We start from the raw sequence: 276,545 nt of genomic DNA, 5'->3' as shown, positions 1-276,545 counted from the left end.
GCTCAAAAAAGACTGGATTATAGAAGACATTAAGGATGGAATGAAGAAATTCATAGAATCCAATGAGAATGAAAACACTTCCTATCAGAACCTTTGGGACACAGCAAAAGCAGTGCTCAGAAGCCAATTTATATCAATAAATGCACATATACAAAAAGAAGAAAGGGCCAAAATCAAAGGATTATCCCTACAACTTGCACAAATAGAAAGAGAGCAACAAAAGAAACCCACAGGTACCAGAAGAAAACAAACAATAAAAATCAGGGCAAAACTAAATGAAATAGAAAGCAGAAAAACAATTGAAAGAATTAACAAGAGCAAAAGCTAGTTCTTCGAAAAAAACCAACAAAATTGATAAACCACTGACCGAACTGACAAAAGAAAAACAGGAGAGGAAGCAAATAACCCGAATAAGAAATGAGATGGGCAGTATTACAACAGACCCAACTGAAATTAAAAGAATCATATCAGATTACTGTGAAAAACTGTACTCTAACAAATCTGAAAACCTAGGAAAAATGGATGATTTCCTGAAAACACACTACCTTTGTAAACTAACACGAACAGAGGCAGAACAACTAAATAGACCCGTAATAAAAGAAGAGATTGAAAAGGTAATCAAAAAACTCCCAACAAAAAAAAAACCCTGGCTCGGATGGGTTCACTGCAGAGTTCTACCAAACTTTCAGAGAAGAGTTAACACCACTACTACTAAAGGTATTTCAGAGCAGAGAAAAGGACGGAATACTACTACCAAGCTCATTCTATGAAGCCACCATATCTCTGATAACAAAACCAGGTAAAGACACCACTAAAAAAGAAAATTACGGACCTATATCCCTCATGAACTTAGATGCAAAAATTCTCAACAAAATTCTAGCCAATAGAATTCAATGATATATAAAAAAAATAATTCACCATGACCAAGTGGGATTCATACCAGCTTTGCAGGGATGGTTCAACATTAGAAAAACAATTAATGTAATCCATCACAAAATAAAACAAAAGACAAGAATTACATGATTTTATCAATTGATGCAGAAAAGGCATTTGACAAAGTTCAACACCCATTCATGATAAAAACTCTCAGCAAAATAGGAATAGAAGGAAAATTTCTCAAAATAAAAAAGGGCATTTATACAAAGCCAACAGCCAATATCATCCTAAATGCAGAGAGCCTGAAAGCATTCCCACTGAGATCGGGAACCAGACAAGGATGCCCTTTATCACCGCTCTAATTCAACATTGTGCTGGAGGTCCTAGCCAGAGCAATTAGGCTAGACAAAGAAATAAAGGGCATCCATATTGGCAAGGAAGAAGTAAAAGTATCTCTATTTGCAGATGATATGATCTTATACACAGAAAACCCTAAAGAATCGTCAAGAAAATTACTGAAACTAATAGAAGAGTTCAGCAGAGTTTCAGGATACAAGATAAACATACAAAAATCAGTTGGATTCCTCTACACCAACAAAAAGAACATAGAAGAGGAAATCACCAAATCAATACCATTTACAGTAGCCCCCAAGAAGATAAAATACTTAGGAATAAATCTTACCAGAGATGTAAAAGACTTATACAAAGAAAACTACAATACACTTCTGCAAGAAACCGAAAGAGACTTACATAAGTGGAAAAACATAGGCTGCTCATGGATAGGAAGACTTAACATTACAAAATGTCTGTTCTACCAAAAGTGATCTATAGATTTAATGCAATTCCGATCCAAATTCCAAGGACATTCTTTAATGAAATGGAGAAAATAAATCACCAACTTCACATGGAAGGGAAAAAGGCCCTGGATAAGTAGAGCATTACTGAAAAAGACGAACAAAGTGGGAGTCCTTACTCTACCTGATTTTAGAACCTATTATACCGCCACAGTAGTCAAAACAGCCTGGGACTGGTACAACAACAGATACATAGACCAGTGGAACAGAATTGAGAATCCAGACATAAATCCATCCACATATGAGCAGATGATATTTGACAAAGGCCCCAAAACAGTTAAATGGGGAAAAGACAGTCTTTTTAACAAATGGCGCTGGCATAACTGGATATCCATCTGCAAAAAAAGGAAACAAGACCCATACCTCACTCCATGCACAAAAACTAACTCAAAGTGCATCAAAGACCTAAATATAAAATCTAAAACGATAAAGCTCATGGAAGAAAAAATAGGGACAATGTTAGGAGCCCTAATACATGGCATAAACAGTATACAAAACATTATAAAGAATGTAGAAGAAAATCTAGATAACGGGGAGCTCCTAAAAATCAAACACCTATGCTCATCCAAAGACTTCACCAAAAGAATAAAAGGACTACCTACAGACTGGGAAGAACTTGTTAGCTACGACATTTCTGATCAGCGTCTGATCTCTAAAATCTACATGATACTGCGAAAACTCAATGCAAAAAGACAAATAACCCAATTAAAAAATGGGCCAAAGATATGAAAAGACACTTCACTAAAGAAGATATTCAGGTAGCTAACAGATACATGAGGAAATGCTCAAGATCATTAGCCATTAGAGAAATGCAAATCAAAACTACAATGAGATTTCATCTCACTCCAACAAGGCTGGCATTAATCCAAAAACACAAAACAATAAATGTTGGAGAGGCTGTGGAGAGATTGGAACACTTATACACTGCTAGTGGGAATGTAAAATGGTACAACCACTTTGGAAATTGATTTGACACTCCCTTAAAAAGCTAGAAATAGAACTACCATACGATCCAGCAATCCCACTCCTTGGAATATATCCTTGAGAAATAAAAGCCTTTACACGAACAGATATATGCACACCCATGTTCATTTCAGCACTGTTTACAATAGCAAAAAGATGGAAGCAACCAAGGTGCCCATTGACGATTGAATGGATAAATAAATTATGGTATAGTCACACAATGGAATTCTACTCACCAATAAAGAACAGTGAGGAATCTGTGAAACACTTCATAACATGGAGGAATCTGGAAGGCATTATACTGAATGAAATTAGTCAGTTGCAAAAGGACAAATATTGTATAGAACAACTCTTATAAGAACTCAAGAAATAGTTTAAACAGAGAAGAAAATAGTCTTTGATGGTTACAAGGAGGGGAGGGAGGGTGAGAGGGGGTGTTCACTAATTAGACAGTAGATAAGAACTACTTTAGGTGACGGGAAAGACAACACACAATACAGGTGAGGTCAACGCAACTGGACTAAACCAAAAGCAAAGAAGTTTCCTGAATAAACTGAATGCTTCGAAGATCAGTGTAGCACAGGCAGGGGTTTGGGGACCACGGTTTCAGGGGACATCTAAGTCAACTGGCATAATAAAATCTATTAAGAAAACATTCTGCATCCCACCTTGGGGAGAGGAGTCTGGAGTCTTAAACATTAGCGAGCGGCCATCTGAGATGCATCAATTGGTCTCAACCCACCTGGATCAAAGAAAAATGAAGGACACAAGGTAATTACAAGCCCAAGAGACAGAAAGGGCCACATAAACCAGAGATTATATCAGCCTGAGACCAGAAGAATTAGATGGTGCCCGGCTACAACTGATGACTGCCCTGACAGGGAACACAACAGAGAGCCCCTGAGGGAGCAGGAGAGCAGTGGGATGCAGACCCCAAATTTTCATTAAAAAGGCCAGACTTAATGGCCTGACTGAGACTAGAAGGACCCCAGTGGTCACAGCCCCCAGGTCCTCTGTTGGCCCAGGACAGGAACCATTCCCAAAGCCAACTCTTCAGACAGGGATTGGACTGGACAATGAGTTGGAGAGGGATGCTAGTTAGGGGTGAGCTTCTTGGATCAGGTGGACACTTGAGACTATGTTAGCATCTCCTCCCTGGAGGGGAGATGAGAGGGTAGAGGGGGTTAGAAGCTGGTGAAATGGACATGAAAAGAGAGTGGAGGGAGGGAGTGGGCTGTCTCATTAGGGGGAGACCAATTCGGAGTATGTATCAAGGTGTATATAAGTTTTTGTGTAAGAGACTGACTTGATTCGTAAACTTTCACTTAAAGTACAACAAAATTTTTTTTAAAAAATCACGTAGTGCCAAGCGGGAGGAAAATGTAGAAGAAAAAATCAAATTCACAAAAAATGCCAGACTTTCTGGTCTGACAGAGACTAGAGGAACCCCTGAGACTATGACCTTAAGACACCCTTCTGACCTGGAACTGAAGCCATTCCCAGAGACCACCTTTCAGCCAAATAATAGACAGATCCATAAAATAAACAGTAAGACCCAAGAGGAACGTGATCCTTAGAACAATCAATTATACAAGATCAAAACGACAATATTTTCCCAAAAGCAAAGATAAGGAGGCAGGAAGGGGTAGAAAATCTGGACAAAAAGAAATGGGCAAGTCACGGCAGAAATGCAGAGAGTGCTGACACATTGTGGGGAATGCTACCAAAGTCATGGAACGCTTTATGTACAACGTATCGAATGGGAAACTAATTTGCTCTATAAACTTTCACCTAAATCACAACAATTTTTTTTTTTAATCCATAGATTTATTTCTGGTGTCTAGCCTGACACTTAAAGGGTTTGGAAGTCTCACTCCCATCCTTTAAAACAAATAACGAAAAAGAGAATAAACTAAAAATCAACAAATCTTCTCAGACACATTAGAAAATTGAAGCCACAAGGCAAACTGCTGCTTCAAACACTGGAGAGGCAGACAGTCAGATACAGAGAATCACACCTTACTGGGAGCAGAAGCCCAGGAGTCAGCTGATGTCAGTACCAGTAGGAACATTTTAAACTGTAATTAACAAATTGCTGGAGGTTCAGTGGAGACTAGTTTGAAGTTAAAAATTTGAGGAGAGAGATCAATTTTAGGGAAGCACACAATTTCATGAACGTTTTTCTCTAGGACCCCCACCAAGCTCTCACTGAAGATTGGAGAAAAATCTCTGCAGGAGAAGGGGAAAATTAATCATTGTGAAATACATCCAGCATGCTTGGCTCTCCTTAGCAATGTCAACCCTCAAAGGAAACTATTTTGTCTTTTTTTTTTTAACCTAACTATGAGTTAGAATTGCTTTGATAGCAGTGACTTTTTTGTTTTTAACCTAAATGACCTGGGGGAAAAGAAATACCCAACTCTGGCTCCGTCTTCCTTCTATGTGGGGGAAGAGAAATACCCAACTCCAGCCCCCATTAGACTTTTTGTCTTACCTAAAATGGAAGATAGATGGAATGAACTTATGAAGCTCACAACCAGGGACACAAGCCCATTAAAGCCTGAGACCTAATCATAGGACTATAGAATGCTTCCCCTCCCCTGATACCTTACCATCACATAAACAGGGCTTCTGTAAAATAACAGGAGACAACAGCTGAAAAAACTGCAAGTCTTAGGCCGTATTTAAGTTTCTCTAGGGAAACTCAAAGACAACAAGGGTGACAAAAATAGGGGCACCAGAAGAAATTTTAGTCTCTAATATCTCAGCTACTGCAAAAAGTAAACGTAGCCTAAAATTCCTAGCTAGATAAACATAAAACCTTACATTAATGGCCTATCTACTTCAGTTTTGTTTGCTTGATACATAATGTCTAGCTTTCAACAAAAAATTACAAGGCATGCTAAAAGGCAAAATAAAACAACAACAACAAAACACAATCTGAAGAAACAAAGCAGGCATTAGAACCAGGTATGGCAGAGGTTTGGGAATTCTCATACAGGGAATTTAAAATAACTACGAATTTTTTTTATGATTAATATGCTAAGGGCTCTAATGGGAAAAGTGGACAAGATTCAAGAACAAATGGGGAATGTAAGCAGATAGATGGAAACACAAGAAAGAATCAAAACAAATGCTAGAAATCAAAAAGCCTGTAACAAAAATGCAGAATGTCTTTGATGAGCTCATCAGTAAACTGGACATGGCTGAAGAACGAATCAGTGATCTTGAACATAAGTCAGTAGAAACTTCCCAAACTGGAAACCAAAGAGAGAGAGAGAGAGAGAAAAGGAACACAATATCTAGGAACTGTGGGACAGGTATAAAGACTTAATAGGAATACCAGAAGGAGAATAAAGAGGGATATAAACAGGAGAAATATTTGATGTAATAGTGGTTGAGAATTTTGCAAACTTAATGACAAACACCAAGCCACGGATCTAGGAAGCTCAGAGAACACCAAGTAGGATTAATAACCAAAAAGAAAAAAAGTATACCTAAATATTAGGCATACAATATTTAAGCTGCAGAAAGTCAAAAACAATGAGAAAATCTTGACTGCAGTCAAAAGAAACAGAGCACCTGAACTATAGAGGAACAAAGATAAGAATTACATCAGACTTCTCTTTAGAAAATATACAAGCAGAAAGAGAGTGGAGTGGGATATTTAAAGTATTTAAAGAAAAAAAAAAAAAAACACAACATAGAATTTTGTATCCAGAAAAATTATCGATCAAAAGTGAAGGAGAAATAAAGGCTTTCTCAGACAAAAATTGAGGGAATTTGTTGCCAGTAGACCTGCCTTGCAAGAAATGGTAAAAGAAGTTCTTCAGAGGGAGAGAAGGAAAATGATATAGGCCCAAACTTGGATCAACATAAAGAAAGGAAGAGCACTAGAGATAAAATTTTTAAATCTTTTATTTTTCATATTCTTAATTGATTTAATAGATAACAGTTTGTCTAAAATAAGAATAACAACAATGCATTGGGTGATTATAGATAAGTGAAATGAATGACCAAAAAACCCAAACCCATTGCTGTTGAGTCAATTCCAACCCTCTAGGACAGAGTAGAACTGCCCCGTAGGGTTTCCAAGGAGCACCTGGTGGATTTGAACCACCAACCCTTTGGTTAGCAGCCATAGCTCTTAACCACTATGCCACCAGGGTTTCTGGAGCTCAGAACAATGCTACTGAAAAGATTTCAGAACATAGAAAAGGAAGGGATACTTCTGAAATCATTCTATGAAGCCAGTATAACCCCGATACCAAAACCAGGCAAAGACATCACACACAAAAAAAATTACAGTCTAGTACCTCTTCTGAATATAGATGCAAAAATTCTCAACACAATTCTAGCCAACAGAATTCAGCATCATATAAAAAACAGAACAAACAAAAAAACACCACAACCAAGTGGGATTTATACCAAGTATGCAAAGATGGTTAACATTAGAAAATCAATCAGCATAATCCACCACATAAATAAAACAAAAGATGATCATCTCAATCGATGCAGAAAAGGCATTCGATAAAATCCAACCCACCCATTCCTAATAAAAACTCTCAATAAGATAGGAGTAGAAGGAAAATTCCTCAACATAATAAAGGGAATCTATACAAAACCAATAGCCAAAATTATCCTCAGTGGAGAGAGGCTGAAAAGACTCCCCTTGAGAATGGGAATATGACAAGGATGCCTTTTATCACCACTTCTATTCAACATTGTGCCTGGAAATCCTAGCTAGAGCAATAAGTCAGCAAAAAGAAATAAAGGGCATCCAAATTGATAAGGAAGAAGTAAAATTATCCCTATTCATGGATGCTATGATGCTAATCACAGAGCTGTAAAGACTCCACAAGAAAATGACTGGAACTAATAGAAAGAATCAGCAGAGTAGCAGGATAGCATACAAAAATCAGTTGGATTATATACACCAATAAAAAGAACTATGAAAAGGAACTCCGAGAAAAAATACCATTTAAAATAAGTCCTAAAAAAAAAATAAAATATTTACAAATAATCCAACCAGGGACATAAACGATCTATACAAAGAAAACTACAAAACGCTACTGCAAGAAACTGAAAGAGATTTACATAAATGGTAAAACATACCATGCTCATGGATAGGTAGACTCAACCTTATGAAAAGGTAAATCCTACCCAAAGTGATCTACAAATATACTGCACTCCCCACCCAAATACCAATAACATTCTTTAACAAAATGGAAAAACTAATCATTAACTTTATATGGAAAGGAAAGAGGTCCCAGATAAATAAACCATTATTGAAGAAGAACAAAGTAGAAGACCTCACATTACCTGACTTCATAGCCTACTATACAGCTACAGTAGTCAAAACAGCCTGGTACTGATGCAACGACAGACACATTGACCAATGGAACAGAATTGAGAATCCAGATGTAAATCCATCCACCTAGAGTCCCCTGATCTTTGACAAAGACCCAAGGTCCGTTAAATGGGGAAAAGACAGTCTTTTTAACAAATGGTGCTCACAAAACTGGAAGTCCATCTGTCAAAATTAAAGCAGGACCCATACCTCACATCATACACAAAAACTAAATCAAAAAGGATCAAGACCTACATATAAAACCAAAAACTATAAAAATCATGGATAAAAAAATAGGGTCAATGCTAGGGGTCCTAATATACAGCATTAATAGGATACAAACATAACTAACAATACATAAACACTAGAAGAAAAACTAGATAACTGGAATTGTCTAAAAAGTAAACACTTATTCTCATCAAAAGACTTTACAAAAAAAAGTAAAAAGAGAACCTACAGATTGGGAAAAAAAAATTGGCTATGACATATCTGACAAGGGTCTAATCTCTAAAATCTATAAGAAAATCCAACACCTCTACAACAAAAAGACAAATAATCCAATTAAAAAATGGGCAAGGGATAGAAACAGACACTTAACCAAAGAAGACATTCAGGCAGCTAACAGACACACTTGTCATTACGGAAATGCAAATCAAAACTACAATCAGGTACCATCTCACTCTGATATTACTGGCACTAATTTAAAAAAAAAAAAAAAACAGAAAATAAGTAATGTTGAAGAGGCTGTGGGGAGATTGGAAGTCTTATGCACAGCTGGTGGAAATGTAAAATGGTACAACCACTATGGAAAATAAAATGGCATCTCCTTAAAAAGCTAGAAATAGAAATACTATATGATCCAGCAATTCCACTCCTAGGAATATAAAAAACTGTCACACAAATAGACATATGTACTCTTATGTTCATTGCAGCATTATTCATAATAGCAAAAAGACGGAAACAACCTAAGTGCCCATCAACAGATGAATGGATAAACTATGGTACATACACACAACGGAATACTACACAATAGTAAGGAACAATGATGAACCTGGGAAACATCTCACAACATGGATGAATCCGGACAGCATTATGCTGACTGAAATAAGTCAATCACAAATGGACATATACTATATGAAACCACTATTATAAAAACTCAAGAAAAGGTTTTCACACAAACAATCTTTTATAGTTATGAGGGAGGGGAGGGGTGGGAATGGAAAAATGCTAACTAGATAGTAGATAAGTGTTAACCTGGTGAAGGGTAAGACAATACCGAATACTGGGGAAGTCAGCACAACTTGACCAATGCAAAGTCATAGAAGTTTCCTAGACACATCCAAACCCCCTGAGGGACTGAGTTACTGGGCTGAGGAATAGGGACCATGGTCTCTGGGGAAAATGACCTCAGCTGGCTTAACACAGTTTATAAAGAAATTGTTCTACATCCTACCTGGGTGAGTAGTGTCTGGGGTCTTAAAAGCCTGTGAGCGGCCATCTACTGGTCCCATCCTTGCTGGAGTAAAGGAGAATGAAGAAAACCAAAGACACAAGGGAAAGATTAGTACAAAAGACTAATGGGCCACAATTACCACAGCCTCCACCAGACTAAGCCCAGATCAATCAGATGGTCCCACCTACCACCAACAACTGCTCTGACAGGTATCATAATAGAGGGTCCAGGACAGAGGGAGAGAAAAATGTAGAAAAAAATTCAAATTCACAAAAAAAGACCAGACATACTGGTCTGACAGAGACTGGAGAAACCCCAAGAATATGGCCCCCAGACACCCTTTTATCTCAGTACTGACGTCACTCCTGAAGGTCAACCTTCAGCCAAAGATTAGACAGGTCTATAAAACAAACGACACATGTGAGGAACATGCTTCATATTTCAATCATGTGCAGGAGACTAAATGGGCACACCAGCCCAAAAACAAAGAGGAGAAGGCAGGAAGAGATAGGAAAACTGGATGAACAAAAACAAGGAATCCAAGGTGGAGAAGATGAGAGTGTTGCCACATGGTGGAGTTGGCAACCAATGTCGAAAAATAATTTGTGTATTAATTGTTTAATGAGAAACTAATTTGTTCTGTAAATTTTCACCTAAAACAAAATAAAACAAAAAATGAAGAGAAAAAAAAAAGAATAATCAGCTATTGAAAACCCTATGGAGCACAGTTCTACTCTCACACACATGGAATTGCCATGATTCAGAAACAACTTGAAGGCAACTTTTTTTTTTTTTTTTGGATTGTTGTGCAATAACAAGATGTTTTCCTTTATGTGAAAACATTGTTTTTGCTAATTTCTTGAATAATAGAACTCATTGAACAAATGAGTATAACTGAAAATACACAATGATAAATAAAAACAAGTAATTACTACGGGATCCAGGGCCAGATTAAGGCATGTGAGGGCTCTAAACACTAATAACCTGTGGTGCCTCCTCCTCTGTTTATTCACAGATTTGAACAGGATATGTGAGCTAGATATATACATGTTGTTGTTGTTAGATGCCATCGAGTTGGTTCCAACTCATAGCGACCCTATGCACAACAGAATGAAATACTGCCCAGTCCTGTGCCATTCTCACAATTGTTGCTATGCTTGAGCCCATTGTTGCAGCCACTGTGTCAATCTATTTCCTTGAGGGTCTTCCTCTTTTTCACTGACCCTCTACTTTACCAAGCATGATGCCCTTCTCCAGGGACTGATCCCTCCTGACAACATGTTCAAAGTATGTAAGACGCAGTCTCATCATCCTTGCTTCTAAGGAACATTCTGGTTGTACTACTTCCAAGACAGATTTGTTCATTCTTTTGGCAGTCTGTAGCATATTCAGTATTCCTTGCTAACACCACAATTCAAAGGCATCAATTCTTCAGTCTTCCTCATGCACCGTCCAGCTGTCACATGCATATAAGGCTATTGAAAACACCATGGCTTGGGTCAGGTGCACCTTAGTCGTCAACGTGACTAAGGTTTTTGCTTTTCAACACTTTAAAGAAGTCATTGCAGCCAATTTGCCGAATGCAATGTATCTTTTGATTTCTTGACTGTGACTTACATGGGTGCTGATTGCGGGTTCAAGTAAAATGAAATCCCTGACAATCTCAATCTTTTCTCCATTTGTCATGATGTTGGTTATTGGTCCAGTTGTGAGGATATTTGTTTTCTTTATGTTGAGGTGTAATTCATTCTGAAGGCTATGGTCTTTGATCTTCATCAGTAAGTGCTTCAAGTCCTTTTCGCTTTCAGCGAGCAAGCTTGTGTCATCTGCATAACACTGGTTGTTAATGAGTCTTCCTCCAATCCTGATGCCCCATTCTTCCTCATATAGTCCAGCTTCTGAGATTATTTGCTCAGCATACAGATTGAATAGGTATGGTGAAAGGATACAATACAACCCTGTTCGAACAACTGCCTCTTGATCCGTGTACAGATTCCTCATGAGCACAATTAAGTGTTCTGGAATTCCCATTCTCTGCAATGTTATCCATAATTTGTTATGATCCACACAGTTGAATGCCTTTGCATAGCCAATAAAACACAAGTAAACATCCTTCTGTTATTCTCTGCTTTCAGCCTGGATCCATCTGACATCAGCAATGATATCCCTGGTTCCATGTCCTCTTCTAAATCCACTTGAGTTTCTGGCAGTTCCTTCAACATACTGCTGCAGCTGCTTTTGAATGATCTTCAGCAAAATTTTGCTTGCTTGTAATATTAATGACATTGTTTGATAATTTCCCCATTCAATTGAATCAATTTTTTGCAATAGCCATAAATATGGATCCCTTTCAGTCCATTGGCCAGGTAGCTGTCTTTCAAATTTCTTGGCATAGACGAGTGAGCGCTTCCAACATTGCATCCGTTTGTTGAAACATCTCAATTGGTATTCTGTCAATTCCCGGAGCATTGTTTTCTTACCAATGCCTTCAGTGCAGCTTAAATGTCTTCCTTCAGTACCATTGGTCCCTGATTATATGTTGAATGTCGACCAATTCTTTTTGGTATAGTGACTCTGTATATTCCTTCCATCTTCCTTCGATGCTTCCTGCATCATTTAACATTTTCACCGTAGAATCCTTCCGTGTTGCAACTTGAGGCTTGAATTTTTTTCTTCAGTTCTTTCAGCTTGATAAATGCTGAGTGTGTTCTTCCCTTTTGGTTTTCTATCTCCAACTCTTTGCACATATCATCATAATACTTTACTTTGTCTTCTTGAGCCACCCTTCGAAATCTTCTGTTCAGCTCTTTTACTTCATCTTTTTTCCTTTTGCTTCAGCTACTCGATATTCAAGAACAAGTTTCAGAGTCTCTTCTGACATCTATTTAGGTCTTTTCTTTCTTTCCTGTCTTTTTAATGACCTCTTGCTTTCTTCATGTACGATGTCCTTGATGTCATTCCACAACTCAACTGGTCTTTGGTCATTAGCATTCAACATGTCAAATCTATTCTTGAGACGGTCTCTAAATTCAGGTGGGAGAGTCTCAACGTCATACTTTGGCTCACATGGACTTGTTCTAATTTTCTTCAGTTTCAACTTGAACTTGCATATAAGTAATTGATGGTCTGATATGCAGTCGACCCCTGGCCTTCTTCTGACTGATCATATTGAGCTTTTCCATTGTCTCTTTCCACGGATGTAGTTGATTTGATTCCTGTGTATTCCATCTGGCGAGGTCCATGTGTACAGTTGCTGTTTATGTTGGTGAAAAAAAGGTATTTGCAATGAAGAAGTCGTTGGCCTTGCAAAATTCAATTATGTGATCTCCGGCATCATTTCTATCACCAAGGCCATATTTCCCAACTACCAATCCTTCTTCTTTGTTTCCAACTTTCACATTTCAGTCACCAGTAATTATCAGTGCATCCTGCTTGCATGTTCGATCAATTTCAGACAGCAAAAGTTGGTAAAAATCATCTTTGGGCCTAGTGGTTGGTACATAAATTTGATTAATAGTCGTATTAATTGGTCTTCCTTGTAGGTGCATGGATATTATAATACACCTAGATATATACATGTATATGTATGTATACATGCACATACACACACAAAGTAAAGTACTATAAAGAAATGTGCAAAGACCTAGATTTAGAAAACCAAAAAGGAAGAACATGCTCAGCAGTTCTCATGCTGAAAGAATTGAAGAACAAACTCAAGCCTTGAGTTGCAGTTCTGAAGAGTTGTATGAGCAAAATATGGAATAACACAGGAAGCATCAAAAGAAGATGGACGGAATACACAGAGTCACTGTACCAAAAAAAAATTGGTTGAAATTCAACTATTTCAGGAGGTAGCATATGAACAAGAAACAATGATATTGAATGAAGAAGTCCAAGCTGCACTGAAGGCATTGGTAAAAAACAAGTCTCCAGGAATTGACAGAATACCAATTGAAATGTTTCCACAAATGGATGTAGTGCTGGAGGGGCTCACTCATCTATGCCAAGAAAATTGGAGAACAGCTACCTGGCCAACTGACTGGGAGAAATCCATACTTACACCCCTTCCAAAGAAAGGTGATCCAACCAAATGTGGATATCATCAAACAATGTCATTAATATCACACACAAGCAAAATTCTGCTGAAGATAATTCAAAAACGGTTGCAGCTGTACATTGAGAGAGAACTGCGAGAAATTCAAGCCAGATTCAGCTGAGGACGTGGAACAAGGGATATCACTGCTGATGTCAGATGGATCGTGGCTGAAAGCAGAGAATACCAGAAAGATGTTTACCTGTGTGGATCATAACAAATTATGGATAATATTGCAAAGAATGGTAATTCTAGAACACTTAATTGGGCTCACACGAAACCTTTACATCAACAAAGAGGCAGTTGTTCAAACAGAACAAGGGGATACTTTGTGTTTTAAAATCAGGAAAGGTTTCTTTCAGGGTTGTATCCTTTCATCGTACTTACTCAATATGTATGCTGAGCAAATAATCTAAGAAACTGGATTATATGTAGAACAATGTGGCATCAAGATTGGAGGAAGGTTCATTAACAACCTGCGATATGCAGATGACACAACCTTGCTTGCTGAAAGCAAAGAGTAGTTGAAGCACTACTGATGAAGATAAAAGACTACAGCCTTCAATATGGATTATACCTCAAAATAAAGAAAACAAAAATCCTCACAACTGGACTAATAAGCAACATCATGACAAACAGAGAAAAGATGGAGATCATCAAGGATTTCATTTTACTTGGACCCACAAACAACCCCCATGGAAGCAGCAGTTGAGAAATCAAATGACATATTGCATCAGGTAAATCTGCTGCAAAAAACCTCTTTAAAGTGTTGAAAAGCAAGGATATCACTCTGAGGACTCAGGTGTGCCTGACCCAAGTCATGATATTTTCAATAGTCTCATATGCATGTGAAAGCTGGGCAATGAATATGGAAGACCAAAGAAGAATAGAGACCTTTGAATCACGGTGTTGGTGAAGAATATTGAATATGCCGTGGACTGCCACAAGAGCGAACACATGGGTCTTGGAAGAAATATAGCCAGAGTTTGCTTTGGAAGCAAAGATAGCGAGACTTCATCTCACGTACTTTGGACTTGTTATCAGGAGGAGCCAGTCCCGGAGAAGGACATCATGCCTGGTAAGGTAGAGAGCCATCATAAAAGAGGAAACTTCAGGACAAGATGGATGGACACAGTGGCTGCAACAATGGGCTCAAACATAGCAAGTATCATGAGGATGGTGCAGGAGCAGACAGTGTTTTGTTCTGTTGTACACAGGGTCGATATGAGTCAGAACCAACTCGACAGCGCTAACAACAGCACCATATATTTGTGTGTGTGTCTTAGCTATCCATGATATAATCTCTTTTTAAATGTCACTGCCATACTATCCATTAGAGGCAGAAGTGGCATATATGCCATTTTAGCAGGATGAGATGAACTGGATTATAAAAATTTTAATGGATGTGGGATACTAAGATTTTTACCATACCCATAAAAAAAAGAGATTTTTACCATATATCACATTTTCTACAAGAAAAATATTCCACATATTATACAACAAAGGAAATGAGTCAGTGAACTTAGTTGTTTCAACGATCAATGTAAAATTCTGTTGATCTCCCACAACAAATAATTGACTTGTACAAATTTTGATTTAAAGGGCTCATACTTCAGTTTTGATGCTTGTTTTGTAAATAAATGCTATAATTATAAATGAACAAATGAAAAAATGTCATAAACAAAAATTCAATGATCAGAAAACAAATACTATAAAAATTATTATATTTTATTTTTAGATATATCTTTCATCTCTAACACATTATAATTAAAAACATTTCTTTTTATTCTTTGCTCTTACTAATTCTTCAATGATTTCATCACAATGAAGCTGCCAAACAATATCTGCTTTCATACATAATAAGGATAATGAATCGAGTCTTTCTTGGAAAAAAAAATGAGAAATGAACACCATTTATTCTAGAGCTTTAGCTCATCGTAGTACGAAATGGTATGTTTATCATCACTGGGTGCCACTCTAATTCTAGGAGGGAAGAATATGAGACTGTGTGTGTATGTACATTTTGGGGGTGAGGATAAGCAGGACAGAACAAAAAGCTACGAGCTCACTGCAATCTGAATTTTTTTCAAAGCAGTCTAATGTTGGTCTTATTGGCTAGCTTAGTAGACTCACAAGAGCATATTATATTCATTTTACTAAACAGAAACTGAGGACCTGAGAATTATAAGCAACAGTAAAGCTGTCTCCACACTGCAATCAGCCTTCCTGGTCTCTGTAAGTGCCCAGCCTGGCTCAGGCAGCATGTTGTTCTGGGAATAGCTCTCCTAAGTAACTCTCATTACTCTTAGTTTGACATTAACTGTAAGTGTCACTAAGCTGGAGTTTTTCCACCAGCTCTGGGGGTGCAGAAAGAAAGATAGAAACCCACCTCTTGCCTGTCCAGCATGACTCAGCCTCCCTGGAATAGGGTCATGAAGCATTTGTGAATAAGCTGCATGAGATTGGTTATTTTATGGTTCCTGGTATTGACATCTCAAAGGAAAACTTGACTGCTCTCCATAAAGTGATGGGCATCTTGCCTTTATTACTGCCAGCTTTTTAACTTAAAATTGGGGGAAATTTTGGTGAGTAAGAGCTTGTCTAAACCTGGTCTGCAACCCAAGCCTCTCTCCCCAGATGGATAGTCAGCATTCCTTGCCCCCTGTGCTAATGCAGCAATTAAAAGAAGGCCACAAATAGTTGCCATCTTGCATCTGTCTCTTTTCCTAAAGGTTTGCATCTTGGCCAGCTGCTGGTTGCTTGCTGGAAGGGTAGAGCTGCTAAGATGGCAGTATTTTTCGTCTCACTGTGCAGGAAAATGAAGAGAAGATGGGCCATGTCAGCAAATAATTATTACCTATGGGATAAGGGTGCTTACCACGTAAATGGTTTTCTATTTAACAATGTTATGAATAAAGTACTGCTTAGCAGAGCTTTAAGAACATATTTTAATGACTTGTTTAGAATCAAGGGTTGACAAATGAAATCATTTTAGTTCTGACTCCAGACTAGAGAGTAGAAAAACCAGAGCTGAGATTCTGGACGCTGACCTCTAGTCACCACTCACTGCTGGGTGACCTAGGGAAGTCTTTCCTCCTGCCATGAAAGTCTGATCCACAGAAAACACAGTCAACTGAACTGGATCCTCCCTAAGGACCCTCTGAGTCTACAAAGGAGGCTTCAGCTAGAGGAAAATTTACCATGTGAAATCTGTAAAATAGCTTGGTCCCTGTGATAGTTTAAAAATCTCCCTAAAAGAGCAGCTTGCAGTATGGGCAGAATCTTGTGTTAAAGTAGAGGGTCAGGTCATGGCTTACTGGTTTACTGAACCCTTCACACCCTAGCCCCTTGTTCTTCTCATCAACAACACGCACACACCTCACTGAACCCACACATGTGCACAGGCACACATACATATGCATATAATACACACTCATACACACCACACACAAATATACACACCATACCACACACACACACACAACATGTGTACTTGCCCTTCTCTCGCCACATACACGGCATTCTGCACCATGCCCTCAAATCTCAATGACCTTCTCTAATTCCCTACACATGCTATACCCTCTCACCTTTCAGGCCTTCACATATGCTCTCTCCTCTACGTGAGACATTTCTCTGTGGCCCTCTTCATCTGGCTAGTTCCTCCTTTGCTTCACAGCTTTTGCATTAGATGGCTTTTTCTCAAGAAAGCCTCCCTGACACCTCTACCCTTCCACCTCAACTGGTTTAGATACCATGGAACACTGGCATTGGCTTGAGAGCTGGGCCTCTCTTCTTAACTTTGTGTTCAGGGACATGTTGGTAGCTTGAAATCAGGGGACATATTTACACCATGGATATTAGCGAACACTGCAAAATCAGGGTGGCTTCTCCTCTTCTTCTTCTTTGTTTTGTTTGTGGTAGAGCAAGTTGTCAAGCTCTTATCAGAAACCCATTTAGATCCCTCCGTGGTCTTCCCATAGTATCTTGTAATTTATGTTTAGGTTTTTATCGATAAGTTGGGAGCCTTGGAGGTACAGTGGTTAAGAGCTTGGCTGTTAACCAAAAGATCAGCAATTCGAATACACCAGCAGCTCCTTGGAAACCCTATGGGGCATTCTACTCTGTCCTATAGGGTTGCTATGAGTCAGAACTGACTTGGCAGCAATGGGTTTGTTTTTTTTGTCTATAAATTATTTTTGTATATTGAGTCAAAAGCGAAACATATTTATTTTCCCTTACAGGCAATCAGATGTCCTTTCTCTGCATTGAAGATGACCTCTCTGTCTTATATCAAATATTTACATAGAGTATGTGCTCCTTTCACAATGTTTCCTCCTGAGTCTAAGTGAGGATAACTGAAGGCTTTTTCCAATCATTCATTCAGCAAGCTTATAATTGAATGTTTACAACGGGCAAATCAAACATGGCCCCGCTTATACTGAGGAAGGAATTGTGAAATAGATGGAGAATAAAGAGCCTTACTTTGAAGAGATTATCATCTACTAGGGGAAAACAAAAAACACACAGAAAATTACTTAATAGAAATTAAAAAAAAAAAAAAAACCAAGGGCAACATTATGAGATATATAAGGGCACAGAAGTGTGAACCAGGAGTGGCTTCCTGGGGGAAGTGAATCTTGACTGGGGTTTAGAATGTGGAGAAAGATAAAGAAGTATGAGCCTGTGAGATAGGTGAGGAGAAACAGAAGTAGAGTGAATTTGTACATATATCCACATAGAGGTAATAACAAATGAGAAAAGTGCCAAAAAAAATAAGATTAGTTAGGCTCAAAGACAGGCAGTGTGTGTAATAGCTAAGCATCAGGACTGTAGACACAGGTTACCTGGATTCAAATTCTGGCTTGGCCATTTACTGCCTTTGTAGCCTTGGAGAAAATTCTTGAATTACTTGTGCCTCAACTTTCTCACCTGTAAATTGTAGGTAACAATATTTTGTGAGGATTCCTGAGTCAGTGCAGGTAAAGTACTCAGCATGGTACCCAGCACATAGTAACCATGCTAAAAAAAAAAAAAAAATGCTTTTCTTTAGAATTCACTCCTATGTATAACCTGTCAAACCAGACGCAAGCAATCAGAACTGTGCTAGGAATTTGGGGGTCAGAAGCAAAGTAGAAGACACAGATCCTGTCCTCATGGGATGAGGAAAGGAAACTAACAGTTTTTGAGTGCTACCTATATGCCAAGCAATTTCACATTCACATACGCCTCATAACACTGAGAGATAACTTACTGCTACTTTCATTTTATCTAAAAGAAAACGAAATTTCAAAGACACAACCAAAATTATACAACTAATCAGTAATGGTGCCAGGATCCAAACACAGATATATTTCATACTGGAGGCCATGACTTTTGTACTTAAAGCAGTGGAGTCTACACAAAGCTCAGAGTCTAGCTTTGTAGGAAGTGGGGTGGGGAGAGGTGGTGTGGGAAGAGAGAAGGAAATACAAGTTCTAACACAAACGCAAGCAATTAGAAAGCAACAAATGGAAGGACATAACCAAGAGTCAAAAGGTGTGATATCAGCCTTAAGTCTGTAGGAGTTCAGACTGGACAAACATCCCTTAGGATTAAAATAGTTGGTAGTTTGGTGTGCCTTAGGAGCTCTGGTGGCTCAGTGGTTAAAGCAATCAGCTGCCAACCAAGAGGTCGGTGGTTCGAAATCACCAGTGGCTCTGAGGGAGAAAGATGTGGCAGTCTGCTTCCATAGAGACTTACAGCCTTGGAAACCCTATCAGGTTGCTATGAGTCAGACTAGATGGCAACGGATTTGGTTTTTTGGTTTTAGTGTTCGAAATGGACGGACCATTTATTGCTCTCTCCTGAATGACATAGAAGTATAAACACAAGAACAAATCCTTAGAAGCACTGGAAAACCAGAAACCTGTGCCATTAGCAGACCAGAATATTAAGCAATTTCTGTAGGATGAAAGCAGATCAACTTAGATGATGGCAAAACTAAGAGAGTCAGGGAATCTGCTTTCCAAGCAGTTACCTACAGCATTTGACCCAGTCTAAAGTCCTTAGAATACCTCTCCAAATAATAGAGTTTAGTTCTAGGGAATTCCAAGTATGATTCCTACAGCTGGTGAGAGTAGGATAATATCCCATGTCACCTTTGACTCACTATGAACATGGAGCCTTATGCTGAAAAGATAAGCTCTGCTGGCCTTGAGAGAAAGCCTACTCAATACACGGGCCCACCGCCATGCAGGCCCACCCACTAACTACAGAGCCTGGCCTCGAGATTTGAGAAGGGAAAAAAAAGAAGAAAACCAATAAATGGAGTATACAGAGGAACTAACCTTAAGGGAAGCAGAGTTAATGCAAGAAACTAAAATCTTTAAAAGTTAATTCCAAAAACAAACAAACACATTGCCATTGAGTTGATTCCCGCTCACAGTGACCCTATAGGAGAGTAGAACTGCCCCGTAGGGTTTCCAAGTAGTAGGTGGTAGATTTGAACTGCCAAACTTTTGGTTAGCAGCCGAGCCCTTAACCACTGCACCACCAGGGCTCCTTAAAATTAATTACAGTAATGTTTTCTGAGAATTTAAGAAAATCACATCCATTAAATGACAAGGTGCTCCTATGAAATTTAAGCATGAGAACACTAAATGCTTCTTGGAAGTTAAAAATCTGTGTCCTGACATGAAAAACTCAGTAAAAGGACTGAAGAGCAGAATGGACAAGGCCAAAGGCATACTTAGCAACCTGGAAGCTGAAGCTAAAGATTTTTCCAAGAACATAGTCCAAAAAAGAAAGAAAGTTGAGAACTATGAGAAAAAAAGTTAGTAAAAGATGAAGCTACATCCAGAAAATCTAATATTTACCTAGGAAAATAAGAAAATAAAGAGCATAGAAGGGAAAATAAAATCAAACAAATAATGGGAGAAATTTCCATGAGCTAAAGGAAAATGGGAATCCCGGGATAATACAAAATAGTTAACATGCTCAGCTGGTAACTGAAGGTTAAAGGTTTGAGTTCACCCAGAGGTGCCTCAAAAGAAATGCCTGGCAATCTACTTCCAAAAACTCAGACACTGAAAACCCTATGGAGCACAGTTCTACTCTGACATGCATGGGGTCACCAGGAATTGGAGTTGACTTGATAGCAATTGATTTTTTTAAAAAAAGGAAAACATGAGTGTTCAGCTTAAAAGGGCCCACTATCTGCTTTTCATAAACATTAAAAAAATTTTTTTGATGATATTTATGAATTCCATTAATAAAGAGAAAGTGCTACAGGTTTTTAAAACGAGAGAAAGGGTGCAGGAAAAAGGAAAGGTACAAAGAAGTTAGAACGAGTCTGGCACCGGACTCCTGATCTGTAAGAGAAACTGGAAAGCCATGAAGAAATGGCCAAAATATTCTGAAGGAAACACATTTGGAAAGTCGTCTCAGCTGAATTACCAATTAAGTATAAAGGCAAGATGAAGATAATTTCCACAGCGTGCAATTTAGAAATTTTACCACCCACATACTGTTCTGAACATATTACTCAAAATAAAAATGTAATCCAAGAAAGGGCAGCATGTGGGAGACAAGAAATAGAGAACAAGGAGTAAAGCATATCATTAAAATAAATAATTTTTACAATGCAGCTATAACATGTATCCCAAGTGTTGAGCAAAGATTCCTGAAATAGAAATCCATAATTTTAAAGCAAGAGTTTCTTTAAAAAAGAAAGAAAGAAAAAAGGAATGAAGGAAGGAAAGAAAGAAAGAAAAGCAGTAGCAGCTAGGAGGTGAAAAAAAGGAGTAGATAGGTCGGAAAGAAGAAAAACGACGCCGATGATCCTGCCTTATACAAGTAAAGACTGGAGGGAGGGTAGAATCGTGCTCAGGAACGCTCAGGTTAGTGTGAAGTGTCCCCCACCACCACCATAACTGTCACTGAGAATTCAATTAAGTTCCCAGTTTGATTAGCAGAAATCACACTTTATGGGAACTGCAGAAACCATAAAGGGCAAGAACGGATGCTGCATATCCTGGTGTGCCTTCTTCTGGCCTCTCTTCATTTACAAATAAGGTTGGTCATATAGTTTATCATCCAAACCTGGGGACATCTGAGAGTGAATGGGGCTGTTAACTGGATGGGATGCAGGGACAATAGCTGTAAACCTGGCTGTCTGGGATATACAGCCATCCTGTCTATAAAGTGGTACCTGGGTGGTGCGAACTGTTTGCACTTGACTGTTAATGTAAAGGTTGGCAGTTCGAACCCAACCAGCAGTGATGCAACAGAAGAAAGACCTGGTGATCTGCTTCTGTTAAGATTACAGCCAAGAAAACCCTAGGGAGCAGCTCTGTTCTGTAATACGTGGGGTCTTCATGAGTCAGTATCAACTAGTTGGCAATAGATTTGGGTTTTTTGGTTTGACTCTAACGTACTTGTCTACCAGTCCCACTGACCACACTGGGTGTAACCTGTCAGGTCTGAGAAAGTAGCCGAATCCTTCTCTGCACCAGTCATTATGTATTGGGCTTTCACCCCCATTCCTGAAGAATTTACATTACAATATATACACTTCCACATAATGGACAGCTTGCGAACACCAGAACTTCTTAGTTCTTAATCAAACTCAACAAAACGTCATTCTTACTGATGTGAGCCCCCCACTCTGACATCCTGTTTAGTCCTGAAGTAGTTGAATCTAACAAAAGAGGTGCCAAATTTGAGGTCCATTACAACCCTTGTGTAAAATGACTATTTCCTCACATTTAAAAGCTCAGAGGCAGAGGTTGTAAAATCCTCCTTTGAAGGGATTTAGGTAAAATTTTGATCTCAGTGCCTTAGGGCTCCACACACAGCGTCCACATGGGCTAGTCACAACTGTGGAAAATATACGAAAACAGGTGTAGAAAGTGCCATAAACAGCCTTAAACCCTCCTGTGCTTGAGGTGCAGGAAAACAAAACACCTACCAGCTGTCAGGACTGCCCACTCATAACCTGCCTCAGCATCCTGCAGGTATTAAAAGACACCTTTACAGGCAAACTTCCAGGTGTGGGGTTCCCAGGGTGCCGTTGCTGAACGCAGTTTCTGTACATCCTCTCAGACTTGAATGTATTATTCTCTTTATAAGGTGCTTCCATTCTCTTTCTGTCACCAGGGTCCCAGTAAAAAAAATGCATTTAAGTTATGATGATTTGGCCCAAATACAAGCAGGTATATGCTGAATAAGTGTGTAGTTCCCTTTCAATTATTCCCGGGTTGTTCTGGAAAACCAGTACCCAGCCCTGTTCAGCAGAAGTTCCAAATGAAAAAAAAAAACAAACCCATTCATTGCTGTGGAGTCGATTCCAACTCATAGCAACCCTATAGAACAGACTAGAACCGCACCGTAGGGTTTCCAAGGAGCACCTAGGGGATTCAAACTGACAACCTTTTGGTTAGCAGCTGTAGCTCTTAACCACTACACCACCAAGGTTTCCTAAGCAGAAGTACAGGTTAAGTGCAAAACCAGGTGTTTAAGGCATTAAAAGAAATGCAAAATTGATCCTCTAAAATAATTGGATTAGTTTTATTTATCATGTTTAGGCTTAATCACATGAAATTAGACATAATCCAACTCGAATTTATTTTCTCTGCAATAGACTAGCTACAGCATTTGCAAGGCTTAGGATCTCTGTCTTAATGACACTTAAATCGCCCTCTAACGGTTTTTTTTTTTATTTTTTTGCTCAAGAGCAAGATTTAGTATTAAATGGGTCCATCTTGGATATCATCCAAAGTGGCTTAATTCCTGAAGTTCTGAAAGATCACTATAATGCAGGACAGGCCCCAGGCTGTGCCTAAATTATGTCAGTTTTTAAAAAGTTTATAAATAAAAGTAAATATTGGCAAGTGCTTACTATGTTTGTAACTACTTTAAGTGTTTTGCAAATATTAACTCCTTACAGTGAAATCAGAAGGGCTTTATTCTAGAAAAAGGGTTGTATGACATGTTTCTAAGCATAAAAATGCTATTCTTAAGACAGGAAATGGAGAGAAAGAAGGAAAAGGAAGAAAGAGGAGGGGGAGATGAGCAAACTGACAGAGGGAACAGAAAGATGGGGAAAACAGAGTCAGAAGGAGGATTTTTTTTCAGTGGGGGAGATAATTAAGGAAGAGAGTTAATGAGAGGGTGACAGTGTAAAAAATTACTCATCAAAAACTAAACCCTTTCCAGCATTTGTATTTTGCGAAAGCCTTTTCTAAGCATGACACTGATAGCAAAAATTGAATAATGAAAAGGTGTGTTTCTGCTCTGATCTGAAGAAGCTTCAGGCTCCCACTATCCTGAAATTTATTTTTTTCCATTAGCGAGCAATACCAGGCTGGTAACAGCAACATTAATTCCAAATTAAACAGAATCACCTATTTTACTAGCATTGTGCTAAGCACATCACATACATCTTAACCCTTGTGTCAGGTTCTGCAGATAGGCTTGCTTATTTATTTCTGTTCCCTTACAGACAATGCTGATCCCGTCGGGCCACAGACATCCTCTGTGTAGTCAGGTAACAGAGGATGAACACTGAGAGACTACATTTCCCTGATTCCTTTGTAGCTCAGCTAGCCACATAGCTTAGCCCAAGAAGACATACCTACATGAAAACTGGAAGGTTCAAGGGTATCTAGTGAGGTGGACGTTGTACTCCTATTTCTGGAAAAGCAGGGCCTTGGAAGCATTTCTGTGCTGTCTGTAGCAGTGGTCCCTTAGGACCAGCCCTAGCTTTATGGGTGTTGAGAGGCAAGGACCAGAACATTCATCTTACTGGCCCACATCGTGGCAGAAGTCGGGGAGATAGGGGTTCTAGAACCAGCAGCTGTGGTGGCAGTTTCCCGTTCCCCAACTTCCTGGCTGTAGCAGAAGCATAAACACATTTGTGGCCAGTTCTGCAGTACCATTTTGGGAGTCATTCCTGGAAACTCAGCCTAGAGCCTGTTTCTTCAGCCTTTGTGAGCACATAATTTCCTGTACTAAATTTCTTTCTGCTGAAACTGACTTGAGTGGATTGTCTTATCTGCTACCGAACTCTGACCAGAGTACCTTGACTGACTCTGCAACAACCGACACTCAAGAATGAGACCAGTTATCTGACTTGGTTGGACAGGAAGGTAGTGAAGATCCATTAGCCATTAAAGAATGAGATGTTTATAGTTCATGGCGTGCAGTGGCAAAATAACTACTGAAACTGTCACGTAGAGTCATATGGAGAAAGTGCCTGTTAAAGTTACGATTTTGATGGGTTGGGGGCTACTTCCACAGCTAAAGATGGAAGACGCAGAAGTGCAAGACCTGTACTGCGGATTGGATGCTTCTCACTGCACTTCAGAGCTTAAACAGAGAACTATAGGCTCAGTGTTATAAATTTTGGATCAAGACATGGTCAGAGAACCAGGGAGTTTCTCAGACTGCCTAAAGTAATCTTTTATCTCAAGAATGATGCCGATTAAAATCAGAGGCAGGAAGTCATCAGGTGGGTTAGTGAATTCAGTCATATAATACTTCTTTTGTGAAAACAGCAATGACTGGAAAAGATGGAACCATGAGAATTAGGACGGTGACATTTGGGAGGATTACGATGATTCCGAGTTCCCCAGCATCCACTGACCATCCTTTGACTGCAGAATCAGCTTCTCATTACCTGAGATTGTTCTTTCCTCACTTGAAGACACGTTCTCCTGGTGCTCCACCTGTACCACCTCTCATTGACTTCAGCCTTTTAACTAGAGCAATATCTCAGCGTGCAAAGTCAAACCCAGGAGGAGAATGATCACATGCAAAAAATAAAATAAAATCGCAAAACTCCGCTAATTTAATCTTATCAGTTATCTGTTGTAGAAAATATCAACCCAAAATTTAGTGGCTTAAGTCAATAAAAATGTTATCTAGCTCATGAATCTGCGGTTGGCAATCTGGGCTGAGATCAGCTGAGTGGTCCCTCTGGTGTAGGCCAGGCTCAGTATCGGAGTTTAGCTGGGATGGTTGGGATGACATGGTCTCATTTTCCACCAGGCTAACTTGGATTTTTTTCACATAGTTATGGAATAGTTCCCAGTGTGAGAGCAGAAGCTGCAATACCTCTTGACACCTAGATTCAGAACATGCACACCACCACTTCCTCCATTCTATCAGTTAAAGCTAGGCAAAAGCTTTAACCACCTCGTCAAGAAGTGGGAGGAATAAAATTTATAGCAATTGAATTTAATGGTATGGGTGCACTTAACAGTGATTTGGAATTTAATATGCTAGCTAGAGCAGTTAGGAGTGATTCTTATTTTTTGCCTGTCTGGTTGTCTTAGAATCTGAATTTGTGGCTCTACTTCTACAGAGCTCCCACAAATCTTTCTCATGCACTGATTACTTTAAATACGTTAGTTTACACAATAATTAGTTCAAAACACAGATACTCTGAGTCAGTATCTGGCCTGGGTAGATACTAGCTGACTCTATCAACCAAGCCTTTGGAAATCAGAATATTCTAGAGCAAGTGTACTAGTTTTCTAGGACTCCTGTAACAAATTACCACAAACTGGCTTAAAACAATAGAATTTTAGTCTCTCACGGTTCTGGAGACTAGTAGTCCAAAACGAAGATGTTAGCAGGGTCAACTCCTTCTGGAGGCTCTTTGTTTCCTGTCTCTCTCTGAGCTTCTAGTGGTTGCCAGCAGTTCTTGGCTTTCCTTGACTTGCAGATGCATCATTCCCATCTCTGCCTCTGTCTTCACATGGCCTTTCTCTCTCAGTGTCCATGTCTCCCTTTCCTTTCTCTTATAAGGACTCCAATCATTGGATTTAGGGTTGACCCTAAATCCAGGATGATCTGATCTTGAAATTCTTAATTACATATGCAAAGACCCTATTTCCATATAAGGTGGCATTCACAGAGTTAGGATTTAAACATACCTTTTTGGCAGACACAATTCAACCCACTGCACAAAGTAAGCATCATGCCTTATGAAATATCTTCTTCTTAAGATTATTTCTGTGCCTGCTGGTGCCATGCTCTGTTCTCTCTCCTCCAGCAGCTGGGCAGTTGAACACCACTAGAGAAAATCATATTGCTCTCCCAGTCTGTGTTCTCCAGGCTCCTATTCCTAGTTACCTATTGTCACGTATTCCCGGTTACCATCATAAATCTTCATTGTACTCAAAGCCTTGACCCATTTCCATTCCTTTCATTATTATTAGCAGATGACACTGCTTCCTACTTCATCCAGAAAACTGGAGCAAGCAGCCTTAAGCTCCTATAAATTCCACACCATCTTCTCTCTCAAGCCTTCTGATGCTCCTGTATGCTATATTTCAGATGGTGACAACACAATCACCCAGTCATCCAAGTTTGCAGAAAGGGAATTATCCTTGATCCCTCTTTTTTTCCCTCATCAATCCTAATTCATTCAGTTACCAGCTATTACCAAGTACCTCCCACAGGCTTCCCAGACATGGTATTGCCTCATCATTCCTGTTACACTGACTTAGAACATCTTTATCACCTTTTTCTAAACCATTGCAATAGCCTTTTTCCTGATCTCCCTGTGTCTGTTTGTTTCCCACCCCCACCCCCCCCCTCCAAATTTATCACACAGGCAGCTTTTTGCTCTATTTCAAACCCTATTTCACATCACATCGTCTTGGCTTCCCTGTATGCATATGTACGCAATGAAATGTAAGTTAAGGTTCACCTTTCCTCCTCCCGGATTTTATTTGTGATATTATAGTCAGCTATCTTTCAGCCATTTGAAGTCACCCAGCATCTTGAAGTCTATCTTGAAAGTTTTTCACAGCCCCTGAATGGCTAGATTATGTTTAAGGCTCTCAGCCGTAGGGCTGCTTGCTGAGAATGAGAGAGGAAAAGGAAGCAGGAATTAAAGTAGAAAGATTTTTGTTTTCATCCTTTGGAACTCAAGACCCAGCTATGGTGGAATGGACATGGTACTTTGGGCTCCTTATCTAATTACATACACAACAAACACAGGCTAATTAATAGGCATATTTGAGTGAAAACATGGCATATGATAAAAGAAAGTTGCCAAACTTTTTTTTTTTTTTTACTGGAGCTGTGTAATATTCAAGTTAATTCGCTCTTGTGTTGTTTGAATACATTCTGGCACCTTGGGGTTCGGATGTCTCTTTGTTCCCAAGCTGGTTCACACACACCTGTGCAATCTCAAATTGAAGTCAACACTGCATATTTTGGGGACTTGTCATGTCTGAAAGCAGGAGCTTCCTCTTTTGGTGGATTGAGGCACGTACCTGCTTGTTTCAGTTCACTCTTTCCTTCCCAAAAGGCTTAGCAACTCAAGGAAACTGATAGCCATTATTTAAAAACTTGGAAGTAGTGTTGTAGTGGACAAGAATGAGCCTGTCTCCTCCACGAATGCGGCCTTCCGGGTCCCCAATTCAATTCCACAAATATCTATTAATTGACTTACATACAAATGACTAGGCTGGGCATCCCAGGGCAAAAGGAGCATGGCACAGTTTTTGCTATCCAAAGTCTTATTACAGGGATATTATACAAATACTTATACTGTGAGGTAAAATGTCGCCAGAGATGCACCAAGTGCTATGTGGGAGGGTCAAGGTACAGGGGCCACATCTAGTGCCCAAGGCACCTCTGTGCATATGTGCTGCAGTCAGTACAGCTGTGCCCTTTGAGAGCTGAGCAAGGAACTTACCTAAGAGCCTCCGTTTTCTTATCTGGAAAATGGGGATATCTAGCAACTATTCTGTCAAAGAGTTCTATTGAGGATCAAATAAAATACATGAACTTCCTTAGCATGGTACCCAGAAGATAGTGAGAACTTAACAAGTATTTTCATTTGACTCGATGATGTCTTTGAAGTGGGCTTCCCAAAACAGGTGGTATATATTTACAGGCAGAGATAGACATTTTAAGCAGAAAAAAGGCCATAAAAGGAAACTGAAGTGGGAAAAATGGATTTTGTTCAGAAAAGGATGAGTAATTCAGTTTTACTACAAGAAATAAAGAGGTGGGCTTGGAAGAGTAAACTGGGGTCACTCTGAAGTGGCGGTAACATGTAGAGAGGCAGCGTGGTACAGTGATGAAGCCTGGGCTTTGGAGACAGATTGTGTGGATCCAAATTCTGTCTCTGCCTTACTTATTCACTTTGTAACCCAGATCAGGGCACTCCGTGTCTCAGTTCCTTCATCTATAGAACGTGATTAATAAGAATGCCTTAACTGTATTCCTGTCCTACGAACTTAAAGGGTTAAAATTTATAAAGCAATTAGAACCGCACCTGGCACATAGTAAGTACTCAATAAACACGAACTAGGAGTCCCTGGGTGGTACAAATGGTTAATGCTCTCGGCTGCTAACCAATAGGTTGGAGGTTCAAGTCCATCCAGAGGTGCCTTGAAAGAAAGGCCTGAGGATCTACTTCTGAAAAATTAGTCACTGAAAATCCTAGAGAGCATAGTTCTACTCTGACATACATGGGGTCACCATGAGTCAGAATTTACTCCACAGCAACTGGTAATTGTGGTAGCTCTTCCTATTGCTGCTGTTGTGTGCCGTCAAGTTGATTCCGACTCATAGCGATCCTATAGGACACAGTATAATAATTGCCCTATGCTCATATTAGCAGGCGGAAATATTTGCCATGAAGTGTCATAGCCAGAAGGTATGCTACAAATGCTTACTGTTCAAAGAAAATTGGGGCCTGGCTCCTGGATTACACTCAACAGCAATCTGCTCTACCAGCCTCTATTCACGTAAATGAGTGTTTATAATCTGAGAAATGGCCCTGGCTCTTTATCTGAATGACATCATGTGGAAGTTTCTTAGCAAAAGATAAACAAAAGGTGTGGACTGTTTCCTTGGACTTGCTAGTCTTTGGATGATACTTGTAGACCCCCCCTCAACTCTCTGAGCTTCCCTACTCCCCCCAGTGAGCAGATGCCAGCATCAGATGCCACCCCAGAACTTCCTGCTGCCAGGGACCCAGCTAGCTGTAGACATCATCCCTTCTTGCTTGCTGGTGACTAAAGGAACAATCATATCATGCTGGACTGAAAAATGAATAAGTGGCCAGAGACAAGTTGAGTAACATTTCAGGTTTTCAGGAACTAAAAATCTCACTTTCACAAAGAAACTACCAGAACCCCTGAGATCAGGAAAAGAGAACAACGTAAACAAGTGCCAGCCACTGATCTCTGTTTAACTGGCTGGATGGAGAATCTACCCAAAGGATAGAAGTCCCAGCCTCCTTCCTGGAGGGGCCATATCTTCAGCTGACAGGCATACGGGTTGAGTAACATTGTGTCATTTTGGTTAAGAGCATTTATAGCCTCTTGAGTAAAAGAAGGAACCTTGGTGCTGCAGTGGTTAAAGTGCTCATCTGCTAACCGAGAGGTCTGGCAGTTTGAATCCACCAGCCTCTCTGCAGAAGAAAGATGTGACAGTCTGCTTTCGTAAAGATTTCAGCCTCGGAAACCCTATGGGGCAGTTCTACTCTTTCCCATAGGGTCGCTATGAGTAGGAATCGCTTCTCCCTAAATGTTTAGGATGATAAAGGGTCCAAAAGCCTCATCCTCTGAAAGCAGTTTAAAATATTTTAGAATGTTGAGTCTAGAGGAGATCGGGCTCAATTTTAATGTTGTGTCACTCAGAAGAAAAGGCAGACTTATTTTGTGTGCTTCCAGAGAGACACCTGATGATAAGGAGCAAATTTTACCTCAATACAAAAGCAAATGAAAACACAATTAGAGCTGTCCTGCAATGAATGGAGTGGGATCTTTCAGAAGAGTGAGTTCCCTTTCACTAGAGGTATTGAAACAGAGACTGGGGCCATCTGTCAACTATTATGTAGATGGGATTTCTGCACTGGGTGAAGGGTGAAGTAAACAGAGGAGGCTTGTCCATGACCTACATTTACCAAGGCTTTTTTCACTCTTTCAATGGCCCGAAATCTTACATTGCTTAATTTTGCTTCATAAAACCCCTGAGAGTTGAGTTTTCCTTTACTTGCAGTTTTACAAATCATTTCTTTTATATATGTATAGAGAGAGAGAGAGCATGTGTGCTTTAGATGAAGATTTACAGAGCAACTTAGTTTCTTATTAAACAACTAATACATGCATTGTTTTGTGGCATTGATTGCCAACCCCACAACATGACAACACTCTCCCCTTCTCAACTTTGGGTTCCCCATTACCAGCTTTCCTGTTTTTCCTGCCTTCCTGGGCTGGTGTGGCCCTTTGGTCTCATTTTCATAGGTCTTTTTAGTAGTATATAGAAATCCAACTGATTTTTGTATATTTATCTTATATCCTGCTACTCTGCTTAACCTTTCTATTAGTTCCAATAGTTTTCCTGTGGAGTATTTTGGGTTCTTTATTTATAGTGCCTTATCATCCACAAATACGGAGAGTTTTACTTCTTCCTTACCAGTTTGGATGTTCTTTATTTCTTTTTCTTGTCTTATTGCTCTAGCAATAAGGATGGCCAGTTAATTTGACTATTATTCAAATTTATACACCAACCACTAATGACAAAGGTTAGGAAATTGAAGAACGTTACCAGCTTCTGCAGTCTGAAATTGATCAAACATGTCAATCAAGATGCTTCGATATTTACTGGTGATTGGAACGGGAAAGTTGGAAATAAAGAAAAAGGATCAGCAGTTGAAAAATATGGCCTTGGTGATAGGAGTGATGCTGGAGATCTCATGATAGAATTTTGCAAGACCCATGACTTATTCATTGCAAATACCTTTTTTTACCAACATAAACAGTGACTATACATGTGAAACTTGCCAGATGGAATCCATAGGAATCAAATTGACTACATCTGTGGAAAGAGATGATGGAAACGCTCAATATCTTCAGTCAGAACAAGGCCAGGGGCTAACTGTGGAACAGACCATCAATTCCTCATATGTGAGTTCAAGTCGAAGCTGAAGAAAATTGGAATAAACCCACAAGAGCCAAAATACGACCTTGGGACTATCCCACCTGAATTTAGAGATCATCTCAAGAACAGATTTGACACACTGAACTCTGATGACCAAAGACCAGACGTATTGTGGAATGACATCAAGAACATTATACATGAAGGAAGCACAAGATCATTAAAAAGACAGGAAAGAAAAAAAAAAAAAGACCAAAATGAATGTCAGAAGAGACTCTGAAACTTGATCTTGAAAGTAGAGTAGCTAAAGCAAAAAGAGGAAATGATGAAATAAAAGAGCTGAACAGAAGATTTCAAAGCATAGCTCAAGAAGACAAAGTATTATAATGACATGAGCAAAGACTGTGCTCCTTGGAAACTCTATGGAGCAGTTCTACTCTGTCCTATAGGGTCGTTAGGAGTCAGAATCAACTCTATGGCAGTGGGTTTGGTTTGGGTTTGGGTGCAAAGACCTGGAGTTAGAAAACCAAAAGTGAAGAACACTCTTGGCATTTCTCAATGTGAAAGAACTAAAGAAAAAATTCAAGCCTCCTGTTGCAATTTTTGAAGGATTGTATGGGTGAAGCATTGAATGACACAGGAAGCATCAAAAGAAGGTGGAAGGAATACACAGAGTCACTGTCCCAAAAGAACTGGTCAACATTCAACTGTTTTAGGAGGTAGCATATGATCAGGAACCAGTGGTACTCAAGGAAGAAGTCAAAGCTGCACTGAAGGCATTCACAAAAAACAAGGTTCCAGGAATTGATGGAATACCAACTGAGATGTTTCAAAAAAAATGGATACAGTGCTGGAAGTGCTCACCCGTTTATACCAAGAAAATTTGGAAGACAGCTACTTGGTCAACCCACCGGAAGAGACGTATACTTATGCCTATTCCAAAGAAAGGTGATACAACAGAATGCAGAAATTATTGAACAGTATCATTAATATCACACACAAGTACAATTTTGCTGAAGATCATTCAAAAGTGGTTGCAACAGTACATCTACAGAGAAATGCCAGAAATTCAAGCCCAATTCAGAATAGGGCATGGAACAAAGGATATCATTGCTGATGTCAGATGGATATGAAATTGATCAAATATGTCAATCAGGATGCTTTGTAATTTACTGGTGATTGGAATGGGAAAGTTCGAAATAAAGAAAAAGGATCAGTAGTTTAAAGCAGAGAATACCAGAAAGATGTTTACGTGTGTTTTCTTGACTATGCTAAGGCATTCTACTGTGTGGATCATAACAAATTATAGATAATATTTCTAAGAATGGGAATTACAGAACACTTAATTCTGATCATGAGGAACCTGTACATAGACCAAGAGGCAGCTGTTTGAACAGAACAAGGAGATACTACAGCATCAGGATTGGAGGAAGACTCATTAACAACCTGTGATATGCAGATGATATAACCTTCCTTGCTGAAAGTGAAGAGGACTTGAAGCACTTACTGGTGAATATCAAAGACTACAACCTTCAGTATGGATTACACCTCAACATAAAGAAAGCAAAAATCCTCACAACTGGACCAATAAACAACATCATGATAAATGGAGAAAAGAAGTTGTCAAAGACTTCATTTACCTAGATCCACAATCAATGCCCAGGGAAGCAGCAGTCAAGAAATCAAATGACATAGTGCATTGGGCAAATCTGCTGCAAAAGATCTCTTTAAAGTGTTAAAAAAGCAAAGATGTTACTTTAAGGGTTAAGTTCGCCTGACCCAAGCCATGGTGTTTTCAATCACCTCATGTATATGGGAAAGTTGGAGAATGAATAAGAAAGACCAAAGATGAATTGATGCCTTTGAATTATGGTGTTGGCGAAGAATACTGAATATACCATGGACTGCCAGAAGAATGAGCAAATCTGTCTTGGAAGAAATACAGCCAGAATGCTCCTTAGAAGTAAGGATGGTGAGACGTCGTTTCAGGTACTTTGGACATGTTATCAGGAGGGATCAGTCCCTGGAGAAGGACATCATGCTTGGGAGAGGGTGAGCAAAAAAGAGGAAGACCCTCAACAAGATGGATTGACTTGGTGGTTGTAACAATGGGCTCGAGCATAACAATGATTATGAGAATGGCGCAGGACCAGGCAGTGTTTCATTCTGTTGTACATACAGTCACTGTGAGTAAGAAGCAACACGATGGCACCTGACAACAACAAAAAAACATGGATGGATCTTGGCTGAAAGCAGAGAATACCAGAAAGGTGTTTACCTGTGTTTTATTGACAATGCAGTGATATTCCACTGTGTGGATCATAACAGATTATGGATAACATTATGAAGTATGGGAATTTCAGAACTTGTAATTGTGCTTATGGGGAACCTGCACATAGACCGAGATTAAGAGGCAGTGGTTCAAACAGAAAAGTGGATACTGAGTGATTTAAAATCAGGAAAGATGTGGATCAGGATTGTATCCTTTCACCATACTTATTCAATCTGTATGCTGAGCAAATAATCCGAAATGCTGGACTATATGAAGAATAACATAGCATCAAGATTGGAGGAAGGCTCATTAACAACTTGCAATATGCAGATGACAGCACCTAACAACAATAGTTACCTTTGGCAGTCAGTGCTCTTTATTTCTTCATGCGGATTTGAATTGCTGTCTAGTGCACTTTTATTTCAGCCTGAAGGACTCTATTTAGCTTTTCTTGTAGGATAGGTCTGCTGGTGACAACTTCTCTCAGTTTTTATCTGATAGATGTTTTCACTGAACATAAAACTTTTGGTTGACAGTCTTTTTTCCTCAGCACTTTGAATGCATCATCCCAGTGCCTTCTCACCTCCTCTGTGATTTCTGAGGAGACATTATTGACGATACTTGTATTTTTTTTTTTTGTATGTAGTGCTGCTTTCAAGATCTATTTGTCCTTGCTTTTGACAGTTGGTTTATGATGTATCTAGGTATGAATCACTTTAATTTTATACTACTCGGAGTTTGTTAAGCTTCCTTGGTGTGTATATTAATGTTTTTCATCAAATTTGGGAAGTTTTTAGCCATTATTTCTTGAAATATTATTTCTGCTTCTTTCCCTTTCTCCTCTCCTTCTGGGACTCCCATTATGGGTATGTCGGTATTCTTAATTGTATCCAACAGGTCTTTGAGGCTCTATTCATTCTTTTTCAATATTTTTTCTTTCTATTCCTCAGACTGGAAGATCTCAATTGACCGATCTTCAAGTCCAATGCTTCTTTTTTCTGCCAGGTCAAATATTCAGTTGAGTATCTCTAGTGAATTTTTTATGTCAGTCATCGTACTTTTCAACTCTAGATTTTCAACTAGGTTCCTTTTTCAAATTTATATCTCTTTATTCATGCGATTTGATGAGACCTCATTTTCATAATTTCCTTTAATTCTTTAGGCATGGTTTCCTTTAGTTCTCTGAATGTATTTAAAATAACTGATTTAAAGTCTTTGTGTAATAAGTCCAAGATTTGGCCTCTCTCAGGAACAGTTTCTATTGATTTTTTTTTTCCTATTTTTAAGCCAAAATTTTTTGTTTTGTTGCATGCGTCATAATTTTTGTTTGAAATGTGGATATTTTAAATAATATAATGTTGCATCTCTAGGAATCAGATGCCCCTGCCTCTGGGTCTGTTGTTGTTTGTCATTGTTGCTGCTGCCGTTTGCTATTGTTGTTGCTACTGCTGCCACCAATTGTTTGTTTAATGACTTTCCTGAACTAATTCTGTAAAGTCTCTATTCTTTGTTGTGTGTGTTCACTACCGCCTCTGCTCAGCTAGCACCCAAAAAAACCAAACCCATTGCTGTCGGGTCGATTTTGACTCATAGCGACCTATAGGACAGAGTAGAACTGCCTCATAGAGTTTCCAAGGAGCACCTGGCAGATTCGAACTGCCGACCCTTTGGTTAGCAGCTGTAGCACTTAACCACTACACCACCAGGGTTTCCTCAGCTAGCATAGTGGTCAGTTAATTATTGGACAGAGATTTCCCTAAATTCCTTAAACCAGCAAACCTCATAGCTTTTGCTGAGGGATTCTGTGTGCATGTTTGGGTATAACTTCTACTATCAGGCAAGCGGTTTACCACTTTGACTTATCCTTCATCCTCTGCTTGCACAAAATCTCAAGGTCAGACATAGGTGAGAGTTTAGGGCCTTCTCAAGTCTTTCATGGATATGAACACAACACTGGGCATTGATTCCCAGGAACGTGTCAGAGCTTTTCAAAGTCGTCTATGGACATCTCATTCCCCAGGTTTTCCTTTTAAGTGTTTTGATCTGCTCTTTGTTTGCTCCAACTATTATTGCCACCTCAGCTGCTGCAATGTTAAACAAATGCCAGTGATTGTTTTCAGTGAAATCCCCCAGGGAAAAGTCTATTCTCTCTGAGTGAACACTGAGTCAGGTCAAATAAAGACAAGCCCTGTGAGTTGGGATGTCCAAGGAACTTCTACACTGGTCAAATAGTGACAATTTTCTAGCATGTGCTCTGGGGAAACCCATTCTTCCTCTTCCAGTGGCTGCTGGTTTTCACCATGGTTGAAAGGCAATAATTTTTAAGGCTATCCTAGAGCTGGGGAAAGAAGCGTAAGAATAGCACAAGATGAAACAACAAAGTGCTGTTCTTACCAAAATACAGCTATTTTTCTTGACTAAACACTCTTTGGATTGTTGCTAGCCTTTGGTTAATTCCCAGAGTTCTGAAAAATACAGATTTTGACAATTTTTGCCAGGGTTCTCACTGTTTTTATGGAGGAGCAAATTTTCAAAGGTTCTTACTCCAACATTTCTGCTGATGCCCTAGGTACATTTTTTTAAAAGAAGGAAGAAATTAGAGAAGGTTTAGAGCATGGATTGGAAGAGAAATTCTAGGTAGTGATAGAACAGCAGGAGTGTCCTGGGAGCTGGAGGGAGAGGTAAGGACTGCAAAGCAACCATCATTTCTTCAGTGGACATCTTTGCATGGAACATCATGACATCTTACTCTGCTTCTTTATTGTTCCTTTCTTTCACTTTCCTTACCCTCTCTCCTCTCTGTCACCTTCCCCCTATTACCACCCATAGTGAGCTGTTCTCTCTTCCTGGACTACATATCCTTGGTTTTATAGCTTGACTCTCTTTCTAGAAATTTCTTCACACTTTTCTATAGTAAAATTGCAGTCATTGTTCAAAACCTCACATAAATGTATCCTCTTCTGGGTAACCTTTCCCATCTTCTCTAGGTGAAGGAAGTCATTCCTTCCTTTCTTTTCCTATAGAATTTTTTTTTTTTAATTTCACTTAACTAAAATGCCCTGAAGCAGTGTTTTTCCATCTTGAGTGTACAAAAAAGTCCCCCAGGACACTTGTTAAATGTGCAGATGCCCAGGCTTCATCCCCAGAAATACTGATTCAGAGGGTGTTTTGAGGAATTCCACGACACTGTACTAAAACAAAACAAAAAGATGATTACAATGAAGGTGGTGCACGCATCACATTTTCAGAAACGGAATCTTATAGCTTGTTCTCCCTTAAACTTCTTAGCAGACTAAATATTTAATAAACATTTGTTGAATTAAATTTACAGATCACTCCTCAGATATCAGACCTAATGTCATATCTTATATATGTATGGCAGCCAAAAATTGTTTTTGAAAGACATGAAAACCTATACGGTACACCCATATTTCTGAACTGAACCAATAATCAGAATCTTCTGGGGAGTATTTTAAAACCAGAGGCTATGTTACAATTAGGATGTCCACCTCTGTACATGCCACCAACAATTCCCTCAACTGGCCTTTTTTCCAACAAGAACACTACATTCTCCTTCTCTTAAATATTGCCTTTTAAGGATCTTGAGTTATTGCTAATTTGCACCAAATAACTTCTTAAATGCAAATTAGAAATAACTTTGAAACTCTATAGAATGCAATTCAAATTTGCTATTGATACAGTTTGGAGGCACAATATTCTGGGCTAAAATATAACATAATATTTCAAGAAATATTTATGTTGTTTAAAATCTTCTTAGGATATATAAAATTGTTTCTTTACAACTGAAAAACAAACATATTTTCCATATTAAAAATGCCTTTGATATATGAGTAGAGAAATTATGATGGGAACACAGTGAATGAAATTGAATTCTGTTTGGAACATACTTATTGAATGAAGTAAAATATGGCCCATATTCTCCAGACAAGTCTTAATTTCAAACATTCTTCCAATTGTCTCTCTGAGCTTTTGAAGTGACCTGGGCTCCCAACATTTAAAAGTTCCAGCTAAATTGCTTACACTGTGTCTTAAACAATGTGTTGTCAAGTCCTATCTCCTGCTCCTTTATTTATAAAATATATTCACCACTTCATTCAGACAACCTATTTTCCACCTTGACAGAAGAAAACCTTAATTCTTTTTTAAAATATATATCACAGAAAAAACCCTTGAAAATATGTAAAGAAAATCATAACAGAACATAAAACTACTTAGAATCACTAGATACAATTTCCTTCATGCCCAGCTCTAATATGTAGAATTTATAAAAAATGATTTGAGAAAAAAACATGACTGAGAGCTTATCAATATTATAAGGAAGTCATTATCCAACCTTTCCTCATCTCAGCCCAGATTTGTATATGAGAGACTTTCATGAGCATAAAAACGGACTAAATAATCCGCCTTGGATCTGAGAATTATGCATAATTCTCCTCCATGGCTTCAGTCACAACCAATGCTGCCACAGTTATATGTCTAACAGCCGTTGGAGAATTGCTGCGAAAGGAAGGAAGGAAAGGCTATTAGAATTTACTGTAGGCCTAATAAGTGCTACTCTAATGAGATTCAAACTCCTCTAACTTACCATCACCATACAAAAGAGCAAAATAACTATCTGATGCCACATTAAGGGCCCAAAATAATGTAGCATATTTTACATTATAAGAAATAAGACAGATGAAATACAGGTTTTACTTAATAACCAAGTTTTGAATTCCATCAAGGGACTCTAACACCATCTATAAAGTCTTTGTTATTATTATTGTTATTTTTACTTTGAAATAGTTTTTATATTTACAGAAATTTTTACAGGAATAAATACAAAGAACTTCTCTAAAACTCATCACCCAGTTTTGCCATTTTGTTTAAAGTGATCATTTGTCACACTTATTTTTATCATTTTTATTCTCTTTCTCTCTCACCCTCTAAACACTTAAGGGTGCATCTCCTAGGAGCATCAGAAAATTTAACATTGGGTGATACCATTTTATAATCTTTGAAACTTTTCAATTTTTTTCCAATTGTCCCAGTTACGTCAATTATAGCAATTTTTTTTTCTGATCCAAAACTCACCCCAGAATTGTCCTTGCACTTAGTTTTCCTAATTCTTTAACCTCCTTTAATGTGAAACAAATCATTAGCCTTTCTTTACCTTTCATGACATTCACATTTTTAGTCTTTTTTTTTAAGAGACAAGAAAAATGAAAATGTGCAGTTCTACTCAATAAATTTTTAACATTGATTGATTCAACTTATTTATCAAGCGTTTTATATGCCTAAGATCTCATATCTACAGTGCAAAACAATATCAAACAAGACAAATGTTTTAAAACTGGTTACATTTATCAATTTTTTTTTTAAAGCCCAGGGATTTTAAAGAATTGAGTTTACAAAAGACTCTGCCTAAAGCTAAACTGATTGACATTTTCTTTGCTGCCTGGAGACTAAACTTATTAATCTAGTTTTCATTGTTTTGTAATTAATGCAGAAAGGAGACAAAGCTAAGCAAGTAGGCATAAAAATATTACATGAACTCAAAGTATCCAGGTTTCAAGGTCTTTTGTAACTAGATACTGATTGTAAAGAAAATTCACGGGGCTTAAAAGAACAAGGGAAAAAAAGCCATCTTGCTCTATTAAAATGGTTTTAAAAAGTCAAAAGGAAGTCAAAACATTAAGCTACCTTCTTGGTTTAATAGTAGGTGTGCCTTATAAATATTTACCAAATAAATGAAGGAATAATAAAAATGACTCAGATAGTGAGACAAGACTGAGTGCTTTGAAATAAGATAAACTGCAGCTTTGTATCTGTGGCAGGCACTGGCAGTGTCCTGCTCTGTGCCCCTGCTCCTAGAGGTCACTTGCGGCTTTGGTGGGCAATTTCTATACACACTGATGACTTCCCCTTCAAGCCCCTGGTCTTGCTGCCTGAGGGTTTTCTATGCCTGCATGCAGGGCAGGGCAGAAATGTGGGGGAGTTAACACTCCCAAGAGCAACCCTCAACCAATAAGGGATATAAGTTGGTGATTGAATACCCCAGCTCCTTCATCCTCAATGGGACAATTCTGAGGTATCTTCTAAAGAGTCTCTGAGAGTCCTCACCAGGACTGAGCCTCAGTCACCCACAACAGCCTGCTCATTAATGCACCCCAATGGCTTTCCTCCTGTCCCTGTCTCACTCCTTCATTCCTTTGTCATCCTTGTTGGGATCAACCCTCAAATAAACTACTGCAACGAAATTCCAGTCTCAGGGTCTGCTTTTGAGAGACTCGGTTAAATCAGTTGGTGCTCATATGGGTCTGAGACAGCAAGTGGTAAGATGGGATTTGGGAACTGGATCACTTCAACTACCTATCTGGCAAAGAGCACCCTATCCATATATGATGCTCATATAGTCTGTGGTACAAGATGATAACTCAGTTGCTAAAAATTTTACCGGTGGTGACTTGAGGTGAATGCCCTTGCCAGTATAATGATCCAGGCATTTGAAAAGTATGTAGAGAATAATCCGTCCGAGGACAGTGAAATTGGCTGGTTTTACTCAGATGCATTGATGCCCTAGAGAAGAATAATGAGAAACTCAGGGAAGTTAACAAACAGCTAAAATAAATATGAGAGCCATAGGGCTTCTTTGGTAGCTTACAAAGAGTCCCCTACATCCTGCAGTGGGAGAGCAAACACTGGTGAAGATTAAACTCAGAATCTGATAGTTAGGATCTTAGAGCTTCAAAGACAACTGAATGCTTAGCCTAGGCATGCTGTTATCCTAAGCTTAGACCCCTGGTTGAGAAAACTTGGAAGTCTGAAATATAGGATGGGAACATCTAGGTAGATATCCCTAAAACTTATGGCTCTGTAGAGTGCCCTTAACCATTAGAGTCTGCAGAGGTTGTCCACTCTAGCCTATTAAGAGGTAGCATTTCCCCCACGCAGAAAGATACTGCAAGAATCTCTTCCCTCTAAGCTGACAGATGGGTGGAGGGCCAGGCTATCAACTAGGATTAAATCCCAGGGTATAATGGGCTTGATAAGAGAGTGTTATGGATTGGATTGTGTCCCCCAAAAAGAAATGTGGAAGTCCTAACCCCTGTACCTGTAAATATGTCCCAGTTTGGGAATAGCAGTTTTCTTTTGTTATGTTAATGACGTCATACCAGAGTAGGGTGGATCCTAAATCTAATCACTTCTGCTTTATAAAAAGACCAGAATAGACACAGAGACCCACATGGGGAAGACAGATGCCATGTGAGGAACCATCTACAAGCAAAGGAATGCCAAGGATTGCCAGAAGACACCAGAAACTAGGACAGACCCACAGAAGGAATCCACTGTGGTCAGACCTTGGCTTGGACTTTTACCCTCCAGAACTGTGATAAAAAAGTTTCTGAATTAAGAGGACAACATGTAATAATCGTCACTTTTTTCTCATTGTAGTCTATAGTCAATGCAATTTTAATCAAAATACCAAAATTGTGAGGGGGAAGGAAAGGGAGAATGTGAAAAGCTGATTTTAAAATTTATGTGGAAATTCAAAGAGCCAAAACTGTCCATGTCAATTTTGAAGACCAAGGTGAGAGGGACTTTTCATACCAGATACCAAAACTTACATGAAGTGATAGTAATCATGAGAGCTTGATGTTGACACAAGGTACACAAACAGACCAATTGAAATGGACCTATACATAGAAGGCGGCCCTGGCACTGCATCAAAAGATGGGTCATGGACATGCCTATCTATGTCTTAAATTAAAATAAAATATTCAAAGTATGTTGTTGTTATTGGTAGCTGCCACTGAGTTGCTTCTGAATCATAGTGAATGAAACACTGCTGAGTCCTGGGCAATAATCACAATAGTTGTTATGCTTAAGCCTATTGTTATAGCCACTGCGTCAATCCATCTTGTTGAGGGTCTTCCTCTTTTCTGTTGACCCTGTACTTTACCAGGCATGATGGCCTTCTCCAGGAACTGATCCCTCCTGACAACATGTCCAAAGTACGTAAGATGCAGTCTCACCATTCTTGCTTCTAAGGAGCATTCTGGCTGTACTTCTTCCAAGACAGATTTGTTCCTTCTTTTGGCAATACATGGTGTATTCAATATTCTTTGCCAACACCACAATTCAAAGGCATCAATTCTTCTTCAGTCTTCCTTATTCATTGTCCAGCTTTCACACGCATATAAGATGGTTGAAAATACCATGGCTTGGGCTAGGCATACCTTAGTCTTGAAGGTGACATTTTTGCTTTTCAACACTTTAAAGAGGTTCTTTGCAGCAGATTTGCCCATTGAAGTATGTCTTTTCATTTCTTGACTGCTGCATCCATGGGTGTTGATTTTTGGATCAAAGTAAAATAAAATCCTTGGACAACCTCAATCTTTTGTCTGTTTATCATGATGTTGTTTATTGGCCCAGTTGTGAGGATTTTTGTTTTCTTTATGTTAAGGTGTAATCCATACCGAAGGCTGTGGTCTTCAATCTTCATCAGTAAGTGCTTCAAGGCCTCTTTACTTTCAGCAAGCAAGGCTGTGTCATCTGCATAACGCAGGCTGTTAATGAGTCTTCCTCCCATCCTGATGCCCTGTTCTTCTTCTTGTAGTCCAGCTTCTCAGATTATTTGCTCAGCATACAGATTGAATAGATACGGTGAAACGTTACAACCCCGACGCACACCTTTCCTGACTTTAAAGCACGCAATATCCCCTTGTTCTGTCAGAACAACTGCAACTTGATCTATGTAAAGGTTCCTCAGGAGCACAATTAAGTGTTCTGGAATTCCCATTCTTCACAATACTATCCATAATTTGTTATGATCCACACAGTCAAATGCCTTTGCATAGTCAATAAAACACAGGTAAACATCTTTCTGGTATTCTCTACTTTCAGCCAAGATCCATCTGACATCCCCAATGATATCCCTGGTTTCATGTCCTCTTCTAAATCCAGCTTGAATTTCTGGCCGTTCCCTGTTGATGTACTGCTGCAGACACTTTTGAATGATCTTCAGCAAAATTTTGCTTGCGTGTGATATTAATGATATCGTTCGATAATTTCCACATTCAGTTGAATCACCTTTTTTTGGGAATAGGCATAAATATGGATCTGTTCCAGTCAGTTGTCTAGGTAGCTGTCTTCCAAGTTTCTTGGCATAGATGAGTGAGCACTTCCAGTGCTGCATCCGTTTGTTGAAATACCTCAATTGATATTCCATCAATTCCTGGAGCCTTGTTTTTCGCCAATGCCTTCAGTGCACCTTGGACTTCTTCCTTCAGCACCATTGGTTACTGATCATATGCTACCTCTTGAAATGGTTGAGCATCGACTAATTGTTTTTGGTATATTGACTCTGTGTATTCATTCCATCTTCTTTCTATGCTTCCTGCGTCATTTAATATTTTCCCTATAGAATCCTGCACTATTGCAACTCGAGGCTTGAATTTTTTCTTTGGTTCTTTCTTTTTGAGAAATGCCAAACATGTTCTTCCCTTTTGCTTTTCTATCTCCAGTTCTTTGCACATATTATTATAATACTTTGTCATCTCAAGCTGCCCTTTGAAATCTTTTGTTCAGTTCTTTTACTTCATCATTTCTTCCTTTTGCTTTAGCTACTTGATGTTCAAGAGCAAGTTTCAGAGTCTGTTCTGACATCCATTTTGGTCTTTTCTTTCTTTCCTGTCTTTTCAGTGACCTCTTGTTTTCTTCATCTATGATGTCCTTGATGTCATTCCACAACTCGTTTGGTCTTTGATCACTAGTGTTCAATGTGTCAAATCTATTCTTTAGATGGTCTCTAAATTCAGGTGGGATATACTCAAGGTTGTACTTTGGCTCTCGTGGACTTGTTCCAATTTTCTTCAGTTTCAACTTGAATTTGCATATGAACAATTGGTGGTCTGTTCCACAGTTGGCCCCTGGCCTTGTTCTGACTGATGATATTGAGCTTTCCCACTGTCTCTTTCCACAGATGTAGTTGATTTGATTCCTGTGTATTAAATCTGGCAAGGTCCATGTGTATAGTTGCTGTTTATGTTGGTGGAAAAAGGTATTTGCAAAGAAGAAGTCATTGGTCTTGCAAAATTCTACCATGTGATCTCTGGCATCGTTTCTGTCACCAAGGCCATATTTTCCAACTACTGATCCTTCTTCTTTGTTTCTAACTTTCCCATTCCAATCACCAATAATTATCAATGCATCCTGATTGCATGCTTGATCAATTTCAGACTGCAGAAGTTGGTAGAAATCTTCAATTTCTTCATCTTAGTCCATAAATTTAAATAATAGTTGTATTAACTGGTCTTCCTTATAGGCATATGGATATTTTCCTATCACTCACAGTATTGTACTTCAGGATAGATCTTAAAATGTTTAAAGTACATATACATAAAATTTTATGATTTCCTGCTTTAATTAAAATTTTCAATTTACTCACCAACCCAAAAACCAAACCCACTGCTGTCGAGTCAATTCCAACTTATAGTGACTCTATAGGACAGAGTAGAACTGCCGCATAGGGTTTTCGAGGGTATAATCTTTATGGAAGCAGTCTACCATGTCTTTCTCTCACAGAGCAGCTGGCTAGTTCTAATCGCTGATCTTTTGGTTAGCAGCTGAGTACTTTAACTACTGAACCACCTGGGCTCCTTATCTTTATTTTCCTATCAAGTATTAAATCTCAAAAACACCCTTGTAAGACATTATTTTGTGTTACAAACACACTTAGAAAATTGAAGGTAACGCAACTTTCAAAGCAGTAAGTATTATAAATAGGGCAGTTTCTGATAATCTAAGGATTATCCTAGGATAAGTTTCCACCTCATTCTTAGCAATGCATATTTTTCAGGTCAAGTAATTAATTTCTGCGTGGGTACGATTTCATGATGGAGACTTGCAATGGATAAGTCACTAGCATTTATGTGGTTTTGAAATTGCTCATACTAATACAGATACTTTGTGAGTTAAACATGGTTTTTGAATTGAGTCATGTAGTGACTTAGATGAATGTAGATTCCAAGCTGAAGTAATGACAGGCTTGAGAAGAATGATCGAAGCACTGTTCACAGAGTTGTGTACATGATGCTGCATATACCATCCTCACATTTATTATTGTTTATTGTTCTGGAATGACAGCTGATCATGACATGTTTTAGTGGTTACAGTATTATAGCAAATTATATATCTACCAGCACTATTAAGTCAAAAAATTAAGCAAGAAATTATTATTATGTATAATAAATATACAAGGGAGTGCTGTTCTGAAATATTACCTAAGAGAGTACGATTTCTTTACTTTAAATTGCTTTTAAGTTGGATCTTTTAACAGACTCAAAAGCAAATGAGTTGACCCTCTACCCCCCTCTACTGGAAACTATTGGTACTCAATGGTTAAAAAAAATAATAATTTCCCTTGCTGAGGTGTTTTAAATTATTTTGAGAATTCCACTCTTGCCCTTTAGCTTCCAGCTCTAACTTACCGGTGCTTGCTATCTGATTTCATGATTTCTTCATAAACTCTGGAAAAGCACTGAAAAAAAAAGCATCTCTGACTAATCGTTTTTATTAAGTCTACATAAAAAAAAAAGTCTACATAGTGAAGAAAAATTAAGAATTTTAAACTCTGATTATATAGTTGTAGACTAATAATTCACTTTCCTTTTTTCCATTTACTGTACTTGCTCAACTAAAAACTGTTTACTGACTCATTCGTTTTGACAGGCTGCTCCTCAAACAGCTTTTTGGATGTGTGTCATTAAGCACACCATTTCCTTTCTCCCCTTCCCTCTGCCTCCCTCTTCCCCACTCCACCCTCCTTCCCCTCATTCCTCACAGAGAGGTGTTCGTACAGGTTCCCAGCTAGTGATGGCCACTGTCTTCTAAATTAAGGTGAGGGAACAATTTACACCATCTCAACTAAAGGCCTTGGAGAGTGAGTAGGACTAAAGCCTGAGTGCAAAACCATAAAGGGGTGGCTTGCATTTACAACTGTGACCTTCTTAGGGGACTGCAGTTAAGTCTATGAAAATATTATACACAAAGAGGAGATCTGGAGACCCAGGACTAAGTCCACAATTTTTATCATTTCATTTCAAACCAAACCAAAAAAAAAAAAAAAAACCCTTTGCCGTTGAGTCAATCCAACTCATGGTGACCCTACAGGGCACAGTAGAACTGCCCCCATTGGGTTTCCAAGGTTGTAAATCTTTATGAAAGCAGACTGCCACATCTTTCTCCCACGGAGCAGCTGGTGGGTTTGAACTGCCAACTTTTCAGTTAGCAGTCGAGCTCTAAACCACTGTACCACCAGGACTCCATTTCAAACAGGTCCCTTTAATAGTCCATGGTCTGTAACTGCCATAACAGACTGTGGTTAATGACTGATTCAGTTTTGCTGAATCACCAAGTCCTCTTTAGGGCACGTCTGGCATTTTCTCAACCTGGTGCTGGACACAGCCTGCCTCTTGTCTTGGCATGAGTCAGGGTACAAGCACAAGGTTACAGGACGTGTGCTTCAGAAACTTAAACACCACATTTCTCCTTAAGCCAGTATCACCTGCAGGATGTCTACTCAAAAATCTACCTCGTCTAATTTCCTCTCAAATTACTGCCAAATGTTCCAGCTTTGATTAGATGCAGTGTGTATGGTGTCTTTGTTTCCAAGGGATTTTTTTTTAAAGATTAGGTTATATGATATAGCATTAAATTAATAAGATTAAACTTCCTAGATAGCTTATTGGCATTAGCTCTATTACTTAAAGCCACTTTTTTTTTTTTTTTTAACTCGTCTCAAATTGGAGCCCTGGTAGCTCAGTGATTAAGAGCTACAGCTGCTAATTAAAAGGTTGGCTGTTTGAATTCACCAGCCACTCCTTGGAAACCCTATGAGGCAGTTCTACTCTGCCCTGTAAGGTTGCTATGAGTTGAAATAGACTCTACGGCAACCGGTTTGGTTTGGTTTTTTGCTGTGGTTTCAAATTATCTAGTTGAAACTTGTAATGCTCGCCTGTAGGCTAGCTCAAAGACTTTAAAGCATTCCCTATAAAATATAATTAGGATTCTGAAAAAGAGCTATGAATGTTACATTAGTATTTAAAATGTTACACAAAAAGGCAGTAGTTTAATGCTAAGATTGACTTTGAAGCAACTCTGAAAAGTTTTAACACTTTATAGCTATTAATTGCCTCTAGTTAGAAAGATAATAATTTCTAATAATTCCGTTAGAGGCTAGGATAAAAAATTTTTCTTAAAAACTGTTGGAGGCCTCATCTTCATTAAGGATATGTTTACTTATTCTCATACCAAACATCCAGATCTGGTATACGGTGAAGCCTTTATGTAATACAAGAGATTCCCTTCTGGGCACCGCTGCCACATCCCAGCAGCTCGTAATGAGCCATGACCACCTGAAACTCACTCATTTCTCTGAAGAACTGGTCCTAACCTCTAATCTGGTCAAATGCAGTTCATTTGTCGTTGGCAGAATTACCTCTCTAAAATGCAAATTATCCTGTCAGTCCCAGCCATATTCAATGGTTACCTCTTGTCCTTAAGAAGACCTTTTCTGCCTTGCTCACCTAAATTCTTCCAACACTTCATGTAGTATCTCACACATACTAGTGACGGACGGACGGACGGGAGGGAGGGAGGGAGGGAGGAAGGAAGGAAGGAAGGATGGATGATAGGTTAGTGCATCAGTACAGCAGACATCCAGCTTCATACATGATGGGGTTAACAGCAACTGTGGAACCGCCCCTAACTTCCCACTAAAATGGATATGAAGATAAAGAAGAAAACTCACAACATCATACACTAACATTTAAAGGCAACCTTGAAAAAAAAAAAAATCTTGAAAACATATATAAAATATACACAAGTTTTTCGCCCCGACATATGCAGACTTTATCTCATAACAAGAGTCCACCTGAGATAAACAAACACATCTTTCCCAATTGAAAATAAATGAACTAAGTATTCAACTCAAGATTTAGGAGGGGAAGTTAGTAGGAGAAATGAATAAAGATAAAAGCAGATCTTAATTAGCTTGCATAAAACCAGTAAACTAAATAAACGGCATATTAACAAATCCAAGAGTTGGCTCTCAAAAATATCAATAATATATTATACCTTTGACAACACTAATCATGAAACTGGAAACAAACCAATCATCCATCAACATTGGAATGAATAAACTGTGTTCTAATACTAGATAGTAATAAAAATGCAAAATCTATAGTTATATGCTCAAAAAGCTTGAATCTGACAAATATAATGTTAAGAAAAAGATTCCAGACAAAAGCAAATACATATGACATGTTTCCGTTTATAAAAACTTCAAAAGCAGGCGAAATAATCTATGGTGTTAGAAATGAGGATAATGGTTACCTTTGGGGAGAAGGTTTGCCTTTGGTTGGGAAGGTATTTGTGTGTTGGAGGGAGGGTTCTTGAGATGTTGATAATATATTTCTTGACCTGATTGGTCATATAGTTGTGTTCAATTTGTTGTTTTTGTTTTTTTAATGATTTATTTTATTTTTGTTGTTGTTGAGAATATACACAGTAAAACATACACCAATTCAACAATTTCTACACGTACAATTCAGTGACATTGATTACATTTTTCAAGTTGTACATTCTCACCCTTCTTTTCTGAGTTGTCCCTCCCGCCATTGACACAAAGACATTGTTTCTCCTAAGTTTCCTATCTAATCATTGGAGTTGCTGTTGTCAATTTGATCCCATACAGACAGATCTTAAAAGAGCATACTGCACAAAGAAGACATTCTTTACCAGTTAAACTAAAACTGTTTTTCTGGTTTTGAGAAGACTTCAGAGGGTATTTTTGGTTTAAGGTTTGTTCAGTTTGTTTTAACTTATCAAAAAATAAACTTAAATTTATGTACTTCTTAATATATGGATTATATTTCAATGAAATAAAAAAAACCAAACCCATTGCCATTGAGTCCATTCCAACGCACAATGACTCCATAGGACACAGTAGAACTGCCCTATGGTTTCCAAGGCTGTAAATCTTGACCGAAGCCTTGCAATATGTTTTAAAAACTGAATCAAGACTAAAACACCTTTTAAGACCCAAATTTATTAGAGAGAAAAATGTCAAAATACTAGCAACATAAATAGCTAATATTTATTGAGTTCTTGCTATGTACAAAATATTATGCTAAGCATCTTGAAATATAAAACCTCACAATAGACCTAGGAGGTACCTACTCTTTAGCCGCATTCAAGTAAGGAAAATTACTCTTGGAATGGTTAAGCAACTACCAAAGGTCACACATTTCAAAGCCCATATTTTCATTGACTATTTTTGAGAATGACTCTCAAGGCACAAATAATTTTATATTTATCACATGCCATTTAAATTGCTCTAGAAGAATGGTTTTCAAATTTTTGGATTTCACAGACCACTACCATGATGGAGAAAAAAGTTGGAGACCAATATGGGATTGCCAGCTTTTTATTTTTTATAGTAGAAGCATTATTTTCTTAATTACCATTTATCATTATAATCATTTTATGAAAGAATAGATATTCTACCATTGAAAACACAGGAAGTAAGTACTCTCAGAATTAAGAACTATCTTTTACATTAAATAAAAATTAGGTTTTAAAACTCCATTACTTTTTCCTTACTTTTCTCATTTTACCCAGGGACCCATGAGAAATTTTCTATGGATGAGCATTTGGGATACATTGTTATCTAGTGAGGCACCTTGGTGGCTCAGTGTCTAAAGCACTCAGCTGCTAACTGCAAAGTTTGTGACTTGAGCCCACCAGCTGCTCCGAGGAAGAAAGATGCGGCAGTCATCTCCCGTAAAGATTTACAGCCTTGGAAAGCCTAGTGGGCATCTCTACTCTGTCCTATAGAGTCGCTCGCTATGAATAGGAATCAACTTGATGGCAGCAGATGGTTTTGGTTGCCTAGTGGGGGTTGAAGGGAGAGGAATATCCCAATGCATCTTATGAAGATAGTGTAACCTTAATATCCTAATCTGACAAAGACAAAATAGACTAATATGACCAACGAATACAGACACAAAAGTTCTAAATGAGCAACTAAGCAGATAGAATTCATCCCTATGTTAAAATAATAATAAACAGGACCAGGTAAGGTTTATTTCAGGAATGGAAAATAGTTTAATACCAGAAAGTTTAATCAATGTAATTAACCAATAATATGTCTGTATCAGCCAACCATTGCTACAATAATACTGCATAACATATAATCACAAAATCTCAGCAGCATACAGCAATTAAGGGCTCATTAGTTCGTGTGTAGGTGGGTTGGCTGGGGATTGACTGATCAGCTGGGGAGGCTCTGCTCCACATGTCTTTCATCTTTTTTGGGCCAGTGGACTAGCTAAGGCATGTTCCTCTCACGATGATGGCAGGGTTGCCAGAAAGCAAACGGAAAAATCCAAAGCCTCTTAATGACTGGCACACTGCCATTTTTGCCCCATTCTCTTAGTCAAAGCAAGTCACAAGGGATGGAGAAATATTCTCTATACTTTTAGTGAGAGGAACTGTAAAGTCACATGAGAGGGGTGAAGAATTGGGGCCAATGATTCAAACTACCATAAGGTCAAAGGAGAAAAACAGTATGATCATCTCAATAAATACTGGAATATATTTGATTTAAAAAACCTGTCTTTCTTAGCAACCTAATTTTAGAAATATTTTTTAATCACAATAAGGGATATCTATCTTGACTGTAGTCGTATCATGCTCAATTCTAAGACACTCCAAAGCCATTGTTGTCCAGTTGATTCCAACTCATAGCGACCCTGTAGGACAGAGTAGAACTGCCCCATAGCATTTCCAAGGCTGTAATCTTTATGGAAGCAGACTGCCACATCTTTTTCCCTTGAAGCAGTTGGTGGGTTCCAACTTCTGACCCTTCAGTTAGCAGATGAACAATTTACCACTGTGCCACCAGGGCTCTTTTCTAAGACACTAGATCATTACATTTTCATTTAAGTAAAAAATAAAAATTAAAAAATACATGCCATGGCTTATTCAACACTGAAAATTCAAACTCTGAAGTTGGATAGATCTCAGAATTTAGAAGCTGTCAGATTTTAGCAAAGTTAATTCACTGTATAGTATATAGTATTAGAAACTGGTGCCACATTCTGTAATCAAGCACACTATTTCTACAGTGAAATGTACGCATATTTACACAAAATGGAAAAATAAAGACTATCAACAGCTTCGCATCTGTTCAAAACAGGGTTTGGTCAGGTTTTTGTGCCAAATTTACAAACTTTCCACTTTCCAACTGAATTGCAGATAAGAGATTGTAAATTATGCTTAAAGAGGAGACCAATTTATGATCGTCAATAGATTATCTCCCTGGAAAATCCCAGAGAATTAACTAGAAAAATATGGTAAGACTTTATAAAAGGTGATCACTTATAAAATAAATGAAGTGTTTTTGTATAGATCAACAAAAGTCAGAAAATATAATAGAAAAGATGATTTTCATATTAGAAATAAGACCTAACATACATAGCAATTAGCTTTACAGAAATATGTAGGCTTTTTTTTTTTTTTAAGTAAACGAAACTTAAAGAACATGAAATAAACTAAAAATAATTATTTAAATCCAATTTAACTTGATGGAAAGACATAATATTGTAAAGTGGTCAATCCTTCCAGATAAATTTATATATTTAATAACATTCCACTCAATTTACCAATAAGGATATTTTTAGAACTTGATTAAAACAATTACAAATTTCATCTGAAAAATAAGTGGGAAAAAATAGACTAGGTTTTAGAAAGAAAAGAATAAGGAGAAGACTGGCATCTTCAAATAACATTATTTCACTAAACTATATATTACAAAGCTATACTGATAAAAACAACGTGGTAATGGTGTAGAAATAAAGCAGTAGAAATGTACACTCCGTTGTAGTTGTAGCTCTTAACAGGGTCACTTTTGGAATGCTCACACATCCATTACAAATGTCTAGATAAACTCGAGGATAGCTTTTGGGATTTTTGCCAAGATGACTTCATTCCGTGGACTAAGTTACCAATTACAAGTTCCTTCCACTTGAGGGATTTATCTTTCTTTAGTTTGACACTCAAGTACTGTCATCATTCACCATATCTCCTTTTTTGATTCTTAATCTTGAGAAGTTTTCAGTTTTATAATACTTTCAGAAAGGATTTGAGCTGACATCTACATAACAAAATAGTAAACTTGTATAATTTTGTTGGATTTTCATTATAGATGTATGTATCTAAAATGTCACTGAGAGTAATAAAGCATACAGAAAAGATGTTTCCCTATGAAAGATTTATTCTGTGATACATTTTCTTTCAGAGTAAAAAATGCAGATGTTATGAAAGTCTATTCCAGATTCTGGAAAAATCAACTGGACACAAGATGCTTACTATTTGCCTATCTTGGGGCCTTGGCAATTGCTTCATCTGTCACTTGTTAAATAGGAAACCCTATAGGGCAGCTTTACCCTGTCACATTGGATCTCTATGAGTCAAAAATCAACTTGACAGCACCTAACAACAACAACAAATATCAGATATACGCAATGTTTGTCATCTGTTCGCAGTGTGTCTTTCAGGATTCTCTTTGTATAAAGTTGCAATTCAGCTACTAGAAGAACTTTATCGTTTTGTGTTGCAGTTCAACAAGGCCCCATTTCATTCCTGTGTCAGATAGTTGAAAAACTATAAAAGCTTACAATGGGGTGGGACACTGGCAAGGCTTTTAAGAATTTCACATCTCCTTTGGGATTCCAAGTTCTTCCACACTCAACAGTTTGCTGCAAGCCAAGATGAAAGTAATAACTGCTGCAGACTCGTTGCCAGAAAACAGAGGGTGCCCACTAGGCCCCTATCTGCAGTCTATCCACTATGAAGATGATCCAATATTCCCCACCACTTCAAAAACAACGCATACACAAATTTCCAACTGTGTTATAAAACATCATTTGCATAATGAAAATAAATGATACCATTCAAAAGATATAAAATTTGATCTGTGAAGCAAAACAGTTTTCTTATAAGTAGGGTATCTTGTTTGTTGTTTTTGCATTTCTTTTTGTTTTGGTAGTAAATGTTCTTTTTCCAAATGTTTGTGTAGAACAAAAAGGTCCTAATTTATTACTTGTTCCGTGCCAAAACAAAAAATAAATTGTGTCTAGGTACTGTGTCTTATGCAGCAAATTTGCAAATCTAACACTCTTTAAAGTGTTAAAAAAAACAAAGATGTCACTCTCAGAACTAAGGTGTGCCTGACCCAAGCCATGGTATTTTCAATCATCTTAGATGCATGGAAAAGCTGGACAATGACTAAGGAAGACCGAAGAAGAATTGATGTCTTTGTAGTGTTGGTGAATAATATGGAATATACCATGTACTGCCAGAATGAACTAATCTGTCCTGGAAGAAGTACAGCCAGAATGCTCCTTAAAAGTGAGGATGGCGATACTTCAACTCACTTGCTTTGGACATGTTGTCAGGAGGGATCAGTCCCTGGAGAAGGATATCGTGCTTGGTAAAGTGACAGCGAAAAAGAAGAAGACCCTCAACGAGATGGATTGACAAAATGGGCTCAACCATAGCAATGATTGTGAGGATGGTGCAGAACTGGGCAGTGTTTCATTCTGTTGTACATAGGGTTGCTCTGAGTCGGAACCAACTCTACAGCACCTAACAACAACAGGTACTGTGTAAATAAGTTGTCAAAAAACATACGTGGACAGAAAAATCCTTATAGTTACTTTAGCTGTCAATGTTTGAAAAAGAGTTTGTTTACTCTATCAAAGAAGATTTAAAAGTCTCTAAGTTTTAAAGACTGTGTAATTTGTTCTCGTGGAAAAAGGGGCAGGAAATCAGTGGAACACACTATGAGGCAAGGACCAAAGGTTCATGTACGCACTCAAAGAACAATAAGAGAAACCACTCCATCAGGATTCATTAGGCAGCAGCCTTTGGCTCCATTATTCAGTCTTCTATCAACTTACTGTGGACACCATAATTATGGTACTGCCCTGTTGTTGTTAGCTGCCAACAAGTGCCCTCCCGCCACCACTCCTGGCGACCGCATGCAAGGAGATGCTGCCTGGTCCTGCACCATCTCCATGATCGGCTGGTGGATCCAAATCAATTTGGATGAAGATTTATTGTGAAGCACTACATTGCTCAGTTCTTGCCTTAACCAATGTTTTTGAAAAGATATGGACGACCACAGGAATGAAAGGGAGATTACATGTGTTAGCGGACAAAATTAGAATTCAAAATGTCCTGATAATCTTGAGCAATAGAACGAATCTAAAAAGGAAACAATAAATATAAATGCTGGTAAATACGACTAAAGAAACTAGTGCAGGATGAGGAAGCTGTGTCCTATTAGCGGTGACATGGGTAAAGCAGACAGCAGGGCTTGAGTCAGTGGTAACCTCACCATGAGTCAGCAGTAACACGACCTTACTCTCAGCAGCGGACACACAGTATGACCCCACCTAGAAAACTGCCTCAGGTTCTGGGTACCCCTCTTTGAAAGGTTTATAGACAAACTCAAAAGTGTGCAGAAGAAATTAATCAGGAAGGAAACCTGACCTCAAACTATAGATATGAGAAAAAATAAAGTAAATGAGGAAACCTGGTATAGAAGTCTAAGTGGGAACATGATCACTATCTTCCAGTACTTGGTAGGCTCTTTTCTGCATAACTCCAAAGGTTGAAGGCGAGTCTGATGTTGCAAGGAAGAACTCCGTAATTTCCAAAACTGTCTCACGATGGAAATGGTTGTCTTCGGAGTTCCATATCCCTAGAGGTGCTCAACTATAACCAAAAAATTTTTAAAAAATCACTTGACAGGCTTTGCGAGAATTAATAGGAAGTATTTGGAGTATTTTTTACGGAGTATGGACCAGGCAGGGCCCTGGTGGCACAGTGGTTAAGCGTTTGGTCGCTAACCAAAGGGTCTACTCTGTAACACATGGGGTCAGCAGGGGCAGAATCAGTTTGACAGCAAAAGGTTTGGTTCTCGTCTGCAGATGTAAGGATGAGAGGCAATGCATGCAAGGGGTCCGGCCCCAGAGACATTCTCTATCCACAGCGGCTGTTATTATTACCATCAGAGAATGTCTGAAAGACAATATTCCAGGTACAGTAATAGAATGCTGATCTCAGCACCTAAATAAAAGAAACACACTTACCAACTGGAGTGAGGAGTGAACAGTTGAGAAAATAATAATCTCAACTTTAAAAAACTGCATCAAATTTCTTTCTTCACAAGTGTAGAATCCTCCTGAACTCTTGTACATTCTAAAAGCTATCAAGCACCTGATCGTTTAAACCCCATGGAGGAGAGTGCAAGCTGATAGCCCCTGGCTGGAAGCAAAGGCAACTTAATCCATGATGTGCAGAACCAAAAAGCTTGGGCTGAAAACTGACAAAATGGCCTCAAGATGCAGCTTCTTTTTCCACTTATCTCAAGCCAGGGGTACATGATTTCTCATCAGGAGCCATATTGTTTTATTTTCCCTATTTTTTTTTAATCATGAAATTCCTAACTAAGATATGTTAAAAATATATAGTCATTTCTCTTTCAGAGAGATGAGGAAAAGAAAAACAGTGAGCATAATTTTTGTTACAGTGAAACCTGTGAGAGCTGAAACTTGACAGGACTGCCTTGTTTTTCCAGATCTCGCAAATTTTCCGCCTCTGACAGGGTGCAGTCTTACCACTTTTCTATCGTTCATTTCAATGGAAAATATTTTTCTTCTCTGACAGATTTCCATCTTACACAGGTTCCAGTTTTCATGGGTTTTACTGTACTTTGTGTTTACCAAACTCTGGCTGAAAGCATCAATCTTGGTAATATTGTAAATACAGAAATTTCCTAAATTCTTTTAGGATCTGTTCTTTAGGTTCAGCCGTGTGGGACACAAGGTGTAGTGGGATAACCACAGGCTCTACCTTAAAGAGAGCTGGATTCTAGTCTCAGCTTGGCTTGTGGGTCGTCCTTTTAAAACTTGAACCAGATCATGTGTCTCCTCCACTCAGAATCCTCCATTGGCTAAAAGCCTGGCATCTTTTACATGGCTACTAGGCCCTAAGTAATCTGTCCCCTTCCCTCACTACCCTCAGACCACATCTCCTGCTACTCTTTTCTTCATTTCTACATTCCAGCCACATTGATCTACAAGCCTAAGTCCATCTCAGGGCCTTTGCACTTATTGTTCTCTCTGCCCCAATGCTCTTTCCCAGAGAGCCATACGGCTCACTTCCTCTCTTCACTCAAGACTCAGCTCAAATGTCACTTTTACTGAACATTGTATACAAAAGAGCACTCTCGTTTATCACCCTCTATCCCTTTTTAGCTTGCTTAATTATGTTTTCTTAACACCTATTAGATCAATAAGCAACATCATGATAAACAGAGAAAATATTGAAGTTATCAAGGATTTCATTTTACTTGGATCCACAAGCAATGCCCATGAAGCAGCAGTCAGGAAATCAAATGACGTATTGAATTGGGCAAGCCTGCTGCAAAAGATCTCTTTGAAGTGTTAAAAAGCAAAGATGTTACTCTGAGAACTAAGTGCACCTGACCCAAGCCATGATATTTTCAATTGCCTCATACGCATGCAAAAGCTGGACAATGAATAAGGAAGACCAAAGAACAATTGATGCATTGAATTCTGGTGTTGGCATCACTGAATATACCATGGACTACCAAAAGAATGAACAAATCTGTGTCAGAAGAGGTACAGCCAGAATGCTCCTCAGAAGCAAGGACAGTGATACTTCATCTTACTTACTTTGGACATGTTATCAGAGGGGACCAGTTCCTGGAGAAGGACATCATGCTTGGTAGAGGGTCCACAAAAAAGATCCTCAATGAGATGGATTGACACAGTGGCTGCAAAAATGGGTTCAAACATAGCAACAACTGTGAGGATGGCACAGGACCAGGCAGTGTTTCATTCTGTGGTACATAGGGTCACTTATGAGTCGGAACTGACTCAATGGCACCTAACAACAACAACACTTATTATTTCCTGAAATACTCTCTCTGTCTATATATATATATTTAATTGACTAGAACTTAAGTCCATGAAAGCAGTAACCATTGTCTCTTTTGTTTTCTGCTATAATTCCAGCATTTAGAAGAGTATCTAGCACATGATGTTGTTGTCGTTAGTTGCATCAAGTAGGTTCCGACTCATGACGACCTTACACATAACAGAACAAAATGTTGCCCAGTTCTGTGTCACTGTCATGATCACTGGTATGTTTCAATCCACTGTTGTCACATTGTGTAGTGCCTTCCAACCCTGGGGGCCCATCTTCCAGCAATATATCAGATAATATTCTGTTGTGATCTGTAAGGTTTTCACTGACTAATTTCAGAAGTAGGTTGCCATGCATTTCTCCCTAGTCTGTCTTAGTCTGGAAACTCCACTAGAATCTGTCCACCATGGGTAATCCTGCTGAAATCTGAAATACTGTTGTCATAGCTTCCAGCATCATAGCAACAGGTAAGCCACCACCGTACCACAAAGTGACAGAGGGGTGGTGGTAGCACATGATAGACACAGTGAATATTTGTTGAATTCATTAATTAAAGAATGACCTTGGGCAAAACACATAATACCACTTGTGTTCCAATCTGTAAAATGAAAAGGATGGATTTGAAAATCTTAAATGTCTCTAACATTCAGTGATACTTTAGTTTCCTAAACTAGTATTCTCAACATTATATCAGAAAAATGAAAGAAAAAAAGTTCTTTAAGGAACCATATGTTTCTAAGAGACCAAAAACTCTAATACAAGATTATCATAACTGTAATTTAAAATGCTGCTCATAAGAAAGAAATCTTTTACCATTTAGCCTTTTAAATATATTCCTCAAAAGACATCATCTCAGATATCAATATATCAGTTTTTTTCTGGGAAAGAAACAGAATTTTTCCATTGCCCTGGTGGCAACTCTTTGATATTCAATTCTACAAAACCATCGTGACCCTACAGGACAGAGTAGAACTGCTGCCATAGGGATTCCAAGCCTAAAACCTTTACAGGAGCAGACTACCACATCTTTCTCCCATGGAGCAACTGATAGGTTCAAATTGCCAATCTTCCAGTTAGCAGCCAAGTGCTTAACCACTGCATCACAAGGGCTCCTTCACCCGTTTTAGAGATGGCAAAACTGAGGATCAGCAAAAATGAGATTTGACCAAGAACACATTCATCACTATACCTAGTGTGAAGCACATGAGCGGCACTCCATAAACATTTATCGAGCGAATGGCGGATAGGTGGAGCTAGGATCAACCACAGGCTTAAAAGCCTGTTCCTATTTCACTCCACCCTGCGGCCTCCCAGCATCCACATACTCAGGAAGGTCAAAGGCAACTGAAGTTTGGCAGAACAGACCCAGTCTTGAGGCTCCTTACCTGATTCTCTGTGCCTCATGTGTATGTGGAAAATGTCTGTCTGCTTGGAATCATGAAGAGGTAGAATATAGTTTAAAAAAAAAAAATGTAGACTAGAGCTCAAATTCTAGTTTTAAATGTTCTTTCTGACTCTTACAACATATCAAGTTTTGGCAATGCCATTTAGGGTTCCTGTACCTAACAGTATTACTATCTATTAGTCTCTCACTGATAAGGACACCATGTTTGATAAAGTAGAAGGTCAGGGAAAATGAAGGAGACTCTCAATGAGATGGGTTAACACAATAGCCACAACAAGGGATTCAAATGCACCCATGATCATAACAACGTCACAGGACCAGGAAATGTTTTGTTCTGTTATACATAAGGTTGTCATGAGGCAGAGCCAACATGACGGCAACAAACAACAGTCTCTTATTCAGGGGCTTACTGAGAGGACACACTACCTGGCACTTAGTAGGTCCTCAAAATTTGCATTTATTACATAGTACTAATGAAGAAGACCATGATTTATACTGGTCTCATAATCTATTTCCTATGACCAGCTTTTTTATTAATGTGACAAGTTACCACTAGAGGACACTGAACCAGCAAGAAACTGAAAGAACAAGGCTGGGGGAGAGGAATACCTCATATTTGTGCTAGTGGATGAATTGTTGAACCGCATTTGTTATTCTCATACTCTCACTGTTCTGGGGGGAGCATTGAGCAAAGGGCCATCCTCTGAGGGTTATGGAAAGAGACCAATGCTGTAAAGGAAGAATTCTATTGCCGTGGTTGAGGTTAGGTATTTATATGTATGTCCCATCACTGTTGCAACAACCACAGAGAGATTATTCTAATGAGGGCAGGTCCTGGGCTTGATCACAATGACCAGAGATCTACCTCAGTGTTTTTATTAATATCCTGAGATAGGAGTAAAATTAGAAGTTTCAACTTCTGGCAGCCTTGCTGTGTAAGTTAAGCAGGAAATGAAAGTAAGTTGTATTTACCTTGCTCATGTAACAGATATGTATGTATGTACATATGCCATATCAAGGCTGTCCCTGTCCTCTTACTGACCTTTGTACAAAGGAAGATAAAATCTTCTAGAAATACCCAGGCAGGCATTACCAGGAAAAAAAAAGTCAGAAATGAGAACTTGAGGTCACCTCCTCCCCGACCCCATACATTTCATTAACATAAGACAGAAACATTCACAACCCCCTTCCACATTGAATACTATTTCTAGAACTTTCGGTTTTAGATTGCAAAATCTTTAACAGCAAAGATAAGATGCTATTATCTAACAATTCAATAAAGGCCCTGTTTCCAAAGGCTGATCCTGGTTAGTGTGACCATATAATGCATTATGCAAAGTGAGATACTTTTCAGAGTAAAAAAAAAAAAAAAAGGGTGTTAATAATAATTATGACAGACAATTTCATGATCACTTTGTTCTTACTGTGTTTAGAAACTATCCCATTGAGACATTCGCTATCTAATATTTTATCTGAAAGAAAAAAACTCTCCTTAGAAAATTTCTTTACAGGCAAAACTATTTGTGCTTATTCTGTACAAACAAGACTTTGTTGGTTCCCTGGGCAAGTTGCTATCTGCCTCCTTGGAGATGGGTGGAGTCTCTTTCTTTCTCTCACCTTTCTTTAAAAAGGAGTCTCTCTGGCTACATTTCTTTTAAAGATTTCCTCCCCTCACCAGTCCCAGGCAAATTCTGTACAACTTTGCCCATCTTCTCTCTAGTGCTATTTTTTTAAAAATGCTTCTATCATTGTCAATTAAAAAAATACATTTTTACTGGTAATCTACTTCGAACAACAGTTATAATGCATTTTTGTTAGAGTGAAAATGGCATATCAATTATTCAATTGTTGTTGTTAGGTGCCGTCGAGTCTGTTCTGACTCACAGCAACCCTATGTACTACAGAATGAAACACTGCCTGGTCCCACACCATCCTCACAGTCATTGCTATGTTTGAGCCCATTGTTGCAGCTACTATGTCAATCCAACTCATTGAGGGGCTTCCTCTTTTTAGCTGATCCTCTACCAAGCATGAGGTCCTTCTCCAGGCACTGGTCCCTCCTGATAACATGTCCAGAGTACTTGAAATGAAGTCTTGTCAATTAACATTCCTTTAAAAATTAAATCTTACTTTTGCTTGTTTAATATAAATGTAGAAACAAAAAGGAAAGACAGAAAGAAAGAGTGAATGAGAGAGAGCGCAATGGTCTGTTGAATAGGTAGATCCAGCTGCTGGAGGCAAGAAGCAGATGTTCCTGGTTACATATAAGTGCACACCACCAATTGGGTAATTTTCTATGTTTCATATAGTCAATATATTTACTGAGAGTCTCAGTGAAGGAAGTAAGCATTATAAGCCCACTTGAATATTACATATTAAAACTCAGGCTAAATGAGGAAGTAGAAAGGAAATAGCGGGGCAAAGAGGGGACGAAAGCAAAAGACAAGAGCCATGCTTTGTTGTTGTTTCCTAGCCATGTGATAAACAAAAATTAGAATATTTGTTATTAAAAAAAATTATCTCCACTCTTCAAACTCCTCCCTGTTCACCTCAGGTGGGAGGTGATATATATGTATAACAAAAAATAAAAACAAAAGCTTCCTTTATTTTTTTTAAAGTGTGTTCAGATTTTCTAAGCCATATCTTCTCTTTGTTGAGCAAAAGACACTTCTCCTTTCGTTCTTACTACCCATTTGTTCAAAATAGAAGATTCTAACAATAACAATTAAAAAACAAAGCAAAAAAACCCTCCAGGGTCACAAGCCCAGAAATAAGAAGAACTTCAATTAGCTCCGTTGTGAGCAGCTTGCAACCAGCATTCCAGAAGGAATCTGGCGGCGTGCAAGGTATTTTGAAAATCAGCTATGGATTTTCCTTAACAGCCAACCCCAGTTATCCACAAATACATTCATTATACGGTTTCATCAGTTGTTCTAAATAACAAGTTGCCCATATCATTGAATTAAAAAAAAAAAAAAAACTGACAATCAGGCTGGTCAAAACATCCCCCCAACTTCCACATAGACTCAGTTGCTTTCTTTTCCTCTTATGCTGCTTTGAGCTTGCCCCACAGCACAAAGTGTTCACTGAGCAGGACCCATCGTTATTTCTCCAGGGACCCTGAACACTGGACTTCTGTTTATAAGTACGGTTTCCAAACATTTTCCCAGAACACACAACCCACAGTTAAACCCTATTAGTTAATTTGATCTCCATGAATACACTGTACATGGCCCTTTATTTTCTGGTAAAAAAAAAAAAAATGAAGTTAAACAAAAAATTTAAAGATTTGCAAATGTTTTTCTCATAAATAAAAAAGTATACCTCACAAGAGCCTCTTGTTTAAAGGCACAGAGGTGGTCAAGGAAAAAAACTTTTCTGAGCACTAAAGTACAATTTTGTATCGAAGTAGGGTGGAACATTTGATGCCAGCACACATGGGCACTATAATTATAAATTAGCTGATTTCTCCTGGGTTCTGCTGGGCACAGTGAACACTTGGCCCTGTTTATAGCCATTTACCTGAAGCCATTTTTTATTCCTCAGGAAACAGGGGTATGTTCTTCTTCACTTAGCATGTTCCTTTTACAGCACTGAGGGGAGTTCACTAAAAGAGCCTTTTGTGAAGTAAAAAAAACTTTTGCTCCTGTGACTTTCACCCTATTAATTGCTAAATTCCTTTTACAGTATGTAGGATTTCCTAAACGTGAAATACCCCCATTCAGTGATTGGGTACAAAGGACATACCATGTTAAATTTCCTGTAAAGTCTAATGGAGAAGGGAAGTAAAATCCATTACTGAGTCTTTTCCTCTTTTGGAGGTGAGGGGAAATTTCTCCCTCTCCGCGGGTAGTGCGTTAATCCTTGGCTTACCAATATCGTTTCACCTTGCAGTAGCCATGTCCAAAAGAATGGCTAAAAGGGCAGCTAGACTCACTTTTTATTACTAAATAAACTATCATATGTAAAATCAGCTTAACTATTTTTATGGTATTTATCATGTTGCAAAACAAAAACAAAACCAACAATACAGAAACCAGAAATTGTATGAAATGCTCTTATGTCTAGTTTCAATCCCCTTGGAAATGTCCATATAACTGGAGGTTGGTTTCTCAAGATCCTGCCCATTCCGACTGGAGTGTCCAAGCACGTTGGAAGAACAAAGACGGTATCGAGGTGGCACAAACGGTTTGCTCTAGGCTAGTAATTGAAAGGTTGGCAGTTTGAATCCACCCAGCAGCACCCCAGAAGACTTGGTGAGCTACCTCTGAAAAATCAGGCATTGAAAATCCTATGGAGTGCAGGTTTTCTCTGAAGCATGTGGTATTGCCATGAGTCAGAATTGACTTGAGGGCAATGGGTTTGGATTTTGGATCTAAAATTAACAGAATAACTCAAACAACTAACTCATTCTAACCACTCAGCTCCTATAGAACTTCCTTTAAAGACTCTGAAAGGCAAAAAAGGGACAATCCTACTTAGTCACCTAGTGCTGCTATAACAGAAATACCACAATTGGATGGCTTTAACAAAGAGAAATTTATTCTCTCACAGTCGAGTAGGCTACAAGTCCAAATTTAGGGTGTCAGCTCCAGGGGAAGGCTTTCTCTCTCTGTTGGCTCTGGAGAAAGGTCCTTGTCATTAGTCTTCCCTTGGTCTGGGAGCATCTCAGCGCAGGAGCCTCAGGTTCAAAGGACACGCTCTGCTTCCAGCACTGCTTTCTTAGTGGCGTGAGGTCCCCAGGTTTCTATGCTCACTTCTCCCTTTTATATCTCAAAAGAGATTGGCTTAAGACACTGCCTAATCTCATAGACCTCATCAATATAACTGCCGCTAATCCATTTTATTACCTCATAGTAATAGGATTTATAACACATAGGGAAATCACATAAAATTGTGGACAATCACACAATACTGAGAATCATGGCCCAGCCAAGTTGACAGATAGTTTTGGGAGACACAATTCAGTCCATGACACTACTAGATCCTATTTTTCAGTTTTCTGTTTATTCTGCTTAGTGTAAGTAACAGCTATCAGCATTAGTGGTTGCCCCTTGCTGTAAAGAGACCTTAAGTAAGCATCACTGGTCATCCTTCACAGGCATGCCTATCTGCAAAGGTACAGTTTCTATATATGAGTCATAATATAAATGACATTTCATGACAGTTTAGCCTCAGAAGTGGGTTATTCCCTGCAATAAACAATTCCCCTAGAAAAGTATTCCTTTCCCTACCCAGTATTGCACATCCCTCCCTCTCTAAAGAAAATCTGGCAATTTTTTGAGTTTATTGGTGAAACTCTGGTTTTGCTTAAGAAAAAAGAAAAATGTGAACATTTTCAATTGTCTCCAGCAGAGAATTTCCTTTTAAGCCCCAAGGCAATATATGCATTGGCTTATATGGTGCTGGGCTTTCCCAAGGGAGAACATACTCCAGTTCTGATGGAAATATCAACTTTCCCTTAAAGGAACTGGCAGAGCTAAGAAACAATCCCTTTGTCTGGAGCCAAAACCATTCACCCAAGCATATTATTATCGTAGTAATCTATTTCATAAAAAAATAACATTTGATCAAAATTAAGTTAGGGTGTTTGATAAGCTGGAGCTTTCACTGTTTGGTTTCATTCTTGACAAGCCCAAATTTGACCAAAAGTTCTAAAAGATTAATTTAAGATACCCGAATGGCAAAACACATGCTTCTTGATTTTGTAAATTTTCCAGCTACATAGACCTAGAACTTTGCTCACAGAGTTAGAAGGATCCTTAAAGATTATCTAGTCTGATGGAAAAACTGAGACCAAGAGAGGTCAAGCAACTTGCACAAGCCCCAACAAAGCAGTACCAAGAACCAATCTCCCCTGATTTGCAGTCCAGGGCTCTGCCCATTAAACTATACCACCATTATTTAGGTCAGAGTTCAACTAATGAGACAGGGCAATACGACCCACCCTTTATTTTCACAAGTATTCTATCATTCAACGAATGTATATAAAATATATTTGATAACTAACTAGCATTCAGAGGGTATCTCCTTCAAAGAGCTATCATCTTGCAAAAAATTAGTATTTGGTAAACTAAACCACCTTAATTTCTGACATATGATCCCTTCAATCAAAGTTCTAAATCTAGGAGAAATTCAAGCACAAAGCTAGAAAAATAAGTTAGCAGGGTGGACCCCATTAAACATGGCAGGGCTAAAGCCAACTCTCTTCTTCCAAGGGGTGGGTAAGGGAGCAGCCAATCAAGAGCACCCATCTGGGGTTGAGTAAGAAGCACAGGAATGGGGTAGAGGTGACAAGTTCAGAGCAGGGACCCACCCCTGTGCTCAGGTTGACTGCCCAGCCTGAGGAGGCGGGAGCCATGGGCACTAAGGGCCCTCAAAATAACTCTGCCAAAGTTAGCAACAAACACAATAATGCCTCACAGAGAGAACACTGTTGTTTTGAATGCCTTCAAATTCCTGCAAATTTCTGAACAATGTCCCCTCTCCTGCCCCCTATCCTCAGGCTTTATATAATCCACAGTTACATAACCACTCTGTGACATTTGCACAACCTTTTTATATTCCAGTTGTCATGGGTTGAATTGTGTCCCCCAAAAATATGTGTACCAATTTGGCTAGGCCATGATTTCCAGTGCTGTGTGATTGTTCATCATTTTGTCATCTGATGTGATTTTTCTGTGTGTTGTAAATCCTGCCTCTGTGATGTTAATGGCGGGGGCGGGGGGTGGGGGGTGGAATAGGCAGCAGTTATGTTAATGAGGCAGGACTCAATCTACAAGATTGGATTTTGTCTTGAGCCAATTTCTTTTGGGATAAAAGACAGAAGTGAGCAGAGAGACGGGGGACCTCATACCACCAAGAAAGCAGTGCTGGGAGCAGAGTGCGTCCTTTGGACCTGGGGTTCCTGAGTGGGGAAGCTCCTAGTCAAGGGGAAAACTGATGAGAAGGACCTTCCCCCTGAACCAACAGAGAGACAAAGTCTTCCCCTGGAGCTGACGCCCTGAATTTGGACCTCAAGCCTATTAAATTGTGAGAAAATAAATTTCTCTTTGTTAAGAAATACCACCCACTTGTGGTATTTCTGTTACAGCAGTGCTAGATAACTAAGACAGAATCTTCATAGGAGCGCTACAGTCTTTTTGGCATTTTCTTAACTTTCTCAATGTGCACTTCCTTGACTGTGGATAACAACCCTGGAAAACATAGCCCTTGACCATACCACAAAGTTTGCAATACCTGCTTCTCCTAAACTCTGAATGTTAAGTGCCCCTACTGTGTGTTTTTAGCCCCCTCTGCTTTTCCTATGATAGCACTTATCAAACTTTAGTTGCCTGTATCTGAATTCCCATTAGACCCTTAAACTCCATGAGGGCAAGAACCATGTCTGTCTTGTTCACCATTGTATCCCCTGGACCTAGCACTGTGCCAGTTCAATAAATGAATTCATTCATCCATAAAATATTTATTGAAGAGCCCTGGTGGCACAAGCGGTTAAGTGCTCAGCTGTTAAACGGAAGATCGGCAGTTCAAACCCACCAGCTGCCCCATGGAGTTTCCAAAGAGTGGCTGGTGGCAAACTGCTAACCTCAAGGTTATTAGCCTAAGCTGTTAACCACTGCACCACCAAAGTCCCAAGGCACCCCTAGGTGGGGTCAAACTGCCAACTTTCAGTAAGTAGCCGAGCCATTTGTGCCATCCAGGGACTCCTTAGTACATAGTACCAAAAAACAAAAACAAACAAGCAAAAAAATCCAAACCACTGTCATCCAGTTGATTAAGTAGAACTGCCCCATAGAATTTCCAGTTTAAGCTCCAAAGAAGGCTGGAATTTTCCAAGGCTAGACTCTCCCTGAAACCACATCCTTGCCTGGCTGTTTCCCCCACACTATCCTGCTTCACTCCTTTCCTTAGCGTTTTTTTCCTGAAGAACATTCCCTCAATATACGTCTGAGTCCTTCTCACATGCTGTTTCTCTGGAGCCCAGCCTAACACAGAAGGAAGACAATAATAAACAAATAAAGATATAAATGTGCCACCATGTCAGATGGTAATTACTTTTTGGACAATAAAAAGTAGAAGAAAGGGGAAGGGGTGTGGGGGCATAGGGGTGGCGGATGGGGTTCCCATTTTAGACTGAATGGTCAGAGACCTAAGGAAGTGATGGCATAAGCAGTGTGGAGGTCTGGGGGATGGACATTCCCAGCAGAAGGGATGGGCAGGCTGAGTGTGCCTGTCAGGGGTGAGAAGTGAGAAGGAGGCTGGTGGTGCTGAAGCAGAGCCATTGTGGACGATGAGAGGGGGTGGGTCATAAGTGGATGGTCGGATGTTTGGATTACTAAAGAGGACTGTAATATGGGTTCCTTCTTGCCACCACAAATACACGGAAGTACCAGAACATTGAAATAGGGGCAAGACCTAAATATGAAAAAAGCTATCTCAGAAGACTGAGTCTCTGGTAGAAAGATGGTATGGATGAGAAAATATAAGTGTGAACATCACAGTTACAGAACGAGGCTGCAAAATCACATATGTTGTTGTTGTTAGGGGCCGCCGAGTCGCTTCCGACTCATAGTGACACCATTCACAACAGGATGAAACACCACCAGGTCCTGCATCATCTTCACAATCATTGTTATACTTGAGCTCATTGCTGCAGCCACTGTGTCAATCCACCTCATTGAGGGTCTTCCTCTTTTCCACTGGCCCTGTACTTTGCCAAGCATGATGTCCTTCTCCAGGGACTGATCCTTTCTGACAACATGTCCAAAGTATGTAAGACCCAGTCTCACCATCCTTGCTTCTAAGGAGCAGCCTGGTTGTACTTCTTCCAAGACAGATTTCTTTATTCTTTTGGCAGTCCATGGTATATGCGATATTCTTCGCCAACAGCACAATTCAAGGGTGTCAATTCTTCTTCGGTCTTCCTTATTCATTGTCCAGCTTTCACATGCACATGATGTGATTGAAACTACCGTGGCTTGGGTCAGGCGCACCTTAGTCTTCAAGGTGACATCTTTGCTTTTCAATACTTTAAAGAGGTCCTTTGCAGCAGATTTACCCAATACAATGCTTCGTTTGATTTCTTGACTGCTGTTTCCATGGGTGTTGATTGTGAATCCAAGTAAAATGAAATCCTTGACAACTTCAATCTTTTCTCCACTTATCATGATGTTGCTCATTGGTCCAGTTGTGAGGATTTTTGTTTTCTTTATGTTGAGGTGTAATCCATACTGAAGGCTGTGGTCTTTGATCTTCATTAGTAAGTGTTTCAAGGCCTCTTCACTTCCAGCAAGCAAGGTTGTGACATCTGCATAGCGCAGGTTGTTAACGAGTCTTCCTCCAATCCTGATGCCCTGTTCTTCTTCATATAGTTCAGCTTCTCGGATTATTTGTTCAGCATACAGATTAAATAGGTATGGTGAAAGAATACAACCCTGACGCACACCTTTCCTGGCTTTAAACCAATTAGTATCCCCTTGTTCTGTCCGAACAACTGCCTCTCGATCTATGTAAAGGTTCCTCATGAGCACAATTAAGTGTTCTGGAATTCCGATTCTTCGCAATGTTATGCATAATTTGTTATGACCACACAGTCAAATGCCTTTGTAGTCAATAAAACACAGGTAGACATCCTTCTGGTATTCTCTGCTTTCAGCCAGGATCCATCTGACATCAGCAATGATATCCCTGTTTCTCCTCTTCTGAAACCAGCCTGAATTTCTGGCAGTTCCTGTCAATATACTGCTGCTGCCACTTTTGAATGATCTTCAGCAAAATTTTGCTTGCGTGTGATATTAATGATATTGTTCTATAATTTCCACATTCAGTTGGATCACCTTTCTTGGGAACAGGCATAAATATGGATCTCTTCCAGTCAGTTGGCCAGGAAGCTGCCTTCCATATTTCTTGGCATAGACAAGCGAGCACCTCCAGCACTGCATCCATTTGTTGAAACATCTCAATTGATATTCCATCAATTCCTGGAGTCTTGTTTTTCACCAGTGCCTTCAGAGCAGCTTGGACTTCTGCCTTCAGTACCATTGGTTTCTGATCATATGCTACCTCTTGGAATGGTTGAACATCCACTAATTCTTTTTGGTAAAATGTCTCTGTGTATTCCTTCCATCTTCTTTCGATGCTTCCTGTGTCGTTTAATATTTTCCCCATGGAATCCTTCACTATTGCAACTCGAAGCTTGAATTTTTTCTTCAGTTCTTTCAGCTTGAGAAACACCAAGCGTGTTCTTCCCTTTCGATTTTCTATCACCAGCTCTTTGCACTTGTAATTATAATACTTTACTTTGTCTTCTCGAGCTGTCCTTTGAAATCTTTTGTTCAGTTCTTTTACTTCATCATTTCTTTCTTTTGCTTTAGCTGCTCGATGTTCATGAGCAAGTTTCAGGGTCTTCCTTGACATCCATCTTGGTCTTTTCTTTCTTTCCTGTCTTTCTAATGACCTCTTGCTTTCTTCACGTATGATGTCCTTGATGTCATTCCACAACTCGTTTGGTCTTCAGTCACTAGTGTTCAACATGTCAAATCTGTTCTTGAGATGGTCTCTAAATTCAGGTGGGGTATACTCAAGGTCATGTTTTGGCTCTCGTGGACTTATGCTGATTTTCTTCAGTTTCAGCTTGAAATTGCATATGAGCAATTGATGGTCTGTTCCACAGTTAGCCCCTGGCCTTTTTCTGACTGATGGTATTGAGCTTTTCCATTGTATCTTTCCACGGATGTAATCGATTTGATTCCTGTGTGTTCCATCTGGCGAGGTCTATGTGTATAGTCACCGTGTAAGTTGGTGAAAGAAGGTATTTGCAATGAAGAAGTCATCGGTCTTACAAAATTCTATCATTTGATTTCCGGCATTGTTTCTATCACCAAGGCCGTATTTTCCAACTAACGATCCTTCTTCTTTGTTTCCAACCTTTGCATTCCAATTACCAGCAATTATCAATGCATCCTGTTTGCATGTTCGATCAATTTCAGACTGGAGAAGCTGATATCAATTTCAGACTGCAGAAGCTGATAAAAATCTTCTATTTCTTCATCTTTGGCCTCAGTGGTTGGTGCGTAAATTTGAGTAATAGTCATATTAACTGGTCTTCCTTGTAGGCATACGGATATTATCCTATTACTGACAGCATTGTACTTCACGATAGATCTTGAAATGTTCTTTTCGATGATGAATGCAATGCCATTTCTCTTCAAGCAGTAATTCCCAGCATAGTAGATTATATGATTGTCTAATTCAAAACGGCCAACGCCAGTCCATTTCAGCTCACTGATGCCTAGGATATTGATGTTTAAGCGTTCCATTTCATTTTTACCATTTCCAATATTCCTAGATTCATACTTCATACATTCCAGGTTCTGATTATTAATGGATGTTTGCAGCTGCTTCCTCTCATTTTGAGTCATGCCACATCAGCACATGAAGATCCCCAAAGCTTTACTCCATCTACGTCATTAAGGCCGACTCTGCTTTGAGGAGGCAGCTCTTCGCCTGTCGTCTTTTGAGTGCCTTCCAACCTGGGGGGTTCATCTTCCAGTAGTATGTCAGACAATGTTCCGCTGCTGTTCATAATCCTTTTCAGAAGTAGACTGCCGGGCCCTTCTTCCTAGTCTGTCTTAATTTGGAAGCTCAGCTGAAACCTGTCGTCCATGGGTGACCCTGCTGGTAATCAAATAACAGTGGCATAGCTTCTAGCATAACAGCAACATACAAGCCCCCACAGTATGACAAACTGCAGACACGTGGGGGAAAATCACATACACATGATTAGAAATGGACAAATGATAAAGGAGAAGGGTAGTAGAGCTCTCTATTCCTTTTCCATATTTTTCCATGATGTTTTTCCCTCTTCTGTTATGCACAACCCTCTTTCCACCTGTATTCTGTCCATCCTAATCTGGGATGTGATTTCCTCATACCAATTTTGATTTACGATGCTGAGTCTATTAATTAATTTTACTATTTTAGTGATGTTAATGTAAAATATTACACAGCCATAGTTATCAGACGGAACCAAATCACACTTTTTTCTTCTCTTCCCTTCCCTTCTCTTCCTTTCCTTTTTCTTTCTTTTTCTCTCTATTCTTCTCTTGCATTTTGGCAGCTGTTTTAACAAACAAATATCAATTTGTGCCGTATTAACTCAGTGATTCTGCCTGGCACCTAGACGCCAGTCCAGAAAATAGCTACTACCCAATTAATACGATGAAAAGCAAATGAGAATGTGAACATAGATGCTCCAAACTATTTCCATCTACCTTCCTCCCTCCCTTACTGCTCTGTGGGCTCCTGAGGGTAGGGAACTGTGTTTTAATCACCTTTGCTGACCAAGCACAGTGCTAGGGGACCAATAAATTGTACCTCTGTTTCTTCCACCTGAGTTTTAAACCAAATAAAGGATAAGACAGAAAAGCAAGGCAGATGTAGGTAAAAATATTGGCTTTATTACTGAGAGAAGCTGGATGGCTGGAGGAGGCAGCTTAGTGCATAGAAACAATGGGGTTCCTGGTACTGAGCCCCAGAAATAGACATGCTGACTCTACCTGTCATGGACAGTGCTGGGGAAAACCACAGGCTTCCATGCCAAAATTTAGGGCATGGAGGAGCAAACCAGAATGCACGGAGAGAGGGAGGAAGATGCTGACCCCCACCTGGCTGACTGGCATACATACTATCTCAATATTACCAAATGGAGAACACCTGGAGAGATGCTAACAGAGGTCTTTTCACAGAGAAATACAAAGTCCAGGGAAAGGAAGTTCCAAATGAATGCCTCCCCTAACCCCAGTACCTGGAACTCAATATTTTTGAGATAATTAGGTAGGAAGGTTGTAGTAAGGATAAATGATAGCTTTTTAATAAACTGTACAACATAACATATAATTAATCAGTACTCTGAAAGAGGACAGCCTAAATCCAGAGCAGATTTGGAGGGAGAACTCAGATTTCTTAATTCCTGTATCAGGTGTATAGTCTGCTGGTACACAGAAGGCTGCCCCTTTTTTAACCTCAGGTTTTTATTTAGGGTTGAATGGGTCTCTTTAGGAGCAGGGACTGTCTGGTATATCTTCTGGGACCTGTGGGATGGGGTGTACAGGTAATCACCAGCTAGTTTTGGGGGGTATCACTGAGCAGAAGACCCCCTATGAGAACCAGAACATACTGCTGCCCTGGACCTGAGCAGACAGGTGACACTTGGTGGAGAGGTAGTGTTGGCTTAGCCCTTAACTCTCAGAGACAGGAACAGGAGCACAGGACAAGGGCGGAGAGTTCCACTGGCTATCCAGAATGCTTCTGTTTCTCATTAGAAGGCTTCGGATAGCATCCACATCTCCCAAAGCAGCGGGATGTTTACAGAATCTCAGAATCTGCTCCATATCATCCCACCCATCCCTTTTCCCTCATCATCTCATTGAATTCACTTGTGTCAATATTTTACTTTGGAAGGGAGGGAAAACCCCAGAACCTATAAGTCAGCCAGCCCAAACAAGATAGCCTAACCATACACAGAATTTGAGCCTTCTTGGACAGTCAGCGTATACTCTAAGAAAATAATCTTTTGCTTAGATGGCCTAAATTGGCTTTTCCAGCTGTAACTCTGTTAAATTTTGACCTTCCAAATCGTTCTGGCTCCATCGACCTAGGGGAATTTTTCTCTCCTGGCAAACAAGAAGTGGGGGATGGACACAATCTCAAGAATGAAAAGCTGTCACTTTTCACCAGCAACCCAAGTGTCCCGGCCTAGCCTAGCCCCTATCACTTGATGTTGCTTAGAGGTTTAGTTCAATTGTTCACTTCCATGGATGTTACTTGAGACATTTTATCCTGTCCAAATAATGGTAAAGCTAACCATGTAATCAGGGTCAAACTAAATGCCAACAAAAATCCCTGCCCTGTGCATTATTAACCCTAATACAGCCTGAACCTGTGCTCCCCAGCATAGTGGTAAAGAGTTTCTGTAAAGGGCGTCGCCCCTGGCTTTTCTGGTCTGCTTTGCACAGATAAAATCAGAGGCCAAGAATCAGAGATTTCATTGGTGGCCCCAGCTCTATCACAAATAACCCAGGGAGGATCAGGAAAGGCCAGACCAAAGATGACTCAGTAAAATCCATTGTCTGTGGGAGAGAAATCAGAATAGGTCCGAGTGACAGTAACGTAATCTTTGTTTAGAATGAGCATGGGTCTATAAAACGTTATTCCTGGAGCTATGCTGTTCCAACCGAAAGATAACATCTTGAAATGATGGTTAAACTGATGTAATCCACAGTGAAAGGTTCCAACCCTGTCTGTGATATCAACTAAGGCCAAGTTAAATCGGGCGAGATGGGAGCGATGCTATCTCTGCACTGGTCCCGGACTGTCTAGACAAACACAACAGCCTAAAAAAGCATTAGAGCACAGCCAGCTGCCAACCAGAGAGAATCCCTAAAATCACAGAGCAACCACAAACCTGTTTCCCTGCCAACCTTTCAGCAAAATACAAAATGTCAGAAGGTTGTGTTGTATATGTAGCCCCATAGGGGTTAACCCTCAATGCCTAATTTCAGGTAAATAATTTTATACTGCATACTGGTTGGCTTTAAAAAAAAAAGGGGCGGGGGGAGCAAGAGGTTAAATTACTTTCCCTGGAGCAACTGCAGAATCCACATGTTATGATTTTGACATAAAGAAAGAATTGATCTGAGGGCAAGTGATAGCTAATGAAAGAACAACAACTTTAGTGGTAGAGAATGTTTAACAATTGGACTTCATCAAACTCTCACTATTGGCTTTCGCCTGACCACAGACCAAAGTGCTTTTGGGGGCTATGTCGAATCAGAATCATTCAGTTGTCAAAGAGTTAGTTTTGCATCCATTATCCAGATTAACCAATGATGCTGACAAATTCTGTGATCCTTTAAAATAGCTAACTATGGGATGGAAAATCAAAACTCACAGCTGAAAATGTCAAAGAGGTACCTGTTTTCTTCAAAAACATTTGAATAAAATTACCTATCCTTTGAAATACAATAGGTAAGTTTAAAAAGCAGCTTAGAGTGATACAAAATACTGTCTAAAGTCAGTCAATATTAATAAAAGCAAACAAATATAGGTTTTTACAAAAAAAAGACACACCAACACTTGACGTTGGCACAGAAAAATAGAGCTTAGAGAATACCGTTAAGCGTCAAGGTGAAGTATTAGAGAAGCTAAGGGGAAAAGACTGGTTTCTGGTACCCTCCTTGTTTCTTAGCCACCCTCTCCTGAAAAAAGCACTTAAAAGCAGACTCTAATAGCCAAGATTAGATAAATTACAATTTGGAAATAGCAATTTTTATCCTCAATTTAAAAAAAAAAAAAAAAGAGGCATATAGAAAGGCCAAGGTAGGTATAGAGACTTTATCACATAAATACAGGAAACATGCATGTCCCTGAGGCAGTAAAGTTTAACGGGTAGCTTCTCTCCTTCCGCCAGATGATCTCCTGGATTCTTTGCTGGAGAATTCACACTTATCTCTTGGTCTCATCTCAATTTCAGAGTAAAGGTCTGAACTGGGGCTTCAAACCTTTCAGACTGGTTCAGTCATGGCCCCTGAAGCTAAATCAGAACAGACTCATGTTTACAATCAGGGTGAACTGGAATGATAACCAGAACGGGAAAAATTATGGGTTAAAGCCCTGGAATGGGAGATTCGGAAGAAGCTTAGCGAACCCTTTCAGGAGCCTGATGCATGAGATTGGATTATTGGCAGGAATGTGGGGAGCAACACACATTCAAAGTGGTACGGTTGGTAGCCATCTTTGAGTGGGACACCATTGTTTCTGACTCTGGTAAAAAGCCGATGGGCGAGATATTTGGTTGCTATGCAATGCATACACTGCCCTTGTTTTCTACAAGGGAGTTAGTTTTTCATCCATTATCCATTACTCTAGTAGGGCTTCGACCCATAATATTTTCCCGTCCAGTTATCCTTCCAGTGCACCTACATTTTAAAAATTTCTGGTCTGTTCCAGATTTACTTCCTTGGCCATAACTGAACTGGGAAGAACTGGTTCAAAGCCCTGGTCTAATCATCTTTCTTAACGTGGTGATCAGGTGTTTTTCAACAAGTTCAGCCTCCTAACTCCACTGGGAATTAGCTCAAGGGCAGAAATGCTACTCAGTGTCTTGCTGGTGATACAGCTGAAAAGAGCAAGGTTTTAGGAGACTGACCACATCCTATGAACCATTTCTCATGTAAACTGTCTCGTCCCCTTTTGGGAATGGCTAGAAATAATTTCAGTCCCCATTTTTACGGGAAACAATTTCCTGAGTTACTTCTCTAATGACTTCATCAGATACCAGGAGGAATGATGGTTTAGCTCTAAACCATCCTAAGCTTAACCTGCACAGCAAAGGTGTTGGTCATATAACGTGCCCTTCCCACAGACGATGTCACTTCTAGACAGCAACACCAATGGCATTTCAGCTTCAGTCCTGATGAGCTCTGTACCCTGCTTCCCTTCACTAATATCATCCTTGCACTGTGTAACCGATGCCTGTCCCTGCCCTAAGTACAAAGCTTTCCAAATCACGTTCACACCCACCATCTCACCTGATTCTCTTTTCAAGAGATGGCAGAAGCCCAGCCTTTCTAGGTTTATTTTAACCCTAGCAGATGCTGAAGGGTTGGTGAGTTGAAAGGCCAAAGGTAACTTCAATAAACTGCCAATTGACACGTCACTTCCTCCCAAAATACCAACTTCGAAACTAAGAATGGTGTGAGGAGGGCACAAGATAGTAAAGGAAATGAAACCACCTTGCAGCCTGGCCACTGTAAAGATATGCCCTATGTGGAGGCGTGACCCTCTCTCTAAGACAGGACGTCTGCGGGGCTCAGTAGACAGCCTGTCGACGGGAGTAAGAAGTGTTTCAAGAAGCAGCTTCATCATAGTCTTTCTGCAATGAGTTCACACGGAGTCAAAGCATTGTCTTCCATGACTCCAGGACAGATGGCCTTTCCCTCAGCCATACCTACAGAAACTCTATCCTCCCCCTGAAACAAAAACGAAAACAGATTCTGACTCACAGTGACCCTAAAGGACAGAACTGTCCCATAGGGTTTTCAAGGAATGGCTGGTGGATTCGAATGTTTTGGTTAGCAGCCACAGCTCTTAACCACTGCGCCACCAGGGCTCTATCCTTCCCCTACTTTCCTTAAAAAAAAAAAAAAAACTAAACCAGTTGCCCATGGAGTTAACTCTGACTCATGGCGACCCCGTTTACGCAGAACGGCTCCATAGGGTTTTCAAGGCTGTGACCTTTTGGAAGTAGATCGTCAGGGCTTTCTTCCAAGGTGCCTCTGGGTGGGTTCAAATCATCAACCTTCCAGTTAGTAGTTAAGTAGCCATTTGCATTTCTTCCCTTAAGACACCTCCAAATCCCCACAACCAGATGAAAACATTCCCTCTGCTCACTCTCTGTAGCATTCTGCATTGTTCATGATTTTTCACATATTCAGTTTGCATTATGATTCTTTAATCCCCCTATTAAATCACATGCAAAAAAGGTAAGAACTTTTTTTTTTCCTCCACAGCACCTAGGGCTCTGCCCTGATCTAGTAGGAGCTCATTACTTGGTGCATTCAACAGAGGCAATAGACGTGGCCTACCACCATCTAGAATATGTTGCTAAGACTGATATTTGTTATTATCATTCTAAAATATTTGAACACCTCAAAAGAAGAGATAATCTAATAGATCCCAAACCTAGCACTTAAGGATTTCTTTATTTGGGTCACTGGATGTAAAAGACATATGCAATATGATAAAGTAATGTTTAAATTATTGATAAAAACTAGCCATGACATAGCCGGTTGATTTTGTCGTTCTCCCCCTGAAATGTACATGCTGTCCCTTTGCAGGGTGGTTTTGCACATGTCACTGAAATCCTACCTGCCCCATCTCAAAAATTAGGCGTTTAATGGTACAGAGGTGGCTTGCCAATCTGAAGTGTTTTAAATTTCGTCTTCTATTTCCTCCTAAGAATTGCCAGTCACTTTTGTCCCAGGTATTCATCCTGGGGCCCCTGGTTGCACGCAAGTACAGCCAGCAAGTGCGCCAAGTGGCAGGAGTCAGACCCCAGAAATTGGAGTTAGCGATGACACACAAACCTATGAAGCCCAGTCAGAGCCTAAGTCTCCTCACCAGCAAGTGATTCCAGTGGGAGCAGGACAGCCAGACCAGCTTCTGGTGTCCTCGCCTCCCCTGCCAGGGCATTCCACGCTTTTGTGCCCAAGGCTGAGGTGATAACGCTTCCATGTCTGCCCAGAGGTGAGTGTGGCACAGGTAAAAGAGCACCAGCCAAAAACAATCCATTGTTGTCAAGTCGATTTCAACTCCTAGCCACCCCATGGGACAGTGTAGAACTGCCCCATATGGTTTCCAAGGAGTAACTGGTGGATTTAAACTGCAGACCTTTTGGTTAGCAGCTGTAGCTCTTCATCACTGCTTCACCAGGGCTCCAAAAAAGCACTAAGCCCATTAAGCCCATTGCCGTCGAGTCAATTCTGACTCATAGCAACCCTATAGGACAGAGTAGAACTGCCCCATAGAGTTTCCAAGGAGCACCTGGCAGATTTGAACTGCTGCTGACCCTTTGGTTAGCAGCCATAGCACTTAGCCACAACGCCACAGCACTAGATCTGCATAAATTCCTTTCCAGCACACTTACTGGACAAGGATGCTTCTTAAAATTTTTCCTTATTTTCTTAATAAATTAAGTAATATATGCTAATTTTCAGCAACTGAAACGATATGAACGATATGGAGAAAAAAGGTCAGTTTTCCTTTATTTCTACCAATCACATTCTCCTCCCCAGAGACAGTCACAATTAACCTTCTAGTGCACGTTCTTCTAGATCTTTCCCCTGGGTGTGTGTGTGTGTGAGTGTGTGTGTGTGTGTGTGTAATAATTCTCTAAGTACTGTTCAGCAATTTGCTTTAGTGTTACTATCCTGTTCGGAGGACTGTGTATGCACCAGTCCTTATTCCCTCAGTCAGCTATTTAACCTCTGAGTTTCAGTTTAGGTTCCTTCTCAGTAAAAGCAGATTATGCTAAATGATAGCACTTTCTGCAGGATTACCAGAATGGATTGCCCAAGTGAGAAGTCACAAGTGGCGCAAAGGGTCAAATGATCCCCTTGGTCTAAGCACTATTTGAAATCCTCTTATTGTTGTTTACATGCTTCTTTTCGGTCCTCTGCCCCATTGGAATGTAAGTCCCATGGAGGCAGGCTGCGTCTCTTTAATGCTGCATCCCCAGTGCCTAGAACAGTGCCTGCGCATAGTGTGAGCACAGTAAGGGCTTGCTAATTGACTAGCTGGCTGGCTTCACAGCCATGCCCACATGCACTGCTCCCTGACCCCAAACTGCCAGCTCACCACCTGTCCAGAAATCACCAGGCAAGGGAGGTTCACTAGCCTAATTGGGACATGGAGGTCAGGCACAGATTACCTGTTACACAATGCAGCACCAAAGGAGGGGGCAGATGGAACAGGTTAGGAAGACAATTTGCTGAGGACAAAGAAAAAGGGGATGAGAAGAAAGGGGGTGTCAGAGTCCGGGGATGAAGGAGGGTGTTACCAAGAGGGACAGCTCAATGTATTCTGCCTCCTGGGTGGGAGGTGCTTAGGCCACTGGTACAAGCGGAGTCAGAAGAGGGCAGCTATCAGCCAGCCAGCTCTGTCTCTCATGATCAGGAAGATGCCTGGCCTCCCAGGTAGGGTGGGAGCTGCCCAGTGAGGGGATCTGGAATCCTGGACTGTTCAAGCTGAAATTGGGAGTATCTAGTCCAGTGATTCCCAGACTAACAAGCATCAGAATCCCCGGGGGCACTTGCTACAATTCTAATTCAGTAGGCCAGGGAGTCTAGTCTGATCTCTTGGTTATACAGATAAGGTCAAGAGATTCACGCACACCCTGGGAGCCTGCTGAGCAGTGCATCCAAAACAGCCAGGGAACCCAGGGTGCTCTGCAGGAGGGTCAGAGAAGCAGTCGGAAGCCGAGAATCCTGTGTCCTGTTCACTCTCTCTAACGCGGGCCAGCAGAGCGCACAACCCAGGCAGTGGTTCTCAAAGCGGGGACCCAGACCAGCAACATCACCATCATCCTGAAACTTCTTAAAAAAGAAAATTCTCGGACCCCACCCCAGATCTACTGAGTCAGAAATTCTTGGGGTGGAGCATAACAACCAGTGTTTTAACAAACCCTCCAGGAAATTCTGATGAATGCCAATGTTTGAGGGCCACTGCAACAGGAAATAATCAGGTAATCATTTGTATTTGCCTTTTGGAAAAATTCAACTTGCTACTGGATATGGGCGTACCTGGTGTTCTGGAAACCTCTCTGCCAATTCACTGCCAACGTAATCTGCAGGAGAATTTGAGAAATTGCCCCACTTTCCTATCCAGAGTAACTTCTCGGTTCCAAAAATTGCCAGAAATCCATTATGTACTAGAAATAGACTGATGTTGTTGTTGTTCTTGTTGTTGTTAGGTGCCGTCGAGTCAGTTCCGACTCATAGCGACCCTGTGCACAACAGAACGAAACACTGCTGGGTCCCGCGCCATCCTTACAATCGTTGTTATGCTTGAGCTCATTGTTGCAGCCACTGTGTCAATCCACCTCGGTGAGGGTCTTCCTCTTTTCTGCTGACCCTGTACTCTGCCAAGCATGATGTCCTTCTCCAGGGACAGATCCCTCCTGACAACATGTCCAAAGTACGTAAGACGCAGTCTCGCCATCCTTGCTTCTAAGGAGCATTCTGGTCGCACTTCTTCCAAGACAGATTTGTTCGTTCTTTTGGCAGTCCATGGTACATTCGATATTCTTCGCCAACACCGCAATTCAAAGACTTCAACTCTTCTTCGGTCTTCCTTATTCATTGTCCAGTTTCACATGCATATGATGCGACTGAAAATACCATAACTTGGGTCAGGCGCACCTTAGTCTTTAGGGTGACATCTTTGCTCTTCAACACTTTGAAGAGGTCCTTTGCAGCAGATTTACCCAATGCAATGCATCTTTTGATTTCTTGACTGCTGCTTCCATGGCTGTTGATTGTGGATCCAAGTAAAATGAAGTCCTTGACAACTTCAATCTTTTCTCCGTTTATCACGATGTTGCTCATTGGTCCAGTTGTGAGGATTTTTGTTTTCTTTATGTTGAGGTGTAATCCATACTGAAGGCTGTGGTCTCTGATCTTCATTAGTAAGTGCTTCAAGTCCTCTTCACTTTCAGCAAGCAAGGTTGTGTCATCTGCATAACGCAGGTTGTTAATGAGTCTTCCTCCAATCCCAATGCCCCGTTCTTCTTCATATAGTCCAGCTTCTCGAATTATTTGTTCAGCATACAGATTAAATAGGTATGGTAAAAAGAATACAACCCTGACGCACACCTTTCCTGACTTTAAACCATGCAGTATCCCCTCGTTCTGTCCGAACAACTGCTTCTTGATCTATGTAAAGGTTCCTCATGAGTACAATTAAGTGTTCTGGAATTCCCATTGTTCACAGTGTTATCCATTATTTGTTATGATCCACACAGTCGAATGCCTTTGCATAATCAATAAAACACAGGTAAACATCCTTCTGGTATTCTCTGCTTTCAGCCAGGATCCATCTGACATCAGCAATGACATCCCTGGTTCCACGTCCTCTTCTGAAACTGGCCTGAATTTCTGGCAGTTCCCTGTCGATATACTGCTGCAGCCGTTTTTGAATGATCTTCAGCAAAATCCAGAAATCCATTATGTACTGGAAATGGACTAATACTAAGTGTCAATTCCAGATGAGCTGCCTCCACCGGGTCCGGCTATGGGACACAATTGCCATCATCAGCATCATTATTCTCATCACCGCCAACATTTATATAATGCTGAATATGTGCCAGGCACTGTTAACAACATCTTATAAATATTTATTCACTTAATCTTCACACACACACAATCACTAGGTTGGTACTATTATTTGTATCCTCCTCATTTTACTGATGAGAAAGCTGAGGCAAAGAGAGATGAACTGACCTGCCAATAATCCCACTGCTCTTAAGGGTCAAAAACCCAGTGCCCTCGAGTCAATTCCACCACAGACCAGGGTTTTGAAACCAGGTTGTCTGCCTTCTGAGCCTCCACTTGTGAACCCTAAGCAAGAGAGGCAGCCTAGGCTGTAGTTAAGACCACACAGTCTGGAGCTATACAGGCCAAATGTGAATCCTGGCAATGCCACTTGCTAGTAGCAATCATCTGTTAACTGGTCTCCTGGAAATCCATCCACCGGTGGCATAGTGGTTAAGTGCCATGACTGCTAACCAAGAGGTCGGCAGTTCAAATCCACCAGGCGCTCTTGGAAACCCTATGAGGCAGTTCTACTCTGTCCTATACGGTCGCTATGAATCAGAATTAACTTGACAGCAATGGGTTTATGGGTTAAATGCCAAAAGGTTTATCTCTTATATGCAAATATGTTCGTTACTACTCTGCTCAAAATTCTTCCATTTTACCCCTCCCTATAAGATAAAATCTAAGCATACGAAGCCACTCAAAAAGAAGTTTCTATTTACCCTGCTTCATTTTCTACCATTTTTCTCCAGTGCATTAAGCCACCACCATCTCAAAGGCTTACTATTCCCTGAGTAAGGCAATTCACACTTCTTTAACTAAAATCCCCCGCCATCCAAACCTTCTTTCACTTGGGAAATTTCTACTTACTTTTAGTTTTGGCTAAAACACTGCTTCCTCTGCGGAAGGATTTCCTGAATCCCCTACACCCCAGCTTTAAAAAAAAAACAGTTGTCCTGGAGTCGATTCTGACTCATAGCAACCCCATGTGTGTCAGAGTACAACTGTGCTCCATAAGTTTGATTTTGTTTTGTTTTGTTTTTGTGCTTTAGGTGAAAATTTACAGCTCAAGTTAATTTCCCATACAAAAATTTATACACGTATTGTTTTGTGACATTAGTTACAATCCCCACAACGTGACAGCACACTCCCTCTTTCCACCTTGCGTTCCCTGTGTCCATTCAACCAGTTCTTGTCCCTTCTAGCCTTCTCATCCTGCCTCCGGACAGGGCCGCCCATTTGGTCTCATGTGTCTGATTGAACTAAAAATCACACTCCTCGAATGTATTATTTATTGTTTTATAGTCCTGTCTAATCCTTGTCTCAAGAGTGCGTCTCGGGAGTGGTTTCAGTTCTGGGTTACAAGAGTGCGTCTCGGGAGTGGTTTCAGTTCTGGGTTAACAGAGCATCCAGGGGTCATAGTTTCAGGGGTTCCTCCAGTCTCTGTCAGACAATTAAATCTGGTCTTTTTACACAAATTTGAGTTCTGCTCCACACTTTTCTCCCGCTCCACCTGGAACTCGCCATTGCGTTCCCTGTCAGAGAAGTCATTGGTGGTAGCCGAGCACCATCTAGTTCTTCTGGTCTCAGGTTGGTGGAGTCTCTGGTTCATGTGGTCCTTCAGTCCCTTGGGCTGGTATTTTCCTTTTGTCTTTGTTTTCTTCACTCTCCTTTAATCCAAGTGGGATGGGACCACTGATGCATTTTAGATGGTCACTCAAAACCTTTTAAGACTCCAACGCTACTCACAAAGTGGGATGCAGAACATTTTTTTTTCCTTTTATTGTGCTTTAACCCGCTGCTGATGAGTCGGTTCCGATTTATAGCAACCCTATAGAACAGAGCAGAACTGCCCCATGGTTTCCAAGGAGTACCTGGTAGATTAGAAGTGCTGATGTTTTGGTTAGCAGCCATAGCACTTAACCACTATGCCACCAGGTTGCCTTAGGTGAAAGTTTACAGCTCAAGTTAATTTCTCATGCAAAAATTTATACACATATTGTTATGTGACATTAGCTGCAGTCCCCACCATGTGACAGCACACTCCCCCTTTACACCCTGGGTTCTCTGTGTCCATTCAACCACATCCTGTCCCTTCCTGCCTTCTCATCCTGCCTTTGAATGGGAGCCACCCATTTTGTCTCATGTATCTGATTGAACCAAGAAACACACTCCTCACATGTATTATTTTTTGTTTTATACTCCAGTCTACTCTTTGTCTGAAGAGTGGGCTTCAGGAATAGTTTTACTTCTGGGTTATCAGAGTGTCCGGAGGCCATAGATTCGGGGGTTCCTCCAGTCTCTGTCAGACCATTAGGTCTGGTCTTTTTACGTGAATTTGAACTCTGCTCACACTTTTCTCCTGCTCAATCCGGGACTCTCTGTTGTGTTCCCTGTCAGGGCAGTCATTGGTGGTAGCTGCGTACCGTCTAGGTCTTCTGCTTTCTCAGGCTGATGGAGTCTCTAGTTTATGTGGACTGTTTGTCTCCTGGGCTAATATTTTCCTTGTGTCTTTGGTGTTCCTCATTCTGCTTTGCTCTAAGTGGGTTAGGACCAATCGATGCATCTTAGATGACCACTCGGAAGCTTTTAAGGCCCTAGACTCAACTCACCAAAGTGGGATGCAGGACATTTTCTTAACAAACTTTGTTATGCTAATTGACCTAGATATTCCCTGAAACTATGGTCCCTAGGCCCCAGCCCCAGCTACTCTGTCCCTCAGAGTGTTTGGTCATGTTCAGGAAACTTCTCACCTTTTGCTTTGGTCCAGTTGTGCTGACTTCCCCTGTAGTGTGTGTTGTCCTTCCCTTCACCAAAGATGATTCTCATCTATCTAATTAAAGAGTTCACACGTCCCCGACCCCTACACCCTCTAGCCATCAAGGAATGCTTTCTTCTGTGTTTAAACCTTTTCTTGAGTTCTTATAATAGCGGTCTCATACAATATTTGTTCTTTTGCGACTGATTGATTTCACTCAGCATAACGCCCTCCAGATTCATCTGTGTTGTAAGACGTTTCTCAGATTCAGCACTGTTCTTTATCATTGTGTAGTATTCCATTTTGTGTATGTACTATAATTCGTTTATTCATTCATCTGTTGATGGGCACCTAGGTTGTTTCTATCTCTTTGCTATTGTGAACAATGCTGCAATGAACATGGGTGTGCATATATCTATTCCTGTGACAATTCTTATTTCTCTAGGATATATTCCAAGGAGTGGGATTGCTGGATTATATAATATTTCTATTTCTAGCTTTTTAAGGAAGCATCAAATCATTTTCCAAATTGGTTTACCATTTTACATTTCCACCAGCAGTGCATAAGTGTTCTACTCTCTCCACAACTTCTCAAACATTTATTATTTTGTGTTTATGGATTAGTGTCAGCCCTGTTGGGGTAAAATGGTATCTTGTTGTAGTTTTGATTTGCATTTCTCTAATGGCTAAAGATGGTGAACATTTTCTCATGTATCTGTTAGCCACCTGAATGTCTTCTTTGGTGAAGTGTCTGTTCATATCCTTTGCACATTTTTTAATTGGGTTATTTGTCTTTTAGTTGTTCAGGTGTTGCAGTATCTTGTAGATTTTAGAGATTAGACCCTTATCGGATATGTTGTAGTCAAAATTTTTTTCCCAGTCTGTAGGTTCTCTTTTTATTCTTTTGTTAAAGTCTTTTGATGAGCATAAGTGTTTGATTTTTAGGAGCTCCCAGTTATGTAATTTCTTTTCTGGTATTTCTGCTTTGTTAGTTATGGTTTGTATACTATTTGTGCCATGTTTTAGGGCTCCTAGTGTTATGCCTATTTTTTCTTCCATGATCTTTATTGTTTTAGATTTTATATTTAGGTCTTTGATCCATTTTGAGTTAGTTTTCTTAAATGATGTGAGGTATGGGTCTTGCTTCTTTTTTTTTTTTTTTGCAGATGGATATCCAGTTACGCCAGCACTATTTGTTAAAGTGACTGTTTTTTCCCCATTTAATGGGCTTAGGGCCTTTGTCAAATATCAGCTGCTCATAGGTAGATGAATTTACATCTGGATTCTCAATTCTTGGTCTATATATCTGTTGTTGTACCAGTACCACGCTGTTTTGACTACCGTGGGAGTATAGTAAGTTCTAAAATCAGGTAGTGTGAGCCCTCCCACTTTGTTCTTCTTCTTTAGTAATGCCTTACCTATCTGGGGCCCCTTCCCTTTCCATATGAAGTTGGTGATTTGTCTCTCCAGCTTGTTAAAAAATGCTGTTGGAATTTGGATCGGGATTGCATTGTATCTGTAGGTTACTTTGGGTAGAACAGACATTTTTACAACATTCAGTCTTCCTATCCATGAGCATGGTATGTTTTCCACTTATGTAGATCTCTTTTGGTTTCTTGCAGTAGTGTTTTGTAATTTTCTTTGTATAAGTCTTTTATGTCTTTGTTGTTAGGTGCCATCCAGTCAATGCCAACTTACAGCAACCCTATGAACAACAGAACAAAATATTGCCTGGCCCTGTGTCATCCTCACAATCGTTGTTATACTGGAGCCCATTGTTGCAGCCACTATGTCAATCCGTCTTGTTGAGGGTCTTCCTCTTTTTTGCTGACTCTCTACTTTACCAATCATGATGTCCTTTTTCAGGGGCTAATTCGTCCTGATTACATGTCCAAAATATGTGAGACATAACCTCAACATCTTTGCTTCTAAGGGGCATTCTGATTGTACTTCTTCCAAGATAGATTTGTTTGTTCTTTTGGCAGTCCATGGTATATTCAATATTCTTCACCAGCACCACAATTCAAAGGCATCAATTATTCTTCAGTCTTCCTTATTCATTGTCCAGCTTTTACATGCATATGAGGCGATTGAAAACACCATGGCTTGGGTCAGGGCCACCTTAGTCCTCAAGGTGACATCTTTGCTCTTCAACACTCTAAGGGGTTCTTTTGCAGACGATTTGCCCAATGCAATGCGTCTTTTGATTTCTTGACTGCTGCTTCCATGAGTTTTGATTGTGGATCCAAGTAAAATGAAATCCTTGACAACTTCAATCTTTTCTCTGTTTATCATGATGTTGCTTATTGGTCCAATTATGAGGATTTTTGTTTTCTTTATGTTGAGGTGTAATCCATACTGAAGGCTGTGGTCTTTGATCTTCATCAGTAAGTGCTTCAAGTCCTCTTCACCTTCAGCAAGCAAGGTTGTGTCATCTGTATATCGCAGGTTGTTAATGAGTCTTCCTCCAATCCTTATGCCCCGTTCTTCTTCACATAGTCCAGCTTCTCGGATTATTTGTTCAGCATACAGATTGAATAGGTATGGTGAAAGAATACGACCCTGACCTACACCTTTCCTGACTTTAAACCATGCAGTATCCCCTTGTTCTGTTTTAACGACTGCCTGTTGATCCATGTACAGATTTCTCACGAGCACAATAAGTATTCCAGAATTCCCATTCTACACAATGTTATCCATAGTTTGTTATGATCCACACAGTCAAATGCCTTTGCATAGTCAATAAAACATAGGTAAACATCTTTCTGGTATTCTCTGTTTTCAGCCAGGATTCACCTGACCTCAGCAATGATATCCATGGTTCCATGTCCTTTTCTGAATCCGGCTTGAATTTCTGGTAGTTCCCTGTTGATATGTTGCTGCAGCCACTTTTGAATGATCTTCAGCAAAATTTTACTTACATGTGACATTAATGATATTGTTCTATAATTTCCACATTCGGTAGTATCACCTTTCTTGGGAATAGGCATAAATATGGATCTCTTCCAGTCAGTTGGCCAGGAAGCTGTCTTCCAAATTTCTTGGCATAGATGAGTGAGCACTTCTAGCGTTGCATCCGTTTGTTGAAACATCTCAATTGGTATTCCGTCGATTCCTGGAGCTCCAGGAATTTACGTCTCTGGTTAGGTATATTCCTAAGTACTTTATCTTCTTTGGGGCTATTGTAAATGGTACAGATTTGGTGTTTTCCTTTTGGAATTTCTCTTTGTTGGTGTAGAAAAATCCAAATGATTTTTGTATGTTATCTTGTATCCTGATAATCTCTGTTGGTTCCAGTAGTTTTCTTGTGGATTCTTCAGGGTTTTCTGTGTATAAGATCATATCATCTGCAAGTAGGATTACTTTTATTTCTTCCTTACCAATTTGGATTCCCTTTATTTCTTTTTCTTGCCTTAGCTCTCTGGCTAGGACCTCCAGCACAATGTTGAATAAGAGTGGTGATAAACGGGATCCTTGTCTGCTTCCTGTTCTCAAGGGGAATGCTTTCACACTCTCTCTGTTTAGAATGATGCTGGCTGTTGGCTTTGTGTAAATGCCCTTTATTATGTCTAGAAATTCTCCTTCTATTTCTATTTTGCTGAGAGTTTTTATCAGAAATGGGTGCTGGACTTTGTTAAATGCCTACTCTGCATCAATTGATAAGATCAAGTGGTTCTTATCTTTTGTTTTATTTATGTGATGGGTTACATTGATTGTTTTTCTAATGTTGAACCATACCTGCATACCTGGTATGAATCCCACTTGGTTGTGGCTAATTACTTTTTTGCTATGTTGCTGAATTCTATTGTCTGGAATTTTGTTGAGGATTTTTTTTGTCTATGTTCATATTGGTCTGTAATTTTCTTTTTTGTGTGATATCTTTACCTGGCTTGGGTATCAGGTATGCTGGCTTCATAGAATGAGTTTGGGAGTATTCCTTCCTTTTCTATTGTCTGAAATACCTTTAGTAATACTGGTGTTAACTCTTCTCTGAAAGTTTGGTAGAATTCTCCAGCGAAGCCTTCAGGGCCAGGGCTTTTGTTGTTGTCGGGAGTTTTTTTTATTATTATTATTACCTCTTCAATCTTTTCTTTTGTTATAGGTTTATTTAGTTTTTCTACCTCAGTTTATGTTAGTTTAGGTAGATAGTGTGTTTCTAGACATTTATCCACTTCCTCTAGGTTTTAAATTTTTGGGGTACAATTTTTCATAGTATTCTGTTATAATCCTTTATATTTCAGTTGGGTCTGTTGTGGTATCTCCCGTCTCATTTCTTATTCGGGTTATTTGATTCCTTTCCCTTTTTTTTTTTTTTTTGTCACCTTGGCCAACAGTTTATCAATTCTGTCAGAGAACCAGCTTTTTGTCTTATTAATTCTTTCAGTTGTTTTTCTGTTCTCTATTTCATTTAATTCTGCTCTAATTTTTATTATTTTCTTTCTTCTGGTGCCTGAGGGTTTCTTTTGTTGCTCTCTTTCTATTTGTTTAAGTTGTAGGGATAATTCTTTGACTTTGGCTCTTTCTTCTTTTTGTATGCGTGCATTTATTGCTATGAACTGAACTCTGAGCACAGCTTTTACTGTGTCCCAAAGGTTCTGGTAAGATGTGTTTTCATTCTCATTTGATTCTATGAATTTCTTTATTCCATCCTTTGTTTCTTCTATAACCCAGTAGTTTTTGAACAAAGCATTGTTCAGTTTCCATGTATTTGATTTTTTTTTTTTTTCCTTGCTGTTTCTGTTATTGATTTCTACCTTTATGGCTTTATGGTCAGAAAGGATGCTTTGTAATATTTTGATGTTTTGGATTCTGCTAAGGCTTGCTTTGTGGCCTAATATGTGTTCTCTTCTGGAGAATGTTCCATGTGAGTTAAAAAAAAATGTATACTTGGCTGCTGTTGGGTGGAGTGTTCTGTATATGTATATGAGGTCAGGTTGACCGATTGTGACATTTAGATCTTCCATGTCTTTATTCAGTTTCTTTTTAGATGTTCTGTCCTTCACTGAAAGTGGTGTGTTGAAGTCTCTTACTATTATTGTGGGACTGTGTATTTCTCTTTTCAAAGCTGTTAGAGTTTGTTTTATGCATTTTGAAGCCCTGTCATTGAGTGCATATATATATTTATTATGGTTATGTTCTCCTGGTGCATTGACCCTTTAATCATTATATAGTGTCCTTCCTTTCTTTTGTGGTGGATTTTGCTTTAAAACCTATTTTGTCAGAGATTAATACTGCAACTCCTGCTCTATTTTGGTTGTTGTTTGATATATATTTTTTTTTCCCCATCCTTTGAGTTTTAGTTTGTTTGTGTCTGTGAGTCTAAGCTGTGTCTCTTGTGGGTAGCATATAGACAGATCACATTTTTTTATCCATTCTGCCACCCTCTGTCTCTTTATTGGTGCATTTAGACCATTTACATTCAGTGTAATTATTGATAGGTATGAGTTTACTGCTGACATTTTGTTGTGTGTGTGTGCGTGTGTGTGTGTGTGTGTGTGTGTGTGTGTGGTGTTGACACAAAATGAAGGCCTGCAGTGTTGAATTGGCCCACACAGGTCTAGGCAGGGGTAAAGGGTGTTAGAATCACGTGAACCCCTTATGCCAGTGCCTAGGCAAAAGGGCAGTTCCCGCCCTGTGTTCCCGGCTTAGGAGGCCTAGTGGTTTTTTGTTTTGTTTTCTAAAGCTGCAAGACTGGTTTGGGCACTGATAGCCCTTAGTTCTGGCTTAGAGGTCATGGCAATTGTTGAATACTGCCAGACTGGTTTTAGAGTGGAACAGGGAGGGCGGTGGGTGAGGGAAAAGTGGCACTTCTCTGCTGTAAAAGTCTCAGAAGGGGAGGGGTTATTTTGACCCTGCACGGTAGGTTAGACGCTTGCACTTAACTTTCACAGGTCCAGCACTGCTACCTCCTGGCTCCAGAGGCTTGTGCAGACTCTGATGCCTGGTCTCTCGCAACGTGGTGAAATGCAACCCAAGCACTACTGCTCGCCTCAGCCCTCCTGCACCAGCCAACCCAACCCTCAGGGTGCCAGCTACCTCATGACTGGTACTTCTTTGCTGCTTCTGAACAGTCTCCTCCTTCCCCTGCCACTCAGTCAGACTCCTCAACTTTGTCTTTGATGATCAGGGCTCCTAGACTGTCATATATAATCGATTCACTTGTTTTTTCAGGTCTTTGTTGTAAGCGAGACCACAGGAAGCCTCTGACTATCCTGCCATCTTGGCCTTGCCTCAGAGCATTTTCTTAATACACTTTGTTATGCCAGTTGACGTAGATGTCCCACCAAACTAGAACCATAGGGTTTCAATGGCTGATTTTTCAGAAGGAGGTCAACAGGCCTTTCTTCCAAGGTGCTTCTGGGTGGACTTGAACCTCCAACCTTTCAGTTAGCAGCTGAGCATGTTAACCTTTTGCACCACCCAGGGACTCATATGGCATCCTTTTCTTTCTGCTTCCTTGGTCAACCTCCATCATAGTGGTTACTACCTTGCATTGGAGTTACCTTTCTGTCTCTCCTGTGGTCTGTGGGTCTTTGAGAGCAGAAACTGCCCTTTGCCATAGCCAGTGCATATCACAGGTGCACATAAAAACTGGTTAAATGAATGGAGTGAACACTGGAACACGGGTTAAATGAATGGTTAGCAAACTTGACATGGCATCATTTTCTCACATGACACCTTTGAAATGTCTTCACCTGGGTATCCCATTCCAGAAACCATTCAGAGGAAAATATCCAAAGATTTCTTGGTACTCCCTGTAACACAAATTTTTGTAAGTCCCAGTAGGATTCTCTCTGCATGGCAGTTGAAAGGGGTTCTCCCAATGAAAGTTTAAATTAGGGCTTCGAACTGATTTGTTCTGGTTCAAACCCCTGCTGAGAATTTGCATTTCCACCCCAGATGTGCTGAATGAGAATCTACAGTTTAACAAGATCCCCAGGTGATTCTTACATATAATAAATTTTGAGAACTACTGCTTTACTAGAGGTTCTCAGAATTGGTCCCTAACCAGCAGCATTAGCATCTATCCCCTGGGAACTTGTTAGAAATGCAAATTCTCAGCAGGGGTTTGAACCGGAATGAACCTGTTTGAAGTCCTGGTTTAAAACAACCTGAGGGATGGGAGGATCCATCCACCTCAAGGATGACCACTCACAAAGGCCACAGGGAGGATGAAGTGGGGCAATGGCTGGAGTGAAAGGGAAGATGTGAAACCATCTGAAGACCTGAAAAGCCAGGACTTAAGACTTCAATCACCAAACAGCTGTGTCTTAACTAAGACTTCTTCCTAAACTTAAATTTTTGTTTTGTTAAGAATAAAACGAAATGATAAAAAATATACAACAGTTTCATTTTAGAAGCTTATGTAGTTTAATAGTGCATCTAACAGGACTTGATTGCCTTCAATCTGTTTGCCACTGGTTGATTAATTTTTATACCTTCTAAAATAATTTGTCATAATCTATATAGCAGAGAAGAGTAAAAGGGCATTTAAACTGGAAAAACAAAACCTTAATGGCATACCGATTTAATAAAATCTTTTCATATTAAAAAAAAATCAGTTTTCTTCAAAGGATGTCTCTGGGAAGTCACAGCTAGCTCAAAATCATTTCTGTGTGGCAAAATTCTCTAGATTTTAGTTTACAATGATTGCTCTAGGTTTGCCAGATGAAAATGAAGAAGACCCTTCCCAGGAAAGTAATCTAGGACCTTTCAACACATTCCCGTAAACTCTAAAGGAGGCTAGTTAGTAAAATGTAGCACAACTCTAATTTGAAATGCAAGGCGAAACCCCATATCCTTATAATTTAAAAGCAGCAGTGCTATCAAATGTGTTGAGACCCTGTTTTCTATAGTACTTTTCAGGACACATGGCCCCAGCTTTTCATGGGATTACAGTTTGGTTGATTAGACATACATATACATTAAAAAGGAGCCCTGGTGGTATAGTGGATAAGTGTTTAGCTGCTAACTGAAAGGTCAGAGGTTCCCACCCACCAGCCACTTCTCGGAAGAAAAATGTGGCAGTCTGCTTCCGTGAAGATTGTAAAAAAAAAAAAAGAAGATTACAGCCTTCGAAATCTAATAAGGCAGTTCTACTCTGTCCTATAGGGTCACCACAAGTCGGAATCAACTCGATGGCAGTGGATTTGGTTTTTCGGTTACTACACTTTATATTCTATTTATTTTATTTATTGTCTGTTTCCTCCGCTAGTATGTAAACTCCATAAAGCAGGGAATTTTACCTGTTTTGTTTACTACTAGATTCTCAGCACCAGAATGCTGCTTAGAATTGAATATAGCAAGACTTCAGCTTGCTTACCTCGGATACATCATCAGTAGAGACCAGTTGCTAGAAAAGGACATCATGTTTGGCAGAGGGTCAGTGAAATGAGTGAAACCCTCAATGAGATGGATTGACACAGTAGCCACAATAATGGACTTAAACACTTCAGTGATCGTGAAGATGATGCAGGACCAGGCAACATTTCATTCTGTTATACATACGGTTGTTGGCAACCAATAACAGATTCTCAGCACCCAGAACAGTGCCTGGCACCAAGTACCAAAGCTAAAACCAAATCCCTTGCCATTGAGTCCATTCCAATCCATAGCAACCCTCTGTTTGTTGAATAACTATCTAAATTGTACAGAGAAAAAAGGGAGTGAAGGACAGGCCATTATGAAAATACCAAATTGACAGAAATATCAAATTTTACATAGGAGAACCAGGCTCATCGATTTGGACAGACAGTTTGGAAACAATTGGGGAGAACCTGGAATGCCCTGCCAAAGGCTCATAAAGAAAAGACTCCTAGGAGGATCTGAGGGGTCATCTGGCCCATTCCTCTCATTTCTAGACAGCACCCCCACCTCAGCCATCCAAGAGAAAATAAGCTATTCAGCTTTCTATTTACACAAGGTTCATTGCAGGTTTCTTGGAGGCTGAGACAAACATCACAAAGCTCAAATTTACAGCCTGGTCTGCTCCATTTCCAGCCTCAGAAGGGGAAATTTACAACTGTCTCCAAACTGAGCCGCCGAGTTCCTTCTCAACGATTCAGATGATTGGGCCAGGACGTAACTTTCATTTACTCTAATGGAAAATCTGGAAAGGCAAAATGTAGTTTAATGTGAATATGATTTTTTTCTGTTCTAAAGTCAAGGAAGAAGCTTCCTGAAACCTATGAGGGGCCTCTCACTCATTGGTGTTCACTACTATGGTGTGCTTATCAAGCAGAGAAAATTTTCAGCAGTGGGAAGCTTGGGTGACTGGTACTCACTAGCTGTTCATGTGCTCTGCCTAAGAGCCTTAGTGGTGCAACAGTTAAGTGCTCGACTGCTAACTAAAAGGTTGGCAGTTTAAACCCACCCAGTGTCTCTGCGGGAGAGAGACCTGGAGATCTGCTCCTGCAAAGATTACAGCCTAAGAAACCCTATGGGGAAGTTCTATGCTGTCACAAGGGGTGACTGTGAGTCGAAATTGCCTTGACAGCACCTAATAAAAACAGGCGAGGTTCTAAACTCCACTTGCATCCGTTTCTAGCATCTCTCACCTGTCTGGATAGGAAGGAGAGGTCTCAGAAGGCATGAGGCTGATATACATGAATAATCCACCTGGAGGAGAGCTGGGTATCTAGCCAGCTCCCACTCCACACTGACTGCCACTTGTGTTAATACGTTCACAGGGACGAGTGTCCGTTTGGCTGCTAACCAAAAAGGTCTGCAGTTAGAATCCACCAGCCGCTTCTTGGAAATCCTATGGGGAAATTCTACTCTGTCCTACTGGGCTGCTATGAGTCGGAATCAACTCAACAGCAATGGGAATACCACCAGCAGGGAGCATGCAATCTAAAAAGTAAAAATAATTTGCTCTGTAAACTTTCACCTAATGCACGATAAAATAAAGTGATAAAAAGGAAAGGTGGATCAAAAGGAAATACGGACATGGGCAAGAAGAGGTAGCTGGAGCAGACAAACTGCACATAGCAGGCATTCAGTGTCTACTTACTGAATTATTTATTTGGTGAAAGCTTAATTTGTTTTTAAGGAACATTCACTACTTCTATTTAGTTTAAAGTGCCTTAATATAACTGACAACAAGCTACTGCACCAACTAATGTAAACAAACTTCTGGCTGTGTGCTCTGACCGATGAGCTAAAAAACAATGTTCGGAATTAACATTGGAAATTCTTGAGTGAAATCTTCAACAAACTGTAATAAAAGCACTTAAAAGAATTTGAATACCTATATACAAATTACCTCCTTTTTTGGCCACCTCTTTTAAGTCAGATAGGAAGGTAATAACTTTCTGTTTCAAATATTTTTCTTGAATTTTTCATTCCATATCCAATATCTAATACTAAGTTTTCCAATACAAGTACTACTCAACACATATTTATCTTAGACCAGAAAAGGAATAGATAATACTCATCGATTTGGCAAAAAACCTGAAAACATCAATGGAGGGAGAAATAGAGAGTGTATAATAATCATTGAGCTGCTCTTTTGAGTCTGGCAATGGGAGCGTGCTTAGGTTTCATTGTACGGTTTTGTGGGTGAGAGGTCTACTCATCAGCCAGCCTACAATTTCCATTTTTCAAGTTATGCTTGTTAGTAATGTGATGATACATACATTACCTACAGTGCATTTTCCTATTTTGAAGAAGAAATTTGTATCTCTTTGGAACCTGAAGTACTGATTTCAAACAAAGGAAAAAATGAACTCATATTATTAGATGTATTTTTATTAATGTAATTTGTCACACTTTGTCGTTGCTTCAAAAGATAAAGATTTTGCTGTTATTTTAATCCTTTTGGGGAAAAAAAATCACTCATTTTCTTAGGACCCATAATTTCAACTTTGACAGTATTATGAATTTTCTGGAAGGGGATGGGAGATAACGACTATCAAACGTCCAATGTAAATGAATATAAAACACCCAACAAGGAGTATTCTTTGTATGTTGGGTGTTTTATATGTCAACTCAGTTCAACGAAGGTAAATTATCCTTTTTTTACCTATGAGGAAACTGAGACTTACTAACTGGCCCAGCATCACGCTGCTAGAGATAGCAGATCCAGAACTGAATCCAAGTCTAAAAGCACCCAAACCTATTGCCATCAAGTCGATTCAGACTCACAGCGACCCTATAGGACAGAGTAGAACCACCCCATAAGGTTTCCAAGGAATGGCTGGTGGATTTGAATTACTGACGTTTTGGCTAGCAGCTGAACTCTTGATCACTGCGCCACCAGGGCTCCAGAATTGAATCCAGGTCTGTCTAATTCCAGGTCTTGGCCTCTTGTCCACACAGGGACAGGAGACAGGATTATGAGACAACTGGAAGCAGCCTAAGAGATCTCCTAATCTAACTTGCCAAACCCTCCTTCCCTCTTCCTTTTGCTTATGACTCTGCCAAATACATACGTCACAGACAAAAAACACTAAAACTCAGATCATTTAAATGCTTTGCCAAGCCACAAGTTATGCAAATGGTGAATGTAATCATATAAAGTGATATCCAAGTTTTAAGGATACTAAATTATTGATCTTTACTTTCTGCCACCACATATCTCTTTAAGTTAACTTTATGGGGAAATAATCCACATGCAGAAAACTGTATCCATCTAAGGTATACAAAGCAATGAGTTTTGACAGAGTATGTATCCTTGAACTAACTCTACAATCAAGATACAGCACGTTGCCACCACCCCTAAAAAAATTTCTTGTGCCTTTTTGTGTTCTTTTCTTCCCTTCACCCCAGTCTGAGGCAAAAACCAATCTGTTTTTGTTATTGTTGATTAGTTTGCATTTTCTAGAGTTTTATGCAAATGTATTCATATGATACTCTTTTGTGTCTGAGTTCTTTCCTTTAGAATAATAACTTTGAGATTCATTCATATGGTTTGCTGTATCGTTAGTTTGTTCCTTTGAATATGAGTAGTGTTCCATTGTATGGCTATACCACATTTTGTTTCTCTATTACCCGCTGATGGACAGTTATCTCGAGTTCTTTCAGCTATTATGAATAAATTTCTTACAGATATATGTGTACAAGTCTTTATGGTGACATACGTTTTCATTTTTCTCGGGTAAATATCCCGGAGTAAAATAGCTAGATTGTATGTTAGGTGTATGTTTGACTTTTTAAGAAACTGTCAGTTTTCCAACATAGTTATACTTGTTTACATTCCCACCAGCAACGTTGTGTTCCAGTTGCTCCACATCCGTACCAACTTTTAGTCAAAGTGTTCAGTCTTTTTAATTTTAACCATTCTAGTAGGTGCACAGTATTCTCCGTATGCATTTCCGTAATGACTAATGTTGAACATCTTTTCATGTGCTTATTAGACGTTAGAATATCTTCTTTTGTAAAGTGTCTATTCAATTCTTTAACTCATTTTTTATAGAGCTATGTGTCTTCTTATAGAGTTGTAAATGTTCTAGGTGTATTCTGTACATAAATTCCTTGTCAGATACATGTGGTGGTGTTTTAAAGACACATCCACAAATTCTATGATAATTCTCCCCTCAAGAGATAGAGCTTAGCTTAACTTCTCTTAAGTGTGGGCTGGTTTTAGGGATTCACTTCTAGTGAAAAGAACATGATAGAAGTTGATGGATGTCATTTCACAGAGTAGATTATAAAAAGACTGCAATTTCTCTTCAGTGTGGTCTCTCGCTCTCTTTCTTGAACCACCCACTTGAGAAGAAACCAGCTGCCAAGTTATAAGGACAGACAGGCAGCCTATGGAGAGGTTCCTGTGGCTAGGACTGAGATAGGCTGACAGATCTTATGCCCACAGCCACATAAGTGAGCTTGGAAGTGGATCTTCCCCCAGTTAAATCTTGAGATGACTACAGCCCCAGCCAAGAGCTTAAGCGAGGCATCCAGGATTCCTGGCCCACAGAAAACATCAGATAATAAATGTTTGTTGTTTTAAATTGCTAAGTTTTGGGGTAATTGGTTATGCAGCAGCCGATATGCAAAATTTTTCTACTATTCTATGGCTTGAATTGTGTTCCAGATTGAATTGTGTTCCCTAAAATGATATGTTGAAGTCCCTGTTCCTGTGAATGTGACCTTGTTTGGGAAATGGAGCAGGGTAGGTCCTAATTCCATCTGAGTGATGTCCTATGAAACAGAACAGACACATATAGACTTGGGAAAGATGCCATACGAAGATGAGTCTACAAGCCAAGGAACACCAAGGATTTCTACGAGCCACCAGAAGCTAGGAAAGAGGCCTCTCTCAGAGCCATCACAAAGAATCAACATGGCCAATACCCTGATTTGGACTTTAGCCTCCAGAACCATAAGACAAAAAAATTTTGTTCTTTAAGGCCACATACTTTGTGATATTCTGTTACAGCAGCCCTCTTAAACTAAGACGTTTCCAGGCTTTTCAATTTCTTAACAATGCCCTTTGAAGGGGGGGACTTTAATTTTGATAAAGTCCAATTTATCTTTTTTTTTCTTTAGTGGTTCATAAATTCTGTGTCTATCTAAGAATTCTTTGCCTACCTTAAGGACACAAAGACTTTTCTCATATGTTTTCTTCTATAATTGTTATGGTTTTGGCTGTTAAGTTTAGGTTTATGATCCATTTTGAGTAAATGTATATGCTGTGAGGTAAAAGTCAAGGCTTATTTATTTCCCCTTACAAATATCCGGTTGCTTCATCACCATTTGTTAAAAAGACTTTCTTTTCTCCATTGAATTGCCTTGGCACCATTATTGAAAATCGATTGATCATAAATATATAGGTCTATTTTGGACCTTTCTATCCCATTGATCTATATGTCTACCCTTTCATCAATGCCACACTGTCTTTCTTACAGTCTTACAGTTTTGAAATTAGATAATATAAGACCTCCAACTTTGTTCTTTTTCATAAGGTGCTTTGGTTTTTCTAGGTCATCTGCATTTCTATATACATTTTGGAATCAGCTTGTCAATTTCTACCAAAATAGCCTGGTGTGCCTTTGATTGGGAATATGTTGAATTTGTAGATCAATTTAGGGAGAATTGAATTCTTAACACTATTGAATATTGGCCGCATATTACTACTATCAAACATCAGACTTATGGGAAATTTCCTGATGTGCGTTTGCCTTTTTCTGAAGTTAGTTTTACAAACTTTAGATTCAAGTCTCAACGCCACAACTTGCACGTGCCTCAGTTTCATAATACGTAAAGTAGAAAAAATAAGATACCTGCTTCTGAGGATTACGACAGCGGTAGACGGTGATAGCATAGGAACATGGAATGTAGGAAGCATAGCTCTATTAGATTCTAAGAACTTGGGGGGATAAATATTTTCTTGGAATAATTTGGAAAAAGGTTTCTTCAAGAATGCAACTTGACTAGTAAATTTGTTGTGTTTTCATTTTCTGGTGACCTACAAATGAGTTACATCATCAGCTAGTGTTTTGTCAAAGTCTGATAAGAAGCTGGCTCTGTTTCATTCATTAATTCAACAAATACTTACTATGCACCATGCCTGAATTAGGCAGTGGGTACAGGGTGCATGCGTGCAACTGCACTCTTGGTGTGCATAAATATACCGCTATGTGTGTGTCTATCTGTATCTCTGTATAAGTTTGGATAAAAACTACTGTAGTTGCTCTTCTCCTTCTCCCTCCATCTTCTGAGCTAAAACTGAAATTATGTATCATTGATTACTTCAGTCTGTTCTCAGTTAAATTTATTTCTTTCAGCTTCACTTTGTCCTGCTATTGTTGCAAAAACCTAATTTCTTCAGCTTTTTCTCCGAAGCTTGAAGGAAGAAAAGATGGAAACTGGAGCTAGAGGTAATGATAATATGATGATCTCGCCCTATTAGAGTTCCAGCTACAGCCACCCCACTTACAGGGGAAATGTAACAGCCAACAAGTGTTTACTATGTGCCCCCTGGACGTGAATATATCGGAGGCTCTTTACGTCATTATGACCACAGGGAACATGACTTCAACTACACTGTTCACTTGTAATAATGGAAGAAGACCTAAAGGATATGGACAGAGCTGTCAGGAGGCTCCTGCAACCATCCAAGTAAAAGATGACAGAAGTCAGGACTGGTGAAGGCAGTGAAAATGGAGAGAAGTGGATGGATATGGGGAATATTACAATTGCTGATGAATTTGGTGTAGGGTTGGAGGAAGAGAATGATGCCTGGGTTGCTGCAACTGTAGAAATGCTATTTTCACTGAGATTTGGAAAGAGTGAGTGAGAGTCAGGATTGCTGGAGAGGAACATGGTGAATTTGTCTTAGCCATGTTGAATTTGAGGTGTTTTTGAGAACTCCAAGTGAATATATGAAGGCATAATTGGTCTGACATTCAAAGGAGAGATCTGGACAGGAGATATAAATTTCCATGTCACACCCACATAGATGGGAATTGAAGTCTGGTCATAGCGCTTGCCTAAGAAAAAAGTCAAAGCAAGAGGAGAAGAGAGTCCAGGACTGAGCCTTTAGGAATTCTAATATTTAATGGTCATATAGAGTGTCATGAGCCTGGGAGGGAATTAAGGAAGAATAATCACAAGGTAGGAGGAAAACCAGAGGAAACTGGAAGCCAGAAGAAGAGAGAGTCTCAAGAAAAGAGGGGAGAGATAGTTGGCAGTGTTAAATGCCGCTAAAAAGTCAAGTAAAATGAGAACTTGAATAGCAAACTACCTAATAACAAGATTATTATGCATCGAATTGTGTCCTTCAAAAATGCATGTCAGCGTGGCTATGCATTCCCAGTATTGTGTGATTATCCAGCATTTGTTATCTGAAGTGATTTCCCTACCACTAAAAAAATTTATATGTTGTAAATCCTACCTCTATGATGTTAATGAGGCAGGACTTAAACTACAAGGTTAGGTTGTATCTTGAGTCAATCTCTTTTGAGATATAAAAGAGAAATGAGCAGAGAGACAGAGGGACCTCCTACCACCAAGAATGAAGAACCAGGAGGGGAGCACATCCTTTGGACTCAGGGTCCCTGCACTAAGAAGCTCCTAGACCAGGGGAAGATTGACAACAAGGACCTTCACCCAGAGTTGACAGAGAGAGAACGCCTTCCCCTGGAGCTGGCACCCTGAATTTGAACTTCTAGCCTCCGAAACTGTGAGAGAATAAACTGTTTTGCAAAGCCATCCATTTGTGGTGTTTCTATTATAGTAGCACTAGATAACTAAGACAAAGATACAGTCCCAGCTAAGGAAAATTTTACTAGTGAAAAAAAAAAAAAAAAAAACAAAGGGAAAAGGAAAGAGGGAGGGATGGAGAGAGATAATGTCTTAGAGCAAAAAAAAAAGAAGTAGAGGCATAATTCTTGGCACTCTCTACCTATGGATTGAAGATTTCAAGTTTCAAATTCTCCTCATTATCTTCTTTGCCAGGGAAGCAGAAAATAACACTCTTCACCTTTTGACAGATTAGAATTATGTCAGTGTTCTCCCTTGAGAAGAATTCTAGATGTAGAATTATCTAGTTTAAACACACATACACACAAACTTTCACCACTTACATCAGAAGGAAATGTCAGCTCAGCAAACATCCTGACTCCCTGTTAGACCCAGTTCATGACAGCCAGGAGCCCCCAAGCCAATTTGCAGCCGGTGGCCCAGTGGGATCATTTCATAACCATCATTTAGACAACCCAGAATTGGCAATGTGTGTAGAAATTCCTCTATGCTCAGGGGTAAAGCAGCTTTGAGATGGGGAAAAAGCATACCCAAGCAAACTGAAATAGAGGCTATTACCACAGCATACGATTTTTCCAAAGTTGCTTTTTGATGTATAAAATTTTTTTTTCTCAGCAGCAGAATTTTAGGCTAGAAGTCAAAAAAACCTGAACTTAGTTTCATTAAATAAAGCAACTTATTTCATGGCTTGGGCAAGCCATTTAACCATTCTGAGCCTCAGTTTCTTCATCTCTAAATTCCAAATAATGTCTACTTTACCTACATCTCATTGTTGTCCTGGAGATCGAAGACTATACAAATAAATATGCTTTTAAAACCACCAAATGATATAGAAAGACCAGAAAGATATTTTCATTAAAAATTTCAACTGATTGTGAATGTGATTTCAATTTCCAAAGATAGTTAAGACAAACAACAATCAACGGAGCAGCCCTCTAAGAGCTTACAGCAGAGATTTACAAACTTTTTTTAAATTTAGGCATAACCCATATCCTATAATTCCCGTGGTATTTTTAAAAGTTCTACCCCGATGCCCTCTCAAAACAAACAAATAAATCCATGAGTAAAGGCCTAACCTTGGCTTTACCTTAACACTTGCTTTTTTTTTAATAACCCACACCTCATCCAGTTGGTAACACTCTCCTCGCCACACCTCAATTCTCAGCTTCCTCAGGAGACTTGACTTTAGCCCACAGCGACTGCTGTTCTCTGGGGTTTTACTGTCCCTGGGACCATAAAGTGTTTCTTTACTCTGTTCTCTCATTGTTCCGGGCATGTGGATGTTATACCTCACCAGGTTCAACTGCGACATGAGAGACAGAGTATCGAACAGTACAAGGTACCACACATACTTCTTTTTCAGTTCCCCAGAGAACCTAACCCACATGATACCTATATATTTGTTAAATTCTTATATTGATATAGAATGAGGCAGTGTGCCAAGTAAAGAACAAAAGACTTAGAAGTTAGCCAGGTTCTAGCCTCACTCTGCCACTCACTAGCTTGTGACCCTAAGTAATTCACTTAACTTCCCTGGGCCTTCCTCTTCTGTAAATGAGAAAGTTGGACTAAGTCCAGTTCTTTCCAGTTAATTCTATGATAACCAAGGCTGCCATTTACAAATTCCACCCAGCAATTTACCTCAAAAATCTGCCCTAGAGAGCCTACAATATCTCAGGTCTGTTTTCAGATTCTAAGCTCTATTTACTCTTACTACTTTTTTTTTTTACTCCTACTAGTGCTACTTCTATTATTAGCAAAATATTCACTGAGTACCTATATGTGTGTCGAGCACTTTTCAGGCCCTGTGTCGAGCACTTTTCTTGGGTAAAACCAAAAAAAGATCTGTTGCCATCGAGTCAATTCTGGCTCATAGCAACCCTATCGGACAGAGTAGAACTGCCCCATGAGATTTCCAGGAAGTGGCTGGTGGATTTGAACTGCTGACTTTTTGGTTAGCAACCAAGCTCTTTAACCACTGCGCCGGCAGGGCTCCATCCTTGGATGATCTCATCTAATATTTGCAGGGCCTCTATGAGGTACTATACCATTCGGGACTCCTACTGCAAGCTATAGAACCAACTTTGGCCAATTTAAGAAACATACTGAACAGTTCACAGAGTGATCGGTAGGGCTAGGGAACCACTTTTGAGGCTCTGCAGACAGGAACACCACCTAAACTGGTTTGGAAGGAGGCCACTGCTGGTTTGGGAAGTGGCCAGCACAGCCTATACCACTGACACCCTACTGGACACTGAATGCCACCACTGGCATGTACCACCAACACTGCCACCACTACTGTCCCAGGAACTCGATCCTCTGCCACCCTCCCCCATGAGAAGTTCCTTGTGACCTGCCGTTTTGGGCAGGTACCTGCACACTAGTTGCAAGGGAGGCTGGAAAGGCCAGCAGCTGGCATTATATAGTGAAAGCATTCCTTAAACATAGGAAGGAGGGTCCACATGCCAGACAACCGAAAAAAACAATAAATATCCACGGTAAATATCCTCATTATTATTATTCCTGTTTTTCAGATCCGGAACCTGAGGCTTTGAGAGGTTAAATAACTTGCCCAACGTCATAGAAACAAGAAGTGGCCGAGTCAGTATTCACCACACTGTCTCTCCAATAATGCCAGCATCCCTCAGGCTCAATAGCACCCTCTGAATGGGAGACTTCGACAACTGGCTAGTTTGGGCTGTAGATTTAATTTATCATCAACGCCACCACCATCATTACCATTGTATTTAAAGACAGAATCTACAAAGTTGTAACTCAATGACCTACCTATCCACAAACCCCTAAGGCACCGGGATGTACCATTGATACTGGTAGGGATGAAGAATCATTTCAACTGAAAACAAAACAAAACAAAAAAAGTAGCTCTCATAGACAGGGATGCGGTTGGAAAAACAACCCTGGTCAGTGATAAAGTCATAACTCAGGAGCCAAAGTTTAGCATCAGCCCGATGTTAGAAACAGTGTTTTCATCTCCTAAAATGGCTACCATGTTACAATTGAACTCAGAAACAACAGCTTTCCAAATTGCAATCTGTTTTCCCTGAAGCTGTTTCTATTGCAATTATAAAAGAGGCAAACTGCAGGTCCTCGGATAGTAACTCAGCTCGGCTGAGAGAACACTGTACATTTAAAGAGCAGGATCCATGTCAAGAAAGACCTTGGAGAGCCATGTTCCCCTCTCCCCCAACCCATAAGAGACTTGCTGTACCACCAATTCCTGACTGAATGTAGTAAGGGGGAAGAGAAAGGAAGGGCACATGGATAAATTAAAAACATGGATAACCCCCAAACCACATTTTATAGTTACGAGCACTGGTCTCCTTCACAATGAACCCTCTGCCAGGACTGAAGCTAGAAACAAAATCTCTCATTGGGGGTTGCTCTTCCTGCCTTCCCCCAGCCCTGGCTGCCAGTCCTCTCTGATAGAGGAGGTGATAGCAGGGAAAGGGCCCAAAAAACCAGCACGTACGGGATAGTAGGGAGAATCCAACAGGGGTAATCCATACAAACTTAAAAGACAGATACTCACTTCTAAAGGAATCAAGAATTAGCTACGTTCTTGTTTCCTAACAGCAACCTTTATGTGCTTTTGTTCAAATACTAAGCTTTGATCAATTTTTTAAAAACTATCTTTATTCCAGAAACCCATACATGTAATCTGCTCCATCTCCCTGGAGAAAGAGGTGAACTCAATTGCCCTTAGTCATCTGATTCTAATTTAAACATACTCATCCCGGTTTCCTGCTCCAACCATAACTATTCATTGCACTGGTCATAATAATTCACCTAAAACAAGCAATAAAAACTTCAGAGCTTCATCCCGTGGCCAGGAACCTTCCCAACCTTAGACTTGCTTTTTACTACATTGCTTGTAATTAGTCACATGGCGCATACTCTCCTTTCTGGCAACTTCTGACCACACATACATCTGAGGTCCCCTAAGGTGAGAAATCCTGATCAGAGAACGTAGATACACTAAAACATCTTTAGCATAATAATACAGTAATAATAATGTTTTGATGTGTATCACAAAGTTGTTGTTTTTGTTAGGTGCCGTCCAGTCGGTTCCGACTCATAGCAACCCTATGCACAACAGAACGAAACACTACCCGGTCCTGCGCCATCTTCACAATCCTTGTTATGCTTGAGCTCATTGTTGCAGCCACTGTGTCAATCCTCTTTTCTGCTGACCCTGTACTCTGCTAAGCATGATGTCTTTCTCCAGGGACTGATCCCTCCTGACAACATGTCCAAAGTATGTAAAATGCAGTCTCACCATCCTTGCTTCTAAGGAGCATTCTGGTTGTACTTTTTCTGAGACAGATTCGTTCGTTCTTTTGGCAGTCCATGGTGTATTCAACATTCTTCGCCAACACCACAATTCAAAGACTTCAACTCTTCTTCAGTCTTCCTTATTCATTGTCCAGCTTTCACAAGCATATGATGCGATTGAAAATACCATGGCTTGGGTCAGGCGCACCTTAGTCTTCGGGGCGACATCTTTGCTATTCAACACTTTGAAGAGGTCCTTTGCAGCAGATTTGCCCAGTGCGATGCGTCTTTTGATCTCTTGACTGCTGCTTCCACGGCTGTTGATTGTGGATCCAAGTAAAATGAAATCCTCGACAACTTCAATCTTTTCTCCGTTTAACATGATGTTGCTCATTGGTCCAGTTCGGAGGATTTTTGTTTTCTTTATGTTGAGGGGCAATCTATACTGAAGGCTGTGGTCTTTGATCTTCATTAGTAAGTGCTTCAAGTCCTCTTCACTTTCAGCAAGCAAGGTTGTGTCATCTGCATAACACAGGTTGTTAATGAGTTTTCCTCCAATCCTGATGCCCCGTTCTTTTTCATATAGTCCAGCTTCTCGGATTATTTGTTCAGCATACGGATTAAATAGGTATGGTGAAAGAATACAACCCTGATGCACACCTTTCCTGACTTTAAACCAATCAGTATCCCCTTGTTCTGTGCGAACAACTCCCTCTTGATCTATATAAAGGTTCCTCATGAGCACAATTAACTGTCCTGGAATTCCCATTTTTCACAGTGTTATCTATAGTTTGTTATGATCCACACAGTCGAATGCCTTTGCATAATCAATAAAACACAGGTAAACATCCTTCTGGTATTCTGTGCTTTCAGCCAGGATCCATCTGACATCAGCAATGATATCCCTGTTTCCCCTCTTCTGAAACCAGCCTGAATTTCTGGCAGTTCCTGTCAATATACTGCTGCAGCTGTTTTTGAATGCTCTTCAGCAGAATTTTGCTTTTGTGTGATATTAATGATATTGTTCTATAATTTCCACATTCAGTTGGATCACCTTTCTTGGGAATAGGCATAAATATGGATCTCTTCCAGTCAGTTGGCCAGGAAGCTGTCTTCCATATTTCTTGGCATAGACGAGTGAGCATCTCCAGTGCTGCATCCATTTGTTGAAACATCTCAATTGAATTCCATCAACTCCTGGAGCCTTGTTTTTCGCCAAGGCCTTCAGAGCAGCTTGGACTTCTTCCTTCAGTACCATCGGTTCCTGATCATATGCCACCTCTTGAAATGGTTGAATATCGACTAATTCTTTTTGGTATAATGACTCTGTGTATTCCTTCCATCTTCTTTTGATGCTTCCTGCGTCGTTTAATATTTTCCCCATGGAATCCTTCACTATTGCAACTTGAAGCTTGAATTTTTTCTTCAGTTCTTTCAGCTTGAGAAACGCCAAGCGTGTTCTTCCCTTTTGGTTTTCCATCTCCAGTTCTTTGCACATGTCATTATAATACTTTATTTTGTCATCTCGAGAGGCCCTCTGAAATCTTCTGATCAGTTCTTTTACTTCATCAATTCTTCCTTTTGCTGTAGCTGCTCAACATTTGAGAGCAAGTTTCAGAGTCTCCTCTGACATCCATCTTGGTCTTTTCTTTCTTTCCTGTCTTTTCAGTGACCTCTTGCTTTCTTCATGGATGATATCCTTGATGTCATTCCACAACTCGTCTGGTCTTTGGTCACTAGTGTTCAATGCATCAAATCTATTCTTCAGATGGTCTCTAAATTCAGGTGGGATATGCTCAAGGTCATATTTTGGCTCTCGTGGATTTGCTCTGATTTTCTTCAGTTTCAGCTTGAACTTACATATGAGCAATTGATGGTCTGTTCCACAGTCGGCCCCAGCCTTATTCTGACTGATGATATTGAGCTTTTTCATCATCTCTTTCCACAGATGTAGTCAATTTGATTTCTGCGTGTTGCATCTGGAGAGGTCCATGTGTACCAGTCGCCGTTTATGTTGGTGAAAGAAGGTATTTGCAGTGAAGAAGTCGTTGGTCTTGCAAAATTCTATCATTCGATCTCTGGCATTGTTTCTATCACCAAGGCCATATTTTTCCAACTACTGATCCTTCTTCTTTGTTTCCAACTTTCCCATTTCAATCGCCAGTAATTATCAATGCATCTTGATTGCATGTTCAATCAATTTCAGACTGCAGCATCTGATAAAAATCTTCTGTTTCTTCATCTTTGGCCCTAGTGGTTGGTGCTTAAATTTGAATAATAGTCGTATTAACTGGTCTTCCTTGTAGGCATATGGACATTATCCTATCACTGACAGCGTTGTACTTCAGGATAGATCTTGAAACCTTCTTTTTGACGATGAATGCAACACCATTCCTCTTCGAGTTGTCATTCCCAGCATAGTAGGCTATATGATTGTCTGATTCAAAATGGCCCATACCAGTCCATTTCAGCTCACTAATTTTAATGCCTAGGATATCGATGTTTATACATTCCATTTCATTTTTGATGATTTCCAATTTTCCTAGATTCATACTTCATACATTCCAGGTTCCAATTATTAATGGATGTTTGCAGCTGTTTCTTCTCATTTTGAGTCGTGCCACATCAGCAAATGAAGGTCCCGAAAGCTTTACTCCATCCACGTCATTAAGGTTGACTCTACTTTGAGGAGGCAGCTCTTGCCCTGTCATCTTTTGAGTGCCTTCCAACCTGGGGGGCACATCTTCCAACACTATATCAGACAATGTTCCACTGCTATTCATAAGGTTCTCACTGGCTAATACTTTTCAGAAGTAGACTGCCAGGTCCTTCTTCCTAGTCTGTCTTAGTCTGAAAGCTCAGCCAAAACCTGTCCTCCATGGGTGACCCTGCTGATATCTGAATACCGGTGGCATAGGTTCCAGCATCAAAGCAATACACAAGCCCCCACAGTACAACAAACTGACAGACACGTGGGGGTTATCACACACGTGTGTGTGTGTGTGTGTGTGTATGTATCACAGGGTAGCACTCATTAATTATTATGAACCATTGTACACAACTCAAGTTTTTAATATAATAAGCTTTACATTTGTAAAGCTTACACGGTTTGTAACCATGGGTTGTACGTAAGTCAGTCAGATGTTTGTAACCTGGGTACTGCCTGTATATAATATGGTATTCATCCAACGTCCAAATTATATAACATCCTATTTTGCAGAACGTATCATGGACGTTAAGTGATGTATGACTGTATTGCTTTTGCTAATAAATATTAGCCTCCTGGTCAGTTGGAATCTGCATTCCTTGGAGACAAGAGGGCAAGCATAACATAGAAAAAGGATTGACTCTCAAAGCAGTCATTTTTCAAACTGTCGTACACCAAAAACTCTCTACTCTTAAAACAGAGCCTACCGAGATGCTACTGAAGGGTCAGACACCAACAGAACTTTGAGAGAAAATTCCCTATCCTGAGTAATTGAGTGAGAATGGTGTCTTTTAAAACAAACAATAAGGGTTTTATTTGTAAATGCCGCCATGGCCAACTGCACCAACATTATTTTTGATAAAAGAGGATGATGATTCCAGGGATGCTGAAATATTGGAATAAATTTTAGAAATTTCTTTTGCTGTCATTTACAGCTTTGAGTAGCTTAATTTATTTTACATATCCAAGGGCTGAAGTACTATGATCAATACAATGAGTAGTCCTAGTAGTCAATCAACAAAAGGATTTTGAGATCTGGCTCCAGATGTCAAAGGATTTTGGATTTTGGTCCATGGATCCAAGAAGCCGATGAACAGAATTTGAGAGCTGTATGAATTGCCCACCGTCACACAGCCATGCCGAGACCTGGTTCTGTGATCCTGCTTAAGGCGCTTTCCCCTCTGTTGTGTGAACTCTCTGCTTTAAGGAGCCAAAAAAAACCCCAATGCAGTTGAGTCGATTCCGACTCATAGCGACCCTATAAGCAGATATATCAATTTGGTGAGGAACAATATGCCATGAGATATCACCATTAGCCAAAAACAACCCATTCAGACTGAGAAGGATTATACGTGATGAGGAGCCATCTTCACTGCTGTTCCCCAACTTTATCGATTTTTAAACACCACACTAGTACCTTTGGAAACACCTGCAGATCTCCTTACACGAAATGTGCTCTCCCTTGCCCTCTGTGTCTCCAAATTCTGCCTACCCTTTAAAGGTCGATGTGAGCCCACTCCTCCAGGAAGCCCTTCTTTATCACCGTAGTCCTCGATACATCTCCACTCACCCAAACAGAGGCAGCACAACAAAGAGGAGACAAATGAGGGTTTTAACATCAAACGGTCTGGATTCAAAGTCTGCTCTTTACCAGGTATACGGATTTGTGCATGTTATTTATCCATAAGGAAAAACCATATGTGGAAAAGGTTTATCTTAAAAACAAAACCTTCATGGCATTTCTTGTCTAACCCAGAGCTTCCCAACCAGACTGCCCCAACTACACTGGCTGGGCTAAGAATGGATTCCATTGCCATAATCGATCTCCTTGGCCTTTGGGGCAATCAGACAAGGCTGGGCAACTGGGGTGGCCTGAGTCCCCCAGGCTCACCACCTCTGGCTGTGAGCAGTCACACCTGGGCTCCTTGGCACCCACAAGAGACAAGTACGATGACTAGTATGTTTCTAGCACTTGCTGCTCCATTCAACATGCTGAGCCCAGTCAAGAGGCTGCCCTCCTGCCTGGTCATCTACATTAGCAGCCAGCTGTAGGGTAGCCACCACCTATCATGAACAAGAGACCTGGAGCCCAAGATGCAAACAGCAGCCCAAGGTGGGGCAGAGGTGTGGGTGAAGATGGGAAATTGGAGAGGCCAGGCAGCTCCCGGCAGATTCAGCTCCCAGCAGCAGCCCCAAATTTCTGTCTTCACATATTCTGGATACTTTGCCTGTTTGAGGCTGATGTTACTTTTTGAAAGTATCTGACCCAGCTGCAAGTGATTGATTTAAAAATCATCATGTGAATTCTACAAATTAGAGTTTCACTATTATTTGAAAAATGTTGAAAAGTCAAATTACGTTTGTCAATAAAAGGAGAGAAAGCTGTTAAGAGTCTGTAAATATAATTTCAACTACTGTAAACATTTAAATTGTCTTAAAACTTTGTATCACATCCACGTGTGAACAAAGCTTGATGGTGGTTATGAAGACTTGGAAGAAATCACCATTACAATGTCTCGATCAGGCATTGCATACAGCCATTTCAATCTAAATACAAAAAACAGTTGTGTTCATAAACAGACTCTCAAATTCTCATTAAAACACATGAAATGGTGTTTTGGAAGCTTCTCACAAATTTGATGTTTAATAGATCTTCTAATAGTTGAATTACATTTTTCTAATCGTAATTATGTAATATGAAAACGTTAATTTTTCTTAACCAAATCCTATACTCCTAATTACTTCCAAGTTCATCTAAATATTATTGCTTTCTATTTGTACCATGATGTAAAAAAAATCTTGGGAAGTTAGGAGATGTCTGCACTTAGAAATTAAATACTGCATGTACTTTCCATTGTACAACTCTTGTCTTCCCACGCAGATCAGAATTTGCTCAAGGGCTATCATGCCCTCAATTGCAGCACTCTTTTGTATTTCCCGTAGCAAACAGTGTTGGGTAGCTCAATAAATCCTTGTTGAACTGAACCGATTCACCAGGAAAATGTTCCATTCTTTCAGTTTTATGCAAGCTCAGCCTTGAGGTGTTTACTTTGTAACAAGCCTGACACTGTGTTCAGAAAAACACGTGGTAAATATTTGGCCATCTAGAAGATCTCAAGAGCTTTCTCATTTTTATGTGCTTTCAATTTTTGCTGTTGTGCTCTTGTTTTACCAGTTAAGAGCTCAGCTGCTAACCAAAAGGTCAGCAGTTCGAATCCACCAGCTGCTCCTTGGAAACCCTATGGGGCAGTTCTGCTCTGTCCTATAGGGTCGCTATGAGTTGGAATTGACTCAATGATGGCAACGGGTTTGGTTTGGTTTGGCTCTTATTTTTGCCCCAAACCTCCAGAAGACTTGTATGCCTTAGGCTGGGGCCAGATGTGGTTGTGATTGCTGACTGAAGCTGTGTCATTGTGTGGGCCAACATCCTTGAACTGGAGTTGTCATGTGACCGTGGACAGTCCACTCAAAAGGTGGGAAAGATGTGATTGCTTCCTCAGAGGATAAAGTCCAATAGAGATGAAACAGTCTATTTTGTAGGGGTCTGAAAAATACCCCTCATGTCAACACTCTCCTTCAAGAAGAAGAAAAAAAAAATCTGTATGTTCTGATTTGTTAGCTTGTTTCTAATTGAGAAATAAGTCAGAAGTTCCAACTTCACCAAAATTGGGGATGTTAACTGTAGTTGCATGCTTCGCTGCCAGAACACAAGCCAGGGGTTTTCTTCTCCTACTAACATAACAGAAGGTAGTGGGGGAATCTTTGCTGAGGAGTAGGGATATGCTGGGTCAGGTTTAAATGTGGATACATATTTCTGTAAAGTTGGTCTGTGGGGCAGTTCAAAAACAAACTACTTCATTAGGTACCCTGCTTACGAAAGACTTTTAGAAAATTCTACAGAATAAACAATAGCTCACGGAATGAGAGAAAGGACAAGTAAGGACCGACTGAGATCACTGCAAGGTCTTAAGACTATTTTTACTTACAGGATGAGAAAGGAAGGGGTCAGGATACATGGGCCCAGGCTCTGTAAGGGCTCAGCGTTTTACCTAGGTGCTTTCCACAAGCCTCAGAAACACACACCTCGTTAAAGCCTGCCACATACACTTATTTCTGGAGACACCCCTATGTCTGGAACTAAACGTACCCTTAACATTTTTCTGTCCGCATTGTCACTGAGTTTTGCACCGGGTACCCAACATGGCCGCTTAGTCCAGCAGAACAAGTCTCTAGAGCTGCCACTGTCATCATACAGAGTGTTGGTGGTTCAGTGGTAGGATTCTTGCCTTCCATGCTGGAGACCGGGGTTCAATTCCCAGCCAATGCAACTTGTGCATAGTCACCACCCGTCCGTCAGTGGAGTTTTATGTGTTGCTCTGATGCCAAACAGGTTTCAGTGGAGCTTCCACACTAAGATAGATGGAAAGAAAGGCCTGGCAATCTACTTCTGAAAATCGGCCAATGAAAACCCTGTGGATCACAATGGTCTGATGCATGACCAACCACTGGGATAGTACAGGACCAGGCACTAACAACAACAACAAGCATTACATCCAACACTAGCCTATGTCTGAGATTGCTGACAATAAACTAGTTTATCACTGAGACCATAATTAAGGGGGGCGGGGGAGGCTGAGGAATGGAAGAAGTGTGCGTGACAAATGAGCTAATGGCTCTGATGGGTAGCTGACCAGGGGAAGAAAAAGAAAAGTGATTTCCACAAAGCTGAGGATGTTGCTCTCTTGAATTGTAATTTCCTTACTGTGCCATCACATTTCATCAAAATAGAGGGAGGGAGGAGAGAATATTAGGAGCAATAAAAAAAATTCCATTTTGAAATTCAGTCTTCTTTTCAGCAAGCATCTTTTCAGCCTAAGAAGTACCCCCTTCAGACAGGGACACAGTGAACATAAAGCACTGGAAGAAGCAAGTAATATAGAAATCATAGCCAATTCTACCGCTTTGGAGATGGGGATACTGGAGTCCAGAAATGTTGCTCATAGTTACAATTCACAAAACGAGTTGATAAGAGAAACCCAGGTGTCTTGGCTCTCAGACACGCTCTCTTTCCACCTACCCACATTCCATAATACATACAGAATTCCAACCCTAACAACCAAAAACAACCCATTGCGATCAAGTCGATTCCGAATCATAGTGACCCTATAGTACACCTTATGGTACCTCCGACCCTAAAGTACATCTTATACCGGGAACTTTACCATCTATTTCCATTTATCAGAGCTTCAGGAATGGAGACAAAACATCCTTGGGTTATACAACAAATCATTTCTGTGATATAATTCCACCTACCAAAACCTATTCATAGTCTGTGTTTGCCTAACTACCCTCATGCAACTTCAAAACTGCCACCATTGCTTGTGAACATGAATTAAGAGAGAAACTGTATTTTATTAACCCCAGCACGGGCAGAATAATGTTGTAAACTTGGACAATAGTGTTAGGTTCAGATAAGATTGATTTGTTTTAGACAGTATAACTAAAAAATAGGAATCCAAAAATACCCAAGCCCTGCTCTACAGCCACTCCTCTGCCCTGCAGGCTTCCCAGGAAGCTACATGCTCAAAGAATTGCAGGCCACTAAAAGCTTATCAAGGGCTGCATATGCATGCCCTGGAAGGCCTTTCAGGCAGGAGATCTACCTTAGGAGACCTAACTAAGGTACCCTGCTTTCCATTACAAATGAAAGTCTTCGAACCAGCATGTTCAGGCATGCCTTTGGGGAGAGATGGTGGGTCTATACAAAAACCCTGGACTAACTCACTCACTCAGAGATATGAAGACAGGCAGAATAGAAGAGTATATGCATAAATTTTTGCATTGCCTTTTAATGCCACAACCCAGCCCATTTAGTCAGCATGGCTTAGTCAATGTCTTGGGCTAACTAACCAATAAGATTAGTGGGTCTTCCTTCGGCGAGGGGGATGCTGCAGATTGTACAGATGGTGCTACTAATGCAGCCAGCCATAAGTGTAACTGTGCCATTGCTATACGACGTGGGAAATCTGAAATCAGCGTAAGAACTTAAGGAAGGCTGCCTCTGGACCTCACTGGCAGCGGCCCAGACTGGAGAAGGCCACTAAGCGCAAGCCTTCTTGGCTGATTCCTATGTGTGACTCTGATGTTGAGGAGAAAATGACCCCAAGGCCAGCTCACCGAGAGTTTTGGCAGGCTATTTTCACCACCTCTGGAACAACAGCCACGATGTGCTTTCTCTTTGAGTACCCCCTGGTCAAAGCTCATCTTCCAGGGGAGCACTCAAGTTCATCACTGGCAGCAGGTTCTAGTCTCCAAGTCAAAAGCAAACAAATCCCCGACTTCACTAAATGCTCCTGGAAAACCACTACCCCAAGCTGGTTTCACAGTCCATGCTGTGAAAAAAGAAGAGCAAATGGAAGAAGGATGAAGACGATGCACTGAAACTGAGCCACAGAATTTTGAGCATGCTAGCGGTTTTCTTCTTCGTAACTTTCTGTTATTTTTAATTTTCTCAAAAATAAAAGTATTTGCACAAAAGCATCTAAGCCAGTGAGATTTCGAGTGGCATTAGAGTTATTTGTTAATGTCTGTGGCACAAAGAATTCAAGTGCTCAACTGTAAAAGCACTGCCTTCCACCTGATACATTCACTAACCTGTGAAAAGTATTATGAGGAGTAAAAAGACACAGAAGACCCAGTTCACGCCCTCAAGAATCTCACCTCAAGTACAAGAGACAAAAACAGCAAAAGAATAACGTAACACAGTAAGTTCTGGGAAGGCAGTTTATCTTTGTGTTGAAGTTCCACGCGGTGGAATCACACCTCCTGGGTTTATGTAACACTTCAGTCATTTATTAGCCTCTGGACCTTGGGCAAACATCTTGACCGCTCTCAGCTTCAGCTTTCTTATCTGTAAAATCCAGGTGATCAAAACAGTACTAACTTCATGAATTGTTTCAGGGCTAAAGGAAATCTTTCCACGTAAGGCAAAATGGCTGGTACGTAGTAAAACTGCGATACTTTTACCTATAATTATATAACAGGTCTCTACTTTTTTTTAGGAGTCGGAATTGACTTCACAGGAACGCTTTGGCTTGTTTGTTTGTTTGTTTATACAATGGGTGGAGCCCTGGTGGCACAGAGGTTAAAGCTCTGGATTGCTAACCCTAAGGTCAGCAGTTCCAACCCACTGGCCACCCAGTGGGAGAAAGATTCACAGCTTTAAAAACCCTATGGGGCAGTTATATTCTATCCTACAGGGTTGCTGGGAGCTGGAATTGACTCAATGGCAACGAGTTTTTTTTTTTTTTTTTTTAAGGCAATATAAGTAGCTCAGGCAATCACAGCACCAAAAAAAAAAAAAAAGAAGAAGAGCGTTTTTCGCTTAGTAGGCCCATTTAATCAATATTATCCTTCTTTCAGGAAGCAAACTTTTTTTTTTAACTGTATTTTAGATGAAGGTTTACAGAACAAAGTGTTGTTGTTAGGTGCTGTCGAGTCAGTTCTGACTTATAACAACCCTATGTACCACAGAACAAAACAGTGCCTGGTCCTGCACCATCCTTACAGTCGTTATGCTTGAACCCACTGTGGCAGCCACTGTGTCAATCTCATTGAGGGTCTTCCTCTTTTCCACTGACCCTGTACTTTACCAAGCGTGATGTTCTACTCCAGGGACTGATCCCTCCTGACAACATGTCCAAAGTATGTGTAAGATACAGTCTCGCCATCCTTGCTTCTAAGGAGCATTCTGGCCGCACTTCTTCCAAGACAGATTTGTTCGTTCTTTTGGCAGTCTAGGGTATATTCAATAATCTTCGCCAACACCACAATTCAAAGGCATCAATTCTTTTTCAGTTTTCCTTATTCATTGTCCAGCTTTCATATACATATGATGTGATTAAAAATACCATGGTCAGGCGCACCTTAGTCCTCAAGGTGACATCTTTGCTTTTCAACACTTTAAAGAAGTCTTTTCCAGCAGATTTGCCAGCGCAATGACTCTTTTGATTTCTTCACTGCTGCTTGGTGTTGATTGTGGATGCAAGTAAAATGACATCCTTCACAACTTCACTCTTTTCTCCATTTATCATGATGTGGCTCATTGGTCCAGTTGTGAGGATTTTTGTTTTCTTTATATTGAGGTGCAGTCCATACTGAAGGCTGTGGTCTTTGATCCTCATCAGTAAGTGCTCCAAGCCCTCTTCACGTTCAGCAAGCAAGGTTGTGTCATCTGCATAACGCAGGTTGTTAATGAGTCTTCCTCCAATCCTGATGCCCTGTTCTTCTTCATATAGTCCAGGTTCTCGGATTATTTGTTCAGCATTCAGATTGAATAGGTATGGTGAAAGGATACAATCCTGATGCACACCCTTCCTGACTTTAAACCACCCAGTATCCCCTTGTTCTGTCCGAACAACTCCCTCTTGATCTATATAAAGGTTCCTCATGAGCACAATTAAGTGTTCTGGAATTCTCATTCTTCGCAATGTTATCCATAATTTGTTATGGTCCACTCAGTCGAATGCCTTTGCATAGTCAATAAAACACAGGTAAACATCCTCCTGGTATTCTCTGCTTTCAGCCAGGATCCATCTGACATCAGCAATGATATCCCTCTTTCCACATCCCCTTTCACGTTCCCTGTTGACTTACTGCTGCAGCCACTTTCGAATGAACTTCAGCAAAATTTTGCTTGTGTGTGATATTAATGATATTGTTTGATAATTTTAGCATTCAATCAGATCACCTTTCTTGGGAATAGGCATAAATATGGATCTCTTCTAGTAGGTTGGCCAGCTAGCTGTCTTCCAAATTTCTTGGCATAGATCAGTGAGCACTTACAGTGCTGCATCTGTTTGTTGAAACATCTCAATGGATATTCCGTCAACTCCTGGAGCCTTGTTTTTTGCCAATGCCTTCAGCGCAGCTTGGACTTCTTCCTTCAGTACCTGATCATATGCTACCTCTTGAAATGGTTGAGCATTGACTAATTCTTTTTTGATTCTTTTTGGTATAATGACTGTTTATTCCTTCCATCTTCTTTTGATGCTTCCTGCATCATTTAATATTTTCCCCCATAGAATCTTTCAGTATTGCAACTCGAGGTTTGAAATTTTTCTTCAGTTCTTTCAGCTTGGGAAATGCTGAGTGTGTTCTTTCCTTCTGGCTTTCAGACTAAGACAGACTAGGATGAAGGACCCGGCAGTCTACTTCTGAGAGGAATTAGCCAGTGAAAACCTTATGAATAGCAGTGGAACATTGTCTGATATATGCTGGAAGATGAGCCCCCCCAGGTTGGAAGGCAATCAAAAGATGACTAGGGAAGAGCTGCCTCCTTAGAGTCAACCTTAATGACATGGACGGAGTAAAGCTTTCGGGATCTTCATTTGCTGATATGGCAGGATTCAAAATGAGAAGAAACAGCTGCAAACATCCATTAATAATAGGTACTTGGAATGTACAAAGTATGAATCTAGGAAAATTGGAAATCGTCAAAAATGAAGTAGAACGCATCCTGGGCATTAGTGAGCGGAAATGGACGGGTATTGGCCATTTTGAATCAGACAATCATATAGTCTACTATGCAGGGAATGACAACTTGAAGAAGAATGGTGTTACATTCATCATCAAAACGAACATTTCAAGATCCATCCTGAAGTACAACACTGTCAGTGATAGGATAATACCCATACACCTACAAGGAAGACCAGTTAATACAACTATTATTCAAATTTACATACCAACCACTAAGGCCAAAGATGAAGAAATTAAAGATTTTTATCAGCTTCTGCAGTCTGAAATTGATTGAACATGCAATCAGGATGCATTGATAATTACTGGTGATTGCAATGCGAAGGCTGTAAACAAAGAAGAAGGATCGGTAGTTGGAAAATACGGCTTTGGTGATAGAAACCATGCTGGAGATGGAATGATAGAATTTTGCATGACCAATGACTTCATTGCAAATACCTTCTTTCACCAACATAAACGACATCTGTACACATGGACCTCACCAGATGGAATACACAGGAATCAAATCGACTATATCTGTGGAAAGAGATGATGGAAAAGCTCGATATCATCAGTCAAAAAAAGGGCAGGGCCAACTACGGAACAGACCATCAATTGCTCATATGCAAATTCAAGTTGAAACTGAAGAAAATCAGAGCAAGTCCACAAGAGGAAAAATAGGACCTTGAATATATCTCATCTGTATTCAGAGACCATCTCAGGAATAGATTTGATGTATTGAACACTAATGACCAAAGACCAGATGAGTTGTAGAATGACATCAAGGACATCATCCATGAAGAAAGCAAGAGATCATTGAAAAGACAGGAAAGAAACAAAAGACCAAGATGGATGTCAGCGGAGACTCTGAAACTTCTTCTAGAACATTGAGCAGCTAAAGCAAAAGGAAGAAATGAAGAAGTAAAAGAACTAAACAGAAGATTTCAAAGGGTGGCTCCAGAAGACAGAACAAACTAGCTTCTCATCAAATAGTACACATAATGTTTTATGACACTGGTTAACAATCCCATGACATGTCAACACTCTCCCTTCTTGACCTTGGGTTCCCTATTACCAGCTTTCCTGTCCCCTCCTGCCTTCTAGTTCTTACCCCTTGGCTAGTGTATCCCTTTAGTCTTGTTTTATTTTATGGGGCTGTCTAATCTTTGGAAGAAGGGTGAACCTTAGGAATGACTTCATTACTGAGATAAAAGTATGTCCAGGGGTCATTTTCGCCGGTTTCTCCAGTTTCTGCCAGGCTGGTGAGTCTGGTCTTTTTTTGTGAGTTAGAATTTTGTTCCACATTTTTCTCCAGCTCTGTCCAGGACCCTCTGTTGTGACCCTTGTCAGAGCAGTCAGTGGTGGTAGCCAAGCACCATGTAGTTGTACTGGACTCAGTCTAGTGGAGGTATGGTAGTTGTGGTCCATTAGACCTTTGGACAAACGTTTCCCTTGTATCTTTAGTTTTCTTCATTTTCCCTTGCTCCCAATGGGGTGAGACCAGTGGAGTATATGAAATGAACGCTCACAGGCTTTTAAGGCCCCATAAGATCAGTAAGGAATTTCTTTTTAATTTTTCATTGTGCTTTAAGTGAAAGTTTACAAATCAAGTCAGTCTCCCATATAAAAATTTATATACACCTTGCCATATACTCTTAGTTGCCCTCCCCCTAATGAGACAGCACACTCCTTCCCTCAACTCTCTATTTTCGTGTCCATTTGGCCAGCTTCTGACCCCCTCTGCCCTCTTATCTCCCCTCCAGACAGGAGCTGCCCACATAGTCTCATGTGTCTACTTGACCCAAGAAGCTCACTCTTCACCAGTATCATTTTCTATCCCATAGTCCAGTACAATCCCTGTCTGAAGAGTTGGCTTTGGGAATGGGTCCTGTCTTGGGCTAACAGAAGGTCTGGAGACCATGACCTCCAGGGTCCTTCTAGTCTCAGTCAGACCATTAAGTCTGGTCTTTTTATGAGAATTTGAGGTCTGCATCCCACTGTTCCCCTGCTCCCTCAGGGATTCTCTGTTGTGTTCCCTGTCAGGGCAGTCATTGGTTGTAGCCAGGCACCATCTAGTTCTTCTGGTCTCAGGCTGATGTAGTCTCTGGTTTATGGGCCCCTTTCTGTCTCTTGGGCTCATAATTATCTTGTGTCTTTGGTGTTCTTCATTCTCCTTTGCTCCAGGTGGGTTGAGACCGATTGATGGATGCATCTTAGGTGGCCACTTGCTAGCATTTAAGACCCTAGACACCAGTCTCGAAAGTGAGATGCAGAATGTTTTCTTAGTAGATTTTATTATGCCAATTGATTTAGATGTCCCCTGAAACCATGGTCCCCAAACCCCTGTCCCTGCTACACTGGCCTGCAAAGTGTTCAGTTTATTCAGGAAACTTCCTTCCTTTTAGTTTAGTCCAGTTGTGCTGACCTCTCCTGTATTGTGTGTTGTCTTTCCCTTCACCTAAAATAGTTCTTATCTACTATCTAATTAGTGAAAACCCCTCTCCCTCCCTCCGTCCCCACTCTCTTAACCATCAAAGAATATTTTCTTCTCTGTTTAAACTATTTTTCAAGTTCTTATAGTAGTGGTTTCATACAGTATTTGTCCTTTTGCAACTGACTTATTATCCAGGTTTCTCCATGTTATGAATGGTTTCACAGATTCATCGCTGTTCTTTGCCAATGCATAGTATTCCGTTGTATAAACATACCATAATTTATTTATCCATTCATCTGTTGATGCGCACCTTGGTTGCGTCCATCATTTTGCTATTGTAAATAGTCAGCAAGAAATTTTTTGATAAACAATTCTGTGCAACTTGAGAAGGACCAAGAAAAATGGCAGAATTGACATAGTCAAAATACGATGGGTTATTTCTATTATTGCTTGTATTATTTGCTTGCTCAAAGAAAGATACTCTGTAATTTACTAAAATAGACACTTGTGGCCCCTGAAACTTTGGCATAACCCTATTATTTCAACTCATATTGGCAGTTACAGATTAATACCGGCCAATGTACTCAAATTACACAAAATTATATTTTATGTAGCCAAGTAGTTAAGTGACTTCCAATTTGCAGACTGCCTAGTACTAAACTTACCTGATTAAATTTCACAGTCTTACTATTTCCCAATAATGATCTCTAAACTACTTTATTCATGTAGCTCAAAAAGCAATGCTGACAGTGTGGTTTTTTTGTTCGTTTGTTTTTTGGCAGGAAGGGGAGGCATTGAGGGCAGAAAGGAGAGTATGAGTCAATTTATTTTTGGGTTATTATCAACACATAATTTCTGGGATCTATTTAAAAAAAAAAAAAAAAAGACACATATAACCAGGAGATAAATTCAAGTACCTCTAATGACTGAGGCAAGAGAACGGGGCTTGCTACTGCGCTTTTTATGCTTATTAAAAGCCAAGCCTGAGTGATCGCAATATGTTGTATTATCAACAGGTCTAAGATCTGCAATTCCTTGAATCTCTCTTAAATAAAATTTTTTTTTTATTTAAGACCTGCATTTCCTTGAATCTCTGATGTATCTAGTCTCCCTCCATCAATTTTCTCCTTTTCAATACCCTGAAAAACTTACTGCCTTCTGACACATTAAAATTTTTATTTTAAGCACTTTTGAGCATGCTAGGTTCTTTGAAGGAGCCTTGGTAGTGCATCAGTTAAGTTCTTGGCTGCTAACCGAAAGGTTGGCAGTTTGAACCCATTTGGGGGAGAAAGGCCTGGTAACCCGATTCCACAAAGATTACAGCCTAGGAGACCCTATGCAGCAGTTCTGTTCTGTCGCATGGGGTCACTGTGAGTTGAAAATGGACTCAATGTCACCCAATACCAAGGTTCTTTGAAGACATACTTCCTTCCTTTAATGCACTTACAGTTTGTTGGCAGAAACAGGTGTAAAAACCGAAACCAAACTCACTGCCGTTGAGTCGATTCCGACTCATAACGACCCTATAGGACAGAGTAGAACTGCCCCATAGAGTTTCCAAGGAGCACCTGGAGGATTTGAACTGCTGACCTTTTTGTTAACAGCCATGGCACTTAACCACTATGCCACCAGGGTTTCCAGAAACAAGTATAGTGATGATTTAAGACCATTGTCTTAGTCATCTAGTGCTGCTATAACAGAAATACCACAACTGGATGGCTTTAACAAAGAGAAACTTATTCTCTCACAGTCTAGTATATTAGAAGTCCAAATTCAGGGCATCAGCTCCAGGGGAAGGCTTTCCCTTTCTGGTTGGCTCTGAGGAAAGCCCTTGTCATCAATCTTGCCCTGGTTGAAGACCTCCTCTGTGAAGAAACCTCGGGCCAAAGGATGCACTCTGCTCCCAGCGCTGCTTTCTTGGTGGTATGAGGTCCCCAAGTCCCTCTGCTCACGTCTATCTAATCTTGTAAATCTCATCAGTGTAACTGCCGCTAATCCATTTTATTACATCACAGTGATAGGATTTACAGCACAGGGAAATTACATCAGATGATAAAATGGTAGACAATCACACAATCCTGGGAATCGTGACCTAGCCAAGTTGACAGATATTTTGGGGGGACATGATTAAATCCATGACAACCATAATCAAAAGAATAACTTCAAGTTGTGGCCTGAATTTGAAATTTTACAATCTCTAAATTCCAAGTTGAAACTCTTGTAGGGTTGAGTTTCTTCTAAACATTTTTCTCCACAAGGTAGCAAAATACGTGTCAGGAGTCAGTCGTGAAAAAGCCATACTAAAAGCCCTGGCAATGAATATTGGCCTTGGAAACCCAGCTTGCAAATGAGTAAAAAGGAAGCCAGCATACATCTTAGAAAGATCTAGTAAACCAAGGAATGTAGCCTTTGAGGGGGAGTAGAAAGTTGCTCATTTAAAAATATGAGCTAATTTAACCGAGTTTGACCAGAGTTGCCCAAAGACTTGATGATGGTTAGCAAATAGGCAGTGATCAGAGCCCCTATTAATACGGAGAAGCTTCTGGACATACCTGGAAGTAAGCCAAATGCAAGCTAGAAATGGGCTCACTGTTTGATATAAGACAGAACTGCCAGAGCCCAGGCAATAAGCCATGTGAGATCTGCAAAGTTTGTGGCAGTGGATGGAGGGAATGCCCTGAGTTACAACTATAGCACAACCGTGGTATTCAAAACACAGTACCACCACTGTAACTGCATATATTGTTACTAAGCTACTCAAGGGTTTAAAATTTGAGGAGGAAAGAAAGTTGGAGACGTATCTATGGGCCAGAAAACCTTGCTGTGGCCCTCAACAGATTCCTATATATTAGTGGCCAGAGACATTGTGTATTCTCCATAAAAGCAATTTCCCCTCTTCGATGCGGGAAAATGCCCTTATGAGTGAGGGATTTTTCTCTAAAAACCAACCCCCCAGTTAGCTTTTAGAATCTTATCACTATCCTTATGAACCTGTTTCAAAGAGTTATTTACTATGTATGTTTTATATGTGGTTATAAAACAGATTCACTGACAGCCTAGTAATTCTCTGAATGACATCACCAGATCCTTGGACAGAACCAAACCCTGAATAGAACCTCCTCATTTCAACAGACAAAACGTGAGCCACTTGGAATGCCAACAGCTGCCACCAAAACAAAAATTATTTCTGCTAAAATTAGTGGGCTTCCTTTATAGTATCTTCGAGCTCTTGCATGGCAGAGGTCACGGCTGTTCTTCAGCATTTCCCCAGACAGTTAATATCCTGATCGTTATGCAGACTTTATCCTTACAATAAGTATGTAAAAAGTATGTAAATAAGTAATATAATCAGTATGGTATGATTACTTGGCTCAAAGCACTGGTGGTATATATAAAACACTGTTGACGGTGATTGCTAAATACCAAGATTTCAAAAGACTAATGTGTGATCAATAGCCCCTTCAACCTTGTGAACTAAATTCCCAGAGAAGTTCAATCAAAACCAGTTGCCAGTAGTTGATTCCGACTTGTGATAACGCTATGTGTGTTAAAGCAGATCTGTGCTCTGTAGAATTTTCAATGGCTGATTTTTCAAAGTAAATCCTTTTTCTTCTAAGGTGCCTCTGGGTGGACTCAAACCAGCAACCTTTTGGTTAGCGGCCAAGCCCTGTAACCATCTGCACCTTCCAGGGGCTTCCCTAGAAAAGTTGGGGTGGTGAAAATTAGGACTGAAAAAGTTGAAGGCCAAAGAGAAATTATTTACCTCCCACTGTGCACAACACGGAAACCCTGGTGGCGGTGGCGTAGTGGTTAAGTGCTACAGCTGCAAACCAAAAAGTTGGCAGTTTGAATCCACCAAGCACTCCTTGGAAACTCTATGGGGCAATTCTACTCTGTCCTATAGGGTCACTATTAGTCAGTATCGGCTCAACAGCAAGGGGTTTGGTTTGGTTTTTGGTGCACAATACACTATAAAAACCACAACCAAATCTGTTGCCATCAAGTCGATTCTGACTAACAGCAGCCCTATAGAAGAGTCACACTGCCCCATAGGATTTCCAAGGAGCAGCTAGTGGATTCAAACTGCTGAGCTTTTGGTTAACCGCCAAGCTCTCAAATACTACGACCACCAAAAGGAAAAAAAAAAAAAAAGGGCTCTGTAAATTGCCTGTGATCTTATTGGGTGAAATAATCTTTGAAGCTACAAAAAGTACCTTCGAACATATATGAAGCAGCATACTAGGCTGCCGCTACAAGTACTATTTTATGCTCTCAAGGCCTGGCTCTCAACAAGGACAACTTTGTCCCCCCAGGGAACATTTGGCAATGTTTAGAGACACTTTGGTTGTCACAACTATGGGAGTGGCTGAGAGAGGAGCTGAGTTAACTAGCATCTAGTAAAGAAAGGCCATAGATGCAGCTAAGCATCCTACAACGCACAGGACAGTCTTCCACAGCAAAGAACTATCCAGTCTAAAACGTCAATACTTTGGGGTTGAGAAACCCTGGTCTAGAGCAATACTGTCAATAGAAATTTAATGCGAGCCACATTTATCATTTTAAATTTTCTAAAAGATACATTAAAACAAAGGAGAAAGAAATGGGAAATTAATTTTAATAATGTATTTTATTTAACCCTATTTGAAATATTGTCATTTCAACATGAAATTTTAAGATTATTAATGATATTTTATATTCTTTATGTGTGTGTAAGTGTGTGTGTGCTAAGTCTTCAAAATGCATTGTTTTGCACTTATGGCAGGTCTCAATTCAGACTGGACACAGTTCAAGTACTCAGCATCCACATGTGGCTAGTGCTACCATGTAGGAAACATATATTTCACTTTATCAATAGAGGAAGAGCTGGCTCTCTCCAATTTACAAAAGATGAAAGAAGTCATTTCCCAATCTTATACTAAAAAAAAATTTTTCTGGTTCTAAACAAGTGCCGTGTCATGGGCATGAGAAGCAAATGGATTTAAAAAATAGAGTTGTTGGCCACTGCTGATGGATATTGATTTTATTAATTGAATGGTAAATGCAATTGAGTAAGACATGGCCAGAGAGAAATTTTGGATGATTAGGTTGTAGAACATTTGGGCCACTCATCCATTATATTTGAAATACTCATAATGGATCAAAACTGATTATCTGACAGAAATACTATAAATGTTAAAGCCTCTTTTCCCTCCACCCAAAGTTTAAAGGAATTTTTGAATAGCAAATGAAAGAGTTTCATCGCGTGTCAGGTCAGTCAGCAACATCTATTTCACTAGCACTGTACATAGACCATTCTATTCTGCAGTAAAAGGGGATTAAAGACAGCTCCTTTGAGTTGCTTACAATCTGCTTGGGAATAAATAAATGCTAACATATGAAAACTATTTTAGGACATTTACAAAGCAACATTTTACTGTGTGCCTCTATAAACACTACTTTATACTCTGGGGCCTTTTAAAATAATATAGTTCCTTTTGTTGATGTAGAAATAGTTCAATATCATAGAAATTTATTAGAATTGACTGCTCCCCTGCTCCCTGTCCCAGTTAAGCCCATTACAGACAACCAAGTGCAGGCTTATTTGAAGCACACAAAGTAGTTCATTAAATAGTTACCTCTTTTAAAATAATTCCTTACGTGTTTTCAGAAAGGAGAATTTTCATGGCCAGGTTTCATGAAAATAATTGTGCCACCACAAAAATGTCACAAAATAGAAAACCAACATTCTTTCTCACATCTCTTCTCAAATTGTAAACAGATTTGGACGTGTACAGAGCAATGGCACCTCCATGGGGCACTGAGTAGGGACAAGTGCCTTCATGAGGATTGAAGGACCCTGACCACAGCCTCAAGTTTGTGTCCTCTTTTGTCCTGAGTTTAATGCCAAATATATCCTAAAAATGAGAAACGCACTGTCGTTTGTGTATTTTTCTAGTATTTTTTCAGGCAAGGCAAGAGACTGAAAGCAGTTCTTCGGACTTTTGACTGAGAACAGAAATAGTTGTGAATGTGGACAAAACAGCAATACACACTGATTTATTATGTGGAAAAATTATCTGTGGCTAGCATCTGGCTGGGCAAAGGTAGCTAGAACTATTAGATCTGCACCAAAGGTACCTGAAATGCTTTCCAGTTAATCACATTTAAATTCAGTGCTTCATGTGCTTTTTCTAAAGGAAAAAAAAAAAAAAAAATGACTAGCTGCACATAATGGAAATCAGAATTCTAGAAATGGCCAGAATTTGACCCCTGCCTTTAGGGTTTAAAAATCTTCCTTAGAAGAGTTTGGAATGAGCGTCTACACTACGTCATTTACTGTATTCTGTTGACGTTCTTGCTGCAATCCTGGCCCAATGTGTTCTATAATTTCCTGTGCACATAAGGAAGAAATAGAAACTGATCAGAAAGCCTGGTGGACTTGCCTTCTTTCGTGTTCCAACTCCGTGTATCAACTATCATCTCCACTCAATGTTGACAGGCACTTCAAACCTAAATATGCACAACTGAGCATGCTGCCTCCTCTCCCATTCCTGATTCTCCTCTTCTCTACCCCAGATGCTGGCATCACAAGTCTCCCAGTCACCCAATCGAGAGACCTGGGAGCCGGCCTTGATTTCTGCTTGCACTCAGCCCTGCACCTGATTCATCCTGAGAAAAGTGCTGATTCTACCTCCTCACACCTCACAGCTCTGCCCCTTCTTCTTCTTTCTTCCCTTAGTTCCTAATTGGTCTCTCTGTTGCCAGCTTTTTCTTCCTCTAATCCATCCTTCACGATGTCATTTGAGTGACTTTTCTAAAACCCAAATCTGTACATATATACCCCTTCTATGCTTGAAAAGCTCAAATGACACGACAAAACTAGGGTGCCTGCTGCTGCCACCACAGCGACGCCTATCCCAGGGAACAGAGACATAGCTGGAAAGAACGTAAACTAGGAACCAAGCCACAGGCAATACCTGTTAACCAAGATGACATAAGTCTGGTAACATCCATATTTAGCACTGATGAAGCATTCATAAGTTGAATCACCTGTGTCCAAAGTTGTTCTCATGGAGGAGTCATTCTATCCTTTTATACCCTATATTTTCCCATTCTTCATTTCATTAATTTTTAATTTTCCAATGATGTATCTTACACAGTCCTAAAAATAACCTGGAAGCTACAAATAAGATGGTGGCGCCATCCGTGATATCACTAAGCCGTGAGCACACCTTGGAAAAAGAGAGAAAGTCGCACTTACATGTGAGTAGGTGTGATACTTCAGTGCTGCCGAAATCTAAGTCTGGCAGAGTCCTTTGGGAGCTGGACGGTAGATGTTTGAAATTGTAAGTGAATGTGAGTAGAGTCAAATGTTCTATTTTACAGTATTCTGAAAGGTGCAGAGAACAATGAAATACACAACCAAATAGGAGGTTTAAAAGGAAGAGATTAAATTAGCATTATCCACAGACAATGACTTTTGATTTAGAAAACTCAATACAGTCAACTGAAAAACCATCAGAAACAATGAGTCAAGAAAGGTAGCTGGACATAAGAGAAGCATGCACAAAGCCCAGAGCTTTCTTGGGAACTCACAAGAACAACTTAGAAGGCATAAAAGAATAATAAAAGGTCCTATTCTTAAGAGCAACAAAAAACAAAGTCTCTAAAAATCACCTTTTAAAAATTTGTGGGAATTAAATGAGAGACCTATCATGGTTCTGGATAAGAATACTGAATTTGTAAAGTTAAAAGTTTAATGCAATTCTAATAGGATTTTCTTGATCATTGGATGAAATGGTTCTAAAATTTATCTAAAATAATAGATTGAAGAAATTCTGAATAAATTAAAAAAAAGGAAATTTCTTCTTCTCTGCAGTCCGTCTTTTCAGAAATCTCAGGCAGGGCTTTAAGTCTCTCAATAAGTGTGTGTCTCTGGCATTATCACACTTCTAGCGGCTCTTCATTTCCATGCCTCTGTCCCCTGGAGGTCCTTGAAGTCAGGGACACTTTCATTCATCGTTCCCACCACCCAGCATGAGGCCTGGTTCAGAGAGAGCACTCCATACGTATTTGTTGAACAAATAATTTTTAAACTGGTTAAACAATCATACCCACAGAGTTTTGATCAAAAGACCTATGTTACCCTGAAAGGTGGGCACACTATGCTATTCGCTTTGCCCTGTCCTCTGCACCATTTATGTCAGTGGTTTGAGGAATCTGTACATGGTACACTCACTATTTTGTGAATGCCAAGAGGCTAGGAGGGATAACTGATAACCTGGCAGAAATGAGAATGCTCCCAAATTCTGAGAGGCTGGGGAAACAGGCCTCATTTACAAAGGTGAAGCTCAGTAAGGGCAAGTGTAAATTCACACACATCCACACACAAAAAAACACAAAGCCCTCTATAATAGAGAATGGAGAACATAAGACAGGAGCAGATTTTTGAGAACATACTTAGGGCCTTGGAATCCCACAGTAAGGTAGCCTCCAGAATCTGTGAGAAAGTGACTTTGTGTGGTCTCAATTGCCCCAGAACCGCCTTGAAAACAACCAAGGTATAGTATCTCCAAACGCAATAACAACCTTCAGCTTTTTATGGGTTACATTTTCTTTGGATTCAAAACGCCTAAAATTTGGCTGTCATTTTAGGCTTCCATGAAAGTGGTTTGACTTTGTCATCTTTTTTTAAGCAGAAATATAATTTTGTGCCACTGAATAGCAGGCTCTGTGACAGAGCCCTGGGAAAATCAAAGCCTTGTCCTGAAGCTGCATAGCATGTAAGGACTCGACTAGATTCAAAGCCAGACAAGAACCTGGCCTTTAGCCTTTCCTGTAACTATGAGAATACCAGAAACCAAAAAAAAAAAAAACCCAAACCCATTGTAGTCAAGTCTATTCTGACTCATAGTGACCCTATAGGACAAAGTAGAACTGTCCCATAGGGTTTACAAGGCTGTGAATCTTTATGGAAGCAGACTGCCACATGATGTGTTTGACCCGCCAACCTTTCGGTTCGCAGCCAACGGTTTTAACCACTGCACCACCAGGACTCCTGAGAATAGCACAGGTGTAACTAAATGTAGATAAGTAGTTGAGGCACTTGTCTGTTTGCACACTGCAGTGTTTTGTGGAAGGTTCTCAAATGTCATGATACACCACACAGAACTTGCTCCATCAAGTAAGTTTTCCTCGAGGATCTTATCAGGGCATCAAGGTGTGGCAGTGCAAGGCGTCGCATTCAAAACAGGATGAGAGGCTTCCCAAATAAAAAAATGAGGCATATAATCTATGCCTCATCTTAAAACATCTGTGCTCTCTTTCTGTTTCTGTATCTCTTTCTCTTCTGTTTATGAGCATATTTTGCCAACGATGTAGCATAAAAACTCTATCTTAATGGTAAAAAAAATTATCATCTTCATTCTAGACTTCCGTGAAATTCACCCTTTCAAAAGAGAAGTTCAAGCAATGGCTCACTGATACTTTTTTTCACTACAGCCCATGGTTATTATTCATACGTGATGATAAGCCAAAAAATGTGGGCGTCTTCAAACATGTAAGTACCAGTCTGCAACCTCACACAACAATGCTACTTCCTATAATGATTTCCACATACAAACAAATTCCCAGGCAAAACCATGGGGAATGCTACAGAGACAGTCAGCCTATAATTACACTTTCAATAAATGAAAATGCACGAAATAGTTTCAAAAGCATCCGCACATATTTCAGCAATATCTTTTGGTCTACCAGGCACATAATTGACTAGCTTGGACTTGACTAAAAAATCAAAATAAATACTAAATGCCTGCCATGTTTGTAGAAGAAAATGCCAACAACTTCACATGCTGTGAATAATTAGCACCATGATAGAAAGAGGAGCCCTACCATCCCTACCTCCTGCTTAATAAATTATTATATTCAGACTGTATCAATGTAACCCAAATATCAGCTAGAATCTACCCTCCCCTTGATTCAAACATTCATTCTATGAGTTGGGGAAGACCAACGCCTTCTCGGAAAGCTCTAGATATTGGGGGTGGGGGCTATGCTCTCAGGGCTGCCTGGGCTCTGACTGCCTGCTTCTACTTAGTTCGCTCATTTCATGGCTCTTTCTGTTTGTGCTGACCCTACTCCACCTTCCATGGAAAGAAGTCTTTTCCATAATTTTCAATCTGAAAACAAAAGAACGTCTTCAAATCATGAATGTTTATGACAGACATTAGTAAACTTCCAGGAGTTGGAATAGTTTACAATCACAGAAACAATTTCATTAAATGCTCAATATTTTTGCTCTTAAAATCCTTCAACTACCCCAACACTGGAGAGTTTCACTCATTGTCTGTTATGGATTGAATTATGTCCCCGCAAAAGATACACTGAAGTCCTAACCTCTGTACCTGTGAAGGTAACCTTCTGTGGAAATAGGGTCTTTGAAGATGTTAACCCTCGGGTTAACATGAGGTCATTTTGGAGTAGGGTGAGTCCTAATCCTATATGACTGGTCTCCTTATAAAAGAGGGGAAGATGCAGAGACAGAGGAAGAGTGGAGCCAAGGAATGCCTGGAATTATCAAAAGCTGAGAGAGGCATGAAATAAATTCTTCCACAAAGCCTCAGAAGGAATCACTACGACCGACACCCCAATCTTGGATTCCTACCTCCAGAACTCTGAGACAAGAAGTTCTTACAAGCCACCTAGTTTGTGGTTTTTGGTAAGACCCAAAACCAAACCAAACCCACTGCCGTCGAGTCTATTCCAACTCATAGCGACCCTATACGGCAGAGCAGAACTGCCCTGGAGAGTTTCCAAGGAGCGCCTGGCGGATTCAAACTACCAACGTCTTGGTTAACAGCCATAGATAGCACTTAACCACTACACCACCAGGGTTTGGTAAGACAGCCCTAGGAAATCAATACACTGCCTTTATCTTCTGTGTTTTCTTAGCATCACAACATCTCCTTGGCTATTCCCCTCTCTCCTTCCATGTCCATTGCTCCTCCTCTACCCTCTTCCATCTGATATCTTCTCATCTCCAGTTCAGCTCTCTACCGATCTAACCTCCCAAGTCAATACAAAGACCATCTCAGAATACCCAGATTCAATATGGTGCTCGCAGAACAAAGGCTATCTTCTCTGTTAACAGCTCTGTAACAGGATCCACATTCCTTTGAAGGCAGCTGTGGCCAGTCTTAGTCACTGCCCCTGTCTTCCCATTTAACTTAATTATAACCATATTTGTTTGTTAAAAAAATTGGTACAAGATTAGAAAATCTGGAGAAACGAGTTCTCAATGTTTATATCTGTGTGTGTCATAACCTGTTGAAAACATAAAATTCAAATTAACTCAAATTCTCAAGGTAATTTCAGAGAACCAGGTCTCTTTTTTTGAGTTTATGTTTCTTCGGTCCCAAAGGATCATCATATAAACAGCTTGAAATTTTGACCCTGACTTCACCGCATGATTAGCCAGCCTTGTTCAGTGTCCTGCAGTATGGCCTCCAGTTTAACTAACTCCAAGTTCTATGGGACACATAACGAGATGAGAACGGTCTTAATGTGACTGAACTATGACAGTTAAGAAAATAACATTTTATTCATCTTCCAACTGACTCTTGTGGGTACATAAATGTTACCTTAATTACTTTCTCTTTCAAATCATTTCTGGCTTTCTACAGCATTAATTTCCTTATAAAATTTGTACTTACATACTGTTTTATATTTGAAAGTCATGTAATGAATGATGCTTATGTAGGTGGGGCAGAATTTTTCCTTCTCAAACTCTGCTTACCTTGCATAATACAGATACTAGCATCCAATTCTCAAATATAAAATGAATCTAAATGGTCTTTCACACACAATAGGTTTTGTTGCAGGGTTATTATTCTAATAATATCAGTTTGGGGTGTGTTTCCTTTTGAAAAAAAAAAAGAAAGGATTTTGCTAAAGAGAAAAGGAGATCAGAGGTTTACCTTTTTTCTTCATGTAGCCAAAACGGTATCTCTCGATAAAGGTGTCTCTTACCTTGTTGTTTGACTCACAGTTTAGAGATGTCCTGGAGGCAAAGATGATTGCTGAGGGTTTGTTCCATCCAGCCCTATGAGTCACCGATCCTGTGAGTGCACAGTTTGTAATTAGAACATAATGGAAGATATTATTTTATGAAAGGAGAAGCTATGACTTGCCTAAAAAAGGAATATATATTGTAGTAAATATGAGATGAATTAGAACACAAGTTAACTAACACTTCCCTTTTGTATGAACAGGGTTTGCGTCAGTCATTTCAGGTGGGAAAAAAGAGACTAAGATTTAATTTATTATTAAAAACATTTGTTTTATTCTAATGAATAAAGGTTCCTAAATTACATGTGTTTTTTGTTCTTAGGAAATTAAGCTTTTGAGTGTTGTTGTTGTGTGTCAATTCTGACTCATAACAACCCCATAGGACAGAGTAGAACTGCCCCTTAGGGTTTCCTAGGCTGTAATCTTTACGGAAAGGAGCCTTGGTGGTGCAGTGGTTAAAGCACTCGACTGCTACCCGAAAGGTTGGGGGTTTGAAACCACCAGTGCTCCTCAGGAGAAAGATGTGGCAGTCTGCTTCCATAGAGATTTCCAGGCTTGGAAACCCCATGGCATCACTAAGAATCGGAATGAACTCCATGGCAGTGGGTGGGTTTTTAATCTTTACAGGAGTTGATCACCAGGCCTTTTTTTCCCAAAGAACGGCTGGTGGGTTTCAAACACCGACCTTTAGATTAAAAGTCGAGCACTTAACTATTGTGCCACCAGGGCTCCATTCCTTAGCTTTTGAGTTGAAGGGTTTAAATATTTTAATATTAATTTAAAATACATTTTTACTTACGTACTTCAGTTACTTCAGACGTTTGTATGTTTTAAACTTCCTTTTATAGCTTACAGACTCCACTTAACTAACAAAAATGTCTTTTATTATTCGTGTAATACAAACACAGCACTTAAATAAAAAAAAAAAAAAAGAGTGAACGATTTGCCAATATGATGAGCAGCTAAATTTGAAGGTCAAACACTTCGTGAACCAACTGGCTTACGGTAATTGTGCTGTATTTTTCCATCACAGACAATAGCCCTGTAGACTATCTTATGAATTCAGAGTTCAGAGAATTCCAGTGAGATCATGTCATTGACTTAGAGTACAAATAATTGGTGGTGAATATTGTAATACGATAATGTGAAAGTTGCAAGGAGCTCACTCTCAGGCTCTACAGGAAAACCTGCTAAATCAACAAAAGGATGACACACAGTGTGAACTAAGAGAGCAGAACTTCAAGGCATGCTATCTAAAATAGAAAGGCTTCTAAATAACTCTAAGAGATTAAGTGTGACCCCTCACGCTTAACTGCTGTTAAATTAGTTCAGCGTGTGAGTATCTATCATGTATCCAGCAGCCCAGCATCATTTAAGCAACCAAAGATAAATGTCAACTTTCAGCTCAGTGGTTCTTATTCAGCTTTTCCTTTTGCTTATTATATCATTGAAATCACCTAATTTTTCCACCATTCGAAAAGAATGCAGCTTCATCAGAAATGTTCGTTTCCATAAGCTGCATGCGCCATTGTGAATATGAGACAAACGTCAACTCTTTAAAGGGGCAATGTCACAAAGGAAAAGGATCATTCAGGCCACACTATGTGTGTTTACACCCACAGGCTGCCAACAAACTCCCTGATGTTTGTCAGAAGTGCGGTTGTAATTAGGGAGAGCAAAAGAAAATCAACTTCGGTTTGCTAACTGACCCGAGGCATCTAATTTATGTACATGTTCATTTTGTTAAAACATGCAAGCAGAAAGATATTGGAGGCCATATGCCATTCGTTATGAAAAGCACATTCCTTTAGTCTTTGTAACAAAAGCCATATGGCTTTCTGAAAGTTAATTATATCATAAATATGCTGTAATAGTGGGGAATGTGGTGTAGCAGTTGCGGGAAGAAACTTCGAGACCTGGCTTTGAGTGAGCCTCTCAAAGGATTCTATTCAGAACCTTGGAAAAGTCGCATCCCCATTGTGCCTCAGTTTCCTAATATTTAAAATGAAGATAATAATAACATCGCACCTAAGCGAGAGAAGGAATACCTGGGTGGTACAGTTAACACACTCAACTGCTAACCAGAAGGTAGCAGGTTTGAGTCCACCCAGAGGAGCCCTGGAAGAAAAGCCTGGCCATCTACTTCTGAAAAAACAGCCTTCAAAAACTCCAGGGACCACAGTTCTTCTTTGACACACATGGGGTCACCATGAGTTGGAATCGACTTGACAGCAACTGTTTTTTTTAAGTGAAAGAAGAGGCTGAAATGGTTTCCCACTTACAGGTAAAACAATACTACAAACTCTTGTCTGGGGCGATAAATAAACAGTGAAAGATTTTTTTTAAATATTGATTGGATAGTTAGTCAATATTGTCTGTTCCCCCTTTCAGTGCTTCCTTCCTACCACTAACAGAGTGATCTTTCTAAAACACAAATCAGATCGGTTAACTCCAAGTTAAATAAACATTACTTGCAGAATAGCACTTAAACTCCTTATCGGCCTGTACAAACGGCCCCTTACAGTTGGCCACAATCTGCTGGTCCAGCCTCATCTCCCATCGGTCTCTCCCTTCCCTGACTCACAAACACACATACACAGGTCCCAGGCAGGTGACACTCAATCACATCTCTGTGCATTTATAGAGACTGCTCCCTTTGCCAAGACAGCCTACCTCTTCTTCACTTAACTCCTATGCGGGTGTCACGACCCAGACTACCATGCCCCCCTCCACCTCCAGTGAGGTCTCTGGTTTCCTCAGGCTGTTAGTAGTTCCTTGTTCTGAACTACCATAGCACTTGCTGCATATCTTTTTAAGCACATATTACCTTATACAGTAGTTATTTGTAAACACACCCCTCATCTTCCCCACCAGAATATGAGATCCTGAAGGACAGGGTCCAAGGCCTGGCAAGTAGTAGGGTCTCAGTAATATAAGTTTATTATCCACTTTTAAAAGACAGAGGTAACTGGCTGCTTGACACTAGGGGCCTAGTTTTTATCTAGTTTCCATATTCATTTCGACCTCCTAACCCTTCATCTGTAATGTTTTATAATAGTCAGAAAATGACCCCGAGGAATTTATAATGTTCTTAACACCAAAGGTGGACTTTTCCAATATGCTAGCCTTCTGATGGAAAAAAAAAAAAAAAAAAGAAAGAAAGTGATTTTAGAAAGTTTTTTAGTAAGGATTAAAGCCAAGAGTTTTCTGGTCAAATGTCAGCTAAGCAAAAAGTTAAATGAAACACAAGTCTTCATTCCCCAAGTATTCCAGTTAATCCTGGTTTTATGGCGCCTGAATCCAGCATGGGGGCTGAAATGAAACAAGCTAGCCAACACGTGCAACAGACAGCGACACGTCCACCTTGACGGAACCAAACTCCATAGAGCTGTGCTTGGCATAAGAACAATAACTTAAACTGTCTAACATTGAGTTCTCATTCCAAAGATACAGAGCGTTATTCTAATGGCCTATTTTGATTTTTTTAAATTTTGGTTTGAATGTGCTTCTGGTTAAGGACAGAAAAATCTCTCTCTGACTCCATGGGCTTTGAGTTTTGTAAAAAGTAGATCCCCAAAGATTCCTCTTTCAGGAACTAAATCATGTCCACATGTGCTAAGAGTAGCAAAAAAGCAAGCAGGTTTCTGCCTGTGATATGTACAATAACTTTGAACTTCAGAGGGGAATATCTGAAGTTCAAAGAGGAAAACAGGCAGAGTCTGACCCAAAAATTTGTCAGAAGTTGTTTTATAGGAAACAACATTTTGGATCTGATTTCAGGGCAAGGCAACAGGGAAATAATAATAATAAAGGCAGGAGGAAATCACTGACAAAGCTGAGCTCCAAAACATTAATTTCCTCAAAACAGTTTCTAGATAGTTAGGGGTATCTTTCCATGTACGACATTTTCAGGTGCTAAATAAAAAGTCATCTATTTGCCTACGTGGTCATTTTCAGCAAGATGCCACATTCATTTTAAATTGTTATTGTTGATATTAACCCTGTGGTATTCAAGACACCTGCCTTGGGGCCAGCAGCACACTGACTTTATAAGAACTTAGGGAACCGTCACCACAACTTGGCTTTTGGGAGGCAGGACATTGAGTCACAGGTATGTAGTATGTAGCAGTTTTCACGTCTGGTATCCACCTTCCTTTGGGAAAGAGTCCAAACCAAATGTTCTAGAATCCTCTCCTTTTCTTCTTTCTGCATTCGTAGGATGCAAAACATGGAACTATTGCAGGCAGGAAGAAAGGAATACATTAAAGAGGAAACTAAAGTGGCATTTTTGATCCCCCAATCCCTTTCATCCTCCTGGAAACAGAAGACTGAGGGTTCGTCCTCAATGCTGCCTCTTTGCTACATTAATGAGTCTCTCTGTGTCTCAATTTCCCTGTCAGTCTTCTACTTTCCTCACAGAAATATGAAGAATATGTACAACCTTATTAACTGCATGTGAACTCCTTTAAAAGGTTATTATAGAAGCACAATGACTTTCAGAGTGTCATTTTTATTACCAGGCCATTCATTCACTCATTTGATGACGATTGTTTAATGCCTAGCAAGAGTTCCTGGGTGGTGTGAACAGTTAATGCACTCCACTTCTAACCAAGTTGGAAGTTGGAGTCCACCCAGAGGTGCCTGGGAAGAAAGGCCTGGCAATCTTGTTCCAAAGAACTAGCCATTGAAAACCCTATGGAGAAAAGTTCTACTCTGATACATACAAGGTTGCAATGAGTTGAAGTCAATTCAATGGCAATGGGTAGTACGTATCAGACACTGGGCTGGCTACTGAGATTTAAGGGTAAGTAAAACACAGTCCCCACCCTCGTGGAATTTAAAGTCTAACATGGGAGTCAAGGGTCAATCAAGTAACTACACAAATACATATATGTAGAGAGAGAGAATTAGAGCACATAATTACCATGATCTAGCAAATACTGTGTTTTCACTGTTGAATGCTATTTTTGTTTTTGTTTTTTTTCCTCTAACTTGTATAACAGTAAATTTTAATCATTAAGTAATTCTTGAAAATTACTTTTCCAGCATACGGTGTTATTTGTCAGTTAAGGCTGTGAGACAATGATTTAAATGGAGATTTCCAGGTGGAATTGAGTCTTCATTTAGTGACACAAAAGCAATGTTGGTATAAAGTTAAAACCAGAAGATAGGGTTTCATGACCTAAAGGGCTTTCTCTGGAAGGATGTGGGGCTTGTTTACAGAAGAGCCATCTTCTGTGTCTTATAATAAAAAGATCCTATATCTGTGGCAATAGTGGTAGCCGATGCTTACATAGCATTTACAGTGTGCTGAGGCACTGTTCTAAGCACTTTGTTGATATTGATTTAATCATCGTCATAACCCTCTGAGGTAGGTAGTAGCAGTATTCTCATTCTACAAAAGAGGAAACTGAGGCACAGAGGGATTAAATAATTCATTTGACATCACACAGCCAGTCAGTAGTCAAGATTCAAACCCAGCCTGTGCTCTTACCCACCATGACGTACTGCCTCTCATTCATACATGCTAGTCTTCTGAAACATGTTAAAAATTGTGGTTCAAGAATTGAGACAGCATGTGCAAAACACATCTTTGATCCTTATATGTTCTTCTAATGATTTTATCCTTTTCATACCCAAAGAAAAAATTCCACTTGGTAACTCCCGGTGGGAGTCACATTCAAAACAAAAGTTTCAATTCCTTTCAAATCAGAAACCTGATCTACTGCGATAAAAAAAAAAAAGTAGTTTCATAAAGTAAGTAGTTTCATAATTACTTTACAAAAACAAGGGGCTCCCAGTATTATTGCAGAGTAAGCTGTACATAGGTTTAACAGAAGTTCTCCCCTGAAGGAAACGGTTCTCCTAAAATTCAATACAACACAATGTTAAATGGTATCATTAGTCTAAACATTGGGCTCTAAAGTAAGGGGAAAAGTCAGACCTGAACTGACCACGTTCTCTCTCCACGTCATTTTGAGTCCAGAAATGCATCCACAGAGGGTATGCTGGCAACTACACACTTTTCATCTCAAATCATGCTGCTTCCCAGGCTCCAGTTACGCCAGAAGACTTCAAGAGCAGAAGAAAAAAGGGAGCAAAACAAAGGTGATGTGTTCAGGCAAGTTAGTGTGAAGAACGCCTTTTGGCTTTTTTTTTTTTTTTTTTTTACGGTGGAAAGATTCTTTTCTGGGTGAAGATTAAGCAATCATCAGAAATAAACCTCCTCGTCTGATTTAAGAATTAGGACAAAAACGATTTTTGAACTTAACATGTCTCAAACAGCACTAACCAATAATAGGCTTCCTGCTGCTTACAAGACAAAACAGGAATCTTTTGGGTAACTGCCTCCAAGATGTGTTGGAGAACAAGAGTTTTACTACCAGGCAAAAAATGAGAACATGGAAAATTGGGTATAGTTTTCAAGATATGTAAACAGCTGAAACAAAAGTAATAACTAGAATTTTTAAAAAGCACTTTTCTTCCCAGAAGATATCTGCTAGGCCAATGAAATATATGGAGTATAATGATTATTCCTCGTTTTGTATATGGTAGAAAAATTTCACCTCTAAAATGACAGGTTAATATTTTAGGAAGAAGAATATACTGGCATATGTGGGTACACATTCATTTCTTTTTTTTTTAATAATTTGTTTTAATTTTATTATTGTTGAGAATATACACAGCAGAACATACACCAATTCAACCTCTTCTGCGTATACAATTCAGTGGCAATGATTAGAGTTGTGCCACCATTCTCATTCTCCTTTTCTGAGTTGTTCCTCCCACATTAACATAAACACACTGCTCCCTAAGTTTCCTATCTAATCTTTCAAGTTGCTGTTGTCACTGAACATATTATTAGGCCAATTAACTGGAATATCTCCTGCAACCATGATCCTAAACCTCCAAAAACCAAGGAACCAAATCCATGATTGTTTGGTTGTACATAAGCAGACTCAGCAGCTACTCTTTTTATTTTGTCGTAGTTGTCAATTTATTTATCACACAACTTCTGCCAATTCAACTTTTTACAGGTATACAACTCATTGAGAGCAATTACAGTCATCACCTGTGCAGCCCTACTGTTAATCGATGAGATTTTTCCATCATGGAAAACCAAAACTCAGTACTCCATAAGCAGTAACTCCTCCCTTTCCCCCTCCCTCCTGTAGTTATCACTAAACAACTTTGGTCTATATAATGCAGTGACTCCTCAAGAAACTAAAAATAGAACTACCATATGACCTAGCAATTCCACTCCTAGGTATATACCCAAAAGACTTGAAAGCAGAAACTCAAAAAGGTATCTGTATGCCTGAATGTTCTGTACACTAAGTTCATTGCAGCACTATTCACAATAGTCAAAAGGTAGAAACAATCTAAATGCCCATCAACAGATGAATGGATAAACATAAGTGTGGTGCATACATGCAATGGACTATGACTCAGCCAGTCAGAGAAATGAAGCCTTGATACATGTTACAATATGGATGAAGCTTGAAGACAATAACTGAGTAAAATAAGTCAATCATATAAGGACAAATGTTGTATGACCTCACTTATATAAAAGCACAAGAACAGGCAAATATGTAAGAGACCAGTTTTACATTCATTTCCTAATATAGACTTCCATCTTGAAGCTCCTAAACATGTCATGAAAAGGTTCTCTTTAAACAGATGCACTTTTCTCAGGAAGGGAACGGATCAAGCTAAGCAACTGGTGATTGGCTGTCAAGGAGCCATATGTAAATGAAGATAATAAAAGGAGGGACCAGCTCTCTGCTCCTGCACCCCATTAATACATTAAACCTAAGTGCCTTCAGAAGATAAAAGATAAAACTTCCACACCTGGACTGTGAGACACTGAGACCACCTTCCACACTCTTCACCCCACTCTTTAGTTCCATAAATAACTTAGAATGCCCTGATTAAGATGCACCAAGCCATGAACATATCTCTTTCAGACAAAGATTAAGCTACTTGCCCAATATTGCCTAGATGTTAGGGTTAAGGAACTGAGGGGCCCAGCAGCCCTAAAGAACTGATTGAGCCCAGCTTTCTCAGCTGGAAAAAAGGTAGGACACTTAGAAGCAGGAAATAAATCAGTCTTGCCAAAGCTTCTTTTTCTATTTTGGTGATTTATAACTCTGTTTAATGGCCTAGAACGTAGAAACCTAGGTTTCAGTTTGAAGGACAAGATTATGTAGAATGAAATGCCATCGGCCACTGTACTGTGTGACTGTGAGTATATTGAGAGTCCTCTGTGTTTTAACAGAAAACTTAGGAAGTGACACAAAATGAGTAAAAGCTCCAGTCTTTAAAGAAACTTAACAACAGTCTGAGAACTGCCCATGAAACAGCTACATAAATTTTCAAAGCAACAGGCCATAAAATTGAGCCCATATGGCTCAAATTGGTAACAAAAACAGCCAATGTTTGTTGAATGTCAGGCACCACACAATATGCTTTACATCTTAACCCCATTTCACAGCTGAAGGAACTGAGGTTCGGAGAGGCTTACGTGCCTTGCCCAAGGTTACACGTAGGTCAGCTACAAAGTTTACTCTAGTTCTACCAATACACAGAGCCTGCATAAATACAGCAGGATACTATCATTAGTTTATTGTTGTAAAACATACACAACACAACATCTGCCAAATCCACATTTTTGCATGTACAATTCAGTGACACCAGTTACACTAATCACGTTGTGCAACCATCGCTGGTATCTGTTGCCAAGTTTTCCATCACCATAAGGAGATACTCAGGGCTACCAAACAATGACTCGCCCTTCCCACCTCCCTCCTGCCCCTGGTAACCACTCATAAACTTTGGGCTCTATACACTTGCCTATTCTAGGTATTTCACAGAAGTGGGGCCATACAAAATTTGCCCTTTTGTGATTGACTTACTTCACTCGGCATAATGTTTTCAAGGTTCATCCATGTTGTAGCAAGTATGAGGACTTTGCTTCTCTTTCTGGCTGAGTACTTATACTATCATTATTAAAAATGAAGCTAGCCCAGTGACATGGAAAAATAGTTACAACATTGGATTAAAAAATAATACACATTATATGTGTCATAACCATGTAAAAGTTTACATGCAGGTGAGAAAGAATTGAAGGAAACATGGAAAAGTTTGAAAAAGATTATAGATGAATCTTTAAAAATTCTCTTTGTAGTGTTGTAAAATTAGATGAATACTTTTCAAATGTTTAAATGATTATGTGCTAAGAAGGGTGTTTAGAGCCAGTGAAATCAATCAGGGAAGATTGCCTGGACAAAGGGAGTTTTCCTTACGATTTTAGGAAACGAGAGGCTCATTTTGGCTGAGAGGAGAAACAGTTGCCAGAGAAGTGACAAGACTGTTAATTCAGCCAGTTCAAATGTATGTTACTCAGGGTGTGGGCTAACGTAAAGTGAGACTGCTACAGAGTGGAGACAGTTGTCAGGATGGGGAAACTGGGACGTTGGAACTGTATAAGCTAAGAAATAAGGAGCAGCACGATGAAAGGGAAGGAGGAACTTTATTGTAACGCTGTGTGTAGGACAGTTGAGAGGAAGGAGAGACCAGGGCAGTGAGACCACCAGAAGACAGAGGAACAAGGTAGACATTTGCATGTGGTGTGAGCTCTCACTGTCTTCACTGAGACGCGGAGCACAGCGCTGTTGAAGCTGCCCCAAGAAAGCCTCAGATCCTTACCACCCACTGCACATGTTTCTGTCTTTGAAATGACAGTTAAGGTGCCTACAATCTCAGGAATTCCATGAGGCTTTTACCGCATTACACCAAGGTAATCCTGTGCGTAAAGCTCTACCCACACCCACCCATTGCCCTCAAGTCGATTCTGACTTCTAGCGACCCTACAGGACAGAGTACTACTGCCCCATAGGGTTTCCAAGGCTGTGAGCTTTAAGAAAGCAGACTGCAGCATATGAATAGTGAAGAGTCAGTTCATTTATTTCCCCTGCCCTTGAGGAACCCAGAAAGGTTTGGAATATGTCTCATGTGAGTAGGTGTCCACAACACACCCATTAAACAGAGAAATAACGCATTTGCAGTGAAATACTTTGACCTGCATTTCATTAGTCTCCAGCTTATAAGCCAAACATAGGGCAGAACTGTAAATACATCTAGCTGGGATGGTGGACAAAGTGTTAGGGGCAAATAAATAAATATTTTAAAAAGAAAAAAAAAAAAGCTGCTATTTTGGGACCATGCGACATAAGGGCTCTGTGCATTCCCTTTTGTGTGACTTCAGCCATGGAACAAACAGACTTCAGAAAGACACACTCTTGTTCTAATTATGGAAATGACTGAACTGATCAAATTACTCACAGCATACCTTTCATTACACCAAAGAAACGACAATTCCAACAAAGGGCTTTGATATGATGATTGAAAATTGTCACCCATTTCCACATGTCTTGGAAGAAATGGAAAACTTAACTGATGATAAAAATGTAAACTAGGGCTGTGAAAGGTTGCTTAACCTTTAATATCACTGTTGTTATTGTTGTTCTGCTGTTTTATCCTTAATTACTACTGCCTACTTTAATTTTACTTTAAAGAAAAAGAAGAGTAACTATTAAGAAAAAGAGCTATATTAATTCTCTGTAAGCTTTGACCAGAAATACTGATCTTTTAAATAAGCTTTTTATAGATAGTATTGTTGGATGTCTAGTTTGTATCATGTTTACTTGGTTTCAGAATAAATACTCTCCCCCAATTAAAAAAAGATCGGAGGAGAGGGAAAGGAACAAATTTGGCCTGATGTAAATAATCTAATTGGCTCATTCCCTGTGTCCCAGTCCTGAAATAGCAACAAAACAATTCAGATTCTTTGTCTCTCCCCTCAGATTGGAGAACGAGGAGTGACTTGCCTGTCAGTGTACCGGCTAGGGGTTGAGTCATAAAGCAACAGCAGGGGTGACCAATTGCCATCAAGTGAATTTCCACTGACAGCGATGCCATGTGGGTCAGAGTAGAACTGTGCTCCATAGGGTTTTCAGTGACTGAGTTTTCACAAGTAAATCACCAGGCCTTTCTTCCAAGGCACCTCTGGGTGGACTCAAACCTCCAACCTTTTGTTTAACAGCCACATTAAATACTTGCACCACCCAGGAAGCAGAAACCCATGGCACTTTCCCAAGGGAAGAGAATAAGCCCTTGTGGGGGGTAGAGGGGGAGCCTGGGGGTAATCAGTAGCCAAAAGGACGTAGCACACATTCTTGTAATTTCAAGGCTCAGACAAGGTAATTATAATATGCATAATAATAAACTTTTCTGCTCCACAGTTATTTTTACTTCCAGGCAGATTGTGGTTATTAAACCGTCCACTGATTCATCTTGTTGGGCAATTTCCATTTATTCTTGACTCTCTTTCACTCCCCATCCTGCCCAACAGCCCTACACACATACACACACACGCCAAAAGGCCAGACAACAAAAGTAATAATGTATAAATTGAACAGTAATATACCTTCGAAGATGTTGGAATCTCAATGGTAGATCTATAAATTAGACATATTTTCCCAAAGGGTAACTGTACTGAATGCAAAGAGCAGAGGGATAATGGGAGGTAACAGCCCCACATGGGTTCTACTTTTTCTCTGGCTGCTCTGAATTATGGAAACCCTGGTGGCATAGTGGTTAAGTGCTACAGCTGTTAACTAAAAGGTCAGCAGTTTGAATCTGCCGGGCACTCCTTGGAAACTCTATGGGGCGGGGTCACTATGAGTTGGAATCAGCCCGTCGGCAGTGGGTTTTGGCTCTAAATTATGGCAAAGAACGATGAGCAAATTCATGAATTAAATGTCCATTTGCCCACAATTTACTGCAGCCTGTACTGACTTGAATAAAAATGGCATAATGTTTATGTCTAATTAGTTAGTTTGTATTTTTCCTGCATTGCCAAAGTCAGGCTTCCTTCTTCTCCCTACTGACAACACTTTATCCTTTCCCTGCTCTGCCCTCAAAACATGTTTGCAAGACAGGAGCCAAGAGATTGATTCCTCTTCGGGGAGAAATGACTAATAAGGCTGTAACTGGGCCCTTCTTTACAATGAAGAGCTACATTCAGAAAAGGGAGGAATGAATCCGTAACTGTGGGATTTCAGGCATCAAAAAGGTGAGAAACCTGAATTTGGGAGGAAGAGTCTACTTGCCTTAATTAAGGGTTCCCATCCATTCTTCTGTCCCTGGGTGACGCAAATTGTTAAGCGATCGACTACTAGCTAAAAGATTTGGGGTTCAAAACTACTGAGAGGCCCCTTGGGAGACAGGCCTGGCGATCGGCTTCCAAAATTTCAGCCTTGAAAACCCTGTGGAGCAGTTCTAGTCTGCGCAACATGGCATCGCCATGAGTCGGAATCAACTCAACAGCAACTAACAAGAGCAACAACAACCCACCTTGTAGTTAGCTCAGGTGCCAATTGTCAGGAGAACTAACCACCAGCTCATCACTTGCATTTCATTCACATCAATTCCACAGTATTTATTTTTTGGTTGTGAGAAGTGTGTTTACTTGTTGTGCGTTCGGTATTTAAAGGAAGCCTGTGGGGATAATGTCCTCAACCACAAATGTTAGCAGCCAGTCTACCTCCCTGGAGCCTGGGCTTCCTGATCCACAGCTTCACACACGGGGCCCCCTTCTCTATTGTTATCCCCACTAAAGCTGGATATACTGAACTGAAGAATCCTGTTCCTTAATCTCTCCTTTATCGCCAGCTACTCAGGAGGAGACGAGAGACAGAGCACTGTGCTCTCAGCAGGATGCTCGTGTGGGCACCTTTTTGGCTCCCTCTCTACCCTCAGTTTCACCAACGCCTCACATAAGCATACTACTGCTTCCATCCAAGCAAAACCTGGCATAGCACTTACTGGATTAGATTTATGTGGAACACACTTGCACTGTGTAATAACCATCTCCTCCCTCCCATCTCTATACCTTCTCTTCTAGTGGTTGCTCAGCACAGGAAGGTCCTGTGTGTACCACAGAGATCAGTGACATGGACTTGGGAGTCAGATACACCTGGGCTCAAATCCCAGCTTCACCACTTACTCCGTACGAGCTACTAGGCAAGCTTCTTAATTGCCCCGAGCTTCACCTTCCTTGTCCATAAGATAGGGATAAAAACCACTGCACATTGATAGGAGGATGAAATGAAAAACTGCTGTAAAGCCCTTGGCAGTGTACCAGGTACACAATAAATACTCAATAAATGGTAACGAATTTTTCTCAAGTTGAAAGACCTGAAGAAAAAATTCAAGCCTCAAGTTGTGTAAAAACGGCATGGGGGCAGTATCTGCCCTCCTTCAACCCCACAAGGGGGAAGGAGAAGCAAGATCAACAGCAAAAGGCTGACTCCCACGAGGCGGAGGCCAGACAAGCCTCCTTTCTCCGCCACCTTATCAATCCTGACACCAACTGTCCCACCCACAGCACTCTCTAAGGAGTTCAATAACTCATTGCAATGGCCACATAGAACTCACACACCATATTCACAATTATGGGGTTTATTAGGGAAGTAACAGGTTACAGTTCAGGCTCAGGAACACTCAGGATACAGTTCTTCCATCAGGACAGCCTCTTCCCCACCATTCTCGAAGGCACACCTCTCCCTGGCCCTCAATCTCCGCCCAAAGGCACTCAGCTTTCTCGCTTTGTGGACCAGGAAGCCCAATGCACTATCTCCTGCCCGTCTGTCCTTCCTTGGTGGTGGTGGGCTTTTCTCTCTCCTGACTCTGGGATGGCTCACCTCAAGCCCAGCATAATGTCAAAAACTGACCAATCCCTTTGGTGGGCCACAATTACCCTATTACACAGTCTCACCCGAACACCTGGGTGGGATTTAAAAGACCATGGCGAGAAAGTCCACACAAAATAATCCATTACACCAAAAACTGCAATATTGAATTCCATGGGGAAATATTAAATGATACGGAAAGCATCAAGAGAAGGTGGAAAAATACAAAGAACCACTGTACTAAAAAGAATTGCTTGACATTCAACCATTTTGGGAGGTAGCATATGATCAAGAAACAATGGTACTGAAGGAAGAGGTCTAAGCTGCACTGACGGTATAGGCGAAAAACAAGCCTCCAGGAATTGACGGAACACCAATTGAGATGTTTTGACAGATGGATGCAGTGCTGGAAGTGCTCACTCATCTATGCTAAGAAACTTGGAAGGCAGCTACCCGGCAAACTGACTGGAAGAGATCCATACTTATACCCATTCCAAAGAAAAGTGATCCAGCAGAATGTGGAAATTATCAAACAATTACCATTAATATCACACGCAAGTAACATTTTGCTGAAGATCATTCAAAGGCAGTTGCAGTAGCACAACAACAGGGAACTGCCAGAAATGCAAGGTGGATTCAGAAGAGAACCAGGGATGTCATTGCTGAAGTCAGACAGATCTGAAAGCAGAGAACACCAGAAGGATGTTTACCTGCGTTTTATTGACTATGCAAAGGCATTCGACTATGTGGATCATAACAAATTATGGATAACATTGGGAAGAATGGGAATTCCAGAACACTTAATTGTGCTCATGAGGAACCTGTACAAAAACCAAGAGGCAGTCGTTCCAACAGAACAGGGGATACTGCATGGCTTAAAGTCAGGAAAGGTGTGCATCAGAGTTGTATCTTTTCACCAAACCAAAAACCAAACCCAGTGCCGTCGAGTCGATTCCGACTCATAGCGACCCTATAGGACAGAGTAGAACTGCCCCATAGAGTTTCCAAGGAGCGCCTGGCGGATTCAAACTGCCAACCCTTCGGTTACCAGCCGTAGCACTTAAACACTACACCCCGGGGTTTCCATCCTTTCGCTATACTTATTCAATCTGCATGCTGGGCAAATAATCCAAGAAGCTGTTCTGTACATAGAAAAACACAGCATCAGGATTGGAGGAAGACTCATTAACAACCTGCGATATGCAGATGACACAACCTTGCTTGCCGAGAGCGAAGAGGACTTGAAGCGCTTACTGAAGAAGACCAAAGACTACAGCCTTCAGTGTGGGTTGCACCTCAACATAAAAGAAAACAAAAGTCCTCACAACTGGACCAATAAGCAACATCATGATAAACGGAGAAAAGATTGAAGTTGTCAAGGATTTCATTTCACTTGGATCCACAATCAATACCCATGGAAGCAGCAGTCAGGAAATCAAATGACATATCGCACTGAGAAAATTGCTACCTCTTGTAAGTGTTAAAAAGCAAAGATGTCACTGTGAAGACTCAGGTACGCCTGAAGCAAGCCGCGGTGTTTTCAATTGCTTCATATGCATGTGGAAGCTGGACGATGAATAAGGAAAACTGCAGAAGAACTGATGCCTCTGAATTATGATATTGGCGAAGAATATTAAATACACCGTGGACTGCCAGAAGAATGAACAAATCTGTCTTGGAAGAAGTACAGCCAGAATGCTCCTTAGAAGCAAGGTTGGCAAGACTTCATCTCACATACTTTGGACATATTTTCATGAGGGACCATCCTCTGGAGAAGGGCATCATGCTTGGTAGAGGGTCAGAGAAAAAGAGGAAGACCCTCGACAAGATAGACTGACACAGTGGCTGCAACAATAGGCTCAAGTATAACAACGATTATGAGGCTGGCACAGGACTGGGCAGTGTTTTGTTCTGCTGTACACAGGGTTGCTATGAGTCGGAACCAACTCAATGGCACCTAACAACAACATTAATAATGAAACTTACTATTTAGTTGCTCAAACCTTAGATGTACTCCTCTGTTTCTCTCCATAGCCAACCTGTCCCACAGTCCAATTAATTCTACTTCCTAAATAGACTTGAAATCCAATTTCTCCTTCTCATACCTGTTCTGTTAGCTCAGGCCCTTAACTTATCCTACCCGATCTATGGTTATTAACTTTTTAACTCTACTTATATATCCAGCCTCTTCCTATTCCATCTATTCTCCACATTTCCCAACAGTGTGAATTTTCTAAAATATAAATCTGCTCACGGCACTCCCCTAATTAAGGTCTCTCAGCAGATCCACACATTACCTTCTGGATGCAATCCCAATTCCTCAACACAGCATGCAAGGCCTGGGACCACATTTTGCCACTCGCTGACCACTCTTCATACACTCCTTTCTCCCGGAACGCTTTGTACTTCTGTAAACGAACCTCATGTCTGCAGGTCTTTGCACATGCTATTCCCAGAACATTTCTTCCTTTCTTCACATGTCTGACTCCCACTTATCCTCTAAGACTCAACTACCAGAGTTCTTTTCCAAGAAATCTTCCTAACCCCTTACATATTGTACTATTTTAGTTTCTGTTTGCTTGTCTGTCTCCTTCTACTTAGAACTGAGTTTCTTGAGGAAGGAACTATGTACCTTGCTATATTGCAAGTGACTAATAAAAAATACAGATGTTGAATTGATTCATGCAACAAACATTCACTGAGCACCCACTCTGTGCCAAGCACTGGGTTAGGTACTAGATTCAAATTTGTTCTCTGTCAGTCCACAGTCTCTGGGTGTTTTGTGATCACTGGTGACAAAGGAAAGTCTGAGCAGGGTTTGACTTCCTAAGATCTCCCCCCTTAAAACTTCCACTCAGGTTTCTCCCTACAAGGGCTGTCCATTGGTAGATATGAACCAAACCAAAAAACTAAACCCATTGCCACTGAGTAGATTCCAATTCATGGCAACTTTTAGGACAGGGTAGAACTGCCCCACAGGGTTTCCAAGACTAATCATTATGGAAGCAGACTGCCACATCTTTCTCCCGAGGAGCAGCTGGTGGGTTAGAACCAACGACCCTTCAGTTAGCAGCCAAGGGCTTAACCATTGCATCACCATGGTGTCCTAGGTAGATGTGAACACTCATATGTGTCATCTAAAAGTATTCTCACAGCACTCATGTAAGGTAGATATTATCTCAGTTTTGCGAAGAAGAAACCCAAAGGTCTGGGAGATTTCATGGCTTGCCCAATAGCCACCAGCTGGTGATAGGCACACCTTAGTATGAGGGGAGACAGTGTGTATAGCAGTTATGAGCTAGCTTTTAGAGTGAGATCAATCTGGTTAAAATCCTAGCCTTTCCATATATGAACTGTGCGGTCTTAAGAAAATTACTTAACCTCTGGGAGCCTCAGTTTCCCTTCTTGAAGAGAGGGGAAAATAATGCTTACCTACTGTCGAAAAAAAATTTTTTTTTTTTTTTTACTGTCTTTATTATCTAGTGCTGCTATAACAGAAATACCACAAGTGGATGGTTTTGACAAACAGAAATTTATTTTCTCACAGTTTTTTAGGAGGCTAGAGGTCCAAATTCAGGGCATCAGCTGCAGAGGAAGGCTTTCTCTCTCTGTCAGTTCTGGGGGAAGGTCTTTGACATCAATCTTTCCCTGGTCAAGGAGTGTCAGCACAGGGATTTCAAGTCCAAAGGACAGCACTCTGCTCCTGGCTTTGCGTTCTTGGTGATGGGAGGTCCCTCTCTTCTCTGCTGGATTCTCTCTTTTGTATCTCAAAAGAGACTGAATCAAGATACAACCTAATCCTATAGATTGAGTCTTGCCTCATTAACATAACTACCTCTAATCCTGCCTCATTAACATTATAGAGAGAGGATTTACAACACATAGGAAAATCATATCAGATCACAAAATTGTGGACGGCCACACAATACTAGGAATCATAGCCTAGCCAAGTTGATGCATATTTTCAGAAGACACAATTCAATCCATAGCACCCACCTACCTCCAAACCTAGTTCAAATTCAAAACTACATTTAAATTAAAAACTACATGTAAATCCAAAGCCTGGAAATGGCCCAGGAGGAGCCGAACTCACTCCATAGCCCACATTCAAACTGCTGTAAGGTTTTTCCTTCCTGGGGAAGGGTTTAGGTTGATAGAAGGAAAGTAGATTCTATCCGAAGTCACACAGAGAACCTAAGATCCAAACTGAGAATGCCTTTGTTCCCAGCAATTGAGGATACCAAGAAAATTGCCCATGTGTCAGCTACGTTGTAGATATTCCCTAGAGAATTCAGACCATGTCAGCCATCAAATAATGAGACTTTGTGAAATGTGCAAGTGCTTTGAAAAATACAATAGGTGGTATAGTTTTTATTATTAGCAGTCTAAGTTGGAACCCTACATGACTCCAGTGAACTTGTCAGGTTACCTAAAAATCAACTCCTTCCTCCCTCACTTATTTGGGTGTTATCTCCATAGTATTTCATTCTCTTGAAAATACACATTAGTTACCGTGTTGTTAATGCTATGAGGTAGAGTATTTTGATCCCACCTTGTAAAAATTAGGTAACCCACTTATAGATGTGGTACAATGGAATAACATTGTTTTCACAGTTCCTTGTGATCTTCTTTTTTTTGTGATCTGGGAATGCCAAAAAAAAACCAAACCCATTGCCGGCGAGTCTATTCTGACCCATAGTGACCCTATAGGGCAGAGTAGAACTGCCCCCACAGAGTTTCCAAGGAGCAGCTGGTGGACTTGAACTGCAGACCTTTTGGCTAGCAGCCAAATGCTTAACCACTGTGCCACCAGAGCTGGAAGTGATGGTCAATTATAACAATAGTAGGTAATTATTAAGCTCATACATTGTGCTAGGTACTGGCCTAAGAGACTGAAAATATGCATTATTTCATTTAATAGAAGAACCCAGTGAGATGGATAATACAATACCAGCTACTGTCAAGTCAGTTCTGACTCATGGTAACCCCATGTGTTGTGCAGTAGAACTGTGCTCTGTGGGATTTTTACGGCTGTGACCTTTGGGAAGCATACCACCAGGTCTTTTTCCAAAGCGCCTCTGGGTGGGTTCAAACCGCCAAACTTTTAGTTAGTAGTCAAGCGCTTAACTGTTTGTGCCACCCACGGACCACAAGGTAGATAGTAGTATTCCCAAAAGAAATCTGAGAGCTAGCAGTATGCCTCAGGACATACTGCTGTGAGGCAGAGCAAGAAACCAAACCTGCCAGCGTCCTCCTCAGCTCCCCTCTACTGATCACCTACTACGTATAAGGCCCTGGGCCATCAGGAGACCAGTATGAGTAACACACTACTCACTCCTCAGGGTTTACTATGTAGCTCCAACTTAAATTTTGTCTGGAACAAGACAAACCAAAACCAGTTGCCATCAGTCGATTCAGAGTCATGGTGACCTCATGTGTGTCTGAGTAAAATTGTGCTCCATAGGGTTTTCAATGGCTGATGCTGAATGGCTGATATTCCATTTCAGTGGGAGTAGATCCCCAGGCCTCTCTTCTGAGCCACCTCTAGGTGGGCTCAAACCACCAAATTTTGGGTTACCAGCTGAAGGCATTAACCATTTGCACCACCCAAGGACTCAAGGATGAGATAAGTAAATACATGGATGGATTGAGTGGAGTAGTCAGGCTATGTCAAACACACCAATATGGTGCAAAGCAGCATATATCAATTGCCTGAAATGAAGAACAAGGGAAGTGGGAGAGGAAAGTACAGCTAGGCAATTAGGAAAGGCCTTGTGAATAAGGTGCCATATGAGATCGCACAGACCTCCAAAATCCCATAGTAGTTTTTAGCTCCCAACGTCACTCTGCTACTCTCATTAGAATTTCCTTTCTTTAGAATTTCCACTCTATTAATAATTTTGACCTCAGGCCTAGCACCTGTTGTGACTTTATCTCACAATCAAAGTATGAGGATCTGGCTTGCCTCCCTCTCCTCGTCTTTGCAAGGTTTGCTCTCTTTAAACATCTATTTTCTCATCATCTGCCACTTGCTCCTGACATGTCACTGCCACAGGACCACTGGTCCATGGGCTCGTAGCTTTCTAGGCTGAGCTGAGCTTAACTATTTGTGCCACCCAGGGACCACAAGGTAGATAATAGTATTTGCAAAAGAAATATGAGAGCTGGAGGACTTAATCTTATTGCCTCAGGACAGACTGCTGTAAAAACGTTCCAAGTGAAGGCAGGAAGTGAGGAAAAGAACGCCTGGTTTCAGCAGGGTTTTCTTCCTGCTGAGGACAACGAGACCTCCAACGTGTGTCTTTTGGGTTTGGACATCATATCATTTTGTGAAACTGCACTTTAAAAAGTATGTTTTATATCAACACCAGGATTTTGCTAAAACTTTCATTGGCACGTCTAAAAGTGTCCTTTAAAAAAAGGCACCAACATTAGGTCTTAGTCTTAGAATTCCATTTACTTTTGACCTGGCTTTAACAAAATTTCAACTTATTGTTAGTTCTTGCGTTGATGGATTCCTCAAATGGTGAGTAATAACCTGAAAAGGTTCAGTATGAATATACAAATAAAAAATACCTGTGCGTAAACCAATATAACTCATCCAAGATGTAAGTCATTGCATTCCTTTATGCTAAATAGATTTTCCTGGTTTTGTGAGGCTTTGAGTTATAGCTTGAAAAACAAACACCCGAAATTCAGACACAAACACCTGCTTGCCGGCTATCCAGATATAGCTTTTACGCAGTCCATGTCCCTTCACAGGGTACCCTAGAGCAGCAGGATGTGTCAAAGCATAATATCACTGTCACACTGCTCTCCCTGTCCTCAGTCTCTGTCCACTCCTTGCCACCAGTCCATCCACTTCAAGATTGCCGGGGCAGTCTCTCAAAAATGAAAATCTGGTCAGGTCCCTTGTTCAAACAGAGCCTTCCCATCACTTACAGAGTCAAGTCTAAACTCCACAGTGCTTCAGCCTGAGCTTCCGCCAGCCCCTCCCATAAACTTCATGCCTCCCAGCCTCCGTGAACCTCTCACTAGTCCTCAACACCCCCCCACAAACTCTTCCTCGGGCCTGTGCCCTTTGCCCAGGTTACACCTCTGCCTACAGTGACGGTCCCTCTCTATCGGCTCTGGACAAACACTTCTATTTGTCTTTTAGACCAAATTCGAACATCACTGTCTTTGTGATGCCTCTCTGTCACTCCTTCACACACTCACACACACGGGTCTTGTCTGCCTGCGCCGTCTTATATACTTCTTACACAGTACCATCATACCTATTAACACGACTGACCCACACTGGGAACTCCTGGAAGCCACAATTATTACTTCCCCAGCCCTTAACAAAGTGCTTCACACAAAGGATAATCTCAATAAATATTTGTTGAATAGATGAATGGATGAAATAGGGGAAATTTACCTTTAGCGTTCTTCCACCTCCCCACCATCACCAGCTGCCCTTTCTCAGCTACTCCCCCAACCCCACCATTTTGTTGCTTTTCTCCCTTGCCGCTGTTAATCCTCTCTCTCCAATTCTAGCATTTTATTTTTGTCCCAACTGTTAATACAAAAAACTGCTCTCAGGAAAGGCTTGGATAAACTCACAAGGCTGAATGAACATGTCAGCCCTCAAGCAGGGTTTTTATAATTTACCAGGTGACAGAATCTTGAAGCAAAGCAATAAATCTCTAATTGTAGCATCTTAGCCTAGTAAGAGGCTCTCTCAGAGACCCTGCATCCACATAGTGCCATTTTGTGTAGGAGCTGGCTTTTCACTGTTAAAAAACAGTTGCCATCAAGTTGATTCCAACTCATGGCAACCCTGTGTTTGTCAGAGTAGAGCTGTGCTCCATAGGGTTTTCAAGACTGTGACCTTTTGGAAGCAGATCACCAGGACTGTCTTCCAAGGTGCCGGGGTTGGGGAGGGTGGCACTGAACCACCAACTCCTTGGTTAGTAGTTAAGCATTTAACCACTTGCACCGCCCAGAGCCTCCTTCACTGACTGTCCGAGGTAGCAAAATCTATGTAAACTCTTGGCTATATCGCCTGGGGCCCTAGGAAATCAGTCTTCTCAAACTGAATGCCCTAACCATTCTCCATAACTGCTATAATATTGAGACTTTTTGAAAAAAGAAATCTTTTGAGTTTTTTGTAGAGCTCCACATTTAAAAGAAAAGGATCATTGTGGAGATTGCAACAATGTCACACAAAAAAAATATAAAATTTTGTATGAGAATGTAAGCTTTCACCTAAAGCACAATTTAAAAAAAAGATAAGGAAGACTTTGACTACTAAAAGATTTAACCTCAGCAGGTCTGATTTAAACACTGATTAATTTTATCTTTTAGAATGAGGAAAGTATCTAACAATATCATTAATATCACACATAAGTAAAACTTTACTGAAGATCATTCAAAAGCACTTGTAGCAGAACATCAACAGGGAACTGCCAAAAGTTCCAGTCGGATTCAGAGCAGGACATGGAACAAGAGATACCATTGCCAGACAGGTCTTGGCTGAAAGCAGAGGATACCAGAAAGATGTTTACCTGTTTTTATTGACTATTCAAAGGCATTTGACTGTGTGCATCATAAAAAATTATGGATAACATTGTGAAAATTGGAATTCCAGAACGCTTAATTGTGCTCATGAGGAATCTGTACATAGACCAAGAGGCAGTTGTTCCAACAGAAAAAGGGGATACTGTGTGGTTTAACATCAGGAAAGGTGTGCATCACCATACTTATTCAGTCTGTGTGTTGAGCAAATAACCTGAAAAGCTGGACTATATATAGAAGACTGCAGCATCATGATTGGAGGAAGACTCATTAACAACCTGCAATATGCAGATGACACAACCTTGCTTGCCGAGAGCGAAGAGGACTTGAAACACTTACTGATGAAGATCAAAGACTACAGCCTTCAGTATGGGTTGCACCTCAACATAAAGAAAACAAAAATCCTCACAACTGGACCAATAAGCAACATCATGATAAACGGAGAAAAGATTGAAGTTGTCAAGAATTTCATTTTACTTGGATCCACAATCAACAGCCATGGAAACAGCAGTCAAGAAATAAAATGACGTATTGCATTGGGCGAATCTGCTGCAAAAGACCTCTTCAAAGTGTTAAAAAAGTAAAGATGTCACTTTGAGGACTAAGGTGCGCCTGACCCAAGCAATGGTGTTTTCAGTCACCTCATATACGTGCAAAACCTGGACAATGAATAAAGAAGATCAAAGAATTGATGCCTTTGAATTATGGTATTGGAGAAGAATATTGAATATACCACAAGCTGCCAAAAGAACGAACAAATCTGTCTTAGAAGAAGCACAGCCAGAATGCTCCTTAGAAGCAAGGATGGCCAGACTGTGTCTCTAGTACTTTGGACATGTTATCAGCAGGGACCAGTCCCTGGAGAAGGACATCATGCTTGGTAAGGTAGTGGGTCAGAGAAAAAGAGGAAGACCCTCCAAGAGATGAACTGACACAGTGGCTGCAACAATGGGCTCAAACATAACAACAATTGTGAGGATGCTGCAGAATCGGGTAGTGTTTTGTTCTATTGCACAAGGGGTTGCTATGAGTCAGAACCGACTCGACAGCACCTAACAACAACAATTTTATCTTTCTTATTTGCTGAGCTATTTAATGTGCAGTTATTTTCTAATGGAGGACAGGGGAATAATATCATTAAAAATTCTAACAGAAACCTAGCAGAAAAAAATTCTTTCCCAATAGTACAAAACAAGTTAAAGTGTAAACAGTAAGAAAGATGAGCTCAGGAAAGTAACAGAGTTCAATAAACATCCAGCTCAGTTTCCTAGGAATTCTGAAAGCTCCCTTTGAGTGTATCGTGAGAGACTTTTTTAGGAAGATAAAGGAGGAGGGGGAGCTCTAACCTGCCTGTGCATGAAAGAGGCCCCATTCCATGTGGCAGTGGCACATGCTCCCCAATCCCCTTACACTTTAATCATGGGATAACTTGTTTTAAAAACAGATAAATAGGATTCGGCCTACCAAGCTATCCCATATCAGAAAGGCTCCTTGGATCAAAGCCATACGGCCAAAGTAGAGAAGCCATCAGGCAGTGAAAGCTTTCTGACAGCTAAGTCAAAACTGAGAATAAATCAATTGGATTTTATCCCCCTCCCTGCCCCTTCGGGTCCACCGAGTGGTGGCACAGCTCTGCACTCAGATGGTACAAAGTCATGTTCTGCAAGTTCTTATCTTCCAAACGTGGAATAATATGATACAGTATTGAGGAGTCCACCACCCATTTGACTGTTTGCCATACTGTGGTGGCTTGCATGTTGCTATGATGCTAGAAGCTATGCCAAGGGTACTTCAAATACCAGAATGGTCACCCATATTAGTGGGCAGGTTTCAGCAGAGCTTCCAGACTGAGACAGACTAGGATGAAAGGCCTGGCCATCTTCTTTCAAAAATTAGCCAATGAAAACCAGCTAGATCACAATAGAATATTGTCTGATATGGTGCTGGAAGATGAGCCCCCTAAATTGGAAGGCATTTGAAATATACAGCAGCCACAATAATGGATTCAAGCACACTAATGATCGTGAAGATGGCGCAGGAATAGGCAATGTTTCATTCTGTCATACGTGGGGTTGCCATAAGTCCGAGTCAGTGCCAACAACTAAAAACAACAACACTGAAGACTAGTAATCAAATGAGAAGGAGCCCTGGTGGCACAGTGGTTAAGCACTTGGCTGCTAACCAAAAGGTTTGCTAGAGAAGGATGTGGCAGTCTGCTTCTGCGAAGATTACAGCCTTGGAAACCGTATGGGGCAGTTCTACTATGTTCTATAGGATTGCTACGAGTCAGAATTGATTCAACAGCAATGGGTTTAGGTTTAGAGAAACAAACGAGATCATAGCTGAGGAGATGTATTTAAAAGCCCAAGGCACTTTATAAATATGAGGTGGCGGAGTTACTGTGATGGGGATACACCATGCCACCTGTTTTTAGCAGCTGTAGCTGGCAGCACTGATGGACTGCATTGTCAAACACAAGACCTCATACTAATAGGCCAGGAGACAATACAAGCCGCCTTTTTCTCTTGACCAGCTTACACAGGCTGTAATCCAAGAAAACAATGCTACTTATAGTTATCAGATGTTTGGGCCACCAGAAAAACCTACTCAACACACACCTGATTATAATATATAATAGAATATATATTGGTTTGGAATAGAAAATGGTTCTGAGTTCCAACTCAGGCTGCCAGGAGCTTGTCTACACACCTCTTTTAGTGAGAATAAGATTCCTTCACTTCCTGACTCCCCCAAAGTAGAATAAAGGTCTGACAGCAGACATGTCTTCTGCGCACACTGAAGGATTGAAAAGGTATTAGGGCTCATCTAGTCCAACCCTCCGGTGGGGTAGTGTTGTTGTTGTGTGCCGTAGAGAGGATTCCAACTCGTAGTGACCCTACGTGACAGAGTAGAACTTCCCCACAGGGTTTCCTAAACTGTAATCTTTACGGAGCAGATCTCCAGGTCTTTTCCCCTTCAGAGATGTTGATGGGTTTGAACCGCCAACATTTTCGTTAGCAGTAATGGAGTGTAATGAAGGTGAAAACAGCTCATGCACGTAGAGCCTGCAACACAATAACTAGCACGTAGTAAGCCCTCGATAAAAGCTGCTAGTGATAGCACTAATCGTAATATCTCAGAGCTGTTTAGTGGCAGGGCTGGACTAGACTCTTAATCTTTCCACTAAGTCCAATGGCTTCCCACTGTAGACGGACTATCTTGAGTGTAAAGCTTTTAAAAATTGATTTAAAAGAGCCAATTATTTCCATACAATTTATTTTACTGTGGATTCGAACTGCCGACCTTTTGGTTAGCAGCCATAGCACTTAACCACTACGTCACCAGTGTTTCCTATTTTATTGTAAATCCCACCATTTATATGCTCACAGTTTAAAAAATATTCAACAGATAAAGTCTGATTTATTTTAGATCCCCAAATTATTCTTCCCATTTTCTTTCATAAAAGCAGTCCAGACATAAAAAGCAAATATGGTAAAGAAAATCCCTGAATGATTACTTTCATTAAAATTGTGTTTGCTTGAAAACTAGACAATAAACCTTCATATCTCAGTGCTCCAGCTCTACAATTTGACAAAAACCAGCACCTACGGATGTATTTTAGCAAACATACTCCCATAGTACGCCCTGGGCTTTACAAACCTCCGTGGCTGTTGGCCGTCAGCCGGGAACCAGTGATTCCTGAGCCTTATCCAAAAACAAAACATGACAATAGTCCTACACCCCAACCCACAAGGGCTGCAGTGTCCCTTAGCATTCTTGGAGAAAAGCTGTATTCATACTTTACATTCTGTACCAACACTGCTGGGTCATCTGCCTGTCTCCTGGTATACTGCTTTTGCTAGGAAGCCCAGCTCTCTCTGCACCCTCTGGGCACCCATCATCAAAACCAAACCTTTGCTATTACAAACTCAGTTGGTAAATAACATGCTCCTCCTCTCAAGGCTTCCTACTTTTAGGCAGAGAAACCGACATTCTTTTTTGGTGCTTCTCTGATGTTCTGAGCTAAAAAGCAGCCCCTGATTTTGGCCTCCCCCCCAGTTTTAAGTGCTTCTAAACTTACTAGACTGAAATAGAAAAAGGTTGTCAAATAGATTCCATTTCTATGCCAAGGCAAATCAATTAGTCGAGCTTACTGGAGCACCATCTTGAAAGGATTCTGAGACCTGATCTAAGGTTCACTGGAAAAGAGGGCAGTGATTGACTAGCAATGTCTGCCACTGGAATGGGATGGGGAGAAGCAACACACATAACAGGAACTTGCAGTGTCTCAAGGAATTGCTAACGCACTCCAAATATTGGCTTAATGACTCCTAGGGGGCACTAGGAATGTGCTGGCACAATGAAGTAAAAAAGGGCCTGGGTGATTTATGTTACCAACTTCTTTTAAACTTTCACTTTTACTCCTGAAGTAATTAATTTAAAGGTTAATCAAAAGCCCTCCCCCCAGGATAACTAAAAGCCTCTTCTACAGGTAAGGTCATTGCCACACTCAGAGAAGACTGGAGACTGACTGCACTGGACTGCAGGATGACAACAGGCCCCCTCAGTCATCTGCAGGGAACACCAATAAATGAAGGAGGATAACCAGCCAGCATTTTATGAAGTGATTATGACACTAAGCAGAGCCCTGCCTCGCGTATAATCGGTTCCACAAAATTCAACAGAAGGAAACAGGACTGGTGTGAGAAGGCTGGCCAACCCACATTCACAACTGGGCTCTCTTACTTACTAAACTACTGGTTACACGTTCAGAAATGAAAACATTAATAGTGTGAAGATATGAATTCTCCCCCAAATTAATCTAGAAATTCCAAATCAAAACTCAATAGGGTTTCTCAGAGTTCTTGACAAACTATCTCTAAATTATATACGGAGCAGCAAAAGGCCAATAATAGACAAGGAATTTTGAAGAAGGTCAAGATACAGGGTTCCAGTGAGGGAGAGCCAGGAACTTTCCCTACCAGATATGAAGACTTTTTGTATCGAAGCTACAATAATTAAGACAGTGTCATATTGGTGCAGAGACAGACCATTAGAAAAATGGAACAAAATAGAGAGCCCAGAAGCAGACACACCCACACATGTGTAGAAGGTTGATACATTTATACCTGTTCATTCATTCATCAGCTATGTATAGAACACCTACCATATGCTAGGTACTGTTCTAGGAGAATGAGCTAAATGGTGAAGAAAAAAAGATAAAAGTCCCTGATTTCATAAAAATTTTACTGTAAAGTGGGAGAAAATAAAATAAGTAAATATGTGGTATGTTACATAGTATTAACTGTCAGAGAAAAGCAAGGAAAGGTGACAGAAAGTATTAAGGAGAGGCTGAAATTTTATTTAGTGTGGCCAAGGAACACCCCCTAGGAAGGTAGTGTTGGAATGAAAACCTGAGAAACTAACTAGCCATGAGGATACCTGCAGGAAGATCATTTCAGCCAGGAACAGCAAGTGCAAAGGCCCCGTGGCAAGAATAGGCCTGGCTTAGTCAAACCAATGAGGAGCAAAGGGGGAGAAGTAGTGAAGAAATTAGAGATGTAAGGGGCGGGGGAGGAGAATAGATAACATGCGGTCATACAGGTCATAAAAAGAATCTTGACTTTTACGCTTAGTGAGATAGAAAACCTTGAAGGGTTTAGCAGAGGAATGACATGATTTGAGTTAGGTTTTTAAAAGATCATTCCAGCTATCGTGATAAAAATAGATTATAGGGAACACAGGCCGAAATAGGGAAACACTTAAGAAGTTATTATAATAATTCAGGAAAGAGAGATAATAGCTTGGATCAGATGAACCAGTATTCAATCAAGACAGGATACAAATCAAGAGGAGAAAGTTGTGCTCTCTGATAAAAGATGCTGAAATATCCGGAAAAAAAGGAAATTTGGAATCCATATGTGAAAATCAATTCCAAGTGGATTAGCAATCTAATGGGGATGGTAAAACTTTAAATTTTTTAGAATAAAATATAAGAGAGTATTTTTATGACATTGGAGCAAGGGCATATTTTTAAACAAGACACCAAAGCACCAATCTGATAAATATGATTACATTAAAGTTTAAATTTCTAAACATAAAAAATACTGTAAAAAGTAAAAAGACAAACCCCGGATTGAAAGAAGATACTTGCAAAACATAAAACTGACAATTTATTTATATTATAAATAGAGCACTCCTGCAAATCAAGGAAGAAGATAAATAACTCAGTTTTAAAATGGGCAAAGGGTATGAATAGGCAACTTAAAATAGCCAAGAAATGTATGAATTAGCCATTAGGGAAATGAAAATTAAAACTTGATGTCCTTCAGATTAAAAAGAATCAAAAAGTCTGACAATTCCAGGTGTGGACAAGGATGTGGAGAAATGAGTAGGGGAATAAATTGGCATAACCACTTTGGAAATGTACCATGGACACAGACACTCCTAAATATATACTTCTTCAAGCAGTGGTTTTCAAACTCAACCGATGTGAAGTCAAGTTAGTAAATCACAACCAACAATTTTTTTTAATGAAATAAAATAAATAGAGTGTATGGCAAATAGTGAAAGTATCGTTTTGTGAAGCTTTTGTTAAAAATAAGCAGGTCGGTATATAGTTACACATGTACAAATGTGTGTTCTGGGCACAATATGTAAAACTGACTCTTACTGGGAGTAAAGGTCAAAAAAGTTTGAATGCCAATGGTTTAGAGTAGCAGTTTTCAAAGTGTAGTCCAGGAACTCCTGAAGGTCCCCACGATTTTTCATTTTTATCCACACGATCAGAACTATTTTTTAAAATAATAAGGCATTATTTATTTTTTTAACTGTCATTCTCTCACAAAGGTACAGTGGAGTTTTCCAGAGGCTATATGACATGTAATAGCACAATAGAATAAATGAAGAAGCAGATATGGGAATCCAGCTACCTTCTATTAAACCAGACATTAAAGAGATTACAAAAATGTATGGCAATGGCATTCTTCTGACTACATTTTGTTTTGTTTTGTAAAATATTATTATTTTACTGTACTATTTTATAATGTAATTTGTAGATATTAAAAATATTATTTATGTTAACTTATAGTAGGTTTCTCGTTATTTTAACTGAATTAAATATTTTTTAAGTTTATCTGTTTTAATTTCTAACGTGATAAATACTGATAGACATAACTCACATAAAGAGAGCTCCTCAATAGATTTGAGGAATGTACAGGGATCCTGAAACCAAAAAGTTTAAGGGCTGCTGGCTCAGAGAAGTTCTCCAACATGTTCCAAAGTAGCAAGTATGAGAATGTTCACTGATGCACTGTAATAGCAAAAAAAGAAAAGAAAAGAAACAATCTAAATATCCATCAATAGGGGAATGTATAAACAAGCTTGAGTATACTCATACCATGGAATACTACGCAAAATTGAAAATGAACTAGAGTTACATATAACTCTCACAAATATTAATTTTGAGCGAAGAGAGCAAGTTTCATATGGATATCTACAAGATGATGCTATTTATATAAAATTTTAACACTCTCAAAATAGTAATATATATCTTTCATCTACATATTCAAATGAAGGTAAGAGATAGGTATATAGCCCTGCAGGGGAAGAGAAGCACCATAGTGATTCCAGATAGCGATTCCCTGGAGCGGTGATGACGAGGGCTAGTCGGGAGTGGAATGGCATTGCTAAGGGCCAAAAGAAGAGGCTTCCATTATTTGTAAAATTTTTTTTCTTAAGCTGAACAGTATGTGTATAGATGCTTATTATATTATTCTCAGTACACTTTTTAAATATTTCTTAAATATTTCAAAAGAGAATTTAATTTGTATTTTCTTTGTGCTGTTAAGCTGCTCCCCCTTCCTTTACTTGGGTTATAATGTTATTTAGCTTTAAATTATACCACCCATGAAAACTGAGGACTAATGGTGAAAAGAAAAAGGGAACTGATATTTATGGATCTACCTACGTGCCATCACTGCCCTGATATTTATATTTTTTCTCATTTAATCTTCATGACAGACTCATCTTAAGAATGATAGAAAGACTTAGAAGTTGAGTCATCGTTGTTGTTATTAGGTGCCATTGAGTCTGTTCTGACTCATAGCGACCCCGTGTACAAGAGAAAGAAACTCTGCCCGGTTCTGTGCCAGCCTCACAGTTGTTATTGTCTTTGAGTTCATTGTTGCAGCCACTGTGTCAGTCCATCTCGTTGAGGGCCTTCCACTTTTTAGCTGATCCTCTATATTACCAAGTATGATGTCCTTCTCCAGGGACTGGTCCCTCCTGATAACATGTCCAAAATGAGTAAGATGAAGTCTCACCATCCTCACTTCTATGGAGCATTCTGGCGGTAGTTCTTCCAAGATAGACTTGTTCATTCTTCTGGCAGTCCATGGTATATTCCATATTCTTCGCCATTAGCAATCACAAACAATGTGACTAAGATGGTTAGATTGTATGACACACTATGGGTTGGCCTCTGTAAAACTGGTTATTTTTACATTGACCCAGAACACACAGATCTGTGATTTATTTTTCACAATTTACAGAGTTTATTTCATGTATTTTTGACATTTCTGAAAATGTAACTTTTTCCTTCTGGTAAGTTGGAGAAGCTCCCACTGCAATGCTGTAATTATAGGAGCAATGCTGAGGCACATATTATTACACCAGTAATAGAAACAAGAGCCACATCCAGAATGGGGAACAAAGATTTAATCCCCAAAGGGGAATAATTGTTAAAATTAGATAGAGATGTGATTTTTTTCCCAAACCAAAGTCTCTCGAGAATGAGGAACTGTGGAAAAATGAGCAAATGATAGTTACACATAAGAAAAAATATTCAACTTCAATGTTAAACAAAGAAATACCAACTGAAATTATGAGATGCTATGATTTTACCTTTGAAATTCACAAAGCCATTTTTTTTTTTTTTAACAAATAATATTGCATGCAGCAAGAACAGGGTGACACTCATAGGATAAACTGATTTCTAGAAATGAACTTGGCAATATATACAAAGAGGCTTGAAAAAGTTTATAACCTTTCACCCAGTTACTCCTCTTCTAGAAATCTAACCTAGACAGGAAATTATTGGTTACAATCAAAACGTATTTACATAGATGTGTTCACCACTCTGCAGTAATAGGGAAAAACATAAATGCCCATGCGAAAGTGAAAAACTGGGTAAACAATAGCATTTTCACAGAGTCAGCTGTTACTTAACGTATGTGGAGGAGCTGAGGCTTTTTTTTTTTTTTAAGAAGGTTAATTCGTGACACAGACAAGATTCGCACCCACACCTGTCTGCCTTCAGAATCCATTCTGAAACGTGACATCAATGTTTCCCAGAGTTCACTTCACAAAGTCCCAGGTAGGCACAGAGTGCAAAGCCAGGTGGAGTACTACCACTGCAGAGTATTCTTAGTCTAATGCAGTTGGGAAATGCTGGGTTAAACAGACTTAAACAGATTCTCTTTGATAAGCTAGTGTGCATCGTGAACTGATAAGAGATGATCTTCTTATACACAGCAGCCCTGCAATGTATTTAAACATGGTAACCTTTTTTCAAGGAACTTTCCTCAAACGTAGTTGCTCTAGAACACATTCTAGAAAATTATGTATCTCACCATTCTACACTGCTCCGTGACTCAATGACTTCATCCCTGGTGTTGCAAAGGAAAGTGGCAGATTGTGTGACTGTTGGTGGAGTTATGGTCATATATAGAACTACCTTGCTATTATTAAAGAAAATCAAAAGCTTTTAGGATTTTGCTGATATTCCTTGAAACAAGGCATCCTTCTTTAGGATGAAAGCTTCAGTTCCCAAGTTCTCCTGACTTATTATTTTCCTAACGAGGAGACTCTGATATAAAAACCCTAGTAGAGAAGATGGACAAAAAAGAAAGTTGGGGCTTTTCCCACTTTATCACCAGAACACAGAAATGGATCTAGAAATTTTTCTTAATACAGGATAGTTTTTCCACAAAAATGTTAAGTGCCCAAAAGAGAACAGTTCACTTTCTGGAAGTCCACAACGTGAATTAGCTCTTGGCATGTAACTTTAGATTTGGCCATCTCAGTAGACCAACTGTTAGCATCCCTGCTCCAGTGAGGGGTACAGCAGGGGTGAGGCACTGGACAGCAGGGAGGTTGCTGGTCAGCTGTTGCATGTGGCATTGCACCTGTGTGCTACCCGGAGCTTTTGGAAGAAATTTAGTCCCATCCAGAATACTTGAATGTTGGTGAAGGCAAGTACATCTCTTCTTGGCACTGAAAAAAATACCCATGAGGTGCTAGCTAGTTTTTCTTCTTGGACTTTTTAGAAAGCTAATTTCAACTAGTCTGCAATTCAGGCAATCCTGCAAAGATTACACAGATTTTTTTTTCTACTCTTCTTGCCGTCCTCCAACCAAGCTTTATTTATTTTCCAAGCACAGTGGTTTTAAACTCCCTCTACCTTTGCCCATCTCTACTTAGCCAACCAGATGACATGAACCTTTCATTCAGAAAATCTATTTACTATCAAAATTCTTTCTGAGCCTGCCTCTTTCTTTGCTAGATTACTTGGATTCTCATCTTCCTTCTTTCTCTCCATTCAGATCTGAAAGTGAAACTCCTTTTCTTTATTATTGCTTGTACCATCCTTATTATTTTTAGGGTGAAACTCCCACAAGTCCTTCTTAACTCCCTCCACAGCCCTGACCTGTTTCAGTCTGGAGAAGTAGCAAATGGTAAGAAGAGTGTGCGTCAGCACTGACATCAGACAGGGTCAGATCCCAACTCGGCTGCTACACGGACTTGGGCAAGTTATTTAATCTCTCTGAACTTCAGTTCCCTCTTCTGTACAATGAATATTTCAATAGCTATTTGCAGAGCTTGAGGAGAAATAAATGTATGCAAAGTGCCTGATACTTAATGTTAGCTGCCATTGAGTATGCTCCTGATTCAGGGCGACTCCATGCACAACAGGATCAGGCTGTTGTGATCTGTAGGGTTTTCACTGGCTAATTTTCAGAAATAGATCGCCAGGCCTTTCTTCCTAGTCAATCTTAGTTTGGAAACTCCACTGAAGCCTGTTCAGCATCTTAGTAACACAGAAGCTTTCACTGATGAATGAGCGGTGGCTATACATGAGGTGCATTAGCCAGGAATCAAACCCAAGTCTCCTGCATGGAAGGCGAGAATTCTACCACCGAACCACCACTGCACTGCCTGACAGCTGTTGTTGTTAGGTGCAGTCAAGTTGGTTCCAACTTACAGCAATGCTAGGTGTACAACAGAACAAGACACTGCCCAGTCCTGCGCAATCCTTACAATTGTTGCTATGTTTGAACCCATGGTTGCAGCCCCTGTGTCAATCCATCTCATTGAGGTACTTCCTGTTTTTCACTGACCCTTTACCTTACCATGCATAATGTCCTTCTCCAGGGACTGGTCCCTCCTGATAACATGTCCAAAGAAGATGAGACGAAGTTTTACCATGCTTGCTTCTGGAGAGCACTCTGGCTATACCTCTTCCAAGACAGACTTGTTCATTCTTTTGGCAGTTCGTTGGTATGCATATTCAGTATTCTCCACCAACCAGAATTCAAAGGCATCAATTCCTCTTCGAACTTCCTTATTCATTGTCCAGCTTTCGCATGCATATGAAGCCAAAGGGTCAGGCACACCTTAGTCCTCAAGGTGATATCTTTGCTTTTCAAAACTCAAAAGAGGTCTTTTGTGGCAGATTTGCCCAATATAATATGTCCTTTGATTTCTTGACCACTGCTTCCATGCATATTGATTACAGATTCAAGTAAAATGAAATCCTTGACAACTTCAATCTATTCTCTGTTTATCATGATGTTGCTTATTGGTCCAGTTGTGAGGATTTTTTTTTTTTTCTGTGTCGAGGTGTAATGCACAATGAAGGCTGTAGTCTTTGATCTTCATCAGTAAGTACTTCAATCCTCTTTGCTTTCAGCAAGCAAGGTTGTATCATCTGTATATCTCAGGTTGTTAATGAGTCCTCCACCAATCCTGATGCCATGTTTTTCTTCACATAGTCCAGCTTCTCAGATTATTTGCTCAGCATACAGATTGAGTAAGTACGGTGAAAGGATACAACCTTGACAAACACCTTTCCTGTTGTTAAACCACACAGTATCCCCTTGTTCTGTTGGAATGACTGCCTCTTGGTCTATGTACAAGTTCTTCATAAGCACAATTAAGTGTTCTGGAATTCCCATTCTTCACAATGTTATCCATAATTTGTTATGATCCACACAATTGAATGCCTTTGCATAGTCAATATAACACAGGTAAACATCTTTCTGGTATTCTCTGCTTTCAGCCACGATCCGTTTGACATCAGCAATAATATTTCTTGTTCCATGCCCTCTTCTGAATCCAGGTTTGAACTTCTGGCAGTTCCCTGTTGATGTACTGCCGCAACTGCTTTCAAATGATCTTCGGCAAAATTTTACTTGAGTTAGATATTAATGATATTGTTCGATAATTTCTGCATTCTGTCGAATCACCTTTCTTTGAAATGCATACAAATATGGCTGTCTTCCAATTGGTTGGCCAGCTAGCTGTCTTCCAAATTTCTTGGCATAGACGAGTGAGCACTTCCAGTGCTGCATCTGCTTGTTGAAACATCTCAATTGGTATTCCATCGATTCTTGGAGCCTTGTTTTTTGCCATTCCCTTTGGTGCAGCTTGGACTTCTTCCTTCACTACCATTGGTTTTTCATCATATGCTAACTGCTGAAATGGTTGGATGCTGAGCAGTTCTTTTTGGTATAGTGACTGTGTGTATTCCTTCCATCTTCTTTTGATGTTCCTGCATAGTTCAATATTTTGCCCATAGTATCCTTCAAAATTGCAACTCAAAGCTTGAATTTTTTCTTCTGCTCTTTCAGCTTGAGAAATGCCGAGTGTGTTCTTCCCTTTTGATTTTCTAACCCAGGGCTTTGAGCATTTCCTTATAATACTTCACTTTGTCTTCTCGTGCTGCCTTTGAAATCTTCTGTTCAGCTCTTTTACTTCATCATTTCTTCCATTTGTTTTAGCTACTCTACTTATAAGAGAAAGTTCAGAGTCTCTTCTGACATTCATTTTGGTCTTTTCTTTCTTTCCTGTCTTTTTAATGACTTCTTGCTTTTTTTCACGTATGATGTCCTTGATGTCGTTCCACAACTTGGCTGGTCTTCGGTCATTAGTGTTCAATGCATTGAATCTATTCTTGAGATCGTCTTCAAATTCAGGTGGGATATGCTCAAGATCATATTTTGGTTCTCAAGGACTTGTTTAATTTTCTTCAGCCTCAACTTGAACTTGTATATGAGCAGTTGATAGTCTATTCGGCAGTCGGCCCCTGGCCTTGTTCTCACTGATGGTATTGAGCTTTTCCATCGTCTTTCCACAGATGTAGTCGATTCGATTCCTGTGTTTTCCATCCAGTGAGGTCCACGTGTATAATCGTCATTTGTGTTGCTGGGGAAAAAAAGTTTGTGCAATGAATAAGTCGTTGGTCATGAAAAATTCTATCATGCAATATCTGGTGTCATTTCTGTCACCAGCACCAATTTTCCAACTACAGATCCTTCTTTGCTTCCAGCTTTCACATTCCAATCACCAATAATTATCAGTGCATCTTGGCTGCATGTGTGATCAATTTCAGACTGCAGAAGTTGGTAAAAATCTTCAATTTCCTCATCTTTGGCACTAGTGGTTGGTGCATAAATTTCAATAATAGTCATATTAAGTGGTCTTCCTAGTAGGCATATGGATATTATCCTATCACTGACAGTGTCATACTTCAGGATAGATCTTGACATGTTCTTTTTGACAATGAATGCAACACCATTCCTTTTCAATTTGTCATTTCCAGCATAGGTGATCATATGATTATCTGATTCAAAATGGTCAATACCAGTCCATTTCTGTTCACTAGCATATCGATCTTTATGTGTTGCATTTCATTTTTGATGACTTCCAATTTTCCTAGATTCATACTTTGTATATTCCATGTCCAGATTATTAATGGTTGTTTGCAGCTGTTTCTTCTCATTTTGAGTCATGCTACTTCAGCAAGTGAAGGTCCCAAAAGCTTTACTCCAAACACATCACTAAGGCCAACTCTACTTCAAGGAGGCAACTCTTCCCCAGTTGTCTTTTGAGTACCTTCCAACCTGAGGGGCTCATCTTCTGACACTATATCAGACAAAGTTCTACTGCCATTTATAAGGTTTTCACTGGCCAACTTTTTCAGAAGTAGACTGCCGAGTCCTTCTTCCTATTCTGTCTTAGTCTGGAAGCTCCACTGAAACCTGTCCACCATGGCTGACCCTGCTGGTATTTGAAATACCAGTGGCATAGCTTCCAGCATCATTGCAAAACACAAGCTACCACAATATGACAAACTGACAGACCCATGGGGCCTGATAGTTAGTTAGTGTTAAATAAATGGTAGCTATTATTATTGTAGGTATCTATTGTTATTTCGATCCACTGAGGATCTCTTTCCCTAGACTTTCCCTCACCATGTTCCCAGTTATCATTCTCTCCCTTCTCTGCCACCTCCATAAGGGCACTGGTCCATAACTCAAATTATTGTCTCTCTTGGCCAAGGCCATTTGGTTACCGCTCAGGAAAAAAGAGAATCCCCATTCCCATCCACTTAACCAAATGTATCACATTATTTTCTAAAAGACAATTACAACCAAATGAGATGGGGAGATTTTCACGTAATCAAGCTACCATCTCCCCTGGCCAAAGGGAAGATGCAAGGACTTGACAGAACTGGGAACGAAGACGTTGGGTAATTTATCAGTTACTTCAAGGGCTAAGGCTCACTTCAGATACCCCCACAACAACAGGCTTCCTTCTGTCTTATTTTAACTATAGCTGCAACCTCCAGACTATTTTTCCATAAGGAGAATGTGGAGAATTACTTTGGCCCAGGACTTGCTAATCTGGGGAACACTTGTCCTCACTAATCTGCTGCCTTGGCCCAGTTCTCCAAAGAACTCAATTCCCCATGGGAGGATGAGGCCTCCTCCCTTGACAGAACAGAGAGGAAAACCAGGCCCCTTGGGCTCTGGGCCAGAGAAATTTAGGAAGCCCTCTCTCTGTTCGGTCAACTGTTTCCCTGAGCCCCAAAGGACCTCCCCTGCCTACTTTCCTCTGACCTGTCTGAATCACAGTTCCTTAACAACCTCGGCCACACTGATTTAGCACCACTTACCTTGCCCGCCAGAAGTACCTCCTACCCTGAGGTACCTCAATTCTGTTACTTGTTCTAACCTCTTCTGAAAAGTCATCCTTCCACATAGAAAAGTTTGGCATAATCCTTTTCATTCTGACCTACGGCCCTGAAAGAAAGATATTTCTTTGCTGAGCAACTATCTTGACACCAGCCACATTGGAGGAAGGAAGAGAACCACCAGTTTTCACAGAACTTTCCTATTTCTCTGTGATTGGGCCCTCACCATTAGGATTCAATTAGAAAAGATGGTATCAGTAGGGCTACCAAATCCCTGTACTAGGTATTTCCTACTCTACTCTTTTCTAGAAAACCTACTCTTCCCACTGGCTTGAGAGAGGCAGCTCTACCTCCCATGTACCACTGCTGATTGGATCATGTTGAACAGCTGACCAAACAGGAGCCAGTCCATTGGCTGGACAATGGCCTGTGAAACACATGACCTGGCTCAAACAGATGAGCAGGGTCAGTCAGAATTTTTCTCACAAATTTTCTCACAAGAGACACCCCAGCCTGTTGGTGTCATAGGTGGCTTAGGGGAGGAAGGGGCTGGAACCATTTGCAGAATTAGTAAGCAGAGGAATCTGGTCAAGAGAGAGGAGGAGGAGTCAGAAGTATGGAAAGAAGCAGAGATCAAAAGGTCATGTGGAGACTGAGATACTAGTTATCCTAGTCATGGCTTCCAGTTCCCAGCTCCACTCTGTGAATCTGACTCTACATTTTGTCCTTCATCCTGCGAGATTCTTCTATAAACTTTCATTAAAGCCCTTTCTGACTGAACCTAGTTTGAACACTTTGTTTCTTTGCAACCAAAAGAGTCTTAACAGAAGTACATTCTTCCTGAAAATAGATTTCTATGTCTAAAAATTCTTCCAGACATGTTTCTTTGTTGTCTGAGTCTTCTGTTAGTTTGTTTATAATGGTAAACATACCTATCACTTATTGAATGCTTTGTTTGTGTCAGGCAGTATGCTAAGAGCTTTACACACATTATCTCATTTCTTCTCAAAACAGCCCTGTGATGTACTATGATTATCTCTGCTTTACATGTAAGAAAACTAAGACTTAGAAAGGTTAAGTAAAATTGTCCAAGGTCATGCTTTTTCCAGGTGTTAAACCTGGGGCCCAAGTCCATTCCGTGTGGTTCGAAGTCTGTGCTCCTAACCACACCCGGGATGTTGTCTTAGGTCTAATCTGACAAGAGAGGACAAAGACATGCCACTGTTACCTGTAGGCATGCAGTGAGAGGCCTCCAGAAGTTCTCTCAGGGATGACCAACACCCCAACGCTAGAAACAACAGAGACACCTAAGGTGGGACTGAAAATTATGGAAACACCCACAGACACTGGTCATAACACCTGGTGTTCCCTGGGTGAGTCTCAAAGTACATCAGATATATACAAATCTCTCCCTATCCCCCACTTCCCAACTCCCTCTATTCCCTCCTCACTGCAGATTTTTCAAATGAAATATGGAATTGAAAGGCAGCTGTGACTGCAAACTTACCTGTGGCATTGATGATATTTTGAGGAATAATTCCCAAATGTATTAAGTGATAGAGAGATCAATTTGATTTTTTTTTTTTAATTCTCCCCTGAAAATAACAATTTTGGAGAGGACTTGGAGAAACTGGAACTCTCATCCATTCCCGTGAGAATGTTAAATGGTGCGGCTGCTGTGGAAAACAGTTTGGCAGTTCCTCAGTTAAACACAGAATTATCATATGATCCAGAAGTTCTACACCTGGGATATACCCCAAAGAAATTGAAAGCAGGAACTCAAACAGATACGTATAAAACCAGTGCTCATTGAAGCATTATTCACAACAGCCAAAAGGTGGAAACAACCCAAATGTCCATCAACAGATGAATGGATAAACAAAATGTGGCACCTATACATACAGTGGAATAATATTCAGTCATAATGAGAAGTGAAGTTTTGATATATGCTACAAAACATTACCTTGAAAACATTATGCTAAGAAAAGCCAGACACAAAAAGACAAATATTGTACGATCCCACTTACAAGAAATATCTAGAAGAGGCCAATTCATAGCTACAGAAAGTAGACTAGCGGTTACCACAGGCCGGGGAGGGGGGAATGGGTCTGTTTGGGGTGATGAAAAAGTTTTAGTGGTGATGGCTGCACAACATGGTGAATGTAATACAATTGAATTGTACACTTAATAATGGTTAAAACTGCAAATTTTATGCGATAAGCATTTTACCACAATCAATAAAAATCTTCCCCAATTTACAGCTTGTTAACCCTAAACATCTTTTTTTTTTTTTTCTTTTCTGTATTGTGCTTTAGGTAAAAGTTTATAGAGCAAATTAGTTTCTTATTAAACAATACACAATTAGTTTCGTGACATTAGCTGCCAACCCCGCGATGTGTCAACACTCTCCCCTTCTTGACCTAGGGTTTGCCATTTCTGTTAGTCCAGTTTTCCTGTCCCTTCCTGCCTTCTTGTCTTTTGTTTTTAGGCTGGTTTTACCCATTTAGCTTCATATACATGATTGAATTTGGAGCCCTGGTGGGCCAGTGGTTAAGAGCTCGGCTGATAAACAAAAGGTCAGCAATTGGAATCCGCCAGCCACTCCTTGGAAACCCTACGGGACAGTTCTACTCTGTCTTATAGGGTTGCTATGAGTCAGAATCGAATCAATGGCAATGGGTGTTTGTTTTTTTTACATGGTTGAACTACATATATTTATTTTATAGGCCTGTCTAATCTTTGGCTGAAGGGTGAACTTCAGGAGTGCATTCAGGACTGAGTTAAAAAGGCATCTGAGGGCCATATTCTCAGGTTTCTCCAGCCTCTCTCAGACCAGTAAGTCTGGTCTCTTTTTTGTGAGTTAGAATTTTGTTCTACCTTTTTCTCCAGCTCTGTCCACGACCCTCTATTGTGATCCCTGTCAGAGCAGTAGGTGGTAGTAGCCAGGCACCATCTATTTGTGCTGGACTCAGTGTGGTGGAGACTGTGGTAGTTGTGGTCCATTAGCCCTTTGCTCTAATCTTTCCCTGTGTCTTTGGTTTTCTTCATTCTCCTTTGCTCCAGACAGGGTGGGACCAGTAGATGTATCTCAGATGGATGCTCACAAGCTTTAAAGACCCCAAATGCTACTCACCCAAGCAGAATGCAGAACACTTTCTTTGTAAACAATGTTATGCTAATTGAGCTAGATGTCCCCTGAGACCATGGTTCCAGGTCCTCAGCCCAGTAACTTGGTCCCTCAGGGACTCTGGATGTTTCTATGAAACTTCTATGACTTTGCCTTGGTCAAGTTGTGCTGACTTCCCCAGTATTATGCACTGTCTTACCCTTCCAAAGTTACCACTTATCTATTGTCTAACAACAACAACAACAAAAAAACCAAGCCCACTGCCATCAAGTCGATTCTGACTCAGAGAGACCCTATAGGACAGAGTAGAACTGCCCCATAGAGCTTCCAAGGAGCACTTGGTAGATTTGAACTGCCAACGTCTTGGTTAGCAGCTATAGCACTTAACCACTACGCCACCAGGGTTTCTGTCTATTGTCTAGTTAGTGTTTTTCCCTTCCCACTCCTCGCCTCCCTCGTAACCATCAAAGATGGTTTCTTTCTGTGTGTAAACCTTTTCTTGAGTTTTTATAATAGTGGTCTCATACAGCATCTGTCCTTTTGTGATTGGCTTATTTCACTCAGCATAATGCCCTCCAGATTCATCCATGTTGTGAAATGTTTCCCAAATTCATCATTGTTCTTTATCATTGCATAGTATTCCACTGGGTGTATGTACCATAGTTTATCCATTCATCTGTGGATGGGCACTTAGGTTGTCTCCATCTTTTTGCTGTTGTGAATAATGCTGCAATGAACGTGCATGCGTACATTTTTATTCTTGTAATGGCTCTTATTTCTCAAGGATATATTCCTAGGAATGGGCTTGTTGGATCCTATAGTATTTCTCTCCCAAGTGTTCCTCAGTTTGTCATATGGTGGGGGCTTGTGTGTTGCTGTGATGCTGGAAGCTATGCCACTGGTATTCAGATAACAGCAGGGTCACCCATGGTGGACAGGTTTCAGCTGAGCTTCCAGACTAAGACTAAGAAGGACTCAGCAGTATACTTCTGAAAAGAATTAGCCAGTGAACACCTTACAAATAGCAGTAGAACATTATCTGAAGATGAGCCCCTCAGGTTGGAAAGGTACTCAGAATATGACTGGGGAAGAGCTGCCTCCTCAAAGTAGAGTCAATCTTAAGGATGTGGATGGAGTCAAGCTTTCAGGACCTTCATTTGCTGATGTGACACAAGTCAAAATGAGAAGAAACGGCTGCAAACATACAATAATAATCAGAACCTGGAACGTATGAAGTATGAATCTAGGAAAATTGGAAATTGTCAAAAAAAAAAAAAGAACTGGAATGCATAAAGATTGATATCCTAGGCATTAGTGAGCTAAAATGGACTGCCATTGGTCATTCTGAATCAGACAATCCTATAGTCTACTATGCCGGAAATGACAACTTGAAGAGGAATGGCATTGCATTCACTGTCAAAAAGAACATTTCAAGATCTATCCTGAAGTACAATGCTTTCAGTGATAGGATAATAGCCATACACCTACCAGAAGATCAGTTAATAGGACTATTATTCAAATTTCACACCAACCACTAAAGCCAAAGATGAAGAAATTGAAGATTTTTATCAACTTCTGCAGTCTGAAATTGACAAGCAATCAGGACGCACTGGTAATAACTGGTGATTGGAATGGGAAAGTGGGAAACCAAGAAGAAGGATCAGTAGTTGGAAAATAAGGCCTTGGTGATAAAACAAGGTCACATAATAGAATTTTGCAAGACCAATGACTTCTTCATTGCAAATACCTTTTTCACCAACATGAACGGTGACTATACACATGGACCTCACCAGATGGAAGACACAGGAATCAAATGGACTATGTCTGTGGAAAGAGACGATGGAAAAGCTCAATAACATCAGTCAGAAAAAGGCCAGCAGCTGACTGTGGATCAGAGCATCAATTACTTATATGCAAGTTCAAGTTGAAACTGAAGAAATTTAGAACAAGTCCACGAAAGCCAAAGTACAACCTTGAGTATATCCCACCTGAATTTAGAGACCATTTCAAGAATAGATTTGACACGTTGAACACTAATGACCAAAGACCAGACCAGCTGTGGAAGGACATCATGAAGAAAGCAAGAGGTCATTAAAAAGACAGAAAAGAAAGAAAAGACCTAAAGGGGTGTCAGAAGACACTCTAAAACTTGCTCTTAAATGTAGAATAGCTAAAGCAAAAGGAAAACCTGATGAAGTAAAAGAGCCGAACAGAAAATTTCAAATGGAGACTCAAGAAGACAAAGTATTATGATGACACCTGCAAACACCTGGAGCTAGAAAACCGAAAGAGAAGAACACCCTCAGCATTCCTCAAACTGAAAGAACTGAAGAGAAAATTCAAGCCTTGAGTTCCAATACTGAAGGATTCTATGGGGAAACTATTAAACAGCGCAGGAAGCATCAAAAGAAGATGGAAGGAACACACAGAGTCACGATACCAAAAAGAATTGGTCGACATTCAGCCATTTCAGGAGGTAACATATGATCAGGAACCAATGGTACTGAAGGAAGAAGTCCAAGCTGCACTGAAGGCATTGGTGGAAAACAAGGCTCCAGGAATTGACTATCAATTGAGATGTTTCAAAAAACTGATGCGGTGCTGGAAGTGCTCACTCATCTATGCCAAGAAATTTGGAATACAGCTTCCTGGCCAACTGCCTGGAAGAGATCCGTATTTATGCCTATTCCAAGAAAAGTGATCCAAGCAAATGCAGAAATTATCAAACAATATCATTAATATCACATGCAAGCAAAATTTTGCTGAAGATCACTCAAAAGTGGCTGCAGCAGAATAACAACAGAGAACTGCCAGAAATTCAAGCCCACTTTAGAAGAAGACATGGTACGAGGGATATTAATGCTGATGTCAGATAGATTTTAGTTGAAAGCAGAAAATACCAGAAAGATATTCACCTGTGTTTTATTGACTATGATAAGACTGTGTGGATCATAAAAAATTACGGATAACATTGCAGAGAATGGGAGTTCCAGAACACTTAAACTTGTGCTCGTGAGGAATCTGTACATGGATCAAGAGGCAGTCATTCAAACAGAACAAGGGAATGGTTTAAAGTCAGGAAAGTTGTGTGTCAGGGTTGTATCCTTTCACCATACCTATTCAATCTGTATGCTGGGCAAATAATACGAGAAGCTGGACTACATGATGAAGAACACGGCATCAGGATTGGAGGAAGACTCATTAACAACCTGCGTTATGCAGATGACACAACCTTGCTTGCTGAAAGTGAAGAGGACTTGAAGCACTTACTGATGAAGATCAAAGACCAGAGCCTTCAGTATGGATTATAAAGAAAACGAAAATCCTCACAACTGGACCAATAAGCAACATCATGATAAACGGAGAAAAGATTGAAGTTGTCAAAAGGGTTTCATTTTACCTGGCACCACGATCAACATCCATGGAAGCAGCAGTCGAGAAATCAGAAGACGGATTGCATTGGGCAAATCAGCTGCAAGAGACTTGAGGACTTACGTGCCCCTGACCCAAGCCATGGTGTTTTCAATTGGCTCATATGCATGTGAAAGCTGGACAATGAATAAAGAAGACCAAAAAAGAATTGACACCTTTGAATTATGGTGTTGGCAAAGAATATTGAATATACCAGGGACTGCCAAAAGAAAGAACAAATCTGTCTTGGAGGAAGTACTACTAGAATGCCCCTTGGAAGCAAGGATGGTGAGACTGTGTCTTACACACTTTGGACATGTTGTCAGGAGGAATCAGTCCCTAGAGAAGAACATCATGCTTGGTCAAGTAGAAGGTCAGCAAAAAAGAGGAAGACCCTCAACAAGATGAATTGACACAGTGGTTGCAACAATGGGTTTAAACATAGCAACAATTATGAGGATAGCACAGGACTGGGCAGTATTTTATTCTGTTGTGCATAGGGTCGCTATGAGTTGGAACCAACTCAACGGCACCTAACAACAAACATGGCATTTTTATTTCTAGCTTTTTAAGGAAGTGCCATATTGTTTTCCAAATGGTTGTACCATTTTGCATTTCTACCAGCAGTATATAAGCATTCCAATCCCCCTGTAGCCTCTCCAGCATTTGTTATTTTCTATTTTATTGATTTGTGCCAGTAATGTCAGGGTGAAGTGGTAACTCACTGTAGTTTTGACTTGCATTTCTCTAGTGGCTAGTGTTCGTGAGCATTTCCTCACGTGTGGTTAGCGGCCTGAATGTCTTCTTTGGTTCAAGGTCTGTTCATATCCTTTGCCCATTTTTTAATTGGATTATTTGTCTTTTTCTTGTAGAGGTGTTGGAATTTTTATAGCTTTTAGAGATTAGACCTTTGCTCAATGTCATAACCAAAAAATTTTTCCCAGTCTGTAGGTTCTCTTTTTACTCTTTTGGTGAAGTCTTTTGATGAGCATAAGTATTTAATTTTTAGAAGATCCCAGGTATCCAGCTACCTTCTGGTGTTTGTGTATTGTTAGTTAAGGTTTGTATCCTATTTATGCCATATGTTAGGGCTCCTAGCATTGACCCTATTTTTTGTTCTATGATCTTTATAGTTTTCGGTTTTATATTTAGGTCTTTGATCTATTTTTAATTCGTTTTTTGTATGGTGTGAGGTATGGGTCCTGTTTCTTTTTTTTACAGCTGGACATTCCATTTTGCCAGCACCATTTGTTAAAAATACTGTCTTTTTTCCCATTTAATGGACTTTGGACTTTTGTCAAAGTTCAGGTGACCATAGGTGGATGGGTATACATCTGGGTGCTCAATTCTGTTCCATTGGTCAACGTGTTAAACATCTTTTTAAATGAACATTTTCTAAAACAATTTCCTGGAGATGATTTTCATTTTTAGGCTTCTGTTTCATTGATATACAATCCATAAAACTTGGTGATTTGGGCAGGAAAAGATGAAAACAAATGCAGGTGGACACATTAATGGAGTAGATATGGCAGCATATTTACGAATATATTCAAGCCCAATTCTGATCAATTACGGTTGATCCAGGTATCTTTTAGAATAACATAAGTGGAATTAAATAAAAATGTTTATTTTAAAAACATATTTATCTTTCAGGACAAATAAGTGACTGGTATTGGGCATCAGTGTGAAAGTGTAACACTCCTACGGGAAGGAAGACAGTGATAAAGGCAGATAGTAGCTAAATGTGTTCTAGAAGCTTGGTTTCCTTTGTGTTGTGTGTGTGTATGTGTTAAAGGAGAGCTGTAACTACAAGGCTACTAAAGATGTGACGTATACAGTTAAGGTTTTGTCGGCATTTTTATTGTAATACTTAGTGAGATTAGTCATTTTTGTTGCTCCCTTTCTATGCCAAAAATGGAAGACAGCTGTTTGTGCTTTAAAAACTGCATTTTAAAGGATAGAGCTCTGTTTCTAAAGCGCTTTTTGCCACAGGGGAATCATATTTTAAAGCTTTTGTACTGTCAAAACGAAGTAAGCAGGAGTGGCTCCTTTAGCTGTTATTTCAAAATAATGACAGGAAGATTAAACATGTGGAAATGCCGTGCAGAATGATAAGAGATATCTGGAGTCACAGACACTTCAGTTCCCAACTCCTCCTCCAGGGAGATATTCCCCAAATTTATTCCCTGAGCTACAGAGAATTGCAGAAGTATTCGGGGGCAGTTCTGGGGCAGCCAGAATGGAAACTAGGAGAAGTCTAAGGGCCGGTAACCTACATCAAGACCAGCCAGTCACCCAAGCATGGAAAGTGAGCTTCTGTGTAAGGCTGTCCCTCTTGGTGAATCATATCGTCTAAATCCCAGAGTTGTGACTGGCTAGACTTATTCATCTTCCAAAGCACAAACCTCAAGAATTTGTTTCCACCAGGACATTAAATATTTGCAGTGAAAGCCCATGTTTATCATGTGTTCTTAGTTCCAACTTGTCAAGTTTCTCTAGGAGAGGTAATATTTACCTCCCTTCTCTGGATATTGTAAAGACTATCATCCTTTTTACTCCAACAGCACTCAGTTATTTTCCCCCCAGTTCAATAAATTGTCTAATAGGAAATCTAATGTGTTGTTTTCTGGAAGGGGTTTTAAAAAAAAATCAGTAAGACGACCCTGACACTTAATCAGGCTCTCTACTGTGCTCTGACTACTCTAGATAGTGGAGTAAGATCTAAAGACATAGAACAAGTAAATATCCAACACAAATCGACATACTTGAAGATCGTCTGTGGCAGAGACAGAAATGTTCAGCTCAGATCCCCTGCAAGAAAGGCGTCACCTCCCAGCTGCAAGGAGTGTAGTTAGCTGACAGCCCCCAACTGTTAGCTCCTCGACTTTCAAACCAAGGTCTCCCTCTTCCCTGGCATCCACCAGACAACAACTGAGCAAGGTGGTAGTACAAGGGCCTGGCCGTTTCCACCCAGTTAGGTACCCCTCTAACAGGCAAACTGCTTCAGAACTTTCCATTTGACTGACAAAGACTATCAGATCGGCAGGTCTTCCCAATCCTGCTTTTTCTCTTTCCCCTTTCACAGTTGCTACTCCTCAATAAACCTTGTGCAATCCAACTATGTCTCAGAGTCTGCTTTCTGGAGCTCCTAAACTGCAACAGTGTCAAATGTTAACAAACATCAAGATGGAGTGAGAACCAGGACTCTGTGTGTTGTGTGTGTTGCGGGGGGGGATGTTGCCATAGAGTCAATTCCAACTCATAGTGATCCTACCGGACAGAGTAGAACTGCCCCATAGGGTTTGCAAGGAACAGCTGGTGGATTCGAACTGCCAACCTTTTGGTTCGCAGCCACAGTGCTGCGGGAAGGGGAGGGATAATTAAAGTTCCCCAAGGGAATTGTGATGATTAATACAGTTTGTTAAATAACATGTTGGCTACCACCTTCAATAAGAGATAATAACTTGAATTCAATGTCAATTTATCAGGACGGCATGAAAATAAATATGCACTGACTTTAGTTTGTCTTTAGTGAATTTTATCCAGAAAAAGTTACTTCATAGCCTAAGGTATTTCTTATGATATATGATGTCAAAACTAATCTCTTCTAGACATGGGCGGAGGGGATGGGGGACTGAAGTATCCTTCCCCAATTTCTCCTGGTAATAACACTCCTGCTTTGGAAAGGATCACTCTCTCTACCTCCAATTAGCTCTGGTGGAACTGCTAATCACAGTAAACACAGGGCCCTGCAGGGTGGGCCCACAACCAGGTGAACAGGGTGACTGTCCCCCTGAACTGGATGACTGACTAAGCAACATAGACATGACCCTAGCCAGGTTAGATTGAAGTAACTTATAGATGGACACTAGAAGAGTGGGGTTCTTTCTCTGTGTGGTCAAGGCTGGACTGGTGTAAATTTAAAGCTATTGGAGGTCAAACTCTTCCTTTCTTCACACAAGGAAGTCTGTATGCAGTGGGAGTAAATGAGGTCAAACCTTGAAAGAAACAGAACTGAGGGGGTGAAAAGGGGAAAAGGAGCAAAGACGGAAGAGAGAGGAAGAGAGTAGAAGAAAAACAAGAAGAGGGGAGGAAGAAGTAGGACCAAAGAGAGGAAGAGAGGGTGGAGAAGAGAGAAGAGTAGAGAGAAAAGAGGAAGGCAGGGAGAATTATGAAAAAGAAAAAGGAGAAAGGGTGATAGAAAGTAGGGGAGAGAGAGGCAGAGGGAAGGAGGAAAGGAAAGAGAGAGAGAGAAGAAGAGAGCAGAGGAGAGAGATGGAGATATTACTGAGGACAACTGTATAAATATACTACAGAATTGACAAAGGGAAATGTTTTTACTGTTACCATATTGGCTTACTTGCTCAACTCCCAAAGAATATTGAGACAGTACAACACTTTATAATTGATAAAATAACATACTTTTCTAGGCTGGAGAATACAAATAATTATAGAGTAATTTTAGGACCATGGGCTAGAAAAATTCTGAAACGCTATGCAAAGCAGGGCAACATTAGTATTTTTCCACCTTTAGTGATTAGGTCACTGATTCCTCAGTCAGAAACGGCATCTTTGTTTTCTTCTCAGTGCCTTGGACATAGTAAAAAAAAAAAGCTCGATAAATGTCTTAAACTAACATGAGATGGATGGACAGAATAAATACACTGAAATGTGGTCTTAAAGTGCATCCCCAAGGCTGCATGCAGCCAAGCCCCCATAACAAAGTGAGAGGTAGATAAAGCTTGTCTGGCTTTCTCAGCCTCCCCTTTCTGGACATTTTTGGGCACACATCCTGTCCCCCAGCCCCAACTCTTCTCACTTCTGGTATAATAAAACCTGCTTTCAAAGGACAAGCCAACACTCCTACTATGGAGCTGTAAAGCACCAGTAGAACTCTTCTAAGGGCATTTTAAGAGAAGACAAAGGAAGCAAAGCTTTAAAATTCCAAGAATGAGTTTAGGTGTGGAATTTCTGGCCTAAGCAAGTCAGGGCTGGAAGCATTTGGGAAGATGACAGAGGAGAGCCAGGCCTCTGGAGGTCACACGGGTGGTCACCTACATACCAGTCCTGGGGGCAATGGTGGGGAGGCAGGGTTCAGACTTAAAATCTCTGAAATCCTGACCACTGGGCCCCAGAGAGAAACCCATCTGTTTGAGTCTGATTTCATTTGTTTATGTTTTGCATTTTTCTTGTAGGAAAATACGTAGTTATTTTGGCCACGTTGTGCCCACTGAAATCACTGAACGTTTTCCAAAGCTTTTAATGACCACCCTGAGAACAATTTTATTACTATTCCACAACTCCAGAGAATTTCCCAGAACCTATAAACAAAATATTTCTTATTAATAAACTGAACACTTGCACACACATACCCACAGAAACAAAAAAGGGGGGGAATGGGCACTGAAAATGCTTATCAATGATAAATTCTAGCCTTACTATAGAATTATTCTGGAATCTCTGGGTGATGCAAACAGTTAACATGCTCAGCTGCTAACCGAAAGGTTGGAGTTTTGAGTCCACCCAGTGGGCAGCTTGGAAGAAAGGCCTGGCAATCTACTTCTGTAAAATCAGCCATTGAAAACCCAATGGAGCACAGTTCTACTCTACATGGAGTCGACTCCATGGCAACTGGGTTGGTTTGTTTTGTTTTTATAGAATTCATGTAGTCTGTCTGCTTCTGCCTTGATTCACCGTGAGAAAAAGCATGCCTTTCTCTAATAATTCCCAGGTATTTTCTGCATCTAGACCTCTGTTGGCATAAAGTGTCCACCTTACTTGCTAATCCTGCTGGATTGTCAGTGGCTGACTAGAGCACTGCATCGACAAGGTTGCTGAAGCCAGGTCCAGGTACAGTTAGAAAAAGTACATGATTGATTCCCAGTGTTTGCTGTGGGTGCAGATGAGAAGAGTGGACCACATGCCATTGATTATTCTTGTCACTTAGCATTCATTCACCCATCTCCTGGTAAATGAACACAGATTTCCCCTGGGATAAGCAACCTCTCCTTCAAGCTAGCCCATGTATAAGACAAAGTCTAAGCTAATTGGTATTTCCCATACTCTTGGTCATAATGACTGATTTACAGATGGTCGCATGAACCAATCATAGCCAATGAGACTAATGAGACTTTAGATGGGGATGCCACAACAAAGATTCTTACTTTTTTCTGCAGGATTTAAGCTTGCAAGGATTTTACAGTCCCTCTTTTTTTTTTTTTTACTACTAACCTAAAGATTGGTAGTTCAAACCCACCCAACAGCATTGCAGAAGAAAGGCCTGGTGATTTACTCCCATAAAGATTACAGCCAAGAGAACCCTATGGAGTTCAGGTCTACTCTGCAACACGTGGTCACCACGAGTTGGAACTGACTCAATGGCAACAGGTTTGGTTTTTTTGGTTTAGTACGTCTCTTGTAGCCATGATAGAAGGACCTGCCTGAAAATGGAACCAACTTAGAGGAAGGGGAACCAAAATTGATGAGAGGAACTCCCCATGGCCACATCACTGAGACCTGTTTACGGCCAGGCCTGAAGCCAGGTGGAAGTTTTTGTGCTTTGCTTAAGCTACTTTGTGTTAGATATTATATTACTTGCAACTGAAAGACTCCTAATTGATGTGTTGTTGTTGTTAGTTGCCATCAAGTCGGCTCCAATTTATGGGGACCTTATATATAACACAACAAAATGCTGCCTGGTCCTGCACCATCTTCACGACCATTGGTATGCTTTAGTCCATTGTTGTGGCAACTGTGTCAATCCATCTCATTGAGGGTTTCCCTCATTTTCATTGGCCCTCTACTTTACCAACTATAAGTACCTTTTCTAGCAACTGGTCTTTCCTGATGATGTATCCAAAGTAAGCAAGTCAAGGTCTCACCATCATCACTTCTAAGTAACAACCTGGGTGTATTTTTTCTAGAGAACGATTTGTTCATTCTTTTGGCAATACATGGTATATTCAATGTTCTTCAATAACACAACAGTTTGAATGCATCAATTCTTTTGTCTTTCTTTTTCATTATCAAACTTTCACATGTACATGAGGTGACTGAAAAGACCATGGCTTGAGTCAGATACACCTTAGTCAACAAAGTGATATCTTTGCCTAATTGATACATTGTTGTGTACCATCAAGTCTATTCCAACTCATGCCAACCCTACAGGACAAAGTAGGACTGCCTCATAGGGTTTCCCAGACTGAAATCTTTATAGGAGCAGATCGCTATGTCATTCTCTTGTGGGGCTGCTGGGGGGTTCAAAATGCTGACCTTTCGGTTAGCAACAGAGCTCTTTAACCATTGCACTACAAGGGCTCCTAACTGATTTAAAAAAAAAAAAAACTGATATAGCTAGCCATTAATGGCATTTCCTCCCCTAGCAGTTAACTATTAACTAAAAAAACTAATAACTTCCAAAATGAGTTTAGCATAAGGAAGATATTACAGAAATTGAGGGTGAAGATTTGTTGATAGAATTTTAGGGTTCCCCCCCCCCACAATTCTGGAGTCCCAAGTACCAAAGAAATTAAAAGCATTCTACCCAAGAAATATCAGCTTCAAGAAGATCTGGGCCTTGCCTCCAATCCCCCCTACTAAACATCCCCATGCCATTCTGAGAAATAAGAAGTGAGTGGAGAGCACAAGAAGGAACCCCTAGAGATATTCTTCAACATAATAAAGGGCATCTATACAAAACTAACAGCCAACATCATCCTTAATGAAGAAGGGCTGAAAACATTCCCCTTCAGAACGGGAACAAGACCAGGATGCCCTTTATCACCACTCCTATTTAACATTGTGCTAGAAGTCCTAGCTGGAGCAATAAGGAAAGAAAAAGAAACAAAGGGCATCCAAATCGGTAAGGAAGAAGTAAAACTGTCCTTATTTGCAGATAATATGATATTATACATAGAAAACCCAAAAGACTCCAGGGGAAAACTCATGGAGCTAATAGATTCAGCATAATAGCAGGACACAAGACAAACATACAAAAATCAGTTGGATTCCTATAGACCAATAAAGAGAATGACAAATAGGAAATCAGGAAAATAATACCATTTATAATAACGCCTAAAAAAATAAAATACTTAGGAATAAATCTAACCAGGGATGTAAAAGACCTGTACAAAGAAAACTACAAAATACTACTGCAAAAAAAACAAAAAAGATCTACATAAATGGAAAAACATACCATGCTCATGGATAGGCAGACTCAACATTGTGAAAATGACAATTCTACCCAAAGCAATCTACAAATACAATGCAATCCTGACCCAAATACCAAGAGTATTCTTTAAAGAGATAGAAAAAACTCATCCTTAACTTTATATGGAAAGGGAGGAGGCCCGGGATAAGTAAAGCACTGTTGAAAAAGGAGAATTAAGTAGGAGGACTCGTGCTACCTGACCTCAGGACCTGCTGTACAGCTACAGTAGTCAAAACAGTCTGGTACTGGTCCAATAACAGATACACTGACCAATGGAACAGAATTGAGAACCCAGATGTAAATCCATGCACGTCCAGTCACCTGATCTTCGACAAGGGCCCAAAGTCCATCAAATGGGAAAAAGACAGTCTTTTTAACAAATGGTGCTGGCAAAACTGGATGTCGATCTGCAAAAAGATGAAACAGGACCCATGCCTAACACCATACACAAAAACTAATTCAAAATAGATCAAAGACCTAAATATAAAACTATGAAGATCATAGACCAAAAAAGAGTATCAATGCTACAGGCCCTAATACACAGCATTAACAGGATACAAACCATAACTAACAACACACAAACTCCAGAAGATAAGCTAGATAACTGGAGTCTTCTAAAAATTAAACAATTATACTCATCAAAAGATTTCACCAACAGAGTAAAAGGAGAACCTACAGACTTGGGAAAAAAATGTTGGCTATCACAAATCTGACAAAGGTCTAATCTCTAAAATCTACAGGAAAATCTAACACCTCCACAACAAAAAGACAAATAATCCACTTAAAAAATGGGCAAAGGGAATGAACAGACATCTCACCAAAGAAGATGTCAAGAAGTCAACCAACACACGAGGAAATCCTCACAACCACTAACCATTAGAGAAATGCAAATCAAAACCACAATGAGATACCATCTCGCCTGAGCATTATTGGCACAGATCAAAAAAACAGGAAATAACAAATGTTGGAGACGCTGCAGGAAGATTGGAACTTTTATGCGCTGCGGGTGGGAATCCAAAATGGCACAACCATTTTGGAAAATGATATGGTGCTTCCTTAAAAAAGTAGAACTAGAAATACCATATGATCCAGCAATCCCACTCCTAGGAATATATCCTAGAGAAATAAGAGCCATCACACAAATAGACATATGCACACTCATGTTCACTGCAGCATTGTTCACAATAGCAAAAAGATAGAGACAACCTAATCACCTGTCAACAGATGAATGGATAAACAAACTATAGTACATACACAGTGGAGTACTACGAAATTATAAAGATCAATGATGAATCTGTGAAGCACCTCACAATATGGATGAATCTGCAGGGCACTATGCTGAGTGAAATAAGTCAATCACGAAGGGCAAATATTATATGGGACCACTACTATAAAAACTCATGAGGAAGAATCTTTGATGGTTACAAAGGAGGGGAGGGGCCAGAGGGAGACACTACATAGATAAGTGTTAACTTTGATGAAGGGTAAGACAGTACACAATACTGGGGAAGCCAGCACAACTTGTCCAAGGCAAGGTCATGGATGCTCCGTAAACAGATTCAAATTCCCTGAGGGACCGAATTACTGGGCTAAGGGCTGTGGGGACGGTGGTCTCAGGGAACATCTAGCTTAATTGGCATAACATAATTTGTTAAAAAAATGTTCCACATTCTGGAGAGGCGGAGCCAAGATGGCGGACTAGGCAGACGCTACCTCGGATCCCTCTTACAACAAAGACACGGAAAAACAAGTGAATCGATCACATACATAACAATCTACGAACCCTGAACAACAAACACAGATTTAGAGACGGAGAACGAACTAATACGGGGAAGCAGCGATTGTTTCCAGAGCCTGGAGCCAGCATACCAGTCAGGTACGGCACAAGCACAGAGACCTGCTCCACCCCCCTGAACTAACCCCGGGAGGGGGACTAGCCGGTTCCACGGGCGGCGTGGGACGCAGCCGTTAGGAGAAGTCCCCGGGAGGCAGTGACTGATCTTGGAGCAGAAAGAGCAGCACCCGAGCCGGGGAACCGTCCCACAGGGATTTGGACTGCACGCAGGTACGCCATAAACACGGAGAGTTGCTCCACCCCCTGAACTAACCCCGGGAAGGTGACCATCCGGGTCGCGCGGGCGGCGTGGGACGCAGCCGGTAGGAGAAGTCCCCGGGAGGCAGCGACTGGTATTGGAGCAGGGAGAACAGCGTTCCAGCCGGGACACTCGGTCGCGGCACAAGCACGGGGAGCTACTCCACCCATCTGAACTAACCCCGGGAGGGGGCCCACCTGGTTCACGGGGGCGGCACGGCCACGCGGCTGGAGGGACGAGAAGTCCCCGGGAGGCAGCGACTGATTTTGGAGTCGAGAGTGCACCGTCCCAGTAGGGGAGCCTTGACGCTGGGCGTGGGGCTGGAAGCGGAGGATCTGACCGTGACTCCAGCGGGCCAGACCCCCCGGGGGCAATCTCCACACAGACAGCACACATAGGCGACGCGCCCGCGGGAATCTCAGATATAATAGTCTTTCCAAGCAAGACAAGCAACTCTGGCTATATTCTGAGTTGCTACTCTCCTATCTCTCTGTTCCCTCCCCCACCCTCCCCAGGCGGCTTCATTAACATCTGAATAGCCTGAGCCAGAGGGAGAACTCTGATAGGGATCTGACTGCAGTTTTTTTTTAGCGGATTTTCTGGAAAAACTAGTTTCCCAGTGATGGCTCGGAGACAACAATCCATATCAAACCACTTAAAGAAGCAGACCGTGACAGCTTCTCCAACTCCCCAAACAAAAGAATCAAAATCTTTCCCAAATGAAGATACAATTTTGGAATTATCAGATACAGAATATAAAAAACTAATTTACAGAATGCTTAATGATATCACAAATGAAATTAGGATATCTGCAGAAAAAGCCAAGGAACACACTGATAAAACTGTTGAAGAACTCAAAAAGATTATTCAAGAACATACTGGAAAAATTAATAAGTTGCAAGAATCCATAGAGAGACAACATGTAGAAATCCAAAAGATTAACAATAAAATAACAGAATTAGACAACACACTAGGAAGTCAGAGGAGCAGACTCGAGCAATTAGAATGCAGACTGGGACATCTGGAGGACCAGAGAATCAACACCAACATAGCTGAAAAAAAATCAGATAAAAGAATTAAAAAAAATGAAGAAACCCTAAGAATTATGTGGGACTCTATCAAGAAGGATAACCTGCGGGTGATTGGAGTCCCAGAACAGGGAGGGGGGACAGAAAACACAGAGAAAATAGTTGAAGAACTTCTGACAGAAAACTTCCCTGACATCATGAAAGACGAAAGGATATCTATCCAAGATGCTCATCGAACCCCATTTAAGATTGATCCAAAAAGAAAAACACCAAGACATATTATCATCAAACTCACCAAAACCAAAGATAAACAGAAAATTTTAAAAGCAGCCAGGGAGAAAAGAAAGGTTTCCTTCAAGGGAGAATCAATAAGAATATGTTCTGACTACTCAGCAGAAACCATGCAGGCAAGAAGGGAATGGGACGACACATACAGAACACTGAAGGAGAAGAACTGCCAACCAAGGATCATATATCCAGCAAAACTCTCTCTGAAATATGAAGGCGAAATTAAGATATTTACAGACAAACACAAGTTTAGAGAATTTGCAAAAACCAAACCAAAGCTACAAGAAATACTAAAGGATATTGTTTGGTCAGAGAACCAATAATATCAGATATCAGCACAACACAAGGTCACAAAACAGAACGTCCTGATATCAACTCAAATAGGGAAATCACAAAAACAAACAAATTAAGATTAATTAAAAAAAAATACACATAACAGGGAATCATGGAAGTCAATAGGTAAAAGATCACAATAATCAAAAAGAGGGACTAAATACAGGAGGCATTGAACTGCCATATGGAGAGTGATACAAGGCGATATAGAACAATACAAGTTAGGTTTTTACTTAGAAAAATAGGGGTATATAATGAGGTAACCACAAAAAGGTATAACAACTCTATAACTCAAGACAAAAACCAAGAAAAACGTAACGACTCAACTAACATAAAGTCAAACACTATGAAAGTGAGGATCTCACAATTTACTAAGAAAAACGCCTCAGCACAAAAAAGTATGTGGAAAAATGAAATTGTCAACAACACACATAAAAAGGCATCAAAATGACAGCACTAAAAACTTATTTATCTATAATTACCCTGAATGTAAATGGACTAAATGCACCAATAAAGAGACAGAGAGTCACAGACTGGATAAAGAAACACGATCCATCTATATGCTGCCTACAAGAGACACACCTTAGACTTAGAGACACAAACAAACTAAAACTCAAAGGATGGAAAAAAGTATATCAAGCAAACAATAAGCAAAAAAGAAGAGGAGTAGCAATATTAATTTCTGACAAAATAGACTTTAGACTTAAATCCACCACAAAGGATAAAGAAGGACACTATATAATGATAAAAGGGACAATTGATCAGGAAGACATAACCATATTAAATATTTACGCACCCAATGACAGGGCTGCAAGATATATAAATCAAATTTTAACAGAACTGAAAAGCGAGATAGATACCTCCACAATTATAGTAGGAGACTTCAACACACCCCTTTCGGAGAAGGACAGGACATCCAGTAAGAAGCTCAACAGAGACACGGAAGATCTAATTACAACAATCAACCAACTTGACCTCATTGACTTATACAGAACTCTCCACCCAACTGCTGCAAAATATACTTTTTTTTCTAGCGCACATGGAACATTCTCTAGAATAGACCACATATTAGGTCATAAAACAAACCTTTGCAGAGTCCAAAACATCGAAATATTACAAAGCATCTTCTCAGACCACAAGGCAATAAAACTAGAGATCAATAACAGAAGAACGAGGGAAAAGAAATCAAATACTTGGAAAATGAACAATACCCTCCTGAAAAAAGACTGGGTTATAGAAGACATCAAGGAGGGAATAAGGAAATTCATAGACAGCAACGAGAATGAAAATACTTCCTATCAAAACCTCTGGGACACAGCAAAAGCAGTGCTCAGAGGTCAATTTATATCAATAAATGCACACATACAAAAAGAAGAAAGAGCCAAAATCAGAGAACTGTCCCTACAACTTGAACAAATAGAAAGTGAGCAACAAAAGAATCCATCAGGCACCAGAAGAAAACAAATAATAAAAATTAGAGCTGAACTAAATGAATTAGAGAACAGAAAAACAATTGAAAGAATTAACAAAGCCAAAAGCTGGTTCTTTGAAAAAATTAACAAAATTGATAAACCATTGGCTAGACTGACTAAAGAAATACAGGAAAGGAAACAAATAACCCGAATAAGAAATGAGAAGGACCACATCACAACAGAACCAAATGAAATTAAAAGAATCATTTCAGATTATTATGAAAAATTGTACTCTAACAAATTTGCAAACCTAGAAGAAATCGATGAATTCCTGGAAAAACACTACCTACCTAAACTAACACATTCAGAAGCAGAACAACTAAATAGACCCATAACAAAAAAAGAGATTGAAACGGTAATCAAAAAACTCCCAACAAAAAAAAGTCCTGGCCCGGACGGCTTCACTGCAGAGTTCTACCAAATTTTCAGAGAAGAGTTAACACCACTACTACTAAAGGTATTCCAAAGCATAGAAAATGACGGAATACTACCCAACTCATTCTATGAAGCCACCATCTCCCTGATACCAAAACCAGGTAAAGACATTACAAAAAAAGAAAATTATAGACCTATATCCCTCATGAACATTGATGCAAAAATCCTCAACAAAATTCTAGCCAATAGAATCCAACAACACATCAAAAAAATAATTCACCCTGATCAAGTGGGATTTATACCAGGTATGCAAGGCTGGTTTAATATCAGAAAAACCATTAATGTAATCCATCACATAAATAAAACAAAAGACAAAAACCACATGATCTTATCAATTGATGCAGAAAAGGCATTTGACAAAGTCCAACACCCATTTATGATAAAAACTCTTACCAAAATAGGAATTGAAGGAAAATTCCTCAACATAATAAAGGGCATCTATGCAAAGCCAACAGCCAATATCACTCTAAATGGAGAGAACCTGAAAGCATTTCCCTTGAGAACGGGAACCAGACAAGGATGCCCTTTATCACCGCTCTTATTCAACATCGTGTTGGAAGTCTTAGCCAGGGCAATCAGGCTAGACAAAGAAATAAAAGGTATCCGGATTGGCAAGGAAGAAGTAAAGTTATCATTATTTGCAGATGACATGATTATATACACAGAAAACCCTAAGGAATCCTCCAGAAAACTACTGAAACTAATAGAAGAGTTTGGCAGAGTCTCAGGTTATAAAATAAACATACAAAAATCACTTGGATTCCTCTACATCAACAAAAAGAACACCGAAGAGGAAATAACCAAATCAATACCATTCACGGTAGCCCCCAAGAAGATAAGATACTTAGGAATAAATCTTACCAAGGATGTAAAAGACCTATACAAAGAAAACTACAAAGCTCTACTACAAGAAATTCAAAAGGACATACTTAAGTGGAAAAACATACCTTGCTCATGGATAGGAAGACTTAACATAGTAAAAATGTCTATTCTACCAAAAGCCATCTATACATTTAACGCACTTCCGATCCAAATTCCAATGTCATATTTTAAGGGGATAGAGAAACAAATCACCAATTTCATATGGAAGGGAAAAAAGCCCCGGATAAGCAAAGCACTACTGAAAAAGAAGAAGAAAGTGGGAGGCCTCACCTTACCTGACTTCAGAACCTATTATACAGCCACAGTAGTCAAAACAGCCTGGTATTGGTACAACAACAGACACATAGACCAATGGAACAGAATTGAGAACCCAGACATAGATCCATCCACGTATGAGCAGCTGATATTTGACAAAGGACCAGTGTCAATTAACTGGGGAAAAGACAGCCTTTTTAACAAATGGTGCTGGCATAACTGGATATCCATTTGCAAAAAAATGAAACAGGACCCATACCTCACACCATGCACAAAAACTAACTCCAAGTGGATCAAAGACCTAAACATAAAGACTAAAACGATAAAGATCATGGAAGAAAAAATTGGGACAACCCTAGGAGCCCTAATACAAGGTATAAACAGAATACAAAACATTACCAAAAATGATGAAGAGAAACCCGATAACTGGGAGCTCCTAAAAATCAAACACCTATGCTCATCTAAAGACTTCACCAAAAGAGTAAAAAGACCACCTACAGATTGGGAAAGAATTTTCAGCTATGACATCTCCGACCAGCGCCTGATCTCTAAAATCTACATGATTCTGTCAAAACTTAACCACAAAAAGACAAACAACCCAATCAAGAAGTGGGCAAAGGATATGAACACACATTTCTCTAAAGAAGATATTCAGGCAGCCAACAGATACATGAGAAAATGCTCTCGATCATTAGCCATTAGAGAAATGCAAATTAAAACTACGATGAGATTCCATCTCACACCAGCAAGGCTGGCATTAATCCAAAAAACACAAAATAATAAATGTTGGAGAGGCTGCGGAGAGATTGGAACTCTCATACACTGCTGGTGGGAATGTAAAATGGTACAACCACTTTGGAAATCTATCTGGCGTTATCTTAAACAGTTAGAAATAGAACTACCATACAACCCAGAAATCCCACTCCTCGGAATATACCCTAGAGATACAAGAGCCTTCATACAAACAGATACATGCACACCCATGTTTATTGCAGCTCTGTTTACAATAGCAAAAAGTTGGAAGCAACCAAGGTGTCCATCAACGGATGAATGGGTAAATAAATTGTGGTATATTCACACAATGGAATACTACGCATCGATAAAGAACAGTGACGAATCTCTGAAACATTTCATAACATGGAGGAACCTGGAAGGCATTATGCTGAGCGAAATGAGTCAGAGGCAAAAGGACAAATACAGTATAAGACCACTATTATAAGATCTTGAGAAATAGTAAACCTGAGAAGAACACATACTTTTGTGGTTACGAGGGGGGGAGGGAGGGAGGGTGGGAGAGGGTTTTTTTATTGATTAATCAGTAGATAAGAACTGCTTTAGGTGAAGGGAAAGACAACACTCAATACATGGAAGGTCAGCTCAATTGGACTGGACCAAAAGCAAAGAAGTTTCCGGGATAAAATGAATGCTTCAAAGCTCAGCGGAGCAAGCGCGGGGGTCTGGGGAACATGGTTTGCGGGGACTTCTAAGTCAATTGGCAAAATAATTCTATTATGAAATCATTCTGCATCCCACTTTGAAATGTGGCGTCTGGGGTCTTAAATGCTAACAAGCAGCCATCTAAGATGCAGCAATTGGTCTCAACCCACCTGGAGCAAAGGAAAATGAAGAACACCAAGCCCACATGACAACTAAGAGCCCAAGAGACAGAAAGGGCCACATGAACCAGAGACCTACATCATCCTGAGACCAGAAGAACTAGTTGGTGCCCGGCCACAATCGATGACTGCCCTGACAGGGAGCTCAGCAGAGGACCCCTGAGGGAGCAGGAGAGCAGTGGGATGCAGACCCCAAATTCTCATAAGAAGACCAAACTTAATGGTCTGACTGAGACTGGAGGAATCCCGGCGGTCATGCTCTCCAGACCTTCTGTTGACACAGGACAGGAACCATCCCTGAAGACAACTCATCAGACATGAAAGGGACTGGTCAGCGGGTGGGAGAGAGACGCTGATGAAGAGTGAGCTAATTATATCAGGTGTACACTTGAGATTGTGTTGGCAACTCTTGTCTGGAGGGGGGATGGGAGGATAGAGAGAGAGGGAAGCCGGCAAAATTGTCAAGAAAGGAGAGACTGAAAGGGCTGACTCAAGACGGGGAGAGTAAGTGGGAGTAGGGAGTGAGATGTATGTAAACTTATATGTGACAGACTGATTGGATTTGTAAACGTTCACTTGAAGCTTAATAAAAGTCATTATAAAAAAAAAAAAAAAAAAAAAAAAAAATGTTCCACATTCTACTTTGGTGAGTAGGGTCTGGGGTCGTAGAGGCTTGTGAGCATCCATCTAATATACTCCACTGGTCTCACCCCATCAGGAGCAAGGGAGAATGAAGAAAACTAAAGGCACAAGAGCAAGATTAATACAAAGCACTAATGGACCACAAGTACCATGGCCTCCACCAGACTGAGTCCAACACAAGTAGCTGCTGCCCTGCTACCACCACTAAATGTTCTGACAGGGATCACAATAGAGGGTCACAGACAGAGCTGGAGAAAAATGTAGAACAAAATTCTAACTCACGCACAAAAAAGACCAGACTTACTGGCCTGACAGAGACTGGAGAAACCCCTAGAATATGGTCCCCAGACACCCTTTTAGCTCAGTAATAAAGACACTCCTGAGGATCACCCTTCAGCCAAAGATTAGACAGGACCATAAAACAAAACAAGACTAAAGGGGCACACCAGCCCTGGGGCAAGGACCAGAAGGCAGGAGGGGACAGGACAGCTGGTAAGAGGGTACCTGATGTCGAGAAGAGAGAGTATTGACACGTCATGGGGTTGTTTATCAATGTCATAAAACAATACATGTACTAACTATTTAATGAGAAGCTAGCTTGTTCTGTAAACCTTCATCGAAAGTACAATAATAAAAATAAAATAAAATAAAAACCAGTTGCAGTCAACTTGCTTCTGACTCACGGCAATCCCACGTGTGTCGCAGTAGAACTGTGCTCCGCAGGGTTTACAATGGCTGATTTTTCGGAAGTAGATCACCAGACTTTTCTTCTGAGGTACCTCTGGATGAACTCAAACCACTGCCCTTTCAATTAGCAGCCAAGCATGATAACCCTTTGCACTAAACCCAGTGCCATTGAGTCGATTCCGACTCATAGCGACCCTATAGGACAGAGTAGAACTGCCCCATAGAGTTTCCAAGGAGCGCCTGGCGAATTCGAACTGCCAACCCTTTGGTTAGCAGCCGTAGCACTTAACCACTACGCCACCAGGGTTTCCACCCTTCGCACTACCCAAGGTAAACGACCCAACATATTTATGCTCCCAAGAGCAACGAAAACACAGAGCTTGCCTTTTTGAGAAGACTTTACTCTTGCCATGTCTTTATCAGCTGCCTTACATCTACGGGGCTCCGTGGGGGGGGGGGGGGGCTGGGGGGGGTGTGGGTGTGGGTGTGGGTGTGGGTGTGTTACAAAGTCCTACAGAAACCTAGAGTTAGCTCTAATACCTTTGTACCGTAAACATATAGTTTATACTGAGAGGTGCTTTGATGGTAGTTGCTATGAGATGATGATGATGGTGATGATAATGCTGGCAACAAGAATAAAATCCATTTGTTTCCATCGCCACTAGTGCTACCTTGGTCCAGTCCTCTGCTTGCTCGCTCTCTCTCACTTGATTCCTGTTATTCCCTTAAGCAGTTTTCCTGCTCTAGGCCAATCTCTGTAGTAATTTTCCTAACTCAAAAATCTGATCATGTATCCCCCAGTTAAAAACGCTTGACTTTTAATAGGATCCCATTATCTTCAAAACCAAATGCAAACTCCGTGACGTGACTCACATTCTTTTCATTCTCCTCTGCTTATCTCTTTAGCCCCAGATGACGACATTCCCCATCTTAATCTCCATAATCTATACTGTTCTAACTGCACTTCTCCAAGTGAAAAAATACCCTCTGTTGCTTCCAGGAGTTTGCACATTCTGGCTGAAGTATTTTATCGTTGCCTGCTGTCTGCCTTCTTCCCAACTCCACTTTCCTTCAGTTTCTGTTCACATGCTTACTTTTCCAGAACTTCTCCTTGGTATCCAAACCCCTATAAATGTGTTGGTGTCTCTGAAATGTACTGCCATAGTGTTGTCCGGTGAAAGCCCCAGGTTTCGCTCAGTGTGACTTGTTACAGCCAATAAACAAGAGGCCCAGGTGGGAGATCAGAAAGACACCTTCATTTCTGTTGTACAAAGAAAGGAGCAGTTGGGGCTATTGCCTCCAAGACTGCTCACAGGCAGCTTGGGGAGGGGGGCTTTTACAGAGAGCAGACAAAGAAATGGAAATTTATCATGAATATTCAGGATTGACCTTCACACAGGCACTCAGGGCTTGGGGATGACTATGCATTTTTTTCTAGACAAGGGTGCCATTCTCCAGGATGGAGGAAGGGGTGGATATTCTTTCGTTAGGATGTTAAGTCTTCACCCAGAGGCGGGTTGAGGTCATCTATGGCCCGTTCTGTGGTTATCTTGTCAAGGACAATTTCCAAAGAATGTGCAGCTTATTCTGCTCTGTGTAGGAGGATAAGCCAGAGTGGGTATCTCTTAGAAGTGTTGGGCTCTGAGGTTGCCTGCCTTAATAGTGCACTCTAAAAAAAAAAAAAAAAAATCTACTTACCCTAAACTCTAGCTCCAGCCCATTCAACTGAAGGCCCTTCTAGGCTATAAACCCTCTGGGAGCCAGGATTATGATATGTTTATTGCTGAGTTCCTGGTGACTATCACGGAGGCTGCCACAGAGCAGGACATCAATAGAGGTGAATCAAATCAGTGACTGAATTAACAAGGGCTTTCAAGCCCCCTAGGTGAAGCAAAGGACATACAGAGATTTGAGTTTTGATGGCCCGGGACATTTTAGCTTGTATACGTGTTTACTCACTAAATATGTGTTTTATGCTATTTCCCATCCGTTACATTTCTATTCCAATGGCCTTGTGCTAAGCATCTGACAAGAGGGTTGAGCTATGCTAGCAAAGATGATATTCCTTGAAACTCACTACCAGGCATTGCAATAACATTTCTCCCTATAACTATGCGAACTGTTACATACTGAGAGTATAAGAAACCGCCTGACTTTTGATTACCTGGGGATATATATTGATGCTAAACATTAACAAAGAACTTGGAAGCTATAATTTCTAAATTCAAAACTTTTCATGATGACTGCCCTGCTGTGGTAAGTCACGTAGCTTCTCCCTCTTGGGGCCCTGCTCACTGTGGTGGTGGGCCCCTAGAAGCCAGGTCTGTGCTGTGCAACACTGTCCCTCTCCACCGTAGCTTTTTGGTCCAAGGTGGACACTGACTCACACTGGCCCAATCAGATGCTGTCTCCCAAGATTTGAAATTTGGTACTAAAAGACCCAGTGTCCCTAGAGCAGTCACGTGGATGTGGTTCCTACTTGATGCAGCTCCTAGATTTTCATGGTACCACCACTTCCCAAGGCCTGCCTGTTCAATTCTTCCTTAGAGCCTTTGAGAGTCTTCAGAATCATTTTAATAAATTACCTACTTTTATGTAACTTTCATGACTTCTTACCAAAAGAACCTCCCTAACTAATACTGCAGCAATTTTCTCAAAAACTGTGAATAGTATATTATCTTTGTTCAGATTCCTCAAAAACTGCATTCCTTGTCATTAAGGACATTTCATTTCCTGAGTTATACAATGCATTATATAATAACAAAAAAAAAGAAGGGAAATAATCTGATTGCATCCTTGTTAGAAGTCTAAATTGCAAGAAGGGACAACTTCCCAAGAAAACCCTCTTCACCTTTTTTTTTTCTTTTCTTAAGGAAAATAATGTATATTCAGTGGTAAAGAGCTCGGCTGCTAACCAAAAGGTTGGCAGTTTGAATCTACCTACCACTTCTTGGAAACCCTATGGGGCAGTTCTACTCTGTCCTATAGGGTAGCTATGAGTTGGAATCAGCTCGATGGCAACGGGTTTGGTTTTTGGTTTAGTATATATTCTGAAGTCTCATGGGTACCTACTCAGGGTCTGTCATGGATTGAATTGTGTCCCCCCAAAAAATATCTGTCAACTTGGTTAGGCCATGATTCCCAGTATTGTGTGGTTGTCTTCCATTTTGTGATTGTAATTTTATGTTGAAAGGATTAGGGTGGGATTTTAACACCACCCTTACTCAGGTAACCTCATTGATCCAAGGTAAAGGGAGTTTCCCTGGGGTGTGGCCTGCACCACCTTTTATCTCTCAAGAGATAAAAGGAAAGGGAAGCAAGCAGAGAGTTGGGGACCTCATACCACCAAGGAAGAAGCACTAGGTGCAGACTGCGCCGGAATCCCTGCACCTGAGAAGTTTCTCAACCATGGGAAGATTGAGGACAAGGACCTTCCTCCAGAGCCAACAGAGAGAGAAAGCCTTCCCCTGGAGCTGATGCCTTGAATTTGGACTTTTAACCTACTAGACTGTGAGAAAATAAATCTCTCTTTGTTAAAGCCATCCACTTGTGGTATTTCTGTTACGGCAGCACTAGATGACTAAGACAGGGTCGATGCTAAGGGATCGAATGTAACCCTAAAAGAAGAACGTAGCCTGAAAGGTCCTGTAGGCCAAGCTCATGCCATTGAAGCAATTCTTTAAACGGCATCCCTAACATACAACCTAGTCCTAGGTGAGCAGACTATGCTGAGGTTCATCAGGTTCTTCCAGCAATGACCAGGTGTGTTTTGAATACTGACATTTTTCTCAGAATCCTTTCTATATTGGAAAACATTAAAGCAGACATTAAAAATTGCAGTGATAAACCAGTAAGAAATATTTCTAAATCCTGAAGCAATATACATTGTTGTTTTTGTTGCTGTCAAGTTGATTCTGACTCTTGGAGACCCCATGTTTACAGAGTAGAACTGTTCCGTAGAGCTTTCAGAAGTAGATCACGGAGGCCTGCCTTCTGAGGTACCTCTGGGTGGGTTCAAATTGCCAACCTTTCACCTAGTAGTCAAGTGCTTGACCATTTCAGCCACCGAGAGACTCTGAAGCAATATATAAATCTCTATTAATTTATTACTCTACTACTTATACCCTTATTCTATTTATGCTAAAGGATCTTTTAAGAATCCTTAAAACTGACCCTTTTTGCACCATAATGCACAATTCCTATTTAGTTTAAATAAGTTGACCAACAACAAAGGTTTAAGCATAGTTTTTAATATCTGTGTTCTATTAACACAGGCACAAGGAGAGAAATTTAAATTCCAGATGTTTCAATTAATCATTTTTAGAGACAAAGGCCCCCCAAAACCTATCTCAATTTCTCTTTTATAGCATGCAATTTCCAAGACACTAAATTGCATTAGATGTTTGCTTTGGTAATTTAGGTTTTGATTCAAAAATGCTTCAGACTCCTAGAAAATAACCAAATGGAACTGGGCAGCAGAAAATAATGAAAGTAACCTCATAGTCTCACATGTTATCCCACGACTTATCCATTAAACCATTCTGCACACAGTGAAGGACCAGAGAAACATATCTTCGTCACTGGCACCCCAGCACTCACTCAGCCTCCACCAAGTCCACCTGTTGGCAATCCTGGTGACTTCTACAGCAAAAGAGCTTTTCACAATACTGCATAGGATTAACAGTAGAATATAAAGTATATTTTAACATCAAAGACTTTGTAGATAAGAGTGAATCTCCTTCTGGCTTAACAGTGGACATTCCATGAAAAGGAAACTCACCACGGACTTCCCCAGGGTAAAGCTGCTATTTCCACTGAAGGAGATGATTAATAACTTTGGAAGCATTAACTGTTTATTTAAGTTTAGGGAAATCAGCGTTACCAAAAAACCCCAGCAAACCTAACTGAGCTTCCTTCAGAGTCGCTCACATTCCATCTTCAAAGTGAGATAATGCAAGAATGCCAAAAATTCAACAGAGCCTTCTCAAGTAACAATCTTGTCCTTAAGAAAGGATGGGATTTTGAATTGTGGAATTTTCCAACCATTTATTCTCTCGTTTTCCATCTTGTTTGTCTTCAAGTGTCAATTGATTCCTCTCAGTCACAGCTACACAAATCACAAGGCTCTTTTTTTTTTTTTTTTAATTGGCATAGAAAACCAAAACCCGTTGCCACCCAGTCGGTTCCGACTCATAGTGACCCTATAGACACATACATTATTCATCTATTTAGTTTCATCTGAATAGAATCCAATAAAGAAGCAACTCTGTTTTCCAATGAAGTATTTAAAGCTGCTTTATCCCCCAAGAGAGCTCGGACGGAAGATTCCATCCACGGTACATGTAAGTACAAACCTTTTTGCCTACCGAAGCATATGTGCATTTGATTTTCTTAAAATATTGAACTTTTTTTTTTTTCTGTTATGCCTCATGCTACTTGTACATAAATACGTAGCAAATTCAATGTCTTTATTAGTTTGTAGAGTCTTCTGTGCCATAATACCGGGAACACCCTGTCCTTTTCCTAGCAAATATTGACTTAAAAACACACTTTGTTTACATTTGTGCTACATCCTTGATAGAAAGCATGTACATGTAGAATTGTAGAATTTGTTTGCCTCTGACTGTAAATACTGTAGAGCACAAAATTCAAGAGGCGATTATGCATGAAGTAATCCCCTTTGTTTCTGGGTTATTGATTGAACTAGAACCCAGGTGGAGGTCATCATGACCCTCGCTTAGCAGGCCCTTCTGTTGCAATGGTGCATGCCAAGTTCAAGCAACATTCACACCTTCTTATTTGACAGAATCCTGTTCTGATTCACAAAGCTCTCATATTAAAAGAAGGAAGAAAACGATGTTAGCAAATGGTACTGAGTTGTGTATCATCTTTATGTACTTGCCCCAAAGAGAGGTTAATTATAAACCTTTCCTCTAGAAAACAGTTCACCTCCTTCTGCAAAGGGGTGGTGAGAAACTCTTGTAAAGTAGCAAGGAGAAACTTCTGCCTCTCCCCATGGAAATGTCTCCACATTCAACCCAGCTCTCCATGTCTGAAAAATTAGGTCTTTGAATAGCAACCATCAACCACAAATCAAAGCACTGAGCAGAAGAGGTAGATGTGTGACAGATGTTCTCTGACAGAAGATAAAAATTAGATTACAAAAAAGACAGGCACGGCTTTATAAACAAAACAGAACTTTCTCAACATCCCACTGCCATCTCATTAACCAGTGCCCTCTCACCATGAGTGATCATGATTATCTAGAGTCAGAAACAAAACATGGAGAGATCTGTCTGCAGGCAAGTAGAGACAAGACATAATAAGGGAAGTGCTAGGTGTGTGAGAGAAATGACGAAGTGGACATACTTTAGTGCTTAAGTCATAAGGGAGAAGACGCATCTATTCGAGCAGTGATTTAACTCCTTCTGGTTAGAATGTTTGGAAACTCTGGTGGTGCAGTGGTTAAGAGCTACAGCTGCTAACCAAAGGGTCAGCAGTTCAAATCCACCAGGCACTCCTTGGAAACCCTATGGGGCAATTCTACTCTGTCCTTTAGGGTCGCTAAGAGTCGGAATCGACTCGATGGCAATGGGTTTGGTTTTTTGGGGTTTGGTTAGAACATAATGTAAACAATTACAGTTACACTTCTTTTAGCATCAGTTCACTCCATAGGGTTTGAACTTAACTTCTTACCAAAACCTTGGGTTTGTTTCAAGGTTTGGTAAATGCGCCTCATAAAACTCTTGCACATATAAAAGGTGCCAATTTCGACATCATTAATTGTTTTTTAAAGAATTTACTGATTCTGAGTCAAGGAAGTTATAATTTGTGATGATTCAGCTCAAAACTGTACCAAACTGTAACACTGAACTCACAGCTGGGCATCTCCTACTTCTGGGAAAATTTCTGGGACCTCACACTTCAGGGGTTGGTGAGGAAGGTGGCCCTGCACTAGCTGATGTCCAGAAAGACCAGAAACTCAAACACACGCAGTGCACCCAGAGCGCTCTCCAGCACCATCACCCAAGTGGTGAGCCTGGCCTCTTCTGCAAATGCTTGTACGCACACTATGCTGTTTACTTGATGACATCACCTTCCTATTTCACCATTTCAGGTTATCCTCATGTCCCTTTTAACCTAGTTGTCTGTATAAACATGTTGGGGCCAAGGAAAGAACTGTGGGATTTGCGACCTTGTACTATGGGGCAGTCTGTCACACGGGGTTACTATGAGTGGAAAAGCGACTCAAGGGCGCCTAACCGCAGCAGCAACGATTCCTTGTGGTAGGCTTTGTATTACCTTTGAGAAGAGGGCTTCCTAAGACAAACGTTTTAAGAAGTAAAGGGGGAGGGAAGAGTGGGGAGTGAGGGGCAGTTATTTGGTTTCCCTGTTTTGCCCAAGTAAGTTCAAATATGTTGAAGGATTAGCATGTCTAATGACTATATATAAATAAAAATGCTAATGATATGGGACTTTTGTTTATCCCAGGAGATAGGGTAAGGGAGGTAGAAAAGGGTAGAATAGGGTATGATAGGACAGACTAGGAGCACAGAACATGAGATAGGCCATGAAAGAATGTGGTAGACCAGTAGACATGTAGAACTACAGCGAACCTTCAACATCAACTGGTTCCATGTAAATGCTTCAGAGCTAAGAAACTGAGGCTCAAAAAAGGATCTTTGCTCAAACACAAAGAATTAATAGTTAATTATAGTTATTATGTGAAAATAATAATTATAAACATTTTAAATAAGCAAAACAAAAATGTAAATTTTACTTCTCAGTCATTTGCTACCTGTGTGACCTTGAGCAAGTTACTTAACCTCTCTGTGCCTTAGTTTCATCATCTGTAAAATTGAGATAATAAATATGCCAGCTTCATAGGCTTGCTGGGGAAATCAAATCAGCTAATACTTATAAAGTGCCTAGAACAAATCTACAAACAATAAGTGTTTGATAAATGTCGACTATTTCTATTATTACTACTGCTACTACTACTGCTATTCAAATAGGCCTTTCTTAAGTGAGTGAGGCTTTATTGATGAACTGGCAAACTCAGTCCACTGTGGACTGGACTGTCACTATGTTGCGAATGGGGGAGAAAGTAAGGCTGAGTCTAGGCTTTAGCTTCCCAAACCAAAACCAAACCCACTACCATCACGTGGATTCTGACCCATAGCGACACTATAAGACAGAGTAGAACTGCCCCAAAGGGTTTCCAAGGCTGAAATCTTCACGGAAGCAGACTGCCACATCTTTCTCTCACAGAGTGAATGGCTGGTGGGTTCGAACCACTGACCTTTTGGTTAGCAGCTGAGCTCTTTAACCACTGCACAACCAAGGCTTCAGCTTAAAGCCAAACAAAGGTGACAGGTGGATAGAGTCTCATCTCCATGAGTAATAGTCACTCATTTCTAAAAAGACTTAGGTGGCAATTTTGACGTTGCATAAAAAACTTCAAGAATGGTATTGAAAACCCCACCTTTCTTAAGTCCCAGTTTTGATTGTGAGTAACCTTGACCAAGCCACTCCCTCTCCCTCAACCATCTCCATATCTGGTGTTAATTACAATCTCTACCTGAACTATAAGGATTAAATGTGTTGTAAAGCACTTTATGAGCTATAAATTTGAAAGAGAATTGTACATTCTTAAAAGCACAGTGTATTACAATTAAACTTTTATTTTGAAACCACTGAAAAAAAGCCATTCTTGCCTTCTTCCAAGGATTTAGCATGGACCATGGAAATAGCATGCATAATCAGAATATTCATAGAAATATGTTCAAAAGAAAGAACACTGAACTGGGAATTGCAGGTTTGGGTTCTAGCCCCAGCTTTCCCACGGACTCATTGAATAGCTTTGGGCAAGTCATATAGACTCCCTGGCACCCAGTTTCCTTCCTGTAAATGCAGGGTGCATTAAATGATCTCTCCCCTCTAATTCTATAATTCTAAATGCCATGCCTATGTTTGCATGAATCCATGAATCACTAAAACCTGGTAGATTTAAAAAAAATATTTAATAAACATAATATCTCATAAGCAATTCAAGAGCTCTTGGAACTGACTCTCAAAACATTGCATAATCATGTTTAGGCAGATTTCAATCCCAAGAAGCAAAAAGAAAACATTGCCGTCAAGTCGATTCCAACTCATAGCGACCTTATAGGACAGAGTAGAACTGCTCCACAGGGTTTCCAGGGAGCACCTGGTACAATCGAACTGTCGACCTTTTGGTTAGCAGCCGGAGCTCTTAACCACTATGCCACCACGGTTTCCAACCCAAGAAGAACATCTTGAAATTGAGCAGGGATAGGTCGGCCTCTTTTCATTACCATTCCGCGATTCACAGAAGACAGGCTGTAAGTTCACCAGTTCACACTCACTCTGCCCCTAAAGGCTCAGACCATTTGAACAGCTCTCGATAATCTTCAGCGGCGTTTAATAAACAGAACCACCACCCGTCTGACAATTTGTTGTACCGTGGTGGTTTGTGTGTTGCTATGATGCTGGAAGCTATGCCACCGGTATTTCAAATACCAGCAGGGTCACCCCTGGTGGACAGGTTTCAGCAGAGCTTCCAGACTAAAATAGACTAGGAAGAAAGACCTGACAATCTAAGTCCAAAAAATAGCCTATGAAAACCATATGGCTCACAACAAAATGCTGTCCAATGTAGTACTGGAAGATGGCGCAGGAGCAGGCAATATTTCCTTCTGTTACACATAAGATCACCATAAGTCAGGGCTGACTCAACAACAACTAACAACAAACACAAACATGTATCGCCTCTTTCAAAAAGAAAAATAAAGGCATACGAGCATGACGTATTTCTATCACATTTTCAGTATTTCAGAATGCTTTGATACAGTTTTAGCTTTTTTTCCCCTTGTGTATGATTTGATCAATGCAACAACTTTGTAAAACCTTCTGTTGTTTTGTGCAGTCAAGTCAATTCTGACTCATAGAGACCCTATATGACAGAGTAGAATTTCCGCATGGGTTCCTGGGCTGAAATCTTTACAGGAGCAGATCACCAGGTCTTTTCTGCCGAACAGCAGCTGGTGCGTTTGAGCCACCGACATTTTGGTTATTAGCACTTAACCATTTCGCCACGAGGGCTCCTTTGGAACAGTACCGGAATTATTGTATCCATCTTACAAATGAATATCCCGGGGCAAAGAAATAAAATACCTTGCTTCACACTTAGAACTGGTGGTCGTCACACACCTCTCAGATGCAATCCTTCCCGGCTAGGAGTCCTCCACGTGCAGTTCATACACACACTGCCCACCTGCCTCCTGCCAGCTGCACTGCAGGAAGCCACCAATCAGCCCACTAGTAATGCCTGTCTCACCGGCTCAAAAGAACAAAACCTTTCCTCCCACTTACCACCCCAGGTCACTCTCTGGGACCTGGTATAGAACTGAAGTGACTCTCCGAATGCTATAACCCTTTTAAAGGACTTCCACGGAAAAACGAAGTTCCCAGATAGAAACAATGAACGTATTGATGACTGAATTACACCCTGCTTCCCAGGCCCTGTGGTTTCTCCCCATAAATGTTTTTCCTGTAATTCAGTGGCTGCTTTGAGAGAGCTGTCCAAGACATTTTCATCGAGGCTATTTTTTTCATCTAAGATTTTGGCCATCGCCTTGTTTATTTTGAAAAAGAGACAAGAGGGGAGGTCATGTTCTAGAGATAGAGGTCCTCAAAGGTCCTAAACATTTTGTATCTAGGGGGATATCTAAGTAGATTTGAGAATGACACCCATCTCCATTAACTAAGTCATGGACCAACTTCAAATCACAAATGCAGGATTCTTAAGACAAAGTGTATTTTCGCATAACTCCCTCAGCAGGCCCTATGCTAGAAACCAGGTTGGGATGCATTTGAATGCTTGGTTGGTAACTGGAATCCAGTAGAGCCAGCGAGTTCGAGTTCGGAATGACAAACTACCTATGTTTGCATGATATTCATGTTTCCACCCTCATAATGGCTTGGTTTCATTTATTCCCCAAACTGGATGGCAGAGACAGTTATTCATTGTGGTGCATATGGTTACACACTCCCTATGTTAGTTGTACGAGAGGAGCATTGTCACTCATCCCCAGGCTATTGAAGTAAAATATTAACACAGCTTTGAATCATTAACTCATTCTTCACTGATGATGAAAGGGATTGGCAGCAATAGGTATCGTTTCACCTAATTCAGGTTCACAAATATTAAGACCTTACTATGGGCCAGGCATTGTGCTAGGTGCTTCAGGGGTATAAATCAGAGTGAGACACAGCCCCAGTTCCCAAAACGTTAAATCTAGTGAGCGGTTGCTGGGAACAGGTTGTGGGAGCAGGAGATGAGACAAGCATTGCTGGTGGGCTGATGTGGCTCAGTGCCACGCAGCTGGAAGGAGGAGGGTGGACAGTGGGCATAGGAACCACAGCAGGGAGCTCAGTCCTAAATGGGCACCATTTCATTGAGAGTCAGGAGATCCCAGTGTCAGGACCATCAGCTCCAAGTGTGATTGCTCGTGGTAGGGGAAGATGAGAAGTCTTCAAATTACATTTAGAATAAAAGATTTAATAACAAAAGTACACCTAATGATTAAAGACAATAAAGATACAAGATTCGGGATCACATTCCCCTTGAAATGTCCTCGCATCCCATTTGTAGTACTTAATTAAAAAAAAAAAGAAAGTAGAGGTACTTTGAACATTCCAAGAAGGGATGGTTCTTAAATCAAGGGGATAGGAAATGGTTTCATGAAGGAAGTGGCATCTGAAATGAGTTCTGAAGGTTGACCAAGATTTTAATAAGCTAGTAATAGAATGTGGAAACCCTGGTCGTATAGTGGTTAAGAGCTACAGCTGCTAACCAAAAGATCAGCAGTTCAAATCCATCAGGTGTTCCTTGGAAACCCTATGGGGCAGTTCCACCCTGTCCTATAGGGTCACCATGAGTCGGAATCGACTCAACGGCAATGGGTTTTATGGGAGTAATAGAATAACAAAAATATAGGTAATTAGTAATTTTAAATGGCACTTTTACTTGACTCGATGGCATTGAGTTGTTTTTTTTTTTTTTTACGTATCTTATTTCTTAAGACAAGGAGGAGGTCCCTCCAGGTGGGAAATGCACCATGAGCAAGGGCAAGGACTGAGAAACACAAGTCAACTGTAGGAATGAGAAAACAGCTTTTCCATGCATACAGCAAAACTTTACTAAGTAACCATTATGCTCTAGGTGCAAAATATAGGTGATAAAGGGTTTCAGGGCACAGATCTCAGCCTTCCAGTGTCACACAGCCTGGAGGAGAGGCAGACAGTTGACTCATAAGTTTTGTGTCAGGTGGTAGTAGGAGATCAAGGTGGGAAGCAACACTAGCACCAAGTGAAAGAAGGCCCTGAATACTAGGCTACAGGGTCAGTACTTAATTCAGTGATTATTAAAGATTTGGTTCTGAAGAGTGATGTGATATGGATTATGTATAGGATTCATTTAGAGCAAATGTATAGGATTCACTCAGAGCAAAAAAAATGGAAAAGAAAGACTGGTTAGGAGACTATTGCAAAGGTCCCAGGCAAGGGGTAATGAGTCTCTGACTCATACGGTAGCATTGAACAGAATCAAAGAGAATGTAAAAAAAAGGGCAGCCATTAACTAAAATATTGCAGGACACAACTTGTCTGAAAGGAAAAGAAAATGTTTGATGGGGGCCATGCTGAGTTTGAGATGTTCACGGGATATAGAGGGGAGGTGTGTTGCCAGCCACTGGACATTCAAGTCTGGGGCATTCAGTCTGCTTTAGGTAACCTGGGGCTCAGGACAGGGGTCCTGGCAAAAAAGACACATTTTGGAGCTATCTACACGGGAGCGCCTGTTAAAGTCATGGGATTGGACACAATAGCTGAGGTAGCAAGTGTAGGCATGGAAGGAGGATGAAGAAAACATTCCTGGGGAATACCTACATTTATAACGTAGAAGTAGAAAGAGGGGTGAGGGGAAAAGAGTTGAGAGTTAAGACAGTATTGCATCAGGGACCCAGAGAAGGACAATGTTTAAAGGAGGAGGTATCTACAGTCTGATGCTAAGGAGAAGTCAAGGAGGTATAGACTGGTATGAAATGAGGCATTGGGTTTAGTGCTTTAGGAAGTCTCTCACTGACTTGGAGAAAGAAACTTTGGTGGGCCTTTGTATAGAGAAGTCAGTATTCAAGACAGTAAAGGATGAGCAGGTAGACAGCAAGAAGTGGACTTCAGGAAGTTTGATGGAGGGATACAGAATGAAGATGGAAATAAAAGAGAGAAAGATTGATGGGAAAAGCAATAAAGGAATCAGGTTTGCGGATAGAGGGGTTAAGGTGGCAAGAAGAAGGGACACGCACTCCTTAAAGGCAAGTTTGAAGAAGAAAGCGCAGGAGCGGTGGTGAAAATACAAAGATTCTCTCCCTGGTTGGGCTCACTCACCCCCACCTATGGGCACAATTACCACCTCTCTGGCATAACTCACAAATTTCTGTCTTCTTCCCTAACCTCTTCCTGAGCTCCTGATCTATATATAAAACTATCTCATAGACAACCTGCCTGAATATCTGAAAGGCACCTCAAGCTCAATCAAATTCATGACCCTTTCCTCTAAACAATGTCATCTCCCAGTGTTCCCTTCCCAATAAATGGTATCATCACCCATCTAATTGCAACGTCAGAAAGTTAGGACTTATCCTAGCACTTCTATCTCCCTCACTCTCCCAAAAGGTTTTAATTCTTCTCCAAATTTCCACCTTTGCCCCCTTCTACATTACGGCTACAATGACCTTTTCAAAACCCCAGTCCGATCGTGTCATCCACTCCTGCTTGAAACCCTGCAGTGGGGCCTTCTTGGGCAAGACCAGAGGCTGACCTCATATAGCCTGGTCCTGCTCACTTTTCAGCCTCCCTTCACACACTCTCCGTACCCGCATACCCTAGACTCCCTGCTCCCCCTTCATGTCCTCATATTTGCCAATTTTCTTCCACCTCTGGGCTCTGTACATGCTGTTCCACCTGCCTGTTAGTCCTCTGCCCATCATCCTCTGGCTAATTCTGACTTCGGGCAAGATGGGAGACCATGTAGAAAAATGGGTAGGACACCAGGCTTTGGAGTCAAACTGAGTTCCAACCCACACTCCTCACTCCCCAGCTGGGTGATCCTGAGCAAGTTACTTACTGTGTCTGAACCTATATGTTAACATGGGTCCATACCTCACAGAGATAACTCAGATAAAGCACTAAAAACTGGGCCTGACTCATAAGAGCCACTTGGTAAATGTCAGCTATTTTTTGTTACTCTTCCTTCCAGCTCTCCTTGGGTCAATCATCACTTTCTAGAGAAGCTGTCCTTGACCAGGACATGATCCTTCTGTCTGCACTGTCAGCCCTTTTGCACTCTCCTTTCCTGCACTTATCACAGAGGTAACTTTGCATTTATCCACAAGATTTTTAGAGTACAACCGTACTCTCTACCAGGTAGAAGGTGCTTGAGAGCAGGACTATGCCTGCTTTGCTTGCACAATGCCTGGCACAGAGCAGTCTGTTCAATGAATGAATGAGTGGGCAAACAGCAGGAGCCTAGCTGTTAGAGTAGTTAGAGGATGTAAGTGTTAGCATATCCAGTGTGCCCCTGCATGAAGCAACTCAGGATTTTATCATTTAGCCATTTGATCCTTGCTTGAGTGAGGGCCAGATTAGCAGTGTGTCATCTCATCCATGAAGGCCAGTAACTTGTTAATAGTACTATTTAGTTTTTAGAAACCAAATGAGTCTGTGGTAAAATTCCTACTCATGTAGGCCTCACTGGGCAAGGACGTCTGGTGATCCAAGGTTGAGGTTGATACACACGATGACGACAATGGTGATAATCCTGTAATTAACAAGGCTTATGAATATTAGCTCATTAAGCTGCAGAACACATTGGTCTAGTAAGTGGAAAGTATAGAACAGAAGCTCCCGAAGGTCATCTCATATGCCAAGTGAGAAATATTGAGAGGGAGCCATCTCCCTTTAGCCCATCTTATTTTTCTGTGTTGTGGATACATATATAGATGTCTAACTGGACCTCTCACTTGGATGTGACCTTTGCTGTCTTCTAACTGCAGACTGTGGCATACAGGGCTCATGTCCCTTCCCTCCAGCTCACCATCCCTCCAGGCCTCTTCTGGGAGAACCACCAACTCTGTTCACGTTTGATGCCAGTGAATGTTTTCTGAATAATTCTCTTGATATCTGCTTTTTTTTATCTGCTCATGAGCAAATACTAAGCCCACAGATAATTCTTATACAATCCTTGACAAATATGAGGAAAAGCAGACAAAATATCCTGTAACTCCTTATAGATCTCCTTTACTTCAGCATATAAGCCATTTGATTAACTCCTCCCTTTTTTTTTTTGCTTCTAGTCACGAAATGTCCTTTCCCTTAGTGGAACAGCTCAGGAGCTTTGGAATGACAATGAGTGAACATTAAGTTTGGTATTGTTGCTAATGTATAGACACTTTCTTTTATTGAGTACCTATTTTTTTTTTATGAAAGGTAGGCAACCACAGGCCCCAGGTGCCTTCCCACTGCTGTTCATTAAACTGAGCCAGCAATTTGAACGCCTTGAGGGTAAAATATAATGATTGGGGTTTTGTTGGGTTTTTTGTTTGTTTGCTTGTTTTTGGTACTCTCTTTGAACAGTTAAGGAGGATGTAAAGTTCTTCTGTCACACAAAGGGTCAGGAATGTCTCTCGTAGGAGCTCTGTCTGGCCCCTGACAGACTTTTGTCTTAGTTGAAAGAGTAAGAGAAAGACTAACCGCAATATGAGTCAGGAATGTCTCTCGTAGGAGCTCTGTCTGGCCCCTGACAGACTTTTGACTTAGTTGAAAGAGTAAGAGAAAGACTAACCGCAATATGGTAATGTTGAGAATAGCAATAAAAATCTTTCACTTCCAGAACTCTTGGTGAACCTTTCTGAAAAAAATCCATTATTGCCTAGAAATTCTATTGTAAAAGTACATCAGAGTTTAAAAATGCAGAGTGGTTGGGAGAAAAGGCTTATGTAACATTATGAACAAAAAACTGATTGTAAAGTTATCTCTATGCTACAATTGTAACTATACAAAAATTAGATAACATATTGACAATAACCAGCAGTAGACATTAGAACAGCTGGCTTTTAGAATGGTGAGATTTGGGATGGTATTTTTCCTTCTTTCTTTCTTGCTTGATTTCTGTTATTGTTGTTATAATATTATTTGTGTGATATAATTTATCAACTAAACATATATATTATGCTTAAAATACTGCGAAAAATAATAATTTTTATACATACCATACTAACGTTAAAGTACAGACATTAAAAATTACACCTCACCTAAAATTGAATATGGAAAACTGTGACTATTTTGCCTTATCATAAAAACTATTACTTACCATTCAATAAAATAAAACAAGGAATGATTCCTAGCATAGTTCTTAAAATTGACAGAAATGAATTTCATTTGCCTCCTTTGGCATCACTGACAAAAATTTAAATTTTTTTCTGCAAAAAGAGAAATGAAAGAATGAAAAAATTTTTTGTTAAATTTTCTTAATTTTCTTTCTGATTATCCAGTAGACCAGAGAACCTCACTGGAAATACCACCACACATTTGAGAAATCCTTCGTAGGTCTATGCAAAAAAAAAAAAAAAATGCTTTGGCATGTATTAGCCCTGTGACTAAAAGCACTTAAAGACAGAATACTGGCTGGGTGCTGACAGCCAGATTTAATCACTGAAATTACAGAACTGCAAATTCAACTCAGAAAATAACCACACAATTTCCCCTGTTTCTCTGTTTATTCAGTGCTTTGCCCCACAAGGATTTGTTGCCCGTACACAGCACTGAGTTTGGGGTTAGAATAAGTCTCACGCTGAATGGATATTTCCCTCTGTCCAGAAATTTCCGTTTACTTTTTTTAAAATTAAATTCTTTCTATCCATAAGATTTTGTCTGCCTTTTCCTTCTGGAGTGCCAGTAAAAGGTTAAGAGGGTCTGTGGGCTAGTTCGGACTTTCTCTGCATCTTCTTGTATACCATCCATGCAAATCAATCCAACAAAAATGTACCCAGCTGAGTAGCTTCCCAGAGCCGTTGGGTCAACAAGCTCTACCAGGAGGCTATGGAAACACCTTACTGGCCCTCGAATGCTGTGTCTCACCCATTGGTTAGCACAGCTCATGCTGGACTTCTAAACAGTTCAATCAGGAATCCTCTGGACTGCGTGTTCCTAACCTTCCCCTTCACAGGACTGCTTATATGTGGTAAGAGTTATCAGCTGCAAAAACAAATAAGTCCAATGCTACAATAACAATCTGCTGAGCAACAAATGATCTACCTAACACTGGTAAATTGATTGCCATATTAAAGAGAATGAACTTCATTCTGTGGGCAATGGGGGCCTTGAAATGATTTTTGGTGAGGATAAGGATAATATAAGCAGATTTGGGGATGAGTGCTAAACCTAGAGGCAGGGTCAGTGCAGACTGGACAGGGTAGAGATTTGCCAGAATTGGGGAACTAATCGGAGGCTAGTGGAATTGGCCTGAATCAGGGCAATGACAATAGGAATGGAAATGGGGATAGATAACAGAGTTTAAATGGATAAAACTTTGAAACGGATTTGATGCAGATTAATGAAGGAAAGGACAGTGTAGATACAGGGTTAAGAAAACCCTGAAGTTTCTAGCCTAGATTCTTAATTGGTAGTGATACCATTAATAGAAGTAAGAAACCAAGAGGAAAAGTTGGTTTGGGGAGGGGAAGACAAGTTTGTTTTGGATATGACAGGTTGGAAGTGTCAGATCTTCTTACTGAACACCCCAGCAGGCCATAAAGATCTGCCAGGCCATTTAAGAGCAGACTTTGAAATTAAATTTTGGTTCTGCCACTTACATTAAGCAGCCTCGGATAAGATATTTAAACTTCCGAGCATTAAGTTTCCACATCTGAAATTACATTATAGGATTATTGTAAGGATTAAAAAAGAAACTTATACGTAAAGCACTTACAGTGTCTGACACACAGTAAGCAGCATTCAGGAAAGTATCTCTTACTACTCAGCCGTTGTGATGGTTAATGTTGTGTGTCAACTTGGCTGGGCCTTGATTCTCAGTGGTTTGGCAATTCTGCAGTGATGCAATTTGGCAGTTATAAAATAAAGTAGTCAGTCTCCATTTTGTGATATAATGTAATCACTTCCATAATGAGAGCTAATGCGATCTGTCAATCAGTTGTAAGGGGCATTTCCTTGGGGGTGTGGCCTGCACCCAATATATATGGACATCTGGCAAAGCTCACTGGCTTTTGCTTGCTCTGGATCCTGCCTCTGGCTCATCATCATCCAACCTTCAGTTCTTGGTAATTGAGCCAGAAGCCTGCTGTATCGCCTGCCGATCTTGGGGTGAATTAACCTCCACAGCCTGTGAGCCAGCAGCCTGCTGTTTTACCTGCCAATCTTGGATTCATCAGCCCCTGCAGCTATGTGAGTCAGGAGAAGCCTCCAGCTTGACCCATAGACTTGAGACTTGCCAGCCTCTACAACTAAGTGAGCCATTTCCTTGAGTTAAATCCCTCTCTTTCTCTCTCTATATGTATGTATGTATATGTATACATACATTTCATTAGTTTTTCTTCTCTAGAGAACCCAGCCTAAGACAGCCATAAAGAGAAATTGAATCCTGATGCATGCCACTACATGGGTGAACCTTGCAGACATTATGCTGAGAAAATAAATCAGTTGCAAATAAACAAATATTTTATGATCTCACTTACGTGAAATATGAAAATATACAGAAACCAAAAATTATTACTGATTACCAGGGATGGGAGAGAGAGAGAGAGTAAGGGATTGTTTTTACCTAGGGTGCACTGAGTTTATGTTAGTGGTGATGGAATAATTTGGAAAATGACAGCTGGTTGCACAACTTGAAGAATGTAATCAATGTTACTGAATTGTACACGTAGAAATTGTTGAGATGGTGTATGTTTTGTTACGATTTCACCACAATTTAAAAAACAAATAAAAGTATCTCTCCTTTGGACCACTGTCAAAATCTCTTCCTCTTCTCCCTGTTTCATCCTTTGCCTCCCTCAGTTCACCTCTGCATGGCAGACAGAGAGATCTTGTTAAAACATAAATGAGATCCCATCATTCCTCTGGTTAAGGTATCCCTCTGAACCACAGTCCATAAAGACTCGAGCATTCCTATCCCTTGAACATTCCAATCTAGTTCTAGCCTCAGGGCCTTTGCATTTGCTGTTCCCCTGTCTGAGGTGCTCTCCCCCAGATTTCTCCAGATTGGCTCCTTTTCAGCCCTCTGCTATTAGCTCAAATGATATCATCTCATGGAAGCTTTTTGATGATTCTTTCTTCCTCCTCTGTCCTATAGGGTCGCTATGAGTCGGATTCGACTAGATGGCACTGGGTTGGGTTTGGTTTGGTTTGGTTTGGTTTGGTTTGGTTTGGTTTCTTCCTCCACCCCAAGCACAATCTATCCCATCACTCTGTTTTTATTTTATCCAGAGAACAACACTGTTGGAAATGAAAAATTCATGTATAGGTTTACTTGTTTTTTGCCTGTTCCCCCTCCCCAATTAGAATGTCAATTCCTTGACAGCATGTTTGTCTTGTTACCCCACTAAACATCCCCAGTGGCTAGCATATAGTAGGTTCTCAATAAATAGTCATTGAATGAATTGATAAATGAATGTTTATACATGAAAGCATTGCAAATCCTTAGATATAAAGCATGCATTTCTTCACCATTAAGATGGACAGTCTGACTCAGAAACATGATCTTATGATGATGAGCTACTCCAAGCTGAATGTTTCTGAAGCGAGCCAATTAACCTCTCTGGCCCCCATTGTCCTTCTCAGCATAAAAGAGCCAACAATTGCCAAATGCTGGCTGAAGGCGGATGCAGTGAAGAATTAATGAGATGAAATCTGGCAAGTGCCTGAAGTTTTGCAAGAGGAAGACACTCTACTTAACTGTTAGGCTTACCATAAAGATGACAGGCATGGATGAAAACAGCATAATCAAAATCCCCACAGTCACATCAAATCACTGGACTGTGAGTCCCCAAATGACCCTGAAACAATAGTCTATCAGAATTTCCATCAAGCTACAGTGATAATGTAAATCCCAGGATCACAATTCAGGTGTGGTAGTTCCTGAAATTTTATGAAAAACAAGGCCACATCCCAAATGGGTTAGTGATCACAAAGAGAATGCAAAATGCCTTCTGTCAGAGCACGATCAACACCTCAGGTTCCTAGGCTCCTAGCTTCCTTTCTCCGTGGGCCTCATCAATCAATGTCACTCTGTTACACAGGAGCCCACTGTGGGAGCATTCAGTCAGCCTCTCCTTGGAGGCTTGCTCTCAGAAATCTTGTTGAGATATCCAGCCCAACTGAAGAAAAGAGCTAAGGCTTGAGCTTCAGTTTAAGTTCAGCAAACAGAAGCTGGCTTTGCAAATGTACAGATAATGGCCCAGCTTAGGATGACTCTGACTTGAGCAGTATCCCTCTCAAATTAAACACCCATCACTTGCTGTGAAGTCCCTACTAGAGCAAGAGAAGCCAGAATGCTCATTATATCTGATGTAGGGATTGAGAGAATGGCTTTTTTTAGTTAGGTAGCCCCAGGTTTTACTCTTGCTTTGTCACCTAACAGTTGTAACTTTAGGCAAGTTATTTTAAACTCTCTGGACCTCAGTTTTTCATTTGTAAAATAAGAACAGTAATGCTTATCTTTAATAGGTTGTTATAAGGATAAAGGAGATAGTGTGAAATGCTAACCATCCTCAGTGTTGTCGCTGGGTGCCTAAGAGTCAATTCTTTGCTAGCGAACCCATGTGACAGAGTAGAACTTCCTTGTACAGTTTTCCTGGCTGTAATCTTTATGAAAGCAGATACCCAGGTCTCTTTCTTGCAGAGCCACTGGATGGGTTTGAACCGCTGACCTCTTGGTTAGCAGCCAAACTCTTAGCTGTTATGCCATCGAGGCTCTTTAGCATGCTCAATAAACTTTAGCTATTAACATTAATCAGTAGCTAATATTATTAATAGTAATATCTGAATTCAAATTATTTCTCATTCATTCAGCAAATATTTATTGGGCATCTATTTGATGCCAGGCATTGTGCTAGATGCTGGGGATGTAGCAATGAACATGGTAGACGTGATGCCTACAGATAAGTAGACAGGCAATCCCATTGTAGCATAATAAGTGCTACAGAGGGGGAAGGTCAGGGTTCACCGAGAGTATCTAGAAGGGGCACTGAATACAGGCCAGGAAGTTAGGGAAGGTTTCTTGGAGGAAACGATGCTTAAGCTATATCCCAAGAATGTCATCCAAAGGCTGGGAAGAATAAGGCAAAGAAAATCCTATGTAGAAGAAACACTATTCACAGATGCCCAAAGAAAAGAGAGCAAGACACTTTCAAGTTGCTGAAGACAGGTTTGAGCAAGGCACCTAAGACTGGGAAGGTAATACGGATCCTTGTAAGCCCTTGTTAAAAGAGTTTATACTTTAATCTAAGAATCATCAGGATTACGGTTAAGAATTCAAGCCAAAGAATGGCATAGTTGTATTTGTGTTTTAGAATGATCACTCTGGCTGCAGTGAGAATAGATCAGGCAAAGAAACCATCTGGAGTTATGAATTAAGGAAATAGCCTGCAAGGATATGGACAAGTGGGCATATTCTAGAGATATTTAGACGGGACAATGACAAGACTTGGTAAATGATTAGAAGGTAGAGTGAGGAAAAGGAAGGGGAGGGAGAAAATATCAGGCTGAATGGCGATGCCACTCATTGAGATAGGAAGCAAAAATTAGGAACAACTTTTGAATGTTCAGTTATAGGACATGCTGAGTTTGAAATGCCTGTGAGACTCTCAGGTGGCAATATTCTGCAATAAAGTGATTATTCTGGCCTGAAAATTTTCTTGCCATCATCATCAGCAGCAGCAGCATCACCACCATAGCTACCTCCATTCTCACTCATTGCCATTATAACCCAGCCACACAGGACTTCTGTTCTTTGACCACACCAAGCTCATTTCTGCCTTTAGACCTTTACACCCACTATTCCCTCCACCTGAATCCTCTTCACTTAGATAGCCAAGCACGTGGCTCCTAGCAACTCAGATGTCAACTCAGACATTACCTCCGTGAAGCGATATTCTCTGCCTATCCAAACTAAAGTCTCCCCAAAGTCACTCTCAATGACTCCATCCTAGATATTACCTTCACAGCCCTCCGCTATCAGAAATTATCTTATTCTGTTATTTGCTTATTTTCTCTTGTCTGTCTTTCCCATTCTGGAATTGTGCTGCTCAATACTGTAGCCACTAGCACATGTGGCTACTTACATTTTAATGAAAATATAAAATTCAATTCCTCAGTTGCACTAACCATATGTCAAATGCTCAGTAGCCACATGTGGCTAGTGGCTACCACATTGGGCAGCACAGATATAGAACATTTCCATCATTGCAGAAAATCCTCATGGACTCCTGTGCTCTAGAAAGTAAGCTCCATGTGGCAGACACTCCTATATCTCAAGAGCCTAGAATCACGTTTTCTAAACTGTAGGCAATGGTTCATTGGTGGATTGGGAAATGTGGCGGATTGTGACCAGCATAATTTTTAATGAAATAGAAGGGAAAATAACAAAGCACATCATATTACACATAGTGATTGTAAGTACTTCATGAAAATTTTGTTTATATGTCTATGTGTCCTAGGTGGCATTATACATTGTATTTCTTATTGTATGTCAGAGTCAAAAAACAAGTTTATACACAGTATCTGAAATATAGTATGAGTTCAAACTTGTACTATATTACAGATACTATGTACAAAATTGAATGAATAAAGTGCTGTATAGTCTTTATTTGATTTAATTAATTCCCAACTACAGCATGTGAGGTGGGAATTTTTATGCCCATTTTAAAGATGTGAAAATTAAAGCTACAAGAGCTAAGTGACTTATGTTGTTGTTGTTGTTGTTGTTAGGTGCTATTGAGTCAGTTCCAACTCACAGCGACTCTAAGTACAACAGAACGAAACACTGCCTGGTCCTGCACCATCCTCACAACCATTATTATGCTTGAGCCTACTGTTGCAGTCACTGTGTCAGTCCATTTCCTTGACAGTCTTCCTCTTTTCTGCTGACCCTGTACTTTACCAAGCATGATGTCCTTCTTCAGGGACTGATCCCTCCTGATAACATGTCTGTCGTGGATTGAATTGTGTCCCCCAAAAATATGTGTCAACATGGTTAGGCCATGATTCCCAGTATTGTGTGGTTGTCCTCCATTTTGTGATTGCTGTAATTTTCCTAAGTGTTGTAAATCTTAATCTCTGCCTGTAGTTAATATGGCAAGATTAAATTATGTTAAAGAGGATAAGGGTGGAATGTAACAAACACCCTTACTCAGGTCACATCCCTGATCCAACATAAAGGGAGTTTCCCTGGGGTGTGGCCTGTATGACCTTTTATCTTACAAGAGAGAAAAGGCAAGGGAAGCCAGCAGAGAGGGTGGGACCTCGTGCCACCAAGAAACAAGAGCCAGGAGACTAGCACTGCCTTTGGACTCAGGGTTCCTCCACTGACAAGCTCCTCGATCAGGGGAAGATTGATGACAAGGACCTTCCTCCAGAGCCAACAGAGACAGAAAGCCTTCCCCTGGAGCTGGCGCCCTGAATTTGGACTTGTGGCCTACTAGACTGTGACAGAATAAATTTCTTTTTGTGAAAGCCATCCTCTTGTGGTATTTCTGTTATAGCAGCACTAGATAAATAAGACAAAGTCCAAAGTATGTCACCATCCTTGCTTCTAAGGAGCATTCTGGCTGTATTTCTTCCAAGACAGATTTGTCATTCTGTGACTTATAAGAATGACCAGACTTGTAAGGGTTGGAAGTAAGAGTCAAATTCGTGTCTGGCTGATTCTGAATACTATGATTAAGCATGAACGAGAAGCTACAGACATGGCTACGAGATGCTATGTCATGTGAAAAGAGATAAGGAGCTTGAACAGAACCCCAAATGTTATGGACTGAATCATGTCCCCCAAAATATGTGTTGTAAATCCTGACTCCTACACCTGTGATTATAATCCCATTTGGGAATACGCTTTTTTTGTTATGTCAGTGAGGCAGTACTAGTGTAGGATGTGTCTTAAGTCAATCTCTTCTGAGATATAAAAGAGCAGATTAAACAAGCAGCAAGCAAGGAGAGATGGAGGAAGACAGATGTCATGCCACGTGAAGATCACTATGATCATCAAGGAACAGAAGCTGAAAAGAGACAAGAACCTTCCCCGAGAGCCAACAAAGAGAAAGCCTTCTCCTAGGGCCAGCACCCTGAATTCATATTTCTAGCCTCCTAAATTGTGAGAAAATAAATTTGTTTGTTAAAGTCATCTGTTACAGCAGCACTAAGAGACTGAGACACCAAGGAAACCCACCATGGGAAGATGGGCAACAGGAGAGGAGTTGCAAAGACAGAGAGAAGCAGCCAGAGAGGAACTTCAGGAACGTAAAGGTAGGATGTCAGTGAAGTGGTCTACACTGCAAAATAGTCCAAACTTCAAGGAAAATAAAGACTGAAAATTTCAATAAATTTAACATCGAGGAGGCTGTTAAAGACCTTGGCAAGAACAGTTTCGGTGAAGTGATAAAACCAAGCCACTGAATGCCAAATGGTAAATCGAAGGTGAATGTAGACACCCTCCAAGAAGTCTGCCTGTGAACAGAAGAAAATAAGGTGTGGTCAAGATAGGGCTTTTACCTATTTGTTTTTAAACCAGTTACCATCAAGTTGATTTTGACTCACGCTCCATAGGGTTTTCTTACCTTCTTCTTTGAAAAAAAAAATATATATATATATATATATATATATTACTATGTTTTTGGTGAAGATTTACGCAACAGTTTAGGTTCCCATTCAGCAATTTCAACACAAGTTTTCCGTGACATTGCTTATTTTCTTCAAAATGCATGAGCATTGTCATTATTTCCATTCTGGTGCTCCATTTCCATTAATCTAGTTTCCCTCTGCCCTTACATTCTCATCTTTGTTTTAAAGTAGTTGTTGACCATTTGGCCTTTAAAAGATGTGATTTTTTTTTTAAGGAGCACAGTACTGAAGGGTGATATTATTTTCTGAGCCAATTTGTTATTCAGGGGTTACCTTCAGTTCAAGACTTGAAGAATATCTCCGGGTAATAGTCTGGGGGAGCCCTCCAATCTCAATCAGTCCAGTAGGTGTGGGATTTTTGTTTTTGTTTGGTTTTCTTTTTCTTTTTAGGAATTTGAGGGTCTGTTCCACATTTTTCTCCCATTCTATCAGGGTGCATCTATTGTGGCCTTGATTAGAACAGTCGTCAGTGGTAGCTGGGCAGCACCAAGTTCCTCTGGTCTCAGGATAGATGAAGCCATGGTTTGTGTAGACTAGTTATCCTGAAGACTAGTTTCTTCTGTGAGTCTTTGGTTTCCTCCTTTCTATTTTGCTCTGGATGAGTAGAGACCTATAGTTGTGTCTTAGATGGCCACTACTCACCAAACTAGAATGTAGAATATAATTTTATGAAGTACTGGCAATCCCTGGGTTACGAACATCCAACTTACAGACAACTCGTACATAAGAACAGACTGCCATAAAGCCTAGCCTATTATATTAAAAATTTGAGTTAAATACAATAGTTTGTAGTAATGAACACAGGCACTACTTTGTGACACTCATGAAAACATTGCACGGTTTGGAAGAGTTTCTTAAGTGTTGTACATTCATCAGCCAAACCAAACCCAGTGCCATCTAGTTGATTCCGACTCATAGCGACCCTATAGGACAGAGTAGAACTGCCCCATAGAGTTTCCAAGGAGCACCTGGTGGATTCAGACTGCTGACCCTTTGGTTAGCAGCTGTAACACTTAAACATTACGCCACCAGGGTTTCCTTTACATTCATAGAAAGGTAAAATATATACTAGATACTAAGACAAACATTTGACTAACTGATGCTAGATCAGAACCGTATGTACCTGTTCCAACTTACCTACAAATTCAACATAAAGACAGACTTAGGAACAGGTCTCGTTTGTAACCCAGGGACTGCCTGTACGTTATGCCAATTGACCGAGATTTCTTACAAGACTATGGTCCTAATCCTTTAAACCCAGAAATCCAAACCTGTGAGGTGTTTCGTTATGTCTAAGAAGTAGCCTTAACTGTGCCCCCATGTGCTTTATTGTATATATGAATATATGTGCACACAGTCACATACATGCATGTACATATACATATTCATGACCTATATATAGGTTATGAATATGTATATGTACATGCACGTATGTGCATTGTTATATATATATATATACACACACATATATACTCGCATATACATACCTATACACATATATGCCTACACACATACATATATACCTGTACATACGTTTTTTGGTTGTTTTTGCTATTGTTTCAAAGTTATATACGCCATAGCAATTACCAACAGGTCTTTTTCTCTTGTGTACTTTTTAGTGAAATCATTTATCTTTGTCAAGCTGTGTACACTTCACTGTCATTCAGTGTTACCTTTCTCATCACCAAAAATAGTGTTTGCTATCTAGAGAGTGAGACCCCGCCACCTCCCATCCATAGGGTTTTCGATGGCTGATTTTTTGGAAGTAGATCACCAGGCCTTTCTTCCTAGGTCCCTCTGGATAGACTTGAACTGCCGACTTTTTGGTAGCACTCAAGCACACTAACAGTTTTATGATAGAGTATTCTGAGCATAAATGTATACTGATGTGAAGGGAGCAGTTGCTATAAAGAGAGAGAATAATTCAAGGAACAGAGTCCCTGAGAAAACAGGACATGATGAAATCCAGGTAAGAGATGGAGAGATTGGCTTCGGACAAAGGGAAAAATGTCTCCTCTTGTTTAACAAGGAGGAAACGGGTAAAAGAGAAAAGCATATAGAAATTGAAGGGTTCAGGAAGCAGACATTGCAGTAGTTCACCTCCAGTGTTCTCTATTTTCTCTGGGAAGTAGCAGAGATCTTGTGAATGAAAGGAAAGTGGAAAGGTGTGAAATCATCTCCATTACAGAAAATAATAAGCAACCGAGTTTTATTTACATTCAGATGCGTATAACCCTGAAGAGCCCGTTCCTAAATCAATAGCTAAAGCTTCTCTTTATCATAGTGCACTGAAGGTGTGGAAACAACAACGCAGACTCCAGTCAGGTGAGGGTGGAAGACAGAGTTGACAGGAAGCCAGGATCCCTGGGCAGCATGCAGGGTCCCCCTGAAGCTGCAGCCTGTGAACTTTCAGTGCACCACAGTCAACATGCTTCCTGGAAATGTCTGGACAAGCTCTTGCTCCATCTGAGCTAGTTAACACATCAGGACTTTAGCAATAAGAACCTGACCTCATCCCTCCTGTGAACACTAAAAGCTGAAAGAAACAAACATCCAGCTGAGTGGAGAAGAAAAATATAATAAACTGTAAGCATTTTTGCGGGACTTTTCAGACTCTCAAGTGTACAAAATCTAAACCAAACTTGTACCCTTTTTGCACCCTCTTTTCTGTCTTAGGCATTCATTCAAAGTGCCTGTTCTTGCACTTACAGACGCATAAGACGACGTTAGCTTTACAAGGTGTATTCAAAGTTAGATAAACATAAGCCTTCAGAGACCTGTTCAGAGCTGTCACAAATCAAATTTTTAAAATGTTCTCCATCACTGTATAATAATGTAATAGGAATACAAAATACTGAAATGAATTCCATTTCCAGTGGTGAAAACAGACCTTGCTGTTTTTCTTCATCTGCAATGCTTGCCTGCTCCACCTACATCACCACCCTCACAGCCACTCCCTCATTTGCAATGAGTCAATACCCTTGTCTTCCCATAAGTCCCTTAGCATCCCCTCTGCAGAGCCCTCGCTTGTCTTTATTGCAGACACATTCACAGTGGAATGCATGACACCTTCTGCTCTCTAGGGTTCAATGCAGTTCCACAAGGCAGTGTGACCTCTTTTTGCACTCTGGAGCCACCACCTGCCTAACCCAGGGCTGCCCAAAACATGGAGTTCAATAAGTACGTGAAGGGCCCTCACACTCATCTTGGGGGGAAAAAAGGTAGATCCCCACCTCATACCACACACCCACATAAATTCCACATAGGTCAAGATTTAAATAATAAAAATGAAACCATAAAAGCACTAGAAGATTAAAAGATAGGAGAGTTTTTAAATAAGGTCAAAGTGAATAAGGCCTTTGTAAGCTTTGCCATAAAATCCAGAAGCCATAAAAGCAAAGACTGGTAAATCTAGCTACATAAAAGCCAAAAATTCCTTCATATCCTGAAACACTACAGGCAAGATCAAAAGAAATTCTACTTTACATCACAGACAAAGGAAATAATTTCCTCCGTAAATAAAGAACCTCCATAAATAGCGCCACCCATCTCTCAGTCTGTCTTACTGTGGTGGCTTGTGTGTTGCTGTGATGTTAGAAGCTATGCTGCCAGTTTTTCAAATACCAGCAGGGTCACCCATGATATGGACAGGTTTCAGCACAACTTCCAGACTAAGAGAGGCTAGGAAGAAAGGTCTGGCAATCTACTTCTGAAAATTAGCCCATGAAAATGCAAAAGAGAATATTGTTTGACTTGCTTGCTTTGGACACATCATCAGGAGGGATCAATCACTGGGGGAAGACATCATGTTTGGTAGACCAGCGAGGGCGAGGGAGACCCTTGGTGACATGGTTTGGCACGATAGCCTCAACAATGGACTCCAGCATGCCAGCGATCATGAGGATGATGCAGGACCAGGCAGTGTTTTATTCCGTTGCACGTGGGGTCGCCATGATTCAGAGCCAATGCAACAGGAGCTATCTATCTATATCTATAAATCTGTAAGAAAGAAACTTTTAAAGAGCAAAGGATAGAAACAGTCCACAGAAAAGGAAAATTTACGAAAGAGGCACTATCCCGTTCACAGTAAAAGAGATGCAAATTTAAGCTACAATGAGAGACCATCTTTCAATAATCTTATTGGCAAAGATGAAACTATTCGAGAACACCATGCTGGCAAGTATTTATAGAAACAAGCACATTCCTGCATCGCTGGTGGGAATATAAATTAGCATAACCTCTTGGAAGGCAATTGGACAATAATCACTAAAACTCCAAGTATACTTATTCTTGGAGCCAGCAATTGACTCCTAGGGATTTACCCCACAAATACATTCCCATCGGTGGGAATGCATCTTTGTTTGTAACAGCAAAAGCTTGGAAGCAAATGCTCCTCAGTGGTGGATTAAGACAGTTTTAAATGTATGGAGAAGAAGCATGATTCAGCCAATAAAGATTAAATTGGGGAGGCAACTGATATGACTTTGGGCAAGTGCGGTTAACCCCAGCTGGATGCTAGTTTCCTCCTCTGTAATGTACAAACTATGGTGCCATCTCTATGGGAAAAGTATATATATATATCTGTGTGTGTCTGAATATGTTGCAAAACTCTAGAAATATATATAAGAAACCAATAACAGTGATTAGTAGAGGACTTAGATGGCTGGAAGATAAGACAAGGAAGGAGATTTGCTTTTTAACATGTTCTACGTAGACCTTTTGAATTTTTAAAAGATGTTAGCCAGTTAAAAATATCGACGTCCAGCAAAGTAAACAAGGATAGTGCCAACTCACACAAACATAAAGTTTGCTTAAAACTGCATCAATCCACAGAGAGCCTGTCAATGATCACTTGGAATCACCTCTAGAAGATTAGAGATCAAAATGTGAAAGCCTGAAGTTCCTCTTCAAATATGAATTCTGGATGACCTTAACGTTCTTGTGGGCATAGAAAATACACACACGCAATGACAGTTGCAACATTGCCCCTGGTTAGCTGAATGAAACAAGTAGCTGATGTACGAACCACGGAAGCCTCCTTGCAAGCCACCACTATGTGACTCTGGCTTACCTCCAATCGTAAATGAGAGTTAATTTTTTAATAATTTGTAATTATATAATCCTCCACCTGTCTGTCAGTTTGACGTATATGGTGGCTTGTGTGTTGCTGTGATGCTGGAAGCTATTCCACTGGTATTTCAAAGACCAGCAGGGTCACCCATGGTGGACAAGTTCAGCAGATCTTCCAGACTAAGATAGACTAGGACAAAAGGTCTGGCAATCTACTTCTGAAAAGTAGCCAATGAAAATCCTATGGATCACAACAGAATATTGTCTGATACAGCACTGGAAGACAAACCCCCTTTATATTGGAAGGCACTCAAAATACACAGTGGCCGCAACAACAGACTCAAGCATGCCAGCAATCATGGAGACGGCACAGGACTGGGCAACATTTCATTCTGTTATACATGGGGTCACCATGAGTCAGAGCCAACTGAACAACAGCTAACAACAATTATATAATCAGAAAAATAAAAACAATCAAAGGAAAAATTTCCAAATTTTCCTGAGTTAAACTAGACAAACATGTGCTCTGGCCCTGCTCAAGGAGAAGTCAAAATGGCCTCTGAGACAAATTGGCACCAGATTAAAACCTCACTCCCAAGACTGTATTTAGGCCTTTTGGTGTACTGCTTGTCATCAAAGAAATCTGGCATGTTACATCAAAGAGAAAAATTAATGTGATTCCTAAGTAAACCTAGCACTGCAATTTAACCATAATTACTCAAGCTGATGAATGATTGGGAGCACTGGTACACTGTTGTAAAACACAGTTGACTGTTTATAAGGCAGGGAAGCAGTTTCTTTTCTTACATTTTCTCCCCCAGCATTTCTAAGCAGCGACACTAGAAGTGGGCTGTTTACCCTGGCAGCTGTACTCTGTATCTCCACCACTGGGGAAGCAATTCCCTGGGCTACAAACACCCAGAGAGCTGGTTCATTATGAAAAAATGATCTTATGTTTGCTAAGAGAGTTTAAAGAACATTCTAGGTTAATCACTAGTGTTAATCATTGCCAGAAAGGTTAAGAGCGGAATACCGGTAGATCGATTAAATTAAATCCAAATTTATTTTGGTAAAATTTGGTACATTGGACTCTAGGCCTTAAGGGGACAATGAGGCAATGGGCTCAGCACCCAGCACAAACTTGGGTGTCAGAAACTTTCTATTTTCATTAGAATTCTAATAATTTATCTTATAGTGCTGGATATGACATGTCTTCTCCCTGTTTCCTCATCTAAAAAAAGTAAGTTTGGCCTACCTATATTGCTCTTGAACATCGAGCAGTTAAAGCAAATGGAAGAAATGATGAGGTAAAAGAGCTGAACAGAGGATTTCAAAGGGCAGCTGGAGAAGACAAAGTATTATAATGAAATGTGCAAAGACCTGGAGTTAGAAAACCAAAAGGGAAGAACACACTTGGCATTTCTCAAGTTGAAAGAACTGAAGGAAAAATTCAAGCCTTGATTTTCAATATTGAAGGATTCTAAGGCAAAAAATTGAATGACACAGGAAATATCATTCAAAAGAAGATGGGAGGAATACACAGGGTCACTGTACCAGAAAGAATTGGCCGATGTTCAACCATTTCAGGAGGTAGCATCTGATCAAGAACCGATGGTAGTGAAGGAAGAAGTCCAAGCTGCAGTGAAAAAAAAAATAAAAACAAAGCTCAAGGACTTGACAGAATATCAATTGAGATGTTTCAACAAATGGATACAACTCTGGAAGCACTCACTTATCTATGCCAAGAAATTTGGAAGAGAGCTACCTGGCCAACCAACTAGATGAGATCCACATTCATGCCCATACCAAAGGAAGGTGATCCAACAGAATGTGTAAATTACCAAACAATATCATTAATATCACATACAAGTAAAATTATGCTAAGGATAATTCAGAAACAGTTGCAGAAGTATATTGACAGTGAACTGCCAGAAATTCAAGCTGGCTTAAGAAGAGGACGTGGAACCAGGGATATATTGCTGATGTCAGATGGAACATGTCTGAAAGCAGAAATTACCAGACAGACGTTTACCTGTGTTTTATTGACTATGCAAAGGCATTCAACTGTGTGGATCATAACAAATTATGGATAACACTACGAAGAATGGGAATTCCAGAACACTTAATTGTGCTCCTGTGGAACCTTTACATAGACCAAGAGGCAGTCTTTCAAAGACAGCAAGGGGGTACTAAGAAAAGAAAAAAACAACTTCTTTTTTTCTTTTCTTAGTATGTGGTATAAAATCAGGAAAGGTGTGCACCAGGGTTGTATCCTTTCACTACACTTATTCAATCTGTATGCTGAGCAAATAATCCAATAAGCTGGACTATATGATGAAGAACATGGCATCAGGATTGGAGGGAGACTCATTAACAACCTGAGATATACAGATAGCACAACCTTGCTTACTGAAAGTTAAGAGGACTTGAAGCACTTACGGATGAAGACCTAAGACTACAGCCTTCAGTATGGATTACACCTCAACATAAAACAAAAATTCTCACAACATGACCAATAAGCAACAGCATGATAAATGGAGAAAAGATTGATGTCATCAAGAGTTTTATTTTACTTAGATCCACAATCAATGCCCATGGAAGCAGCAGTCAAGAAATCAAATGACATATTCCATTGGTCAAATCTGTTGCAAGGGATTCTTCAAAGTGATGAAAAGCAAAGATGTCATCTTGAAGACTAAGGTGCACCTGACCTAAAACACGCTATTTTCAATCACATCATATGCATGTGAAAGCTGGACAATAAATAAGGAAGACCAAAGAAAAACTGATGCCTTTGAATTGTGGTATTGGCGAAGAATATTGAATATACCATGGACTGTCAGAAGAACAAACAAATCTATCTTGGAAGAAGCACAGCCAGAATGTTTCTTAGAAGGGAGGATGGCGAGGCTTTGCCTCACGTATTTTGGACATGTTATCAGGAGGGACCAGTCCCTGGAGAAGGACATCATACTTTATAAGGTAGAGGCTCACTGAAAAAAAGAAAGACAGTCAACGAGATGGATTGTCACGGTGGCTGCAATAACAGGCTCAAACACAGCAATGATTGTTAAGGATGGTGCAGGACCAGGCAGTGTTTTGTTCTGTTGCATACACAGTTACTATGAATTGGAACCAACTTGATGGCACCTAACAACAACCTATTAGGGTTGTGGTGTAATTCAGTTTACTGAGCCTAATGCCATGTAAGTCCTGGTTTGGGTAGCTCATAAAGTAAATATCTTTTAAAAATTATATGCAAAGATAGAAAAGTAAAAATATGTAGTTTTATTTATCACAAAATTTTGTAGCTATAAAATATATATATTCAACTCTTCTCACAAATGCATATTTAGAGACTTTTTCCTGACTTGCTTGTATATATCCTTTCTTTTCTATCGTAAAATGGAAAAAAAAAATCTCTGGACACTTCCCAAAATGGATGCATTTTTTCCTCACCTGGGCATACAGCCACCTAAGATTAAATTGGGAGGGAACCGATATGACCTTGAGCAAGTAACATTAATCCCTCTGGATGCCAATTTCCTGCTCTGTGAAATAAGAAAACAGGGCAAATCAGTGATTCTCAGACTTTAGTGTGTTTTAGAATCACTTGGAGAGCAGATGTCTTAGTTTTGGGGTAGGATCTGAGCATCAGTGTTTTTTCATAAACTCCCCAGGAGATTCTGATGTACACCAAAGCTGGAGGAACTCTGAATCCAGCGATCTCTAAAGTCATTCCCAGCTCTAACAACCATGAAGTGTTTTTTTAACCATTCCTACGCTATCTCTAGATATGGATATGCACCAAACACACACACAGACACATACACAGACACACAAATTTATACACATACACAATATTTTTTTTTCTTTTCCTTTTTTTAGTCATGGCTTCCCCTTGGTCTGCTCCTCTACTTCTGCCTTCGACCATCACCCTCCTCCCACAGGAACGCATGCTAACATTCTATCAATGATCTTAATAAAACAGGCAGATATCTGCATGTCCCTGATTCTAGATTTGAGATGTTCAATCCCAAATCTCAAATATATTTTTATAAAAAATCTAACTGAATATATCACTCTTGTGCAAATCCCCTGTCTCCTTTCATTCTGTCTCCCTTGCCAGCACACAAATAACCTCGTGTAAGTAGCAACTGATTCTGCACAATCAAGACTGTTTGCAACTCTTCAGACAAAGATTGGACTGGACTGTAAGACACAAGATGATAGTGGTAAGGAGTGTTCTTTCTTAGCTCAAGTAGACACCTGAGACTATGTGGGCAGCTCCTGTCCAGAGGTGAGATGAGAAGGCAGAGGGGGACAGGAGCTGGTTGGATGGACACAGGGAATACAGGGTGTAGAGGAGGAGTGTGCTGTCACAATATAGGGAGAGCAACTAGTGTCAAATAACAATGTGTGTGTAAGTTTCTGTATGAGAAACTGAGTTGAATTGTAAACGTTCACTTAAAGCACAATAAAAAAAAAAAAAAAGAAGAAAATGGAAATATGATACCTAAAAAAAAAAGATTGTGCCTGGATCTCCAGTACCTAGATCAAAATATGGCTGGTCCTTCATAAATGTTCGTTGACTGACTAAATGGCTTTTGAAAGGAAGAAATCTTTATCATTGTCCTTATTTTTTGTGACTCTTCGTGAGTCATTGTCTTTAGAGAATAGATGGGAGTAAAACTCTCAGGGATGAATGAAGGCTAAAAGGAGACAGAAAGCCAGAATCCAGAAGCTCCAACGATTGATTCCACCTTACTCTCTCAATTCACAGGCAAATGAGAGTCCAGAGTTGGACATGGTGTATATAAAAATAAGAAGAAGAAATAATGGCTTCCCCAAAATTAGGTAAATGGAGTCCTACAAAAGATCAGACTCAGATCCAAATAAATTCCACGCGGAATCTCATAAAAAGCTTTTTAAATTCACTTTCATTTTGTTATATATTGTTAAATTTTCACAGAAATTGGTTCAAATAGAGAAATTGAATGCATTATATGGTGTTCTATTTCAGTAGTGACACAAGGGCAATAAAGGTAGTTTGTCATTTGGAACATTTGGCAAGAAATGGCAAAGCATTTTACCGATGGGTGGAAATCTTCATGAACATTTCCCTTGGTGAAGCACTACGGGTGGGACCGTGAGATGTGATTTACGCTCCTCCTCCCAATGCATAAATGGTCCCTCTCCATGTTTTATCTCCACCCAAATTACCCTGGTTTATAACCAGAGCACAAAAGGGGGCGTAACATTGCATTGCCCATCTCTGAGGTGCCAGGAAGGACTGTGCCAAAACCATCAGGAAAATGGATTGTGCAGCCTACCTTGGCAACACAAACCAGTGTGTAATAGCCCTCCTACTCAGGTTACCTTCCATTGCTGTTCCTGTATAGCACAAAGGTAATTAAATTCAGCAAAGGAGCCAAAGATCAAGAGAGCATGGCTGATTACATGCCCTTGAATCCCTACAGATCAGCACAGAGCACATTCATTGACCTGTTCTTGATGATACTTCCAGTGCAGTCACTCATGTTGCATAGCTTCCACAGAGAAGACTTTGGTCTTCCGGGCTGTCAGACAAACCTCCCGACACGAGCACTGCAATAAACATTAGTCACCATGGCATTATTAAGTCAGATCTTTGAACAAGCTTGGGACACATTCCAGGGTCTCTTAGAGCCACACTTCCATACTAAGTGACCTTTCCACATCTTTGAACCACGGTGACTGTGTCCAGTGTTGTGGCCAAAAAAGTCAATGGAAGTATCACGGGAAGAGAATTCTTCCATAGGCCCTTTCCGAGGTTTCATCAGTGGCTTATGTCAACATCTGTTCCTTTTCTTAAGATCCTCCATGTAAAATAGCAAACAGAGCTGGCTCCTTTTTTCTAGATGCACAATGAATCACATAATTCTCGGAATCTAATGTAAATGAGTATGTGTCCACTCCCTACTCCCTCTTAAGAGGCACAGATTTTAGTAAGAAGTACAAAGTTTGGAATGTAAATACATCTGAAATGTTTAAAACAGCTAATCCATGTTATTTAAACAAATTGTCCATGGAGTTGTTCAGCTAATGTTGAAGTGTGGACTTGACCCGACACAAAGCAAGGAAGTCAAGCAATCACAATCACTATAAGTGAAATCTAAACATAAACAGTTAGCAAGATTCTCTTTGAACTGGCCCCTACATCTAGAGAAATAAATCTAACATAAAATAATGCACACCAATTTTTTCAAGTTTCATAGAAGTCAACATGTGGAGCAGCAAAAAAATACACCAATTATTATTTTAATTAAAATAAATGCAGCCAAGAAAACCCTGTGGAACTGTCTTACTCTCTAATACATGTGGTCGCCATAAGTCAGAATAGACTCAAAATGGCATTAGGTATGGTTTTTTGGATTTATAATATCATATAAATCTATTAACTACATTTACATACAAAGTCTCTAATCCTTTCATCAAACCACCCTTCTCCATATGTGCAAACTCAAAATTTAGGTATTCTTGATTCCTTGTTTTTCCTCAATCCCACATCCAATTCACCAACAAGTCCCATTAGCTTTAATTCAAACTATATTCTATATTTTTCACCTTTCCCCAGTTCCTGGCCACCACCCTAGTCTGAGTCAAAATCATTCCTTTCCTGGACCACTATAATAGATTCCAAAATTTGTTACCCTGCTTCCCTTACATCCTCCTCATGATCATTCTCCAACAACAACCAGGATGAGCATCAAATAGCTTAAACCACTCGTGACTTTCCTTTGCAGTGAGAATAAAATCCAAACTCCTTAACATGGCCTTCACAACTGAGCCCAAGTCTACCTCTCTGACTCTGTCTCCTATCACCCTCCCTCTCTTTGTGCCCTCAAGCCACCTTGCCTTTCATTCTGACCCTCAACAGGCCAAGCTCATCCCCAGCCTACTGTGTTTTGCCAGCTCCTGGAAGAGCTGGACTTCTCATCATTCAGTTTTCCAGGTCTCAACCCCCCAAAATAAGCATGCCCTGACTGCTCTTTCTAAAGTAGCCTCCCCATCCCAGACCCTGTATCATACCATCTTGGTTATTTCCTCCAGGGAAGTAATCTCTCCTTAAAATTATTCTATTTACTCACTGATTTACTTGTTTATTGTTTGTGTGCCTTCACTAAAATGTCAGCTCTGTAAGGGTCAAAACAGTGTTTGTTTATTCATCACATTCTCCCCAGCACCTAAATCGTATCTGGAACACAGTAGGCAAGCAAAAACTGTTTTGAATGAATGAACACATGACCCTACAAGGCTTTTGTCATTTTATAGATGTGCAAACTGAGGCTCAGAGAGACTCGCCAAAAATATCTAGTGGTAAAGTTGGCACTTGAAGTCAAATCCATCTGATTCTATTATATCTTGCTGCCTTCCTTTAAGTTCATTCAGTCATTCAACAAACATTTACTGAGTACCTACAAAATGCCTGCATTATCTGAAGCACAGAAGATGTAACAATAAACAAAATAAACAATGCCCCTGCCCCCTTAAAGCTTGTGTTCTGGTGATGGGAGACAGATAATAAACAAATAAGCAATACATGAATAGTTAGTCAGATGGTGCTAAGTGCTGTGGAGAAAATTAAAACAAGGCAAAGAAGAGAAAGAGCGTCAGGACAGGAGTTTTGATTTTTTTTTTTTTTTAATATATATAGAGTGATCCTGGAAGACCTCATTATTTAGGTAACATTTGAGCAGATTCCTGAGGCTGAAAGGAGGAAAGGAGTAAATCATAGAGAACCCTGTAAGCCACTATCTGGATTTTAGATTTTGCTCTGAATGAGGTGGGAAGCCATTGGAAGTGTTGAGCAGATGAGCAAACATGATCTACCAAACCCAAACCCAAACCCATTGCCATTTATTTGATTCTGATTCATAGTAACATTACAGGACAGAGTAGAACTGCCCCATAGGGTTTCCTAGAGTGTAATCTTTACAGAAGCAAACTGCCACATCTTCTGTGGAGTGGCTGGGGGGTTCAAACTGTCAACATTTTGGTTAGCAGCCCAGTGCTTAATCACTGTGCCACCAGGGCTCCTTAAACATGATCTAACTTACCTGCAAAAAAGATCACTTGGACTATGTTCAGAATAGACTCTGGAGAGGCAAGACTGGATGCAGATAGATCAATTGGACAGCCAGCTGGAAACCAATTGCTCTGGTGAAGGATGACGTGGCGTAAACCAAGGCTGTAGTGATAGGGGTTGTTATGTATTGAACTGCTTCCCCCCAGTACGTGTCAACTTGACTAGGCCATGATTCCCAGTATTGTGTGGTTCTCCTCCATTTTGTGATCTGATGTAATTATGCTATATGTTGTAAATCCTAACCTCTGTGATATTAATGGAGCCCTGGTGGAACAGTGGTTAAGGGCTCTGACTGCTAAGCAAAAGATTGGCAGTTTGAATCCACCAGCCTCTCCTTAGAAACCCTATGGAACAGTTCTACTCTGTCCTGTGGGGTCACTGTGAGTCAGAATAGAACGGACTCAATGGCAAAGGGGGTTTTTCCTATGCCGTTAATGAGGCAGGATTAGAGGCACTTATGTTAATGAGGCAGGACTCAACCTCCAGGATTAGGTTGTATCTTGAGTCATTCTCTTTTGAGATATAAGAGAGAGAAGCAAGGAGAGAGGAGAGGGACTTCATTACCACCAAGCAAGAAGAGCCAGGAGCAGAGCATGTCCTTTGGACCTGGGGTCCCTGTGCTGAGAAGCTCTTAGGCCAGGGTAATATTGATGACAAGGGCCTTCTTCTAGAGCTGACAGAGAGAGAAAGCCTTCCCCTGAAGCCGGCACTGTGAATTTGGACTTCTAGCCTCTAAATGATGAGAGAATATATTTCTCTTTGTTAAAGCCATCAACTTGAGGTATTTCTGTTATAGCAGCACTAGATAACTTAGACAGAGGTGGAGAGAAGTTGCAGAGGACACTGGAATGAGCCAGCAAATCTCTAAGGACTGAAGGACTCATTCCTCAGCTGCTGGGAGTACTGTCAGCCCTCTATGGAAACTACCCTTGGAGGGAGGGAGCTGCCTAATCCAAGGTCACACCCCTTTCATGCAGTCACTCTGTATCCACTAACTGGTCCATGCAGCAGTATAAAGGCAAGCTCCCTCTGCACAATATGAGGCATTTCTGAAAAGTCATTTCAATCTTAGAGTTCCCTGTGGAATCAGCTGAGACCTCTCCTGACACCACACTGTAGCCCAACTTTTCCCTCAGCCCAGTCCTGCTTCCACCTCTTCCCATGCACAAGTTGGTGATCCCCAGAGCACTCTCTAATAACTTCCTACACAAAAACAGTTGTCTGAATCTGCTTCCCAGGATTCCAACCTACAGCAGAATTGGTACATTCAGGATATATCATGAAGGTAGCAACAATAGGATTTGATGATGGATGTGATGCAGGGCATGTAAGAAAGAAGGGAGATAATAATAACTGCAAGATCTTTATCCTGAACAAGTGGAAAAAACAAGTTGCCATTTATGGTCATGGGTAACTTTACAAGAACTTGTTGGACTGGATTTGAAATCACAGTTTTGTTTTTATCATTTACGCTGCTTGTAAGACATCCAATAGGAGATTCAAGAAAGCAACTAGAGATATGAGTCTGGAATTTAAGGGAGAGGTTGAGGCAGAAATGAAAATGGAATTGTTAACATATGGCTGATGAAGTCTTGCAAGTGGGTTAAAGGCACTATTAATGAAAAATTATTTCCATTATAATCTCAGCCAACTTTCCTAAAGCAGACTTTCTACGTTTATTACAGTACTGAAATAAAAATAATTGAAATTGTCATAAAATTTACACTGTCACTAATTTTAGTAATTCTACCTTCAACAAGTCATTTAATTAGCTTACTCGTCTCTTGGAGTACTGATAAATAATAAATATAAACTTTAGGGGTCAAGCTGAGGATCAAATGAGAAAAGAGATGGGAAGAGCTAAATTTAGAAGAGTTAGACATTATCCAAATGAGACAATTTATTTGTGTTGGTTTCTTTTGAAAATATAATTTCTTTGTTATCAGGAATGAAAATGAGATAAGAATTAAATTAAACATTCACTGAATTTCATATGGGAGAAATAACAAAAGAACCCATCCAAAGGAAAATAAAAGTGAAATAATATCAACATAATTGGAAATTAACACATTGGAAAACATTAAAATTCTAGAACAGATAAAACTCAGCTTCTTATGCTAAGAAACATAAAACATTTTGCAAATTAATGAAAAACCAAAGATGAGCTTACATATTGAATAAAATTGAATAAATTGAATAAAATATAAGATTATTAAATGAAAGTGAATATGAAAACTAAGTATGCTAATTTACTTACGAACTTCATTAAAATGATAACCCTTCTTCTTAAAAATAACACAGGAACAAGCTTGACTTACCTTGAAATTAATTGGAGTTTCTGCATACTTAAACAAGATATCATTATGTGTTGTCAGTGTGTTCCATCCCACTACTTTTTAAACTGGAGAATGGAATTTTGTCTATGGAAACATTTTTTTTAATATCTCTCAAAAATGAAAACATCTCAAAAGAACAACTTGAAATATAAGGTTGTCCCGTTCTTCTGATACTCCGTTACAATTATGCTGTCTGGACAGGCCTCTTCTGCCCTACCCACTGCATCCTTGCTGGCTGGGAGGATGGCCAGACTCTTTTTCACTGTCAAACAGGACTCTGGATGTGGAGCAAGCAGATGACTTGGGAACAGATATTTTTCTTCTTAACATTAAGAGATTATTAGAGTTGACTGGGGGCTATTTCATTCTGGAAGTATGTACTGGCTCTGCCATGACAAGTTGAGAAGATCTAAAAGAGGATTCTGGTCATCTGGCAATAGTTCCTCAGAAAGTGGAAGATCTCTCTAGTGGAAACATTCAGAGGCCTCTTTCCTAACAGCGTCTGTTTCTCCTGTATTTACCTCTCAATCTTGGGATATTATTCCCTTGAAGATCAGTCTTCTCCTTTCTTCTTGTACACACTCTCCGGCCTCCTCCCATCAAAACTGTGCCTGGCTCTTATTTATCCCCTTCCTACCTTACCCAGTCATGGAGAAGAGTCAGGGCTCATGCAGGCATCTGAGGAGCATCCAAACACCCTGACATCAGGGAGAAACAATTCCAGCCCGTGAAAAACCCTAATTCTGAAAAAAAGTGTTCTGAGGAGCTTTTATTCAATCCAATACAAATTTACTTTTACCTTCCACTCTTTCTTTCATCTGCAGGGACTCTCTCACTAAAGTAGGATGGGGTGTGCAGTATTCTCTTCACAATCTGCAGTAATACCTTAAAAATAGAATTCTTTACAAATGCGGAGAAAAGCTTCTGGAAAGTTACCCACCAAACTCTAAACAGTGGTTACCTCCCAAGTAAAACTTCAAGAAAGAGGCAGGGTGAGAGAAATCTGGCATTTTCTACTCTACATACTTCATCCAATTTGTATGCTGAGCAAATAATCCAAGAAGCTGGATTATATGAAGGAGAATGGGGCATCAGGATTGGAGGAAGGCTTATTAACAACCTGTGTTATGCAGATGACACAACCTTGCTTGCTGAAAGTGAAGAGGACTTGAAGCACTTACAAATGAAGGTCAAAGACCACAGCCTTCAGTATGGATTGCACCTCAACATAAAGAAAACAAAAATCCCCACAACTGGACCAATAAGCAACATCACGATAAATGGTGAAAAGACTGAAGTTGTCAAGGATTTCATTTTACTTGGATACACAATCAACACCCATGGAAACAGCAGTCAAGAAATCAAACGACCCATTAAAAAAAAACAAAACTGCATTGGGTAAATCTGCTGCAAAGGACCTCTTTAGGGTGTTGAAAAGCAAAGACGTCACCTTGAACACTAAAGTGCACCTGACCCAAGCCATGGTATTTTCAATCACATCATATGCATGTGAAAACTGGACAATGAATAAGGAAGGCTGAAGAAGAATTGATGCCTTTGAATTGTGGTGTTGGCGAAGAATATTGAATATACCATGGACTGCCAAAAAAAGAACAAACAAATCTGCCTTGGAAGAAGTGCAACCAGAATGCTCCTTAGAAGCAAGGATGGCAAGACTGCATCCTACATACTTTGGACATGTCGTCAGAAGGGTAAGTCCCTGGAGAAGGACATCATGCTTGGCAAAGTACAGGGTCAGCAGAAAAAAGGAAGACCCTCAAGAGGTGGATTGACACAGTGGCTGCAAGAATAAGCTCACGCATAACAATGATTGTAAGGATGGTGCAGGACCGGGCAGTGTTTCATTCTGTTGTACACAGGGTTGCAATGAGTCGGAACCAACTCAACAGCACCTAACAATAACGTACTTCGTGAGTTTTCTGTATTAGGAGAATGGACATGTATTTTTGTAATTAAAAATAATTAGAAAGTACAAATCTGGAAAAGGTAAATGGAACCAAAGGCAAAACTACTTCCAAAACTCTTCCAACATCTATCAAGACTGTTAAGGCTTTTACTGTTGTCCCTTACTCGGTGGATCATTTTCTCCAGAAGAAGAAAGTTGCGATATCTTTGTCATCTTTTTGTAACTTACTTAATCACTCATATATTCATTTATTCTAGTAACCATCATTTATTAAATACCTACTATGTGCCAAGCATTTGGCTAGAGAGTGGGAATACAAATAAGTAAAACAGAACTGTATGGAATTATTCAAGAGTTTCTATTTATTTGGATTCCTTATTTAGAAAACTCATCATTCTTTCCTGAAAATACCATAAAAACCAAAAATTTGTTTTAAAAAAATAAATTCAAGGGAAATGATTTTTTCACTTTCCTCAATTTTGTATATCTACCTCAGTTGGCCTAATTAAAAATTGAAATTCAGTATAAAATGTAGTGAATCATTGCAGGTACAAAAATCTTGGCAATAAGGGCAAGTTTCAATCCCATTTATACCTACTCCCTCTTATTTATCAAATGCTATATTGTGGCGCAGTGGTTAAGAGCTATGGCTGCTAACCAAAAGTTCGACAATTCAAATCCAACTGGTGCTCCTGGGAAACCCTACGGGGCAGCTCTGCTCTGTCCTGTAGGGTCGCTATGAATCGGAATCGACTCAACAGCAAAGGGTTTGGTTTTGGTTTTTATATTTACGTAATTTACATAAAGCACAGAACAGGAAAAAAAGCTAATCTATGCTGTTAGAAGTGAGGATAGGGTAATCTTCAGTGGGGGTGTGCTGGGAGGGGACATGCAGGAGGCTTTTTGGAGTGCTGGTATGTTCTGTTTCTGGATTGTTGTTGTTAGGTGCCATCAAGTTGATTTCAACTCTTAGTGACCCCTTATGACAAAGCAGAACCTCCCCCCAAGGTTTCCTAGGCTATAATTTTTACAGGAGCAGATTGCCAGGTCTTTTTCCCGAGGAGCTGCTGGGTATGTTCAAACCGACAACCTTTAGGTTAGCAGCCAAGCACTTATCCATTGTGCCATCAAGGCTCCTTGTTTCTGGATCAGGGTGCTGGTAACACAGGTGTGTTCTATTTGTAAATCCCAACCAACACTCTATGCTGGAAATTCTGGTTGCAGTTTATTTGTTCAATTTTATTTATTTTGTTGTTGCTGTTGAGAATATACACAGCAAAACATACACCAATTCAACAGTTTCTACATGTACAATTCAGTGACACTGATTACATTCTTCGAGTTGTGCAACCATCCTCACCCTCCTTTTCTGAGTTGTTCTTCCTCCATTAACATAAACTCACTGCCCCCTAAGGTTCCCATCTAATCCTTCAAGTTGCCATTGTCAATTTGATCCCATATAGATAGTTCTTAAAAAAGCAAAATGCTCAAGGCTGACATATTTTACTAGTTAAGCTAAACTATTGTTTGTTTTAAGAAGACTTCAGGGGATATTTTTGGTTTAATTTTAAAGATTATCTCTGGCCAATATTTTCAGAAGTTCATCCAGCCTTCATGGCTCCAGAAAATCTGGAGTCCATGAGAATTTGAAATTCTGTTCTTTACTGTTCCTTCCATTTAGAAGGAATTTAGAGTGCCTCATGTGGTACTTAGCACTATACCAGCCACTGTGAGGGTTTCAAACAATATAAAAGAATTAGCTATTTATGCAACATAATTACGTGGGGGAGAAGATGGGGGAACCAACAGCTCTGGCCCTGTGTGTCTGTGTGCAAGCCCAGGCTGATATTCACCTCTCTGACCCTCAGTTTCCTCAGCCATATCTGAATTCTAAGGCTCTCCACTCTATAATTCTCTTCTGGTCAAATAGTGATGATTGACAATTTCCTCTTTTATCCTAAAACAGCTTTTTTGGCATTGCAGAATAGGAAATTAAGTCAACACCAGGGGGAAGAAAAGGGGTTTATATCCTAACAGTTCACAGAGCTCTTTACCAGAGACAGGACGGTATGGCTGGAAAAGCCTCTGACTTCTGGTTTACGTTCAATGCCGGGTCACTACCTTGCTACGTGGACTTCATTTTTCTGGACCTCAGTTTTAGCATTTGTAGTCAAGGCTACTGCTACAAAAGGGCACTGGATGATCTCCCAAAACCCCTTCAAGTCTAAATTTCTGTTTCTAAGCTAACTTGTTCATAAAGTCACAAAACTAAGAGTAGTAGAACCTGGACTCTCTTTTTTTTTTTTTTTTCTGGCTCAAACCTGTTATCTCTCTATAGATATGTACATAATAAACAACATAAATTCAGATTTTAAAATTACTGTTGCCCAGTATGTGCTGGACACTGACACCAATCCTGTGAGGTAGGGCTGTTATCCCTGCTTTATAGATGAGGAAACTGACAGAAAGTCACTTGCCCAAGTATGTTTGGCCCTTGGTGCCAGAGGCAGGATTGAAAGTCTGGTCCTCCCACTCCGGGACTTTCCTGTCCCCACAGGGGCTTGTAACACATCCAAAAGTCAACAAATAAACCTAAAATAAACCCAATTCCAAAGCAAAGTCCTTTTTTTTTCCCCCCTAGTTTCCTCCAGTTAAGAAAGAAAACAAGAATTGGGAGTTAAATATATAAGGATAATATTTCAAGTCATTTGTCAAAATTATAAAACTATGTACATTTCATATCATCAGCCGCCTTCGAATGGATTTTGACTCATGCCGACTCCATGTGTTTCAGAGCAGAACTGTTGCTCCATAGAGTTTTCATAGCTGTGATTTTTCAGAAGCACATCGCCAAGCTTGTCTTCTGAGGCACCTCTGGGTGGATTTGAACCGCCAACCTTTTGGTTAGTAGCCCAGTGCTTAACCGTTTGGCCACACAGGTGCTCCACACTTCATATAAGGCCTCACAACTGTTCCAAAGTCCCAGCATGTCTGAATACTTGATATGCACATCATTTGTACCGCAATTCGCATTTTATCTGGAAGATATAAATACTTTTGCATATAAAAAATCTTATGAGTATCTAATCAAAGAGCAATATGGATTTGCCTTTTTTAGTGACCATTAAAGTAGAAAGGGTTACAGGCAGACCTCTCAACCTGACATGAGGCCCGCTATCAGGTGTCAGGCATGATACAGGCGTTGCCTCTGCCTCCTTGAAACCAACTCCAAGTTGCAAAGGAAAAGAACTCTGGGCTGAGGCACTGTGAACAATACTCTTAGCAAATGTAGAAATATTTTTAATATTGTTTCAACCTGGCTGAGGGTTGTTTTAGAAAAATCTCCTACCATGGTCTGACACTTGATCTTCAGGATTCCTTAAAAGACAGAGGGTCAGGCAGGCAAGGGTATATCATATGCCTGACAAAGATACAAAACGTCCTGGACGTTGCCATAACTCTCAAGGAGTTGTTAGAGTGGTTAGAGTTCACTTAAGTACTTCTAAAAATATGATAGGATAGCCTTCCTGGGCTTGTTGCCTCTAGACGTAGACCATCAATTAATAGTAAAGAAACAGCTCATAAAAGTTTACTTGGAGAAAAATTTACAATATATAATCAGTCCTCATTGTGTGGTTATTATGTGCTGAATCTCCCATTCAATTTCTCTTCCCAAATTCTACCCTAAACTGAACACCAAAGTTTTGGGTTGACACTATATATAACAAGACTATTTTTTTAAAGCAGGTTTTATGATCTTACACATTTGTTTTTTTCCTGTATTTGTATATTTGCGGATATGTGCCCACTAAAGCCGTGTTCTCGTATATCCCCCCACACCCCTTCCTGTGCCCAGCATTCTGACCTTACTGAGCACAAAGATAATGTCACTTGGAAACTACGTACGTCCAATAGCACATTCTAGTGTTCCACGTATCATTTGTTAGACATATTTTTAGAATCTGCTATGCCAGAGGCTAGGAGTTAAGAATATAACATTAAACAAGTTGGACATAGTGCCTGACCCCACAGAAAAGAGTACCAAAACAGATAGAAACAGGGGGTACCTGTTGGGATAGAAAGAGCAGGTTCCACGGAAGATCATAGGAAGACGGTGAAGGCTTCCTGGCAGAAGTTTCATCTAAGCTGAGACTCGGAGGACAAGTAAGAATTAGGCAAGTGAAAGAGGAGTATGCCACTGGGGAGAGATGTGTGGGGAGAGAGGAAGAAGAGGAAAAACAGAACATTCCAGCAGAGGAAACCACGGAGGTCCAGCCTGAAGGTCAGGGAGCTGACTCAAGCATTCAGTGTGGCCACTAAATATTATGTCCATGGTACATGCCCTGAGGCAAACTGTCCAGAGCTAGATTTGGTATGTTGACTCCCCCACCTTCCAGGAATGTTCTCCTATAAACAGTCTTGATGGCTTATCATTGCATGCAGTTTCATGCTTTTAAAGTTACCCCCACATGTTGCCCTCGAATTGGCTCCAACTTATGGTGACATGTATGTCAGAGTAGAACTAAGCTCCATAGGGTTTTCAATGACTGATTTTTCAGAAGTACATCCCTACTCCTTTCTTCCAAGGTGCCTCCACGTAGACTCAACCCTCCAACGTTTCAGTTAGCAGCCAAGAGGTTCAACCATTTGTATCACCCAGGGACTCCAAAGTTACCTCCACCCACCCCATTTGGGGTCTCCATAGAAGCAGAGAGAGGCTCTACTGCTTGCTCCCCCACAAGCCCACGTTTGAGGAGCACTGACCAGGCAGTGGGCAGTCAGATGTGTGTTGTGAATAGGAACAGCAAACGCTGAGCCAGGCACTGTCCTGAGCCCTTAATGTATTATTTGTGAGCTTTTACATTTAACTGTTACAACTACTCTATGAGGCAGCATACCACTATTAACTCTATTCTACACATGAGGAAACTGAGGCACAGGGAAGCAGAGTAACTTGTCCAAAGTCACATAGATAGTAGTTGAGGAACAGCATCTGAACCCAGACAGCCCACCTAGCTCCAGAGTCTGAGCTCTTAGGCCCTGCCCTCTATGGCTCTCTACCCCAGCACCAGGGCATACCAGGCCTCCCTTCCGTCTATTGGGAAAGTGGATATAAACACCTAACCAGAGTACAGAGGCGATATTAGAAATATGAATCAAAGGACTGCAACTCAAAATACAAACTTTGGGAGATGTTGTCCACAACATGTAAACTAAACAGAATATATATCTACAAGAGAAATGGCTACCAATTATTGAGTGCCCCGCCACCACCACCACCACCACAAGGACTTGCTCTTCATTTAAATTATCTCATTGCCTCCTCATTGCAAAAGAGATACCATCTCATCTTATGCAGGAGGAAACTGAGCCTAAGAGAAGTTATGTAAGCAGGCTGGGCTGGCAAAGCCGGGGTACTGGCCTTATTCATTGTGGCCTCCTTAAAACACAGTGCTTTGTCTTTACTCCTAAAAACTGACAACAATTTTAGGTAACTTCTTTTTGACTCATGGAGTAAGGGGAAGTGTTTCAGTTCAGGCAGTTACTAGATTCACTTCCCGAACTCTGCAACAGGAAGCTGGTGCAAACACATGGAAACAACTCGCTCACAGCAGCTTAACTGCTTAGAGGGAGACCTCTGGCTCCGGATGGCACTATCTGAGGCTGACAGAAGCCCAGAGGAAGACACTGCCAAGCAGAATGGCTCCTTGGTGGAGTTCTAGATCACAGAGGCCAGGGACCACTGGTGAGACAGTGTTTGAGGAGCACTGCAATGTGGTAGAGCCCCAGTGGCACAGTGGTTAAGAGCTCGGCTGCTAACCAAAAGGTAGGCAGTTCTAATCCACCATCCATTCCTTGGAAACCCTATGGAGCAGTTCTACTCTATCCTATAGGATTGCTATGAGTTAGAATCCACTAGACTTCTGACTTGAAGGCAACAGGTTTGGTTTGCTCTGCAATCAGAATGAGAACAAGGAAGAAGAGGATGAAGAGGAAGAAGAGAGGGGGAGGGGAGGGGACTTAAAGAGGGGGGTGGGTCAGAACGCATGGCACAATTAAAGCTTAAATCCTTCCATCAATGTCTTCTTTCAACAACAAAGTTTGCCTAATCTACCCTGGTCAATGCAGCCTCTGCTTTTGGCTGAAAAATTTCCTGAAAAAAAGATACGCGGAGCAAGGGATTATTTCTAGCATTTTAGGAGAGGAAGCTACATTTTAGCCCTGAAGTACAAGAGATATTGCTTCAAAGAATAGGAAAAAGATGAAAATTATAAGTGTATTTTTGTACATATCCTACAGTTGCACAATGACAGCTCCTTTCCCTCCTCCTCCATACCCGCCCTGTGGAACAATACTAATTTTACTAACTAAATCCACAGTCACAGATTCTGAACGTCAGATTATATTGTTTTTTGTTTTTTTCTTGGTGGGTGACAGGAAAAGGGCAAGGTTTATGCTTTCCAATAAGTAGCCCAGACCATAGAAGCAAATTAAACTAACCCAGCATTTGGTTATCAAAAGCAGCAATGATTCAAATAAGAGCATAACAAAGGAAGAGGCGTGTGGCTGAGTCAAAGAAGTGGCCATCTGTGTGAAAACCAAAGAGAAGTGAATCTTGGCCCTTCTGGCAAAGGAGTGCAGTCCTCGTCAGGCAGTCTGATGGCAGCCTACTTCCCCAGGGACTGGGACGGCCTAGGGGGTTAGGTAAATATAAACATCTTCAAATAACCCAAGATGTGAGAAATTGAGAGCATAGCAAGCTGGAGTAGTCATCAGATGATATATTTAGGAGGGCTTATTTTGCAAGCTAGAATTACAGAACAGCAAGATGTGGTCAATTAAAAGTATTTAAGGATGTGTTTCTATGATGGGTTAGGAGCTGGGGGTGGCAGGAGGGAGTTGTTACCCATGACAAAGAACTAGAAGAGACCACCGTTTTCCAAAGATGATTTTTGGAAACTGACTTATGTACCACTACCCCAACAGCCAGTTTCCACATCAAGGCTAGTTCAAGACTTCAAAAGAAGGCAGTGGTTTACAAAAGAACCCAGAAGTATTCATGGAAAAAAAAAGTTACTGCCCAGGGAAAAGCTTGCTCTGTATACCATTTAGGCTACACATATTTCTCAAGTTGGGGTCCTGGCAAGGGGGTACCAAAACCAGTTACCACTGAATCCTTTCCCACTAAGGGTAACTCATGTGTGTCAGAGTAGAGCTGTGTTCCATAGGTTTTCAATGGCTGATTTTTTGGAAGTAAGTAAATCAAAAGACCCTTCTTCTGAGGTGTGTCTGGGTGGACTCAGACTGACAACATTTTGGTTAGAAGCTGCTGTGGATTGAATTGTGTCCCCCAGAAATGTGTGTCAACTTGGCTAGGCTGTGACTCCAGTATTGTGTGGTTGTCCTCCACTTTGTGATCTATTTATCCTAATTGTAAATCCTAACCTCTGTGATGGTAATGAAGCAGGATTAGAGGCAGTTATGTTAATGAGGCAGGACACAATCTACAGGATTAGGTTGTATCTTAAGTCTTGAGATATAAAAGAGAGAAGTGAGCAGAGAGGAGAGAGACCTCCTACTAGCAAGAAGGAAGAGCGAGAGCAGAGCACATTCTTTGGACCCGGGGTCCCTGCACTAAGAAGCTCCTAGATAACTAAGACAGAAGTCAAGTGCTTAGCTGTATGCAGCACCCAAGGACATCCTTTAAAAACAGACACGATTGTAAAATCCTTTACACTCGCAGAGTTTTTTATGGCCTATAAGGTACTGTCATGTCCTTCATCTCATTGGAGCCTCATAACTGCCTGCTTAGGTAGAGGAAGAATTATGTTCATTTTACAGATGAGAAAACTGAGACTCAGGAAGGTTACATACATTGATGTGGTCATGCAGGTCATCAGTGCAAGGACTGAGATGTGAACACTGTCTAAATCCAAAGCCCACACTTATTTTTATAAGCAGTCTCTCTCAAAAATAAAACTGAGCTCAAACACATCAAGGAATTGAAATACTTCCAACTTTCTTCAATTGCACCATCAAACCTGTCTCCTAAATTGCCTCAACTCTTACTGTGGGCTTGTTTGCCTCCTCTGACACCCATCTCACTTCTTTGCAGCTGAACGTGGTCCCATCATCTGCACAGAGATTTCCTGAAACTCTGCACACGTTGCCTCTCCCTTTCATTCTGAGACAATCATTACATCACTTTCCGCATCCTGTCTTGTCTTGCTAGTCAACCTTTTTTGTGTATATAACTTGCCTTGTCCATAAGACAGTAAGCTTTTGGGTGGAAGAACCATGAATTGGTTCTCTCTTGTGAGCCTCTGCCTTACTTCCACAATGCCAGGCACTGTGCTTGAAACGCAGAAGATTCTCACTAAATACAAACTGAATTGTAAAGAATCAGTTATTACCTAGCCTAGTCTGTGCTTCCATAATAGATTGTTTCTTGGCATTATATAATTTGGCACTGCAATAATTTATATGATATGTTGTGGGGATTTTAATTTTACAAAATATGATGCTCTAGTTGTATGATGTTCAAGTTGCTGACTGTTTTAATCAAAGACTTTGCCTTAATTTAATTTGCTGTTTTACCAGCCTTTATCTCTCTCATGCAAATCTAGTGAGAGTGAAATAATAATAATTAACATTTATTGAGCATTCATCACATGTCAGACACATGCTAAGTTACTTATATTTATTACTTCATTTAACCCTCATAATCACTCTTCTCAGTTTACAGACGAGGACCCTGAAGCATAGAGAAGCTAAACAACTTGTCTAAGGTCACACAGCTAATAAGTGGCAGATTCAAACCCATCCCAGAGGTTACATTTTAAATAAGTTACTTGATACAAATACCAAAACAATTATTCTATGGTATGCTGTGTTGGATGGTTGGCTGGTTGTCTAGTTGGCTGGTTGGCTGGTTGGCTGGTTCGATGGTTCGTTGGTTCGTTGGTTCATTGGTTTTTATAATGGTTATTGAGATGTAAGGACTTTACATGACTTTTCTACTTTAATCTTCACAAAAATACTTTGTGATTTGCAATATTGTTCTGGTTCCAACATTTCTTAAGCTCTATTTTTTTTTTTTTTATAATAGGCACAGTTCAGAACACTACTTAAACAATTGCTTCACTCCTTCTGCCTCAGATTCCTTCTCTCTAGAATGAGAATACGAGAAGTAATTGTGAGGATTAAACTAGTTTATGCATGTAATGCACCTGGAATAGTGCCTGGCACATGGCAGGGCTCTGTGGTAAAAACTATTATCATCATTGCTATTGCCCCTGGCCTGCCTTCCCTCACATGCTCAAAAAGCAGAGTTATAGACATTTGCTTATTACCATACTGAGGCATATTCATATATCTCTCCAGTGTTCAGTGTTCAGTGTGTGCTTTAAAACAAATTGATTTGCCAAATATAAAAGAAATATGTCTAAATGAAGATCTATGCCTTTATAAAATATAAATGCACCTAGAACAGTGACAGGCACATATTATGAGGTCATTGAATATTTGGTGATAGACATATAAGTAAATTAACAGATGGTCAAATAAAGGGATAAAAAGCAAAAGCACAAACCAGAAAGTGAATGACTACCAAACAAAATTACGACATTTAAATTTATCTGCAGAACCTGGGAATAAATAAATCCCAAGTGGAATAAAATGGAAAAGACATTTTTTTTCCAAGAATTGTGATTCAGTATTTCTCTTAAGTCACTGTAAACCATGTCTCTATTAAAATGCAATTAATATTTTCAACCCCTTCAGGAGCATGGAAAAATGAAGAAAACTAAAGATCCAAGGGAAAGATTAGTCCAAAGGACTAATGGACCACATCTACCACAGCCTCTACCAGACTGAGTCCAGTACAATCAGATGGTGCCCAGCTACCACCACTGACTGCTCTGATAGGGATCACAATAAAGGGTCCCAGACAGAGCTGGAGAAAAATGTAGAACAAAATTCTAACTCAAAAAGAAAGACCAGACTTGCTGGCCTGACAGAGTCTGGAGAAACCCTGAGAGTATGGCCCTTGAATAACCTTTCAACCCAGTAATGAAGTCATTCCTGAGGCTCACCCTTCAGCCAAAGAGTGGACAGGCCCATAAAACAAAATGAGGCTAAAGGGGTATACCAGCCCTGGGTCAAGGACTAGAAGGTAGGAGGGGACAGGAAAGCTGGTAATAGGGAACCCAAGGTTGAGAAGGGAGAGTGTTGACATGTCATGGGGTTGTTAAACAATGTCATAAAATAATATGTGTACTAACTGTTTGATGAGAAACTAGTTTGTTCTGTAAACCTTCATCTAAAGTACAATTCAAAAAAAGAAACAAATGCAATTAATATTTTCAAAAAATAAGTAGTATGAAGAAGTCACATAAAAAGCTAATATAGTCCATGTCCAATTCTAAGAGCACCTCACTGAGATTGCGTTCAACACGGAGGAAGGAAGTCCACGGTCAGGTTTTTGTTTCATCCTTAATTTCCCACACTTTTCAAAGAGCTATATTAAAACTCTTTCTCTAACATTTGCAAGGAAGTATTGAGATTGTGACAATAGATACTTCGAATACCCAGTGCTAAATATTTACATTCTACCTTTGTAGTTAAACAATTGACTTTGTTCTTTAGCAATTTAGGTCAAAACACTTAAATATTTTGAAACATCAATAACAAGAGGATATGGTTTTTCATCAGATAGTCTAAACTTACTAGTTTTAGCAAAACCTTCAGAAGAAGGAATGGAATTGGGCAATTAAAAAATGTTAATACACACACACCCTAAAAATAAGAAAAAAAGGGTGGGAATGTCGGCTACTTACTCTTTTTAGCACAAAAGCACCCCTTTTCCACTCTCCTATGTTTATGTAGTTAAGTGTTGGTGAGCATTTACATCCACTTACAGCATTATAACAATAGCCTCAATTTGCGGACTTTATGTAGGATTTACTTCAAAAGAGTTCTTAGAGCTTAGCATGCATTACTTTATTCTTTTTCATAGCACCCCTGTATGCAGGCATGTGACTAGCATCTTATCCAAAATTAAAACTGATGGTACTAAGAATGAAGCAACTTGCCCAAAGTCACATAACTTTTAACTTGATAAAATTTGGCTTGGAACTCATGTTTTCTCTTAATATAGTATGTATATATTTTCCCCACTAGATTATTCTTCCTTAACGTAAATTTAAGGAATCATAGTAGACAGCTAGGCAGGAAGAACTGACCACCTGGGCAAACACTAACAAGATTTTTCGAGGTTGAGTTAACCTGACCCAGCAGAGGTTCTGAAACTTAAGAGGAAGGGGGAAGCAAGGCTGAGGGAAAACTACGTTTTTTGACATTCAATAATTAACATATAAAAGACCATTAGCAGGTCATCAAAATTAAGAAAAGGTGAGAAACATGAGCATTTCATAATAAACTTCTTTTCTCATTTGAAACACCTCACTTCAATTCCAGTTTGAAATTCCTCACTTGAAACACCTGCTCTGGCCTTGCATTTTGTAGCAGAGCCTTGGCGCAAACTCAGTTCTGCCTTGTGTTGTTGGAAATTTTCTTGTAGGTGCTGGAAAACCATGTTCTCCAGCAGCCAGTTCTGGAAATGGGCCTTTACGTAGGAGATTGCAGAAGTGTGTCGGGTAAGTCCAGTTGCACTGAACTAGTCAGTCACGTTGATGACACCGGAACTGGGCATTCTTTGGGAATAAAACCATTCACAGGACATTTCCTGCAAAAGCCACAATGAGGCATTTGAACTCCTGGGGTCACCACTCTCAAAATCTGACTCAAACTGCCAGGACTGAGTCACTTTCTTTCTACTGTGGGTCACATTACTGGTGGCAGGTTCCACCTGTTTCAATATTTGGTTAATGACAAAAGTACCCCTTGAAAGCTGAGTGACAGGGGCAGCTGAACAGGCTTTCAAACCAATTGTAGGAGAGACCAAGACAACCAGTCTCCTGCAAAAGGGATTATGAAGAGAACTAGGTCGAAAGAGGGTGTTCCAGTACATACCTTTGTCTAAAGATCTTTCTTGGGTTTAACCAGCACTCGGTGAGATATCAGATTAAACAGCAGCAGAAGAGGGAGTATGCTTAAATTATAGCAGAAAGAACATACCAAAAAACAAACCAAATCCATTGCTGTTGAGTCAATTCCAACTCATAGTGATCCTACAGGATAGAGTAGAACTGCCCCATACGGTTTCCAAGGAGCACCTGGTGGATTGAACTGCCGACCTTTTGGTTAGCAGCTGTAGCTCTTAACCACTACGCCACCAGGGTTCCCAAAAATAACAAAGGACAGATATATTCAAGAATAAACTTCTGAACACATTAGAGCTAACAAAGGAGGAAAAAGAATTTTGTACTTTGGAACGTTTTAAGAATAGACTAGGAGCCTTGGTGGCACAATGGTTAAACACTTGGCTTCTAACCTAAAGATCAGGGGTTTGAACCCATCAGTGGCTCCAAAGGAGAAAAGACCTGCAATCTGTTCCCCTAAACACTACAGCTTAAGAAACCCTATGGGGCAGTTCTACTCTGTCATATAGAATTGCTATGAGTCAGCATTGAATCGACAGCATACAAAAACAATAGACTATATGGATCCCTCAAGTGGACACCTGGAAGCAAGATCCATCATAAACCTTTTTAATAGTAGAATTCTCCAGAAGTAAGCAAACCTGCCAAATGAGGCACCTTCAAGAGAAAAATCAATAGCCATCTAATCGAGTCAGTTCCAACTCATAGCAACTTATGTGTGTCAGAGTAGAACTGTGCTCCACAGGTTTTTAATGGCTGATTTTTCAGAAGCAGAGTGGCACTGAATAGTCTCTCTTCCTCCTGTACCTGGGAGCAAATATAATCAACTGGTCCCATTGGTCACTCACTCTAAAGTTTCCATGTCACTCCCCAAGGACATTTTTGTTTCTGGGATATATGTATTCTGACTACCACAAACGCAGAAAGAGACCACAAGATGGGCAAGGGCACCAAGTTAAACCAACAATTTGTTTAAAGTTGATCCTACACTAGTGCTTACATATTGTTAATGACAATCACCTCCCTCTGAAATCTAGTCTCTCCCTAAAAGAATTTACTTTTGGGAATTACAACAATTTGTGGTTGAAGATTATTTCAAGTTAGGAATTATCAATGAATTCAATTATAATGTGGATTTAGGATAACTGTGTATCTGATTAGTCTATGTCTGGATAATCTGTAATTGTCTTGATGCCTTTTTCAACTGTTACAAGCACTGATATTTTCAAATTGTCTAAGTGGTCTCGTGCTGCTATAACAGAAATACCGTAAGTGGATGGCTTCAACAAACAGAAATTTATTTTCTCACAGCTTAGGAGCCTAGAAGTCCAAATATAGGGCACCAGCTCCAGGGGAAGGCTTTCTCTCTCTGTTGGCTCTAGGGGAAGGTCCTTGTCATCAATCTTCCCCTGGTATAGGGGCTTTTCAGTACACGGATCCCAGGTCCAAAGGACATTCTCTGCTCCTGGCTCTTCTTTCTTGGTGGTAATCAGGTCCCCTCTCTCTCTCTCTGCTGAATTCCTTCTTTTAAATCTCAAAAGAGACTGACTCAAGATGTAACCTAATGAGATTGAGTCCTGTCTTATTAACATAACTGCCTCTAATCCTTTCTCATTAACATCGCAGAGGATTTACAACACACATGATAAACACATCAGATCACAAAATGCTGAACAACCACACAATACTGGGAACCATGGCCTAGCCAAGTTAACACACATTTTGGGGGGATACAATTCAATCCGCAACACATATTAAAATATCTGTGCTTAAATGCCATCACAATTCGGCATTCCCTACCGATTGAGGAAGGTATTAGATCTAGGCCTTCATTGGATGATATTTACAGAGTTTACTTTTTAATGATCATTACACCTCATCACGTTGTTGTTACGTGCCATCGAGTCGGCTCTAATAGCAACCCAATGCACAACAGAATGAAACACTGCCCAGTCCTGTACCATCCTTACAATCGTTGCTATGCTTGAGCCCACTGTTGCACCCACTGTGTCAATCCACCTCGTTGAGGGTCTTCCACTCTTCTGATGACCCTGTACTTTACCAGGCATGATGTCCTTCTCCGGGGACTTATCCTTCCTGGCAGCATGTCCAAAGTATGTAAGATACAATCTCGTCTTCCTTTCTTCTAAGGAGCATTCTGGTTGTACTTCTTCCAAGGCAGATTTGTTCATTCTTTTGGAAGTCCATGGTATATTCAATATTCTTCACCAACACCACAATTCAAAGGCGTCAATTCTTCTTCAGTCTTCCTTACTCATTGTCCAGCTTTCACATGCGTATGATGCAATTGAAAATACCATGGCTTGGGCTAAAAAAAAAGCACACCTTAATTTTCAAGGTGACATCTCTGCTTTTCAACACTTTAAACAGGTCCTTTGCAGCAGATCTACACAATGCAATGTGTCTTTTGATTTCTTGACTGCTGCTTCCATGGGTGTTGATTGTGGATCCAAGTAAAATGAAATCCTTGACAACTTCAATCTTTTCTCTGTTTATCATACTGTTGCTGATTGGTCCAGTTGTCAGGATTTTTGTTTTCTTTACATTGAGCTGTAATCCATACTGAAGGCTGTGGTCTTTGATCTTCATTAGTAAGTGCTTCAAGTCCTCTTTACTTTCAGCAAGCAAGGTTGTGTTATCCGCATATCTAAGGTTGTTAATGAGTCTTCCTCCAATCCTGATGCCATGTTCTTCTTCATGTAGTCCAGCTTCTTGGATTATTTGCTCAGCTTCTTGGATTATTTGCATACAGATTGAATAGGTATGGTGAAAGGATATAACCCTGATGCACACCTTTCCTAACTTTAAACCACTCACTGTCCCCTTGTTCTGTCTGAACAACTGCCTCTTGATCTATGTACAGGTTCCTTGTAAACACAATTAAATATTCTGGAATTCCCATTCTTCTCAATGTTATCCATAATTTGTTCTGATCCACACAGTGGAATGCTTTTGCATAGTCAATAAAACACAGGTAAACATCCTTCATACTAATATTAAATTTTTGCTTTCTATGGAACTTTGAGGAACATGGCAGATATTAAGCAAGGAAGGATGCAGTGTTGAAATATCTCCTTGGAAAATGGGGGAAATGGCACAGGAAAATTGAAGAGTTTAGAATAAATCACAAACACAAGTTTCCAAAATAAAAATGGAGAGCAGAATTCCCAAATCCCAGGAACAGGCAGATGCCATCATTGCTCCTCTTTTCCTGTGACATGTGTGCCTTAAAGGATCGAACTGTCTTTTCCCCACCCTCAAGTATCATGCATTAGAGAGACTACACTGATCATCCCTCAGCCCTCTTACATGTTAGAGGTAACACTCTGAGACCCAAAGGGTTTAAATGACTTGCCTAAGATCACATACCTAGTAAGAGAGAAAAAACAAGGACCCAGGCATCCCTCCTCCCTCCTCAACATGCCTCTTTCCCAGACATTGGAGTGCTCAGTTTCAAGTTCCATCACAAAGCAACTGGGACTTGACTCACTCATTCATTCAACAAATATGTACTGAGTACCCACCTAATCCCCACACATCTGTCAGTTTGTCATACTGTGGTGCATGTTGCTGTGATGCTGGAAGCTATACAACCAGTATTTTAAATACTGGTAAGATCACCCACAGTGGACAGGTTGCAGCAGGGCTTCCAGACTAAGACAAACTAGGAAGCAGGACCTGATCATCTACTTCTGAAAAATTGACTAGTGAAAACCTTATGAATAGCAGCAGAACATTGTCTGGTATAGTGCTGAAAGATGTGCCCCTCAGGCTGGAAGGCACTCAGAATATGGCTGGGGAAGAGCTGCCTCCTCAAAGTAGACTCAACCTTAATGGAGTAAAGCTTTCAAGACCTTCATTTGCTGAAGTGGCATGACTCAAAATGAGAAGAAACAGCTGTAAACATCTATTAATAATCAGAACATGGAATGTATAAGGTATGATCCTAGGAAAATTGGGAGTCATCAAAAATGAAATGGACTGCAGAAAGATCAATATCCTAGGCATTAATGAGCTGAAATGGACTGGCGCTGGACATTTTGAACCAAACAATCATATGGTCTACTATGCCAGGAATGATAAATTGAAGAGGAATGGCATCACATTCATTGTCAAAAAGAACATTTCAAGATCTATCCTGAAGTAAAATGCTGTCAGTGATAAGATAATATCTGTATGCCTACAAGAAAGACCAGTTAATACGACTATTATTCAAATTTACACACCAACCACTAACACCAAAGGTGAGTAAATTGAAGAACTTTACCAACTTCTGCAGTCTAAAATTGATCAAACATACAACCAAGACCAACGACTTATTCACGGCAAATACCTTTTTCAACAGCATAAACATCAACTACACACGTGGTCCTCACCAGATGAAATACACAGGAATCAAATCGACTCCATCTGTGGAAAGATGATGGAGAAACTCAATATCATCAGTCAGAACAAGGCCAGGGGCTGACTGTAGAACAGACCATCAATTGCTCATATGCGAGTTCAAGTTGAAGCTGAAGAAAATTAGAGCAAGTCCATGAGAGCCAAAATACAACCTTGAGTATATCCCACCTGAATTTAAAGACCACTTCAAGAAAAGATTTGGCACACTAAACACTAATGACCGAAGACCAGACCAGTTGTGGAATGACATCAAGGACATCATACATGAAGAAAGCAAAAGGTCAATCGAAAGACAGGAAAGAAATAAAAGACCAAAATGGATATCAGAAGAGACTGTGAAACTTGCTCTTGAACATAGAACAGCTAAAGAAAATGGAAGAAATGATGAAGTAAAAGAGCTGAACAGATTTCAAAGGGTGGCTTGAGAAGACAAGGAAAAGTATTATAATGACTTGTGCAAAGACTTGGAGTTAGAAAACCAAAAGGGAAGAACATGCTTGGCATTTCTCAAGCTGAAAGAACTGAAGAAAAAATTCAAGACTCAAGTTGCAATACTGAAGGATTATATGGGCAAAGTATTGACCGATGCAAGGAGGATCAAAAGAAGATGGAAGGAATACTAAGGAACATTGTATCAAAAAGAATTGGTCAATGTTTAACCATTTCAGGAGGTAGCATACGATCAAGAACCAATGGTACCAAAGGAAGAAGTCCAAGCTGCACAGAAGGCATTGGCAAAACAAGGCTCCAGGAATTGATAAAATACCAATTGAGATGTTTCAACCAATGGATGCAGCACTGGAGGTGGCCACTCGTCTATGTCAAGAAATTTGGAAGATAGCTACCTGGACAACCAACTGGAAGAGATCCATGTTTGTGCCCATTCCAAAGAAAGGTAATCCAACAACTGCAGAAATTATTGAGCAATATCATTAATATTGCACACAAGTAAAATTTTGCTGAATATCATGCAAAAGCAGTTGCAGCAGTACTTTGACAGGGAACTGCTAGAAGCTCAAGCAAGGTTCAGAAGAGGATGTGACTGCTGATGTCAGATGGATCCTAGCTGAAAGCAGAGAATACCAGAAAGATATTTACCTGTGTTTTATTGACTATGCTAAGGCACTCGACTATGTGGATCATAATAAATTATAGATAACATTGCAAAGAATGAGAATTCCAGAACACTTAATTATGCTCATGAGGAACCTGTACATAGACCAAGAAGCAGTCATTCGGACAGAACGAGGGGATACTGCATGGGTTAAAATCATGACAGGTGTGGGTCAGGGTTGTATCCTTTTACCATACTTATTCAATCTGTATGCTGAGCAAATAATCCAAGAAGCTGGACGATATGAAGAAGAACAAGGCATTGGGATTGTAGGAAGACTCATTAACAACCTGAGATATGGAGAGGACACAACCTTGCTTGCTGAAAGTGAAGAGGACTTGAAGCACTTACTGAAGAAGATCACACTACAGTCTTCACTATGGAGTGCACATCAACACAAAGAAAACAAAAATCCTCACAACTGGACCAATAAGCAACACCATGATAAACAGAGAAAAGATTGAAGTTCTCAAGGATTTCATTTTACTTGGATCTACAATCAACACCCATGGAAGCAGCCGTCAAGAAATCAAAAGACACATTGACTTGGGCAAATCTACTGCAAAAGACCTCTTTAAAGTGTTGAAAACCAAAGATGTCACTTTGAAGACTAAGATGTGCCTGACCCAACCTGTGGTATTTTCAACTATCTCATACGCATGTGAAAGCTGGACCATGAATAAAGAAGATCTAAGGAGAATTGACGCCTTTGAATTATAGTGTTATCATGGACTGCCAGAAGAATGAAAGAATCTGTCTTGGAAGAAATACAGCCAGAATGGTCCTTAGAATGAGCATAACAAGACTTTACCTCACTTACTTTGAACATGTTATCAGGAGGGACCAGTCCCTTGAGAAGGACATCATGCTTGGTAAAGTACAAGGTCAGCGAAAAAGAGGACGACCCTCAATGAGATGGACTGACACAGTGACTGCAACAATGGGCTTAAGCACAGCAATGACTGTTAGGAAGGCGTAAAACTGGGCACTGTTTCATTCTGTTCTACATAGGGTTCCTATGAGTCAGAACCGGCTTGATGAGACCTAGCAACAACAACCTACTTAGTATCCTAAGCCCAGAGTATAACCTGAGTATAAGGCTAAAAACTGTTAGCCTTCCAAAAAAAAAAAAAAATCAAAATTCAAAATGAACAGAGAATAGATAAATAGGTGACGATAAGATTTAGCTCAAGTTTGGAGATTAGGCAGACTTGGGCACATAGCCTGACTCTGCCTTAAGTGTGTGACCTTAGGCGTCTGTGTCTTCTATAAAATTATAAGTCCTCAGAGGTTGCTTGTGAAGATCAAATGGGATAGTATTTATTAAAAAAAAAAAAAAAGCAGTGTCTGAACTATTTGTCTGGACTAAGGGGCTCAATAAATGATACCTATTGCCACCACTGCTGACAGAGTCAAGCTGACAGTGGGAGAAGTACTACTGAGGGGGACACAGGAGACGAGAAGCAGGAAGTAACCTCTCTTCCCCCTCCCCTTTTATTTTTCATTCTCCCACCAGATAGGCTCAGAGCTATCACCTCCTGCTATCTGCACCACACCAACGGGGAGAGTTATTGGTGAGTTACCAATTGGAATCAGAATACCTCACTTAATGGGTTCTGTCTGCAGGACTTGCTCTCACACACACTTTGAGTCTGACTTTCTTAGTAAACCACCACTTTCAAATTCCTTAGGATCAATGAGTCATCCACCAGTCCTAACTTGTACACATTCCTGTAAGATAAAATTCCAAAACTTGCCTCATACATTTTTAGTTAATAGTAAGATACCAGACTGAGATAAGAATTGTGAAACTGAAAAAACAGAAAGAAGCAGCATACTGAGCTTTCCTCCATATTCACACTTTATCCACTGTCTCTATAACTCATTTAATCCATAACAATGTGGGAGCGTCCATGAATAGCAACATGGGATCCCTGTCCCCTCTACTGGAAGAGATGGGCTAAATACTGGCAAACACCAAGTGGCAGACATGGAAACGCAAAGGCAGCTAGTGCTATATAAAGACAGACACGTCAGTGTTCAGGAGGGAGAACATCTATAAGACACAGGGATTGGCGGAACGACCGTCATGACTGAAGTAAGACAGCACCTGTTTGGAAAAGCGTCAAGGAAAGAGTTCTGAAGGACAGTGGGTGATGGCAGAGAAATGACTTCAGAGTTGACAAAACAGAGCAAGGAGGAGATGGCAGGGAATAGCAGAGAAGGTGAGCAAAATGAGGGAATTTGCAAACTCCTCCGAGGCACTTTGTGGCTCCTACAAGTCAAAGTGGACCAAAGGGCTGAATAAATGTGATTAGAAGGCAGATGTAAATTATTGGCACTTTTTCCCCTAGCATGTTGAAGCTGTATTAATCAGGTAATGGAATCAGTTTTCTACTCGCATTTATCACAACTAGTAATGTGAATGTCGCAAACACAAAGTCAAACAAATAACTTCAAAAGCCCTGAAGTGAATTATTGGCCTTGTATAGACTCACAGAAAGGGAAGGATATCTGGGGGTTAATGGCAGTACTTGGTTTTTACTATTAAAAAGTAGTACAAGAGAAGGAGCTAGAGAACTACAGGACTATGCACAGTTCTTAAAAATTAAATTTTTCTAAACGATTTTTTGTTACCATGTCTTGCCACATATGTTCACAAGCTTTCTAAGACTAGAAAGTTTATATTTTTGCACATCAATGTTTAATACAACAGCACCATGTTTTCAGGGGACACTTTTATAAATATTCATTGACTAAGCTACCCATGTTCCTTATTCAGGTCATAAGACTCACACACATATCCCTTTCAAGAACCGTGATTCCTTCCTCCACAAAGTCCCTAAAGGCCACGTAGACGATAATTTACACAGCAAAATAATAATTCTCATTTGATGAATGCATTCAATGTGACAGGCAATATTGTAGTGCTTTACTCATCATTTCCAACCCTCTGATGATTAAGGAATCCCAATCTGTGATAAAGCAAATATCATGACTATGAGGAAACAGGGGCTTAGAAAAGTAAAGCAATTTTCTCAATTCAGGCAATTAATAAGTCACTGAAATAAAACTGTAGGCCAGCTCTGTCCAACTCCTCACTACAGTTACGGGAGTCTTGCTCAAGGATCAGCCAGAATTTCATGAAGAATCTCTTAAGCATATGTCTCAAAATTTTAGAAATAAAAGGAAAAAATCTATTTTTATAGTCCTTTTTCTTATAGTAATTTTTCAAATATCTTAGTTACTGTCCTGGAAAATTTAATTAAGTACCCAGTAAAGAGGCTCCAGAACGGACATGATGGCAACAGGTTTTTAGGGGTGAAAGCGGTCCCAACAGTCACCACACAAGATTGGAATCAGATTCTAAAGCCAGCTAAGAGCCCTTTTCCTCCAATTTCCAATGAGTAGTGATCTAATGAGGGTCAGATTTCTTCAGACTTCCCAAACACCTCTTAGTTATCTAGTGCTGCTATAACAGAAACACCACAAGCGGAGGGCTTTAACAAAAAGAAGTTTATTTTCTCCCAGTTTAGGAGGCTGGAAGTCCGAATTCAGGGTGCAAACTCTAAAGGAAGGCTTTCACTCTCTGTCGGCTCTGAAGGAAGGTCCTTATCTCTACTGAGCTTCTGTTCCTGGGCAATCTTCAAGTGGCTTGGCATCTCTCTTCCCCCATCTCTGCTTCTTTCACTTGCTTGTTTAAGGTCTTTTATATCTCAAAAATGATTGGTTTAAAACACATCCTACACTAATCCTGCCTCATTAATATAACAAAGATGTCCCATTCCCAAATGAGATTATAACCACAGGCATAGAGGTTAGGATTCACAACACGTGTTTTAGAGGGACACAATTCAATTCATAACAATCTCTATCCATGTGCCAGGAATTCTGCTGTCAAAGTTTAAAATCAACCACGGTGAAAATAACCGCAGCATGAGGTCTCACTTCATTACCACTCACGGCTGAAATAAATCTTATGAGTCAAGATAATCTCATAGGGAACAATTCACAATGTACTGCTTACACTTGCCACTCAGAGACATGGGTCTTGCACAAATCATCTCCCTACCCATCCTCCAGCCCAGCCTGGGCTCGCTCCACTACTAATGGGAAGTGGCTATGGATGGAGGGGAGCCAGCCAACTTCAACACCAGCCTCAATTTCCACAGTACACTGGCTCCGTGTTCCACAGATTTGTGCACTGGATGAGACGCAGGAATGACATCAGCCTCTACAGAGGTAGTGGGGAAGGCCAGTGGTTCACATTGTTATTTCTGGACCAGTTAGCAAGTCTGGGCCTTGGGAAACATGAGGCCATGAAAGGACTGAAGGAGGCCCTTGTTGAAACGGAGTTGCTAGTCTTCTTTTCCCACGTGAGTTCAAGCGTGATGCCCACTACCCCTACAGCCCACTCATTTGAACCCCAATAAAACAACCACCTCTACTATGAAAATCCATTGTGACAACGATGCCATGGAGATATTTTTAGCTACATTGGACACTCAGAGCTTTGCCCAAGGAGCTAGTTAAATAAGAAAATGTATGTGAAGGCATTGCATAAGGTACAAAGCACTACAGAAATGTGAGTTTATTACTTAGGAGAGATAAGAGACTGATCAGGAAAGGAAGCTCAACCAAGACAAAACCAAAGTGAGTCTGACCATTATAGATGGAAAGAAATTTAAAATCTTAAAAAAAAAAAAAATATTTTAAACTATCCCACCCTTCTTGAAGAAAGCGCATCCTTGGAATTCAAATCAATTATATTTTCCAACTCAGAAAATGTTTACCTGACTACAGATTTATTTGAGGATCCAGTATCACCCGACAGCCCCTCCTCCCAAACACCCTTCTTCTATTACAATGTTACTAGATTCTTTAAATATTGATGTCACCTTTATAAATCTCTCCTTGTTTTTCCAGCTTGAATCTCCAAAAACTAATTAAAAATAAAGGAGGGGAAATTTTATGAAAAAAATATTGCTGTTGTTAGCTGCCATCAAACCTCATGTACAAGGGGATTAGACCATTGTGACCCACAGGGTTTTCGCTGGCTGATTTTCAGAAGTAGATCACCAGTAGATCCTAGTCCATCTTAGTTTGGAATCTCTGCTGAGGCCTGTTCAGCATCATAGCAACACAACAGCCTCCAATGACAGATGGGTGGTGGCTACACATTAGGTACACTGGCTAGAAGTTGAACCCAGGTCTCCCACATGAAAGATGAGAACTCTACCACTGAACCACCACTGCCCCCAAGAAAAAAGGGTAGAGGACCTGACTTCTCATTTCATTTTGATATGATTTCTTTCTAAAGTGCTCAGTGGTTTAGTGACCTCTCACCTCTTTGGGGCCCATGCTGATCTTCATGCACCCACAAGACCCCCCTTTCCCACCACACTCCCATTGCCTTGGTTCCAGCCCTCATTACTTTTTGCCTTGCTGAAGGACCTGGACTTCTACTGCTCTCCCTGTCTCCCAGCTTGCCCTCTCCAAGCTACCCTCCATTCTGCTACAAGCATTGTTGTTGCTGTTGTTGTGGTTGTGTGCCGTCGTGTTGATTCCGACTCCTAGTGACCCTATATAAGGTCACTACAAGAGGAGCATTCTAAATTGTAAACCTCTTTATGTTCTCCTTAAAATCTTTCAGTGGTTACTCATTGCCTAGACCAGTGGTGCTTAACGTTTTTTTTGGAATCTGATTAGAGCTTTGGCCACTTCTTTTCACTTCTTGAAAACGAATCATCTGTAGGCAATAAATCCTGAGTTAAGAGCCATTGTCCTAGAGCAGAGGTCTCCAAAAGAGTGTGCATGCCTCCCAGGGATGTACCAGATGATCCAGGGTGGTTCAGAAAAACAATATTAGCACTTCCACGTTTCCATATTTTTAACAAAACTACAATGAAAATAATTAGAAAGTAATTAAAATGTACTAATATTTAATGTCCACCACCCATCTGTCAGTTCTTTGTACTGTAATGGCTTGCATGTCGCTGTGATGCTGGAAGCTATGCCAACAGTATTTCAAATACCAGCAGTTTCACCCGTGATGGACAGGTTTCATCAGAGCTTCCAGACTAAAACAGACTAGGAAGAAAGGGCTGGTGATTTACTTCCAAATACTAGCCAGGACAGAATATTATCCAACCGGACTCAAACATGCCAATGATCATGATCATGGTACAAGACTAGGATATGTTTTGTTCTGTTATACATAAGGTCACCATGAGTTGGAGCTGACTCAACAGCAATATTTAATGTATTGAATAAAACTGGTGTCCTCACCCTGTGACTTTCACCTCATATATCTAATGATCCTTAAAGGATAAAAGGGAGGCGTGACAGTGGCATCCTTCTCCATTTTTTCACTTTTCAGTATATAGGTATATATTGCATTCTACATAGTTCAGGACACCATCAGTGGTTAGTTTTATAACACTAAGCCCTTTACAAAGTAGATTCTTTGCAATTCCTTTTTTTTTTTTTTTAAACATAATCTTACCCATAATTTTTTCATAGGTCGAAGCCCTGGAGTAGGAGACTCAGAAGAGGCATAGTGAATCCTTTCAGGAACCTGATGCATGAGATTGGATTGTTTGCAGGACCATAGCAGAGCCACACACATTCTAAGCAGCATGGTCAGTCGCCATCTTTGAGCAGGGAGCCACCATCTTTGAGTGGGGGACCGGGGCTTCAGACTGTGCTCAAAATCCAAGGGCAAGAGATTTGGTTGCCATGCAACGCATACGCTGTCCTTATTCCCTAAGAGGGAGATTGTCTAGGAGGCCTTTGGCTTGTAATTTTTCCTATTGCAGCTATCTTTCGGGTCTGTTCCAGTGACACTTCCTTGGTCATGACTGAACTGGGTAGAACCAGTTTGAAGCCCTGCAAAATACTTAAAGGAGTTGTCCAACGTAAAATGATTTACTAATTTTTTTTATTTACAAAAGACAAGGGTCCCACACTATCTGATCTTTCTTGTGATGACTAGTGGCTATCAGTATTATGCAGATATTTTCAGAAAAGTAAATATTTTTAGAATGTCTCTTCAAAGTAAAGATGAGGTTTTAATGATGAATGAGAAAGTAACCGCTTTTCAAAATTAATTTGCAGTTTTGAAAGTGAGTGTAATAGGCAGTCTCTGGGCATCCCTGGGTGGTGCAAACAGTTAACACTCAGCTGCTAACCGCAAAGTTGGAAGTTCAAGTGAACCTAGAGGCTCCTCCAAAGAAAGGTCTGCTGATCTCCTGGAAAAATCAGCCATTGAAAACTGTACAGAGCACAGTTCTACTCTGACACGCATGTGGTCACCTTGAGTAGGAGTCAACTCAACTGCAACTGGTATAGGCAGTCTCTTGAGATTGCCCCCAGTGATCACTTCTTCCTGATATTCATGTTCGTGTGTAATCCACCCGCCTTGAGTGTAGGCTGGATCTAATGACTCGCTTATATTGAATAGACTATGGCAAAATTTGCTTCCAAGACTTTGTTACAAAGACTGTAACTTCCATCATGCTCTCCCTCTCTCATTCTTTCTCTATGGAGAAGTCTACTGGAAAGAACTGCTGTCTCCAGCCAACAATCAGTGAGAGCCTGAGTTCTGCCAACAGACATGTGAGTGAGCTTAGAAGCAGATTCTCCCCAAGGCCAGCCTTAAGATGACTGAAGGTCCACCCAACACCCCAACTGAAGCTTTGTGAGAGACCCTGAGCCAAAAGAATACACCTAAGCCACTCCTGGATTCCTGACCCACAGAAACTATGATAATAAACATTTGTTGTTTTAAGCCACTAATTGTGGGGATAATTTGTTACCCAGCAAGAGATAACTAACACAACTGGGAAAACGTTGCCCATTATTGATGAGTTGATGGCTGAAAATAATGTGAATGTGTCACATAAAAAACTCTCCTACCTGCACATAAAAAAAAAAAAAAAACAGTTTCTAGCCTGTTTTAAAATATCCCAGATGAAGACTATCCATGGGTTTAACCAACTGCTAAAAATATAAAAATGCTGCACCTTCCAAAGAGTTTGCAGGAATGACTGATTAACATCAGGGAAGATGGAAAGTTATTAATTAAATTTCAAGAAAAACCTGAGTATGGTGCTTGAGATGGAAAAAAAAAAAAAAGTAGCATCATGATTTAGTTAGTCCTGCCAACAAACACTTCTTCTATTGGAAAGCCACCTCCTTGCGAGGTATGATTTTTTGATTAAAACCAGGACTGGTCCTTTAAACTTAGAACCAGTCCTTTAGATTATCCTATCACAAAGTGTTAAGCCAATGTTTTCAAAAATATATAAGCATTTTCATTGCATTGGTCATTCTAATATTTAATAACATTTTTGTGGGAACAAAAATCTAGATATATGTTTAAATATTTATTTAATATATATTTAATATTATAAATATTTAAATATTATTTCTGTATGTTTTATAAAGGATATAACAGATTAGTATGATAGTACATGCATATAAATATCAAAATGCATTATTGAATAACTACATATTTGAGGAGTGCATGCTCAAGTTATTTTTACTTTTATATGTAAGAAGATGAAAAAGTTTATAGACACCTGACCTTGAAGATAAGTCTAAAAGCTGTCTCTTAATTTACATAGTCTCTACCTATCTTTCTAGGGCCGTACTTAGAGCCACCTCCAATTCCCAGGACATCCATGAGTGAGTTTGAAAGCAGATCCTTCCCCAGAAGGCCTTTCCTCTTCCAGTCCCTCCCTCATGTCCACTAAAGGACTTCGACTCCTATTTCAAGGCTCAGCTGAATTGTTAACCATTTCATGACATTTCCTTCTCTCTTTCCCCTCCCTCCACTTCTCAATGCTCCCAAAGCACCATTTTAATTCGTTAATTATGGGACTTACCAAGCTGTTTTTTTTTTTTTTTTTTTTTAAGGATGTATTAATTCTCCTTTTACCCCTGTTAAACTGAGGGCTTTCTACAAAATCAGCTCGGTGAACATCTCTTGAATAGAATGAACGGATGCATTCATTTTTTTCAGAAGATTTTTCTCTATGGCTCAAATTATAACACGTTGAAAAGGGAATCTCCCTTCGCCTTATCCTGGCTGGATAGCTGTACACCTCACCACCAAAATTTAATTTAATAAAAAATTTTGAAAATTTGAAAAAATGAGTTTAAGTGCAAGATCTAGCATTTCTGAGCAGACTGCTTACATTATGTAAGAAGTATTGTCTAATGATAAGGAGCCAGACTGCTTCAGACTCAAATCTATCTTTGCCACTTATTAGCTCTAATCTTGGGCACACTAAATATACTCTTCATGCCTCAGTATCCTCATCTGGTTGTTGTTGTTAGGTACCATCGAGTTGGTTCAACTCATAGCGATCCTGTGCACAACAGAAGAAAACACTGTCCACTTCTGCACCATTCTCACAATCATTGCCATGCATGAGCCCATTGCTGCAGCCACTGTGTCAAATCCTCTCGTTGAGCATCTTCCTCTTTTTGAGCACCCTCTACTTTGCCAAGCATGATGTCCTTCTCCAGGACTGGTCTCTTCTGATAACATGTCCAAAGTTTGTAAGACAAAGTCTCATTATGCTCGCTTCTAAGGAGCATTCTGTCTGTACTTTTTCCAAGACAGACTTGTTCATTCTTCTGACAGTCCATGGTATATTCAATATTCTTCACCAACACCATAATTCAAATGCATCAATTCTTTGGTCCTCCAATCCTGATGTTCCACTACTGTTCATAAGGTTTTCACTGGTCAATTTTTCAGAAGTGGACCACTAGGTCCTTCTTCCCAGTCTGTCTTAGTCTGGAAGCTCTGCTGAAACCTGTCTACCATGGGTGATCCTGCTGGTATTTGAAATACCGGTGGCATAGCTTCCAGCATCACAGCAACATGCAAGCCACCACAGTATGACAAACTAATAGATGATTAGTGGATCCTCATCTGATAAAATGGCAAAACAATGGTACCTCCCTCATTGGGTGCTACAAGCATTAATAATTAATACATATAGGTGTGGCACTGGGTAAATATTCAATACATGTTGATTATTACCCTGTGCAAGGCTACTAAGTAAATAAGTGATAGCTGCTAAGTAAATTCCTAGACTAGAACTCCCCTGCTCCTGCACCCCCAGGATGCACACACAGAAGCACCCACAGATTTAAGCACCTTGAGGGCAGGGGCTCTGCCTACTTTTGTTTTCACTATTGTAGCCCCAGTACCTAGAATGGTGTCTGGCATGTAGTAGATGCTCAGTAAATATTTGTGGACTAATTTCAGAATTCCCCATACATTGCTGCCTTGTACAGATTTGAATTCATGATGCCATTCACAGTGTTCTTTTCAAGCATTCTTTGGGTGGCTATTGTCAGAAACAGGATGTGGGGAAACAGCTAACATGGCTATTGTTGCAGGAAAAGCTAAGAGAGAGGCCTGAGAGGAAGTGACAGTTCAATAAGCATCAAAAGTCTATTGATGGCCTAATAGGAAATGATTCACAAATGCAGTATTTACACACAAGTACAAACTGTTCCAGTGACTTCAGTAAAGAGGGTTTTATTTAAAAACAAACAACAAAAGAAACAGAAAGCTTAGCAGATTCTAACATAGAGTAAATGCACCTTATAATTAAATCAATTATATTGTCAGAATACTTTCAATTGCAAGAAACCACACAACGTTAACTCATATAAAGGAAAGGAATTTTGTGGGTTCTCACAAGTGACAAATTTAGGTTTGGCTCAGGGTCTTAAAAATTGTTATCTCTTTCCTCAAGATAATTCCCAGAAATTGTCATCAACCGAGTCTGCCTATTTATTTCTCCCAACATCCCTCCCCCCAATCTATATATCCCTCCATCTGTCTCTCCAACTCCTGGTCTATCCCTCTAGCTTTTCCTTCTCTCTTACTACAAGGCACGTTGCCTCCATTTGGCAGGGGGGAAAAGGCAAGGCCACCAACAACACTGGACACACGTCATCCTCTCATTGGCCAGTGGTCAAGATTTTTCTTTCTTGAGTCCATACAGAAAATCTCAGTTAAGAATTTTTATTAGCCCAACCTGGTTCACATGCCCACACAGTTCCACAAAGACAATGTGGGTAATACTATCAGAGGAGGGTGGAAGAGACGCTAGTTGACCAGAACAATGGCCACTCACATCAACAAAGGAAAAAACACTCTGAATTCTACTACTGTAACAAACCAATCGCTTTCTGTTTTCACATTCCCTTCCAGGGCTAGTGAATAACTTTGATATAATATTCTGGCACATATTCTTTCATTCATTATTTTAAGCATTCATCATGAGCATTTTACCTGTTGCTATATTAAAAAAAAAAAAAAAAAACCATTGTGGTCGAGTGGATTCCAGCTCATAGCAACCCCATAGGACAGAGAAGAACTGCCCCATAGGGTTTCCAAGGAGTGCCTGGTAGATTCAAACTACTGACCTTTTGGTTAGCAGCCATAGCTCTTAACCACCATGCCACCAGGGTTTCCATTACTACATAGGCTTTATAATTATCAGTTTAAATGCTTATATAGCATTTCATTAAGTCAATATACAATAATTTACTGATCATTTCCTTAATGATTAATGTTTACGTGATTTCCAGATGTTATAATAAAAAATATTCTCTTCTTGCCTGTAAGAATGTTACTTTTTAAAAAAAGTATTTTCTTAAATTTCTAGAAATTGAATTAATGGGTGACATGGCAAGAGAACATTTACATAGATCTAGTTGTTACCATGGAAACCCTGGTGGTATAGTGGTTAAGAGCTAACGCTGCTAACCAAAACGTCAGCAATTCAGATCTACCAGGTGCTCCTTGGAAACTCTATGGGGCAGTTCTACTCTGTCTTATAGGGTTGCTATGAGTTGGAATCCACTCCACGGCAAGGGGTTTGGTTTGGTTTTGGTAGCTGTTACCATATATTACCAAATTTGTGTTTAAAAATTTGTTCCAATTTGCACTGTCTCCAATAGCGTATACATGCGACAGTATCACCATACCTTCATCAGCCCTGGGTATTATGTGCAGATAAACTTTTATCAAATCATGGTCCCTAAACAGTCTCACCAGTTCACATGTCTTCACTAATTAATCCTACTACATTTAAGGCCAGACTCCCTTACCTGTAAACATACATGACATTGCCTAGCACAGTTCCTAACACATTCTTTTTTTTTTCAGTTGCCATGGAGTCTGTTCTGACTTATAGTAACACGGAAGTGTCAGAGTAGAACTGAGCTCCATAGGGTTTTCAATGGTTGATTTTTTCAGACCATCAGCCCTTTCTTCCACGGCATCTCTGAGTGGACTTCAGCCTCCATAGCCCTTAACCACTACGCCACCAGGGCTTCCCACCAGGGTTTAGGCACCCATTTAAAAGGTAAGTCTGCAACTGAATTTATTCTATGCCTGTTCATTGTCCTAGGGAAGACCACATTTTGAAATGTTGACTTTGATCATATGAAGCATAGAACAAAGATAAGCAAAAAAACATGTACCTTCAGGGTCATTTCTATACAAAAAAACTACACGAAAGTGGAAGGACTTACCTTTTTATCTACTCAGTTGAGCTTTTCTTATCTTTGTTTTGGCAAAAAGGATAACTCAGTCTGATGGGTTTGTTCACACAGAAGAGTATGCAATTAACGTTGGTGCCATTCGAAGAATAACCTATTTTTAAAGATTAACCAAACCCACCATTGCTTAACCTCATGGGTCAAAACCCTGAATGCCTGTCAGAATGATCGGTACAGGTTTTTGGTGTAGTGCTGGTTGTGGTGGTGGTGTACCTGTGGAGGGTTTTTAAAATGCAGATGTCTGAGCCTCCTTTCCAATCCTCCTCATCAGAATCTTCATAGGCGGAGCCAGGTGTATCTAACTTTCTAAGTTTCTGCAGCTGATTCTATCGCAGAGCCACGCTTGGGAACAAAATAAATCAACCCGAATGAGACATTAGTATTAGTGCCAGTTATTCTTAGCCCTCCAATTTAGATTTAAAATAAATTTTATTAGGCTGATTTTATGTTTGGCTGGTTTTTCTGATACACGCTTAAAAAAGAAGAAAAACTCACACCTGCTCATACTTCTACGTGAAGAATCCGCGGTAGAATACTCCCATCTCTTTTTGACGCATAGGTAGAATACTCCCAACTCTTTTTGAGCATGCGTCACTCAGCCCTTCACCCAAGCTTTGGGCGTCAGCCTGCCTGCACCCGTTCTGCTGTCCCACGAAAGGAGGCCTGTGGTTCTTCAGACTGCCAGTGGCAGAAGAACTAGCAAGTCCCCTGGGCTGACAGATCCATATAACGTTCTCAGAAGCCAGCAACTCTTGGGTCTCTCTCTCTCTCATTCTCTAGTTCCCAATCAGCCAGGAAAAGGCATGCTGTTTCTGGGACTCCTCAAACTCCTTCAGTAATTGTCTAATTTACGCATATCATCCTCCCTACAGGCTCACTGAGGGCAAGTTCCCACACTCCCCCCTAAGGTTTGCAAGGTACAGAGCCTGGCGCCTAACAGACATCAGATGAGCAAAGCCTGAGGGGAGAACTGGCATCCACTCCACACCTACCAGGGCCAAGCATCATGGGAGGCCTTTATTTACATTATCTCATACTGGCTGCATCACACCCCTGTGAGGTAGGATTAACACCCCAATTTACCGGCAACCGTAGAATTTATCATCAAATGAAGTTAACTTCCCTTAGAGACTGTTTGTAGGCAGTAGTATTAAAAAGTGGGAATTTATTCCACTCTTTTTCTACCCGCTGCCTGGTTTTCTTGAGCACGTGGTTATAAATCCACACACCCCTCACATGACAGGCATGTATTTATCTTGAGATGTGTCCTCCATTGGAAGTTATCAAATTGATTGGGTCTGACCCAGACAAGTGCCCTTTCTCTTTCTACATTGTTCATTATCATGAGATCTTGGTATTTCAAATAGGATTATGCCATTGGGCTGGGCACTTAAGATTTCCCTGAGGGCCAAGACTGAGTAATTTTCAGGTAATGAGCTTTAATGTCCAAGAAAAGAGACATCCTGAATCACTTTCTGAACCTGTGCCATGGATCTGTTTTAATGCTCAGTATCAGTAGTTCTATAACCTTGCATAATTGATCTTGTGACTTGAAATTGAATCACTTTCAAGGCTTCTTCCAAAGTGGATTTGCCTTCCTGAACTGTGCTCTATTCCAGCTACACTTATTCAGAGAGTTGAAGAAAAAGATAATTCCCTAGTTAAAAAAAAAAAAACCATTGCCGTTGAGTCCATTCCAACTCATAGAATCCCCTGGTGTTTCTACCTGAATTGAGAAGCCTTAAAATTTCTCCGAAACCCCTTTACTCTCCAGGGCAGATATGTACCACAGGCCGACTATTTCCCCTCCTGCTCACGAACCACAGACTTGGGGATTCTTGTCTTTAGCTCTCCAGTAGCTCCAAGCCACTGCCCTGAGGAAGTGACCAGCCTCATATAAACCATTGTGCACATCACCAGAGAGAGAACTGGTCCTGCCCTTCAGGGAACATGTATCAGCGTGCAATATCAGTGTACAAAGTATAGTAAAATTCATTAAACCAAACTCTGCTCATTCAAAACATCAGACCATAAAACCTTAAAGCTGGAACTTTCTCCTTTTATAGAAGAGGAAACAGAGGTTCAGAGAGGTTAAATGACTTACCAGAAATCACACAGCTGTCAAGTAGCAGAACTGGCCTCTGGAATGTAAGTCCAGCATACTGTTTATTAAAGAATACTGCCCTTAAGGGGAGAGAATGGCTGAAATTTAACTTTATTCTAAAAATAAAATAATTTGCTATCTAATAATAGCATAACTGAAAACCCTCCCCCCCAAAAACAAACCCCTTCCCATCAAGTCAATTCTGACTCATAGCAACCCTCATAGGACAGAGTAGAACTGCCCCATAAGGTTTCCAAGGAGCGGCTGGTGAATTAGAACTGCTGACCTTTTGGTTAGCAGCCGAGCTCTTAGCCATTGCAACTCCAGGGCTCCAGCATAACTGAGGATGTACAGAAATGAAGGTAGACAGAAAGATACATCTTTTTTTGACTGAGGTAAGAATTAAAGGTTCATTCTTTTAAGAGTACCCAGTTTATCATCTGGGTAATCTTCAGAAAGTTAGTTTACTGCTGTGAATCTCAAATCTTTTCATCTATAAAATGGGTATACTCATAAGGAATTAAATGAAATGATAGAGATAAACTAGCTGAAACTGAGTAGATGCTCAATAAAATTTACTTCTCTTGCTTGAAACAATTATACATTAACCATCATTCTTACCTATTCTTCATCTCAAGAACCCTTACCCCCCCCCAAAAAAAACCAAGCCCAGTGCCGTCGAGTCGATTCCAACTCACAGTGACCATATAGGACAGAGTAGAGCTGCCCCACAGAGTTTCCAAGGAGCACCTGGTGGATTTGAACTGCCGACCCTTTGGTTAGCAGCTGTAGCACTTAACCACTATACCACCAGGGTTTCCCAAGAACCCTTACTTAATGTTTTTTGACCTATTATTTTGTCTGTTTGCTTACTTTTTTCTTATCTGCCTCCTCACACTAAGAGGTAAGCTCAAAGAGGACAGTCCCATTTCTCTCCTGTTTCCTTCTTTATACACAGTTCCTAATATAGGGTTTGATCCATAAAAAATAAAAAAAATTGGCAAATGACATAAAAGGATTAAAAGTTTCACAGGAAAGGTGAAACTACTTTCCCCCACCTTTTTTTTTTTTTATGTAGAAAAGGTAATGTTTTACTCATTCTTTTGTCATAAATTTAACCTATGTGAAGAATATGGTTATATGTACATTTTAATTTATGCATATATATATATATCAAATACAGTGTATACTAATAAATTATCTATTTCATAAACTATATCTCTAAGCTATCATTAGATATCAAAACAAAGTACCTACCAAATATGAGATAGTGGTTGCCCTTAGAGAGAGGGAGGAAAATAGGTATTTGGAAAGGAATACAAGTTCAACATTAATTCACAAATATTCTATATAAAATTAAAACTGATAGACAAAGTTAAAAGAGGGGATTGAATCAGAGGCAATCAAGATGTATTGATAATTACTGACAGGGGTGGATTATCTAACAGGCAAGGTTAAGTGTCTTAGTTATCTAGTGCTGCTATAACAGAAATACCACAAGTGGATGGCTTTAACAAAGAGAAATTTATTCTCTTACTTCTAGGAGGCTAGAAGTCCAAATTCACGGTGCCAGCTCCAGGGGAAAGCTTTCTCTTTCTGTTGGCTCTTGGAGAAGATCCTTGTTATCCATCTTCCTCAGGTGGGGAGCTTCTCAGCTCAGGGACCTCAGGTCCAAAGGACACGATATTCTCCCGGTTCATGTCTCTTGGTGGTATGAGGTTCCTTTGTCTTTCTGCTTGCTTTTCTCTTTTATATCTCAAAAAAGATTGAATTAAGACACAACCTAATCTAGTAGATTGAGTCCTGCCTCATTAACATAACTGCCTCTGATCCCGCTTCATTAACATCACAGAGGTAGGATTTAAGATACACAGGAAAATCACATCAGAGAACAAAATAGTAGACAATCACACAATACTGGGAATCACGGACTAGCCAGGCTGACACATACTTTGAGGGGACACAATTCAATCCATGACAGTAAGCACTTACCAGATCATTTGTAGTGAACAATTTCACATTTTTTCACCACATCAAAGATTCTACTTCTAGGTATGACTAACATCTGTCTCTCTCCCAACCTGACAGCGTCTTCCTACAGAAACAAAGCCTCTTGAAATTTATAATCCCTGACAGGGACAGATAACCCGGTAAGCACGAGATTACTTGTGCTTCCTTACTTATCTATAGTGAAAAATTTCACATAATGTGGTGAAATCCATGTGAAATATTCACTACAGATGATCTGGTAAGCAAAGTAAGCACTATGCTTATCTTGCCTATTGCATAATCTGCCCCTGAGTACTGGTATTGGAATTCAAAAGTTGGAATCAAAGAAGGATCAGTAGTTGGAAAATATGGCCTTGGTGAAAGAAATTACATTGGAGATCACATGATAGAATTTTGCAAGACCAATGACCTATTCATTGGAAATACCATTTTTCAACAACATAAATGGTGACTATACACATGGATCTCGACAGATGGAATACACAGGAGTGAATTAACTACATCTGTGGAAAGAGACGATGGAGAAGCTCCATATTCATCAGTCAGAACAAGCCAAGGGCTGACTGTGGAACAGAATGTTAATTGCTCACATGCAACAAGGCCAAAGAAAACTAAAACAAGTCCACGAGAGCCAAAGTACGAACTTGAGTATGTCCCACCTGAATTTAGAGACCATTTTAAGAATAGGTTTGACTCATTGAATACTAATGACTGAAGACCAGAAGTCTTGTGGGATGATATCAAGGACATCATAAATGAAAAAAGCAAAAGGTCATTGAAAAGACAGGAAAGAAAGAAAAGACCAAAATGAATGTCAAAACAGACTCTGAAACTTGCACTAGAACATAGTGTAGCTAAAATGAATGGAAGAAATGACATAAAAGAGCTGAACAGACGATTTCAAAGGGTAGCTTGAGAAGACAAAGTAAAGTATTATAATGAAATGTTCAAATGCCTGGAGATAGAAAGCCAAAAGGGAAGAACACTGGCATCACTAGGGTTGGTGTCACCATGTGCAGTAACTCATGATGTCACTTGCCCCCATGCTAATCACCACAATATTGTAGCTAAAACACCAGAAAATTTGACAACATCAGTGACATAAAAGCACCGGCAGCAACATAAACAACAGCGCGTGCTTACAGCACTTGCAGACAAAATCATGTGATTCAAAGAAGCACTGTAATTAGGTAATAATGACACCTCTGATCAGAGTGCATTAGAATGATGAAAAAGTAAATTAGCATAGAATGTTAGCCTTGTAGGTATATTGATACACGTAAGGTTGGAACATTTTTATTAAAAAAAAAATTTCTGCCAAAACACCACACAAATGACTATAGATAGTCATTTTGGTGTCACACCCTTGCACTCCCCCCTTAGTGACACCACTGAGGAAAACTACACTGGGCATTTCTCAAGCTAAAAGAACTGAAGAAAAAATTCAAGCCTCAAGTTACAATATTAAAGGATTCTATGGGCAAAGTATCGAACAACACAGGAAGCATCAAAAGAAGATGGAATGAATATGCAAATGCACTGTACCAAAAAGAATTGGTTGACATTCAGCCATTTCAGTAGCATATAATCCAGAACTGATGGTATTGAAGGAAGAAGTCCAAGTTGCACCGAAGGTGTTGGCGAAAAACAAGGCTCCAGGAATTTACAGAATTCCAACTGAGATATTTCAACAAACAGATCCAACACTGGAAATGCTCTCTGGTCTATGCCAAGAACTTTGGAAGACAGCTACCTGACCAACCAACCATATTTGTGCCCATTCCAAAGAAAGGTGATCCAAAAGAATGCAGAAATTATCAATAATATTATTAAGTATTGCACTCAACTAAAATTTTGCTGGAGATAATTCAAAAGTGGTCGAGCAGTACATCGACAGGGAACTGCCAGAAATTCAAGCTGGATTAAGAAAAGGACAAAGAACAACGAACATCAATGCTGATGTCAGATGGATCTTGGCTGAAAACAGAATAGCGAAAAGATGTTTACTTGTGTTTTATTGACTATGCAGAGGCATTTGACTCTGTGGATCATAACAAATTACGGATAGCATTGCAAAGAATGGGAATTCCAGAACACTTAACTGTGCCCACGTGGAACCTGTACATAGACCAAGAGGCAGGCATTGAAACAGAACACAGGGATACTACATGGTTTAAAATCAGGAAAGGCGTGCGTCAGGGCTGTATCCTTTCACCAAACCTATTCAATCTGTATGCTGAACAAATAATACGAGAAGCTGGACTATATGAAGAAGAACAGAGCATTAGGATTGGAGGAAGACTTATTAACAACCTGTGATACACAGATAACACAACCTTACTTCCTGAAAGTGAAGAGGACTTGAAGCACTCACTGGTGAAGATCAAAGACCACAGCCTTCAATATGGATTATACCTTAACATAAAGAAAACAAGAATCCTCACTCTGCCAATAAGCAACATAGTAATAAACAGAGAAAAGATTGAAGTTGTCAAGAATTTCATTTTACTTGGATCCACAATCAATGCCTATGGAAGCAGCAGTCAAGAAATCAAACGGTGTATTGCATGGGGCAAATCTGCTGCAAAAGACCTCTTTAAAGTGTTAAAAAGCAAATATGTCACTTTGAGCACCAAAGTGTGTCTGACCCAAGCCATGGTATTTTCAATCACCTCATTTCCATGAGAAAAACTGGACAGTGAATAAGGAAGACTGAAGAAGAATTGATGCCTTTGAATTATGGTGTTGGCAAAGAATATTGAGTATATCATGGACTGCCAGAAGAATGAACAAATCTGTCTCAGAAGAAGTACAGCCAGAATGCTCCCTAGAAGCAAGGATAGTGAGACTTCATCTCAAGTACTTTGAAGATGTTATCAGGAAGGACTACCCCTAGAGAAAGACACCATGCTTGGTAAAGGAGAGTCAGCGAAAAAGAGGAAGACCTGCAACGAGATGGATTAACACAGCGGCTGCAACAACAGCCTCAAACATAACAATGATTGTGAAGATGGTACAAGACTGGGAAGTGTTTTGTTTTGCTGTACATAGGTTTGCTGTGAGTTGGAACTGGCTCGATGGCACCTAACAACAATTGAACCAGAGATAAAAAACTGAAGAAGAGGCATTGATATGAAATAAATAACAGAAACTGACACTGTCCTAACAACCTTATGCAGCATTCCTATTTTGAGTTTACAGCTGGGGAAACTGAGAGGCTAAGCAATTTGTCTAAGGTCATGTAGGCAACAGACTTCTGGGCCAGGAGGGGAAATAAGGGCTGGAGTTGTTAGACATCAGACGTTGCTCCTGCCTCTAGGATTCAGCTTGATTTCCCAGCAGATCAGATTACCACCAATGTAATCCCCAGTGTATCTGGCTCTGGAAGAATTTAGGACACAGGACATTAGCAAAATAATCATCATTATTAGAGTGACGTCATGCCCTGGAGGAATGGGATCTGAATGCCCTTTGGCCAAATAGCATATTTATAAATTGTTGCCCCATTATATATATGACACTGTATTAGCCAGCTCTCACTAAATACCAAAATCTTAGTAGATTTTCAACAGCAAAGGTTTATTTCTCATTCACAGTTCCTGTGTAGGCTATAGCTCTGCTCCATGTGGCTTCTTTGTTTAGGATCCAGGCAGAAGGAGCATCTCCTTTAGGGAGCATGTTGGACTCATAAAAAAAAAAAAAGAGCCAAATTGTGCAATGGCCTTTGAAATGTTTGCCCAGGACTTCTGCTCAGATGTGGCATACAACACTTCCTCTCACTCCATTGACCAAAGCAAGTCACATGGCCAAGGCTAGTGTCAATGGTGAGGGTAGGTAGACTCCTCCCTCAGGGAGGCAGTATAAATCCTACACTATGGGCAGGCCTGTAAAACACTCTTCAAGTGCAGTGAGTGATTAGGAACAATACACACTCCACAGATACAATGTACTCTGACCTCTGTAATAACAGGTAAGGCTTGTTGTAGTTTCAACAAATATACTAACACTTGGCCTTTTATCATCTACATAAATTATTTCTTTCAGGGGTACAAGCTGCTGGAGAAAGTATCAAAATATTCCCTGAAGTTTCCACAAACTGTTCTTTTCTGACATAAATGCAATAAATGACCCATTCTATACCCTTTTTTTTTTTTATGTACCCTAGGTTTCTACCAAAATTTTATGGCCAAAATGATTTGAATATATTTTCTTAGAGCCGCAGGCATTACTTATGTAATAATAATTCCTTCAAAGGAAACAAATGGCATAAATGCCGAGACTGGGTTCATTTTGTTAAACAAAGGTTTGGAATTTTTCCATTGTGGGTGTTACTGCCTAAGTGGAAGGAAATTCAATTAGAAGTATCTCATGCTCGATTTAATGCCATCCTGTCACCATCTTGAAATTTTTAATAGCTTTTGAACAAGTGGTTCACATTTCAGTTTTCCACTATATTCTGCAAATTATATAGCCAGTCTTGCTCAGAATAGATGTTCCATCCCCTGTGACATTGTACCTGATCCCTCCAGTGAAGCTTTTCCTAGGTGCCCTCAAAAAAAAAAAAAAAAAAAACTGTTGTTGCCCTTGAGTGGATTCTGACTCATGGCAACCCCATGTGTATCAGAGTAGAACTGTGCTCCATATGGTTTTCAATAGCTGATTTTTTCGAAGTAGATCAACATGGTTTTCTTCCAAGGCGCCTCTGGGTGGACTCAACCTCCAATCTTTCGGTTAGCAGCCAAGTGCCATAACCATCTGTACCACCCAGGGTCTTCTGGCCTTCAAAAAAGGCCCTATAATTATGGCCCTTGACACCCAGGGTAGAATTTATTTACATACTGCCTGCCCCTCTGGCCTGTGGGTTTCTTGAAAGCAGGAACAGCGCCTACTATCCAACAAATATTTGTTGAATAAATGATAATCAGACATGAGACACTTTCATAAGTGGTGAAAGCCAAATGCTTTTTCAAACTTGGGATTTTTTTTCTCCTGCAGAAGAAAAACTGCTCAAGCATGCAATCATGTTTTCCCTGTGTTATTTGCCAGAGATTGCCAAGCAATCCAATAGCAACAGAGTGCCATCTTATATACCTTCAGAGTGCTATGAACTTTCTCCGGAAGGGCATGAGACTCCAGCTGGAATCTCACATCACTCGGATCCACCCCCTAGATTCACTTTTCTCTTCTATGCCAAAAAAATAACTAAACCCAGTGCCGTCTAGTCGGTTCCGACTCATAGAGACCCTATAGTCTCTTCTGTACAACACAGAAAATCATATGCGATAGCTCATTAATAGTTGAAGTCTCTGGCTATTGCCCAAAGCACAGGCTGTTGTTGGGTGCAGTGGAGTTGATTCCAACTCATATCAGCCCCAAGTGACAGAGTAGAACGGGATCAGATTGCTGGGTCTTTTCTCCTGCAGAGCTGCTGGTGGGTTTGAACTGCTGACCTTTCGGTTAGCAGCCTAACCATTGTACCACCAGGTCTCCTCCCAAACCATAGGAGCAGAGACAAATGCAAATTACCACACTCCAAAGGAAAAACTAGTAATCTACACAGAGTATGTTTTTCAGATCCCACATAGGAATTAAGCTTTTGGCTGCTAACCAAAAGGTCGACAGTTTGAATCCACCAGCTGCTCCTTGGAAACCCTATCGGGTGGTTCTACTCTGTCCTGTTGGGTCTCCATAAGTCGGAATAGACTCGATGACAATGAGTATGAGTTTTATTTTGCAAATAAGAAGGTAGTTCTGATGTACAACAAGGACTAAATTCAGAATAAATTTCAACAAACCATAAAAGGACCCACATCTCTCTACATAATCTTATCTTTAAATAAAAATAAACCAAACCATGTGCCACTGTGTTTAAAAAAAAAGAAAAATTCTGGGCAGTTAACCAAAAGCCAAATTGGGAGAAATTACTGTGATGTCAGCACTGTTCAGGTGATAGTATTCATCGTGGGAAAGCTTAGGGTCCACACATTCCTGTGTTCAAATCCTGATTCTGCTGTTTACTAGCTATTTGACCTTGGGTCATTAATCTAAACCTCTCTGAGCCAGTGTTATGGATTGAATTATGTTCCCCAAAATATATGTTGTAAATCCTAACCCTTAAAGTTGCTGATGTAATCCCCTTTGGGAATATGATTTTCTTTGCTGTGTTAATGAGACCATACCCGTGTAGGGCGTGTCTTAAACCAATCACTTTTGAGATGTAAAAAGAGCAGATTTGGCACAACAGCAAGGAAGCACAAATGGAGAAAGGCTGATGCCACGTGGAGATCATCAAGGAACCAAGGAAGCTGAAAGAGACAAGGGTTTTCTCCAGAGAATACAGAGAGCGCCTTCCCCTAGAGCCAGCACCCTGAATTCCAACTGCTGGCCTCCTAAACTGTGAGAAGATAAATTTCTGTTTGTTAAAGCCACCCACTTGTGTTATTTTCTGTTATAGCAGCACTAAGAAACTAAGCATGTTTCCTCGTTTTTAAAATGTGGATAAAAATATCTGCCACCTCACAGGATCGTTAAGAAGAGTAGCAAGAAGATGCATGTAGAGCCCTTAGCAGAGCCGGCAACACAGGAAGCGTCAGGGAGCAGCATCCACAGCCTTCAGACGGCTACAATGCTTTGATTCCCAAACAGTTCAACATTCCCCACCTCTCCTCCGACTCCAGTCGTGTTCTATCTCCTCTTGCCCTCCTCCAAATCAATCTCTAGTTATAGATTAGGTTAATCCCCAGTCCACCTCAGTCGGTAAAAGATCGAGGATAAGGAATACCTCAAGCCTTGGTTATAGATTTCTACGGAACAATTCCCTTGGTAACTGAGAACTTTGTGGATCTTGAAAAGATATGATTGCAGATACCCTCGATATCAATAAGTAACTCAAAGAGGTCAAATGCGTAAAAAGAAGTCTTGCTTTGCTTTACTGGATAAAGAAATGGCATCTTATGTATCACAGGAACCCCTAAGGCTCAGCCCAAGGAAATTGTTCTCTGGGACTTTTTTCCTCTTCAGTTGTCCTTAATGTTCTCCATAAATAATATTGACAAGAAAAAAATTTGGATGGTAAAACTGTTAAAAAAAAAAAAAACTTCAAAGCTGTGCATCTTTGCTGCTATGTTTAATTTTCCATGATTTCTTTGATAATTCAGAGAGAAAAAGAAAAATGTTTTAAAGCATGAATTACCTGATTAAGGAGCCCTGGCGGTGCAGCAGCTAAGCTCTCAGCTGCTAACTGAAAGGTCTGTGGTTCAAACCCACCAGCCGCTCTGTGGGAGAAAGATGTGGCAGTCTGCTTCTGTGAAATTTTATGGCCTTAGAACGCTATGGGGAAGCTCTGCTCTGTTCTACACGGTTGCTATGAGTCAGAATCGACTTGATGGTGACGGGTTTGGTTTGTCTTGATTAAGCTGAAGTTCCTGGAGGTTCCAGTCTACCCAGAGGCACGTCAGAAGGAAGGCCTGATGATCTACTTCCAAAAATTCAGCTATTGAAAACCCTATGGAACACAGTTCTATTCTGACACACATGGGATTGCCATGAGTCAGAATCAATCAAGTTAACCAGAAATTGCCAAAATCCTGACTTCATGTAGAGTTGTGTAAGTAAAGTAATGATAGTATTTAACAACACCAGAGGGCATTGCTAAATGAAGTTTA

General features: G+C 40.2%; 2 long non-coding RNA genes across 4 annotated transcripts; one reads left to right on the top strand and one right to left on the bottom strand.

Annotated features, from left to right (window-relative positions):
- Positions 1-55,939: 55,939 nt before the first annotated feature.
- On the bottom strand, positions 55,940-238,857 carry LOC126075343 (uncharacterized). 2 transcript variants are annotated; one of them, XR_007517184.1, is made up of 3 exons: positions 238,637-238,857; positions 130,030-130,118; positions 55,940-56,683 (listed from the first exon to the last, which is right to left on the bottom strand). It is a non-coding gene; the product is annotated as an uncharacterized LOC126075343 (long non-coding RNA). The 2 variants fall into 2 exon arrangements; XR_007517185.1 differs by lacking the exon at positions 238,637-238,857 and adding an exon at positions 159,563-159,657.
- Positions 197,149-269,016, top strand: LOC126075342 (uncharacterized). 2 transcript variants are annotated; one of them, XR_007517182.1, is made up of 4 exons: positions 197,149-197,457; positions 264,463-264,571; positions 265,640-265,827; positions 268,415-269,016. It is a non-coding gene; the product is annotated as an uncharacterized LOC126075342 (long non-coding RNA). The 2 variants fall into 2 exon arrangements; XR_007517183.1 differs by lacking the exon at positions 197,149-197,457 and adding an exon at positions 260,832-260,858.
- Positions 269,017-276,545: the final 7,529 nt, after the last annotated feature.

Source organism: Elephas maximus, chromosome 4 (genome assembly GCF_024166365.1).
Source record: "Elephas maximus indicus isolate mEleMax1 chromosome 4, mEleMax1 primary haplotype, whole genome shotgun sequence".
Taxonomy (NCBI): domain Eukaryota; kingdom Metazoa; phylum Chordata; class Mammalia; order Proboscidea; family Elephantidae; genus Elephas; species Elephas maximus.
Note: the sequence above shows the minus strand (reverse complement) of the source record. Positions and strands in the feature narration are given on the sequence as shown.